This window comes from Girardinichthys multiradiatus, chromosome 12 (assembly GCF_021462225.1).
Source record: "Girardinichthys multiradiatus isolate DD_20200921_A chromosome 12, DD_fGirMul_XY1, whole genome shotgun sequence".
In the NCBI taxonomy this organism is placed as follows: Eukaryota; Metazoa; Chordata; class Actinopteri; order Cyprinodontiformes; family Goodeidae; genus Girardinichthys; species Girardinichthys multiradiatus.
The window spans coordinates 42,715,255-43,003,612 of record NC_061805.1 but is presented as its reverse complement, the minus strand read 5'-3'; the positions used below and the strand labels follow the sequence as shown (position 1 = coordinate 43,003,612).

At 38.5% G+C, this 288,358-nt stretch overlaps 5 protein-coding genes and 1 long non-coding RNA gene across 13 annotated transcripts; 3 read left to right on the top strand and 3 right to left on the bottom strand.

Annotated features, from left to right (window-relative positions):
• Nucleotides 1-82,467: 82,467 nt before the first annotated feature.
• On the bottom strand, nucleotides 82,468-92,125 carry hscb (HscB mitochondrial iron-sulfur cluster cochaperone). 2 transcript variants are annotated; one of them, XM_047380773.1, is made up of 6 exons: nucleotides 91,793-92,125; nucleotides 91,596-91,692; nucleotides 86,020-86,109; nucleotides 85,760-85,904; nucleotides 82,856-82,903; nucleotides 82,468-82,695 (listed from the first exon to the last, which is right to left on the bottom strand). In XM_047380773.1, the coding sequence occupies exons 1-6, from the start codon at nucleotides 92,107-92,109 to the stop codon at nucleotides 82,601-82,603; spliced, it is 792 nt and encodes a 263-aa protein (XP_047236729.1). In that variant the 5' UTR covers nucleotides 92,110-92,125; the 3' UTR covers nucleotides 82,468-82,600. The 2 variants fall into 2 exon arrangements, with proteins under 2 accessions (XP_047236729.1, XP_047236730.1); XM_047380774.1 differs by lacking the exons at nucleotides 82,468-82,695; nucleotides 82,856-82,903 and adding an exon at nucleotides 84,562-85,313.
• Nucleotides 92,126-92,221: 96 nt separating this feature from the next.
• On the top strand, nucleotides 92,222-108,072 carry LOC124877519 (volume-regulated anion channel subunit LRRC8A). 3 transcript variants are annotated; one of them, XM_047380768.1, is made up of 4 exons: nucleotides 92,222-92,354; nucleotides 93,845-94,053; nucleotides 99,829-101,947; nucleotides 103,836-108,072. In XM_047380768.1, exons 3-4 carry the CDS (start codon nucleotides 99,836-99,838, stop codon nucleotides 104,109-104,111), a joined length of 2,388 nt encoding a protein of 795 aa, XP_047236724.1. In that variant the 5' UTR covers nucleotides 92,222-92,354; nucleotides 93,845-94,053; nucleotides 99,829-99,835; the 3' UTR covers nucleotides 104,112-108,072. The 3 variants fall into 3 exon arrangements, with proteins under 3 accessions (XP_047236724.1, XP_047236723.1, XP_047236725.1); XM_047380767.1 differs by lacking the exon at nucleotides 93,845-94,053 and having other exon boundaries at nucleotides 92,244-92,354; XM_047380769.1 differs by lacking the exons at nucleotides 92,222-92,354; nucleotides 93,845-94,053 and adding an exon at nucleotides 94,455-94,622.
• A 595-nt stretch (nucleotides 108,073-108,667) lies between these two features.
• On the top strand, nucleotides 108,668-121,449 carry LOC124877520 (peptidyl-prolyl cis-trans isomerase-like 3). 3 transcript variants are annotated; one of them, XM_047380770.1, is made up of 9 exons: nucleotides 108,668-108,772; nucleotides 108,998-109,072; nucleotides 113,200-113,370; nucleotides 113,676-113,854; nucleotides 119,588-119,681; nucleotides 119,792-119,861; nucleotides 119,953-119,989; nucleotides 120,104-120,167; nucleotides 121,243-121,449. In XM_047380770.1, the coding sequence occupies exons 1-9, from the start codon at nucleotides 108,740-108,742 to the stop codon at nucleotides 121,399-121,401; spliced, it is 882 nt and encodes a 293-aa protein (XP_047236726.1). In that variant the 5' UTR covers nucleotides 108,668-108,739; the 3' UTR covers nucleotides 121,402-121,449. The 3 variants fall into 3 exon arrangements, with proteins under 3 accessions (XP_047236726.1, XP_047236728.1, XP_047236727.1); XM_047380771.1 differs by lacking the exon at nucleotides 108,668-108,772 and adding an exon at nucleotides 113,010-113,112 and having other exon boundaries at nucleotides 109,054-109,072; XM_047380772.1 differs by lacking the exons at nucleotides 113,200-113,370; nucleotides 113,676-113,854; nucleotides 119,588-119,681; ... (2 more) ...; nucleotides 120,104-120,167; nucleotides 121,243-121,449 and adding exons at nucleotides 110,006-110,099; nucleotides 110,194-110,261; nucleotides 110,359-110,477; nucleotides 110,623-111,163.
• A 1,377-nt stretch (nucleotides 121,450-122,826) lies between these two features.
• col27a1b (collagen, type XXVII, alpha 1b) lies at nucleotides 122,827-244,010 on the bottom strand. 3 transcript variants are annotated; one of them, XM_047381032.1, is made up of 62 exons: nucleotides 243,882-244,010; nucleotides 243,582-243,741; nucleotides 240,115-240,179; nucleotides 230,644-231,905; nucleotides 228,013-228,066; nucleotides 216,289-216,342; nucleotides 207,839-207,892; nucleotides 207,694-207,747; nucleotides 197,766-197,810; nucleotides 196,191-196,244; nucleotides 195,033-195,077; nucleotides 192,669-192,722; nucleotides 192,083-192,127; nucleotides 189,289-189,342; nucleotides 186,286-186,330; nucleotides 185,936-185,989; nucleotides 185,700-185,744; nucleotides 185,411-185,464; nucleotides 184,008-184,061; nucleotides 181,648-181,701; nucleotides 181,467-181,520; nucleotides 181,338-181,391; nucleotides 181,205-181,249; nucleotides 178,656-178,709; nucleotides 178,396-178,440; nucleotides 178,193-178,246; nucleotides 177,916-177,969; nucleotides 177,712-177,765; nucleotides 176,867-176,920; nucleotides 166,778-166,831; nucleotides 166,372-166,416; nucleotides 163,469-163,513; nucleotides 163,298-163,351; nucleotides 162,723-162,776; nucleotides 162,583-162,636; nucleotides 162,147-162,200; nucleotides 161,665-161,718; nucleotides 157,565-157,672; nucleotides 157,414-157,467; nucleotides 157,119-157,226; nucleotides 156,988-157,041; nucleotides 152,595-152,648; nucleotides 151,562-151,618; nucleotides 151,417-151,470; nucleotides 151,226-151,279; nucleotides 151,064-151,117; nucleotides 150,911-150,964; nucleotides 149,933-150,040; nucleotides 149,738-149,845; nucleotides 148,860-148,967; nucleotides 148,718-148,771; nucleotides 147,750-147,812; nucleotides 147,533-147,586; nucleotides 147,395-147,430; nucleotides 146,873-146,890; nucleotides 146,727-146,762; nucleotides 138,317-138,343; nucleotides 138,175-138,240; nucleotides 137,904-138,072; nucleotides 137,700-137,809; nucleotides 131,375-131,593; nucleotides 122,827-124,111 (listed from the first exon to the last, which is right to left on the bottom strand). In XM_047381032.1, the coding sequence occupies exons 2-62, from the start codon at nucleotides 243,632-243,634 to the stop codon at nucleotides 123,965-123,967; spliced, it is 5,055 nt and encodes a 1,684-aa protein (XP_047236988.1). In that variant the 5' UTR covers nucleotides 243,635-243,741; nucleotides 243,882-244,010; the 3' UTR covers nucleotides 122,827-123,964. The 3 variants fall into 3 exon arrangements, 2 of the variants coding, with proteins under 2 accessions (XP_047236988.1, XP_047236989.1); XM_047381033.1 differs by lacking the exon at nucleotides 243,882-244,010 and having other exon boundaries at nucleotides 243,582-243,773; XR_007040580.1 differs by lacking the exons at nucleotides 122,827-124,111; nucleotides 131,375-131,593 and having other exon boundaries at nucleotides 137,904-138,041.
• Nucleotides 244,011-253,994: 9,984 nt separating this feature from the next.
• On the top strand, nucleotides 253,995-254,700 carry LOC124877180. Its single transcript, XR_007040462.1, has 2 exons — nucleotides 253,995-254,338; nucleotides 254,443-254,700. It is a non-coding gene; the product is annotated as an uncharacterized LOC124877180 (long non-coding RNA).
• Nucleotides 254,701-267,402: 12,702 nt separating this feature from the next.
• Nucleotides 267,403-288,107, bottom strand: LOC124877912. Its single transcript, XM_047381546.1, has 10 exons — nucleotides 288,024-288,107; nucleotides 287,806-287,916; nucleotides 284,905-285,085; nucleotides 283,407-283,590; nucleotides 283,108-283,205; nucleotides 282,568-282,948; nucleotides 281,140-281,313; nucleotides 280,611-280,798; nucleotides 270,867-271,090; nucleotides 267,403-268,067 (listed from the first exon to the last, which is right to left on the bottom strand). Exons 1-10 carry the CDS (start codon nucleotides 288,105-288,107, stop codon nucleotides 267,464-267,466), a joined length of 2,229 nt encoding a protein of 742 aa, XP_047237502.1. The 3' UTR covers nucleotides 267,403-267,463.
• Between the last annotated feature and the right edge of the window lie 251 nt (nucleotides 288,108-288,358).

Below are 288,358 nucleotides of genomic sequence, written 5' to 3'. Positions count from 1 at the left end.
AAGTCATTAAAATGCCAATCAGAGTTTCTTAATTACTAGGCCTGGTTTACCGATATTCAGTTTAAAGTTTCTGTGAGACATTTCTTAAACTGTTTTTTTTTTTCTTTTTTTCAGTCCTTTATGAGGGCAGCGTGTTAAAGACTTGCTGTTACATTTTTATTCTGTCTAAAAAAGAAACAACAGACTTAATGAAAACTCCAAGGCATGTGAAAGCCCAGACCTTGTTATGTGAAAATGCAATCACCAATAGCACCTAACTTTAATTTAAGCGAGGGTGGCTTTAATTTCCTCTCAACAAAATTAGCATCCACAATAGTTTGTGCTCTTAACAAGATGCTAGACAAGCTTTAAATTAGCTTCCTGTGAATGTTAAAGCTTATATGAGTAAAATAAATTGTCAATGCATGCTGTGAGTATTGAAATTCTTGCAGAACAGGGGAAAATTAGTCTTGACCTAACTTGCAATTCAATGAGCTGGTTTGATTGAATATGACCTGAGGGATAGCTGGATAATTATCAGACATGTCTTAAATATGGAGATTGTGCAGTGTTGACTGTATCTGTTGTACTCCTTACAGCTGCTAATAAACACTACCCCCCTCATGGCCACAAAGAGGCATATATGTTCTCCCAGTGACAGCTTGTGCCAACACTCAAGGACATGTTCCTCTAGAAATTGTGTTCATGGCTCTGTATCACATTTTCACATTGCATCGACAGGCACAACAGGAAGTGTGCCCTTCCACACAGTATATCCTGATTAGTGGTGGCAGCTTCTGTGGGAGCCAGTGGAGACATCTTGGAGGCTTTATTTTGGAATAAATGTTGTTCTCCAGGACCAAAGGTTAAAAACCCATTCAGATAGTCACAAATACTCCAAGTGAGTGATTTTAACTGACAGAAGAGATTTAGAGAACTGCTATCTGGATATTCAAGGACGTGGGAGGGAAGCGTGACCTCAATGGTCTAAGAATTTAAATTTCAGGAGCAAATGTTGTGCAGTAATGCAATGTGACACAGAGAATTTGTGTGTAAATAGGAGGCTAATTACAACTATAAATTATACAAAAGGGAACACTGTTGCACTTTTTTCTTCTTCATGCTGTTAATGATCTGGGAGAATACTTAAATATTAATACTCATACATTTCAGAGACCTGTATTAATAATCTATAACATTAATCAAATGATAAACCTGGGCACCACCTGAGCATCAGGACTTATCCCATAAATATCTATATCAGACAGAAAAACAACGTTTGAGCTGTTTGCTAGCCTGGACAGCAGATCAGTTGAGCAAGACAACCACTCCAACTAGAAATGCACAAAAACCTTTGAATTAACTAGAATTTCATAGACATATTTTGTATAAATAATCTTGAATATTTAAGTGATGAGACTCTTATATTTACTGCGCTGGCAATAAGTAGCTGAACAACATACTGTAAAAAAGCTGTTCTCATCCTTTCAGAATCAGAAAAGCTTTATTGCCAAGTACATTTTGGACATACAAGGACTTTGTTGTGGCGTAGTCGGTGCAATACAGTACAAATTAAACAGTATAAACATATCTACAATATAATATAAATTTATGTGCACGGTTTTAAGTGAGTGAGAGTAAATAAAGAGCAGTATTGGGTGCGAGAGCAGTACAACAGTGCAGGTGATCATTGTGCAATTATGGCAGTGCAAGTAAAGCAGGAGTCCATGCTGAGCGTTAATGTAACGCATAGAGTTACAAGTTACAAGTGTCCTGTCAGCAAAAAAGGGGGGGTGTGGGGAAAAGGGAGAATTTCAAGGTGGTTTCCGGGCTTTGTTAACCAGGCTGGTTGCAGATGGGAAAAAACTGTTCTTGTGGCGTGAGGTTTTGGTCCGGATGGACCGCAGCCTCCTGCCAGAGGGGAGAGTTTCAAAGAGTCTGTGACCGGGGTGGGAGGGATCAGCCAGAATCTTCCCGCTTCAGGGTCCTGGAGGTGTACAGTTCCTGGAGCGACAGTAGACTGCAGCCAATCACCTTCTCAGCAGACCGAATGACACGCTGCAGCCTGCCCTTATCCTTGGCTGTAGCAGCGGCATACCAGATGGTGATGGAGGAGTTGAGGATGGACTCAATGATGGCTGTGTAGAAGTGCACCATCATAGTCTTTGGCAGGTTGAATTTCTTCAGCTGCCGCAGGAAGAACATCCTCTGCTGGGCTTTCTTGATAAGGGAGCTGATGTTTGGCTCCCACTTGAGATCCTGGGAGATGATGGTTCCCAGGAAGCGGAAAGATTCCACAGTGTCAATTGTGGAGTCACAGAGGGTGATGGGGGCAGGTGGGGATGGGTTCTGCCTGAAGTCCACAACCATCTCCACTGTCTTTAGAGCGTTGAGCTCAAGGTTGTTCTGGCTGCACCAGTCCAACAGATGGTCCACCTCCCATCTGTACGCGGACTCGTCACCATCAGAGATGAGTCCGATCAGGGTGGTGTCATCCGCACATCTGATGCAACCAATCAGTTTGATAACATCGTTTCATTGCATATTATTTAGAGTCATTTAGAGTGATTTGTTTTTAAGAGAAACAATTAAAAGCAAGTTTCGGTGTTAAGATGCAATGGCTTTACCATCAGAACATGGTGAGGAATCTAACTAGATGCCGTAGGAGGCAGGTGGTCAAAAATATTTGAATGACTGAAAGAGACCTCCAGCAATTCTAGGTGGCTGCAGCAATGAAGATTTTGGTTTCCACCAAAAGGCACATAGTGAACACTGAAGGCCTTTATACCTGCACTCCAAGATGTATACCACTACTGACCAAGGAACAAGAAAATCATGTTCACTTTTTTCACAACTATATAAACAAGTTGAAATGTTTTGGGATTCTGTAATGTGGAACAATGTACCAAAACTGGAATTTTACAGGTCTATGGATCAACGGCTGTATGTATACATACAGCATGTTCAGGAGAAGATGGATTCGATCAGCTAAGAAATTGTAGGATAACATTTTATGCTGTCTGTGCAGAAGTTGAAGTTTGGGTGTCACTGGACCTTCCAAAAGAACAACGATCCCAAGCATACAGTATCTCAAAGTCCACAAAGGCTTATTTTCAGAAGTCCCTGAAAATAGTAAAGTGTCAATCATAGTTGTCTGACTTAAACTTCATTTAAAATATTTTATGAAATTTGAAAATGGCAAATCCAAGAGTACTACTAAACTGGAGGCATTTATCAATATAAATTGGGTCTTTGCCCATGAGGAATGTCTTAAGATTGCTTAAGAACTATGCCAGAAGCTGATGTATGGCTATGCATCACATTGGCTCCAGGTCATATCAGGCTACAGGATGCCCAACCATGCACTAAAGACAGTTGTCATAAACGCATTGAATAATTTTGAGATTGCAGTAGTCATTGAAAGTGTTATTTTGTGTTCAATTTGGAATTGCTAAATTTTTTGCAGTAGGGGTTGAACTGTATTTTGTGTGTCTGTGTGTTATTACAAGTAGTTTAAAACTTGCATTGTGCTACTGCATATGGACAGAGTGAGTTACTTTTTGCTGTGGTGTTAATCCCTCTTATATTTCCCTTTTCTATACATTTTGAGCACCAGATCATCTTGGGTTGGATGTTCAACGTTTTACATATTTTATGAGTGCCTTTAAGTGGTCAAAGTATTATCCCAAGTATTTAGAAGATAATGCCAGATCTTCTGGTGTGTCAAACTGTCCAAAGATTTGCCATAAATGAATTTTTTTCTCAGTGTAGACAGAGCATCTGCATAAGGTAGCACAGACAAAATTAGGTTAAATGAGTCACTGCAATGTCATTTGCATGGCATTTATGCAAATGGTAAATGGCCTGCACTTGTAAAGCGCTTTATCAGGTCTCCAGAAACCCCAAAGTATTTTACACTACAATCAGTCATCCACCCATTCACACACTAATAGTGGTGAGCTACGTTATAGCCACAGCTGCCATGGGGCAGACTGAGAGAGGTGAGGCTGCCATACCATCAGCGCCACCAAGCCCTCTGACAATGATCAGTGAAATTTGTAGTAGTGGTACATATGTGCAGTATAGTAAAGATGTCTTGATCTGATTTTTTTTTTTTTGTCCCTGATAAAGATATGAGTTAATTAAGAATAAGCATTGGCCAATACAATGCCACAGTCCAATACTTAAAGTTAGTTGAATCATTGCCATGTATGTGCTTGAAAACTCAAAAGTTGTACAGCACAGTAAAATAGCTCAGGGCATTTTATAACTGCACATACTCAATCACCAATGAGGTTCACCAACCTGCAGACTCTATAATCCAGGTTTCTTGACAGTTAAGGATATTTAAGCAATAGTTAAATTGCAAAAATTATTCAATATTTTCAATAATTGCCTAAATTAATTGCTTAAATTATTTAATATTTAAATTGAAGCGGCATATACGCATACCGCTTCAATGTGTTTAAGAAAGATGTTCGGATCACCAAAACTGCTTATGTCTTTATGATTTGTTTGTAAAGATATATCTGACTCAACACATACAGCTACAATTTTCAAAAGATATCAATAGCATTTTAATTTTGTTTTTTTATTTAACTTATTCATAATTCAGCTCATAGCATATTTTAAAGCAGTTCAAGTAAATTGTGTGCACGCAGGCAGAACTTACAGAAATATTCATTTGCATCAGATACTTTTGCACTTTCTTTTTAGTCCAAAACCTTAATGTCTATTGTTTAAGCTATGCTAAGTGCTGCTTCTACTACTTGACAGTTGTCTCTGCATAGGCATATGCAACAGGCACAGAAGATTACGTTACACTGTCAGGCACGTAGGCCCTGCAGCTTTTTTATTATTCTGTCTGTGAACAACATTATAAAGACTGTAAAAGGGTTAGATTCCAAGCAGAAAAAAATTTGATTAATTTAACTAAATAATGTTTACAAACTATAGTACAGTTTTACAACTGTGCATAAGATGATAGGCTGTGATTGTTGAAAACTAGTTATGTAAAATGTGGCTAACCATCTTTGTGACAAAACTGCAGATAGTAGACTTAAAATGGTCATCATGAGCTGAGTTTTTTCAGGGATTCCTGATGCAAATTATTTAAAAACAATGTGTAAGACACCATTCCTACCACTGGCACACAGCTTGGGATATTCCTAAAATGTGAAACATATGGTGTGCCTGTGCTCAATTTTTTGGCATGTTTAAAATCCCCATGGCAGACTGGTTTTGTTGTGAATCCCATTATGTAGGCCACAATATCAGATAAGTAAAAAGGTGATGCTGGAATGGTATCTAATTAAAACCAAGTTTCGTAATTAGTTACTAAAACACAAGGCAAATAAGCAATACAGCAATTGGGGTATAGACAATCTAAGTAAAGTAAAAACAGCTGAAGAAAAGAGCAGCTAAGCCTAAGAGGCAGCAACATTTTCTTAGTTGAACATCAGTGCAAATTTCTATCATTCAAAATTCAAACGTTACAAAAAAAGAGAGTATAATTGTAAAAGCCCCAGACCATAAGATGTGTGTTACATCTTTGACATTTTTTGTGACCTAGGTACTTACTGAAATTTATTGCAATAATCCGATAATAATCTGATAATGTGAGGGCAATTGGGATCTAGTTGCATGGAGTAAAAGGAAGAAAAACCAAGCCACAACACAGTCCTGTAACCCAGGTTTCCTAATATAAACAAAAAGAGAACAAAAAAATATATATAAAATAGCAGAGTTAAAAGCCTAACTCAGATGTAATATGATCTTCCACAATATTTACCCTTTTTTGTATGTGGCAGTTAATGCTAATGTTCATATAATTTATTTTCTCAGTACCCTCAGGGTTGCGGGGTTCTCCAGAATCACTTTGACTGATCACATTGCAACTACCTGCTCTCTGTCCTATTGTTCCGGTTTTCCCCTCCTCTTGCAGACATCCAGCTATTTTTAATTAGATGGCTCAAGCAGCTCTCCTGTCAGGATTTTGGAAAGTCCTGGGAGACATAATGTGTGAGCCAGCTGCCATTTAATACTGTGGGCAGCCGATGTTTTACTGTAACATACAAAGGCCTTCCTCTACATGGTCTATGATAATACAGTATATCAGACATTTAACATAGTGTTCTTAAATACACATTCAGACATTGAGTGCACTGCTTTAGCATCCTGGGCACACTGAACAACCCATTGTTCTGGTAGGGTTTCAAACAGACAGTGTGAGGACACCTTTCTGACTCTTAGGGAGTGTGAAACTTAAATTTAAGACCACCTCTGCACAAAACATCTACAGTCCATCCTAGAGGGGGAATGAGATCTTGTGGCACAGGATCTTGCAATATTAAAATAATCCATAAAACTCTCATCAAGAGGATGTCTATTTGTTACATGCTATTCAACTGCAGCCACCATGATTTTGTTAAGTTAAAATAGCACCAACCTTTCAATCATTTCTGCTGCAGCATATTTTGGTACCATGTGGGAAAAAGAAACTGTGACAGACAAGAAAATAATGTTTTGCAAGCATTTTAAGGAAAATCCTGTTCCATTTCATACTTCCCGTTAGTTCAATCTAAAAGGCCGTCAAAACCTGAAATTAACTATTCTACAAGGCTTAACACTATTTAGACTATTTGGGGACAGGCAGAAACTATTCTTTAAATGTTCGTGTGCTTGTTTTGGCCTTTAGAGATGACAATGAAGTTACCAGTTCTGATTCAGCTCTAAACAAAATTACTATTTCATTGTTTTTTCTTAAATGATCTGCTAATTATTTTCAAATCAAAACCTAAAATACCTAAACTGAGCTGAACAAATACCAAACCATAACTAAATAATTGTACACTGAACTGAGATTTATTAAAGCACTATCAAGAATTTGTGAAACTATACATTTTAGAAAAGCATGTCCTTAGTTTCCCTAAAACTATGGTTCAAATCTTGTCTGAATTTTATGAACCTAATATTGTTTCCTCTCATGAGCTGAATAAATTGTTGTACCCTTTGGGCTTTTACCTCCTTGTTTTTGATTTGTCTTTTACGTTATATCCATTTTATATTTTGATTTTACAGCCTGTGTAAATGAAATAAAGTTTCTTCATTGAGTTTGGGGCACACTGTTTTCTAGAGGATTGGAAACATTTTAATAGCATGTTTTTCATGTAAAAAAAAAAAAAAACTATTAGGATACATTCAGCAAGGCCTTAGGGTGTTTAATTAAAAACTAATTTGCAATATTTTGCTTGCAAGCTGATAACTGGTGTTAAGATATTCTCCCTGCTTTACTTGCATCCAAAATAAGAAGTCCTACTGTCTGAACTGTAAACACAACTAACAGCATGTAATTTGGTAAATGGACTAAATTTATTTAGCACTTTTTAGTCATATCAATCATTCATAGTGCTTTACACTGGAGCCACATCACCCTGATCACACTCACATTTATACACCAATATTCAGATTGGTAGGCAACTTGGAGTAAAGTGCATTGACAGGGGATGGGGGGAACTGGAACTGAACTCACAACACAGAAATATTTGCAGCCCTTTTATTTAGTTATTAAAATCATTTATTAAAATCAGATAACGTTTCAAAAAATGAATGTGGATTATCTTTCAATTCCTTCATGTTCTATAAGAGTCAAAAGTACTACCTCTATCAAGCAAACTGCAGAAAACATTTTTCTCTCACTCAATGACCCTCGAGATAGGCACAAGTACCTACCACGACCCTGCAAGAACAAGAGGGTAGAGACAATAGATGGATGGATGTTTGGCTGTTTTAGGTGGAAGCTGTCATGTGTTGGTGGCAAAAATACCACTGCAAAAAAAAGAAAAGGTTGGAGCTTTCCCCCTCTATTTACTTATGTTTCGTATTTGATAAAATGGTAGAACATATGATTTGACTTACTTGTTTTCTTAAACTGAATCAAGTACTTTTTTCTTACAGTAAAACATAAATAGAATAGAAATCCCAAAGGTGCTCTATTAGATTGGGATCTGGCGACTGTGGAGGCCATTTGAGTACAGTGAACTCATTGTCATGTTCCAGAAACCAGTCTGAGATGATTTGTGCTTTATGACATGGCACGTTTGTTGGAATAATTGTATATAGATTTATCTTATATTTTTCCTTGTCTTTAACTTTACTATTTGATCTTTATAACCTGTCATGATGTATGTGTGAGTAAGGATGTGATGAGTTTGTCTGCAGGCAAGGATCAAAGGTGGAGCTGAGAAGGAAGCAGTCACAGATGAGGGTGTCATAAAGAGGGTGGTTGATTGTGCTGAACAGAAGACACACTGATCTTAAGATGAGGGAGACTGTGGAAGTGTGTTGTTACAAGATAATGGTGTTTATGACCTGTATACGTTGCAGCTGTTTTTCCCATCCTTTAGAGAGCAACGTTTATTGTAACTAGAGAACCCCCAAAGATAATAAAAAGAGAGGTACAGACAGATGGTTTTCAGAGCGGTAGGAGATTTGTAATTGAAAGCATATCTCTGTCCGTTCTCCTCGCAGCGAGTAAAATGACAAATTATTTGTCTTTCTCTTCTTTTTGTGATGATTATAAGTATTTTAGGTTGTTTGAACCTGACAGCGTTATCCTGCTGGAAGTAACCATCAGAAGAAGGGTATACTCTGGTCATAGAGGGATGAACATGGTCAGCAACAATACTCAGGTACACTGTGGCTTTGACACAATGCTCAATTGGTACTAAGGGGCCCAAAGTGTGCCAAGAAAATATCCCCCACACCATTACACCATCATCACCAGCCTGAATCGTTGATACGCAGGATGGATCCATGCTTTCACGTTGTTGACGCCAAATTTTGACCCTACCATCCAAATGTCGCAGCAGAAATCGAGGCTCATCAGACCAGGCAACATTTTTCCAATCTTCTATTGTCCAAATTCGGTGAGCCTGATGTGTTATGCATTCAGAGATGCTCTTCTGCATGCCGTGGTTGTAACGAGTGGTTATTTGAGTTACTGTTGCCTTTTTACCAGCTCAAACCAGTCTGGCCATTCTCCTCTGACCTCTGGCATCAACAAGGCATTTGCGCCCACAGAACTGCGGCTCACTGGATATTTTCTCTTTTTCGGACCATTCTCTGTAAACCTTAGTGTGTGAAAATCCCAGTAGATCAGAAGTTTCTGAAATACTCAGACCAGCCCATCTGTCACCAACAACCATGCCACATTCAAAGTCACTTAAATCCCCTTTCTTCCCCATTCTGATGCCCGGTTTGAACTGGAGCAGATCATCTTGGCCATGTCTACATGCCTAAAAGCACCGAATTGCTGCCATGTGATTAGCTGATTAGAAATTTGCGTTAACGAACAGTTGGATAGGTGTACCTAATAAAGTGGGCGGCGAGTGTACATGTTTGCTCAAATATATCCGCGTTTTTCCAAAAGATCCATGATAACTGATGTGGTTAAGGTTTTCAGGTGAGGTCCTGCAGCTGAATCTTGCAATTGTGAAATGTGCCTTCCACATTACAGTCATTAGGATTTCATAATGTATTACCTTTTATTATATGAAGCAATACATCTCAGTTTTGAAGTAAAGCATGGCCTAAATAGCCTCGGTTTAACAAATTTGTTTCAGCTTTGCTGGCTGCCCCTTGTTTGATTGGAGTTGCCTTTGTCTCTACTTGTTTACTTTATTTTCAGTTGCTTTGGATTAGAATACCAGCCAATCATGTCTGCTCCAGGCATTGACAGCTCCAGGCATGAGGTCATTTTCACAAAAAGCTCAGCATTGAACTCCTCCAGAGATGAATACATGAATGTCAATGCACCATGCTATATAAAAGCTGGTGCTCAGGTCTGTTATCTTGCAGTTTAGGCAAGGTCAAGGTGTTGTCTCATGAGAGGTATGGAAACCTAAAACCTTATAAACTCAACAAACAATAATGCTAATAAGACTGGAGTTCACACAAAAAGAATGGGCTCCTTTGGAAAAAAAAAAAAAAACCCTGATAAGCTGCTATCAAAAAGTTGCTGAATTATTTATCACTTCTGCTCAGCTGTCAATTTGTTCCTTCCTTTGGGTTCCTGTAAATGCAATCTGTTTGATCCACAGATGCATTCCATACGAATGGGCCACAATATAACAAGAGAGGGATTATGCCTTTTTGTTTGAGTTTTGTGTAAGATACCCAAAGCCCCTCAGCAAGTAAAATCCTTTCCCAAAAAGCAATTGGCAAACAACATGGTGTATCCAGAATTTAATTATGCCTAATTGTATCTGTTTCAGTGTGGTCCCATCAATCATTCTGAGCCATTTCAGTCTCTTATGCATAATTAAATTGATGGAATCGTGATTCTTTGATAATGATGAGAGGGTGGGAGGAGAAGGAAAGAAATTGTTGCTTACATAAGATACCACCACTTGTACACTCAAACGTATCAAGACAATCTCAGCTTTGAGTGAGGGGGTGATTGATGTTGTTGTGTTGGATCACTCGCTATCATCACCAAGAGTCAACCACCAAGAAAGAGCAATGTTTCAGCCATAGACCTGAAGACTGAAAAACCACAGACAACACATGTCACACAATCAACCCTCCAAACTGATCTTTGCAAACCTGTCTCACAGCCTCTGCTCTCAACACACCTTGGTGTCATCTCTGTCAGCCTGTGAATGATGTTCTCTCTGACTGAGCACTCCCCCCTACTCCTCTTCCACATAACCGCAAGATTAGTTCCACCTCCTCTCACCCCCTGGAGTGTTTCTCTGAAGAGCTTAAGCTGCTTTATCTCACCTCTGTTTTTATTTAGCAGGAGATATTTGTGAATGGTGGGTGTGCTGACCTGTCAGCCCGTGTTATTGAATACTGCAGGTGCTCAGTTCAAAAAGCTCCACCAGATTTTCTTTGTTGATGATGGATCAACAACAAATAGCTGCTAAAGTGGAACTGAAAAAGATGGAAGATCAGTGACAAATAATACTTTTAACTATCGTGGTTTTAAATTCTCTCAAAGGTGTGTGTGTGTGTGTGTGTGTGTGTGTGTGTTTGTGCACCTCTTCCATTGCAGGGTGTGACAGGCAAGTGACTCCACAAAGCAACAGCCCATCAGTCAGGAGAACCTTAAGAGAATGGGTTCCCCTGAGGCAGATGCCAGATTGTTCCTACTCCAAGTTGTAATCAGGCCTCTTGACTTTGCACGTGATCTTCCTATGACATTTCTTTCACCTCTTTGTGTCCTCCTTTGCAGATATCTTTGTCTCTAGTCTATGGTTCATTCCAGTAACTCAGTTCACTGCCTCCTAGTATTTAAAGTTCTTGGAAGAACTCATTCTGGAAATATATCCGTTATCTCCTCACCACTCCTCCTGCTGTTCCCCTGCGCTCACTGTCGAAACACTTTCTTACTCCACCAACAACACTCAAATGTCTGTCCACACTCCGACACTTCGCCGTCATTTCCATCTCCCTCTGGAAACAAATTCAGGATCGTTAACCAACATACACCGGTCACCACAATCTGCCAACCTCAGCCCCTGTGGACCTTCCTCCTAGAACTCCTCCATCGCTACAAACACATTGAGTTTCTCTTCATCATCAATTCATAAAATCTTAATATCTTTAATAAAATAAAGATTTTTAGTATTATTATTTGCGTCTCTGCCTCAGTGTCTTCCTGGTTCCCATTCCAGAACCCCGACAAAACAGTATACTATTCATGTCGTTTATATCCAACAATTGATCCATTGGCATCTTGTATGCAGGATATTGTTTTTTTTTATCATGATCCATATTTCATGACCATAGACTGGGGTTGGAATGTAGACCGACCTGTATGAGGTTTCCCTTTTCATTTAGGCCCAATCTGTCTATTCATCTCCTCCTCATTTATATTTTTGTCATTAAAAGAATGTGTTTTATGGCCAATAATTGTTGGGAGGTATTTGTTAATAAAAAAGCTAATTTAATATTTTTGTCTGTCAATAAACTCCTATCTTCCTTCATCCTTTTGAATTTCAGTTTATTACTACACGTGCAAACTTTCAAACATTTGGGCTTTTCATTTCGTGTCAATGTCATGTAACTATGCATCTGAAAATAAAGCAAGCTGTCAATTCTTTTTTACTCCTTTTTTTTCATTTTCCCTCTTAATAAAATGCAATTCGAGAGACCTTTTGCCACTTCAATTATTTTATCAAACCAACTTTATTCTATTACATGTCATTCTTTCTTGTAGAATAGTATGTGAAATGTACTATTGCAATTATAGCTGTTCTACTTGTCATTTAAATGACAAGCAGCTTCTATAAAGTAATGACATTGGCTACTTGTGCTGTTATATTTCAAGTTAGAGAAATAATTTTCTAAGATGACTTAGCAGCCATTACTTTCATGTTTCATGTGTAGCGAGGAAATGATCTGCTCCAGAAACTGATGGCCAATGTGATATTTCAAAAGGTTACGCTGCATCTTGCTCAGCGATTGTTTTCCATAGATTTATATTTGTTTAAAGGCGGGTTGTGGTTGTCAGCGATAACAAATGCACTGACAAACAGCCGGGCAGTGTGCCATTTGGAATTCATTTAGCAAGACAAGGTAGAGATAAAGGCACCACCCTGACTGTCTGCAAGCAACTCTTCGTAAATCAGAGAACAGCTTGGATGAATTATACAGTTGAGGAACTCTCTCTAGAGAAGGACAACAGCACTGTATCTATTTACAAGCTGCTGGCCCACAGCATAGGTCAGCATAGACAGGTTCTCTGTCTGTACTTTTAAAAAATTGATGCACCAGATTAAACGTGCAAGAAGTATCAAAGCGAAATCATCAGTTACATTTTGATATTTCACTGCTTTAAAACTTGAAAGGCAAGATTTAAAATTTATTTATTTCACTCAAAATACAGTGATCTTGTTCCAAATCGCTTACAATTACAATAGCAATAACACACAGAAGGTTACTTTAAAGACTATGTTCCTAAAGTTGAGGTTGGGACTTCATAGATAGTTATTAAAACATCAAGTAGGGGAGATTTAAAATCTAAAACATATATAATTATATTCTAAAATGATTGCTTAAGGTATCTAATTTTCCCCATGTACAGATGGCAACATGTTAGCTGAAGCTGTTTTTGTCATTCCTGTACAACAAAAACTCGGTGAGCTAACTGCCATAGACTAGCAAAAAAATAAACTAACACACAAAATGTGCATTTGCTGTTTTGTGATTAAAAGTTATATTCCATCTCTAGAATAATACAGCTGATGTTTACTGCTTTGACTCTGCTAGTTTGAAATGATCATGGTTGTTTCCACATTACATATTACACGTTTTCTTACAGAAATCGTTGACCTGCAATGCAGTGGTGCAGTCTTCAACATGCAGATTTAAATGTGGTTGCACACCGATAGGATTGTCTGATTCGGAATCTGGCCCTGCCTCCTTCCTGCAAGATCTCCCCTTGGACCTTGGGACGGTGGACCAATCACATCTTCCAATCGACCACCTGACACTTTAAGAAGATCAGAGGGAGACTCATTCAGTGTAACAGCCTTGAACTGTGTACTCTCCTTGCCCCCTTGTGCCTCCTATTTGCACGTGCTGTGTAAATTTTGTGGTTTGTGACTTGGCAGTGTATTGGTCTGTAGTATATGGACAGTAAGTTTTTGGAAGGTTTTGATCTTGTAAACCTGGGTTTCAGGTTAAACTCGATAGTGCTTGTCCCTGGTTTTTGTTTGGGGTGGATGGTTCAGTTTAGGGGCTTTACCTATTGTAGGTTTTGACTAGCCACCTGCATTATCTTGTCATTATCACACTGTAATCCCATATCATTCTTCACACCTCCCTCAGCATTTAAGCTCTCTAGTTTTATCATTCTCTACTGGAATTTTCAATTCAATTCGGTTTATTAATATAGCGCCAATTCACAACACATGTCGTCTCAAGGCACTTCACAAAGTCAGGTACATACATTCCAATTAATCCAATGAATGACTAAGCAGTTTCTTTTTTAAAGACTCCAGTCCAAAGACGACAACTTCTGTCTTGTCTGAATTTAGAAGCAGAAAATTTGAAGTCAACCAAGTTTTTATGTCTTCAAGACATACTTGTAGTCTATCTTACTGGTTGGACTCATCAGGATTTATGGATAAGTAAAGCTGAGTATCATCAGTGTAACAGTGAAAATGTATGCCTGATAATTGTGCCTATTGGAAGCATGTACATAGTAAAAAGAATTGGCCTAAGTACTGAACCCTGTGGTACTCCACAATTAACCCTGGAGTTTAAAGATGATTTATCATTTACATGAACAAACTGGAATCTGTCAGACAAATAAGATTTAAACCAGCCTAGCGCTGTTCCCCTGATCCCTACAGCATATTCCAGCCTTTCTAAGAGAATATTGTGATCGACTGTATCAAATGCAGCACTGAGATCTAACAGAACCAGTACAGACACAAGTCCATTATCTGAGGCCATAAGAATATCATTAGTAACTTTCAACAGAGCTGTTTCAGTGCTATGACGAGCTCTGAAACCTGACTGAAATTACTCAAACAAGTCATTGCTGTGTAAATGCTCACACATTTGATTAGCAACTATTTTCTGAAGAATTTTAGATAAGAATGGAAGATTGGATATAGGTCTGTAATTTTTCATGTCATCTCGATCAAGCGAAGGTTTCTTAAGTAAAGGTTTCATTACAGCTACCTTAACAGTTTGTGGTATATATCCATTTACTAATGATAAATTAATCATATCTAAAATGGGGCTGGTAATCAGAGGGAACACTTCCTTAAATAATTTGGTTGGGATTGGGTTTAACATACAAGTTGATGGTTTAGATGAAGCTAATATTTCTGATAACTCAGGAAGCTCCACAGGATCAAAACAGTCCAAACACAGATCAAGTTCCACAGCCACTTGCAACGTCGTCCCACCCGCCAAGGACGAAGCAATCATCCTCGGGAGCAAGTCAAAGATTTTATTTTTCATAGAATCAATTTTATACAACAGTAGGCTATTTTTCCAGATTAAGTAAGAATCCTCTAGGTGTGTAGGGCACCATTTCTCTCCAATTTTCTAACATTGTGCTTTAAAGTATGCAGCTCTGAATTTACACCAGGGATCTAGGCTCCTATGAATAATTACCTTCTTTTTCAAGGGGGCTGCATTGTCTAATGTACTACGCAATGATGAAGTAACACTATGAACAAGAGAATCAATTTTTGAAGGGGAAGAAACAAAATTATTGCCCTCCACTGTGTTTTTCTGTGATAATGAGAAAATTAAAAGTGGAACAGATTCTTTAAAGCTTGTTACAGCATTGTCTGATAATGATCTACTACAGGTCCTTCTCAAAATATTAGCATATTGTCATAAAGTTAATTATTTTCCAGAATGTCATGATGAAAATTTAACATTCATATATTTTAGATTCATTGCACACTAATTGAAATATTTCAAGTCTTTTATTGTCTTAATACGGATGATTTTGGCATACAACTCATGAAAACCCAACATTCCTATCTAACAAAATTAGCATATTTCATCCGACCAAAAAAAGAAAAGTGTTTTTAATACAAAAAACGTCAACCTTCAAATAATCATGTACAGTTATGCACTCAATACTTGGTCGGGAATCCTTTTGCAGAAATGACTGCTTCAATGCGGCATGGCATGGAGGCAATCAGCCTGTGGCACTGCTGAGGTCTTATGGAGGCCCAGGATGCTTCGATAGCGGCCTTTAGATCATCCAGAGTGTTGGGTCTTGAGTCTCTCAACGTTCTCTTCACAATATCCCAAAGATTCTCTATGGGGTTGAGGTCAGGAGAGTTGGCAGGCCCATTGAGCACATTGATACCATGGTCAGTAAACCATTTACCAGTGGTTTTGGCACTGTGAGCAGGTGCCAAGGCGTGCTGAAAAAGGAAATCTTCATCTCCATAAAGCTTTTCAGCAGATGGAAGCATGAAGTGCTCCAAAATCTCCTGATAGCTAGCTGCATTGACCCTGCCCTTGATAAAACACAATGGACCAACACCAGCAGCTGACACGGCACCCCAGACCATCACTGACTGTGGGTACTTGACACTGGACTTCTGGCCTTTTGGCATTTCCTTCTCCCCAGTCTTCCTCCAGACTCTGGCACCTTGATTTCCGAATGACATGCAGAATTTGCTTTCATCCGAAAAAAGTACTTTGGACCACTGAGCAACAGTCCATTGCTGCTTCTCTGTAGCCCAGGTCAGGCGCTTCCGCCGCTGTTTCTGGTTCAAAAGTGGCTTTACCTGGGGATTGCGGCACCTGTAGCCCATTTCCTGCACACGCCTGTACACGGTGGCTCTGGATGTTTCTACTCCAGACTCAGTCCACTGCTTCCGCAAGTCCCCCACGGTCTGGAATCGGCCCTTCTCCACAATCTTCCTCAGGGTCCGGTCACCTCTTCTCGTTGTGCAGCGTTTTCTGCCACACTTTTTCCTTCCCACAGACTTCCCACTGAGGTGCCTTGATACAGCACTCTGGGAACAGCCTATTCGTTCAGAAATTTATTTCTGTATCTTACCCTCTTGCTTGAGGGTGTCAATAGTGGCCTTCTGGACAGCAGTCAGGTCGGCAGTCTTACCCATGATTGGGGTTTTGAGTGATGAACCAGGCTGGGAGTTTTAAAGGCCTCAGTAATCTTTTGCAGGTGTTTAGAGTTAACTCGTTGATTCAAATGATTAGGTTCATAGCTCGTTTAGAGACCCTTTTAATGATATGCTAATTTTGTGAGATAGGAATTTTGGGTTTTCATGAGCTGTATGCCAAAATCATCCGTATTAAGACAATAAAAGACCTGAAATATTTCAGTTAGTGTGCAATGAATCTAAAATATATGAATGTTAAATTTTCATCATTACATTATGGAAAATAATGAACTTTATCACAATATGCTAATATTTTGAGAAGGACCTGTATAATGAAATGTTCTTTCAGGTGTGGAGTACTCGGTTAAATTAAACTCAAAGGTTATTAAAAAATGGTCAGACAGGACAGGATTATGAGAAAATATTTTTATGTCTTTACACTCAACGCCATATGTCAGCACAAGGTCCAGAGAATGAAGACAAAGGTGGGTAGGTTTGTTAATGTTTTCCATTTGTCTTCCATGTGCCTGACTGTCTCTTTCATGCTCCCATGTCATGCTGTTTGTTTGCCATGCTCCATTCCATGTTCTCCTTGTGCTTCTTTCTGTAAGTTTGCTTATTATTTTGAAATACATTTGTCAATTCACTGTTCTGCTCTCATACAATGACATAGACTGGATGTACCTGAATGTTCCCACACTTGGATCCTACTCCAAAACCCACACTTCATAGTTATGGCAGAATTGCACTGAACTGGCATATATGTGGAACACTCTTGATCACACATTTGTGTGTTCTTTTAACCTATTGTAGCCTATTTTTAAAACGTAGTCTATTCAGAGGTTGATTTTTTATAGTGAGTCTTTATTACTTAAGTCTTTAGTAATATTGTGCAACACACTCTATTTTACTGTGGTGAGAGATAAACTCCAATGTGATTCCTCAGAATGTACTGCACATATATGGTGAATGACAAAAAGAAGTCTTGGATCCCTAAATATTGCATCAAATGGCACATACATTGCCAAACTTTAGTTCCACCTGGACAAACTTGTGTTAAAACATCTGTAAAACTGCCTAGGTTCACTTTTTATCATACAAATTTTTGCAGTTACTGATCAGATATTTCTTTACTACTTCCTAGAATAATTGACCTGGTACGATGTAATTCAGAGGCCATTTTTACTCTTTTGTAGTTTGGATTTTTAGGCAGAGATAAAAGTTAAAGTTTCTAATGTTTACATTCTGACAAGTAATCGTATATGTTTTAGTTTTGTTTTGAAACTAAGATTATACATACAGCCCTTGTTGTGAAGTTCTACTATGTTTCTTGAAGGAGGCAGTCATTTTGGAAAGGAGGGTGAAAAAATAGTCCTCGTGGTCCTCGTGGTCACCACAGTAATAGTTTTCCCAGCAATGACTGATGCGCTGTAGGCACTCTAAGGATAGTGAGGCTATGAAGAGCTAAAGCAACATCACTCAGAAACTTATGTATAAGTAATATATTATGTACTGTGAGAATTACAGGTGAAGAAAGTTTTTGGCATCCCTAATTAAGGCTCCGATACCCCAAAGGAGGTACAACTAACCAGTTAGGGGTATGAATCATTATATATTATGTTATATTTCATTCATGCATTCATTCATTCATTCATCATGCGTTGTGCATGTGGCAGACATTATGTGAAAACAAGTATTTCTAGAAGATTTCAACACATCAGTTTATTAAAGCACATGCCTGCAATGCATAGGTCGGCTTTTCATTTTGGAAATATAATTGGAACTCCAGACAGTGACAATATTATTTGCACCCTGATGTTATGGTAATACTACAGAACAAAAACCCTAAGTTTTTTCTATAGCTGTCCAGAAACAATCATCTTTCTGTCATCTGCAAGAGATAAGTGATGAGTACCATAATATGAAATTGTTGTTGATGCTTTTTCTGTCATTAATCACTTGCCTAAGAAGCTGAAACTGTAGCTCTTTGAAGCAAAGATATCAGCAGAAAATCAAGTAGAAACTAATATGTACAAAATTTTTGTTGCTTTTGTAAAAAAATAAATAATTAACTTATTACAGGTTTTATTTCACACAGTGAATGAATATTTGTAACTTTCTCCATGTAAATTCTAAATTAATTTCAACAGAATTATTAATGGATGGGAGTATTATTCAGATTTGTTATTAGGAATGATAAATGTGTTTATGAGACAGTAGGCAGGAGTGTTGATATTCAATAAGGATACAGCAAGAAAAAGAGCAGTTTTTTTATATATACACTGCTCAAACAATAAAGGGAATACTCAAATAACACATCATAGATCTGATGAATGAAATATTCTCATTGAATACTTTGTTCTGTACAAAGTTGAATGTGCTGACAACAAAATCACACAAAAATCATCAATGGAAATCAAATGTATTAACCAATGGAGGCCTGGATTTGGAGTCACACACAAAATTAAAGTGGAAAAACACACTACAGGCTGATCCAACTTTGATGTAATGTCCTTAAAACAAGTCAACATGAGGCTCAGTATTGTGTGTGGCCTCCACGTGCCTGTATGACCTCCCTACAACGCCTGGGTATGCTCCTGATGAGACGGCGGATGGTCTCCTGAGGGATCTCCTCCCAGACCTGGACTAAAACATCCGCCAACTCCTGGACAGTCTGTGGTGCAACGAGACATGATGTCCCAGATGTGCTCAATCGGATTCAGGTCTGGGGAACGGGCGGGCCAGTCCATAGCTTCAATGTCTTCATCTTGCAGGAACTGCTGACACACTGCAGCAACAAGGTCTAGCATTAGGAGGAACCCAGGGCCAACCGCACCAGCATATTGTCTCACAAGGAGTCTGAGGATCTCATCTCGGTACCTAATGGCAGTCAGGCTACCTCTGGCAAAGAAATTACATCCCACACCATTACTAACCCACTGCAGAACCACTCCTTTATTGAGTGTGTCTTGCTGATCGCCAAAGATTTCCCCCTGTTGTCTATTCCATTTGCACAACAGTATGTGAGATTGATTGTCAATCAGTGTTGCTTCCTAGGTGGACAGTTTGATTTCACAGAGGTTTGATTTACTTGGAGTTATATTGTGTTGTTTAAGTGTTCCCTTTATTTATTTTTTTGAGCAGTGTATATATAAAACTACTTTGGGTCTGATCTTCAAAAGATTCCAAATAAAGAGCAACAAATTGCTTGTGCAAAAATAAAATTGCACATGCAATAAATGGGTGTATTGCGTGTGATCTACAATTATTGCATGCGCAATGGATAACATTTTTGGAGAGCAGCGTGGCCATATAAGAAAGATGAAGTTCGAAGCCATGGAGTCGGAGGTCATAATAAAAAATGATAATAATCATAAGAAGAAAAAGAAGAAGCAGAAAAAGAAGTATTATAATTTTTTTAAAACATTTGAAAAGATGAAAATAATGAAAGCTAAAGCTTAACAGATAAATATTAATAATAAAACTCCTACCCCCACCCCCTCCAAATAGAAGCGCTGCTCAGTGCATCCAGACATAAAGGTGTCGTCCTATAAAGTGACGGTGCGCTGGAATTATAATGCTGCAACTCCAAAACAGCATTAGTGCATACATGATATCTCTATTTTTTTTTTTTTTTTCTGACAGTGAAAATATGTTGACATGCTCTCTCCATTTTCTGTCACTGTACTAATGCCTCTTTCGAACCACAACAACCGCAGACATTATTGCATGCCAGTTTGCACTTGTCTTTCAAACGTGCTAAATATTGATGTAAAAACTCCATTTGCAATATGCTTCAGGTTGGATATGTCGCATTGCGGGTGATAAGAGATTAAAATTAGCTTTTTCTCCTCCCAATAATTTGTGCATTTGGGTCATTAGCATATGTTTTGCATATTCATGAAGGGAAACAAGCTAAATAGTTTGCACTCCCTGCTCAGCTCATTTTACATGTGCAATTCGATTTGCACCTGATTTGTAGATCAGCTTTGCACACGCAATCCAGTTCGCATGTGTTTTTATACACGCAAACCTTTTGAAGATCATGCCCTAAGTGTTTAAATACTTTATATAAATAACTTCTCTTGGGAATTGAGTTCAATATGAAACACACAAAGGACCGAATCAAAAGGTTGTCAAGGAGCACACTGCGCAGAGATACAATAAAGACTCAGTGATTACTGATTAACACTGAGCATGACTGAGGTAGCCCTGCAGATATCTGGCAAGCTCTCCTTTTGAGTGCCTGGGCCAACATGGTCCAAGGCAAATTTTCTCTATGAATTATGTGAACTGTAGCAGAGCATGAGAAAAATGATTTGAACTTTATCGCCTGAAACAGAGCAGGCATAATTTGATTTTAACTCAGAGAGCTTAGGGGAACATTGTCAATATGGTAAATAGAAATAAATTACTTTTAAATTATCATTATGGCTATCATTTTAACAATATTGATTCGTATAATGGGAATCCTGCATAGTTACCAGTATGGTTTTGAAATTTCATTAATAATGTTTCCTCTTTTAGGAAAACAAGGCAGTCCTAAATTGCAGCATCCACAGATCTGTTTAAAAGTTTCCATACAGGAATCATGTATCAATCATCATTAACTGGGGAGCACTGGGTTTTTTATCATGCCTTTAAATTTGTGGGGGTTTTTTTCCATGGTGGACTGATAAAACAACATACAACTCCAATGATTTTAAAAACAAGAACTTCCTGCACAAGTTTCAATTTGTTGCGACTTTTGGCAAATCCACAGAGGGTCAAAATTATACATGCAATATCAGATATATACCTAGACCCCCACACATTTTTGGATAAATATCCTTTTGTTAAGTTGCAACTCAAATACATGCCTTTTTTGTACATCAGCAAGTTTCTGGCATAATTCTGGTTAATAATTTTCACACTTTTCTTTACTAAATTGGTAAAATTGCTTGGTGTCCTGACCCAAACCAAGGTCTTACGCATGTAAATTGTCAATAGAACTGAGTTCTGGGCGTTGGGGACACTATTTCAGAATCTAATGTAAGGTATAATAAAATTATTTTTACATTGCCATGGACTCAGATAAGTGCATGCTCCTCCAAATTCAAATGGAATTTACAGCTACTTACATGAACAAGCCAAATGCTGTCTAAAAAAATATATGGTCAGAAGCAACAAAGATTAATCCATTTGTCATAATGACAAGAGTTGATACATGAGGCAGGGTAAGGAATACAAACCTAAGAACATACCAACGGTCAAGCACTTTGTTGCAATCATCATGTTGTGGAGTTGTTACAAACATAGCCATAACAAAGCGGGGGAAAAATAAACATAAAGAATAACCTCCAAATAATTGAAACTCTACCTTAAATTTACAGCTAGCTGAACAGGCAATACTCCCAAACACATATCTGGTTTTAAAATGGGTGAAGCAGGCTAACACTAAGCTTTTGAAATGGCCTCTCCAAAACTATAGTCTTATCCCAACTGAAAATCTGCGGACACTGCTTAAAAGCTGGGTCCATTTCAGGAAACCAGCCATTTTTAGCTCTACAAATTCTGCCAAGAACAGTTGTCAAAGTCAGAATGATGTCAGAAACTTGTTGATGAATACAAACATTGTGTGGCTGAATGTAAATTCGCTCGGGGGCAGTTAACCAAATTTTAGTAGGGTATACGTAGATGTTTAAGCCAATATGTGTAACTGTGGTTCTGTGTGGATTAGAGAAAATGTATTATATGTTTTAACTTGTGCAGCAAATTCTTGTTTTTAAACATCAAAAATGATTTAAGTTTGAAAATGGACAGTTCAAATTGTAAGGATCATGATTATTGATTAATTAATATTTATCAAAATTATAATTAAAATTATAATTCAGAAAAAAAACATTTCTCAACCAAAAATCCTTACCTACATATAGAAATCAGAGATGCACTGTGATGTTGTGTTTATGGGCTCAAAACACTTAATAATTACAATGAGTTCATGATCATTAATAATTGATAATAATTAACCGAAACCATGTCACTGTTTAATCAACTGTTCCACCGATTGTCAGGGAACACTAACCTTATTTTGACAGATAAATCACTCTTGCTCAATATAAACACAAACGCTTTATCTATGGGAACATTTATTAAATCAACAGCCCTGATGTGTATATACATATACATACATATGTGTGTGTGTATGTATATATATATATATATATATATATATATATAGTACTTTTTCTTACTGCAAGCGGTAAACAGGAGTTTTGTTTTGAAAATCAAATTTTGAGTGTGCACCACCAGTTTATTTCAAAGTATTTTTGATCTGATCATGGCGATTTCATTTTTTCTGTTGTGTGTAATGACTCTTGCTCTCGGTAAAAGACACACGCGTTTTCTCTCCCTCCCTCCCTCCCTGCTGATCCCTGCTTTCGCTTTTTGTCTGTATTTTTCTCAGAGCCTCGCTTTGCATATCCTCCAAACTTTTAAATTATGAATTTGGTCACATGGACTCTCAACGTAATTGATCAACTTTTTTTCGACGGGAAGACAGGGTAAAGGAGACCCTATTGTCCAGACGGGACATTCTTCTCTGGATACTCAATGGATTCTTGGCAGCAGTGGAAGATTATGTACCTGACTACGATGTTGGTCGCAGACATAGAAAATGTGTACATATTTGGACTTTTGATAACAGGATTTCTGCTTTTTGGAGTTGGTGGTTACCTGGCTTATCGAGTGATATTTGGATTCGCAATTGAGACATACCAGTAAAACTCTTAAGGTAGTTGGAAATTCACAACTGCCTGAACCACAACATTTATTGTTTTTCTAAATCTGGCGCCCCAATGTGGCCTTGGCAACTTCTGCTAACTGGCTATCGACAAAATGTCTCCTGGATGTTATATAAACACGAGGCTCTTCCCCAGCACTCCCCTACCAGCTGTGTGTTGATAGGACTATTCGGCCAATTGATAAAACTTCCACCTCTCTTCTCAGGAACAACGGTGCTTCTATCAGTGTTGACAGTCTAATTCTTGCAAACACACTCAGACTTATATATTCACACCCTCAAGATTCCACCGTACCCTTGCTAAATCTTCACTTATGTGTGTGTTGCTTACCCCCTGCTGAGGTTTTTTGTACTATTTCAGACTCTATTCTGCTAAGAATAGAGTCTTTTTATCCTCCGATTTTACTTTACCTAAATGTGTGATTTCATTACTTTTCATAGATTTTCAGATTTCCTAGAAGGATTACCAGCAAAAGCAAAATATTATTAGTATTTGAAAATTTTACTACAGCTGTTTTTACACCAATGACCAGAGATTTTTAGATTTCTTAGAAGGATTCATAGATTTCTAGATTTCTTAGAAGGATTGTATTACAACAATTTCATTCCAGTGAAAGCCAAACATTATTAGTATTTAAAAAGTTTGGACCTACCAGTGACCCGGCTTCTCTACTTACACTTCAGTTAGTGCCCATGACTGTTACTATTTGAATGATGGGACCACAGCTGCCTCATACCAGCAACCTCAAGGATTAATATTATCATTTTTCTTCTAGAATAGGATGAATTCCTTACCAAAGAGGACATAATTAGCTAATTACCTCTATTAGAAAGATTGGATTAGAACCAGCTCTTACCAGTAAACCCCCAAGGATTATTAATGTCATTTGATTTGTTTTTCTGTGTTTCATTTTCTGTATCATTTTAATGTTTTTCCTTGTGTACAGCGCTTTGAGTGCCTTGTTGCTGAAAAGCGCTATATAAATAAACTTGACTTGACTTGACTTGACTGTTCAGTGGAATTCTTTTATTTGGGTTGACTAGGGGTCTGATCTGAAAACATTGTTTGGTTTTGAGCACATTTTAATCAATTTTAAGGCAATAGTATGGTTTTGCAGGAAGAGTCAGAGGTTTTGTGAATGTAGAAAATTTGGTTTTGGTATACCATGAGAATCTCATCCTTGGACCATGTCTATGTTCAAGTAAAGCACAAAAACACAAACACTTTTCTGTGTGTTCCAATAATTCTGTGTGTAATGAAACTATATAACTAGCTATATAATCTGTCAGCCAGAGAGCTATGTGTCTATAATATACATGCAGAGCCCAATATTTAATAATTGTAGTGAAGGCTGAAATATGTCAAATCTCTTGTGCAGCTTGTAATATTGTAAAGATTAATTGTTTCAATAATTTGCCAGATCTTTTGGGGAAGGATCATGCACTTTTTATGCAAAGTTATATGTTTTGACCCTTGCAAATATATATATTTTTACTGTGTTACCACCACTTTGTCTCTAATGTTATTATTCAAAATAATATGACTGGTTAAAGAGGCTGGTTCAGTAAGACACAGAAGTGCATTTAGTTTGATATCTTGTCAATACCTCATTGATAAGCTCATGGGGAATAATTTAGCACTATTGATTTAGTTTTTTTCTCTGATTCTAATTTGTGTCTTTGATAATTACTGCCAAGTTTCCAGTCACAAAATGTTCAATTTGCTCAGCAGCAACCTTGTGATTGGTGTTTGATAGAACAACATCTGTGATTATTAAGAAACTATTTCAGTTTAGGTGGAACCTGGAAACTGGCACTGATTTTTAACTAAGAACAAATATTTTTGCTTTAAGTCCTAAACCTGTATAAAGTAGAATATATATTTTTTTTCTCTTTTAAACTGGTGTATCAAACATTAGCATTTTTTTAACTCAAAAATCTAAGCCGCTCATCTCAAAACAGCTTGAACCATTAAGGTGTAGAGAGAAGATTGCAACTCTTCAGAGGTTTTGGCATAGTTAATGGAATCTGACCCTAACTTCTTTGAACAGTAGAGTAAGTAAAAATAGATAACCTGAGTAATTACTGAAAGCTGTTTTCAAACTACGACAATTTCATTTATAGTATTAGGGCAAAACCAGCCTGGGTTTACATAAAATGATAATTGCTCCCAAAACCTAAGAACTGGTTTTGCCACCTTTAGTGGCAGCAACTGCCATCAAGGATTGGAATAACTGGCAACAAGTCCTTTACACTGCCATAGATTAATTTTGTCCCACTCTTCTATGCAGAATTGTTTGTTACATGGATGGTTGTGGAGCATGTTTTGAGCCATTCAGAAGCAAACAATGTCCTCTTGCATTATCTAAGTATGTTTGAAAGCTAATGGCTGGTTAATGTCCTATTGGATATTTTGCTACAGAGAAAAATTAATTTTTGCAAAAATTATGGAAAATCATTAAGGTTCAGAAGTAGCATAGCAGCCCCATACTATCACCATTATTGTATTCAATCTTTTTCTGAAATCTTGAGGTTGTTTTATGCCAAAAGTAACAGAATGCACAAATTCACAGAATATATTTTTTTCCCAAAGCTGAGATAAGCCTTTGTGTTCTTTTTGGTCAGCAAAGGTTGTCACCTTACGACTCTTCCATGTATGATATTTTTGCCCAGTCTCTTTCTTATTATTGAATCATAAATGCTGACCTTAACTGAGGCAAGTGAGGCCTGCAGTGCTTAAAATGCTGTTCTGGGTTCTTTTGTGTCCACTAGAAGAGTTGTTGATGTAATTTTTTCTTGATGTAATTTTGGTAGGCCAGGGACTTCTAGGAAGATTCACTACTGTTCCATGATTTCTCCATTTGTGGATAATGGCTCTCACTGTGGTTCCCTAAAGTCCCACAGCTTTTGAAATGTCTTGATAACCTTTTCCAGACTGATAGATTTATGAATTTCTTCATACCAAGGAATCATAGTTTTTTCTTTTTGAGCTCTTTTCAACTGTTTTATGTTTTTATATATATTTAGAAGGGTCATCTTGAGCTAATATTAAAATTTTTTTTGTTATTTAAAACATTTGCAAGCCAAAAAAGTAAAAGCAAATAAAATCTGTCAGGGGGTAGATAGTTTTTCATGGCACTGTGAACAAAGAGACACAGGCAAACAAAACTGATGCACACTGTTCAAGCCTTAAAGATCCACTTTATATCAAATGGCAGGAACAGGACTTTGTCAACTTTCAGATTGTGTGGTTGTATTGTGTATGAAGCTCTGTATAAGGTTTAATGCTAATATGGCAATTGGTGTAAGAAAAAAAAACATTAAAGATTAAATCTAACTTCTATTTGAGCCTGTGACCCCCAAAATGACAGTAACACAGACTGGTGACGCCCTATTGGTGACCTGATAACTCCCTAAAGATACATATAATTATTTCACTTATTTATTTAATAAATAAATATAGAGTTTCATAATTTAAAGTTATATTTAATTATTTAATAATGTATTAAATTAATAAATGATCAAATTAAATGATTTAATAGGACATTTAATGATACATTTATTTATTTCATGCTACATTTATTTATTTTATTATATCTTTATTAATTTAACTTTGTCCTTTTTGGCCATCCATACAGCTCATGGGTTGATTCTGAAAATCATCTCACGACCCCCACAGTTTGGGAACCCCTGCTCTAAAGCTAATCCCAGATTTTATTTCCCAGTTTATCGCACAATGATTCCTAAGTAACTGTTGGGTAGATAGACATTAAAAAAGTTTTTACACTGTACAGTTCACACCTAATTACAGCATACCAATATACTTCAGCAGCTTTAGGACAAACATATACATACATTTTATGACAAAAATAATATAATACTTGTGCTGATTAACTGATTTACTTTCTTTTGTATTTCAAGTAACCTGTCCAAAAAAACATGGAAGTTCTAAATAACCAACTTTATAACTTTACAAATTTATGAGGTTGAATTTGGAAAAAAACTAATGTTTTTATGTAGAGCTATAGTATGTTTTAATTAAAAGTCTTTAAAAACATTTTATGGTTGCCTAATGTACCTCTTTTTAGTCTAAATCAATTATTCTCAGATTGAAACAAACTTCAATGAAACATCAAAATGTAAATTGGCATTGATGCTTTGATAACTTATTCAATTAGTTTTTCAACAAACCCTTTACAGACTTTTTTAATTAACTTAATTTTTAATTTAGATTCCAAAGTTACAATCGAAGTCCAAACTATTGTTACATTTTCATGGTAGTCAAGAAAGAGTACTTACGTTTAGTCAGAGAAAATCACGTGAAATCAAACTGAGTTTTAGATAGCATGTCTTACTTATGAGAAGAAGCCCATATCTTTTTGGCTTCTATTTTTCCTGTTATACGCTTTGATGCTTCTGAAGATGTCGGTGGTGAACATCAGAAGGAAGGACCGAAACCTTCACCGTTCTTACAGCACTGCCATGATCCTGTCAGATCCTAAATCCTACAACGAATCAAAGGTAAATTTGGTTTGATGGGCCTTGGTTTGATCGTCATTTCTGCCAAAATGTCTAAGAAATGTTTTTATCAAATAAAAATTCAAAATAATCATGAGTAGTGCCAAGTCTTAAGAGAGATCATTTCAAATTAGCACAGCAAAAAACTACAGAACCCTACTGTTGATGCCCATATGACATGTTAAATTACCTTTTCAGTGTGATTTTATTCCGTTGACATAAACCTGTAAAGAAAATTAGGACAAATATGAAGAAAAACATATTTTCTTCTGATGTCACAAATGTGCTCATGAAAATACCAAACCCTTTGAGAATTAGGTCAGTGAAAAAGTCAGCTTTCATCAACAGGAGTTTCTCTGAAGGTTATCCTAACTATTTCATGTAGGCTAGGGAAAGTGGTCGGATTTATTTTCAAAGCTGAGTGGCAGATACAGTACAACGCTTCATCGCGCTCAGAGCACTTTACTGTGAGACCGGGCATGTGGCCTTGATTTAGGTGAATGAGCACATCCAATTTATATTCAAGCAATCAGCAATCGCTCACAGAGACACATGCAGGCATACAGTTGGACTGACTGTCTCTGCTGCCAGTAATGCTCATTCTGCTGCTCAGATGAGTGAGAAACAAAAAGACAGAGACACCCCCAGACACAGAGTGGATCTCCACCTACACCTGGCTGTTCACTCCACACCAGCAGTCAGAGATTCACTGATCCTAGAAGCAGCTGTGTGCTGCCCTGCTCTGCTCTGTCAGAGAGTCCTGGAGTGACAGGCCCCCAGACATCAGACCTCCTCCAGGCCCCCAAGCCCCAGTGCCCTGTCAGTGTCGACCAGGTGCAGAGTGTTCCAGTGAGGGACTCCAAAGGAGCAGGACAGAGGCAGTAACAAAAAAAAAAAAAAAACAGGCGGGTGCACATGGAGCGCAGACTGAAGAGGTAAAGACAGGAAAAATAATATCAGTCTGTGAAGTTGCATTTTCAGTGTTATTTGACAAACCACGGACATATTCAATATTGCACATTACAGTGATTATTTTAGCAGCTGTGAACAAAATTAGAGATGCACTGAGGATTGAAGTTTTCAGCTAGATCAGAAAGAGATAAATCCTTTTCTCTGCCAGCTAAATTTACATGTGTGAGACATGTGCTCAGCAGCACACACAGACACCCACACTTAGTAGTATGTTGTTGGGGATTCTCAACATTCTGACATTTTGGTTAATTTGTACGCCTGAACTGTGTGCACACAGGGAGAGGAAACACAACAGAGCAGCTGCACTCGCTTTGAAATATTTAGAGTAAAACCTTCCAAATCAATAACTCGCAGGCAAGATGTTCAAACGCAAACAATGCCTACTTTCCAACTGTTGTAACATTATATAACCTCATTTAAAACAGACGTCTTCTGAGCCAAACAAAGCACCTCAAACTGAATGTGCAGCTGGCTAACTTTATCTTATAACCAAAGGATCTTTAACAGTGCATTACATGATAGCAGCATGCGGTGCTGTACCAGTGCCAACACAAAATCTGTTGGACATAAAGATCAACTTGCACAGATGAGCAGTGGGGAAAAATATGTGAGACATTCAAAGGGATTCTAATTGGATTACTTGTTAAACTGCAAAATACATCTGGAGATGTAACATAGCTGAAAGTGGGATTGATTTGACCAGTGCAATTGTGACTCTTTGGTCATTAGTTGCAATTAATAATTATAATTAATAATTATCAATTATTAACAAGCTTACTAATAGAGTTAAAATATAGAATTTTAGTCAGACTTACAAATCATGGCACCACCTGACCAAGATTCAGTAGCCAAACAATGTCTGTCGAGTGATGTGCTCTAAAGACCATAGGGGTGATGGTGGCTCAGGTGGTTGTGATTTGTTTTGTAACAGGTGGGTTGCCGGTACGAACCCATCCATCTCAGTCACTGTGTCCTTGGGCAAGATACATCACCCCGCCTTGCCTGCTAATTGTAGAGTCCTCGGACTAGAAAAGTGCTATACAAGTGCAGGCCATTTACCATTTACCAGCTCAATATGGTGTGGTACTCTAGAACAATAGATGAAAGAGGTAATTTTGATCACTGGCATTCGATAACAGCTAGCTCTGCATGCATATGGAATAAACAAAGACAACGTTTCTCTAAAATGTAAGAATTTATTCACAAAACCAATTCAGCTCCAAGGTAACATATTTCAACATATTCAACAAACTCTTTAAATGGGCTAGAACCAATTCAACCAAACTACCAAGGAAAATGAGAGAAAGGAAAACTAATTAACTTTACACAAATAAGGAAAAAGGGAGCAATAAAAATGATGCAATGACATGACAGATTAGTGTGGATATTTTGGTTTATTTTGAGAAATTTGGAAATAAGGTCAAAATAGTTTTAAAATTAAGGACAATTGGTATGTTTTAAAACAACCAGTCACAATGCAAAGCAGAAGGGTAAGTAAAACATTGTTTTAATAAGAAAGGAAACCTCTCATCAACATCTTTTTGAAGAATCTGTAATGCTTTCAGATTCTTTCCTGCAGGAGCTCAGACAAAACAATTTCAGGAACGTTGTCTTATTTTTGACCATTATACAGTTGCTAGATACACAGACAGCTGACCGTATTTTATGTTGGATCCAAATATTTTTCAAAGAAGCAGAGTCTTACAAGCAAGTTTTAGACACTCTTGCGCGTTTCCTATATTTTTGCTGCCGGACAGCAAGACTGAGAAAAAGGTGCGTCTGGGAGCATTGTTTTGTTCATGGATCCTGTTGTGATTCCTCCTTTCTGGGTCTGGACTAGAAAAATTGGTTAACACTGTGCAGTATGGGATTCAGAGTTATTTTTTTTTTTTATTAGTCTGTAGTTCTCTGTGTAGAGTTGCATTCTAGTGTGACATGCACAAAACGTTTGTAAAGGGAGGCATCCAGGAGGCATCATGCATGGATGCAGCAGAGCATCTTTTTTTTTAAAAAGTTTCTGTTTTGCAATCCTACATCACCCTGTGTCATCAAAATCAGAAATTTTAACAGGGATGCAAGAACATTTTACTGTAACTATTTATAAGAAAATTTGAATTAGACAGAAATTCTGGCATGCCAACTCAGACTTTAATTCCAAGTTTCTGTTGTGATGTTACCATATTCTACATTTGGCTTGTATGTAATTGTAGTTAATGACCAATTTGTTATTGTATTATTTTGATCACATCTAGCATTCTGTATTTAAAAACAGTTGTTTTTTCTAATAATATAGGCTGACACTGTCCTCATTTACATCAGTTCAGGCACAATTTATGTTTTTTGAATTATTAAAGAATTATTATTAAAGATATGCAATGAAAATATGGATAGATGTCATAAATTTTGAGGCAGGCTTGAGTGTGCCTCAGGGTTTGTATGATCATCAAGCTGTTTGTTTACAGAGACGTGCAAGGAAGTGCTACAGGATCATACCTGGCCAGTGTGCTATAAATAATAAATCAAAGACGAAAAAACTAATGATTGAGGGGATAACATATTTTTCTCAATGTGACCGAAAGAGTGTGGATCCTCAGACTGCTTCTATTGTTCTAATAAAAGTTGAGACTTGTTTAAAGGCTGTATATATATCAAGATTGCAAGGCGATTGAGTTTTGTTTTGGGTCTTGCATCTGATCAGTTTGTTTTCCGGGTGGTGCTTTAGTTCATTCCTTAGGTTTATTTATTTACTTATTCTTGTATTCTGTTCATGGTGCATTTCAGTTTATGCTCTGTTCAGTCTTCCTGTCTCACCTCTGTCTGGCACGATATTTACTCTTCAGTTCTGTTTGTTCCTTGCCGGTTTATTCTATTGTCCATGCCAAGTCTGTCCATGACCACTTTTCATGCCATGTCTGCACTGTTCATTGCAAACCGATTCTTGTTCATGCCTGGATTTTTGCCTCTGTTCCATGTTTTCACCCATCTTATGCCTGGCTGTAAGTTTTCTTATTGCTTTTATTAAAACCTTTTATTTCACTGATCTGTTTCTACCTGTCTGCATTTGGGTCCACTCCAAGAACCACACTTTTGTGGCAGTATATTAATGAACGTATAGAAGTACACATATACAAATACTCAAGCTTTTTGTAAAGATTGTGTTTGTTATATATGAAGCCTTTTCCTTTATATACAGTGCCTTGCGAAAGTATTCGGCCCCCTTGAATTTTCAACCCCTTGCCACATTTCAGGCTTCAAACATAAAGATATGAAATTCAAATATCAAGTGACGGCAAGATTTTAAAGTTAGATTTGAAATAATGTTTCAAAAAGAAAACACAAAAAGCTATGTAACAGCCAGAGCTCCTACAGGAATTATGTTGTCATGTTATGTTCCTAGAAAACATAACTACATACCGTTGCACCAAAGAAGCCTCAGGTCACTGCTTCACTGTGACAGTTTTTAAGCAATGTGTTGCTTATTTAAGTGCCGTATTTAATGATAAAATAGTTTTAATTTGCTCTAATTACAGTGCCTTGCGTAAGTATTCGGCCCCCTTGAACCTTTCAACCTCTTGCCACATTTCAGGCTTCAAACATAAACATATAAAATTTTAATTTTTTTGTGAAGAATCAACAACAAGTGGGACACAATCGTGAAGTGGAATGAAATTTATTGGATGTGTCAAACTTGTTTAACAAATAAAAAACTGAAAAGTGGGGCGTGCAATATTATTCAGGCCCCTTGCGTTAATGCTTTCTAGTGCGATCCTTTGCTGTAATTACAGCTGCAAGTCACTTGGGGTTTGTCTCTATCAGTTTTACACATCAAGAGACTGAAATTCTTGCCCATTCTTCCTTGCAAAACAGCTCGAGCTCAGTGAGGTTGGATGGAGAGCATTTGTGAACAGCAGTCTCCAGCTCTTTCCACAGATTCTCGATTGGATTCAGGTCTGGACTTTGACTTGGCCATTCCAACACCTGGATACGTTTATTTGTGAACCATTCCATTGTAGATTTGGCTTTATGTTTTGGATCATTGTCTTGTTGGAAGATAAATCTCCGTCCCAGTCTCAGGTCTCTTGCAGGCTCCAACAGGTTTTCTTCCAGAATGGTCCTGTATTTGGTCCCATCCATCTTCCCATCAATTTTGACCATCTTCCCTGTCCCTTCTGATGAAAAGCAGGTCCAAACCATGATGCTGCCACCACCATGTTTGACAGTGGGGATGGTGTGTTCAGGGTGATGAGCTATGTTGCTTTTACTCCAAACATATCGTTTTGCACTGTGGCCAAACAGTTCGATTTTGGTTTCATCTGACCAGAGCACCTTTTTCCACATGTTTGGTGTGTCTCCAAGGTGGCTTGTGGCAAACTTTAAACGAGACTTTTTATGGATATCTTTGAGAAATGGCTTTCTTCTTGCCACTCTTCCATAATGGCCAGATTTGTGCAGTGTACGACTGATTGTTGTCCTATGGACAGACTCTCACACCTCAGCTGTAGATCTCTGCAGTTCATCCAGAGTGATCTTGGGCCTCTTGGCTGCATCTCTGATCAGTCTTCTCCTTGTTCGGGATGAAAGTTTAGAGGGACGGCCGAGTCTTGATAGATTTGCAGTGGTCTGATACTCCTTCCATTTCAATATGATTGCTGGCACAGCGCTCCTTCGGATGTTTAAAGCTTGGGAAATCTTTTTGTATCCAAATCCGGCTTTAAACTTCCCCACAACAGTATCTCGGACCTGCCTGGTGTGTTCCTTGGTCTTCATGATGCTCTCTGCACTTTGAACAGAACCCTGAGACTATCACAGAGCAGGTGCATTTATACGGAGACTTGATTACACACAGGTGGATTCTATTTATCATCATCAGTCATTTGGGACAACATTGGATCATTCAGAGATCTTCACTGAACTTCTGGAGTGAGTTTGCTGCACTGAAAGTAAAGGGGCCGAATAATATTGCACGTCCCACTTTTCAGTTTTGTATTTGTTAAACAAGTTTGACACATCCAATAAATTTCATTCTACTTCACGATTGTGTCCCACTTGTTGTTGATTCTTCACAAAAAATTTGAATTTTATATCTTTATGTTTGAAGCCTGAAATGTGGCAAGAGGTTGAAAAGTTTAAGGGGGCCGAATACTTTCGCAAGGCACTGTATGTATTTAAACAAAAAGACTTGAGTTTCTTAGTTTTTCCAGAAATCCTGTCACATTCACTAGAACCATCTGATGAGCTGGATATTGTGTTGCACTAATTAATGCATTTTATGACAAATTTAGCTTTAAATAGAGCAAAGACCAAAATTACACATACCCCTGGAAGAATTTTTTCAAAATATGTGGGTCTTTGTATTTTTGGTCACTTGGTTTTGTATTGGTTTTGTTTTTGGTTGGTCATTTTTGCTGATTTGTACTAGTTTATTCCTTGGAATAAACCACTGTCCATCAGTCCATCATTCTTAAAGATTCTTCTTTTGCAATAAACTCCAAGTCTTTGAGGTGGGAAGGCTCCCTTGCCATCACATCAATCTTTGGGTCACTCCACAGATCAGGCTGGGCAACTCCAAAACATCGATATTATTTCTAGTTAGGAAAAACATCTTTGTAAAATTTAAATCATTATTTAAATCATAAATCAGCCAGAGGGGTATACGTATTTTTGGCTTATCTGTATTAACAAGACCTACAAATATTTAGAAGTATTTACTGTTGCTTCATATAAAGTATTTATAGCCTTTTTATTAGCTGTTGGATTTGGGCTCATCATTCTTGTTGTTTTATGAAGATATTCATCTGTGTTCCTGGTTGTGTGTTGTTAGTTTTCTTAGTTCCGGATCTATTATCCAGGTTCCCTCAGCCTCTCATGTCCCTGATCCCTTCACAGCTGCCATGCATTCAGTAGAATCATCTGTGTATCATTCCAGTAATCAGCCTCCCCAGCATAAATGCTTCTCAGTTCACTCATTAATTTGTCAGATCTTCTGCTGTTCTCAGCCTGTAGTCTGTTTGCCTCTCTGCTCCTCTAGGAGAGAATAGGCTTGAGGTTGAATCAGACTCATTGTTCATTGTTCTACATTTTGTATTCTATTGCATCTGACTATAAAACTGGCAATGAAATAAAAGATAAGCCTTGTAATACAGTAAACAGTTTAAGATATATAAAGCCCCTGTCCATATTTGACAAAATAAATTGTGTTTCTCAGGCTTAAAAGAAAAACGTAGCTCCTTTATCTGAGAGTATAAAGGTGGCATCCTGTTTGAACAGCTAAAACAAAATTTTGCTTTTTAATCACAAACACTGAAAATGATTAAAGGCTCTTTTTTTTCAAAACAGAGCTACATTGGTCGATTTCAATAGAAGATCCAGAACACTGATTGTTTTCCTTTTTATTAGCCAACACTGCTCTTACCTGTGAGACAAAACAGTCCCATCGGTGAAATTGCATTGTATAAGCAAACTTAAATAGAATGAAGGCACACAAGAAATACATAAGGCTAATAAAGATGATCAGGACAAACCTTACTTTAATACAACTGCATGAGAAAATATTTGATTATGTTGCATAAATTGTTCTGTGAGAAGAAGAAAAGACAGATACCAAATCTATTGCTAATCAGCACATTTTGGACCTTTCTTTTTGTCCTGTTGGTGATGGCCAAACAACCATAGAGCATTGATGGGAGCACAGTACACTTTTTATTAACAATCTAGCACATTTCGTGTCAGCAAGAGATGTCAGCAACAATGGTGTAGTTTCACAGTACACTGATGATTGTCTGACGCATCATAAAATACTGTCAGGGGTTTGTTTTCTCACTGCCTTAACAACCATCAGTGCTGATGGTTTGCACATTCAGATAACAGAGCTATAAAGAGTCTTTTTTTTTTTACTCTCAGGCAGTGTTCTTTAAATGAAAATGTTTCTGAAAATGTGTTATTCATACTCGGCCCAGGAAAGTTCAGGTGAGGTGTTGGAAAAACCTACCTCCAAAGCACTGAAAGTCTAATCTGCATTGTCACAAAAACGTGGAGCCCAAAGCTGCTCTATTAACTCTGATAACAGGGAGGAACAAACCTTTTTTCCCTTGTTTTTCACTATGCCAGGCAGAAAATTTTACTAATGCAGGCTGAACTCTCCTAGGGCAACAGCATGACATCTTTCAAACCTCAGTACAGTTGTGCTTTCTGTTTCTACCTCCAAGAATTTACCACTTCTACTGTTAAGTTTTATTATTTGAAGAAAAAAGGCTGAGATTTGCTGAAAGTTTCTCTAATTATCACAATGCAAATTGTAATTCCTCTACCTAGAAAGTCTCACTGGAAGATTTTGTAGTTAAATGTCTTGTCTTAAATAAATTTCTTAATCCTGCTGGCTCCGAGGAGAGAATGATTCCGGAGTTGCACTGTTTTTGATCCTAATTTGTTGTTTCCGCTATGGCTTCAATAAATAGGAAACACTGACCTTTCAGGTCCTTGAATTTGATGTTGACTAAGGTGTGGGAACCCTGTAGATAGATGGATGGATAGATAGATGCTTCATCTTCAGTAATGCACATTTTGCATCATTTTGAACCAGTCCACCCATTCTCCTCTGACCTCAACAAAGTATTTTCATCCACATAGCCGACACTCAATAATTCTTTTTTTTTTTTTTTACATTTTCAGACCATTATCTGTGAACTTGAGATATGGTTGTGTAAAAATTGCAGCACACCAGCAGTTTCTGAAATCCACTGAACAGCCCGGCCATTTTATTAGGTACACCTCGCTACTACCGAGTTGGACCCCCTTTCGCCTTCAGAACTGCCTTAGTCCTTCGTGGCATAGATTCAACAAGGTACTGGAAACATTCCTCAGAGAGTTTGGTCCATATTGAAATGATAGCATCACACAGATGCTGCAGATTTGTCAGCTGCACATCCATGATGCGAATCTCCTGTTCCACCACATCCCAAAGGTGCTCTATTAGATTGAGATCAGGTGACTGTTCAGGCCATTTGAGTACAGTGACCTTATTGTAATATTCAAGAAAGCAGTCTAAGATGATTCTTGCTTTATGACATGGCGCGTTATCCTGCTGGAAGTAACCATCAGAAGATGGGTATACTGTGGTCATAAAGGGATGGACATGGTCAGCAACAATACTCAGGTAGGGGCCCAAAGTGTGCCAAGAAAATATCCCCTACACCATGACACCACCACCACCATCCTGAACCGCTGATACAAGGCTGAGCATACCATCAGAATGTCGCAGCAGAAATCGAGACGCATCAGACCAGGCAACGTTCTTCCAAACTTCTATTGTCCAATTTTGGTGAGCCTGTGCAAATTGTAGCCTCAGTTTCCTGTTCTTAGCTGACAGTAGTGGCACCCGGTGTGGTCTTCTGCTGCTGTAGCCCATCCGCCTCAAGGTTTGACATGTTATGCGTTCAGAGATGCTCTTCTGCATGCCTTGGTTGTAACGAGTGGTTATTTGAGTTACTGTTGCCTTTTTATCAGCTCGAACCAATCTGGCCATTCTCCTCTGACCTCTGGCATCAACAAGGCATTTGCGCCCACAGAACTGCTGCTCACTGGATATTTTCTTTGTTTCGGACCATTCTCTGTAAACCCTAGAGATGGTAATGTGTAAAAATCCCAGAAGATCAGCAGTTTCTGAAATACTCAGACCAGCCCGTCTGGTACCAACAACCATGCCACGTTCAAAGTCACTTAAATCACCTTTCTTCCCCATTCTGATGCTCGGTTTGAAATACAACAGATTGTCTTGACCATGTCTACATGCCTAAATGCATGAGTTGCTGCCATGTGATTGGCGGATTGGAAATTTGCGTTAAGGAGCAGTTGGACAGGTGTACCTAATAAAGTGGCCGGTGAGTGTATATCATGATCAAAGTCACTTAAATTCCAGTTCTTGGCCATTCTGATGTTTGGTTTGAACTTCATCAAGTAATTTTCATCACATCTGCCATGCGATCTGCTATTTGCTGTAACAGTCAATTGAACAGGTGTGCCTAATAATGTAAACAGTGCTTTTTTCCCTCTCTGTAGTTCTTTGTTCTTTGGTGGGTGGGGTGAGACCTTTTCTGTTTTGGGGGTGCAGGGTTGGAGTTCTTCCTAAAACTGAATAAAAATATTTCTCATAAAACGTCACCCTGACCGAAGAACTATTGTTGTGTTTATAGCAAATTACACCAGACATTTATGTGTCAGTATGCACTTTTATTCAGTGAACCTAAAGTTAATAGACTTTCCCTAAGCACATCTAAAAGACAGATGTGAATTATTCTAACGAATCACAACATGCTAAAATATTTGTGGGACTTGTCTTAGTGAAAGAACATTTGAAGGGGAAGCAACAGATCAGGTCTCTCAAAAATATTGTGTTCAAACATGGCTGAAACATTTTTTTGTGTCTGGCTTTTCCTCCGCTTTCTCTCTCTGTCTCTCTGTTGCCACTGCTCTACTCTTTCTTCTCTCTTACCTAAATCTATCCTTCCAAGCTTCTTTTCCTGTTTCCTTCTGCTCAATCTTGTTCTCTCTTCTGCTCTTCCTGCCTTTAGTCCTTCGCTTATGTTGCTCTGTCACTTCCCCTTTTCCCCCATAACTCTGCCTTTACAGTCTATCTCTCCAACAATCCTCCCCTCTTTTAGTCTTAAGCAGAAATCCTGGCTCCAATCTTATCTTCAGCCTCCATGTAACAGTGTCAACCATGACCAAAAAACACTAAGGGCCTAAATTTCCTTGGCTGGTTGCCATATTCTCTGCCTCTTGCCTTTCCCTGGGCTTCGTAGGGGTCATGTACCTGTCAGCCAAAGATTGGAGAGTTGCAGATAGGAGAATGAATAGAGTCTGCCTTGAGTTGGTAGATTAGAAAAAAAGATCTAATCTGTTCATTTAGCACTATGTGTACATGTCTGCATTTGGACAGTGAAGACTTATATCAAGTGACGGCAAGATTTTAAAGTTAGATTTGAAATAATGTTTCAAAAAGAAAACACAAAAAGCTATGTAACAGCCAGAGCTCCTACAGGAATTATGTTGTCATGTTATGTTCCTAGAAAACATAACTACATACCGTTGCACCAAAGAAGCCTCAGGTCACTGCTTCACTGTGACAGTTTTTAAGCAATGTGTTGCTTATTTAAGTGCCGTATTTAATGATAAAATAGTTTTAATTTGCTCTAATTACAGTGCCTTGCGTAAGTATTCGGCCCCCTTGAACTTTTCAACCTCTTGCCACATTTCAGGCTTCAAACATAAACATATAAAATTTTATTTTTTTGTGAAGAATCAACAACAAGTGGGACACAACCGTGAAGTGGAATGAAATTTATTGGATGTGTCAAACTTGTTTAACAAATAAAAAACTGAAAAGTGGGGTGTGCAATATTATTCGGCCACCTTGCGTTAATACTTTCTATCGCCATCCTTTGCTGCAATTACAGCTGCAAGTCGCTTGGGGGATGTCTCTATCAGTTTTGCACATCGAGAAACTGAAATTCTTGCCCATTCTTCCTTGCAAAACAGCTCGAGCTCAGTGAGGTTGGATGGAGAGCATTTGTGAACAGCAGTCTTCAGCTCTTTCCACAGGTTCTTGATTGGATTCAGGTCTGGACTTTGACTTGGCCATTCCAACACCTGGATACGTTTATTTGTGAACCATTCCATTGTAGATTTGGCTTTATGTTTTGGATCATTGTCTTGTTGGAAGATAAATCTCCATCCCAGTCTCAGGTCTCTTGCAGACTCCAACTGGTTTTCTTCCAGAATGGTCCTGTATTTGGCCCCATTCATCTTCCCATCAATTTTGACCATCTTCCCTGTCCCTTCTGATGAAAAGTAGGTCCTAACTATGATGCTGCCACCACCATGTTTGACAGTGGGGATGGTGTGTTCAGGGTGATGAGCTGTGTTGCTTTTACTCCAAACATATCGTTTTGCATTGTGGCCAAACAGTTCGATTTTGGTTTCATCTGACCAGAGCACCTTCTTCCACGTGTTTGGTGTGTCTCCAAGGTGGCTTGTGGCAAACTTTAAATGAGACTTTTATGGATATCTTTGAGAAATGGCTTTCTTCTTGCCACTCTTCCATAAAGGCCAGATTTGGGCAGTATACGACTGAATACTTTCATTTCCTAATTGCAATTGAGGCTTTATTTTCTTTTAACCTTAACCTGAGAGCCTTTGACAGTACCTACCGTTGAGGGACATAATGCAATTCAAGGTACAAAAGAAGGGCAAGAATAAAAACCTGTAGGAACTGAGCTTGGCTCTCTGAGGTTAAGGCTGCATACTTTTTATGTGCTTTCATCAGTTGGAAACCAGGATCTCCAAGGTAAAATATGCTCAAGAAAGATTTCCTGCAAGACTCAAACTAAGTTGTTTTTGTTATTTTTAAATAATAGAAATTAGTAACACAAATTCAGAATTTCTAAAGTTAGGGTCTATGACTGATCACTTAGTGTTTTTAATTTATATTTATCCAGATTACTTTGTCCTGGAGCCTGAACCTAACAGCTAGTCAGAATTTGGCTCATTTCAAAGTGGATTTCTAATGTTTTAAACTTTCTTTTTTTTTTTTTTTTTTACTGTTGTAACTTTTGCATTAGACCTAGGGGATGAAACTATATCACAGTAGGGGACACCACGTAAAACAGGATTTTTTGACATGACAGTTTTTGTTCAAATGCACTTAAAAATAGAGTTATTTTACTTAGAAAAATATTCTCCTTGGACAATGTTTTATTATCTTCTGGTAGATGCTTGTGTTATTTCCTATCAGAAACAAACTTATTTTTATTGCTGAAAATAACTTTAAAATTAATTCTGCCAGAAGTATGAATAATTTGGTATATGTCTATCAGAGATATTCATAAGTCTTATATTCTAAGTCCAAGTCATTGAGGGACAAGCCCAACTCAAGTCTCAACTGAAAAAAAAAAACGTTTTCTCATCAAATCCATGACATCTAGTGCCCTTCTAACCGTGCATTGGTGTAAGAATCCAAATCTGTACTGTAAATTGTCACATGAATATTTAATATTTATCTTTGAATCTATTAATTTTCATAAATATTTATGTCTTTTAACATTTAATTCAGCATGCAAAAAACTGTTAAAAGCCGCTGTACATTACTTAAAAATTGTATCAATATTTACCCATTTAGAATTATAAATACCATTTATGCTTGAGGAAAAATAATAGTAAGAGATTAAAACCTGTTAATGTTGAATTTCTGAATTAATCAGACAGTTTTTTTTTCATGTAAGGATCATTTTGGATAAATACTGAGTGAAAATGATAAGAGACTTTTCAACTCAGGGTAACCTTTTAACTGCTTATTTAGCATTTTTAGCACAACCTCATTAAAAGAATCCAGAAATATCTATTGAAGCCCATTTTAAATTGTCTTTAAGTGATAACACAAAAGAGTGCATCAGGTTCTCTAGCTGCAAGAAATAAGCATGAAGGAAACTTTTTGGACAATTATCGCACAGGTTTGAGGAAGTAAGTGCCTAAGTAAAATTGGATCCAAATAACTGGATGATATGTACTTATCCATTCAAACTGAATAAAACCCAAAAGGACTGAGAGTAGGACTTATCACAATCTAATTTAAAAACGTGTTAATGTTCTACATCCAGATCTACATCCAAATTTATTTTTTGATTTTCTGGAATAACATCTAACTGTGACAAAAAAGCAAAAGCAGGGCAAATCTGTAAGGAGGCCATTATTCTTTCAGCAAAATGGAAAAAACACATTTAAACTGATTTTTGGTAAGAAAAACTGAGATTTTCTGAGATTTTTAAAATCTCTTTAGTGCATCATATAGATGAGTCATCAACAGATAATTATAGATGACGACAAAGAATGCCCATTATAACTTTTCTGACAAGAAATCCCAATAACAGTGGAACTGTTTTTATGATTTTTCCACCATCTGTCTCACTTGGTCTTAAATATATATTTTCATTAGACTTCAGGTGGAAACTGAAGAAGTCAATGACTGAGAGAAAAGATTAAAAATGGTGCAAGAAACGCCCGGCATTACTTGTTTAAGAATAAGCCTTAGCCTGGGACTGCTATAGCCATGCTTATGATCTTCTTTTGAAATGTGTTGCTTGTTATGTCAACATTATTGTGAAGGTTTTACAGTGTTTTTGATATAGAGTCCTTTTGAATAAAGAGATTTTTAAAAACTGAAAAAGGAAAATCTGCATATAAAATGAAAGATCTGGAGGACTGTAGCTAGGGACTTAGATCAGCCTTGGGATGTCACTGAAAGAGTGCAGGAATCCAACAACACTATCATAAATGATTATGGTTTCAAAATAAATTTGGCTGCAGTTCCAGGTGGTTGAATATTCAAGTGGTTGTTCATGAAGAAGACCAGGAACATTGGGAATTGTTTTCAACTATATTTTTTTACACAATAAAAGTTAATTTTGTAGAAAATTCAGGGCTTTTCAGATGAGAAGCTGACCTTGTATTCTATTCAAGTGTCTTGGGTGTTATATTACCATCTGCCATTTATAACTAAATTAACCACATGAAAAGGTTTTTGAAAACCTTTCTACAAGTGGCTTTTGGCTGGGTATATTCCAGAAGCCAGCTTCAATTTCCCCAGGCGCTTCTTTCTTGAACATTTCTAATACCCTGTGATAGTATACTCAGAAACAGCCAGATGGAGGGTAGCAGTAGAGCACGTGACTCATTTACAGAGGCCTCAGTCCTTGATGCAGATGTTGGGATTATGAATCTGAGATTATTTAAAAGTAATATTTTAATATTTTATCAAATAATATTTCGGTCTGTTATGGGTTGTCCTGTGAATACCAGCCCAGTAAGGTGATGGTATTAGGACAAAATAGAAAGGTGTGAGGCGAGCTCTGACATTATTGAACAGCATAAACTCTGCACATAGATGGAATGAATTCACACAATTTCTTAAAATACAAGAATTTATTAACAAAACTAAGTCAACTCAAAGTCAAACATATTTCAATTAGCAAACTCTTTAATATGCTAAAACAATCCAACTAAACTACCAGGCAGAATTAAAGAATAGGGAAGACTAATGGGCTATGTACAATATAAACAAGTTGATTAAAGATGATTGAAAATCATGACCAAAAAGAGTGATGCAACATTACCATACAATGTTTATGTTTGAGAACCAAGGATTATCTTGAAGAATCTGGAAGTGAAGTTAAGTTAGTATTGGAACCAACTTAGGCAATAATCAGCAAACGTTTAGACAACCATTCACAATGCAAGATCAGATAAAATATTATTTTAATAAAATAATGTTTTAAATAATGATCTGCTGAATAAAACCAACCTTCTGGAAGACTATTTCTCAACGGTGTCTCATTAGTTGCCTTTATTTATTAAGATAACATTTAAAGAAATATTATTAAGGGAGTATTTTGGAAAAGAGCCGAATCTTTCTGGAGAAATGGGGCTTAATGATGTTTACTTAGTTATCAGATTTGGTAAAATAATGTTTAGGGACTATTATTCACTAGCTTGAAAACTAACAACTTTTCTGTTAAATATTCTTTAGCACCAGAATCAAACACATACCTTTAAAATACCAGGGTTAATAAAAGGGTTAGAATGCATAAGCGCGGATGGCGCGTTACGACCGATCTTCTGTGTTTAAAATCACCCTTTAAATAAAGTTTGTCTTAACTTTAAAAACACACAGACAAAGAACACAAAACTGAACATGTGTGCTGCAGATATTCTGGAAGCACCAAAATAGCTGAGTTCAACACAAACAAAACCAAACTTCATAAAATGAAAAATGTTTAGATCATTTCAATCTAAATCTTTCTATATTATTCTGCCCAAACACTTAACCTCAAGAACTGTGGTAAGGAACATTGTCCAAGGCGGAGAAGTTTGAAGAAACATCCAGAGTCTTTAAACGGTTAGCTACAGCTAACCTCCTTAGCTGTGGGGAGTGGCGGCTGTTCTGTCGGCCGGTCTGTGAACAAACGGTTAGCTTCTGGCTAACCTCCGTGGCTGTGGTTGAAAGACGGCCCACTATGTCCGCTAACCACACTGCACATTACCGTTACCATGGTGATGCGGTCTCTGCTGTCTTCCTTCCAGACTGGGAGACCGCTCCGCTCGGCTTCGTAGAGACCACGTCTCTGTAGGGAACTTCTCTGGGACAGTTTGCTTCTGCAGGCCTCAGAGAGAAAGTAAGCAATTCTTACACCTTAATTTCCCCGTTCATGAATGAAAATACCAGATACACAGACAGTATTTCATTCGTACTTAACTTTGCATATGATCGATGATCGTATGAGACCCTTGGATCCAGTTGAAGACTTTATGTCTGTTTGCCAGCAAAGAGACATCAGCGCGCTGCCTCTCCGATCCTGGTCCCGCAAAGAGGAACAGTGGAAGAGGTCGGCTTGTTGGAGAGGGGGTGCTCTTATTCAGACAGTCTGCTGCTACCCCCTTTTCTCAATTGCTGGAAGTCAGTTAAATGCAATTTATTTTGAAAGTTCCAGAAGAGTTCGTACCGGAGTTTAATGTTGAAATCCATGGCTGGGTCCCAACACAGCCATCCTTGGTTTGAGTCCCAACCCTGGAGACCTATGCTGCATGTCTTCCCCTTCTCTCCACCCCACTTCCTCCATACCTACTTTGGAAAAAAAATAAATAAAAGGCCACTAAATAGTGCTGCAAAAAAAACAAACTGCCAGATGGGACGCTGATCCTAAAAGGGAAGCAATTTAGTTATGTTTTAATTCATTAATACTTAATGTCTGGGAGCATCACTGTATTATATACCATTTTTTTTTTTAATTGCTGCTCATTCTGATGCTGATATGTTTTGCCCCCAATGATTAAATATGTTTCCCCAATGAATCAATCTAAACTTGTCAAAAACAGGAGAAATACACCCTGAATGCACCCACTGCTAGACATAGGTATTTTGCCTAGCAGTGGTCCCCTCAAAACATAACATGACTGTATAGTTTTCTTAGTCAGACAGGGGAACAGCAGGTGTTTCGGCCTTTCATCATTGCACGCCTAAGGCTATTTCAATTTTAGTGATGATGATGATAAACTAAGTGTCAGCTCTATAAGAAAAATCAGCATGAAGCAAACCTTTTGGCACATCATCAGGTAAAAACAAAATTGCATTTCCATGTTTGTAACTAACCCACTGGATTGGCATCATGAAAAATTTATTTTGAACATGGCATCAATCAGAATGTCTTGATGGGTCTGTCATCTTAGGGGACCACGGAGTAGAGCGGTTGCTTCTTGGCATCTAAAGAAGTTAGTTGAGGTGGTTGAGGTGATCAGGATGCTTCCAGGGCGCCCAACATTGGAGGTTTTCTGGACACTTCCCAGTGAGACGTTATGATTGGTGTTATTAGTTTTAAATGGTATCAATATGCATTTTTTATAAAAGATTAGGAAAATCGCAGGACACGTGCAGAAAAATTAAACAAAATATAGCAGAATAGCACCACTTATATAAAAAAAAAACTTATTGTAGCACTAAAATATCAAAATCAACTTAAGATTTTCAATATATATATACCAAAGTCAGATGCTTTCATGTAAAAGCAAGTTGTAAGCTTTTATTCATTCTCTTTCTGAGCTCTACCACAAGTGAAGATTTAAAGCTCCATATCTAAACCTTGACGTTGTTTTTCAAGAGACCATATGCAACCCTGCATTCTGCAAGGAAAGACATGTTGTAGGGATACTGAAGGTTTTTGCTCTGAGCGGTACCTCTTTGAACTCTGGCTGCAGAAGTTCAGATCACTTAAAAACCTTTCATGGAGCTGGATATTCAGCTAAACTGACACTGCAATAGTCTAGCATACATGTGAAAAATACATATATCTCTTTTTCAACAATACAACAGAACTTTCCTTTTTTGTTACATTTTGTGGACAAAAGATTACTGCTTAAAAACAAGATCAATATATTAGTTAAAAGTCTGATCCTTGTAAAAAATATATACTTTTACTGTTTTGTACAATTGCACTGGAAGCCAAGATAAGACCATCCAGTGAAATATATAGTTAGAAAGTGAATTTATGATCCTGCCCTGAAGGTCTTGAAGCAACAACAATTCGGCTTATTTCAAAAACAGTTCTCCCCCAGAAGCTTCGATTAGGATGCTGCTTTATTCTCAACGGTGTGTTTGTCTGGCTCTGTCTCACTTGTTGGGAAAACTAGATGTGATGTGCTTAAGTTATTGAAAAGTAGAATCCTAAACAGCAAAGATGACATTCGTACATTTGTTTTTTATATTTCAGCAAAACATGTTACCTAGGAGCCTGAAAAACCAAATTTTAACTTGAAGCCTCTTAACTCTGAGGATGAAAGACTGAAAGAGTTTTTGAAAAGTAAAAAGGATTCTTTCAGCTCTTTCGAGTTTTTATTTTAAGTAAATCTCTACCAAGCCAAGAGCAATGTGAGCAACATGGAGTTGAAGGTGAGTTTATTGTAATATAGGCCCTGCAGTCATCTTGACTTTAAATATGCTTTAGCTTTAGTTTTACATTGTTTATGGAAACCACAGGGCAACAAATTGGTATTAATTTTTACTCTGTTCTTGTCAGTGATGGTACACAGCTTGGTACAGCTATAAGTGAATGAGGCTTTTTTCTGGCCTTTGCACCACAGGGTTGAGTTGTTTTGACAACTTTCCAAATATTTAATAATTCTAAATATTTAATGAGGATGGATTTTCATTTGAGAGAGAGTCACTGTGGCAATTCATTACACACTAATTTATATTGCACTGGATTCATCTGCATGTTCTTGAATGACTGAAAGAGTCATGCTGGGATGCCTCAATCATTCAGCGACAAGATAGAAAAAAATCTAATAAGTATGGCTGCTTATTCTATCTCTGAGTCTTTGAACGAATCTTTTTTAAATCACGAGTTGCCCCAAACAATGTTGTAACCTCAAAACCTTTTACAAATAAAAATGTAAAATACATGTCTGCGGCCCCCAATATTACAATTTTTGCTGCAGATTGATTCCAACAGCTTTACACATCTAGGATCAGAATTTTGTTTTTACATTTTGACTACAAAACACTCCAACTCAGTCAGATAGGATGGAGAGTATCTGTGAACACTGATTTTCAAGTATTGTCACAGATTCTTATTTAGATATATGTGTAGGCCATTCTCGCACACAAATCTGTTTTGATCAAAACAAATACATAGTAGCCCTGGCAGTATATCTAGGATTGTTAACCTGCTGGATGGTGAACCTCCACCCTAGTCGTCTGTGGTTTGCAGCCTAGGACAGTTTTCTTTTTTTGCATAAAAGCCAGATTTGTGAAGTGCACTGTTAATAGTTGTCCCTTCAACACATTCTCACACCCGAGCTGTGGGTCTCTGCAGCCCCTCCAGAGTTAGGTCTGCAGCTATCCTATAAGGTTTCCATTTTAGGATTATAGTTTGAACATTGATCAGTGAGATTTTCAAAGCTTGGAATAGCATATATTAACTAAACCTCGTTTGAACTTTTTTCCTGGGCTTTCTGATGTGTTCCTTGATTTTCATGATGCCGTTTGTTCACCAGTGTTCTTCAATGAACCTCTGAGGCCTTCCCACAACAAATGAATTTATACTCAGATTAAATGTCACACAGATTAACTCAATTTATTAATTAGGTGACTTCTGGGCAATTGGTTTAACTGAATTTTTGTTGGGATATCAGCACCAGAGGGTCTGAATACACATGCTCACCAAACATTTCAGATTTTTATTTGTAAAAACACTGAAAATCAAAGGTATAGTACTTTTTCAGTTTACAATTAAGAACTACTTTGTGTTGGTCTAGCACATTAATCCAAATAAAACACTGTGCATTTAAAATTGTGGCTTGTTATGTGGCTAAATGTTTGAAAGATCAAGAGGTATTAATACTTTTGCAAGGCATTACTGATAGAAAGCCTCTTTTCAAATCAATGTGTCATAAAAATACAAATTTCTATGTGAAATTCATCACACAGAAAGAAAAAAACATGAATGTAGGAATCCAAATTAATTTTACTGTGAACTGTAGAATAATTTATTGGCTAAAATGCTTTCCAGGCTACAGCATGTCAGAATCATGTCTGTTAGTTATTGGTGGAATGAAGATGCTGGCTATCAGCACGGAAACACATGGCAAGAGAGCGCATCTCACTCGGCAGCGCTGGGTGCCACGACACATGGCCAATACATTTTACTGTTTGACTGTATAAGAAGATAATTATGGCACCCACGCAGTGACATTATTGTTACCCAGTTCTGTATGCAACACAAACATTGTGAGACCTGGCTTTATAAATAATAAACAAAACTGGCAGAAGAAAGAATAAAGAGAAAAGGCAAGCCATATTTGCTCTGCAAATGATGAATAATTGAATCTGGGAGGCATGCATGCAATTGTAGGCATAGATGTGGTTGCATGCACACACACTCACATAGAAAAATGCAAAACACACATACATGCATTTACACACATGGGGGAATAGTCCTCTGGGTCTCCAGTGCCATCTAGAGCTGGCTAGCAGAAATGACCATAAAATGGCAATGGTTATAATTATGATACGAGGGGATTTGTAGTTTTAAAGACAGAAAGAGAAGGTTTGGGTTCTGTATGATCATGTAATTTTCCTTACACTACTCTTAAAGATCCATTTGTCATCAAGCAGCAATTGCATGATTATGAATAATTGATTTGTCAATGATCAGCTGCTTCTGAGCCGCTGGCTCAGTGGAGCTGCAGCTGTCCATGACCCAGAAATAAAGGAGGCTCTGACACAAATGTAATGACTGAATATCTATTTTCAGCTGTACGTGATTAAAGCTTGTCAGGGGAAAATTAAGACATATTTTGCGTTCTGCAGTGTCACACTGAGTGCGCAAGCTTTTTATTAAACCTCTGCTGTAGCTGGGAAGCTGGAAGAGTGCTTGCAGAGGGCCGCCACGCACCAGTCCCCCATGTCTGGCAGCTGTGTGCCCTCACATATGTTCTTCACATTAATGAGTAGATATGCCATTCTTCCGGCTGGCTGCTCCTGACAAAGCGTTGAGCCATGCATGAAGTTTTATCAACTTGTCGACACCAGCAGAATGATTATCCCTGAATGCACTGGCATTTGACTTTTTTGCAGTTTTTGGAGACATAACTTCCTTTAGAATCAGTTGATACTGACTATGGGAATTTTCATGATTTTCTCTGAAAAAAGCAATAATATTCACAGTGAGTTAACTTTATTCAGTCTGGTAGTTATCCCTCATATTTTATTGATTTAAAAATAACATTTTAATTTTATTTGACTGGGCATCTAACTGCTTGCAGTTTACCATTTAAATATACAGTCAGTAGCCACTTTATTATATGTATCTTGCTCTTGCTTGAGATCTTTTGACTCCAGACATCATCCTGAGTGCAGTGAACACAAGGTGTTTTTAGGAAATCCGTTTGAGATGAAATTAGCTTTATGCCATGGTGCCTTTTCCTGCCAGAAGTAGCCAACTGAAGATGGGTACACTGTGATCATAAAGGTATGGACATGAAGGAGCAAAATGTGTGTTTACTAATAGCCTAAGTGCTACTCTGCTGTGAAACAAAATAAGCATATTTGCAATACCACAATCTGCCTGTCTTTTTTAATGTATTAAATGAATACAGAAATTAGATGTACATACACACACATGTACACATTGTTCCATTATCTTATTTTATTTCCTATAAAGTTTATATATTAATATCAAATGTCTGTATGCTGTAAGTTATTTAAATCAAAGTCATATTCCTAGTTTGTGCACACAACCTTGGCTAATAAAGCTGATTCTAATTCTGACATAGGCTGTGGTGTTTAGATGATGTTCATTGGCTACTAAGGTCTACAAAGAAAATATATCCCACACCATTATACCACAACAACCAGTCTAAAGCAGAATGGATCAATGCGTTCATTTCATTTACACCAATTTCTGACCCTACCATCTGAGTATTGCTGCTGAAATCGAGACTCATTGGACCAGACAACATTTTTTATATTTTTTTTCATCTAATTTTGCTGAGCCTGTGCAAAGAGTAGCCTCTGTCAACTGTTCTTATAGGACTCACAGAGGTAGAATGTGGCGTGGTTTCTTACTGCTGTAGCCAATCTTCTTCAAAGTTGGGGGGTAAAAAACAGGTAATAAAATTTATATTGTTGGAAGGATGTGGTTTATAAAGCAAGAGAGCAGCTTCTCCTGAGATTTGTACTTATACAAAAAAATGGAGCTGCACTCTAATTTGTTAGAATCTGAAGTATCAATGACTCATATCAAAACAGAGAGTAAAGATGCTAGCTTCAGCTTAGCACTTCAGCAAATTCGTCCACATGAAAAAATTGTCAGGAGGAGCAAAGCATGTGTTAACTTAAGACTGCATAAAAAAAGTAGCATGCAAAGAGTCTGATATAGCTTAAAACAAATGTTGTCAGAACATTAGAGTAACTTTCTTAGCTTTGTTATCCCTGTGTTAGAGCAACATATTGAGGCTGCCCAAATTATTGTCCCCCTTCAAGTAAATTGGATTGGTGAGGCTGCAGCATCCAGGATGTCATTAGGGAGGGTATTTAGTGGAACACAATAACAATACTAATGGCAGCCATGTAATACTGTTGAAATGGAGTGTATTATTTGTATGTATTTTAAATCTACTGAGTTTTAAGCACAAATGAGGTCTTATTAATTTTAATGTAGGATCAGATGAAGACTGTACAAACAAATGTATAATTTAAATTGACATGGATCAGTATCAGGGACAAAAAACCCTGAATATATGACGTATTCTCCATTTCACAGGTGTTTTTGTACTTTAAATATAACCATCTTTACATTTATTTTATATCTTCAATTAGGAAACTTTTAGTTATTAAGTTATCTTGCCTTATTAATTGCACAAAAATTATGTATGTTTACTAGTTTAAAGAGGACTTGTGTTAGAAGGGAACCGCTAAGTGCTAAATGTGACCTGGCAGGAATTAAAAGGAATGTCTCTCTGGCTGTTTTCAATCTGATTTTGAATGTTTGCACTGCTTGTTGCTTTATCTTACTCTTTACTTCTTCAACTGAAGTACAACCACAATCTGTATAGTGTTTGCTGCATCTTTCTAAAGACACTATGCTATCTTGTTTCTGGTGTATTCATGGATATACAAGTAACACATGCCATGCATAGTGGCTTTTACACTTTCAGTTACAACGACCTGTGTGATTTTTCTCATTTTTGTCTCGAAAGCAAGCTAAGGTGTGAACTTAACTGACCACCAATCGCCAGCGCTCAGATAGCTCTAAAGCATTTGCATGCAGACTTGATATAGTATGTGGTTTGTTCCTTCTCTAATAGAATTCCAAGTAACGTTTGTGGATACAAAAGGAGACTGCATTTAGTCTGAATGGTTTTCTAAAGTTGATCCAAGTTCATGTAGCTACACCATTCGGTGGTACAAGTTTGTCATGGATTACGGTCGTTCCCAGGGTTTGCATTTGTCCAGAAAATTTTAAAGGATTAGCTGAACACTTTCACAAAAGGATGCCCTACAAAAGTTTAAAGATCTTGGACTTTCTTTAGGATTTCCTTTAAATCAATTCTTTTGACAGAGCTTGGCTTAATATAGTAAACTTTGACATCCAGTTCTGGTCAGAAGTTAACATGCTTTCATTATGGTCATGAATGTCATATTAATTTAGGGATTTAAATGATACATTTAAACCCGTTTTTCCAGGGTGGATAAATTCAACAATACTTAACAGCAATGATAAAAAAAAAATAAGAAATGGTTATGCATGTTTGAATTTGTCATGAATTTTGTTGACGCTCACAGGGTCACAATTATTACATATAGGCTAAAATATACACACATAACCAATACTATGCAGTTAAGGAGGTTGTGCCTTGATCACATGCTTTCTTTTGTCATCAACAAACCTCAGGGATAATACAAGCTGGATATTAGACACACTATTTTGCTAAAGAATTTGTCTGTCTACCTTTACATTTCCATTAACTTTGATGACATCCTATTCTTAATCTATAAGGTCCAATTTGTTGATGGTCCCACTGTTGCCAGCAAAATCAACTTTAACTATTCTGTAAACATCTTCCATAAGATTTAGGAATGTGTTCATAGTTAGATGAGAAAATTGCAGCATCCACTTTAATTCATCCCAAAGGTTAAAGAAGGTTGAGGTCAGGACTTTGTGCAGGCAAGTCAACTTTCCCGACACCAAACTTTATATTCTGCAGCCATGGTAACACCTGAATTCACTGATTTGGCAGTGTGACCCAATACGTTTGTCAATATAGTGTAAATACTGGCATAAACAAGTTAAACTGCTTGGTTTTCTGGGGCTGTAAGGGGGAACAATAGTTTGGGCTTTTGCACTGCAGAAAAACAGTCATGGAGTCCAATTGTGGCCTGGGGTCTTTTTGCATGGAGTTTACATGTTCTTCACATTCATGCGAGGTTTTTCTCCAGGTATACCAGCTTCCTCCCACAGCCCAAAAACAGGATTGTTAGATTAATTGGTTACTCTAAAATGCCTTTACAGGGGCATGCATTGTTTGAATCTGTAGTGTGTGGTTTTGTACACTTGAGGTTAGGTTTTAAAATATTTAAAAATGAGTAAAGACCAGATCATTTATTCATCAAAGCCCTCGATACAGGATATTGTTTCCTTTACCATGACTGTATGTTTGTGTATATTGACTAGAATTTAGTAACTGTTCAATCTACTGTCAGTTAATGTACTCTTTAAGGGATTTTCCATCCTACCTGTGTATTTAAAGAGTTGCACAGTTGTTAGTACTCTTGACTGGTAGCGAGAATATCTTGGGTTCAAAACCTGTGTCAAGTCTGCATGTTTTCGCAGTGTATACATGGGTTCTCTCTGGGGACTCTGGCTTCCTCTCATGATCTCTCTAAATTGCCCTTAGGAGTGCGTGTGTGCATAGTTGTTTGTCATGTTTTTCTCTGTATGTGTCCTGTGAAGGCCTGACGACCTGTCCAGAATGTATCCTGCATCTTACCCAACGACCACTAGAGATAGTTATGGCCTCTATGACCTTGCACGGATAAGCCGTATGAACGGAAGGATGGGTGGATATCTACAGGGTTGTTTCTCTCTTTTAACCTATCCTATCATGTTTGGTTACATTGCAAAGCATTACACTCTCTTTAAAATAAATACAAATTATATTTTTTGATCATATTCAACACAAAAAACAAAGTTGGTAAGTAAAGATACTGAAAACCTTGTGATTTGAACATATGTCTGTTAAATAAAGGTTCAAGTTATTTAGTAAGTTACAGACTTACAGAAACTGATTTTAACCTTCCCAGAAAAGGAGGTTTGTAAAATGCACCAAGAGAAATTCCTAGAACTTGCAGAGGCAGTCATCTTATCTGACAGTCGCGATTCCCCTGGGCTCCTAGTACGGGGATGCAAAACATATGCAACTGTTGTTCATTCTCCCGCCGTAGCTCCTAATGTTGTGTTTCCCACTAGCAGCACTTCAGATGCCACTGACAGACCCTGAGCTATGGGCATGGTACCGCTTCACAGGGTTTACAGTCTTTACCACAAAATGCTTCTGCCTGCACTTTCAGGTCGAGGTCATTTCATCCTTCATCGAAGATCAAATAAAGTCATCAAGAAGTAAGAAGGGTAGAAAAAGCAGATTAAGTTAAAATGTAGTCACTTTTGCACTACAGTGAACACTATACTATGTTTTGATTTATTTTCTTGAGCAAGGGATATGAGGTAGAGGACAAAAACAGCTCTGATTCTGAGAGGTAAAGAGACGGAAGGGAAACTTTTAATTGTACCCCCCCCCCCCCCCTCTGTTCCCTTTGTCAGATATGCATAACACTGGAATAGAAAGGCAGGCACCTGCAACTAATGCTTGCTGCAAACACCAGTGGCAGGGTTTACAGAGGGGCGGTCACCTTCCAGAGTCAGTCATGCAATTTCCTTAGTAAGCAAAGTACCCGGTACAATACCAAAGCTGCTATTCAGAATCTGTGTAAATAACTGGGGATGTGTAGCTACTAAATATTTAAAGGAGGCTATATCTGACCCAAAACATCTGCGCAGGCAGTGTTCCAATGTAAAATTTACTTTGATATGTTTAATTAATTTTTCTTGACTCTAGAGAGGGAAAGAGGGGAGGTGATGCCAGAAATCAGAAAGTGATTCAAATACACAGCACAGCAGTGTTGCGTCATTTTACTAATCATCAATCAGACAGGATGGATTTGCCTCTCCACCCTGTATCCAAGTTTTAGTATATAATTTTACAGTGGAGCCACTACCCCCCTGCTGAAAAGCAGCTAAATCCCCCCCACCCCCATCCCACCCCCAAGGTCCTAACAATAGGCTCAAGAATACTGGAATTGTGCTTTATTTTTCTCTGCCTGGCTCAGTTCTCCTCGCTGTCATAAAAGAAATTAAATCCACTTGAAGAAGAAGGCCTTTTGGATCATTTGCATGCAAGCGTGGCCTAGTAATGGAATGAAATATGACACACCAATTTAATTACTGCCTCACAATTGTCTCGCCTCACAGTATAAATATTGATTCACGCTCCGCACTCCTTGGATCCTCTTCCACTGTCTCTTTTGCTCTTTTTCCTGCTACTTCCATCTTTTGCATAGAGTATTCCAATCTCCCCATCCCTGTGCTTGTGACTTTCGGAACAGCTGCCCCCTCTTTAAATTTCCCTCTTACTCTGTCCAACTCACATTTCTAGTTTCCAGCTGTCCACTCCTCAGCCTGTCAGTTCCTTATTCTGGTGGTGTCTGTTGCATGATTTGTTATGGGGGAAAGACTAGCAAAGGAGCAACGAATATGAGATTCAGCCCGGGGTGATCGTAGGCTCCACAGTGATGATAGCAGCGCTCTATATGCATGCCTGCACTCTCACCGTTAATGGGCCCTGAAATTACACACAATTTCCATAGCAATAGGCTTTATAAAAGGTAAATAGCTCCCTGAGGCGGACACAGCCACGCCTTTACAGTATCTGACAGTGCAAGGAGAGAGATGATGGGCGGCAGGTACAGAAGTACAAGAGGAGAAGATAAATGGCTAATTTTTCTTCATGGCAATCTTGTCTCAATAAACTCTTTTGCCTCGGTGCTGCTTTAGAGGGGTGTGATGGGTTATCTTTGTGCAAACCTCAGCTCTTAGTGAGGGAGGGATACCAGCCCCAAGATGTGGTCCTCACTCTGAATTCATGCTGGCTGTACGGCCAGCCAGCAGCAGCCATGGAGCAGAAGAAGAAAGAAGTAAGAAATGCTCTTCAAGCCTAACCAAAAGAGGGGATGTAATGAATTAAACACCAAGCTAAAGATGCCCTTTTAAGCATTCAAATGGAGACTATGTGAGTGTTGCTCTTAGCTTGCAGAACCTTTAACCCTAAAGCTTTTTATGAGTCAAAGGGAGAAAAAAAAACACACACACACACACACCCCACTTCCTTAAGAGCTCTGGCGTCTGGTACACAACAGATATTTCTTTGGAAGGACTTAGTGTTTCTCATGTTTTTTCAAAGATTTTAACAGGCTAAATGCCTAACAAGAGTGTCCAAAGAAAATTAACCTTGTCAGAAGGTTTACCCATTAAAGAAGCAGCATGAATGCCAACCATATTTGCTTTCTATGTTATTCATAATAAATGAATTCTGTTTTGTAAGATATAGATTTAATGGTACCTTTTTTACACTTACATTTTGTTATGTTACAGCCACAAATGTCAATGTACTATACTGGGATTTAATGTGACAGACTAATATAAACTAGACTATAATTGAGAGGTGGAAGCGAAAGGATATTTGGTTCTCTTGGCGAGAACGGTAGAAGGCCTGCAGTCCGCAGCAGCAGTTCCAGTTAGCCAGACATAAAGCATCACCCCAGGACAGCCATGTAACTAGCATAGAAGTAGGTCCCCAGCAAGGCACCAGATCTCCCAGGCCAAGAGGCACAGAGCTAGATGTAGGGCACCAAACCCCTCTGACCCAGCCACACTGCCACCCCCAGCTGTGCAGGCCAAGCCCAGGAACAGGGGCCCACCACTCTTAGGGGTTAGGGGACCATGCCATTCCCCACAAGTACAACCGCACCCTCAGTGGTGTTTGAGTGTTTATCTGTGGTAATGTGAAGTGTTGTGATGAATGCAGATGTGTATGTGTATGTGTATGTAAAGTGCATTAATATTTGGGTTTGGCTGGGGTGTATGAGACTCCACTGCTTGTTGACAGCAAAGTCTCCCCCACCTCAACCCCAAAGTTCCAAAGTGTCCTTAAAATTAAGGTGCAGGACAAGGCCAAATACATCAGTCAGGGCACTGCATGATTCTCCCGTCATGCCCACAAAGCCCATCATCCCACACCCCAAGACCCTATTGCTGTGTGGAATTGCGTATGTATTGGAGGAGAGGGATGGACACAAAACCACCAGCATGAATCCTCCCTTGAGGGCCAGCTCCCCAACTGGCCCCCTCTTGTCCCGCCAGCGCCCACACCAGTCTAGCGCCGACCAAGACCAGATACCCCCCAGAGATTCCCAAGACAAAGAACAAATCTGACATCTCAGGGTTGATGTTATAAGTAGGGTCATAAAACAACATCCTTTAAACTTTGCACAGGGCATCCATCTGAACTGAGAAGTTGGGCAACATGAGCATTTGTCAGAAAAGCTTTAAGGGGCTCATGGTAACTCTGGAGGAACTGCAGAAATCCAATGCTCAGGTGAGATAATCTGTTGACACAGCAACTACTAGTCAATCCATTTACAATTCTGGCTTACATGAAAGAGTGCCAAAAAGAAAACCGCTGTTGTTACAAAGCAATAAAACATTTGCAGTTTTTCCCAAGTCATGGACAGAACATATCAAACTGGAAGGAAGTCCTTTGGTTAGATTAGACAAAAATTTAGCATTTTATTTTTGCTTACATACAAAATGCTATGTGTGGCAAAAAACTAATACTGCACATTTCCCTAACAAGAGACCATGCCCACAGTGATGGTTACAGTATTATGCAGGGAAGATAATCTGAATTGAAGCAAAGATGGATGGAGCTATATGCAGGACAATTCTTAAGAAACAAATGTTTGCAAATGACCAGAGACTGAGGCAGAGCTTAACCTTCCAGCAGAACGACCCTAAACATACAACAAGAGCCGTAATGTTTCTAGATGTACAAAGCTGGTAGAGACATATCACAAAAGACCTGCATCTGTGATTGCGGTGGTTTCACGGAGAAAATGCACATACTTCAGATTTCTATTCATAAGAAATAAAAAATAGAAAAACAACCTTTACCTTCTACTTAGTCTATTCACAAAAACAATCCAATAAAGTACATTAACATTTGTTGCTGTATAATCACAAAATGTAAAAAGATGTAAAGGAATTAGCATACTTTTGTAAGGCATTGTAGATTAGTACTAAATAGTTTTATTTGGGCAATTAAAAAATTCAGCTTTCAACTTATGTTTGAAGCATTTCTGCCTCTCAGGTATAAAGACATTATATGGGCTATTAGAGTGCCTGTCTCTTTCTACCCACTCACTCCTCTTCTCACAGGGTCATAAAAACATCCATTTCCTAATGGCTCACTCATGTGAATCACTGCAATCTAGCCAAAAACAACCGGTGACAATGTTGACCAGGCAGATATATGGTTAACACTAGTCTAGCTTGAATAAAAGAAAAATGGAAGACAGAGAAGACCTGCTAGAAGATCCAACAAAATATAGAGTTCAGTGAACAGCTATAATCACCAATGGAATGTGCTCAAATATTAACTGAAAATATGCAGTGATACATGTTTGGTTTGATTAAACATTTTAATCTGCAGGGATTGTATAAGTAATGATTATTTAGGAGTAGCTGGTTCTCATCTCGGCCCTCAAGGTCTCAAACATAATTCTTGCTTTTCTGATCTTTCTGTTAGCTTTTGCCAATGTGTTTGTTGTTATTTGTACACAAAATTAAATGACAGATAATCTTAGGAAGAAACGAATTTTACAAGTCAAGTTTTATTAATCCTAGCAGTATTTGTATCTGCTGGGTTTCCTTAGATAGAAAAACGTTTTATCCAATTTGAATTAAAAGCTAACTCCGACTGCACTGTTCAATTGTTAGGATTAATTGGAATGTATGTACCTGACTGTTGTGAAGTGCCTTGATACATGTGTTGTGAATTGGCGCTATATAAATAAAACTGAATTGAATTGAATTGAATTTGTAGACCAATAAATTGGACACAAAATAGCAGCAGTCACATGTGAACACACACATTTCATACATGTGTCTCTTGCAATTATATTTCCCCAACATTTAGAGAAAAAGGGTGCCATTTTCAAATGTAAACCAAGCCCTGTTGCCTAGATCTTATGCTACTGCTTTAACTATTCCCCATACAACCTAATGTACATTACCAATATATTAACAGTTAAAACTGCAAAGGTTCTTTGCTTGGTGTCATATGTCCAGGAGATGCAGACGTAGGCTAAGCAGTAGACCCACTGCGCGGATGGAAACCTGCCAACCCGCAACCAATGTCTACCTGGATTCAAAGACATTGGTATTGAGGATGTCAAAAACAAAACAGCCTCATAGTTATAAATGTACATTTGGCATGTGTACTGGCAGCTGTAAATACTCTATACTCTTATCTAGGGGACGAGCATTAGCAGTAAAACGTTGTGATGTAGTTGCTTCATTTGGATCAGTTCTAAGCCCAACGTCTCAAAGCTCATAACATTCTGTGCATCCTCACTTGTCAGTGAGAGCCTTTTCAACAAGTGGCCATTTCAGCTCCTCCTTTATAACAAGACATGTATTGTGTTCCATACTCCATCAAATGTTATCAGTATTTGTATTGAAAACCAACAAAACCCTGTGTCGCAGAGTGTAGACCCAAATAAACAGCGTATGGAGCTTGAAGAAAGAAAGACTGTCATTCTCTCTCCTTAACGCATACAGGTACATCTCGGTAAATTGGAATTTGCGTTCTGATGAGGTATTTTATGAAATTCAGCATTTTTAAGCAGGTATTAAACATACTATTCATTAAGCCCACATTTTTTAATTAAAAATGTTTATTTCTGATGTAATTTTATAATGTTCTAGGAAAGTAAATGGGGTATTTTCATTAGCTGTCAGTGGAAAATAATCATATTTAACAGAAATAAAGGCTTGAAAGCATCAGACTGTTTGTAATTAATGTACATAATGTGTTTCTCTTAGTGAATTAAATTACTGAAATTACTGAACTTTTCAATAATATTCAAATTTAGTGAGATGAACCTGTATATCCCCATTTAAAGAAGACAAGAAAAAATTATCTCTCCACTGTCTTTGCTTTTTTTTTTTTAACCATGTCCTGTCTGGCAGAGTAGCACTCAGAATTGTTGTCTGAATTCCAAGAAAAAGGCCAACAGATTTACTTTCACAAGTGGAGCATTACAGCTAGCGCTTTAAAGCTCTGCTTGATATTTATAAAAGAAACTTTATTAGAAACTGCTGTCAGATTATTTGAATTGTAACGGACACGGAGACAGAAATGAAGAGGGGAAAAAAAAGAAGCACAAAAGAGAGAGAGGTGGGGCAAAAAGGAAAAGGGGAGAGACAAGAAAATAGAGAAGGAGAAAAGAATGGAGGAAAGAAAGAAGTATGAAGACAATACAAGATAACACCCTGCTTACTTCTACACCTGCAGAAACATTCATATTAACAGCTTTTTTACCAAAAAGTGAACGGTACTCATGAATGCAAGATGTATTTAGTGGTAAATGCGGCTCAATATAGAACATTTGTGTATCTGAAACCTGAATGTAAACACCTGTGGGTCTGAGTGTGAGCATGCTTGTGTCTACAAGGTTTCTCCATAAAAATATGTAAACCATGTAGGTGCCCCAGGATGCCGACCACCCACCCTCCCACATGGTACACCTCGCTGCACCAAGCTGGTCGGCCAGCCCCTCCACCAAAGCGAAGCCACATCTCAATCAACACTGCACACTGCCTGGCCAAGACCCCCTTGCTGGACCCCGGCACCCCCCCCAACCAACACACCGGGCACCGAAGCCAGGGACCGAGATCCAAGGAAATCCAACTGATCCCGAAAGAGCCAAAAAGTCAACCCTAGTACCAGACAACCCCCAAGACCCGAACCCCAACCCCAGCCCAGATCCCGACCAGAAAGGCCGCTCCCTCTCCTGGCCTCCGACCTCAGATGGCAAACAGCAAATGGGGATTTGAAAAGATCCCAAGCCTACCTCCGCCCACTCAAATGTGGTGTTGATGCCTATTGTTGTAATGTGCATTTATGAAGAAAATCAGGTGAGGAAGAGGGTCTGCTACGCCCTCCACAGTCTTTCCACTTACCGGAGATTGGGGTAAGAAGTCCAGGAGAGAAACCCAAACATCCCTCTCCCCGTCTCCTCTCACCAGAAGGGATAAATACTTTTCCCAGCAGATTCTAGATTTTCCCTGGGATCTCCTCCCAGAGGGACATCCCCCAGAGGGGGCATGCATCCAAAGGGTTGCATACAGGGTTGCGTCCAGGAAGACATGCTTATAAGGTCCCTGAACCACATCAACTGATTTCTTTCTGATTCGCTACAACAAGCTCCTCTGACAGGGCTTCTTATCCTATCTCTAGGACTGTATTCAGCTTTAGAAGGAAGCTCATTTCAGCTGCTTTTACACGGGATATCAGCTAAAAACATACATTTTGAATAATATTTGTTTATTCTGATTCATGGTGCATAGTGGTGCAGTTGACAGCACTATTGCCTTGCAGCATAAAGGTCCTGGGTTCAAATCCTGGCATTGGGTGTTTCAGCATGGAGCTTGGATGCGTGGGTTCTCTCTTGGTACTCCGGCTTCCTCCCAAAGTCCATAAACATGGCTGTTAGGTTAATTGGTCTCTCAAAAGTGTCTTTAGGTTGAGTGTGGTTGCATGGTTGTTTGTCCTCTGTGTTTCTGTGTAATGGACTGGCAATCTGTTTGGGTTGCAACCCGCCTCTCGCAGGTATTGCGGATATAGGAAAAGGATCAATGAATATTCTAAATACCTGGGAGAGTTTAGTTTTCTAAATCTTCACATCATTTTTAGATGGGATGAAACATAGAATGTTTAATGGTTCTTAATGAAAGAAGCTGAATTATTGGGAGGTTTGGTTTTACCACCCTATATTGTATATACAGTGCCCTGGTACTGTTATGTTTAAAAATAAATTTCTGCTTTTGAGACAAAGTTATAGAGATAGCAGTATCCTAAGGTTTATGTATCTCAACAGCTTGCACTGATCTTCCGAGATCTCTCAGGCAATTACTTGATTTGGAGTTTATGTGGTTAAAAACCTTTCTTTTTGACTTGTCACTTCCCTGTGGTTTGACATGTCAAACGCCACAGGGAATCTGTCACAGATGTTGTAATTCCCACTGCTCTTTTCAGTAAGATGTATCTTTAAATTCTTAAGATGAAGAGTCTGGTGACATTCGAGAATTGAGCACAGGAGGAAGCCAATCAAAGCTTCATCAGCATGCAACTGTATCAATAACACTTCTGCACATATACAAGCCCAGATGGAAATTGCTTGTTATAGATACCATCCTGTTCCACAGAGCTCATTAATTTTTGTTTGCGAAAGAACTGTTGAAATACAAGACTGCATTTGGATTTTGCATGAAACCTTTCGTGACTCCACTCTGCAAAAAAAGCTATGTGAAAAGGATTCTCATAAAGCCGCTGGTTAGCCATTAGTCAGGCCATGAGAAATGTTTGGCTCTCTTTACAACTGTTGCACTCTTTTAGTAATTACTCAATGCAAAACTATGAGCAATTACGCTGTCTAAATGGAAACATGTCGTTTAAGAAAGAAAATCGTAAATTCCAGTAAAAATAAAAGGTAGTCAATTGTCCTCTCACATAAGACAAAGGTCCACCTGGTTTGAATTATTAAAGATGCGGGAGTGTTTAAATTTTAATAGTGAGTGAGAAGGTGAGAACATGCATTAATTTGTTCCCAGTCCCAGAAGAGCTTTAGGAACAGGGACAAAACATTTGGACTTCATAAACTGGAACTAATTTAATTCTCTTGCATTCTTACTGTGGGACACAAAACCCTATAACCTTCATGATTATTTAATGATTCTGTTCAGATATATTGGTGAACTTGGTGCACTACAACTCGGTATTACAGTCACATTTTACTGAAAATAAAGTGATTTTTTTTTTTTGTGGACTACAGAGGGATAAATATTTAGTTTAATATCAAATATATTGCATAATGTTGTGCCTGATTACTAATCTTTGGTTATTATTAAACTGTTTTAATAAATCTTATTTATCTTATAGAACTATATATTCCCTGAAGCAGTGATCCTCATTATTTTTTTCAAAAGAGTCACATTGGCAGATCAAAGCCAATAGGAGAGCCACAATAAACCAAGCAACTCAAATGAAAAAAAGATAAATCTAAAAATGACCTTATGTTGATTCACATCACAGAATGTGCATTGAGTGTCTATGAAGATCAAACCAGCAGTTTTGTTTTATGGAAAAAATTAAAAATTTGGGTTAACTTGGAAAGAGAAGCCCTCCTGGTGTGCTGATGTCTTGATTGCAGCAATCAGCTGGTAAAACGGTGGGGGCGTGCCCTTAGCCACTAGCAGCTGATTGCCCCAAATCTCGAACAAAAACTCTAAGGCGGGAACTCGGTGGAAAAACTCCAGTAATAAAACTGAGACAGAAGAAGTGGTCAGGCGAAGCCCAGGCCGCAACTGCTTTGAATGTAAACATTTTAAAAGTCCAACTTCTTACTCCTGGCTGATTTGGGAACAGAAAACAAATGCACCTTGGTGATCGCATCCGCGCTGCGTGATTCAGCCCACTTGCACATCAAAATCAAAACAGCTCAGCATAAAACACTTCAATAAGTATTGCATGCAACAAGTTGATACCTTGGATTAACTACTGGTGATTCTAAATCACCTTACCTATGCCTCATCCTGCCCAGACCTCTAAATGCACCTATCCAATTTAATATAAAAAGAACAAAATTACTTTTGACGTTGATTTCTTCTATCCACCTGTTGAGGATGGGTCAAGTCTGAAGAAAAACGGGGAGGGGGGGTCACACATCCATGATCAACCCAGAAAAAAAACGGTAAACTTCTCATCCGTCCAAAAGGGGAAAATATGAAGAACCATTCAGTTGACTGAATCAACAAAGTGGAAACTCATCTCCTTGGAAATAAAACCTGTGGGTTTTCACCTGCACCGGAGTGTCGGTGGGGTCTTCGATTGGTATATGAATCTTCTGACCTTGTATCAGACAGATTTCCAGTTTTCAAGCTCTTCTGGTAATGGTCCTGTGGAGGAAAAGTTTGCCTGCAAGCTTTTGTCTCCCCAAATATGCAGCTCCATTGCGTCGTCCCGTGAGACACGCTGGAAATGGCAACAAAAGTTTATTTTATATCCCGGGTGACGTCAGAGCTGCGCATGTTGAATTGCAAAGCCTATTCGGTCTGTCCGACCAAAATGGATAACCCCAACACAATGGACAAGGGGAGCTAATCCAAGGGAAATTAAAACCAACTGGTGGGAGAGAATATGCAGGCAATTGAATGAGGGAGGCTAATTGACACAGATGAGCAGGGAATCCAGGGAAATAACAAAACATCTAAGTGAACAACGGAACTCTCTGAAGATCATTACACAGGAAGCCAGATGTACAAGGAAATACAAACTAAGAACATCTAACACAGGAATCCAAGAAAGTAATCTAAAGTTGTAGCTGATGTATGAATATTAGACCACAACTTTGTATTACCTGCCGAAATGTTTTTCATAAGCACCTGAACTTTTTCCCATTTCTTTAAGGCGCTGCTAAGTTGACACCTAGTTTATCTGAGTTCAGCCCATTCACATTCTGCAGCAGACTTTCTTCACACCTAGACAACCCAGTCCTCTATCTCCATTCTTTATAATATGCATGGGCAGTGGGCAGAAAATATACTTGGGCTTGCAAGTCCGAAAGCTTGTCTAGGACATAATGAAGCAGGGAACAGCCTTAAGCCTCCCTGTTACCAGTCCTGAGAATTTCTCTATCTGAGCCATATGTTGTCCACACAACCCAATGTCAACTCAGCTGTTACATCTGCCCAGGCCCTCCAAATCTCCTTAATGCTTTAAGCAGGCAGCTGGAATAAGCCAAGGGAACATGCCAAAGATGGAGCTTGTAGCAATTCAAAATGCTCCAGTGAGAATTTTTTTTTTTTTGCCTGCAATGAATAAGGAAAGCTTCACAAACAATAAAAAAGGTCACCATAATTAATCTTGATAAGTATTGCATATCTCTTAACATGCATTTGCTCTGCCAGGGGACTAAACCAGCATAAGAAAATGCACCAATGAGTAGAACATTTAAGAAATTTAGGGAGGAGTTGTGAAGATAAATGTGATAACTGTAATAGTAGAATAATCCAATTACAGCTTTTCCATTTTATTAAATTACAAAATTTCACTTTAATAAGGTATTATTAAGGGAGGGGTCATAGCGCAGCTGTGTTTCCATGGATACAGCCAGAAACTCTGAGCTGAATGAAAAACAGAGTGAAAAATAACGCCCACGCACACACAGTGACAAGACTTCAAAATATTTTCCCTGTCAACTGGCAAGTATTTGTCAGGCAGAGAAAACAGCAGTCATACTAGTAAACCTCATAATATGTGTTTATATAACTGGCAGATAGGTAGAGAGTGAAATTCATCTTAACTGTCATGCTGCCCATTAACTAAAAAAGGAAAGAAAAAAAAGGAAAGAAAAAGGAATACGGCCTAATTTCATTTAGAGTTTTACCATCTGTGACTTTAAAAACACCTAGTGAGAAGAAATGTTAGGTTTACACACATTATTTTCGACATATATCACAGATGAGACTAGGAGGCAGAGTTCCTATCTTACCTTCTTCATCATTTGTTTTTCAATGAGACCAGACTGCCATAACTACCCATGCCCAAGGCTGCCTGTCTGTACCTAAACCACTCACGTTAAATAATTTGAAAATCAACCCAAGAAAACCAAGTAATACAAACTTAAAAGTAAACATTGCAATTTCAGTAGCATTAATTTTAGTTGTTATGTGTCGTTGTCAAATTATTTCTAAATCTGCCTGCAGCTGGAGGATTGCGTTAGTATCAAGAAGTCAGCTCACTGACAGACTGTGTACTGCATATTTCTGGGGTTCTAGTGATGAAGCAGTTATTAAAAACAGCTCAGAATCTGAAGTGTAAGGTGATTGTATGAAGAAAATGAAAAGCAAAACAAGCTTTAAATGTTTTCGCACAGATAACTTGTATGAATGAAGTATTTCCACCTAGGATTGCACACATACAGTACATTATAGCACAGAAAAAAGGACTGATAAAAGCAACAAATTATCTCCACATGGCCTCAGACATGCTATGAACTTGTTTCTTTTCTTGTTTTGTGACCCGGAAATGGTGCATTTGATGCCATTAAATAAATGTTGCATGTGCTTAAAGATTTTATTTGGAAAAAAGAAACTAAACTAAGTTTAAGTCATTTGATTGATTCCAATTATTTAATGCAAATGATAAATCTTTCTCATGCCCCAAAATTGGCTTTTGAATTCCACAGGGATGTGTGCTAGACAAGTATGTTTCGTATATACAGTTTATTTAGGGAACTGTGAAATACATTTTTATTTTTACATAGATGATACTCAACTGCATAGTAGGTAACAAGGTCATTTGATCTGAATCTGCCTGGGATGTATTAAGATGAATCGCATTGATCCATCCATACAGAACCGTGTTTTTATATATTTGGGTATTGGAGATGTTTGTCTTGTAAAAGTTCTTTGATATGGCATTAGTTGTCAATTGTTGCTGAATAAATAAACTGAGTAGACTAAATATGTAATGATAATAGTTAAATAGAACCCAATGCATTTCAGGAAACATGAGTTTGAATTAGTTGATGGTTCTATATTTAGATGTAGAAAACAGAACACACCAGATGTGACCTTTTAAACAATTTTTTTTTTTGCTCTTTCTTTTTTAAATTCTTATGGCACTAGTGGCCTTTATTTTGTAATTTGACCAACAGGAAATGTGGTGGAGAGAGAAAGAGGAAGACATGCAGCAAAGGTCAATGGGCTGCGACTTAAACCCGTGACAGCTTTGTCGAGGACAGTGGCCTCTGTGCATGGGTCATGTGCTTTACCCCTGCACCACCACACATATTTATCTGATTTCAAATTGCCCTTGTTAGACTTTTAGAGTTAGCCACAACAATTCTGTATGCCTTGCAAGTGGTGTCTATGACTCCAGAACATATGAATTTTATTGTAACCTTATGCCTAAGGTCTTACTAAGACTCAGGTTCCAAGCCCAGAGTCCAAGACAACTCTCAAGTCTTTAGGACACAGCTGGGCGAGGACTGTAGTCTTTGTATATGGGTCGTGTTTTTTACCTCTACCCCACCACTGTGCCCCATCTTTTGCTTCTTTAAAGGTGTAATAAATATTTCTCACTCAATAGAAAAGACCTAATCCTTTCTGAATTTTGAAAGATTAGATGATTGATTATGATTATGGATTCTTATCTATATTAATATTAATGAATGTATCTTATCAACGAATACACAGACAAAGTGGTGTCTGTCTTGAGACCAGGAATATATAGGTACACAACGTTTGGCAACTCACTTACTATTTACTTTGGCCTCCGTTTTTAGATAACAGCACATTAGCAATGTTTTAATGACTAAAACATTCAATCCATTAAATGTATTAATTTGCACAAATTTTATCTTTGGCATACGAAAGTATCTCACAAGCGATGCTTAAAATATGATTCCAATTCTTCCTAAGTGTGGAAGATAACAGTCACCAACTTTCATATACCCCATAGAAAAGCATGCTATCTGTAAAAAACACAACAAAAGAAAAAAATAATAAAACATAAAATCTGGAACTGCATTCTGAGCTGTCAGACTAAGAATAAGCTAAGAGTTTTGCTTACCTCTCAGGCAAACCCCATGAGAGGCACTGAAGTAAGTTTCAAGATTGTGCAGGAAAGCTGGCATTATGGGGAAAAACATGAGCTGAATGAACTTTTTCTGTTACACATTTGACAAACTATTGTGTCTTCTCCTCTCTGCTGAACTTTTTCGGTTTATATTCATATGAACTTTGTTAGTTAAAGACGTGTCAATAGTTTCACTAAAGCAGCATGACTAAAGCCGATCTGGAGGACGCAGTGAGCTGGTACTGAAAAGCAATCTGCAGCAATGCTCCATGAAATCAGATGTAACTTCCTCACAGCGTCCATCCTTGTAGTTTTAACTCATCTCAGAATAGAGAGCTGTATGCAAACAATAATGTAGATACAGTATATTATTACAAGACTAGTTTCGGAGCATGACATTTATCATTATTGTCATTTGTACACTAGCCTAATCATTGGAAAGTTTGAGGGCCACAAAATTACAGGGTACAAGCAACGTCAATCTGTCACTGTCTCTAAACCCCTGCTCCTCTGGCAGAGACTCAGGCAGTGAATTAATCAAAGGAACCGTTATTGCCAAATTACTGACATGGGTTCAAAGATAAATGTCTCCAGGCTGACGCCAACTGACAGTCCCAAGAGTGATTAATTTTACTTGAGCTCCATGATTGGCAGACTAGAAGGGTAGAACATCATCATCATCGTGCCACACACAATCACATGTTGCTTCTTTTAAAAGCGGCACCTATTTGGGCAACATTTTACGAGATTATTTTAGCTGAGCCATGGGTCAGTGGCAAAGCAGTTTCTCAAAAGCCTCAATTTAAACTGGTGACAGGATGAAGTTAGATGTGGTCACTGTCCTGTCAAATGCAATAAGGGAGGAAAACAGTTTCCCTTTTTGCAACCAGAGCCTCATAAACCTTCAACAGGCAATAATACTGTTATATTTTCATAACATGGAAAGACCTTCTGCGGCTTTACCTTAGAGATTTACTTGGATATTAGTGCACTGTTGGATGCGTTTGTGACCAGCCCACAAAATTTCAGTGTTGTAACTCACTTTCGATACAATATTGCAGCTTAGACACTCTAGTTTTTACACAGGGCTCAGAGATATTCAAAACACCAAAATCTGTAAACAGTGAAACAACATTATTATCTTTTTATTTGTGGTTTTTATCTGATATCAGTCAGTAGAGGGCAGCTAGATCAATCTAAATCCATTATCTGGTTTTCATGTTTATCACATTTTAAAGTTGCTGCAGGGTCTTTCGTTGTCATAGAAACAGCTGCTGTGAAAAAAAGGTTAAATTGTCGGTGAACTTGGTAGGATGCACGGAGTAAAGAGAGTCATCATTATGAGAGATAGCGGCAGCACAAGCACAGAGAGGGCCGCTGCTTCTTTTGTTTGCTTAAAATGAATGGCCTTACAAATTAATTTGCAGTGGTGCTTACAAATTCTCTCCCGCTATATGGAAAAGCATGGCGAATATGGCAAAATTCATGGACAATATCAAGTCTTGGCAATATAATGTTCTCAGAGTGGGGATTTAGATGCAGTCCTGCATGGTAATAAAACTCTATGACAGAATTGGTTTGCACCTGCAGCACAATGCAATCATCTTGTCTTCCCTCAGAAATGAGTCCTGTCTGGCACAGAGGGAGTAAAGCATCACTGTGATGTCTTCTTACTTAAAGATTGCATATTAGCATTCTTCCCGACCTGGGAAAGCTTTTAGGGCACATCCAACTGTGGCTACAATCTGTAAAATGTTAGCCTGTTTTAACAAGTGTTTGCATTTCCGTTCCATATCGCAAAGAAATGACCGTCAGTTTTTCTCAAATGGAGGCAATTACATTGCCTTGTGGTTTATTCTAAGAAGTGTACAATGTGTTTTTCAAGAATATCTTAAACTCGTTTCTACGCAATGTGTGCATACACTGCTATTGACCTTTTTAACACCATGTCACATTAAAACAATAGACCAGTTTCCATTTTTTTAGAAAAAAGAAATCTGAAAAGTGTGGAGTGCATTTATATTTAGCCCAACTGGACCAATATTTTGTAGAACCACATTTCACAGAAAACTAGCACCAACTCAGTACATTAGTTTTGAAGTCTTGCCACTGATTCTCAGTTGAATTCAGATCCAGTCATTAATTGGGCCACTCCCATACATGAATATCTAAACCATTTCATCAAAGCTTTCGTCATATGTTTAGAGGGGTTTGCCTTATTAAAAAGTAAGCATCTGTCCCAGTCTTTTTCAGCCTCTAATAGGGTTTCTTCTAGTATCGCCTTGTGTTTAGATCCTGTCATTTTGCTATAAAGCCTGATCAGCTTTCCGGTCACTTTTGGTGAAAACCGTGTTGAGCCATGTGTAAAGTATTTTCAGGGGGAAGTGTAGTGCCACACATAATTTTGGGTGTAGGCCAAAAAGGGGCTCTTGAGGCCATCTTTCAACTATGGTTTTGTCCTTGCCACTTCATAATGCTGTTCTTCATTAATGTTCTCACCAAACCAAACTTCATGTCCTTCACAGAATGTCTGTATTCATACTGTAAATAAATAATACACATAAATAACACACAGATGTAACCCTTCTAAGACTATGTTTTAAGAATTCAAATTTTATAACAACTGCAGAAGAATATATGACAAAGAAGATAATTGCATCATATCTCTAAACACATATGCCCCTGCAAAGCTTTGGCATGAGTTGTAGGATTTTTTATGATTTATTTAAAAAGAGAGCTCTAGCTTAATGTTAATAGTTGGCTATTGTTATATTCATACCGTTATAATTCATATTAAGAACATAAGACTAAAAAATATATTTAAAGCACATGTTTGGAACACTTGTACTTTATCCAAACCAAGGTGGTTGTAATGTTCTCTTTTTCTGTTTCCCCAGGTCCTCATAAAACCTCTTTCGCCTGATGATGATGTTTCTCATCAGGGTCAAGAAAATGTGTTTCACGAAACAAACAGCAGGGAGTTCTTTAGACATACTCTATGTTCTAGTGCATCTGTAGAAGTGTGTCTGAAGTGACTGCTGAGTCACTTGGCAATTGTTAACTCTGAACAATGGATGTGCAGGACATTTCAATTTTATTCTGGTAGTGGGTAAAACAGAAACCAACAGAATACAACTCCACATATTTTTCATTTTTGATATCTTCAAATGCCTTGTACTGGAATATTTTGAATTCCCATAGAAGATGTAATAAGTACAGTGACTGTCAAGGCAAACCTTTATAAGACTATTTATAACAGTGGTATTAACATGTAATGCTTGTAATCACTATTATATAAAGTTTTGTAGCAAAAAAAAGATAAGGAGAAGACATATTAACTAAAAACAAATTGCAGTAGCATTTCACTCATATTTCTTTAGAGTGTGGCTCTATATTCCACTCTTAAGGAACTCACCTTGTACAGACTGACAGTTTCAGCAACATCTGTCTTTACCAGCCATTTTGGGGATAGAGATTAGACTGTGATTGCTGGCTGGTATGTAAGTGCAACGTGTTTTCAATTTCAACACAGCTCTGGGTCTATTAATTCCAACAGAAGTGAATGTGAACACAGATTCTGATCGATTCTCTCGCCCCACAGTCTCTGAAGGAAATATTGAGCACACTGAACGCAAGCCACACATCCGAGCATTCTGACACCAAATTATTATTTTGCAGAACAACACAGTGGCAAGATCAGGCATCAAAAATATTCATAGATGAGTTAAAGCTACAAACATTACCCAAATATAGGCAGATACAGACATGGGCTATCATGGAATTTTTAAGGAATACCCTGAATTGTGTATATATATATAGAGAGAGTGAGAGATAGAGAGATGTATATGAAATATCTCTCTCTCTATACATATATGTCAGTCAGTCAGTCATTTTCTACCACTTATTCCATAGTGGGTCATGGGGGAGCTGGTGCCTATCTCCAGCAGTCTATGGGTGAGAGGCAGGGTACACCCTGGACATGTCACCAGTCCATCACAGGGCAACACACAAACAACCATGCACACACTCATTCATACACCTAAGGGCAATTTAGAGTGACCAATTAACCTAACAGGCATGTCTTTGGACTGTGGGAGGAAGCCGGAGTACCCGGTGAGAACCCACGCATGCACGGGGAGAACATGCAAACTCCATGCAGAAAGACCCCCGGTCAGGAATTGAACCCAGGATCTTCTTGCTGCAAGGCAACAGTGCTACCAACTGCGCCACCATGCAGCCCCATAAATACATATATGTATTTATATATATATCTATATATATATAGTGATTGGCCGATTCACTCAAGTAACTGAACAGGTGGTGCCATTTGGGATCAACAGGATCACGTGCTTTCATTTCTCTGCTTTTGTAAGTTCAACCCACAGGAATCAAGCAGCAATTTAACTCAGTCTGACTCTACAAAATCATGATATTTCTCACTATCCAGCTAAACACACTAAATGACAAATGTGAACTGGGGTAAGTTGGATAGCACAGGGAATTCTTTCATTAGGTTGCAGGGCTTTAAAAAGATTTTTTTGAAACATAGCTTGATTATGCAGTGAAACACAATTCTATCTGAGGTACTGAGATGAGACATGAAACAAACGGACCTGATCTGAACTGAGGAAAATGCGATTGCTGTGAGATAGGCAGGGGTGGTTGGAGGGGGGTTGTTTTCAACACAGCTCAGGAGATAGGTGAGTGGTTTGCTCTCCACTCAGCCGAAAATGAATGGCTGATCTTTGTTTCCACACATAGACACCTTGTTTAAAGCCCCTTTAGTTGTTTACCTTCAAAGGTCTTTAAAACTCAAGGACCACTAAGGAGCTTTTTGAAGCAATATCTCTTGTTTCAACGGGATGCCTCAGTGTCACTCTTAAGTTGCATATTCCTCTGCATCCTGCCAGTACTCTGCTTTCAGCTTTTGAGATTGCACTCTTAGACACACAGGACACAATGTAAACATAAGACATATGTAATATTGTTTTGGCTATAATATGTTACTCTGAGGATGTATTCAGTCACAGTCTTTTCTCATTTTTCTATTGTCACAACCTTTAAATGTTGTGAAATTTTGATGAAAACCTACAAGACAAAATGCTAATCAAACCTAACATAGTTCAGAGAAATAAATGTAGCAGGAGATTCTAAGAAAGGCAATTGATAAAGGGATTATTTGGGCGCCGCCAATTGCTGGAACAATGGCATGGTACACATACACCCTTCCGTCCTCAAAACACACCAGCAAGTGCAAAACAAAGCAGCGTCTAAATGCACATCCATGCCTCACCTTGCAGAGGAAGCAAACGTTTCCTGTAAAAACCTCCCACCAGGACCTATATTGGAAGCTGGTGGGGCTGACACCTGTGGGAATTCTCCCCACAAATGTATAGCTGAGAACAAGAGCACTGATCATCAAAGTGGGGTTGAATTTGACTTAAAATTACATTCTGTGGCAAAAACATGACAACCTGAGTGGCTTGAGATGTAATTTTATGAACTGATAAAGTATTCACCAATCATTGGGAAAATGCATGAGCACTTATAAGCATGTTTAAAAACAAAAGAATAATCTACCAAGATGGTGAAATTGCTGTTAGCTTTTGTTTCTATATGCTCTTTAGATCATGAAATCTAGGGCATATTTTTGCAGTGAATGCTATGATAAAATCTTTACTGCACAGTCTGGGAAGCTTCAAACTGTAGACCAAAAAATAGGCTTTAAAGAAAATAAAGACTGGTAAATTAAAGAATTCTTAAGAAATCTTTCAATGATGGCTTTATTAATTACATTTAAATTCAGAATTTTTATTAAAATGCTATCCAAACCAATCTGGTTCTATGTTTAAACACAATTGCCCAACCATCTCCCAATATAAAGAAATATAAAAGATAAGTAATTGACATATGTCTGTCTGGAAAGGGTTACAAAGCCATTTCTAGGTAAGAGTTAGTCGTAATCCAGAAATGGAGAAAAAATGGAAGAGTGGTGAACCTTCATAGGCATGGCCAACCTACCAAACTTACTCCAACATTGCATTGACAACTCATCCAGGAGGTCACAAAAGAACTTACAACAACATCTAAAGCATTGCAGCCTTGCTTGCCTTAGGTAAGGTCAGTATTAATGATTCAACCCCAAGAAAGAGACTTCCATCCATGAACACAACACCCTGTCTCACATTTATCAAGAAATATCTTAATGATCCCCAATATTTTGAGAAAACATTCTGTGAGCTAATGAGACAAAATGGGAGTAACTGCCACCAAAGATAATGCATCCAGTTATTAGGTTGATGAGGAAATTAGTTTTTAAAATAGGAACAGGTTGGTTAGAAAAGCTTCTTTCCCTTAAACCATTTTAAATAATAAGTCGAATTTAGATTTACTCCGGTTATCTTTGTCTGAAATACTTGTATGCTGATCTGAAATATCAAAGTGTGACAATAAAGTAAATTCAGAAGAAAACTAAATGGGAAAATACTTTCAACAGCACTGTAATATATGATTGGGAAGCTTCACAAGAAGGCAAACACGTTCCATAGAGAAGAAATCAGGCAAACAAAATTAAAGCAAGGATTAAGGGTGGGGAAGAAAGCTTAATAGTGATAGATTATAATAGCATTACAGCCTAGTGAGACACAAGTACACACAGTGGGTTTGAGGTGGCTGTGGGATGCTGGGACTGAAAATCAGCAGCTGACTCATACAGAAGCTAAGCAGAGGGGCGAGGATCTAAAGACTGCTTCTTAGCTGTGAGGAGAATAGAATGTTCCACTGAGTCATCCTCCGAGGGGTTTTAACCTTTGTTGATCAGATCATTATCTAGCAACTGCTGGTAGCCATAGCTAAAAGACAACATTGAATCCATAGTGGTATTATGACCTCACTATAGGCCAAACTATCTATGGGTTTTAGATTTCTTTCATTAGTTCCTGCAAGGCAAATTGCAATTATTTCAATGTCCCAACAAGAACAGCCTTTATATTATTATGAGAAATTATTGCATTAAGACACCAAGGATAAAAAAAAAACACATTATTCTTGAGATATGAAGGTCATGTGGAGATGGATAATCCTGAAGCTTCTACATCCACCATTAGTCATGTTGGTGCAGACTCTAAACTAGAGAGCAGGCTATAATTCTCACCCAGTTACAAGATATGCCTGGGGTAATTAAATGTTTCACAGGCTGAAATCATTAAAATATGGAGGGGGGTCTACAGTCTCAGAGGAGTGCTCATGACAATGTGTGTTGAGAGTCATGCTTTGAATGTTTTAGTTTTTCTACCTAATCAAGATTTTTTTTTCTTCCTGATACCAATCCAACTCTGAGATTTTGATGATATAGCTATTTAAAACAATGCCATAAATCTCATTGACACTTCAGTGGCTCTATAGCGTGCTTAAAATGGCCAACTACCTTCCTCTTGGTAGCCACTGTTTCTATGGTGCTGTGGACCACCGAGGCAGCCTACGCTTGCTTTTTACATCGTTCTATCACTATTAGACAAAATACCAAGGACATGATCTTTCCCATTTGTTTAGAATCTTCTCAGTTGCTTGCTTATGTCATCACCTATATCAGATCAACAAACCTGCTGAGTATGCAGGAAAGCATGTATTTAATCAATCAGAAATCTCTCAAGTGAACCATGAACTCTAAATGGGTGCAATAACGCTGCCTTTTCTTAGTATTTGGAAGTCGAATTGTCAAAGTTTTCAGAACAAAAACACAACAAACGCCACCTGAAGTCACAATTCTGGCAAGTCTATAGAATGTAATAAAAGTACACTATAGGCTATTGATTAGCACTTTTGACAGTTGGTGTCTCTACAGTGTTGTAAACTGTATGAAGGCGGTCAGGTACCTTTTGTGTTTTAATGCTGAAAAAGGCTAGAAATAAATTATTGACTTGTACTGCTAATAGTTGTTAGCACCAAAATATATGTTAAATCCCGGTGTTTCCTGACTTGTAGCCAGAGCGCTCTCGTGTTGGGTGTGATGTCATCCTCAGCTCCGTGATCTGACTTCCAATACAAACATCATAAAGCCAATAGGAGTCATCTGAAATAGCATTATTGAAACATCACTAAAGTGAAATTTTTAACCAGTAACCCTGAATTATTTTGGATGTTGAAGCATTTTAAAACCTAGTTGTGTTTTGACCTTTGTTGATAATAGCTAAATAATAACATTTCAGATCAAAGCTGAATCATAATCTAGGCCAGTAAGTAAATACAAAATCCTTTTCAGTAAAATAATGTTCTGCATCTTTATTTAAATGAAGAATTGCAAATGCGCTTCTGGAAAAAAAAAAAAGAAAACTACAGCAGTATTTCAGGAGCTGGCATTGTTTATGTTGGTAATCCAAAAAACATGCCAGTGTTTGCTAGCAAGACACAATTGTGTTGGTAAATGTATAAAATGCATTTACATTTGCATTAATGTTCTTGTTGATGGCTGGATTTCTGTCCCACTGTGTCGAGCTTCTATATACACTGGTGAAAACAGCAAATCAGAAAACAACAAAGATGTGTAATTCTGCAGGAAGAATGCTGGTTATAATGGAATAGTAAAAGGGAATCCAAAAAACCAGTCATTCTCAGACATGTTCTATTTTTCTTTTGCTAAGTTAAAAACTTCACCAGAACCATATATTAAACTGTACTATAATGCACATTGGATCTAAAACATTGCATGCCTATTCAGAAGTTAAACCCAGATTTTGGATATATAGTTTTGGCTTCTTACATGGATGGCATGAAATCCTTTCTGGTGTAAGAACTGCTGCAGCTTTCTAAGTTAGGTGCTGCAGCTCCCGTCCTGAGGCTGCAGTGACTGGGAAACACTTTTGTGATGACACAGCTTTGCCCTTATTAGCTTCTCTTGTCTCCTATGGTTATTTCTCCCAAAGGGGAGGCTGTTATTTGATCTTCTAGAAGCTCTGTCTATTTGTATTTGAGCATTATTTGCTCCACTTCATTTTTGACAGGAAAGCTATAAATATTGTTCGGTTCATGAGATGGTTATTGTAATAATAGCACTTCCCACGAACTGAATATTTCCTTCCAATAGCTATTGTGTTTATGTTTTTATAGATCGGTCAGTGTCAGATAAAAGTGTGCAATAATGTTTAAACAAATCTATCTATCTATCTATCTATCTATCTATCTATCTATCTATCTATCTATCTATCTATCTATCTATCTATCTATCTATCTATCTATCTATCTATCTATCTATCTATCTATCTATCTATCTATCTATCTATCTATCTATCTATCTATCTATCTATCTATCTATCTATCTATCTATCTATCTATCTATCTATCTATCTATCTATCTATCTATCTATCTATCTATCTATCTATCTATCTATCTATCTATCTATCTATCTATCTTTAGTAAACAATTAGTGGAAGGTATAGCACAATGTATAATATTCTTTATATTGAAGAAGAATCTGATTCTTTTCAAAACTTTAATGTAAAAGCTTTGTGACTTGTTTCATGAATTGTGCACAGCAACCCTGCCTTGAGCAGTGAAGCCCAGTAATGTGTGAACTTCGGAATCTGGGTAAGTGGCATGCTTTTTCTCCAACAGCTGTAGTGTGTAAAAAAGTCTTGTTCAATTTACATCTGTCTATCAGACCAGCCTGCTGAGTTACCACGGAAGCAGGTCCTGCCCCGGGCAACGATGAAGGCTGTACAGCTAATGTGAGCTCAGTGACTCAGACTACAGTGCTAATGAGGCTTATTTTTCTGGTTATGAATGACTCTGTAAGGCAGTTTAGATGCTTTTATTTTATTTTTACTCTTGAACCCAACTACATAGACAGTGGAGCTGCATCGAAACATTAAGGCATGAGGAAATGTAACAATAAATTTACTTAAGAATCAAACTAGGGTGAAAGTGTTACCATCATTATCCCCTTAACAGCCCTGAAGAAAATATTGATCATCGCATCAAATCAATGCATTCAGCACAAGCATTTTTAATAGTATTGCTGGTTTATTTTATTGATACTGTCACCAATAAAAAAAAGGTGTTGTTATAAAAGCTGTGTTTAATCAATCAGAGATCATTTTCAATGTCATTGAAAAGTTAATTTTTTTCAGTAATCCAATCCAGTCCAACAACTGTGAAACCCATTAATTACACAGAGTGATATCTCTCAATTGTTTGATTGTGTTAATTTTGACGGTGGCTTACAGCTAATGAAAACCCAAAGTTTAGTTTGTCAGGAAAGATTAATTTTACATTAGACAAATGAAAAAAGATTTTTCATTTACAGAAATTTTATTTTATGGCCTACATATACCAGGGGGAGCCCCCTGACCTGACATTTGTCAAGCAGAAACTCTTTGGCACCAATGGCAAAGAGGGTAAGCCACAAAAGGTGAGTGCTAAAGAAGCTGGCTGTGCCTTAAGAAATGTGTCAAAGCATATTATTTGAAAATTAAGTGGAAGAAAAATGTTCAGCCGAAAGAGGGCCACAAGCAACAGGGATAACTGCAGCCTTTAGAGCCAGTGGTATGCCAGTTCATGCTCAACAAGAACAAACCTAAAATTCATTTGTCAGGTTAAAAATAAATGTATGTTCATAATTTCCCACCTAACGATTCTGAACAAGGTTCACAGCTCCAGAGTAAACTAGTTCTCATTCATTTCATTTATTGTTTCTTGTCTCAAATAAAGTTTAAAAATATGTACAGTATGTAGGTCAATGTCATTTACAAATTAGCAAAACGATTATATGATGGCCTGGCATTTGTAACCTAAAATTACATCCTTTCATTTCCTCCATTAGTCTCCAAAAAGAACAGCTCTTAATCACATATTTTGATACCTTCACTGTCAAAAAGTAAACTGAGTCCAAACTTATGACTGAAAACTAATCTTATGAGACTACATTTGTACTTGGGGCCACTCTTGGGCCTCTTATTATGGACCCTACAGCAGGTATGGGATTTTGGCAATAGTTTCTATTATTGCACTGTCAAAAAACATAGTAATACTTAATAAATGCCATATACCAAGTTGAAATTGTCTTAGAAAAAGAGGAAGTAGCACTAACTCACTGCACATTTTTAGTAATTCTCACCCATAAATTCAAAATAAATCAAGATTGCCTACATATAAATGTTGATAAAATCCTGATTCTGTTTAAGCAGTTTCACTGATAAATGGTAAATGGTCTGAACTTATATAGCGCTTTTCCAGCCACACAGACCACTCAAAGCACTTTACACTAGAGCCACATTCACCCAATCACACACACTAACGCTCAAACATTCATACACCGATACGCAGATCGGTAGGCAACTTGAGGTTAAGTGCCTTGCCCAGGGGCACATCGACATATGGCAGGAGGAAGCTGGAATCGAACCCACAACCTTCTGATTGCAAGACGACTTCCTACTGAGCCACAGTCGCCTAATCTTCAATTGAAAATGAAGGCAATCTTTTTTGTACTATTTACCCGTATAATGGTCTGAGAGAAAAGTCAGAAGTCTGATACAGCTGTAGCTTGCTCCACTTTGTGTCATTCATTATCAATGGAGTCCGCACAAGGACTGCAAAAACTAACTGTGTGCACGCAACAGCTGAACTGCATCTCTGCAAGCTGTGACACTTTTCAGCATGAAATATCTCATGAAATATAAATAACTTTCAATAGCGGAATATAAATCTTTGTCCACTGCTAAATAGTGCGCCTTGTTCAATAATGTCGATGACCTGCCCTCACCTCAAGTTCGTCATGTAAAAATCATCACTGTTCAGTTAAAGGTTCTAAAAAAAGTGAATGCTTTAATTTGTGCAACGCTGAAGAGAGGATTGTTAAACAAAGAAAATATAAGCGAAAGACTGACGTTTGCAATCTTCTAATCTATTGCTTAATTTTTTTTATGCACAAATTGATTAACGAGTCAATTGGCAGTCATATTTAAATCTGTTTTTATTCAATGAAGAAGTTTTTTACAAATAGAAAATTAAATGATAATAAAATGATAATAAAACTATAAAAGAGGAATACATTTTTTTAATAATTTAGCTGTTTATATTTACATTTTGTTTAAAATAATGGCCCACAGAAATTAATTATAATCCTTGATAATCACTGGGAAAATCTGTATTGGCATTACAGGATTCAGACCTCTCTTTAAATTGGTGAACAGATTTTTGCATGTTTATTTAAAACATTGGTTTGCAGTGATGAGTCTTTGAGGTTGGAAGGCCTCCATGCCATCACCCAAATCTTTATCAGGTCGGAAGCAGAGTGTTCAGGGCAATGGTCTTTCATCAAACTGTTTAACCCTCACCAACAGTGTGCCACAAGGATCGGTCATAGGACCTACTCTTTTTGCAACCTATTTAAACAATGTGGGTCAGAATATTACAACTGTTTGTGTACAGCTTTATGCTGATGATTAAAATACTATACTGCAGTGAAAAACTGTTGCTCAGGCCTTGCGAAAATCTTGAGTCTGTTTCTTAGCTTATTCTGCCTGATTTATTTTAGCTGAAATTGCTGTTTTAAAAGTAATGCCGTACCAACAGCTCCCGTATAAATTTCAACACCTAAAGCTATCCATTGAGTCTGTAATAATGTATTATTCTTGGTCTTTTACTTGATGTTAATCTCCTTAAAGTCCCATATAAACAATCTTTCTAAAAAGCTGAAGTTTAAGCTGAGGTTCCTCTTCAGGAATAAATGCTGTCACAATTTTAATGCAAGGAAAGTGCTGATAACTGCCACATTTTTGCCAGTGCATGTCTATGGTGATATTGGTTGTATGACTGCCACCACCAGCTCTCTATAGAACCAGGATGATGTTTACCACAGAGCCTTAAGGTCTACTACTGGTTGTAAGCATCTCACTTATCCTTGCACCCTTTACTCTATGGTCAACTGGTTGTCACAATCTACTCTTCAGACTTTGGCAGTGATACCATTTTTGGGGCTAGTGCCTTCATATATTACACCTTATTTGATACACAGACTGACTAGTTACAGCCTGCGCTCTGAGGTTTTTATCACCTACAATGCCCCTTCTGATGAACCGAGCTTGGCAAACAGGTGTTCTCGTATGCAGGTTCAATTACCTGGAACATCTCATAGCTGGATCTGAAGTTTTCTGGTTTGATTTCACTGGGTTAGTTTAAACCTTATTTAAGGGTTCTTGAAAAATCATGACAAAATGTGTACCTGGTATTTAGGATTTTAGAATACTCTGTTAGGAACATTGTTTTGGATTCTCCTGATAAAATCTTTTCTTGCTTTTAGTCTTCCCAGTTTGATAGACTGATATGAAGTCTTGTATTCTATAATATCTCAATGTTTGCTTGCAACAAATTGTATTTTGCACTGTATGATGGCTTAAGCAGGTCTCTACTGAAAAATGGGACCTTGTGTCTGAATGGGACTAAGCTGAATAAATAAAGGGTAGAAATGAATGCAGATTTTTAATATCTGCTGTACAGAGGATCTGTGAAGCTATTTCTTTTCTAAACCCCCTGACAACCTTATAAGAACAAATGGCATGATGAACTCTGAAATACCAGATCACTTACAAAAACTACATTTTGTGGGCTATGGCATAAAACTAAAGAATTTGGTTGTCATTTGGGCTTTTGATAATCTGCTAAACAAGCAAACCATTTGGCCAAATCAACATTGAACTGGTTCCCAAGACAACAAAATCTTCACCCATTGCCATCTCAGCCTCCAGGATTAAATCTTATAAAAAAACGTGTGAAGTGAGTTGAAGAGATAAGAGAATAAGAAACTTATAATGACATTTTATAATGTCATAGGAAACGCATAAGCGCTGTGCTGTTGGCAAAAGAGAGTATTTGAAAGTATTAAGAGTAGGTGTACCAATAAAAGTGATATTGTAAAAGAAAATAAATATAAAAAAATAAATTTTCTTGTGTACTGCAATAAAAAATGAATTCATTTTATGGTTTTTAAATCAGCTTTCCCAGAGGCCTAAATAACAGTGGAGGCCACTTGCATCTTATCTTTTAGTTCAATTACCATTTTAAAATTCTAATTACTAGCTGTTTAAAACCAAAATGTATTTTAAATTTGACATCCAGATTATCAAAACAGAGCAGGTGGAACAACCCAGTCCAGCGTGACAGAACATTCTCCAGAAGCAGTGGTAATTTGTTTAGTCTGTCTCATGTTGACCTAAGTAATTTCAGAAGCTGCAAGGTGGTCACATGTATTGAGTTCTATTGCCAAGATTTCCCATCCAACTCAATTTCACAGCTCAGCTGTAGTGAGTTTTTCCCCATTTTGTCTCTTTCAAACTCAATTCCAATTGTTTGTGAGAGACAGCAGTGGCCTCACTGTTGTTCGATCACATTTTCTCATTAATTTAAAGCCACCGAAGATGCCTCCTGATTACGACATGAATAATGAATAGATATTTTAGTTTCCTTGTGGTGGGAGAAGCCATGTTTAATTCACTATCTATCCAAGTATATTAAGGTTACTGCTACTCCGTAATAAAAAAAAAAGGAACACCAGAATCAGACATATGACATTGTTCCTCTGGACATAATAAACAGCCAGTCAGGTTGAGTTTACAGCTGGACAGAAAAAATGTTAAACACTTTCAGTGTGAAACCTTTAACCACAGAATAACAATTATGGTTGGATGTGCCTCAAAAATTTTCACATGATATGTAATCTAAAGGTTGACTCTACATTGTCAGAATAGGTAAGAAGAGTTTCTCAGATCAAAGGCCCTGATGTGATTTGAGCTTCAGTTTACAGGTAATTGGGTATGATGGGGTTTTTTCTCACTGGTATTGAAAAAATAAGAGGCAAATGAAATGACAGAGTGGGTGGATTTCTGTTTTCATGCATCTATTAATGTGCAGAGAGCATTAATGTACAGAATAAATGCACTTTGTTTCATGAGTTTTGAATTACAGAGACCACAGATGTTTGGGCTCATCGAGTAATCTTCATTCAGTGGGGTTCTCCTGATTATCATAGCAGTAATGCTACATATGAAGTCGGCATTAATAATTAAAGACCTTGTCTACCTCAATTAAGGACCTCCCTCTAGTCAGGTCTCATATTCTGTTAGTGCAACATCTGATGGTTTCCTGCAGGACGGCTGTCAAGGTGCTATGTCACCCCTAAAGGTAACTCGAGGAACTGAACAAGAGCCCTGTATCTGCATCTGTGTGTGTCCCACATCATACAATGCTGAACTGATAGGCAGGATAATCATATAAACATAGAGCAGCATTTAAATCAGCACCAATTATAGAACTCTGTCTCATTTGATGACACATTATGTGCAAGTGGATATGATTAGGCTTGTGAAATTGTTGAAATTCAAAGGAGATAATGTGTGCCTCTAATTACAGCCATGTGTTATAATGTTAACTTGAAAATGACTGGTTTAAGAACAAATAGACAATAATTCGGCTGATTATGATGTATTGCACTCAAATTTTATTCTACCACTTGAAACATAAAATAACATAACATTAATATGCAATATTTTGTGCAATTTCATACAAAGCTTTAAAAGTGGCTATTAAACAGTAAATAGAGAGAAAACATTACATAAAATCAGAAAGTTTTGCTTTAACCTTTTCTTCAATGTTTGCATAGTATTTCATTTGCGTGAGCAGTTCTTTTGCAGTGTCAAGCTCCCCTGTTGAAAGAAGAAAAGCAATAGAACAACAGAAAGCTCAATCAATGACTCACTCAGTATAGTAACTTAAAGAAGCGATTCTGCATAGATTACAAAACAAACAGTAGGTTCAGGTAGGAGGAATACACAATGTTTTCACAGAGACATCTGATTATAATACCTTCATGAAGGGCAGCATCTATCTGCTCCGTCAAGTCTGCGAGTTTCCCTGCAGAGAAGATGAAGAAGACAAGTTCCAATTCTGCATGTGCTAACAGGACGAGGCATATTCAGTCTGTTGCTTTTTATTTCTACACAACCAACAGCACAGAAGCCTCTCTGCTTTATTTAAAGTAACAAACCATGTTTGTAAGAATCAAAGACAGCCGCCTTGTTAACACAGTTTAAAATATGCACTGTCAAACCCATTGGTGGAGCAAATTACTAAGTATACATAGTTACAACTGAATACAAATGAAAGACAGAAGTAAATCTGACTAATTTTTTATTTTTCTCAAGAACTGTATGGAAATGTAACCAATTTCATGCAATTTATACAGTAGCATTAAAAAGTATTCATACACCTTGAACTCTTTCACATTTTGGTACTTTAAAACCATGAACTTCAATGTGACTAATTGGTATTTTATTTAGTAGACCAAACGAAGCAGTGCATACTTGAGAAGTTGAAGAGTAATAATAATACATGGGTGGTTTGCTTTTTTTTTCATTGCATGGTATGGTCCCATGTTGTAGTACCTTTTGTTTTCCTTTGTAGGCATCACCTAAAAACTGACATGGATACCTTTCTAAGACAGCTCAAGCAGAGAGTCAAACTGATACTGAACAGTCCCATGAAAAGAGTTGAAACAGAGTCATCGGCTGTGGCATGACAAGAATAATTTTTGCAGAAGAACAAAAATGCATCTACTTTCTTGTTTCCTTGCCAACAAGCTATGCAATCTTGCTCCATATTTCAAGCATTACAAGAAACATTTAGGAGTGTCTCTAAATTCAGATCTCTATTCAGACAAAATATATCAGCACAGTTATTAAAAATTGCTATCACCAACTAAGAATCCTAGCAAGACTTAAATCCTTTTTAACACCTCCTCTCCTAGAATAGTCATTTATGTCTTCGATATTTCACAGATATACTACTGCAACTCTTTCTTCTAGGGACTTGCTCAACATAAATTGTATTGCCTGCAGCTGGTCCAGGATGCTGCTGTTAGGATTGCCAACAAGGCACTCAATGTCCACCACTCCAATAGTAGGCCCTTACGTTGGCTCCCCATATATTTCAGAATACAATTGAACGTTCTGCTGATTGTATCTAAGGGCCTAAATTGCAAGCCCCTCGAATATTATTGATTTTGTAAATTCCATCTATTCCCAAGAGCACTCAGATCAACATACAAACTTCTTCTACGTGTTCTTATATTGCGTTTTAAGCCCAAGGGAAACAGAACTGTTTCAGCTGCTGCCCCGAGTCTATCGAGCCAGCTGCTTCATCCATTCCAGTCTTTCGGTCTAGGTTAAACCAGGTAATTTTCCCAATTGTCTTTTTGCTTTTCATGTACAGGGGTTGGACAATGAAACTGAAACACCTGTCATTTTAGTCTGGGAGGTTTCATGGCTAAATGGGACCAGCCTGGTAGCCAGTCTTCATTGATTGCTAATTGCACCAGTAAGAGCAGAGTGTGAAGGTTCAATTAGCAGGGTAAGAGCACAGTTTTGCTCAAAATATTGAAATGCACACAACATTATGGGTGACATACCAGAGTTCAAAAGAGGACAAATTGTTGGTGCACGTCTTGCTGGCGCATCTGTGACCAAGACAGCAAAGTCTTGGTCACTCTGGCTTGCAAATCATTACATCTTTATTCAGATCATCAGTAGGACCAGGATGTAACACAGTGAGATATCACCAACTGGTATGTGGGCTGCCTTTTGGAAGTTTCATTTTACCTATTTGGCAGTCACCACCTTGGTGTTTTTGAAGCCATAAGAGACTATATTTTGAAAAGCTCTTATTGGAGCTGAAGAGTGATACTTAACACATAATTGAAGAACCACCAGTGCACAGATCAGAAAAGGTTAGAAATGAAAATGGCACAATAATTTGTGAAGCTCAGTCTGAGGTTTTATCAGTGATGTTTGACTAAATGCACCCACGTGTAAATCACACAACTGACATAACTGAGCGAAAGAATGACTACAAGAGACTATAGGTTGACACATTTTTTGTTACTTATGCAGTCCAAACAGGCTATTATTACATTTGGGGTTCCTACACACTTTTCAAGTAGAAATTACATACTTTTCAACACATAATTTTCCAGAGTTCTTTGTGGCCACTTACAAAGCAGATGTTTCTATAATGGTCACCTGCAAAACCCAATGTATGGATGGATGGATGGATGAGAGATGGATGGATGGAACTTTTAGACAGTGGGATAAATAGAAATAAGTCTGGAAATACAAATATCTCTACCTTACTTTTCTGTCATACTTATTCATACTTGAAAATCAAATTGCAGACTTGTGGGAATGTCTGGAAATGCTGTACACCAGTGGTGTCCAAAGTCAATCCTTGGGGGTTAGTATCTGTTTCATCTTCCTCTGGTTCAACATACCTAAAATCAAATACTGGTTCATTATCAGGCACCTGGAGAAGTTGATGACATGCTGATGAGTCCTTTGAATAAGTTCAGGTGGAGCAGGTTTACATCTATTACCCGCAGGACCCTAGGCCTTGAGGACTGGACTTGGATACCCCTGCTGTACACGGTTATTGATGTTTACTGAAAAGTGTTTTACAATTACCCAGAGGACTGTGTTGTTAAAATTAAATCCTTAGTTCTCAAACCCACCCACTACACTGTGAGGAGGCCCTTTGGATCGAGCAAATTAGCTTTGTTTTGCAATTTGTGGAACTCTTTAGCTAGAAAATGTCCACAAAAATTAAAATGATTTAATATCTGATGGATAGAAGGGGTAGGGTTACACTTTGTTTAATTTTGTACTCCTCCCTGCTACTTTAGGAAAATCAGCTTAAGAATATTTCAAATTAGGTTTTTACCTTTTGTGTCTTGGGCGATCTTATTGACTTCTTCTGGCGTCTGTGCTTCATCGAGGGCTTCATTGACCTCCATCAACTCCAATAGGAATTGTGACTCGGCTACAGAGTCAGTACTCTCCTTCAGATGCATGCCCTCAAGCTTGAGCTGAAACACACAAAGGAAGTCCATCAAACTCAATGCTCTTCTGAATAAATGCTTGGTTCTGAATTTGTTTAAACAAGCAATCAGAGTTTACATTCATAAAATGAACTACACTCACCATATAAAGACCACGACTCAAAGGCTTCAGTAAAGTCTTGTATGCTTTGCTCACCAGGGCAGATTGACTTTCTGAATACTCCTGCTCTTTCTGCAAAAGATTAATTTCAGTTCAAGTTAGTACCATTCAGTCCATATTTAATCATTAAAATGTAACGATATCTGTTTTACATTGATGTACAACAATCATGCTTTTTGTTTGAAACAAGCAACATTCACGGAGCACAACGAAAAACATGAAACAGTGACACGACAGAATAACCTCAGAGCTACATTACACCTTGCCATCAGAATCTCCACCACTGTCAAACACCAAATCCTTGGTGTTACTGACAATTAGGTGCATGACACACAGCCTCATTTTGTAGTCTCACAGTTTGGGATGCTGCAAGGGATGCAAGTGTGAGTTTGACATGACATCTGTTGAAATGAGATGGCAAGGAAAATATCTAGGAAATGCCTGGCAGATCTTAGCACATTTTGCAGCTATCAGGTCTGTCAGCTCTAGTGAAAATCAATAGTCGCACGTTCTGGCCCATGGGCTTGTCGTGTGAAGCTATTTCTGTAATAACCAATGGAGTAGGTGGCTGCCTTGTAACCTTGTATACGTAATGAGCTTCTCTTTGTATATGTTTAAGACCCCAGAGGCAAGAGGGTTCATGGTTAATAAAAGTGAGAAGAGGGGGTGATAAATAAAACAAAATTAAGATATTATTGGACAGATTGTTTTAGACATTTTAGATTTGCCTCCACACATTCTGCTGGTTCCTAGCTTAGTTTTATGCCATAACAAGGCAACACTTGGTTGTCTTTAATGTCCAAAAAGAATATGATCTCCTCTCCATCTTGGGCTTAGGATTACTTTGTAAATCACTTAACTTTTCTATAAGGATGCCCATAGAAACTTATTGATCAGAGGGGGGTCCAAAGTCAGTACTCGAGGGCCAGTCTCTTGCATGTTTTAGATGTTTCCATGCTTCAGCACACCTGACTTTCATCTATGGCTGAATAATAGCAATTTGCTGAACCACGATCATCTGAATCAGGTGTGTTAAAGCAGGGAAACATATATAACATGCAAGACACCAGCCCTCGGATACCAACCCCATATTTTTCTACTAGGCATGACATGCTTTTTCACGCACATTGCCAGAAACTAACTTTAATATCAGACAAAGACAACCTGAGTAAATACAAAATGCAGTTTTCAAAAGATTCATTAAGGGAAAAAACTATGAAAACCATTTGGTTTAGACCATCTCGCCTTTGGCTCCTTGTTAAACGAGTTAACTGTGATTACCCACATTTTTTCTTCAGTTTCACTAGTCACACACAGGCATGGTTATTCCAAGATCTGTAGAATCAACAAATCCCTCAAACAGAACCTGTCTGAAAACATAAAGTAGGCTAAAAGCTCTCAAAAACAACACTTCATACCTCACTCTAAAGTAATTCAAGAACAGATAGAAACAAAATCACTGACATCCACCGGTCTGTAAAGGGTAACAAAGCTATTTCGATGTTTTCTGGACACGGGCGAATCACAGGCAGAGCCGTCATAAACAAATGAAGACAACGTAGAAAAATGGTGAACCTTCGCAGGAGAGGCTAGCCAATCAAACTTGTTCGAAGAGTCAATCTATGACTCATCAAGGAGGTCCCAAAAGAACCAAGAACAACATGTAAAGAACTGCAGGCTTCACTTGTCTCAGTTAAGGTCAATGTTCAAGATTCAAAACGAAGAACGAGACTAAGCTAAAAATCACATCTATGAAAGAATTCCAAGATGAAACCAACTGCTGACAAAAAATAAAACACAAAGGCCCATCTTATATTTCCCAGAAACTTATCTTGAATCAGTTGAACTTTCTGGAAAGGTCTGGTGCCACTCTCTATGATTGTAAGACAAACATGGCACCTTGTAATGATGAGAAATGGACCTCTGTGTCACATTCTGTTTAAACCTTTGGGAAACAGAAAACCATGGAAAGCTAAATCAATAGTTCCTGGACTAAAACAACTAAAGCACATATTCTAAAATGATAATCCATTTCAATTACATCATAGGAATTGTTAGATGCGCCTAGAAGAGTTGCACTATTTATTTCTTAAGGCGGGATTTATTTTTACTCAGTTAAAGGTTGATTTTTTAGATTATGTTTTTGCAAAAAGGTTAGTTTATTTTACACATCTTAGTCTTTTTACACATCTTTATCGGGGCTGCCAACAAGTTTTGAGGGTGCTGTAGCTACAGTTAAATTCACTACAGTTCTAGTGTAAGGGGTATGTAGTACAGTATGTAGACGACGTGAGCAAGGTATAAAACGTGCACTCTCATATAAATCCCCTTTATTCTTTATTTTAAAAGTGTGTGACAAAGCAATTATCTGTTGTGACTCTGTGGTTCCAATGTGCTGCAAAACAGATCCAATATACAGACCTTTCTTCTGTGACTTAATAAGCTCTAACAGGATAATCCTTGCCACAACAATGGTTAATAACTTTATTTGTCATCTCTGGTTTTCTGACTCTGCATATGAAAGCATTCATGTAAAAATGTAAGCATTTGCATGAAATTTAAGTTACAGAAATGGATATATGGTTACAAATATTTTACATAAGAGCAAAATGTAACACCAAACAACTGGGAGAATGTAAACACTATCAGCCTTATTCAGGCAAACATTTTCAATCATGCTCTGAAATGAAAGCTGTGAAAATCGCAGACTACTTCAGTCAACCAAACCAAACATAAAGATGCCATCTATTTTGAAGGCCACTCACATCCTCAACATATGGCAAAACACTCCAGTAAAGCAGCAGCCATCCTCAGCAGGATAACATCATAATGACTCATTAAGAAAATAATTGTCATGTAAATCAACAGTGACAATTGCTGATTACCTTTAATAGTCTTTTCTCATTGTTCGGGCAATCAAATCATTCTGGCTTGTAAAGACTATGTTATACTACACAAAATGCTAGATGTAAAACTAACTTTAAGTCCTAAAATGACAAATTGTTTTTTTTTTTTACTCTGGCAATCAAGGTTAATCAAGAAATAAACACCAATAGATATCAGTTTATTCTAGCAAAATAATCAATAGTCTTATCGCAGAGGAATCCTAAGAATATCAAAATGGCAGTGTGCTTTTCAGCCCCCTGAGTCAATACTATGTAGAACCACCTATTACTACAGTCACAGATGTAACTTTTTTGTGAGTATCTTTCTACCAGTTTTCCTCATCTAGAAATTATCTCTGATTAATGCTCCCCTTGCCTGGAAGTCAGTAACTCGATGCAATCGGCTGGGTTTCCTTAGATAGGAAACTTTTTTAACAACTTGAATGATAAACTGAACTTGACTGCATTGTTTGATAACCAGGATCAAATTGGAATGTAAGTAATTGACTTTGAATTTGTCTCTATGAATGGATTGAAATGAAATTATGTATTTCTATTTATGTATTGTTGGCTTTTTTTTGTAAAGTGCCTTGAGAGAACATTTGTTGTGAATTGGTGCTCTATAAATAAACTGACTAGAACTGGCTGTAACATGCAAAATGTAAAAAAGTTCATAAGATGTTGACATTTTAGGCACTATATATTTTTGCAACCTTATTATGTTTAAATCTAGACTTATGCAAACATTTAAACAATTTCACAGATGTGTGCTTTGATTTGTGGTTGTCTGCAATAGGGCAGCTTCAAATATTTCACCTATTCAAATGATGTGCACTTACAAGTTAAACCCCTCTCAGAAGAGAAACATCTTTTCTTAGAAGAGTCTTTTAAGCTGTGGATAGCCTCTAGTTCTAAAATAATATTGTTTTTGCCCACCCAAGCTCTTTTTCTCACTTGACCAAGCAGAACTTCCAGCGTTAAAAGCTCTTTTGAATAGTGTGAGCCAGTATTTTGCTCTTTAAATTATTCAAGTGAATCAGCTATAACCACAGATCTACTCTAACAGTAGGTCTAAAATAAGTAATAAAAATAAAGTACAATAGGAAAAAGTTGTAGAGCTCATTCTTCTCTCGTTTAAAGTCATTGCTTAGCTTTTGATGCAATGGGCCCTTCTTGGTTTAGTTTATTTAGGATCCTAAAATAGGAGAGGCTGTCTTTTAAAGTAATTTTTTTAGTAAAATGTATCACCTGTTAAAAGCATACATAATTATTTATTTATTTATTTGATTTAATGTTTAAAGTCTTGTGTTGCAGCATATAATTAAAAAAAAATTTTGTGACCATATCCATCAAAGTCAGCGGGCAGTGCTAACACAGCTATAGCCCATCCGATAGGCCTGCAGTTGAGCTGATGTGCAAGTAGGGATGGGTCCCGAATTCGGTACTTTTATAGGTACCGACCGAATTCCATTGGTACTACAAAGTAGCAATTCACGTAAAAACAGTATCATGTTTCAGTACCTGAAGGCATCATTGTGACACTGAGGGAGTGGAAGCGTGGGTGACACAATATAAAGTACTTAGACTGCCAGGTCCAAATCTGGATGCAAATTTCATTAGAGATTCTTGAAAACACAGTTTAAAACTACTGTAACCTTTGTTGTGTTTGTGCAAACACACACAAAAAAAATTGTTTTGTTTTTTGGCATTAGGGTCACTTTTTTTAAAAAACACACAAGCTACACTCTATAGAGTACTTGAACTTGGGATGTATTGAACACTTAAAAACAAATACATGTGGTTCAGGTGCAGAAGGTGGGGCTCACCCATGGTATCCTTTATGCTAGCGCCACAACTGGGTGCGCACCATTTTTCATCGCGGGTCAGTGTGGTTTGACCACCATTTCCGAACGGCACATGATGCAGGTCATATCCCAGATGACACAATCAGATCCACTGACTAGAGAGGTGAAGGCAAACTCCGACCATGTGAGTGATATAAAGAACTCTAAGTTCTTTCATTTCAAAGACATTGCCTTAAATAATGAATAAAGTCCGTGAATATGTGGAATATGTTAAATTCCAGGTTGTGTGTGTGATCTCCAGTGTTTTACATTTTATTCGTGCATATTTACATTGCCAGTGGTTGATGACATAATAAAATTGGATTGGATTGACAAGCTGTTCCTAACCTCACTCTACTAGCAAAAGCTTTGCTCTATATTTTAGTGGTAATTTTCTCCCACCCCGGCTTCATTTAATTAGGTCATAGAGAAAGTTTAAATGGTGAAATTGTATTTAATGATTTGGATTTTTTATTGTTTAACTTGTATTCAATAAATTACTGACACATTTATATCACTTTAGAAGCATGTCGTTTACTGCGAATGTATTTATTACAGTTTTATTTAAAATAGACATGTCTAAATAATTATTTTACATAATTTATTGTTAAACGTTTGGCCTTCGATATTACCTCGTGTTATTGCCTGAACAAAATCATAAACTGTGCAAGGAAAACAAAACAAGTTACACTCGAGTGGACCTCAAGTCACAAAGGACCAGGGCAGCTTTCCTGAGCCACAGCATGACTAACACATGGGAAAGCGTCCCTGACCCCTGAACCGTTTGATTCAGCTGATCTCCCTGCACATTGCAAGATCATCTGCCTACCACAGATTTCTGACCGAAGTTGTCTGGATGAAGAGTTCGCTGAAGCTGCAAGTATCTTGTATGGAGCTTTGGTGTGTCCAGTGTGAATGTGTAGTCGCTGCGAACAGGAAACACAAGGTGTACTTAACTATTTTGTTCACAGACGGATATGTTTATGGATACAAAGAGATGGATCCACTGAGTTGGATAACACTAACCAGTCCATGATCTTGAAGTAGGACGTCCCTTCCTCGGGGGGTTGGATTGATTTGCATGAGTCGCAAAAGAATGAAGGAGTTCTGTCAAGAAGTTTCTTACATTTCCAACAGTTAAGTTTAACTTGACTTGTGAAGCAACTCCTCGATAAAAAGACAGTATTGGTGCTGTAAATTAGTCCTCCAAAGTTCGTTTCCCTGTGCTCAGTGTCCTTCTTGTGGAAGCAAGTAACAGCTTTAGGAGCAGTATGTCGGTTCGGCATTAGGCAACGTGCAGCCCGAATCGAAGATGAAACCCGAAAACAATTCGTGTGAAGCATTGTTTTAGCTGCTATGATATCAACGAAAAGATAAAACGATCAGCATCAAAACAAACATATGTCTATCCGTAAAAATGCAGCAGGTTTCTTCTTCTGAGCTTGATGTACACCACAGCGCCACCGCTCGGTTTGGCGAAGAAAGTTGCAAAGATGCCTTGGACGATAGCTAGCATTCGCAAACAACATTCCAGCAATAAATAGCGTTAAAAATTAACGTTCGGCTTGAATGCTGCACGCCATTCGAAGTAAGTTGCAGATCCCAGCTGTTTGACGCTAGGATAAAAAGTCCACCCTTCTTATAAATTATATTGGTTGTATGAATGCAAACTTCCGATTGCAGAAAGAGAAGCAGCTGTTAGCATGTAGCTAAGTTAGCTTATGCGCTTGTGGCTGGATAGCTTTGCTTGCTAATGTGTTTTAATAGCAAAAAAAAAAAAAAAAAACTTCTCTTTGCTCGTTGTTAAAAGTAAATTACTTGCTTACGAGATAGTGTATTTTATCAGATACTGGTGATATTTTAATGACGCTTGATTTCATAAAATATTTCCACAAAGAAAGTCACTTGCCTCCAACTTTTTGTAAATAACTAGGTCAACTACTTAGAGGAATAGCAAAGTAATTTGTGATGCCGTTGTTGTTGATGAATCTGTTTTTCTCCATGGCAAGATGGCCCGTAAAAAGTTGAAGATAAAATCCACTGGCGTATTTCTTTTCACTACCAAATGCATACTGAAGATAACCACACAGCTCAGTAACTGGGTGTGGGTCTTCCAAGTTTTAAAAATTCTCACTAAAGACGAAAATTAAATATTTGGGTGGAAGACATCACAAGAGTTGAGCTGACCCAGCTGGTATTAGTAGCACAAAGGGCATATATTACTATAGATTCGAGTTGCATTCAAGTGACAACAGGTTCATGTAAGTTTGACTCCGATGACCTCTAACCCCAAGCCATGAAGGACACTGCTGTAGATGGAGAAGCTAAAGCAGACGTGACAATGCCAATCAGACTGAATTATTTTCCTGGTACACATCTGTTGAAATTACTGTTGTAAGATTTTCATCTGATTAGTTTGTGTACACTTGTAAAATTTGTAAATGTAAGCGATTTGCCAGCTTATCCAAACATATTCTCTGACTGCTGAGTCAGATCATATTTCTCTCATTTTTCTTTCCTCTCATGTTGTTTGGAAAGATGATAATATAATATTGCCATATATTTATATCTGTCATTCATGTCTGCTCTTGTCCACTTCACAAACAGTGCCCATGTGTTTTATTTTGACCATTTTCTTCTGAAATCCATGCAGTGTTCTCGCATACAATGCATGGATTAAACAATTTGCTCAAACCGTACAGAATACAATTAAATATCACTGAAGGAGGAATTTGATTAAAACATGTAAACCTATACAAACCTACATCCTATAAAGAACTCTGATTATTTGCCACAAGTGATGTCACCAGAGCGTAGGATGAGGGGGAAATTGTTTTGAACATATATGGATTTTAAGCAAAATAGCTAAGTAGAAAAACTTAACAGCTTGTGAGTTAGATTGAGTTTAAAGACAACTGGCTCGTAACTTTAAAATAATGACCTGTTAAGTTTCTCTTTTCAAAGTATCATTTATGCCTGCATAACTTTCTTTATTAGTTCTTTGGAGCCATGTTGTAATCATTTAAGCTGGAAAATAGTAGGAACCATATGCTCATTTCCTAAATGTCTTTTATTCAGATTTGCCATTAAACTGGCATGACAATGATAAAGGAAATGGTCCATGACGATTGTTGGCTACTGACAGAGTGGCTGGTCCGCTGGGGACATCATCAGGGGCTAGAGCAAAGATAACAACTCCAAACCTGCCAGAGTTGTATTATCTCGGTGGACCTGGCGCTGCTTTAACTATCCATCCAACCAGGTTGCTCCATTGGACATGCTGTTAGGTGAGTAGAAATTCACAGAACTCAGGGTGTGCTTGCTTTTTTGGCAAAATATCACACTAGGCGTCTCGGCTCCTCAACTTTACAGTTTCCTGACAAAGTACAAGCAGTGATGAATGCCAGCTCCCTATTCTTTTTATTTGACTGTGTGTTATGGGGGCGGTGGAAGGGCTAAGGGTGATTACGGAGTATTCCAGAAAGACACTGGTTGGAGACAGAAGCATCCGCAAGGTAAACAGGATCTCCTTCTGAAGGTCGTGGGAGGGGCTTCTCAAGGCCCCCACAGACAATACTCTGGGTATTATTAACGGAAATGGCTAAGAATAGAGAGGAGGGGAGCAAGGTAGCTCCTCTGGCGCTTGAGTTGTTTGGGTTAAACAGGCCAAAACGAAATATCTTTAGAAGTGGGCCTTCTTTAGCTTGTATGTTGGGTGTGGCGCAGTCACACAAGGCAAGAGGTTGATGTGAAAGGCTTGAATAGGCTTTCATGGTCAACAGAGGCAAAGGAGAGTAGCTGTGAAGCATTCTAGATGTTTTATAAATGGCTTTGTTGGGCTTTACAGGTTGGATTTGTAAGTAATTCTATTTTTCATGTCCATCTAGGACATTTTTACACTTAATCTATGTCTTGTCTGCATTTTGCTACTTTTGAGTTGGGCATATTTCATGTCTGAGCTTACCATGCGGATTAAATTTGCGTGCAGCAAGGATTTATTCCTGCTTAGCAGTGGATTAAAACCTTTATATTAGGTTGTGTTCATTTCACATGTGTAGCATCAGTTATGATGTAACGTTTACATGATTCTGTAAGATGATAGATGGTTGGATAATTTGGAAAAAATATTGTAAGGCTTGTTTAGGGTAATTCAGAAATATCTCTACAAAGTGAATTATTGCATTGATTAATGTTGGTTGTGTTGCAAGGTTTGCTCAATATATACTTTGACCTTTCCATTTTCATTTCATCACTTCTAGGTATGGTTAAGGCAGTTATTAGCAGAACATTTCAGCTGATTATTACCTGGTACCATGCAGCATTTGTTCATTTTGCTTGTCTTTTTTTGTACAGTGTTAGCATCGCAGTGCCTTAAATTAACTCTTAAACTTTAAATGGAATAAAAGCAATTTATTAACATCAGATACTTGAATTGTCATGCAAATTACCTTGTTTGTTTTGTTTTCTGTATCCAAGTAATTTGCAAAACAAGTTTATGGACTTTAGATTCTCTTATGGCATGCAATGTAAAATAGCAGCAGTACTTCTTGCACTGTTATGTTTGTATTACAATAATATATCAATAGAAAGCTGTTAACTTTAAATCAGTCAGAAGGTGTGTGCTTCAAGGTAAACTAGGGCTGCACGGTATATCCAAAATGTATTGCCATTTAAATGGCAGAGTGCACAATATTAATCATTGCAAAGGACTGACTGGAAAGCAATATTTGTTGGCTGTGTGTGCTTTATAAATAAATTGACATTGACTGTTATTTGCCAGTGTCATGAATTCTCACTTTGCATGCAGATTGAATTACATCTTATTGCATTGAATAGTCAAACCTGACGCAGTGCCTCAAATGCTAAAGATCACAAAGAAAGTTGGAAGCATCAATTGACAAATGAGAAAAAGAAGATTAAGAAAAGTATGGATTTGTCACAACTGATGCAATATCCAGCAATAAGTAAAAAGCAATTTATTTCACATTAATCAAACATATACAATGAATTGAAACTGTGGTTCCATTATCTATATGATTTTGCTAAAGAAGCCTTATCCATTAGATGTAGGAGATCAAATAAAGAGCAGCAACTGTCACGACTAAGCAACAGGTTGACTTGTCTTAGAAACCAGTGATCCTTCATCCACTTGATACAGTTGTTAGCGCATGTTGTTGTGTTTCAAAGAACATACTGCCTACTAGTGCAGAGGCAGGGGAATTGCACCATTTTCACGTTTCTACTGTTGCAGTGTGAATGGAGATTGCAATTAAAACGTCATGTACATGTGTTGACAGAAACGGAAACAAATGATAAAAATTACTAAATAAATCAATTATAAATAATAAATGGAAAAAGAAAAAAGCAAACAAGTTACAGCTGCTAAAATATCATGTTTTTACTTTAATTACTATTCAGGGGCCATCCGGTCTCTATACAAGCGGAGCAGGAGTTTGGTCCGCATTGCCGGCACTAAGTCCGACTTGTTCCCGGTTCATGTTGGACTCCGGCAGGGCTGCCCTTTGTCACCGGTCCTGTTCATAATTTTTATGGACAGGATTTCTAGGTGCAGCCAAGGGCCGGGGGAGGTCTGGTTTGGGGACCAGAGGATTTCGTCTCTTCTTTTTGCAGATGACGTGGTCCTGCTGGCCCCCTCTAGCCAAGACCTACAGCATGCACTGGGGAGGTTCGCAGCCGAGTGTGAAGCGGCTGGGATGAAGATCAGCTCCTCCAAGTCCGAGGCCATGGTACTCGACCGGAAAAGGGTGGCTTGTCCTCTTCAGGTTGGAGGGGAGTTCCTGCCTCAAGTGGAGGAGTTTAAGTATCTCGGGGTCTTGTTCACGAGAAAGGGAAGAATGGAGCGGGAGATCGACAGACAGATCGGTGCGGCTGCTGCAGTAATTGGGGCACTGTGCCAGTCCGTTGTGGTGAAGAGAGAGCTGAGCCGAAAAGCAAAGCTCTCGATTTACCGGTCGGTCTACGTTCCTACCCTCACCTATGGCCATGAACTTTGGGTCATGACCGAAAGAACGAGATCCCGGATACAAGCGGCTGAAATGAACTTCTTCCGTAGGGTGGCCGGGCACTCCCTTAGAGATAGGGTGAGGAGCTTGGCCATCCGGGAGGGGCTCGGAGTAGAGCTGCTGCTCCTCCACATCGAGAGGAGCCAGTTGAGGTGGCTCGGGCATCTCCTGGAGGCCTTCCACGGGAGGTGTTCCGGGCACGTCCCACCGGGAGGAGGCCCAGGACACGGCCCAGGACACGCTGGAGGGACTATGTCTCTCGGCTGGCCTGGGAACACCTTGGGCTCCCCCCGGAGGAGATGGAGGAGGTGTCTGTGGAGAGGGACGTCCGGGCGTCTTTACTGAGTCTGCTACCCCCGCGACCCGGTCCCGGATAAGCGGAAGACGCCGAGTACGAGTACTTTAATTACAACCAAATATGTTCAATAAACTCCAGACACTTTGGTAATGGATCTCTTCACATTTACGTTTCAGGTTGTTGCACAGATTTGTTATATTGCCGAGTGGTACAGACAACATCTTGCACATAATGTTCTTTGATTCACAACTTTTCAGACAATTCAGACTGTTCTCACAAATGAACGGACTTCATTTTTCTGTACGTCTTCTTAACCCTGCTGCTGTTGCCATGGGTGCTGGTTATTTCATGCCTTCACCGTTTTGTACCGTAGGAGCTTTGGTTGTTTCATGCACACTTTTTTTTAAGGCATGAAAAAGTCTTGTCAACCCACTGGGCGATGTGTTGCTGCTCTTCTCCTTTTTTATCATCCTAATGTGCTCTAAATAAGACCTCATAGCTGACAAAGGTTCAGCATTTTAAATGGGTAAAAGCACGCATCAGTCGGTAGACAACAGTAAAATGTCAAAATAATATATATTTTTCTGAAATTTTTGTTGACAATCATACTGATTTTTGTGATTTTTTTTTTTTTTTTTTGAGATAAATAAATAATGCTAAATTTGATTAATTGCACACCCCTAGCCCATGAGAGGCGGTACTTTCCACAATTTCCATTACAGCCTCTGATTTTACCTCAGATATACACCACAGCATCAAGATATAGATTTTTCAGCAGATGCACCACTTTCTCCTCTGTATCTAATGATGTTAGTTGCCAGTCTGCTAAAACATTCAGCTGCGTTCAGGGACCTTGCTATTGAGATGTTCAAATACAGAGGAGTCTCTTACTTCAGGGCATATTTGCAGCTGTAGACTGTCCATCCTGTTATCCAAAGAACAAACTTTTGTAGGAAAAAGCAATGATTAAGTTGTTTCTTGCCAGTCGGCTCTAAGCAATGCTCAGCTGAGGGTTCTGCTAATTCAGCTAGTTGCCCCATGAGCAGATGGTCCTCCATAACAAGCCATCTCTAATCTTCCTTACATCATCAAAGGTTATCTGTATCTTTATTGAGAGCCAAAAAAATAAGCCTGCTGTTACTAACGAAAGATGCAGCTGCAAGCATTCACAGTGCCGTTGTTCGACTGTGCTTTAACATCAGATGTGAAATAAAACTGCAACAGGTAAAGGAGTACCACCATGTCATAATGGGAGGTATGCTCTAACTTCTCTCATAATCATGATGAGAGAATTGACCAAACAGTCATAATGTGCAGATTGATGGATCTGCTGAATATCTGTGTTCAACATCAGTGTTAACACTTACATTAACATAGCAACGGGCAAGCTTTAATGTTCAGGTTTAATGTTAACATATTCATTACTCATTTGTTTAGCTGTAGAACAAGAAACCTGAAGATGGTTATCAATGTAGAAAAGGAACCAGATTCTCTGCAAAATTTTGCTGCCACTTGCAACCAAATCTGTAAGGTAAACAAAGGGTAAAAATTGATAGCATGTGTAAAGGGTTCCAGCTTTTATCATGTTTTGAGAACGACTGGTAACGTCAGGTCAGTTTGCTATTCTCAGTGCATAATAAAGCTTTCCTTGTATTTTTATGTTGCTTATGTTTTTCCTCTATTTTTTTCAGTGCAATGCTCTCGTTTATACTAACCATTAATAAAGATCTGCTGATATGCAACTTGTATCTTAGGTTTTGCTTAACTCTAGACTGACAATAATTGTCAGATCTGTTTATTTTTCTAATGAAAAATTTGTTTTTGTTGCAATCAGACCAGTAATACCGCTCAGAAACACTACTGGCCGCTATCACCAATTGTCAATAGAAATGTCAGCATAACAAGAAGCAGCACAAGAAGAAATAAAAAAAAAATGTCTTTTGATGAACACATGTAAAAAAAAAGATATTTACTTGTCTATGAATTAATTTCAAAGCCTTAATTTATATTGAAAACACAAATCTCCTTGCATGTAAACTGTCTCAATTCTTTACAATGTAATATACTCTTTATTTTTTTTTTTTTTTTGTCAAAATGGTTTGGAATCCAAAACAAATTAGCTTGCATATTTTATGAATGGTTTTACATTTTGGTTAACATTAATAAATTCTCTCAAGTCCCCTTCATTGCCATATAAACCCCACATTATTAATTAGTGTTTAAATCAATAAAAAAAAAACAGCAGAAACGCAATTAAACTTTTCTATTTTCACCCAAAAAATGTTTGGTAAAAAGGCCTTAGTGCTGGAAAATCATACTCATCAAAAGATGAGCATTGAACCACACATTTCAAACAGCGCACCTAAATTGCTTGTTTTTTCCTCTTTAAATGCCTCATTTCCAGATGTTTCAGGAAGCAGTATTAAAACAACTTCCTTCAAAGTAAAAGCCCACATATATGTAAAATGGTTAAATCTTTGACAGAAACCACAATTTTGTAAAGGGTAACAGCAGGTCATTTATAAGACCATTTATACAGTATGTTAAACTCTGAAGAGGGGATGCTTTCTTTTTATTATGACTGCATGATTCTTTTTGGCATTGTTATGGTATTGAATTGTCAGCTTGGTTTAGTCAGTACTGAAATGGAGGTATACATGTTTTCCTACAAACAAGTTTTGTTGTCTTTTCAAGTAAAGCATTTATGATTTTGTGATGAATTCTTTTGTCTTCCGCCACAGATAAGCCATGATCCCCATCACTGAGCTCCGGTACTTTGTGGACACACAGCCTGCATACCGCATCCTGAAACCATGGTGGGATGTGTTCACCGACTACATCTCCATCGTTATGCTCATGATTTCAGTGTTTGGTGGCACGCTTCAGATCACCCAGGACAAAATGATCTGCCTTCCATGCAAATGGATCGTCAATGAGACCTGCAAGAGGAACTTCAGCTCCACCCTGTCCACATCCTTCTTATTGGAGCCGAAAGGGATCCAGTACGATCTGGACCGTCATCAATATAATTATGTTGATGCTGTGTGCTATGAAAATAGGTTACACTGGTTCGCCAAGTACTTCCCCTACTTGGTATTACTTCACACGCTTATTTTTCTAGCTTGCAGCAACTTTTGGTTTAAATTTCCTCGGACTAGCTCCAAACTAGAGCACTTCGTATCCATCTTGCTTAAATGCTTTGACTCTCCATGGACAACCAGGGCACTGTCGGAGACTGTGGTTGAAGAAAGTGATCCCAAACCAATGAAGATGAATGGATCATTTGACCACAAGGCATCTGTGATAAGTGAAGATGTTGAATCAAGCATCCCAATGATTCAGAGAACAAAGACACGCTTTGAACAAGGCATTGTTGATAGAACAGAACCAGGGGTTTTGGACAAGAAAGAAGGAGAACAGGCAAAGGCCCTGTTTGAAAAAGTGAAGAAGTTCCGTATTCATGTGGAAGAAGGAGACATTGTATACAGATTGTACATCCGTCAGACTATCATCAAAGTAATCAAGTTTATCTTAATAATCTGCTATACAGGGTATTATGTGCATGATATTAAATTCAGTGTGGACTGTTCTGTGAATATAGAGAACCTGACTGGCTATAAAGTGTACAACTGTGCTCATCCACTTGCTACACTGTTTAAAATCTTGGCGTGTTTCTACATTTGCTTAGTTGTGGTGTATGGTCTGATCTGTATGTACACACTCTGTTGGATGCTACGCCGCTCTCTGAAGAAGTATTCCTTCGAATCTATCCGGGAGGAGAGCAGTTACAGCGATATACCGGACGTGAAGAATGACTTTGCATTTATGTTGCACATGATAGACCAGTATGATCCTCTGTACTCCAAACGCTTTGCTGTGTTCCTCTCAGAAGTTAGTGAAAATAAGCTAAGGCAGCTCAACCTCAACAACGAGTGGACACTTGACAAGCTTCAACAGAGGATAACCAAGAACTCCCAGGAGAAGTTGGAGTTGCACCTTTTTATGCTGAGTGGCATTCCAGATACAGTGTTTGATCTGATGGAGTTGGAAGTTCTCAAACTGGAGCTCATCCCAGATGTTACCATCCCACCAATCATTGCCCAGCTGGTCAACCTCCGAGAGATGTGGCTCTATCACACTCCAGCCAAAATCGAAGCTCCTGCCTTGGCTTTTCTGCGTGAGAACCTGAGGTCTCTGCACATAAAGTTCACCGATATTAAGGAAATTCCTTTATGGATTTACAGTTTAAAGAACCTTAGTGAGCTTCATCTCACCGGGAATCTGAGTGCTGAGAACAACCGTTACATTGTCATCGATGGGCTCCGCGAGCTCAAGAGGCTCAAAGTTCTCCGTCTGAAGAGCAATCTCACCAAGCTACCTCAAGTTGTGACTGATGTGGGCTTGCACCTCCAGAAACTCTCCATCAATAACGAAGGCACCAAGCTAATGGTGCTGAACAGCATGAAGAAGATGGTGAACCTCACAGAGCTTGAGCTCATTCGCTGTGATCTAGAGCGCATACCCCACTCAATCTTCAGTTTGCACAACCTGCAGGAGATTGATCTGAAGGACAACAACCTAAAGACCATTGAGGAGATAATTAGCTTCCAGCACCTTCATCGGCTGGTGTGCTTAAAGCTCTGGTACAACCAGATTGCCTACATTCCCATTCAGATTGGCACTCTGACCAACCTTGAAAAGCTGCATCTAAACAGAAACAAGATTGAGAAGATCCCCAACCAGCTGTTTTATTGCCGGAAGCTACGAGTCTTGGACCTGAGCCACAACAACTTGACATATATTCCAACAGACATTGGTTACCTTCAGAATCTACAGTACATGGCAGTGACAGCCAACAGGGTGAGTATTTGAAGAGTATTTCTTTTATTGCCAATGCCTCGCAAAAGTATACATACCCCTTGAACCTTTCCACATTTTATCATATAACCAAAAATGTGTTTGATTTGGGATTTTATGTGATAGACTAACACAAAGTAGTGCATAGCTGAGAAGTGAAAGGAAAGGTTTTTAGTGAAAATCTGAAAAATGTTTTGTGCATACACTACTGATCAAAGGTTTAAGACACACTTTCTCATTTACTGGTTTTCTTTATGTTTATGACTATTAACATTGTACATAGATCCTCTGAAGGCATCAAAACAGTGAATGAACACATGGAATTATGTAGCAAACGAAAAATTGTAAAAGAACTTTAAATATGTTTTATATTTTAGATTCCTTAATGTAGCCGCCCTTTGCTGTAATGACTGAAATATTAACCTTTGGCCGCCTCTCAATGAACCTCTGGGAAGTTCTTTCAAGACTCTTTGGAAAACCATTTTAGGTGACCACCTCATGAAGCTCATGCGGAGAATGCCAAGAAAGCAAACCCTAATCACAGTAAAGGTATTCAGTGCATTTTAATCTGAAACCCCTAAACAAAATCCTGGGAAACAAGTTTTCTTCAGAATTCACCTATTTCCTAAATACAATCCATCTTAGCATAAATACAGCTGTTATGTGAAGGCCTGAGAGATTTGTTCAGAGAACATTATGGAACATGCAGCTTAATGAAGAAAAACGAACACAAAGACAGGTGACGAATAAAGTAAGGAGAAGTGCAAAGCAAGTTAGATTATAAAACAAATTCCCATGTTTTGAACCAGTAGCAGGGCTCTGTTCAATCAATCACCTGAAAATGGGAAAGAGTATGGCACAACCACAAAGCTACGAAGACATGGCCATACATTTAAACTGAAAGCAGGGCAAGAAGAACAGTTATCAAAAAGCTTCCACTGTATCTCTTAGGAACAAAGCAGATCCACAGCCTGCAAAACTGGCCTTGTGGAAAAGTCAAAAGAAGAAGGAAAAAGCCACCAGAGATCCAGTTTGCAGTTTTCCACAAGCCAGGAATGAGATGCTCAGAATTTTCAGCCTACATGCAGAATGCATTGTGTGGTGGAAAACTAACTATGCACATCTTGAACACACTGCCCTCACTAACGCATAACAGTGGTGGTACCATGCTGTGAGGACTTGTCTTTAGCAGGAACAGGAAAACTGGCAAGACATGATGGGGATCTCAATGGAGCTAAATGCAGGACAATCCTGGAGGAAAACCTGTTGGAAGTTGCTGAAGACTTGAGACTGGGTTGGAGGTTCACCTTTCAGCCGCTTCACGATCCTAAACACACGCAGAGCTGCAGTTGAATGGTTTAGATCACAGAATATGTATGTTCTTCCGTGGTCCAGACCTGATTCCAATGAAGAATCTGTGGTAAAACCAACAAGTTGATGTTTACAGACTTACGTAACTCAGCCAGACTGAACTTGACCTATTTTGTTGAGATGAAGGACTAAAAATGTTTGGGTCTAGATGTGCAGTGCTGGTTCAGACGTTCACTAAAATTTGCAGCTGTAATTGCAGTACAAATATTTATTCAAGGGTGACTTAAACTCATATGCTCCTCACACTTCAGATTGTATTTTATTTACAAATATTATATTGAATTGTCCTTCAGTTATACCCTATTTTATGTTGGTCTATTACATGCGATCCTAGTAAACTACATTGAGCTTTATGGTTGGAATGTGACAAAAAGTGAAGAAGTTCAAGGAGTGGTAATACTTTTGCAAGGCTTTGTGTTTCATATTGTTTGTTACATCTGTTAGGCTTTAGTACTTGCGGTTAATTATTTTAATTTCTATTTTTCCCCCAATGCAACTCTCTAAACTGTTTCAAATAAAGATCGAAACTTTGCCAAATGAGCTGTTCCAGTGCAAAAAGCTTCGCACTTTGAACCTCGGAAACAACTGCCTCCAGTCTCTGCCATCACGTTTCGGAGAGCTGACTGCACTGACTCAGCTAGAGCTCAGAGGAAACCGTCTGGAGTGTTTGCCTGTGGAGCTAGGAGAGTGCAGACAGCTAAAGAGAAGCGGTCTTGTGGTAGAAGAGGACCTCTTCAACACACTGCCCACCGAGGCCAAGGAACAGTTGTGGAAAGCCGACAAAGAACAAGCATGAACGTGTTTGTGAGGAAACCAGACGATACCATACACTTTGGTCAGGATACAAAATGAAAGCCCATGGTGTCCCTGAGGCACTTAGAAACAGGGTGTGCTCCTGCTTCAGTGTACTGCCAGTAAAGTTAGGTATTAATATCAGTGCCAGTTTAGCAGGACAAATGCTGACTCTCGCAGCTGCTGCTTGTCTTTTATTTCTCTTTTGAAAAACGTCTGAGGCTGGTGCCATTATGATCGGGATCTTTTGTTTACAATATCATTTTGTGATATTTATGGTTTAGAGGAGACAATGTAAAACAAAAATACTGACCAACTGAACATACATACACTACGTTTCTCTCCAAAATAGTCCCAGATTTATACTTCATTAAAATTACATATTTACTGTTTGGGGTTTATATGAAGAACCAAAGTTAAATCACCAACATTTCAAAGTAATTACCTTTCTATAAGGAATAGCAGCTTATCTCTTGTCCAAAACTCATGTGAGCCTAATAATAACATTGATCAGTGTTTCTGCACTGTATTGTGGAGCATGTTTCTTAGAAACCTTCAGCTGTGCTGGGTTGATTGGTCAAATCTTGAAAATGTGAAATGAAACAACACATTAGAAGTAAACGGTGCTCCATTCAAGCGGCTGCAGAGAGTTGTCTCTGGGGGAGTTTCGGTTGCATTGCTGCAGCAAAATTACAGTGTGTGGTCAGACTTGGAGCCAGGTTGGCAGAGAAGATGGATTGGTGTTCTCATCCTTGAATTAAAGGAAAAGGTATTATTCCAATAAATGCCACTACTTAATGGATCAGCATTAGTAAAGGTGTTTATAAGGGTTGTTGTTTTGTTGTTTATGGCAAGTGCTGCAGTTGTGTTTTGATCTTTTTTAATCATTTGCAAAGAAAAAATATCTTATTTTGAAAATGTAAGTAGATGAGTCTGATCTGAATCATTGAAATGCATTGAAAGACTTCGGACTTATCTTTTGAAGATGGTTATAGTGGCGATAATACACACATTTGGTGCATTTAGACACTGGCCAGGGGTCCATTTTGCAAAATGGGTCCCAAGTAAGAAAGGGTGGGGAACAAAAATTCCTTTTAAATAACATTTCAAATAGTTTTTATAAATTACTATTAATTATTAATATTGGAGTTTTAAACTGACAGAAATCCGCTTTAACTGTTGACTAGCCATCAGCTTGACTTTACAGTCCAAACATTTAAAGTCTACACTATTTTACTTATTAATTTATCTAAAAAGATTTTAAAAGTGTTTATGTAATCACTGATGGATTTATTTTAGAGGAACAAAAGACAAGAAAACTGGATATTTACTGTTAAACATGTTTTCAGCTAAATGTGTTTAGAGTTCCTGATATATTAGGGGTTGACATATTGTTTTCCCCTTATTCGTGTATTCTCCTTGGTTAATTCCATTGAACCATATGATATTATTTAGTGCAGATTAAAGTTGCCATTTTGAAATTAAAAATGTAAAGAAATTATGCAGTCATTAGACTCACTAAAGCAGAGTAATAAGGTGAAGTTTACTTTTTTGCTAATGCGAAATCCTTAGCATTTGAAATTGTGTGTTAATATAGGTTAAACATTTCCTAACAAAACATGTTACATTACCTTTAATGAAAAGAGGAGGAGAAATAATTATTTTCCAAACTGTTTTATGAGGAAATGGCCTGTAAGATTAGTTGCCTTAACGATTAGAGTTTGTCATTGTTGTGTTGTTTGGTGGTATACAATATATTTTTTAAATGTTTATAGTAGGCATGGGCCAGTATGTAAACATACTATGGTTTAAATATTATCGTGGTATTAACACAAACATTTTAAGGAAAACTATACACACTATGCCAGCCTGAAGCTTGCCTCCTGCTTTGAAAGGGTAACATTAGTAAGAGTGATAGGTGGCACTTGACCTTGACTCTGTTTTTCGTGGCTGTTAATATTTCCAAACAGCTGAATTGTTGGATTTTTTTTCTGCAAGCATGAATAAATTATAGGAGCCCACTTTCAGCCAGCTGACTGGCCAACGGTTGGAGAAAGATGCGGTCATTTTTTATTTATTTTTTTTTGGCTTCATTAAAAAGACTGTGGGACTGGTATATAATTGTATATTTTAGTGGTTATGAAACCACAACTGTTGATAACTTTTCTATACCTTGAAACGGCTAACAGGCCCATACCTAATTTATACAGATAGAAACATTTAGGTTTCTGCTCTACCTTAAACCAAGTGGTGTTCTTTAGTCAGCAAAAGATGGCTCCCTTCATATGTTAATAGGAGATGTAATAGGAGTGTTGCTCTTATTTTTTGTTTATGTCCTGTAGACATTCAACAAGTAACCACATTTGGCTCCAGTGTTATTTTACGCAGCTAAGTTAGACATTTGATATTTTAAAGGCAGGTTCCGATATTTTTTGTCTTAATTTGTTACCCTTGCCTTGTTACACTAACTGTCATAACATTTTTTTTTTACATAAGCTAATGAGTAAAGGTTTGGAATACCTTTTCTTGCCCTGACTGGGTGGAAAATGACATGATGTCAGTTTTATTGTTTTATTTCTAAGAAGTGTTCAATTTGAAGTAAAACAGGTTTTAGTATATGTATGAGGGTCACTTTTCTGGACTTTCTAATATTAACTTTGGCAAGTTTTTTGTGCTATTTGAGAATTCATGAAGTGATACAGCGTATAGGGAATTTTTTTTTTTTCCCTGAAGCAAATTTACCATTTCTGTGAGAAAGTGTGTTGGAGAAAACATGATAATTAGCACTACACTATTGCAACTCTACTGAAAAGTATTAGAAATAATTTAACTATGTGCATCTAATTCAGTAGCACGTTTAATTATGATAAATTGTGCAATATTGCCTTTCTTTAAACTAAATGTGGGTTCGTTTTACAGTTTTTCATGTGCAGCAGCACATGATGCTTTGTTTCTTTTTCTACTAGAGGGGTTATAAGAATTTTAGGTGAAGTAGATCATTTCAAGTTTTTTTTTCAGGAGAATGCTTTCGCACTCTAGCACCTTTTCCCACAATGTTGCATTTTGCAAATGCAATAATGGCACAAAACCGAAGTATACGAGATGTATGTTTGTTTTTGTTTTGCATCTGGATGATTCCATAACATAAAATTAAAGTGTGTAAATTGGGACAATTTTTTTTGTTTACCTTTAATACCAACTAAAAAAAAACTCTTTAATGTCATAGAGAACCTGTTGCTTACTAAGACAATCAACATTTCTGACCAAGTGTAACATAAACAATGTAATGTGTAATGGTGAGTAAAGAGTATCCCACACTGCTTGGATGAATATCTACATAAATCAGGTTTGTCTCATTTATAAAAAATGTATCCTCATATTTTTTCTTGTTTCTATTTTGACAAGTATTATATTGAATTAGTTTCTCAGGAATCCATTTAATACTCATCTGTTTTCTATTGGTTGCCTATTTTTTTATAACACACCTGAGTTTTGTTTAGATTTAAACTGTTAGGAATGTTTTATGTGCTGTTTAATGTTTTTTTCTTTATCAAAGATGTATGGGTTTCTAAAAAAAAACCACTTGGTATAATAATTAACTCAGTTTTTACTATGAACCATGTATTGAGTGGTTTAATAATTGTGTTGTGAGTTACAAATGTCAAACCTGTGTGTGTTTGAATGATTGCAGTTTCTCCATGCTGTCTTTCATGTTTTTTTCTTCAAAATCTTCATATTTGGGGTTATAAATCATCATCAGTGATTCTTTTTTACAATCATAAGATGTGCTCATTTAGTTTTGTTGAGTGACTTTGTTGCCAAACGTTGAAGAAAATGAAGAATCCTGAATATTTTTTTGCAGCAATGTGGATATTCATGCTATTGTGTTTTGCTATTTTGTTAAAGCATGCTTCTCATCTTTTTGTGCACCACCCAGAATAAAAAAATAAAATAGACTGAATAAATTTGTCAGATTTTCTTTTGTTTGTTTGATTACAAATTTCCCTCCATTAATATAAATATCCCTGGTTAAAAAAAAAATGTGATTAAAAAGACAAAAACTTTTTGTTGAAGTTGAACGATATGTTATTTTGTCTTTCTCATTTTGAACAGGAGCAAAGAAAAATTGACCTCTTTGCCACATTATCTATAGACCCCAGGAAAACAGAACTAATTAGGTTTCTACACGCCACCTAACCTAAAAGTATAAATTAATAAAATAGTTATTGTTTTGGTAAAAAAAAAAATAAATCACAGAAAATGTTTCACAACAATGGGTGTTTTTTGGTCTGAATAAATGTGCCAGTGTTGGATTTTTTTTTCAAAACGTTTCGTGTGAGATTTTACTACTGCAATAAAAGATTACTTAAAATTGATAAATATTAAAGACTTATAAATACTAAAGACTACTACTTTCAAATGTAAAGGGTGCTGTAGGTAGCCCTATTAGATATAAAGAGATTTTAAGTTTTTGCACGGGTTTTCAGACCTCATTTATTAATTTGAGACATTTATGTGAAACAACACTGAGGCTATATTTTCTCTATTGCCCTATTCCAGAATTAGCCGGCAGAACCCTATTCGCGGAACCATTGAGCGGGGTACTCTCTTCCAGCCGGACGGGTTTGATGAATGCACCACATTACAGAGGCAACATTTAAAATGGTAATTTATCTGAAACATATTTTAAAGGTTTGGGCTGCATTTCAAATAGTTAAGCATGCTCCTAATCTAGTAGCGGCTGCTGTATTTTAAAGACATGGATGACGTAATAGCTACGTTAACACCACGGATGTAACTGCGTTATTTGACAATGAGCTAATAAGCGAACCGTGAGCCTCATTGATTCCGGTGTTTATGTTTTTGTTTGTTTTCGTGTTCATGTTTCAGGCAGTTACCCTCCACACAGACCTGGGAGACATTAAGATCGAGTTGTTCTGTGAGCGCGCTCCCAAATCCTGTGAGGTGAGTTTTCAAGATGATTTTAACCTCATCAGAATCTCATCAACAACCGTAAAAAGACTTTATTCAGTATGTGAAGTCTGAGCTCAGAAACGTGAAACGTGCTAGAACAATACGTGTTAGAATGTAACAACATTGAGCTCTGCGATCATTTGTTTTTATGCCATTATATCTTTGTTATGTTGTATATACTACTAGTGTACTGTCCCTTGTTCACTTTGCTGCTGGTACACCTGAATTTCCCCCATGAAGGGACACAAAATTATATTTCTCTACTAGGGACAAACCTGGGCAACTTCATTACCAACTGTAGTAAAGATTTGTTAAAAATCTTTAAAAAAAATTCAGCTATTCAAAGTTTTGTTAAGTTTGTGTTGTTTGGAAAATCATTCTTTGCTGCTTACATTTTTTTGAGGACAAAAATTAAATAATGGTTTTACAATGTATCAGATTTTACTTGGATTTGGATTTAAATGACATGCTTTATCTTTCACTTACCACACCACAAATTTAACATTTTATCCATCAGTATTTTAGTTTTTCACTTAATGATGATTGAACAGAGTTAAAAAAAAGCTATTTTTCAACCTTTTTGGACACTTGACAATATTGCATTTAAACTGGTCCTAGTTAAAATGCTTTAAAAAAGTACAAAGATGGCTTTTTACACACAAAGTTCAACATAAAACATTACTGCTTTTTTTTAATACTTGTTTTTTATTAAATTCAGAAATTTGGGATAAAAATTACTTCAAGATTTTGCTGATAAACGTGGTTGAAACATGAACAGCAAGGTTACAGCAAGAAAAGTTGTTTTTAAGGGAGAGCACAGCCAGTTTTGGATCGCAAATTCAAGAGCAAAACACGCAGCAGAACACTCAGTCCCAGTGAACTTGATGTCCTACTGAAATCCCTGAGATTTCATTCACTTTACAGAACTTCCTGGCTTTGTGTGCAAGCGGGTTCTACAATGGTTGCGTCTTTCATCGAAACATAAAAGGCTTTATGGTTCAAACTGGAGACCCGACAGGTATGGAGTTTATTACCATGCCCCCACCCCCCCTACTTTTTGTGTTTGATTAGATTTCTGGATTGATAGATTGATTAAATACAAAATCATGCAGGTTCAGGTAAAGGCGGAACGAGTATATGGGGTCGCAAATTTGAAGATGAGTTCAGTGAGCACTTAAAGGTGAGTAAAGTGTTGGTTGAGATCAGCCTAAACGTAGTTCGGTAAGTTTTCAGCAACAAGGGTTCAGCGGGATCACTTGATTTCTCTTTCTTTTCAGCACAACGTCAGAGGAGTGGTGTCGATGGCAAATAATGGCCCCAACACCAATGGTTCCCAGTTTTTCTTCACGTATGCTAAACAACCTCATCTGGACATGAAGTACACGGTGTTTGGAAAGTATGAAAATTATACTTAACAGTAAACAGCTGTAATGGTTCTGAGATTACCTATTGATTTATTCTAATTCACAGGAGCCACCTTTAATATATCCTCCTAAATTCATTTCCCTTTCTTTGTTTTTCTCTCTCTTGTTGACATGTAGGATTATTGATGGCTTGGAATCGCTGGACGAGCTGGAAAAGCTGCCAGTGAATGAGAAGACATTCCGCCCGCTCACTGAGACCCGGATAAAGGACGTGACTATTCATGCTAACCCATTTGCCGGATAGACAACTTTCTTCTCAGATATTCAGACCCTGTTTTTTTGTTGCTTCAGTGAGGCAGAAGATACAGTGCCTTGCCAACGTTAAAATGGACTGGTTGTCAAGGAGAGACGAGTAACTGTAGGAAATACGCTGAGGTTAATTTGTTTTTGTTAATCTCAAGACCTGGGGGTTGAAAAAGATTTAACAACTTAAAGAAAGAAATTACAGCTTGTGCTTCAGCTGCTTTCTTTAGCTCCAGGCTTCAAACCCAGCCAGATGTTGCAAGAACATTTATTAAAAACTTTTTTTTCCTACAATTAAACCAACCCTGGAAACGTAGTCTGGCTCTGCTACTGCTTCATTCCCAGTTATTGGTAATCTTAAACTTATTGTTAATCAAATTGCCAATATTTTGTGCTAAATAAAATTTTCAGTATATTTGTGTGTTATCTAATTGTGTGTTCTGTTGCTAAAAAAAAAAAAAAAACTTCCTAAAAGCTCTGGTGGGATGTTGGACAGAATTACAAGTGCATCTCAATGAATTTGGATACCATCGAACAGTTAATTTATATCTGTAATTCTAAAAGTCAAACTCATGGATTTGTTACATATTTCATGAATTTATTTCTGATAAGGTTTATTGTTATTGCTTACAAGCTAATGAAAACACAAAGTTGATATTCTGTGTTACACAAAAAACATTAAAAACTTTCAATCCCGAAGTGTTGACCTACAGAAAAGCAAATCCATGTGCTGCCCAGTATATGCTCAGTACTCCATTGGGGCTTTTTTTGCATGAATTATTGCAACAGCGCAAGTTAGCATGGAGGCTATCAGCCTTTAGCTCTGCAGAGGTCTGGAGGAAGCCCAGGTTGCTTTAGTAGGTATTTTTACATTTCAAAGAATATTTAAATTCAGTTGTTTCAGGAGTTTGAAATAATTTGAAACCAGACCCTTTTCTGCTAAGCCCAGGTCAGATGCTTTTGATGTCTCTGGTTGAGGAGAGGCTTAGCACAAGGAATGTGTCAGTTCTATATGTGGTGGTTCTTCTGCACTGGCTCCAGCCACAGTCCACTCCATGTGAACCTGTAACAAATTCTTAAATTAGATTTGTGGTTATCCCTGTGCTTCATCGCCTTTTCTACAGCCACTTTCACTCAATTTTCTATGGATACAGCACTCTGACTAGCCAGCTCCTTTATCAATTACCTTTTGTGGTTTATATCTAACTGGCAGTCTACCCCATCTTTGTTTAGTTCATATCAAACATTTCTGTATTAAAAATGTTTTGGCATTACATAAAACAGTTAATTCTCCAGAAATGAAACTTTTACTTCATGAAAAGTTCTCAGAATTTCCCAGTTACTTTCCAGAAGTTACCAGGCACTTTTGAGAACATAGATACTTTTATGGAACTATAATGGAACTTACTATTTTCTGATATTTTTGTTAATTTCCTGAAACATACTGGTTAATTTTCAAAAAAAGTAACCAGGAAGTTTCAGAAATGTAAATTCTGTATATGTATGTTTTATTTTTATATGGACCTACCTGTGTCTTTAAAGAAGTGAATAATTGAAGTGAACAATAAAATTGAAATGAATAATAAAATTTTTATAAATAATCTAAGATCCTGGAAAATTCTGGGAGACAACTCTAGAATAAGACACGTTATATAATACAGTAATTTCTTGAGAGTACCTGGTAAGTTCCAGGAAAGTAACTGTTAAGCCCTATGATAGTTTCATGTTTTCTTTTCCTTATCTGGTTTTTATATTTTGTCATAAAGGGAAATTTGGGTTTATGTTAGCTTTAAGAGGGCAGTAGCCAAAATTTTTACTACGTGGTTCTATTTTTAAAAATATAAAAATGAAAACAAAAAGCTAGTTAACAAAATAAAATTGCTTTGTGTTGTAGGCTACCTAAACGTTTTCATTTTAAAAAGCTCCAATTCAGTGAAAATTTGACCCTAATTTGTGTTTCTTTTTTATTTTATGTTTTTTTATTTCTTTTGAATAAATCCATACGCATTTACGGAGCCAAATTTGTATCATTTTTGAATTTTGATTGGGGGTCGCAAATGGCCCGCTGGTCAGACTTTGCACACCTCTGCTGTATGCCTTATTCTTCGAAATTAACAAAAATAAACACTGAAATTAGATCATTGTGTGTAATAACTCTATTTTTACTTTTTGAATCGAATTAGTGAAAAGAATGAACTTTTCGATGATATTCTAATTTATCAGGAGGCACCTGTGTTTGCGGCTTCCCTTTTGAACTACAGATTTGTGGCTGGCTCGTCAAGTTGCGTCATCAGTAGTGGACAACCATCCTGGATTTAGAAACAAGCAAACCTTGCATAAATGGCTTCAGAGGACGCGTTAAAAGTCAGTGCACATGTATGTTAGCTTACGTACTTATGTACAGAATATATGTGATAATTTCGGTTTCTATGTTTGCTGTGTTTTTTGCAGGTGTCATCCCTGAGGGGAAAAGTGGCCTTAATAACGGGAGCCAGCTCGGGGATCGGAGCAGGTACGAGCGTCCTGTTCGCTAAACTCGGAGCTCTGCTGGCTCTGAACGGCCGAGACGAGCAAAACCTCCAGAAAATAGCCAAGCAGTGCACCGAATGTGGGGCTGTTGAGGTACACTCTTTTGCTAAGGGGCAGTGATAAGATATGTGTACAAATCTGCACTAAACTTTAACCTCTGAAGGTGTATTTAAAGATTTTTCCCCAATAGTAAGTGATTAATTATTTAGCATAATTATTGCTTATCAGAATCTATTATTTTCCATAAATGAGAACTTATTCAACTTTTTGAAATTATCTCTCTGTTTAACCTGTTCACATTTACTACGCAGTGTTAAAAATATGCATTTTACTGCAAGTACAGTTATAAAAATGTAAAAGCTTCGAAGACACAACGAAGTTTCAGTTTTCTCCTGCAGCCTCTGCTTGTTCCTGGAGACCTGACAGATGAAGACACAGTGAGGAAGACTGTGGAGCAAACCATTGCCCACTTTGGCCGGCTGGATGTCCTGGTTAACAGCGCAGGCATCCTGGCAATGGGCAGCATCGAGACCACTGACATGGCTCAGTATGACAAGGTCATGAATGTTAACGTCAGGTAGGATTCATAACACAGGAGGGAGACCTTGTTCAAATGCATGTAGATGCAGAATTTGGTTTGGCATTATCTTGCAGAAATTAGCCCAATGTTGTTTAGAAAAAGTCTCTGTCTTGATTAAAAAATACTTAGGTCACTCATGCAATAAGATGCCCCACCCCATGTTAGATGTTGCATGGTTTTGGTGCATGTTCCTAATTTAACAGTAGGCTGATGAAAAACCTCTGTTGAAGACGTTACAACAAGAATTGAACTGTGGAAGCTAATCAGTGTGAAATTTACTATTTCTTTTTAACCAAATAGAGACTGGCAAATCCCAGTTTTATAGTCGTACGCTTTGCCAATTCCATCAGGAAAGAATATCATTGATTTAAAGTGATTTTCAGTCAACAACTAATTTTTTGGATTTATAGTATTTCTGAAACTCCATCCCAGACCATAATATTGCCACCAATGTTAAAAACTACTTTACCTCGAGCTCTTTTTACTCCTAAGCTTTCACTAGTCTGGAACAGGGCAGGTTCTGGAACTGAAGAAGATTTCAATTCTTCGTCAGAATTATTCATCGCTATCCTACCAAGTAGACTTTGGTGCAATCCACATTCCAATTTCGAATTCTGATTTGGAAAGTCAGCAGTTCCAGCTATACAACAAAACCCAATATAGCTGCTGCAAGTATAAAATGTTGTAACGGTTGCTGTAATCTATTTATTTGTACTTCTGAGAGTTTTTAATCTCATCCAATCAGTGGTGCAATGTAAAGTTTCTTATAGAATCAGAATCAGAAAAGCTTTATTGCCAAGTACGTTTTTGGACATACAAGGAATTTGTTTTGGCGTAGTCGGTGCAATACAGTACAAATTAAACAGTATAAACACATCTACAATATAATATAAATATATGTGCACAGTTTTAAGTGAGTGAGAGTAAATATAGAGCAGTATAAGATGTAAGAGCAATACAACAGTGCAGGTGATCATTGTGCAAGTATGGCAGTGCAAGTAAAGCAGGAGTCCATGCTGAGCGTTAATGTAACGCATAGAGTTACAGGTTACAGGTGTCCTGTCAGCAAAAAAAAAAGGGGGGGGGGGGTGTGGGGGAAAGGGAGAGTGTCAGGGTGGTTTTCAGGCTTTGTTAACCAGGCTGGTGGCAGATGGGAAAAAACTGTTCTTGTGGCGTGAGGTTTTGGTCCGGATGGACCGCAGCCTCCTGCCAGAGGGGAGAGTCTCAAAGAGTCTGTGACCGGGGTGGGAGGGATCAGCCAGAATCTTCCCTGCCCGCTTCAGGGTCCTGGAGGTGTACAGTTCCTGGAGCGACAGTAGACTGCAGCCAATCACCTTCTCAGCAGACCGCATGACACGCTGCAGCCTGCCCTTATCCTTGGCTGTAGCAGTGGCGTACCAGATGGTGATGAAGGAGTTGAGGATGGACTCAATGATGGCTGTGTAGAAGTGCACCATCATAGTCTTTGGCAGGTTGAATTTCTTCAGCTGCCGCAGGAAGAACATCCTCTGCTGGGCTTTCTTGATGAGGGAGCTGATGTTTGGCTCCCACTTGAGATCCTGGGAGCTGATGGTTCCCAGGAAGCGGAAAGATTCCACAGTGTCAATTGTGGAGTCGCAGAGGGTGATGGGGGCAGGTGGGGCTGGGTTCTGCCTGAAGTCCACAACCATCTCCACTGTCTTTAGAGCGTTGAGCTCAAGGTTGTTCTGGCTGCACCCGTCCAACAGATGGTCCACCTCCCATCTGTACGCGGACTCGTCACCATCAGAGATGAGTCCGATCAGGGTGGTGTCGTCCGCAAACTTCAGAAGCTTGACAGACTGGTGACTGGAGGTGCAGCTGTTGGTGTACAGGGAGAAGAGCAGAGGAGAGAGAACACAGCCTTGGGGGGAACCGGTGCTGATGGTCAGGGAGTCAGAGACGTGCTTCCCCAGCCTCACGCGCTGCTTCCTGTCAGACAGGAAGTCAGTGATCCACCTGCAGGTGGAGTCGGGCACACTCAGCTGGGAGAGCTTCTCCTGTAGCAGAACTGGGACGATGGTGTTGAAGGCAGAGCTGAAATCCACAAACAGGATCCTGGCGTAGGTTCCTGTGGAGTCCAGGTGTCGGAGGATGAAGTGAAGGGCTAAGTTGACTGCATCATCTACAGACCTGTTGGCTCTGTAGGCAAACTGCAGGGGGTCCAGGAGGGGGTCGGTGATGTCTTTTAGGTGTGACATGTTGCTGCCATGCTTGAAAGTACAGAACACCTAGAAAATGACTTGTTACAAGCTCAACATCAATCAATCCTCAGAAAGCTTTTCAGCAGAGGGAAAGCACGGAAATCCTTTTTTAATCTTTGCCATAAATCTCCAACTGAATTACTGGAATATATTAAGTTTTTGATCATATTTTAATTAACCTTGGTGCACCTGGAAATGCTTATGGAATCACAATAAGTTTGAATGAACCCCTAATGCTGTTTTTCATCATGTGCAGCCATTGAGTACAGTTATTAAAAATCCCTTTAGAAATTAATAGATTAAAGTGATTAAAATATTAAAGTTTCCCATCATTTGAAGAATTATGAACACAATTTAGGAAAAACAAGACTTTTTTTAATCATAACCCTGCATTTCTGTTTTCCATGTGATAAAAATTCATAACTTTCTCTTGAGTTGTTACTTCTGCAGCTGCAGCTCCAGGCAGAAGACTTTTATTGCCTTCTCAATTAATAGAAGAGCGACTCTCAGGAATAATCTCACATTGGTATCAGTTGTTTTTCCTTCCTGTGTTCTCCTTCATATCTTAGATGATGAGTCAAGGGGGAAATATGTTGTTTAGCATTTGCTTTTTTTATAGTGCATGTTTTACAGGCTTCCAAAGTACTGCTTAAAATTATTTTCAAGTAAGGATCTTTATTTTATGTCTTTGCATGTAACCTGATATGTTTGGTCTTATTTTTCCTCGGTATCCAAACTGTCATCATTCATTTCCACTTGCATTAACTTTACATATTTAATTGTTAAAATGAAGTGTTCTGTACTAGATGGGGGAACCTATAACTTATCCAGTTTCTGTTAGTGCCTCAGTTGTATCTTCAGAAATTGCAAGCAAGAAAGATGTTTGTGCTGAAGCTGTGCAAATTGAACCCACAAGTTCAATTGTTATTACAATTTAAATAAGATGAAAAGTAATTTTTTTTTAATAAAAACAAATTTCTTTCATCATTTATTAATAAGAGTGGGCATGGTCAAAGGTTATTCTAAAATGTATATGCCATCTTCTTCTCTCATTGGCCCCCGTGATAAAGATGTATGAAACACTCTAAAATAAATTAATCTTTCATTGCACTAGCATAATCTCTCACTGAGCAAAAAGCTTAATTTTAGTCTCATTATCTCAAAGTACACAGTTCCAACTAAAGTCCCTAAAGCTCTAAGCAAGCTTCCCACTTTTAGGTTTGTGAAAGAAGGACAAAAAACAGCTTTGTCGCTGCATCACTCCCAAAGAAGAGTGATGCAGCGACACTTGCTGCATCTGCATTTGGTATGAATATAGTTTTTAAGTTATGTAGACTTGATGAGACAATATGCTACTCTTTGATGAGTTCACTGACGCATAAGAGTTTTTTTTTTTTTCCTTCACATCTTCCTTGCTGTACATGGTGGTAAGATAAACATTTGCATTCATACAGCCAAGTGGATAGGGGCTACAAAAATAGGCTTTTATGTAATTTCCTAAATATAGCCCAGGTAAAAATAACGTCATGGGTTACAAATTAAAACGTTTTCAGACACGGATCAGCTGAAACATTTAAAGTATGAATAAAAAAAAATGGTCACATTTATTTTTTAGAAGCTGTTAAAGGTGATGACAAACTTTTATCTCTTAAAGGATATTTCCCCACCACTAAACAGCTTTTTTAATTGTATACATGTTTATGTATTCAAAGATGAAGAACTGCCATGTTTTTGGATTTGTGGTATTATAGCAATCAAAAACCCCTTACAGTTGCTGACCAGCTTTTTGGGTGTTTCCACTGGTATTTTCTCTGTTTATCTCTATTGGATTTAAGTCAGGACTCTGGCTGGCTCACTCCAAAACATTAATATTATCTCATTCTAGTGGCCATAAACATGTTCGTAAAATTAAAAGATTACTTTAAACCTAAATATGTTGGGCTATAACTGTATATTTACTGTTGGTATCAATGAAAGTGGAGGGCAATGTTGAAATTCCTTTTTTAAGACTAGATTTAAAATTGTACCTTTTGATAAAGCTCATAGTTGGAGTGGCTTAGGTTATAATGAGCTACCTCTGTAGTTACCTCTACTACATGCTTAGGCTGCTGAAGGACATACTGAAACATTTCCTCACAATACTGCTTTCTCCTACTACTCTCCAATTGTGCATTATCTGCAGGTTCGTATATCTGCTATTAACTATGTTCTCACATTTTTCCCGTTTCTGCCGAAACGTGCGGAACTATAACCTTATTTTGACTGACAAATCACAGTTGCACAAAATAAACACAAAACGCCTTCTCTTTATCTACGTGAAAATGTATTAAACCAATCAGCCTGATACAATCAGCTCTTCGATCCAATGATCTTCACCTACTCAAACATGCAAAGTTCTACACAAAAGGGTAAAATATCTAACTAAACGAAATAAAACAAAACAGCAGTGGGTGTGTATGAGATCAAATCAGCAGTTATGGCAGTTATGGCAAAATAAAAGGGGAATATGGTTGAAGTGAAATTTCTGGCCATCTTTTTCCAGAAACCTCTTTCATAAATTTTTCGTTGGTCAACGAAGGAGAATAAATGAAGAATCCACATGGGACCTCTTCTTCGCCAGAGAGAGATGCTTCAGATGTTGGTCCGGTATCCAACGTGAAAGCGCTTCTTTCAAACGTTCGCCTTCCTATATTGCCTCCTGTGACGTCAGACCTGGGACGGCCCCGTCCTGTCAGCCGCAGTGGCCGCTGGGTTTTGTAGGACAGACTATCCTGCGGTACAAAATGGCCGCTGACGTTGGAAAGGCATAGTGGTGTCCAGCAACGTGCAAATTGTCCGATATTCAGCAAACAAGTGGTCCAACACTAATTATATGTACTCAGTTTTCCATACCATAGATTTTACTACTAGGACTTATCTGTTTAGCTGTATGTCTCTCCTAGATGAAGCCACCAAAAGAGCTACTACTGCCATTACATTTTCCTTTAGCATAGAAAGTACTCTTTGACCATTGCTTCTTTTTTGTGTGTGTCTGTTTGACTACATATGTTGTAAATCTGTGCTATATAAATACACTAAATTGAACTTAGTTGAAGGAGTCCTTTGGAGTCGCGTTTGGAATTTTTTTCTGTCAATCTTATCACACTTTCCAGAACATCAGTGTGTGTTAAACTAAGGTGAACATTGAAACAAAACTTCAGTTCATAAAGACCTGGTTTTTTTTACCCACATACCATAACAATTCAACACAAACATCAAGTCTTGGCAGCAGCAAACATCCGCCTGACAAAAAAAAAAAAAATGTGTGAATGTTTGTGGGGAGGTGTGTTATTGCTGTTTTCACACTACTTAATCCATTCACAGATGTGGGATCATTTTCCCTTCAACAATTTTAATACCTATGCTGTTAAGGAGTCTGTAATTTCAGATCCTCTTATAGATGATAGTAACTTCATATTAGATTCTAAAGCAGATATTAAGGAAAGCTATGCTATGTTTCCCTGATCAGATCTGTCTACCACTTGACTCAACTCTGTGTACCCCACCTGATTAAGACCAAAGGCTCCATCGTCAATATTTCCAGTGTGAATGGACAGAGATCAGTGGGTATTATACTTCTGGATATTAACTGTTAACAGAAACACTATAAGCTATGTGTATCATATGTTTTTTTTTAAAGCTATGTAATAATTTGGATGTTTCCTACCTTTAGTTTCCTGGTGTTTTGGCTTACTGCATGTCCAAGTCCGCCATTGACCAGTTTACGCGTTGTATAGCTCTTGGTAAGATGATTAGTTTTTTAATGGAAAGCACTATGTAATATTCATAAGTGAGTACTGAACATCAAATATCTGCCTTTTTTTTAAACTGCAGAGCTGGCAGCGAAGCAAGTGAGAGTAAACTCTGTCTGGTATGTGGTTTTGAGCATATGCTATTTTTTTCTGAAATTATTACTTTCACTGAGATCTATTTCTTATATAAGATTTTAATTTAAACTTTAGTGTTTCTTGTCTTTCCTCTTTAGTCCTGGAGTGATCATCACAGAAGTCCACCGGAGAGCTGGGCTAGATGAGGAGCAGTATGCCCAGGCAATAAAACAACACTTGCTCATCTTTATATCATCAAAATTAAAGCCTATTTTATATATTGGGTACTCCAAACTGACACCAGCTTTTGATGTTCGTGTTGTGTCTGCGTTACCCGATATAGGCTTTTTAAAACAAAGTTCAAATGGCAATCAGAGTAGATTGTACTACATAACACACCACTGTTGGGTGCCACTGCATTGTTAAATAAATAAAAGCAGTGTCCAAACATTTAGTAACTAGCTGCAACACATTCTTTATTTATTACTCAACTCTTAAAGTCACAAGAACATGAAAAAGCAATGATTGACACTGGGCTGTTGTTTGATTAGAGGTTAATACTATTAACAGTACATTTATCTGTACCAGACAGATACTGACTCGCAGATACTCACAGCTATACAAAGAATACATCAGTCATAGACCTTTCTGCCATGGTCAAAAAACAAGTGAAAAAAATACATTCTCAAGCTTTTTACACCAAAGAAGTGCAAGGATTGCTCACTCTGATGCCTTGCAGAAGCTTGAAGATTTGAATGCTTGTTTTTAAAGAGCAGTGTGCAGAGTTTTGTTCTATGAATGGTTATTTTAGGTTTTAATGAGGTTAAAAGAAATTAAAGCATTTTGTATTTGTGTCATTTTGATGTTCCACCTAAAAGCTACCAATCTCTGTTTAGGTTGCTAGGTTTTTCAACTGCATCCCTTCATTTTTTTTCCTGCTAGGACTTAATGCCAATATAGGTTATGGGAAAATTGAAAACATGTTACCAGACCCAAAGGTTTTCTGTTAATGGTAATGTGGTGTGACGTTATAGAAAAGACATCCACAAATAAATTATTGATTTTTCTCATATTTTAAGCTATATTATACTAGTACAGTGAAACCCTGATGATACATAACAACTTGCTCCCTTGTTTATTTCTGCTCTTCATTTATTGTATAACAAATATTATTTGATTATTAAACCATTAATTGTTACAGTGCCATGTCTAAAATTGACCTCACAGTCACATGAAGCCACCTTATAGTCTTTATACATGCAAACCTCATCCTTGTTAATTTTTTTTTCATCTGCAGTTTCTTGCAAAGTGCAAACAGACCCACGCCCTCGGTCGGCCAGGTGAGGTGGAAGAGGTGGCGCACAGCATCGCCTTCCTGGCATCTGACGCTGCCAGCTTCATCACCGGGGTGAATCTACCAGTCGATGGGGGTCGTCATGCCATGTGCCCAAGATGAGACATGTTAACATGCAAAAGCCTGAGAATAAGAGTATTTTAAAACCAAGTATCTCTGTGTTTGGGTTAATTTTTTTTCTTTTGTTTTTTAATCACAGAGGGAAGACCCTCAAAGCAAGTATGGCTAAAATTTATTACGGTAAAGAAAACTAGCTGTAACAACCAATATTATAGTAACTTGCAGTAATGCAATCATTTTGACCATCTAAAATTTAAAAAAGTTAATGTAATATTGTCACATGTAATGGCTGCACGGTGGCGCAGTTGGTAGCACTGTTGCCTTGCAGCAAGAAGGTCCTGGGTTCGATTCCCGGCCGGGGTCTTTCTGCATGGAGTTTGCTGTGCATGTGTGGGTTCTCCAGCTTCCTCCCACAGTCCAAAGACATGCCTGTTAATTGGTAACTCTAAATTGCCCTTAGGTGTATGAATGAATTTGTGTGTTGCCCTGTGATGGACTGGCGACCTGTCCAGGGTATACCCTGCCTCTCGCCCATAGACTGCTGGAGATAGGCACCAGCTCCTCTGCGACCCACTATGGAATAAGCGGTAGAAAATGACTGACTGTTGCATGTAATAACATTTAGCCATTACTTTTTTACATTACGTGACTGACTTGAGTATTACGTTATGTGGTTGGCATTACAAAATTCCTTTGAGCAGCTCTCTCCAGTGTAAAAGTTTTCACTGCAGGAAGTGGAAACAACGTTAGATGTGTTCGTATTTTGAAAAATAGTTAAAGGAAACAGATTTAAGAAACTATTTAAAAGGAAACTTTTCTGCATCTCAAGACATGTCTGGTTTGTTCATGGTGTTGGAGAATGGGAGAGAGCAAGACTTCAGCAGATAACAGGAAGGCATATCGGAGTACAGGAAAGTGGCTCAGTTTTATTGTGGCATGGAACACTGTACGCTTACATGTGCAATCTCAGAGTTAAGGTATAGATATGCATTATCTGGGGAATGTAAGCAGAGGCTGCTTTTTTAGTAATATGCACTAATTGCTAATAAGGGATGGTAAAGACAGCCTGACCTGTGAAGTCTAAAATGATTTTAGCTGTGTTTTAAAACCTTACATAAAACATGTTTTACAGTAACTGCTCTCTGACACATGGCAGGATGTCACCTCACTTCTTAATATAAATAACTGATCAGAGCAGGAATACTAGAAATTTTCAATACTGGTGTTAACCTGTCAGAGTTCCTAAAGAGAAATCAGAATTGTCTAAAATTGGTCCAGACATTGGTCACAAAGTTCTGATCAGTGCTTCTCTACACACAGATTAGCAAATACTGTCACAGTTGTATTATGCTTTTTAGGGTAGAAATTGAAAGTTGCATAAGTTAGATAAATGCACTATAAGTACAGAGAAGCATTTTATCTTGTAATAAAATATATTTTAAATATAAAAGCTGCTTACAAACAGAGTTTCAGACGGTGTCATAAAGGCTTTATTCAGCATGAAAAAGATTGTCCACACACCAAACACTGAGATTTACATTGTATTCTGTCATGTTAAAAGTCCTCTGAGTTTACAGATTGGTGATACCAATCATATTTGTTGTATTTTAAATAACCTTTAAAGCGCTGGTGCCTGCTTCTGAGGTGGAGAGCTTATGAATATTTAAATATGTTTTAAATAGAAATCACTAATACTAAATAGTTACAGATGTGTTTACAGTTTGACAAGAACAACTTATAGAGTTCGAATCAACAGGTTAAAGGTTACAAATAACCTCTAACCTGTCAAGATGATATGTCAAGAAATTAGGCGTTTGTGTATGTTTTACATTCTTCCCTTTTAAAGCACAGAGATAGCTTGGATGAGAGTTGACAAGAGTGTATCTCCTGCCTGTCAACTGCCACAGCATCAGGTGTCACCTCTGTGTCGTCCCAAATTAGATCAGGTCACGGCTTCAGTTTGCTTTGTGATGAGAGGTGCAGAGCGAGGTAGCATTGTTGACATCTTTGCTTCATGTTTGCACTGAAAGTGCCAAACAACACTTGTTTGTGTGAAGATATCTGCACGAACACTCATCACTGAGCAGTTAATCGAGGCTCAAACAGAAATACCTGGAGTAACACTGCATACCTGAATGGGTGAGATGACTATATAGATCCATAAAAGCCGCAAAATATAACAATAGTACTTCAAAGTACAATATACAGTACATTTACACCTTTAAATAATACTTCATTTCAAAATGTATTATTTCCATATTTCTGTACACATTTTTGCAGAACTGTATCAGACCATGAATAAAAATATACAACAAGCTTGAAGAGATGACAAGTTTAGGATCTTCATTTAACCTTCCCAAAAGAGACAGCCAGCTCAAGTTTCACACAACCAATTCTTTTCAGTTGCTTGAGAAAAGCCAGAAGTCTTATTTCAATAAGTTGTCTTTCTGTGGCGCCTCTGCTGTTGTTTTTGGTTTTTTTTGCAGTCCAAGCATTTTGTTAAAAAGAGAGTGGAGGGGTTTGTTGTTTTGGAAACAACAAAATCATTGATGTTCCTCTTCCATCTTTAATGCAGTCGGTACTTTGAGAGTATTCTGAGTCGGCTCTACAAGAAGCACACAGGTCCGACCTCGAGGTGAAATCGTGCACTGGGCTCTGTGGTTTGCAAATTGTGCATATCTACGATGGGAAGCAAAGTTGGGTCCTGGCTCTGGAAGATGAAGTGGGTCTGATGCCAGCGTCCATCTTTGATCTGAAGGACATATTAAGGACATATGAAGTATATTATAACACATGAGGCAGAAGAAAAAATTATAGCAAAAATACACTTCTACCTTTTCTAGTGGAATACTGAATGTGCAGGCAGATTTCTGACAACTATTGCAGACATTAAGACAAGTGGAATGGATATAAATAAATAAAAAAAACATTAATCACCACCAATTGGTTTACCAATTGATCTCAAAAGAAACTATTTCCAGTGGAACTGGTTCCCAGTTTTGTATACAGACAAGTTCAAATAAGCATATCATGAGTGGCATATCCTTTCTGGTGAGCTTCAACTGAGCACAGCTCTCCCTCGCTTCATTAACAGGTATTTGAAGTGATGCTTTGTAGACAGACGTTTTTAGGACTCACTAGCTTTTTTTATCCACAAAAGAATTGTGACTACCTACTGAGGGATAGAGTTTTTTGACTGCTGGGTACATGCTTACAACACATGCACACAGTGCGGTTTAGGTCATTATCCACATACACTCGTTGGCCACTTCATTAGGTACTCATTCAATTGCCCTACACAAATAAGAAAATCAACCAACCACAGAGCAGCAATTTAATTAATTTAAGCATCAACACCTTGTAAAGATATCTTACTTGAGTTCAAACCAAGGTTCAGAATGGGGAAAATGAAAGACTCAGTTGCTGGGGCCAGAAAGGCTGTTCTGAGTATTTCAGAAACTGCTAATCTACTGATTTTAAAAAGAGAATCCATTGAGCAGCAATTGTTTGGACAAATATTACTCATTGAGCTCAAAGGAGATTGGGCAAACTGGTTCAATTTGACAGAAAGTCTACAAGCAGCTAAAATACCTCTTGTTACAACCAATGTATACAGAGGGCCACCTTTGAACATAACATGTCAAATCTTTAAGCAGATAGGCTACAGCAGCAGAAGACCCCACCAGGATCCCCTCCAGTCAACTAAAAACAAAAACAGTTAGACCGTAACGTATTAGAAAAATGTATTCAGATTTGATGAGTGTCTGTTTCAGTAGGTAGGATCAGAAAATACTGTTTCAGACTTCTAGAGTAAATTACATGTAAGCATGGATCCATCCAGGGTATGGCCAGTGGTTCAGACTAGTGGTTTCAGTGGTGGTGGCGTGATGCTGTGGGGGATATTTTCTCAGCACACTTTGTGCTTGTTAGTACTAACTGAGCATCATATAAATGCTACACCCTACTTGATTATTGTTCCATCCTTTTATGTCCTCAGTGTACCCATCTTCTGATGGTTACTTACAGCAGAATAATGAGGCCTTTCAAAAAAGCTCAAAGCATATCAAACTGGTTTCTAAAACATGACAATGAGTTTGATTTACACCAGTGGTCAAAACAATCACCAGAACTCAATCCAAAAGATAACCTTTGGGATATGGTGGAACAGGAGCTTCCCAAATCTACAGCCACTGCATGATGCTATCATGTCAATACGTATCACAATCTCTGAAGAATGTTTTCAACACCTCAGAATCTATGCCATGAAGAATTAAGACAGTTGTGAAAGCAAATGGGCATCCAACCTAGTACTCGCAAGGTGCCTAATAAAGTGGCCAGTTAGTGAATTTTTTTCTCAGTGTAGACCTGTTTTTAGTAACAGACGCCTCTCCCATCTCTAACTTAGGCAATATAAACCAAAGACCCAATTATAAAAAACCTATAGGTCTTTATTGTGCAGGGGCCTGATGCAGGCAGGGAGACGGGGTTCCAACTTTGGGTTTGCAGCTACAACAGAGATGAGCATTACAACCAAGCCGCAGCTTCATGCATTCTGTCACTTCTTATTCTGATCTCTGATCTTCCTACAGGTAACTCTAGCCGAAAGAAAGCACAGATGACTTAAGTCTGGATTTTTTTAAAGTGGTCACATGTAAAAATGAAGTATTCATATTTACATTTTGTATCAAAATTTCCTTCCTTTTGCTTCTCGTCATCTAAAGCAGGAAAACATTTGAATGGAAGAAGTTGCATTGGGTATTCATCCACATTAAAATACAGGCTATGTGAGCATACCTAACAGAAGAAAAACCAAACATATGTAAATAGGCTGGGAAAGGATTGGTTATAATACATGATGACTTAATCAATATGCTAAATGTACCATGATGTAATTATGTGTATTAGTAGAGACATTATTTCAGAAAGAAATATGTCATAAGCACAAACTAATTAATATTAGGATGTTTATTTAGCCAATTTAGTTCTGTATATTTGGGTGCTGAACTTTTGAATCAGTTCAGTTTTCACCCATGTGAACAGACCTTAAAAGCTAGGTGTTATTAAACATGTATTACACGGCTGTTCTCCTAAATAAACAATTAGTGGTGTTTGTAGATTATATAGATTAACAAGACCGGAAAATGCTAAATGTTGAAAGACTTTTGACAAAAGTAGATTCACCTACCGGCAAAATATGTCCGGAGCAGAAATGTTTTGAAGATCTTTTAGACTTTCATACCTAGTGGTAACTGAAGAATTACAGTATGATTTTAAAATCCTAATTTTATTTACAGAAAAAGAATAAATTGATTTTAGATTTGCCAAATATAGAACTTAAAAGTAGAAATGCACAAATAAACTGGCCCATTTAACTTGATTGGCTCTGATTAATGATGGGCAAGTCTAATATACAGGTCCTTCTCAAAATATTAGCATATTGTGATAAAGTTCATTATTTTCCATAATGTCATGATGAAAATTTTACATTCATATATTTTAGATTCATTGCACACTAACTGAAATATTTCAGGTCTTTTATTGTCTTAATATGGATGATTTTGGCATACAGCTCATGAAAACCCAAAATTCCTATCTCACAAAATTAGCATATCATTAAAAGGGTCTCTAAACGAGCTATGAACCTAATCATCTGAATCAACAAGTTAACTCTAAACACCTGCAAAAGATTCCTGAGGCCTTTAAAACTCCCAGCCTGGTTCATCACTCAAAACCCCAATCATGGGCAAGACTGCCGACCTGACTGCTGTCCAGAAGGCCACTATTGACACCCTCAAGCAAGAGGGTAAGACACAGAAAGAAATATCTGAACGAATAGGCTGTTCCCAGAGTGCTGTATCAAGGCACCTCAGTGGGAAGTCTGTGGGAAGGAAAAAGTGTGGCAGAAAACGCTGCACAACGAGAAGAGGTGACCGGACCCTGAGGAAGATTGTGGAGAAGGGCCGATTCCAGACCTTGGGGGACCTGCGGAAGCAGTGGACTGAGTCTGGAGTAGAAACATCCAGAGCCACCGTGCACAGGCGTGTGCAGGAAATGGGCTACAGGTGCCGCATTCCCCAGGTCAAGCCACTTTTGAACCAGAAACAGCGGCAGAAGCGCCTGACCTGGGCTACAGAGAAGCAGCACTGGACTGTTGTTCAGTGGTCCAAAGTACTTTTTTTGGATGAAAGCAAATTCTGCATGTCATTCGGAAATCAAGGTGCCAGAGTCTGGAGGAAGACTGGGGAGAAGGAAATGCCAAAATGCCAGAAGTCCAGTGTCAAGTACCCACAGTCAGTGATGGTCTGCTGCTGGTGTTGGTCCACTGTGTTTTATCAAGGGCAGGGTCAATGCAGCTAGCTATCAGGAGATTTTGGAGAACCTCATGCTTCCATCTGCTGAAAAGCTTTATGGAGATGAAGATTTCATTTTTCAGCACGACCTGGCACCTGCTCACAGTGTCAAAACCACTGGTAAATGGTTTACTGACCATGGTATCACTGTGCTCAATTGGCCTGCCAACTCTCCTGACCTGAACCCCATAGAGAATCTGTTGGATATTGTGAAGAGAACGTTGAGAGACTCAAGACCCAACACTCTGGATGAGCTAAAGGCCGCTATCGAAGCATCCTGGGCCTCCATAAGACCTCAGCAGTGCCACAGGCTGATTGCCTCCATGCCACGCCGCATTGAAGCGGTCATTTCTGCCAAAGGATTCCCGACCAAGTATTGAGTGCATAACTGTACATGATTATTTGAAGGTTGACGTCTTTTGTATTAAAAACACTTCTTTTATTGGTCGGATGAAATATGCTAATTTTGTGAGATAGGAATTTTGGGTTTTCATGAGCTGTATGCCAAAATCACCCGTATTAAGACAATAAAAGACCTGAAATATTTCAGTTAGTGTGCAATGAATCTAAAATATATGAATGTTAAATTTTCATCATGACATTATGGAAAATAATGAACTTTATCACAATATGCTAATGTTTTGAGAAGGACCTGTACAGTACAGACCAAAGGTTTGGACACTCCTTCTCATTCAAAGAGTTGTCTTTATTTTCATGACTATGAATATTGTAACTTCACACTGAAGGCATCAAAACTATGAATTAACACATGTGGAATTATATACTGAACAAAAAAGTGTGAAACAACTGAAAATATGTCTTATATTCTAGGTTCTTCAAAGTAGCCACCTTTTGCTTTGATTACTGCTCCACACACTCTTGGCATTCTGTTGATGAGCTTCAAGAGGTAGTCACCTGAAATGGTTTTCCAACAGTCTTGAAGGAGTTCCCAGAGATGCTTAGCACTTGTTGGCCCTTTTGCCTTCACTCTGCGGTCCAGCTCACTCCAAACCATCTCGATTGGGTTCAGGTCCGGTGACTGTGGAGGCCAGGTCATCTGGCGCAGCACCCCATCACTCTCCTTCTTGGTCAAATATCCCTTACACAGCCTGGAGGTGTGTTTGGGGTCATTGTCCTGTTAAAAAATAGATGATGGTCCAACTAAACGCTAACCGGATGGAATAGCATGCCGCTGCAAGATGCTGTAGTAGCCATGCTGGTTCAGTATGCCTTCAATTTTGAATAAATCCCCAACAGTGTCACCAGCAAAGCAGCCCCACACCATCACACCTCCTCCTCCATGCTTAACGGTGGGAACCAGGCATGTAGAGTCCATCCGTTCACCTCTTCTGCGCCGCACAAAGACACGGAACCAAAGATCTCACACTTGGACTCATCAGACCAAAGCACAGATTTCCACTGGTCTATTGTCCATTCCTTCTGTTCTTTAGCCCAAACAAGTCTCTTCTGCTTGTTGCCTGTCCTCAGCAGTGGTTTCCTAGCAGCTATTTTACCATGAAGGCCTGATTCACACAGTCTCCTCTTAACAGTTGTTCTAGAGATGTGTCTGCTGCTAGAACTCTGTGTGGCATTGACCTGTTCTCTAATCTGAGCTGCTGTTAACCTGCGATTTCTGAGGCTGGTGACTCGGATGAACTTATCGTCCGCAGCAGAGGTGACTCTTGGTCTTCCTTTCCTGGGGCGCTCCTCATGTGAGCCAGTTTCTTTGATGGTTTTCGCGACTGCACTTAGGGACACTTTCAAAGTTTTCCCACTTGTTCGGACTGACTGACCTTCATTTCTTAAAGTAATGATGGCCACTCGTTTTTCTTTACTCAGCTGCTTTTTTTCTTGCCATAATACAAATTCTAACAGTCTATTCAGTAGGACTATCAGCTGTGTACTGTATCCACCTCCTACACAACACAACTGATGGTCCCATCCCCATTTATAAGGCTTAAAATCCCACTTATTAAACCTGACAGGACAAACCTATGAAGTGAAAACCATTTCAGGTAACTACCTCTTGAAGCTCATCAACAGAATGCCAAGAGTGTGCGGAGCAGTAATCAAAGCAAAAGGTGGCTACTTTGAAGAACCTAGAATATAAGACATATTTTCAGTTGTTTCACACTTTTTTGTTCAGTATATAATTCCACATGTGTTAATTCATAGTTTTGATGACTTCAGTGTGAAGCTACAATATTCATAGTCATGAAAATAAAGACAACTCTTTGAATGAGAAGCATCAAAACAGCTCCAACTATTTTGGTATATAAATGCATTAGCCAAAACTATCTACCTTAATGTACTTCTTTGATTTTAATAGAAAAAAAATCTGATAAAGGATGGGGTGGACGTTTTAATGAATAAATGGCGATTATCTTGATATTTTCATTTTTCTGTTGAGCTACTTCCTCTATTAAAGAACGTGCAGCAAGTTAATGGATATCAACATAAACCAGGAAAAGCATGACCGGTGCATTTCTATTGAAAAAGCTTGTGGTTTAGCTACCAGCATCCACCAGCATCCCTTTAAATATTTTATACATGCAAACAATTGTAAAAATGTTACATGCTATGTTTTCCAGTTTAGAAACAAAACATTTTACATTTTAATTAGTTTAATGATGAAAGGAGCAGGAAATTGATGTATTTCTGATTTTAGAGGTTTGATTGAAGAACTGGGCACAGTTGAGCCAATTCCACACACAAAGTATTTTTTTTTTACTTAAACACATCCTCCTCACAGAGGATTGTTTCTCATAAAGTCTGTCCACGTAAAAATGCAAAAACAAAATAAAAAACTAAACCGAGGCTCTGTCAGCAGCTGCCAAGGTAACAGACCCCTTCCATCTTTTACTTCGTTGTGTTTTATGGTTGATTGCAAAAAAAAAACAATTATACTGCCAGCTTCTGCACCAGAGGAATCACCTCCTGTAAACAAAGGCAATTGCACTACAAACTTGCCAAAAGTCTCTTGTTTTCCTGTCTAGACGTCAACAATGCAAACAAGAATTAATGAAAATCTTTACCCTGAAGGGAGCTTTCAAAGGGTTTGTTTTTAGTGAAGATGAAAAGCAAAAGCACAAACAAAATTAGCTTCAAATGTGTGCTGGAAAAGCCCACAAAAAGGCCTCATATATATGAGTTGGTGTTCGTATAACTTCTTCAAAACTAAATGATTTACCCTAATTAGCCATAACATAACGAGTGTGAACTAAAATCAGTTGATCTAAGGTTTTTTTAATCTCATCACACAATCTAGGCAGTAATTTATTATTATGTACTCACCACTCACTACTATATATCCACTATTACTATAGGCCACAGTCATTGCAGCCTATAGTGTGGTCAAAAGCAAAAAACCTGACTCAAGGGAAGGTTTATAAGTGCCTCGGGCTAATTTACACACATAAACATGAAAGTATAGGGCTAATCAGTAATGGTGGTTGTCATAGCGCAGAATCAAAACACAAAGTTCATCAGAGTTTGGTCTGAATTGCACTGTGCAGCCCTTGACCTGCCAAAAGAGCCAACAATGGACAGGTGTATCCCAACTTACGGCCTTAAAGCCGTATTTATTACTGATTATTTAATGTTAGGAAGGCCATTTTATTGTTACTGGTAATCATTGTATAGCATATTTATAAAAAGGGCCATACCCAGCAATCATCCCTGGGTATCAGAGGCTCCAGAAGGTCTCCTGGCTGGATCCTCTCCCCAGACCAGGCCTTGAAGCTTACAGAGTTGGACGAAGGTTGCTGGGTGGGTCCCTCGGCCCACACAGAGACATTGAGGCAGTGAATAATGATGTGCTGTACAGCCTCGGTGCTCAGTAGGTGGATGAAGTTCATTTGGATGCGACCCACTCCGACTTCCAACTAAAGACAAAACATATGACCACATACTGCTGTAAAGTATTGAAAAATCAGGTGGCATGAAAACCTGATAAAGATGTTCTGAACACCTAATATGAAAATAATTAATGCAGTTTAATGTGCCAAAGGATATATTTGCCAAACTTGTTATGGATGTGTCTTGCTATAAACACATAAAAATCTGACAAAAAAATATATATAATTGTTGAATTATGTCACGTTTAGTGTTTTGTTCTTCATTGTCATGTTTTGCTTGGAAAAACCGAATGTGACTTAAAGACCAACAACACAAACCAGTGATCACTAAATTTCTCAATGATTACTGTGTCTTTTAAAACTATTCATACCCCAAGAATTCAGAAAGTGTGGAGTTTGGTTTTGGGAGTCCACCTGTGTGTAATTTGAACTCAGTTTCAATACAACTGTAGGCCTCAGAGGTTTCTTAAGATCATTGGAAAACACAAAGCATCATGAAGACCAAAAAACACAGCAGAAAGGTCAGGGAGAAAGTTGTGGAGAAATTTAAAGCACAGTTTGGTTATAAAACAATGTTCCAAACTTCATATTTTGCAACCTCTAACATGTTTTCTTCAACTTCAAGCCATAATGTAAAAATCAAAAGAGTATGGCCCAACTGCAGACCTACCAAGAAATGGCCACCCACATAAACTGAATGGCAAGGCAAGGAGGGCATTCAAGCAACCAAAAGGCCACGTCAACTATGGAGGAGCTGCAGTGACCCACAGCTCAGGTGGAAAAAGCTGTTGGCAGGACAGCTATTAACTGATTCACTCCACAAAACCGGCTTTAATGGAAGAGTAGTTGAACCAAGTCATAAGAAGTCCAACTTAAAGCTTACCATAAGACGTAGAAGGGACACATCAACCATATGAATAAAGGTTCACCTTCCAGCAGGGCAACAACTTTAAACATACAGCTGGATATCTAATGGGGTAGTTTAAGTCAAAGAGCAGTCACGTGATAAAAATGGCCCAGTTACATTGTTGATCTACGTAAATCCAACTGAGAATCTGTGGCATGACCTGAAGACTGATGTTTACAGTTTGACTGAGCTATAGCTATTTTACAAAGAATAGGCAAAATCTTTACTCTTTACAAATGCAAAGATAGTGGAGACATACCCAAAGAGACCTGCGATTAAAAGTGGTTCTATAAAACATTGACTCAAGGGGGCCTGGTAGAAATGTTCTCCACACGTTTTGCATTTTTATTTGTTAAAAAATGTGTTGGAAATAACAGTTTTCTTGAACTCCTTTGCATTGGTGTAATCATATATATTCTCAATTGAATACACTGATGTTTGTGGCTGTAATTCAGGAACTGCCAGGTGGCGCAGTTGACCTGTGACGGACTGGCAACCAGTCCAGGGTGTACCCAGCCTCTCGCCCAGTGATCGCTGGAGATAGGCACAACCCCCCCCTCTGTGACCCTGCACGAACAAGAGGGTAAAGACAATGGATGGATGAATGGAGGTTTGGATTCATTAAGCCACATTAATCTTTATAGAATGTCCTTTGATAAACAACACATTTCAAAGGAGTCCACCACATTCAGATAAACTGTAAATGTTGGTGGCTTCTTTTGATTCAAAGTGTTTTATTTTAAACAAAACATTCCACGTAAATGACTTAAAAATTGATTCTGTTGCTTTTTTTTGTTTTAAGTAATTCTTGCTGATTTAAACATAAAAATAAACTGGTTATTCTTTGAATGGGTTACATCTGCATCACGGATTCTGCCTTAAGAATTACTTTTGGGTTTCATAATTTTCTTTGATGTTTCTACTGGAAATAACTTTGCCTACATCTTTGCCATTGTGTGGAATCCAGACGTTTTTCCCTCAGTATCTTGAAGTTAAAAGAACAGATGAAGGATAGATAAGAAATTTACTTGCCAGATATGCCAGATAAATGCTTTTAATTTAATCCAAATCTGCAGGCCTAATGCAATATGTTGAGATTTACTGTTATAACAGGCCATTCAAATTGCACTAAAAGCATGACTAAAATCAAAAAACTGGACGGCTGTGCTCCTGTTTGTCACAATTTAAACTCTTATCCTCAACTAGGTTTAAGGAAATCCTTTTCGAGATTAAACTGGAGGATTTTTCTTAAGGGTGATTACAGTTATGTATTTGTTCACCTACTTGTGTCCTCACTAGAATCTAGGCAATAAATGTTTGTTACAGCTTCATCTACAGAGCCTTGCAAAAGTATACACCTCTGGAACATTTTTTACATTTTGTCTCATCATAAACCTCAGTCTACTTTATTTGGATTACAGGTCCTTCTCAAAATATTAGCATATTGTGATAAAGTTCATTATTTTCCATAATGTCATGATGAAAATTTAACATTCATATAGTTTAGATTCATTGCACACTAACTGAAATATTTCAGGTCTTTTATTGTCTTAATATGGATGATTTTGGCATACAGCTCATGAAAACCCAAAATTCCTATCTCACAAAATTAGCATATTTCATCCGACCAATAAAAGAAAAGTGTTTTTAATACAAAAAACGTCAACCTTCAAATAATCATGTACAGTTATGCACTCCATACTTGGTCGGGAATCCTTTGGCAGAAATGACTGCTTCAATGCGGCGTGGCATGGAGGCAATCAGCCTGTGGCACTGCTGAGGTCTTATGGAGGCCCAGGATGCTTCGATAGCGGCCTTTAGCTCATCCAGAGTGTTGGGTCTTGAGTCTCTCAACGTTCTCTTCACAATATCCAACAGATTCTCTATGGGGTTCAGGTCAGGAGAGTTGGCAGGCCAATTGAGCACAGTGATACCATGGTCAGTAAACCATTTACCAGTGGTTTTGGCACTGTGAGCAGGTGCCAGGTCGTGCTGAAAAATGAAATCTTCATCTCCATAAAGCTTTTCAGCAGATGGAAGCATGAAGTTCTCCAAAATCTCCTGATAGCTAGCTGCATTGACCCTGCCCTTGATAAAACACAGTGGACCAACACCAGCAGCAGACCATCACTGACTGTGGGTACTTGACACTGGACTTCTGGCATTTTGGCATTTCCTTCTCCCCAGTCTTCCTCAAGACTCTGGCACCTTGATTTCCGAATGACATGCAGAATTTGCTTTCATCTGAAAAAAGTACTTTGGACCACTGAGCAACAGTCCAGTGCTGCTTCTCTGTAGCCCAGGTCAGGCGCTTCTGCCGCTGTTTCTGGTTCAAAAGTGGCTTGACCTGGGGAATGCGGCACCTGTAGCCCATTTCCTGCACACGCCTGTGCACGGTGGCTCTGGATGTTTCTACTCCAGACTCAGTCCACTGCTTCCGCAGGTCCCCCAAGGTCTGGAATCGGCCCTTCTCCACAATCTTCCTCAGGGTCCGGTCACCTCTTCTCGTTGTGCAGCGTTTTCTGCCACACTTTTTCCTTCCCACAGACTTCCCACTGAGGTACCTTGATACAGCACTCTGGGAACAGCCTATTCGTTCAGAAATTTCTTTCTGTGTCTTACCCTCTTGCTTGAGGGTGTCAATAGTGGCCTTCTGGATAGCAGTCAGGTCGGCAGTCTTACCCATGATTGGGGTTTTGAGTGATGAACCAGGCTGGGAGTTTTGAAGGCCTCAGGAATCTTTTGCAGGTGTTTAGAGTTAACTTGTTGATTCAGATGATTAGGTTTATAGCTCGTTTAGAGACCCTTTTAATGATATGCTAATTTTGTGAGATAGGAATTTTGGGTTTTCATGAGCTGTATGCCAAAATCATCTGTATTAAGACAATAAAAGACCTGAAATATTTCAGTTAGTGTGCAATGAATCTAAAATATATGAATGTTAAATTTTCATCATGACATTATGGAAAATAATGGACTTTATCACAATATGCTAATATTTTGAGAAGGACCTGTATATGTGATAGACAAACACAAAACAGTGGCATAGTTGTGAAATGGAACGACAGTGATGAATAGTTTTGAACATTTTATACAAATAAAAACTAAAACCTGTATCATGCATTTATATTCAGACTCCCCTGCTTTGTTGATCCACCTTTTGCTGCAATCAGAAAGTCTTTTGGGGTATATCTCTACCAGCTTTACACATCTAGTGAAATTGTTACTCATTCTTCTTTGTAAAATAGCTCAACTTAGTCAGATTGGATGGAAAGCATAATTGACCATCAATTTTTAATTCATGCTATATATTCTAAATGTAACTTTTATCTGGACTTTGACTGGGCCATTCTAGCACATGAATATACTGTACTTCAATTTAAAATACTCCAGTGTAACTTTGGTTGCATGTTTATGATAGTGAACCTCTGCCCCAGTTTCAAGTCTTTTGCAGCCTCTAACATGTTTTCTTCAATTAATGGCCTATATGTACCTTCATCCATCTTTTCATAAACTCTGACCAGTGTTCCTGCCTCCCTTAAAGGAAAACATCACCACAGCATGATTGTCCCACCACCATGTTTCACCTTCTGGATAGTGTGTTGAAAGAGATGTAGAATATGTTTTTTCCACAATATATAGAGTTTTGTTGGATAAATAGTTGAATTTTTATCTCACCTGCCCTCTACATGACTTGAGGAAAACATGATTTGTTCTAGCCTTTTTACAACAATGGCTTTCTTATTGCAATTGCACTACAGAAGTCAAATTTGTAGAGTGCACAAGAATCTCCAACGCTCTTAACACATTATTCCTCCTGAGCCATGGATCTCTGAACCAACCCCAGAGTTACCATAGGGCTGCTTCTCTGATTAACGCTCTCCTTGCGGTATCTAACAAACCTCTGAGGCCTTCACAGAACAGCTGTATTTATACTGAGATTAAACTACACAAAGGAGGACTCTGTTTAATAATTAGGTGATCACTGAAGGTAATTGGTTGCACTGGATTTTATTTAGAGACATCAGACTAAAGGGGGTGGATAGAAATGTATGTCTACCTTTTCATATCTTTATTTCTAAAAAAAAAGAAAACTATTGTGTTGCTCTACGAAGTTCTGATAAAATACACTGTTGTTGATCTTTATAGTGTCACAACATGAGGCAGACACCCTGTCTACTTTTAAGGCTAGGCTTAAAAGTAGTTATTGATAAAGCTTATAATTAGAGTGGCTTAGGTTATCCTGAGCTATCGCTGTAGTTATGCTGCTATAGGCTTAGGCTGCTGGAGGACATAATGACCACTTTCACTCTCTTTGCTACATTCTCACACTACTCTCCAATTTTGCATTATTTGCTGTTATTTCAGCTTTTAACTTTATGTTCTCTCTCTTTTCTCTTCCTAGAAGCTACACCTGATCTGACTCTGTATCTACCTGTGACACCTTTCTGGAGAGGGGCATCGTCCAAGATTCTGCTGGCAACAACTTAATGCTCACCTTCTACCAACGATCCACAGTGTTTAATCCTTTCTCTCTCCTAGATATAGCGATTGACTGAGCTTTTACTGTGACTAACTCTATGTGCTTTCTTTCAGACTCTAATCTTGAAAACTAGCTCAGAGTTTATCTGTTCTTTCTTTCTAGTTGAAACGACTAAAGGAGCTACATCCATTAAGATTTACTTTTCCTTCCCATAGAAAGTACTCCTGGATCAGTGCTTCTTTGTTCTCTTTGTGTCTCTGCTCTGTTCTCTCAAACCCCCAGTTGGTTGTGGCAGATGGCCGCTCACACTGAGCCTGGTTCTGCTGGAGGTTTCTTCCTCTTAAAAGGGAGTTTTTCCTCTCCACTGTCGCTACATGCATGCTCAGTATGAGGGATTGCTGCAAAGTCAACGCCAGTGACTGTCTACTGTCTCTACATGCTCATCCAGGAGGAGTGAATGCTGCAAGTCACTGACTCGATGCAATCTGCTGGGTTTCCTTAGATAGAAAAACTTTTTACCCAATTTGAATAAATAACTGAATCTGACTGCACTGTTCAATTATTAGGATTAATAGGAATGTATGTACCTGACTGTTGTGAAGTGCCTTGAGACAACATGTGTTGTGAATTGGTGCTATATAAATAAACTGAATTGAATTGAACATATAAAAAGGTTTGAGGTCTATGAAAGCTTCAGCAAAGCCCTTTAGCTGTGTTTAAGGGGTCTACATAGAAATCAAAACCTTTGAAACTGTGATAGGTTTCAGGCAGGTTTGTCCTCCACCACTGAAGTTACACATCACTTCAATGCTGTCTGCACTGCAGCCAAGGTTTGGATCAATCCAGTAAGCTCCTGCGGGAAAAAAAAAGCCATAAAAGAAACTTTTCAGACTGACTGGCACAGAACAAGTGCATATAAATCTTGCACCCAGTTAAAGGCTCCTCACCATTGTACATCCGCTGCTCACAGTTGTAAAGGTCTAGGCAGGTTCGAGCTGGATTGTGTCGGGTTCCCAGTGGGTTCCTCAGGCTGTAGATCAAGGTGCTGAGGTGGTGAAGTGTCTTCAAGATCTCTGTGCCTTGGTCTAACATGGGTAAGTCCATGCTTTGATAATTCTGGTGTTTATGTGAGTATTTGCACAGTTTAATGTCAAAATGTTTTGCAGTTCATAAGAAAATTATGTTAAGTTGTGGCTTGCAATTTTCCTCAAAACTGACCTCTTTCTGTAGAACAGTGTGTGAATCCATTATGACTTCCAAAGCAGCACCGAGAGCTTCATTTCTCTGCAGCCAGAATACACTTTAGTTTGTACTGTCAGGATAATACCACAAATAATCATGTGAGAAGAAATAAACTTACTAGTAAAAGCTCAGAACTTGGAAGGCCCTTCAAACCAACAAAGAAAAGAGGGATTAATACAGCAATCTCAATCCTATCTGCTTTACTTTCCTAGGCTTCTCTCACTGTGAGTGTTCAAGCGTTATGTTTTAAATATAAATCTATAATCTTGTGGTTGTGGTGTTCTATTCTCACTGAATATGCAGATAAGCAGAGACAAATTAATGATGCACAGGAAATGATGCATAAATTGAAAATAAATTATCCATAACTGCAGAGGAAAAGAGGGGCTGGCTGTAACATACTGTAGCTGATCAGATCACAAAGGAACAAAAGCATGCCTGAAAAGAAAGATTATCTGCTCCAAATAACACATTTACAGTTTACAGCTTGTGCATTCTCCACAGTTTTCCACCATTTTTTTTTATTTTCCCACATCTTAATAAAAATTAAATCTTTTACCATTAGGGGTACTTTTCCTACCCCTTAAGCTTTTTCATGTTTTGTCATGTTAAAGCCACAAACTTAATCCCAATTACCTTATTGGGATTTAATGTGAAAGACGACCCGTACATAGCTCTTAGTTATGAAGCGGAACAAATTATACAAAGTTTAGTCTGTTTTCTACAAATAAAAATGTGGATCTATATTCACCCTTCTTTACTCTGATACCCCTACATAAATCCTGTGCATACAACTGCCTTCAGAAATCAAAGTATTAGTAAATATAGTCCATCAGTGTATGTAATCTCAACATAAATACAGCTCAGGGTCTCGAATGTTTGTTAGAGAACATTAGGGAACAACTGCATCATGAAGACCAAAGAACACAGCAGGGCCAGGGACAGAGTTGTGGAAAAGTTTAACGAAGGGTTAGATTAAAAAACTAAATCAGTAATCTTCAGCCGAAGATCAAACAAATGGAAATAACCTTATGGCACCACAAAAAACCTACCCAACATTGGCCATCCACATCAACTCACAGACTGGATTTGGGGGGCATTAATCAAAATAAAACAGACAAGAGGAACACAGTAACTGTAGAGGAGCTGCAATGCACAGCTCAGGTGGGAGAATCTGTCAATATAACAACTATTATCCATTTACACCACAAATGTGACATTTATGAAAGAGTGGCAAGAGGAAAGCCACTGTTGAAAGAGAGCAATAAAATGTTTGATTTGCAGTTTGCAAAAAGCCATGAAGGAGACACTGCAAACATGGAAGATGAGACAAAAAGACTACCGCACCACACCGCACCAACTTTATTTATAAAATGCTTTAAAACAACAACCACTGAAACAAAGTGCTGTACATAACTGCAAACTCTAAACATACATTAAAATAAAAGACATATATAAATATGGCATAAGAATGATAAAAGATTAAACATAATAAAACCAATTAAAGCAAACAAGGTCAAAACGAACTCTCGCTAATGTTGAAAGCCAAAGAGTATACATAGATTGCCAAAAGTGCTACAATTCAATGAATAAATAAAAACGAATCAGTAAATGATTAGTAAATGTGTTATAAATTGATTGAAAACTGAAAGCAAATACACCACTGGTGAAAAATTTTACATACACTTTTTCACTTTATGGATTGCTTTGTTTTCATGACCTATGAATATGTAGTTAATATTTCAGTCATCACAGCAAAGGGCGGCCACTTTAAGGAAACTAAAATAACAACATATTTAAAGTTCTTTTACAATTTTTCGTTTGCTTCATAATTCCATATGTGTTCATTTACAGTTTTGATGCCTTCAGTTAGAATCTATGTACATCGCAAATAGTCATAAACATAAAGAAAACCATTAAACAAGAAAGGGGTTCCAAAACCTTTGACCGGTTGTGTACATAAATGTTTAAATATATAATTTATTCTGTCAATAATACAAACATTTATTTTATTAAGATAAAGCACAAACATTTTTCACACTTATTTACGTATTTCTTCATCATGTACTGCAGCATTTGAATACAGGTCCTTCTCAAAATATTAGCATATTGTGATAAAATTCATTATTTTCCATAATGTCATGATGAAAATTTAACATTCATATATTTTAGATTCATTGCACACTAACTGAAATATTTCAGGTCTTTTATTGTCTTAATACGGATGATTTTGGCATACAGCTCATGAAAACCCAAAATTCCTATCTCACAAAATTAGCATATTTCATCCGACCAATAAAAGAAGTGTTTTTAATACAAAAAACATCAACCTTCAAATAATCATGTACAGTTATGCACTCAATACTTGGTCGGGAATCCTTTTGCAGAAATGACTGCTTCAATGCGGCGTGGCATGGAGGCAATCAGCCTGTGGCACTGCTTAGGTCTTATGGAGGCCCAGGATGCTTCGATAGCGGCCTTTAGCTCATCCAGAGTGTTGGGTCTTGAGTCTCTCAACGTTCTCTTCACAATATCCCACAGATTCTCTATGGGGTTCAGGTCAGGAGAGTTGGCAGACCAATTGAGCACAGTGATACCATGGTCAGTAAACCATTTACCAGTGGTTTTGGCACTGTGAGCAGGTGCCAGGTCGTGCTGAAAAATGAAATCTTCATCTCCATAAATCTTTTCAGCAGATGGAAGCATGAAGTGCTCCAAAATCTCCTGATAGCTAGCTGCATTGACCCTGCCCTTGATAAAACACAGTGGACCAACACCAGCAGCTGACACGGCACCCCAGACCATCACTGTCTGTGGGTACTTGACACTGGACTTCTGGCATTTTGGCATTTCCTTCTCCCCAGTCTTCCTCCAGACTCTGGCACCTTGATTTCCGAATGACATGCAGAATTTGCTTTCATCTGAAAAAAGTACTTTTGACCACTGAGCAACAGTCCAGTGCTGCTTCTCTGTAGCCCAGGTCAGGCGCTTCTGCCACTGTTTCTGGTTCAAAAGTGGCTTGACCTGGGGAATGCGGCACCTGTAGCCCATTTCCTGTGCACGGTGGCTCTGGATGTTTCTACTCTAGACTCAGTCCACTGCTTCCGCAGGTCCCCCAAGGTCTGGAATCGCCCCTTCTCCACAATCTTCCTCAGGGTCCGGTCACCTCTTCTCGTTGTGCAGCGTTTTCTGCCACACTTTTTCCTTCCCACAGACTTCCCACTGAAGTGCCTTGATACAGCACTCTGGGAACAGCCTATTCGTTCAGAAATTTCTTTCTGTGTCTTACCCTCTTGCTTGAGGGTGTCAATAGTGGCCTTCTGGACAGCAGTCAGGTCGGCAGTCTTACCCATGATTGGGGTTTTGAGTGATGAACCAGGCTGGGAGTTTTAAAGGCCTCAGGAATCTTTTGCAGGTGTTTAGAGTTAACTCGTTGATTCAGATGATTAGGTTCATAGCTTGTTTAGAGACCCTTTTAATGATATGCTAATTTTGTGAGATAGGAATTTTGGGTTTTCATGAGCTGTATGCCAAAATCATCCGTATTAAGACAATAAAAGACCTGAAATATTTCAGTTAGTGTGCAATGAATCTAAAATATATGAATATTAAATTTTCATCATGACATTATGGAAAATAATGAACTTAATCACAATATGTTAATATTTTGAGAAGGATCTGTATATTTTTTTCTGACAACTCCATTAATTAAAGTCAATGATGGAGTTAGAGCTGCACAATATATTGAACCACAGTTATCATCACAATATCTATGAGTCGAATATCACAAAAGACAGATGCATGTAATTGTTGGTGGGCTCTAAAATCGCCTATATATTTTCTGTCACTTTCCTATATAACCACATCTGATATAGATCTTAATGACCAAGAAGTTCAGGGAAAATGGTCAGGTCATCATGCCGATGGAAAAGAAAGAGTAGTAAGAAAAATGTGGGTTAATTGTAATAGATATTGTCATTGCAGTAGTTACCAGTATTATTACCATGTCTTGTGTTCCTAAATTCTTACACCCCTAAGCTGAGCTAAACTCCATTGGTCATTTTATTTGTTTGAAGCAAACTTACTCGGCAGGTTAACCAAACAGATGCTTAAGTCCAATTTCAAGAGCTACTTTAACAATTTGAATTATTTCAGGGTGCAATGTGGCACAGGAATGATGAAATAATGACAAAAAGATGCCCAAAATACATATACAAGACTTTAATATTTACTGACATTTAATTAAATAAATTTTACATTTACATAGTTAACTATGCATGTATTATATTAAAATATAAAAACATATTTTGGGATATGTATGTTTACTTATTCACATACATTACAATATTAAATAATATATTTGATATATTATTGATATGAAAATAATTAGGGACAAATTTATATACCGTACTATTTAAATGGACTGTACCCAATTTATCGTGAACGTTGATATATACAAATAATAATTAAAGGATTGACTTATTTTTAAATTGCGGCACTTTTGGCATGTGTGAAATGGTAAAATATATCTGTCAATAAATCTATCATTATGATGAAACATGGTGGTGGCATCATTATGATGTGTGTTTTTCCTCAACAGGGCAATCCTGTCATTATCCAGGCTACATAACACTTAAGACTGGGGTCGAGTTTCGCCTTCCAGCAGGACAACAACCCTAAACATACAGCCAGAGCTACAATAGAATGGTATACATCAAAGAATATTCATGTGTGAATGGCCAAGTCAAAGTCCAGTCCTTAATCCAATTGGCAATACTTTGGTAAGACTTGAACAATGGTGTTCACAGATTTTTTCCATTCAAACTAACTGAGCTTCAGCTAGCTTGCAAAGGAGAGTGGACAAAAATGTTACTTTCTAGAGACAGACCTCAAAAGACTTGCAGCTTCACCTGAGCTGAAACATGGTGGGGCCTGGCTACAAATGCATACCACAGTTTTTAAATTCAGTCAGTCAGTCATTTTCTACTGCTTATTCCATAGTGGGTTGCGGAGGAGCTGGTGCCTATCTCCAGCAGTCTATGGGTGAAAGGCAGGGTACACGCCGGATAGGTCGCCAGTCCATCGCAGGGCAGCACACAAACAACCATGCACACACTCATTCATACACCTAAGGGCAATTTAGAGAGACCAATTAACCTAACAGGCATGTCTTTGGACTGTGGGAGGAAGGAGGAGTACCTGGTGAGAACCCACGCATGCAAGGGGAGAAGATGCAAACTCAATGCAGAAAGACCCCCGACCAGGTACCGAACCCAGGACCTTCTTGCTGCAAGGCAACAGTGCTACCTACTGCGCCACCTTGCAGCCCCAGTTTTTAAATCTTTATTTGTAAAACATTTGAAAACCAAGTGGCCCTTTCTATACCCTTCACAACAATGTGCTACTTTATGTTGGTCTATCACATAAAATCCCTATAAGATACATTTAAATTTGTGGTTGCAACGCAACAAAATCTGACAAAGGTTAAGATATTTGAAAACCGTTGAAAGGCAATTTGAACTGCATGTTATGTGAATTTATGCATCTTTTCTCTGAACACTGAGAATGTTGCTGTTCTGTCTCTCCTGGGACGGCCACATCTCTTTCTTTTAATACATAAAATAAATCAAGTGATAGAGTCAATAACAGTCCTATGAAATAAACCCACTGTCATGAAATTATCTTCTTTCAAAAAAACAACCTTGGCACTTATATTTTATTTTATTTACCCATTCATTCATTCATTCATTCATTCGGGGAAAGAATTCCCATGCTGTATTGTGGCTTTGTCTGAGCTTCTGCTGTCACGCAAACAACAGGAATAAATGCAGTGGTGAAACATTATAGCCACATGTGCAATGGTGAAATTGCACAATTGTGAATAATTACAACTGCCCCAGCTCAACTGAGAGTAATGTGGATGTTTATTGCATGTCCTTATTGATCAATGGCAAATTGATGAAACCTTTTAATTTGACCATGCCAAAAGAAAAGACACGCTAAAGAAATTACTTTTTCTACAAATTGTAAAACAAATTGCACCATTAAAATCATCAGAATCATCTGTTATTCTGGCACTTTTAAGTTGTCTTTAAATCTATGGCAAATTTGAATACAATCCAAAACTTGCTGTTATTTGAAAACCAAATGATTCAAGTTGACATTAGCTATATGACAAAACATATTCTAAGATTAGTGATTTAATTAATGTTGGCTGAAAGAGTTCTCAGCTTTTATTTAAGTGAATAAGCATTTAAATTGTTAACGTTTAGAAAAATAATTATTTGATGTTCAAGCAAACAGATAATTTACATAAAGATTGTTGTTGAGCCGCTCTTCGTCAGTAAGGCATCGAAAGTTTGTTTGGTGCTTGGATTTGGTAAAATGCTACATAAACCCACAACACAGGGTTCAAAAAGCTTGTGAAAAAGGTCATGTTTATGGTCAAATCTCTTTAAAAAATCCATCAGAGAAATTGCTGCAACATCATATTTGACCACAAATTGATAAGATGATTTGTGACATATTGTCAAAACTCAGCCAGCAGGATAAGATTTTATAAAAGGAAGCACTGAGGCTTCACTATAAGGTACAAACTGTCCAGAGGTCTCAGACATAGAAATCCCAGATTTGACACACTAAAGAACAAAGTAGAAAGCCAGCAGTTCTGAAACTTCAATGTGAACCAGAAAGAGCGGAACAAATCCGCAGTGAGACGACTTGGAATGACACCAGGTCACAACTCATTGTTGGTGATATTACAAGTAACAGAAGTGTCTGCATAAATTCTAAAGAATATACAGTCTCTTCAGTTTAAGCCACTAAGCAGAGCTTAGTGTATGAAGGTTCTCAGGACAGATGGAAAAAACACAACCCACAACACCTCTGGGAAAAAAAAACAGTCAGAAGAAAAGTGGTCTAAACATCTGAACTCTGAAAAGTCTGGTGTACATTTGTATTCAGCTACCAATAGTAAATATTTTCTAAAACTGCTTTTCCGTGAAGTGTTATGTAAACTGTGTTGTCTTTTGGGGTATATCCCTACCAGCTTTGCACATCTAAAGACTAAAATTTTGCAAAATAGCTCAAGCTCAGTCAGACTGGATGCAGAACGTCTTTGAACAGCAGTTTTCAAGTTCTGCCACAGATTTGCAATTCGATTTAAGTCTGGACACTGACTGGGCCATTCTAACCCATGAACAAGCTTTGTTGTTCTGCTGATAGGTAAACCTTTCCATCCGTCGCAGGTCTTTCCACCTATAGGTGTTCTTCCATGACTACCCTGTGCTTAGCTCCATCCATGTGCCCATCAACTTTGAGCAGCTTTCCTGTGCCTGCTAAAGAAAAGTATCCATACAGTGGAATACTGCCACAAAAATAAACAAACCACCCCCTTCTAACTAGAAATAAAAGAAAACTTACTCAAAAAGAAAAAAAAAAAAAACTATGAAGGCTGTGCTTCCTTGCTGACCACAAAACAAGAGAAAAACAATTCAACAAAGAAGGCAGAGAACCCCTTACCGGCTTCATCTGTGTGGTTTGAAATACACTGCACTGCTGCTTAAAAATACATCAAAAGCACCAAAAAAACCATACAGTGTGTCACAGAGAGTGACAGAACAAGATCGCCACACATGAAGGCCCAGGGAGAAGGAGTGCAGCAGCACTTTGTTGTTGACAAATTGCAAAACATATTCGCCGTCTCTTATAAAGAGAGCCCCTAGACGTCAGTGACCGGAACAGTGCAGTGTTAGTTTTGCACCACGCAGTAGCTGTCTGTTGACATGTAGCCCAAAATGTTCAATTCTAGTCTTTTCTGACAAGAGCACCGTCTGCAACATGTTTGATGTGGGGAACTTTAAATTGGACCTTTTTGTAAGTAAGGGATTTCTTCTTTCCATTCTGGAAAACTAATAGTTGTCCTGTCAACAGATCCTGGCTGAGCTGAGGGTCTCTGTCGCTCCTCCAGAGTTACCATGGGCCTCTTTGCTGCTTTTCTGAATATTGATCTCCCTGCCTGGTCTGTTGGTTTGGGTAGATATCTATGTTGCGATAGATTTGTAGCTGTGCCACCCTTTTCATTCTCAGATAATGGATTGAACAGTGTGCTGTGAAATGTTCAGAGCTTGGGATATTGTTGTATAACCTAACCCTGCTTTAAACATTCCCTACAAAACCTTTGAGGCCTTCCCAGAACAGCTGTATTCATACTAAGATCAAATTACACAAGTGAACTCTAATAATTTGATCAGTTCTGAACACAACCGGTGTGCACTGGATTTTATTTAGAGGTATCAGATAAAAGGGGGCTGAATTCAAACACGTGCCAAACATTTCAGATTTTCAGTTGTAAAGTGCCAAATGTAAAAAAGTTCTTGTGTAATGAATAATTTTGCAAGGCAGTACATAACAGCAGACTAAAAATGATTCATAGAATGTGAGAAAATGACAGTTTCCAAAGTTTTAATGAATGAAAAAGTAAATTAAGGTATATTTCAAGTGGTAAATATACAACAAAAAAAACTCACTGGTGGTCCAGGTGGTCCTCGAGGACCAGGAGATCCCTAACAAAATATAATAAAGAAATTAAAATACTAACAGAATATGATATATACATTTTATATAACAATATATAGCAATTGTGCTCTTAGAAGGAATGTTAAACATTACTTACATTTGGCCCTTGTAACCCCTTAAGGAGAAAAAAGAGATATTAATCGATTATGAAAATAACAATAAAGGCACAAAAGCTTTATTACTTATAGTTAATAAGATGTATACTTTGCAGCAAATTTGTGTATTTCACTGGTGTATTTTGATGTTGAAATTCCCCTTTTATCCATTGCAAATTCTTAAAAATCTTATTCTACATAGCAAATCCAATTTTCACACTGCAGACCCGAATATGAATGTAGGCGTTCTCAGAGAGCTGCTGTAAATTATGCTGTACGAGCGCTCAACAAACCTCTTAAAAAGCTCTGAGACGTGCAAGCGGCCAACATTTATCACACTGACAAGATTTCCACAGCAGCTAAGTGTCACTGCGAGTGTAACAACAAAGAGCGGAACACAATAGGAAATGAAAGTGCTGAGGGGCAGGAGGAGGCTGAGTGGTGCACTGTGTCTCCTTGCTAAGTATCCTATTCTGTGCTCACAGTATAGACAGACAGGGATTCATCAAAACAGCGCCACGCACCGTCTCCCCACGACTTCCTTTGTCACCCTGGGGTCCCTGATGAAGAGAAAGAAGACAGACGATCACTCCATCACTGCCAAAAAAGCAGAGAGTAGTCACATAAAGCTTGGCACACAAGATGAGAGATGAGGTACATACTGGATGACCGCTGGGCCCAATGATGCCAAGGGGGCCCAAGGCTCCCACCGCACCCTGAAAAGCAGACATGTAAGTGACTAAGGACACATGTGATGAAGCTTCAGATGAGGCCGCACTTATTTTTCATGCCAAATGTGCAGTTTGGGAGAATTCTGTACCCCAGAGTTTGCTGAAGTACTGCACTGAGTTGGGAAACTACTATTTATTATCATCTTACCATCAGTCCTCGTGGTCCTTTTGGTCCCTGTATTCCTCCCAGGCCAATGTCCCCCGGGGGTCCCTGGAAACACATCAACACATCTTAGTGTAAAGAGATGTAAGTTAAGGAATAATCCTGTGATTAGCTTCAAGTCATCTGCTAGCATAGCTTTGCCAGACATTTAAACACATGCACAAGAGTTTATTCTTATTTCCCTAAATGTGCTTAGACACAACCATCATTGTATCTCATCTTAATCTATGTCTCAATAGAATCAGAACAAACAGAAGGCAGCCGGATCAAGTTAATTAAGTAAAATAATTCAGCCCAGCCGGAGAAAAGCAACCTTTGTGACCGTTTATAGTCCCAACAGGCCTGAAGGGCCCCAAAAGATTAAAAAATTCTTAAAGAATATGTTGACAAATATGCCACTCATACACGTCTCCAGGTGCATTCTAAAATCATGCCTCTCTAATATAAATTTAAGTCACCTTAGCCTTTGCGAGATCATTTTAAAGCCTCTGTACTTTAATCCTATTTTACTCTTTTTATACTTATTAACAGCTTCACCATTAGATCAACTACTGAGCATCAACAGCAATTATTTCACAAAGAGCTCAACTACAAGGAAAATGTTTGGTGTCACTCTAAAGGTTTCAAATGAAAGAATTGATAAACTCTATGCAGTTTTATCAGCTGATACTGATCTACAGTGGAACACTGATGAAAATAAAGCCCACTCACAGCTGAGCAGACGCCACCCAGGGGGGAATTACGCAGTAATACTATGCAGCTTTGATGCCTAATCCTCTTAAACACAACATGATACCTCCAGATAAATTTAGTTATTTAATCTTAACAAAAGTACTTAAGCTAAACCTGGACGCCATTTTAGGGTATTCTACTGCTAAATGTTAAGTCTAGCCTCCAGATTGATGTTTTGAAATGTAAAACGTTAGTGCTGAATCAATTTCTTGGGAACTCACCTTTGGTCCAAACATGCCCAGTACTCCCGGGAAACCCTGTTCACCAATGTCGCCCTGACCAAAAGGAAATAGCAGTCACAAGACAACCAACGAATAGTGTTATGTAAAGTAATTTGGCTTTTTAAAAGAAATCTCTGCTAACTAGTTGGCCTTTAGTTCCCAAATCTCCTTGTTTTCCTGGGAATCCCATCACACCGACAGAACCTCTCTTCCCTGCTGGACCCATCTGGCCTGGCAGACCCCTTTCCCCCTGAAACACACACAAACATTTTTCTTTGCAACTACACCACATCCTTTGCACATTTCTGTTTACAGACCAGTGGAGGTTAGTATTGTAACAAGCCTATGGTTCATGACCCTTTGTAGATGTCCTCTTAAATTGACAAATTATTGCATTTAATGTGGCCCCTGACCAATGCAAAAACATTACTGCTAAAAATGCAACCTCTCAAGCTACTTTCCACCTCATTCAGGTGCCTTTTAAAAAAAATCTTGACAGGGGAATAAAACAACAATCAAAGCTTCAACTCCTATTAATCCAATGCATTTCCAAAATACGACCTAAACAGAATTTAACATCCTATCTTAGGAGTCAGCAAGGAGGTGAAAACTGTTTATTACTGCAGAACTAATAAATACATCCCCTCTGAGTTTGTCAAGTACCATGAATTTTGCATTTTATATAATACTGGCAAGGCTATGCAAATAAATACAGCCAACTATTTTTAACACTGATTACTGTATTAAATGGGGGTATTGTAAGAGAGGCCAAAAAGACTTCCCGCAGAGTCAGAGATAATAAAAAATAACATAAACAGTTGCAAATGTTATATAAATGCAGAGGCACAAAGGGAGGCTGTTCCAACAGATTAAAGCTTGTTGGCAGTTATTACTGTCAATGGCAATACATTTGCCTGCATTCTTAGTTATAAACATTTATTGTGCTATAAATTAACCTTATTAGCAAAAGCAACTAAAATGAAGAAAAAGCTTTGCAAATGGTTCACCCAGCCTTCACACCTTTGAACCAAAGGAGCCCTGGCTTCCTGGAAGTCCTGTCACCCCCTTTCCACCCTGCATCCCAGGTTTTCCAGGTAAACCAGTTTCTCCATCCTCTCCCTGATCCCCCTGAACTCAGAGCACAAACAGTTAGCAATCAAAAACGAAATGCTTTTTTCTCTCTCACTTAATATATTTTACTGATAGTGGGTTCACCTTGATTCCTTTACTTCCATCTTTACCAGGTAAGCCATCTATTCCAGGTGGGCCCTCCAGTCCCTCTCTGCCCAGGACCCCACGTGGGCCAGATGACCCCTGTGGACCCTTAGGACGATACAAAAGTTCAAAGTCTAATGCCAAAGCAAATATCTGATATGCAAAAGTACTCTTTGACAAATAATATGGTAGATCTGAAAAGTATACACACCCCTGTTAAAAAGCCAGGTTTTGTGATTTAAAAAACAAAATGAGACCATGACAAAAAATTTCAAAACCTTTTTCCTGTACAATGGTTGCATAATTGTTCACATAGTTAAACTAATATTTGGTCAGAGCACCTTTTGATTATTTACTCTTCTCAGCTTTCTTGAGAATAAATCTGCCAACAATTATGTTCAATCTGATTAACAGCAAATAATTAAACTGAGTTAGTGTTCCACACATTAACTCAGCTGCATCAGCATGATGTTGCAGGGTTACTGTACTCCCAGTTTAATCTGAAGCACAGTTTTATTTGGGTGGAATTATGGACAGTTTCAAAAACCAGTCAGCTTTGACATACAGCCTTAAGATGTCTGCTAGAAAGCTAAAGATGAAGAGCTATTTAATTTTCTAGCATCACTGTATTATCAATGTTGGAAAGGCCTAGTCAAAGTCTCGAACTACACCTGATAGAAACTCTGTGGGATGATCTGAATACAGCCGTGGACAACAGATGGTATCAAAATCTAGCAGATTTGGAGAACTTCTGCAAGGTAGGCTAGACAAGCCTTGGAAAGTTGAGTTGTGGTATGCCCATAAATGCAGTAATGAAATCAAAGTCAGCAAAGTATTAGTTAAAGAATGTGCACTCTTATGCAACCACTAATGCATCTTCTTTATTTTCCAGAACACATTGATCAGAGGAATTGTACTGCATTTACAGTGGTCCATAAGGGGTGAATACACTTTTGACCAACTGTCCATCCAACTCACTGGTGAGCCTCTGTTCCCAGATGCACCTGTTACCCCTGGTTTTCCTTTTGGACCCTAAAGCAAAAAAAATAAAAAATAAAAAATTACATCGTATAAAGAATCTCATTTTCTCATCCTCAATCCTACAAACATATATTTATTTTATGTCCTTACCTGATCACCTTTGGATCCTTTCAGCCCTGGTTGTCCTTTTACACCAGGATGTCCCTGAAAGTATCATTAAAATGAAGATTGTTGGACTTTGTACGTATAATTGGTATAGAATTGGTAAAGTGATTGGTTAAATGTGTTAGAAGCCAGAAAGTGAATACCTACAGGAAGGCCTGGGGCACCAGATTCACCTCTAGGCCCATTTAAGCCAGCTTGACCCTGACAAAAAAATACATTGTCTACTTGTTTTTATCAAATTATTTTTACCCACATTTAACTCAATAATGTAAAAAACACAACTTGCTGTATAGATTTGGAGATATTCTTGTTGTCTTATTGTTGTCTTGACTACTTACTATGTGTCCCAGGTCACCTGGCTCTCCCCGCTCTCCTCTGTCTCCAAGAGGACCCTGAATTCAGATGGAAACAAAGAATAGTTTAACACTCCAGAGTGCTGCTAACATACAGCACACAAAAATGTGGTGCAGCATAGAAACTCACTCTGTCACCTTGGGGACCTGAAAGGCCCTCTATCTTGCTGTCATCTCCCTGTTCACCCTACGCAAGAAACAAACGACCACACTCAAAGGTGTATAACTCTTAAATCCAATAATCTGAACAGAAGCAATGCCTGTTTTACATGCTCCTTTGAAACACAAGAAGAGCTCTCTTCAAAAGAATGGAAAATCATTTTCACAAGCTATTACCCACAATGATCCTATTTCACATAAATGAAGCTAGCTTGCTCAGGGGGTTTTCATGACATTCATTTAACAATAGCAATGGATGTGTGTAAACAGTTACATGCTGCACATGTGGGTAGCAAAAATAATAAACACAGAACCCAACACTGAATCTATGTGGAGGATAAATAGTTAAGGCCAGGGGGCAACGACAACCAACAACTGCATAGATGAAAAGCAATAAGCTGTACCTTCAACTGTAATTTAGACTTGTATTGACATTGTAATTTCAGTGTCAGAATAACCTGGCACTAAATTGGCAATCATAAATTCTACAATGGCCTGGGTGATAGCGTGATACTGCATTAATTAGAGTGCAGGCACAGCAATTATATCGAGGATACCGGCATTGAGAAAACAACAAATAACTGCATCCAGATGGCTTCTGCCCAGGGACTAAAAAAATGCAAATGAGTGTATCACTAAACTCTGGTGCACAGTGTATACACATTTTATACATTGCTCCTGTCAAATAAACACAAATTATGTGGCTAATATCTACAAAATTATGAGCAGAAGTCCAGGTGCTTGGCTAATTATACACATTTGACTGTGCTGAGTTAATTAGATTTGTCCAGGTTCATTTTACAGATTAACTTAGGGGTAACTTTGGTGATAGGCAAAGACACCAATGCAGACCAAGAAAGCACTAATTAGGATCAAGAGCCCTGGCCCAGCGCATCAAGCAAGTGGTCGTGCACAAAGACAGTGTGATGTATGACAGGTCCCAACAGAGCTCATAAAACAATCTGCAGGTTGCTGATGGGACAAGAAATAACTGGATGATATACCTTTTCTCCTTTTGGTCCAGGGTTTCCAAGTGGTCCCGGTGGTCCCAAGTAACCCTACAAAAACAAAAAGACTGCTTTTACACAAACAGAGCTTCCCGCCTTTGCCTCACTGCCCAGTGGCAGAGTGTTTGATACAGCATATATCATATGCAATATGGATCAACTTTTTAAATTCATTAGTTAAGCTGTGGATATAAGTGCATATCAATTAATTATTATTGATATAATTGAAAGGGTCATTTATTTCAGGTATTTATTTGAAAAAGTGAGTCCTGCATAACATGTAGATTCATTACACACAAGTGTCATATTTCAGGTGTTTATTTCTCTTCACTTTAATGATAATGTAAAAATATTATATAATCCTTCTCAATTACATTAGGCCTTATTGGCCTAATGTAATTTTTAGGGCTGAAATGTCAGCCTAGTGAAAAAAATATATAAAAAAAATATATATAGTACTTAGTCGAGGCTTGTTTTGCACGAATTACTGCATCAATGCAGCATGACATGGAAGCAATCAGGCTGTGACACTGCTGAGGTGTTAAGGAAGCCCAGGTTGCTTTAATAGCAACCTTTAACTTGTTGGCATTGTTGGCTCTGGTGTTTCATTGATCATCTATGCATTAGTCAGGCCAGCTTGTTTTATACATAAGCACAGGAATACCATGGTCAATAAATCAGGTACTTGTGGCACTGTGAGCAGGTGCCAGGTCCTGCTGGAAAATGAAATCAGCTCCTTCATAAAGCTCATCAGCAGAAGGAAGCATGCCTAGTAGAGGGTGTAGAGACGACATATGTTGTGAATTGCCGCCCTATTAATAAAACTGAATTGAATTGAACAAATGACCCTTGACTTAATAAAACATAGTAGACCAACATCAGCAGATGGCATGGCTCCCCAAATCATTACTGATTGTGGTTTACTTTCACCTTAAAAAAGAAATTTGGGTCAATAAGAAACAGTCCAGCTTGGGTAAGACCCTTCTGCTGTTATTAGTTCAGGGGTGGCTTAATGCAGATAATAGTAACCCTTGACGGACTCACTCCAGCTGCAGTCCAGGCCATCCAAATCTCCCCAAAACTCTTGAAGGGTCTTCTCAGGCCTCTCAAGAATGCAGGTATCACTGTTGCTGATGCACCCTTTTCTTAGTCACCTTTTTCCATCCACTTAACTTTCCATCAATATGCTTGCACTCTGAACAGCCAGCTCCTTTGGCAATGACCTTTAGTGGCTTATCATCCTTGTTAAGGGTGTCATTATTTCTCAGCTTAACAAATGTCCAGTTTTCCTCATGGTTGTGTAGCCATAATATGGCCATGACATACAATTCCTGTCTTAATACCCATAATTTTAAGTGATCATATGCAATGAATTTGGTCAACTTTAAGCCAAAATTAACAAACATTAATGGTTGAAATTTATTTCATTGTAATGGATTTTTTGAATATGTTTCACCATTTAATTAGTGAAATACAGGTCCTTCTCAAAATATTAGCATATTGTGATAAAGTCCATTATTTTCCATAATGTCATTATGAAAATTTAACATTCATATATTTTAGATTCATTGCACACTAACTGAAATATTTCAGGTCTTTCATTGTCTTAATACGGATGATTTTGGCATACAGCTCATGAAAACCCAAAATTCCTATCTCACAAAATTAGCATATCATTAAAAGGGTCTCTAAACGAGCTATGAACCTAATCATCTGAATCAACAAGTTAACTCTAAACACCTGCAAAAGATTCCTGAGGCCTTTAAAACTCCCAGCCTGGTTCATCACTCAAAACCCCAATCATGGGTAAGACTGCCGACCTGACTGCTGTCCAGAAGGCCACTATTGACACCCTCAAGCAAGAGGGTAAGACACAGAAATACATTTCTGAACGAATAGGCTGTTCCCAGAGTGCTGTATCAAGGCACCTCAGTGGGAAGTCTGTGGGAAGGAAAAAGTGTGGCAGAAAATGCTGCACAACGAGAAGAGGTGAACGGACCCTGAGGAAGATTGTGGAGAAGGGCCGATTCCAGACCTTGGGGGACCTGCGGAAGCAGTGGACTGAGTCTGGAGTAGAAACATCCAGAGCCACCGTGCACAGGCGTGTGCAGGAAATGGGCTACAGGTGCCGCATTCCCCAGGTCAAGCCACTTTTGAACCAGAAACAGCGGCAGAAGCGCCTGACCTGGGCTACAGAGAAGCAGCACTGGACTGTTGCTCAGTGGTCCAAAGTACTTTTTTCGGATGAAAGCAAATTCTGCATGTCATTCGGAAATCAAGGTGCCAGAGTCTGGAGGAAGACTGGGGAGAAGGAAATGCCAAAATGCCAGAAGTCCAGTGTCAAGTACCCACAGTCAGTGATGGTCTGGGGTGCCGTGTCAGCTGCTGGTGTTGGTCCACTGTGTTTTATCAAGGGCAGGGTCAATGCAGCTAGCTATCAGGAGATTTTGGAGCACTTCATGCTTCCATCTGCTGAAAAGCTTAATGGAGATGAAGATTTCATTTTTCAGCACGACCTGGCACCTGCTCACAGTGCCAAAACCACTGGTAAATGGTTTACTGACCATGGTATCACTGTGCTCAATTGGCCTGCCAACTCTCCTGACCTGAACTCCATAGAGAATCTGTGGGATATTGTGAAGAGAACGTTGAGAGACTCAAGACCCAACACTCTGGATGAGCTAAAGGCCGCTATTGAAGCATCCTGGGCCTCCATAAGACCTCAGCAGTGCCACAGGCTGATTGCCTCCATGCCACGCCGCATTGAAGCAGTCATTTCTGCCAAAGGATTCCCGACCAAGTATTGAGTGCATAACTGTACATGATTATTTGAAGGTTGACGTTTTTTGTATTAAAAACACTTCTTTTATTGGTCGGATGAAACATGCTAATTTTGTGAGATAGGAATTTTGGGTTTTCATGAGCTGTATGCCAAAATCATCCGTATTAAGACAATAAAAGACCTGAAATATTTCAGTTAGTGTGCAATGAATCTAAAATATATGAATGTTAAATTTTCATCATGACATTATGGAAAATAATGAACTTAATCACAATATGCTAATATTTTGAGAAGGATCTGTATGTTAACTTCTTCAGCTGCAGATCATTTATATTTCAGATTTAATCTCTTCTTTTGTGTCTTTTTTGGTTAAGTTGAAAGACCTTACTTTGCATTACATTTCTTCGTCACAGTGTTTAACTTTAGGACATTTATTTAAAACAAAGAAAAGTTTTTCTTTTTAAAAATAAGCCATTAACCAGAGAAAAAAGCTACACAAACCCTGGTTTAAGAGTTTAAAACAAATGAAAGTCATTCATTTGATTACTGAGAACAAATCTGACCACTAGCATGAATTTTGAAGACTGGGATCTGATCCAAAAGCAGTTCTAAGAAATGTATTGTTTTAGATGAAATAATGGAAACTGAATGAGTTAGGCTGTTGATCACAGCTAATTAAACTGGCTTGGGGTATCTTCGCTCGTATGCTCAGCTAGAACAACAGAGCGCACATTTGAATCTAGTAAATTCAGAATTTTATAAATATCAATGTTTTATTTGAAAAAGGGCAGTTTTTCAGCTGTTCCAATGTCCTTAGAAATGTCCTTAGAAATAAGAATCCTGTTGCTTTTAAGCCAAGTGTTATTTGCTAAAGATGTTTGAGCTCTATTATTCCATTGATAAACAATCATAAAATCATTTCTGTTAAAGGCACTTGGTGTGCTATGATCTATTATCTGATGTAGATTTAGGTATTTCTAAAGCTATAAACTCATGCAAAATGAATGCCCTTCAAAACGACTGAGATCAACTGCATAAATGACAAAAGGAAAGTGTGGCAGACAACTTCTTCAGGCTTAGCAGGAAAGGAACAGTCAGGAAATGTAAAGAAATCCTGCCACCTAGCAGGATATATTCACAGAGTAAGTTATCATGACAAGTTTTGCAGAAAAAAGAACATTTGGTAGATTCCTTTAAAAAGAGCTGATGATTTGTAAGCAAACAAGACTAAATAACACTGTACTTCGCTGTTTTAGGTTGTTTTGTCATTTGTTGTTTTGTTATTTGATATTTAAGATTTTTTTATTTATTTAATTTTTTCTGTTGAAGTCTTAAAATGGAATATAAATAAAAAAGAAAAGTCAAACTGACAAATGCTTAACTTAAGGAAGTTGTTTTATTACCAAGGCCTTTTTTGTTTTTTTTAATTTATATTTTCAAAATGATTTTCTGTCCCAAAAACATTTTTTTCTGTTAGTCACACAAAGTCCTGTCCTTTATGGCAGTCTAAGACAAATTCCCTCAGGTCTAAAATAAATTTTATATTTTTTTGCTTTAAAATCGAAGACTTAAAGGTTTGCCATAGAATCTTCTGATGAAAGTGCGTACCACATATCCTGCTATGCCTGGATCGCCTTCTTGGCCCATTCTTCCAGGAGCACCCTGAGAAAAAGATACAATAGATACAATATGTTTAATTGATATTGACAAGCAAAGTCCTTCCCTCCCTGAGAACATACCGCAGGGCCAATGGTTCCTCTTGCTCCCTTCTGTCCAGTAAATCCATGCTCTCCCTGCTCCCCAATTGGTCCACCCTCACCTAAATGGCCTTGCTGACCTTTGCTCCCCTGGAGAAAGAACACCAATGATCAGGTATGTACAAACATACCTCCACTGCTGGTTTCCTGGAGGTTAGTGACCTCTTAGTTTGTTTACAACTACAGCAAAGGAATATTTAACTCCAAAGAACTGAGTAAATTGACTGCCAGCTAAAATGAAACGTGTGCTTTGCTGCAAGCAAGTGAGCTGACGGACCTTTTCTCCTGGCTTTCCTCTTTCCCCAATTTTGCCAGGTTTGCCTTCCTGACCCTGTTAAACGAGTCAGAGCAGAGGGCTTTCAGTGGACAAAAAGAGCTGTCTTTGTTAGAAGTGAAAGGGAATCAAAGATTACTCCTGGGGTACTCACCCTGACCCCCACAAGTCCAGAAGGACCAGTTCGCCCTTCCTTTCCTTTCAGGCCAATTTCACCTCTGTCCCCAATGGCGCCATCTGGACCAGCATCTCCTTTCTCACCCTAAAAAATTTAAAGATTACACCTTTAACTTAAACAGCACTGCTTTTGGTATAAATGAGAAATAATAGCAGTGATTTTTATCTGTTAAGATTTTATAATGTAACATATTTAGTTCTCTGTTCAGGTGAAAGTAAATTTTGCATTTCATTTGGAAATCAAGGTCACCAGTACATAGTCAGTGCAGGGGAAATACTCTCTTCTGCTGAAAAGCTTTATGAGATAGTGACCACATATTACATTTTCCAGCATCCGTCTACAATGCCGAGGTGTTAAGACAAGCTTCCTTAACACCTCAGCAGAGCCACTGGCTGACTGCCTTGATGTCATCCTGCACTAATGGAGTAACTCATGCAAAGAGTTACATTAACTGTACAATACATTGACATTTTCATGTGGCCAGCATTTCTGAATTTAAAATTACTGTTTTTGTATTCTGGTGTTTCATTAGCTGTAAGTCTTAACTATTTAAATTAAAGATATCATAATGTCACAAGCATTCACATATGTTTGATAATAAATGGTTTCATCCAACCAGGAGTGAAAGAAAATATCATCTTTTATTGTCATTCATATTCTACGAAAAATGGCGAAAAGTGCTTGCAGGGTATGTTAACTTATAAGCAAAACTGTATAACACTGTGGATAATAAAGTTAATTCCTGAAATAAATAAACTTTTGGATGATATACTGATTTTTATAGGTAAGCATGTAGAGAAAGACAAAGTGCCATCGTATTGGCACAAGGATATTATACAAAGTATTAATAGAAGAGGTGATAGTAAGAGTGGTATACGTGATTTAATGTATAAATATGTATTTTTTAGTGTTAGATTGATTCCCCCTTTAAATAAATGCACTCATAATAAAGGATGGATTTTTCCAACAGTTTCAATGTGGGATACTAGCTACTTCAATAAGGAAGTCATTTATCTTCAGGATTTTCACACATCTTTACCCCCGGGTGCAAAAAAGTGGTAATGGCGCAGCACAACTTCAGCTGGTGCTTTTAGCCTGCTACTCTCTACTTTCAATTTTCTACATCATCAAATGAACAAATAACAGCACAGGAGTTACTGCAGACCCTGAGAATCACTGCCAGAAAAGCTAGGCCTCTTACATTCCTATTTATTCTCAATAGTACTGCTATTAAGCCCTTACTTAATGAGCATATAGATTTTCATGCAGTAAATGGAGTTAATATCAACCAGTGCTCAAGATTACAAATACAATTTAAAATTTTTTCAATTATTCACAGCCATCTGAAAAGGCCCACATTGAGAAGTTGTGTCACACTACTTAAAAGTTTTGATGCAGTGCTGAGAGCTACAGCATGAAGTTTCTGCTCTGACAGCTGAGACATGTAAACAAAGACACACAGTAGTGAAACCAGAATGACACAAAAGCATGACTTATTTATTAGTTAGACACAGCAGGCATTGAATGGGAGATATTTCAAAGATGAAATACAGAAATGTGACTTGACATGTTTTTTTTCCAGGGTGTTTATAGTCCCTCAACATTTTGTCATAGCAAAGTAGGCCAAAACACAAGAACATTGGTTCTGATGCACTTTTTCTGAAAGAAGCAGTTGGTCCTTTTGAGTCTTTAAATTATAAAAGCCTCCTTCTGTAAAAACTCTATTTATACAACCTTAGAACAAATGTAAGAATAGGTCTGTGTAAGATCAGAAGAAATATAATATATGATATAATATAACCCACAGGAACAACAAACTCATCGTAGAAGGTGCAAAACATTAATATGTAATTTTAGACAAAAGATAGAAGACAAAAAAGTAGAAATATTTGATTTCTCCAAAGAGAAACCTTTTCTTTTCACTTGGCTGTTTCTTTTGATTATTTCACACTTTTTCAAACACATTTCTCCCACCACTATTTCATGTCTCAAAAATCCACAGAAGAAACATTTGTTTCAACCCCACACATGTGTTAGCAAGAAAAACATGTTGTGGAAAACTTACTAAGTAAATAAATATATACCATCCAAAGTGTATAGTATTTCTGCAACATATCGAAATACCAATTAAAAATTCAATTTACACTGGAAAAGGAAGACATTTATTTCAGGTTAATGTTTGAGATCATAAAAAACAAAAATTATAATAATTTCAGTCATATGCAGTTTTTAAATGCTGATGTGATTTATTAAGGGAAAAAAGCTATCCAAACCAACTTGACCCTATGAGACAGGTAATCGACCATTAAACCTAATAACTGGTTCTTTCACTCCTGGCAGTAACAACTGTTGGCCTCTTTAAAGTGATGCCAAAGCATCTAAGTCAGATTTAACTTTGAATTTTGACTAGGCCACTCCAAAACCTTCTTTATGTTTTTTAAGCAAATCAGAGGTGGACTTGATGGAGTGCTTCAGATCATTGTCTTACTGCATAACCTAAGTGCGTCAGAGCTGAAGGTCACACACCAATGGCCACATATTCTTCTTCAGGATTTTCTAACAGGAAGCAGAATTCGTGATTGTATCACGTTGTCCAATTTATGAAGCAGCAAAGCAGCCTCAGACCTTCACAATACAGTTTCTGAAATGCCGTTTTAGTTTTACACCAGATGTAAGGGGGTGTACATCTTCCAAAATGTTTCTCTTATGTCTCATCAGTCCACAGGACATTGTATCAAAGTCATCAGGACATTTTTTAGCAAAAGTGACATGGGAGGCCATTTTTTGCCAAATGTATTTGTTATTGTTGAATCATGAACAGTTACCTTAACTGGGGCAAGTGAGGCCTGCAAAGCTTTAGATTGTGTTTCAGGTTATTTTCTGACTTTCTGCATGAGTCACTGATGTACCACTGGAGAACCTTTGATAGGCTGGCCACTCCTGGGAAGGATTCCCACTGTTCCATGTTTCTTCTTTTGTGGATAATAACTCCCACTGTGGTTTACTGGAGTCTCGATGCCTTAGAAGTGGCTTTGTTACCCTCTTCAGACTTCAGTGACTTTATTTCTTATCTGTTCTTGAATTTATTTAGATTGTGGTGTGATATGTTGGTTTTTGAGATAGTTTATCCTACTTAATATTGTCACACAGTTCTTGTGACAACATCCTGTAAACAGAGAAATTATGCCTTTTAAAATGACCAAAAATTAAATCAAACCGAGAAACTATGGAATGCATCAGTGTAGATATTCTATTTGCTGCTGTGATTGTAATGTAAGTTTAATGTAGAAAAAAACCCATGATTAACACTGAGACTGTAGTTAGTATATGCAAACATATCAATCTGGGCATTACAGAGGTTTTTTGGGCACTTCAAATATGTTATTTGAAAAAATATTTACACTTGTGAGTAGTTTTACAAGCACAGCTTCTACCCATTTGTTTCTAAATCTAATGCTTTTAGGGGCTAGTAAGCATTTCCCCAGCACACCTATTCTGACATCTTTGAAACACAAGGTAGCTTGGAATGAGAGTTAAGGGGTGAAATGTCCAAGTATAAGAAAGACTAATATGTCCAAGTGTTTGAGTGTTATGCTATCAACATGCTGGAATTCCACTGACATCTCCTTTTTTTCGTTAAATCTCATATTGATGTTGCACAGAGTAGTTTAGCAATTTGTTTTCCCTAAAAACAGCAAAAGCTGCAAATTAAATCAGGTAAATTTCCATCAAGAAGTTTCACTAAAGCCAAGATCCTCTTGCGCCGGTTTCCAGTCCTGAATGACTAAAAACTGCCTTGTACAGCCTAATGTTTAACCGACTCTTGGACTGTTTCTGCTAATACAATACTTACACAAGTTAAGCTATGCTAGGAATAAACATTTTTGCTCATGTTGCAATGTATGCCAAACAGCAGTCTGCTTTGATAACTCTTAATGTTGTTTCATTAAACATCAACACTGTGCAGCCCACACCAGGAAAAATACCCAATTTAATGGCAACAACGTACTGTAATAAACAGGATCTTTAATCAAGTGTGAAAATAAAAATCCTAATAATTTGCTTTTTAGACTTGCCTTAGTTCCATGAGGTCCACTTGGCCCAGCCTCCCCATCAATCCCTGTCTCACCCTAAAAGACAAATCATAACAATATAAATATTTTTTGTGTTTGTTTAAGTTTGACAAGAAAATCATTGAAAAAGTAAATGTTTTTACTTGTTGACATGTTGACATAATTCATTCAAGGTATCTCTAAAAAACATATGCTTGAAGAGATAATTTAGAAATATGTTTTCATAAGTGCAACCTGGGTTCAATGAAACATATGATTTGCAGAGAACTAAAGTGGTGCAATATTCGGAAAATCATTAAACATGATGCACACTTAAACTGCTTTACATGGTGCTTGAGCCTGTTTTTCCTATTCACGTTTGTGCAAATCAAATAAAACTGTAGAATGACTGAAATCAATAATAATAATAATAATAATAATAATGTTGAGAGTTTATCAGAATGAAATCTAGAGGAAACTACACGAAGAAAACATTTGATACTCACTCTCTGGCCAATCAAGCCCTGCTCCCCAGTGCTGCCAGGTGCACCAACAGAACCCTATTAACCAAAGAACCGAGACTATGAAGTATTTGTTTTTGAATGCCTCAAAATAAAGCCACCACCTTTGTTTTCAAAGTGCTTCTCACTTTGGAAAGACGTATGCATATCAAACTTCTATTTATTAAATTTTTTTTTTAACTTAAAAACCAAGTATAATTTTCCTTCCACATAATAATTATGCACCATTTTGTTTTGATCTATCACATAAAATCCCAGTTAAGGAAATTGAAGTGTGTGGTTGTAACAGGAGGACAAAATGTGATACAGTTTTTGTGAATACTATTGCAAGGCAGTGTTAGTAAAATGCCATATGCTTATCTGAAGTACAGTGCAGCTATAGTTCCAAGATGTTTAATTTTTCATATCTTGCTCTCTTCACCTTCTCTCCAGGTTCACCCGATGGCCCGTTTTCTCCAGCATTTCCATCAGGTCCCTATCAGAAACAGTTACAGCCTTAAATATTTGGAGTTAATGTAAAAACCAGCTTGAGTTTTGACACCAACTGAGTGATCAACTAACCATCGGTCCAATCGACCCAAGTGGTCCAATCCTTCCTGTTGGCCCTAATGCTCCCTATAGCAACAACAGCAGAGGCATCAATAAAAATGGTTAAGAGCATTTTCTGGCATTAGATTAACACCTTTGACAGGGACAGCAAATGGGAAAAATGTGAAAAGGGATAAGAACTCAATAGAAAGTGAGTATTTGTGGGGATAATTTAATCTGGAAGGCTAAAAATCTTTCAAACAATGACCCAAAGCTTCTGAATGTGAGTAAAACTGACCCACTGATATAGAGGCACACTGAAACTACAATAAAGCTGCCTCTATAAAGAGGAAATGGAGTAAATCAAAATGTTCCTGCTTTGCCATACTTTGCTGCTTGGATAGAAGCAGGGGAAAAAGAGGATTAGGATGTTTTTGAGCTTTTCCAACAGGATGTTTCTAGGAAAAGCTCAGGAAAAACATTTCAACAGAGGAATTTATACAAGAGCCAAAAGAACATCACTAACATTGTAGTTCTCCCTTTGAATGAAAATTAAATGGGTTACACTATTAAAATAGTTCGAAGGTTGATTTAAAAAACAAACTCACTGGTTCCCCTGCAATTCCTTTGGCTCCGGGAGGTCCTGAGGGCCCCGAAACACCCTGAAATTATAGTGCCCATTGGTAACAAGCACTCAGTGCTGGTATTCATCCACATGCCTCAATGCTAAAAGTGATCTGACCCGACCTAAAAGAACTCTGTTAACCTCAATCACTTACTGGAAACCCCTTTGATCCAACTTTGCCCGGCTCACCAAACTTTCCCTGCAGCAAAACAACATACAGGTCCTTCTCAAAATATTAGCATATTGTGATAAAGTTCATTATTTTCCATAATGTCATGATGAAAATTTAACATTCATATATTTTAGATTCATTGCACACTAACTAAAATATTTCAGGTCTTTTATTGTTTTAATACGGATGATTTTGGCATACAGCTCATGAAAACCCAAAATTCCTATCTCACAAAATTAGCATATCATTAAAAGGGTCTCTAAACGAGCTATGAACCTAATCATCTGAATCAACGAGTTAACTCTAAACACCTGCAAAAGATTCCTGAGGCCTTTAAAAGTCCCAGCCTGGTTCATCACTCAAAACCCCAATCATGGGTAAGACTGCCGACCTGACTGCTGTCCAGAAGGCCACTATTGACACCCTCATCCAAGAGGGTAAGACACAGAAATAAATTTCTTAACGAATAGGCTGTTCCCAGAGTGCTGTATCAAGGCACCTCAGTGGGAAGTCTGTGGGAAGGAAAAAGTGTGGCAGAAAACGCTGCACAACGAGAAGAGGTGACCAGACTCTGAGGAAGATTGTGGAGAAGGGCCAATTCCAGACCTTGGGGGACCTGCGGAAGCAGTGGACTGAGTCTGGAGTAGAAACATCCAGAGCCACCGTGCAAAGGCGTGTGCAGGAAATGGGCTACAGGTGCCACATTCCCCAAGTCAAGCCACTTTTGAACCAGAAACAGCGGCAGAAGCGCCTGACCTGGGCTACAGAGAAGCAGCACTGGACTGTTGCTCAGTGGCCCAAAGTACTTTTTTCGGATGAAAGCAGATTCTGCATGTCATTCGGAAATCAAGGTGCCAGAGTCTGGAGGAAGACTGGGGAGAAGGAAATGCCAAAATGCCAGAAGTCCAGTGTCAAGTACCCACAGTCAGTGATGGTCTGGGGTGCCGTGTCAGCTGCTGGTGTTGGTCCACTGTGTTTTATCAAGGGCAGGGTCAATGCAGCTAGCTATCAGGAGATTTTGGAGCACTTCATGCTTCCATCTGCTGAAAAGCTTTATGGAGATGAAAATTTCATTTTTCAGCACGACCTGGCACCTGCTCACAGTGCCAAAACCACTGGTAAATGGTTTACTGACCATGGTATCACTGTGCTCAATTGGCCTGCCAACTTTCCTGACCTGAACCCCATAGAGAATCTGTGGGATATTGTGAAGAGAACATTGAGAGACTCAAGACCCAACACTCTGGATGAGCTAAAGGCTGCTATCGAAGCATCCTGGGCCTCCATAAGACCTCAGCAGTGCCACAGGCTGATTGCCTCCATGCCACGCCGCATTGAAGCAGTCATTTCTGCCAAAGGATTCCCGACCAAGTATTGAGTGCATAACTGTACATGATTATTTTAAGGTTGACGTTTTTTGTATTAAAAACACTTTTCTTTTATTGGTTGGATGAAATATGCTAATTTTGTGAGATAGGAATTTTGGGTTTTCATGAGCTGTATGCCAAAATCATCCGTATTAAGACAATGAAAAACCTGAAATATTTCAGTTAGTGTGCAATGAATCTAAAATATATGAATGTTAAATTTTCATCATGATATTATGGAAAATAATGAACTTTATCACAATATGCTAATATTTTGAGAAGGACCTGTAAATGTAAAACAAAATGATCACAGGACAGATTAAATATTCTAATTAACTAGCCACAGCATCTTATTTAATAACATGTTCTAAATAAATCCTAACTTTTACTTTACAAAATGTAGAGTAATTAAAATACTGGTTACTACTCAGTCCTTATGTGCCAATGATAAAATATAAACTGTTTAACATATTTTACAAATTAAGCATTTTTGCCTACTTCTAACTAGGTTTCTAGTGACAATATCTAAAAAACAGGTTTGAATCACTGTATTATTCCAAAGGTGGGCACTCTGGTTCTCATTTGGTGGTATCCTGCATGGATTTTTACTTGCTTGAGGAAACATGATTTAAATAAATGTCATTAACAGCCTCCTGCCGAACTTGAGAGACTGAGGAAATAATCTGATCATTTTAATCAGGTGTGTTAGAGCAAAAACCCATCTAAAGTTTTAGTGCACAGACCCTCATGGACAGGGGTGTATACTTTATTATACAGTCATAAAGCTTTTCTTTGTTTTATGTATGTCAGATCCTAAATGAGCAATCTGTGGTGTGTGGTTTTGTACATTTTATTAGGTTTTTAAAAAGTCCAGAACACGTATTTGTAAAAAGAAATAGAACATTCTTTGACAGTCTGTGTCTTTCTAGTATAGATGTTTAATAATCAATTTGAACAATATTGAAAAAGGAAGAAAACCCTGGTATATGATACTGACCCAAAATATACAAGTAAATCCATCAAAAACTGGCTGAAAATTAGAAAATGTCAAGCCCTGGGCTCAATGAGATCCTGATCTCATTGAGATTCTGTGAGGTGACTTGAAACACTCTTTGTATACTAGAAACCCTTCAAACATCTCACAGCTGAAAGTGAAGAGTGGGGCAAACATCTCTTAGATCAATGTCAGAGACAGGTACATGGCTACAAAAAGAGTGAAAAACAATAATTTTTGGTTTAACAACTATTAAATCCCTTTTTAGAGAGAATTATTGGACATTAATATGCCCACATTTACTGATTGAGAGCTAAATATTTGATGGGGTGTCCCAATTTTTTCACATGACTGCATAAGTGATCAAATATACATAGTATCAGTATTATAACATCTCAGGCCAAAACACTACTCCTTTAATCTTGAGTTTTTAAAAATGCCACTTGAACAAATGTACAACTAGGACTGAAGATTGTGCTAAAATACTTGCTGTTAGAAGAGAAAAATATAGATTTTTTTCTTACCATCTCCCCAGGGAGGCCCAATTTTCCTGGTGGACCATCAGGCCCCTGCAAAGAAACAGCATGGGCTAAATGAGCCTCCTGAAATCCCCATCAAGTTCAAAAGTGCTACTTCTTTAAAGCTCCTATGTATACAACTTTAGTTGCATACATTAAGTTTTTATTTCTAAAAGTGTCCTGTCTATGCCTGTCCTTCTGCTGGTAAAAAGAGTTATAGAGAAATAACAGCATGTATGAACTGCTAAGATGTCTTGATATTCTACACAAGTTGGTTAAATTTGCTTTTCTTTGACACACTTTTAATATGTGGAATTGGGAAACCTAATTGGCAGTACATAAACAACATCAACTGGCACATTGTGAATATCTTGAGCAGCTATCACTTTCCAGACTATGATCACATGCTCACCCTGACCCCTGTTGACCCCTTCGGTCCTTGTAGACCATCAGGACCTCTTAGGCCCTGTTAAAGAAATAAAAGTCGTTACTAATGAAAAGCTTTAGAAATATGTCCTGTAATAGCTCTGGAGCACCTGTTATTTAACAAATGACAATTTTGCCTTTTAATCTACATTTTCATTAGGGGGGGTTCAGCTGTATTGAGCCCTGTAGATTTTCCCACACTGGACAGAGACAGACTGTAACTACTTAGCAAATACTTGGCATCTGCAATTTAGCTCCACGGTGTGCCCAGTCCCCACTGAGCAGAACTTTATCCCCACTTTTACACAATCATAACAATGGTACTGCCTGCAGAGTGATGTTAAAAAGTCCTGAAGCTTAATCATTCTGACCTCTATAATTAGGCCAAACCACTCAGTCATCAAACATAGTACATTTTTCTAAATGTTACTAAAACATACTAAATAAGAAATATAAAATGAACCCAAGCAGAACAAAGCTACTTCTTACATAATTCCTAAAAGATATTCTCTCAAGTGATAAAATAGAGATTACAGATAGAATTTAAAATCAGTGTTTTGAACATGTAGTAGCAGGGTAAATTTAAATCTTTTTGCAGACTGACAGATCAAATATTCTCAGTAACAACATAGATAAATGACTGTGTCAACTTGTCACTGACAACTTTTACATTTCATTGGAGACAAAGTAAGATCTATAGATAAGAGAGCTGTTTATTTTAATAAGGGGTATGATTGTATGATAGTGGACAATTGTCTTGTTTTGAGTGGCTTATATAATGTACTGACATGAGCCAGTCAGATACCTGACTCTGCCCATTTCTATGACCAAGATGAATGCAGAATGTCTTCATTATAACCTCCAACAGATCTAAAATAATCTTTTGTACTGCAGATGATTCCAAAGACTCTCAAAACCATGCAATGTTTAAGACCCTGATTTAAAAATTACCCAACATAGGCACAATTTGGCATGAAACCAACCAAGAGGTGAATGCAAATTATGGTTGCGTGGTTTACACTGAATATGCATTGACCGGCAATAGAGGTATGTATATTTTTGGCTGTGTGGAAATTACACCTGCTGAGGGCCAAATTCAATTATCCAAAAAAGGTTACACATTAATCTGATTTTGGAACTGAGGAAGGACTCCGTCAGTTTTATCATGGTTCCTGGATCAAGGATGCTCACCTTTAGTTAATTCCTAATTTTTTTTAATTCCTTTTTTCTCTTTTAGATTTTTCGTAGATCTGAGACAGGTAATTAGAACTTCAAATTATGCATGAAAACCCTGCATTTAAATTTCAGAGAGAAAATAAAACTTTTAATATAATCATTTGATTACAAGTGAAATGTCAATTGTGATTATCAAAAGAAATACAGGTCCTTCTCAAAATATTAGCATATTGTGATAAAGTTCATTATTTTCCATAATGTCATGATGAAAATTTAACATTCATATATTTTAGATTCATTGCACACTAACTGAAATATTTCAAGTCTTTTATTGTCTTAATACAGATGATTTTGGCATACAGCTCATGAAAACCCAAAATTCCTATCTCACAAAATTAGCATATCATTAAAAGGGTCTCTAAACGAGCTATGAACCTAATCATCTGAATCAACGAGTTAACTCTAAACACCTGCAAAAGATTCCTGAGGCCTTTAAAACTCCCAGCCTGGTTCATCACTCAAAACCCCAATCATGGGTAAGACTGCCGACCCGACTGCTGTCCAGAAGGCCACTATTGACACCCTCAAGCAAGAGGGTAAGACACAGAAAGACATTTCTGAATGAATAGGCTGTTCCCAGAGTGCTGTATCAAGGCACCTCAGTGGGAAGTCTGTGGGAAGGAAAAAGTGTGGCAGAAAACGCTGCACAACGAGAAGAGGTGACCGGACCCTGAGGAAGATTGTGGAGAAGGGCCGATTCCAGACCTTGGGGGACCTGCGGAAGCAGTGGACTGAGTCTGGAGTAGAAACACCCAGAGCCACCGTGCACAGGCGTGTGCAGGAAATGGGCTACAGGTGCCGCATTCCCCAGGTCAAGCCACTTTTGAACCAGAAACAGCGGCAGAAGCGCCTGACCTGGGCTACAGAGAAGCAGCACTGGACTGTTGCTCAGTGGTCCAAAGTACTTTTTTCGGATGAAAGCAAATTCTGCATGTCATTCGGAAATCAAGGTGCCAGAGTCTGGAGGAAGACTGGGGAGAAGGAAATGCCAAAATGCCAGAAGTCCAGTGTCAAGTACCCACAGTCAGTGATGGTCTGGGGTGCCGTGTCAGCTGCTGGTGTTGGTCCACTGTGTTTTATCAAGGGCAGGGTCAATGCAGCTAGCTATCAGGAGATTTTGGAGCACTTCATGCTTCCATCTGCTGAAAAGCTTAATGGAGATGAAGATTTCATTTTTCAGCACGACCTGGCACCTGCTCACAGTGCCAAAACCACTGGTAAATGGTTTACTGACCATGGTATCACTGTGCTCAATTGGCCTGCCAACTCTCTTGACCTGAACCCCATAGAGAATCTGTGGGATATTGTGAAGAGAACGTTGAGAGACTCAAGACCCAACACTCTGGATGAGCTAAAGGCCGCTATCGAAGCATCCTGGGCCTCCATAAGACCTCAGCAGTGCCACAGGCTGATTGCCTCCATGCCACGCCGCATTGAAGCAGTCATTTCTGCAAAAGGATTCCCGACCAAGTATTGAGTGCATAACTGTACATGATTATTTGAAGGTTGACGTTTTTTGTATTAAAAACACTTTTCTTTTATTGGTCGGATGAAATATGCTAATTTTGTGAGATAGGAATTTTGGGTTTTCATGAGCTGTATGCCAAAATCATCCGTATTCAGACAAAAGACCTGAAATATTTCAGTTAGTGTGCAATGAATCTAAAATATATGAATGTTAAATTTTCATCATGACATTATGGAAAATAATGAACTTTATCACAATATGCTAATATTTTGAGAAGGACCTGTACATATTTTAAGAAACACATCTACTATATTCCTTTCTGTCAAATATCCAACTTGAGGTCCCAGATAAATTCCCACAAATTACTAGATATGCGAATTGATGCACAAATGTAAGTTAACATGGTTTTCGATTGCTACAATAATCATTGTTTTTCTAGTTCCATTCTCTTATAACTGGAAAGAGACAAGACCTATAACAAGTGAATGTACTGTTCAATAAAACCTTTTTCAAAGCAAACAGGGAATGAGATAAACTGATTTTTGTTTTTTACTTTTTGGAGACACAGGGGTGGGTGAAGAGTTTTTATTTTGGTGCATGCATTTTCTTTACTTCTTTTCAACAATGTCATCCTTTTTTTCAAATCAGTTGAATAAGCACTCAGTGGACTTTGAGCTCACCCACTTATATTTTGGAAAGCCATTCTAAAAGGAACCACATGAAATGAAATGACAGAAATGACTGGCTTGCAAAGAACCACAATTACAGCAGAAATGCATCATGTTAAGCTCAGAGAACAGAGGGAATTTGGAAGTCATTTCCCTGCCAGCATAATAAGGACAAGGCTGCTGTAAGGCTAAAATTCAGTATTAAGCCAAAAAGAAACGAAACTGGTATCACAGCCTGAGACAGAGAACCCAAATTCAGCCAAACACAAAGTTAAAAGGTTTATTCAGTAACTCAGGATCAGAAAGCAGGAGAGCAGCAGTCAGCTTCCACAAATCACTGAGGACAGAGAGAAGAGTTAGTGGCTGAATAAAACTCAGGACTTGCAAAGAGTTAGATAAAGTCACTAACCTTCTCAGTCTGGGAATGAGGTGCAGAATCCAGAAGAGGATGTGATCCAGACAGTTAACGAGATGGGACACCACATAGGGCTTGATCCAGGACACATGGAAGGTAGGGTGAACTCTCATGGCGTGAGGCAGATGTAAACGAACAGCCACAGGATTGATGATCTTGGAAATGGGAAAAGGTCCCACAAAATGAGGTGCCAGCTTACAGGAGTCAACCAGAAGCGGGAGGTCCTTTGTGGACAGCCAAACCTTCTGTCCCACCTGGTAGCTTGGAGCAGGGACTCTCCGACGATTTGCTGTGCGTGCCTGCATCATGGACCTTCTTGCCTTTCTCCAGATGCGCTGGCATCTAAGGGCCACGGCCTGAGCAGAAGGAACCTCAGCTTCTTTCTCCTGGACTGTGAACAAGGGTGGCTGAAAACCAAACAACTTGGAAAGGGGATAACCCCGTGGCACTAGCCGGGAGGGTGTTGACAGCATATTCAACCCAGGGTAAATTTTGAGACCATTTTGTTGTCTCTGACTCAGTGCGTGAAGTTTGGTCTCCACTTCCTGGTTGGCCCTCTCAGTTTGTTCGTCTGACTGTGGGTGAAATCCTGAGGACAAACGGACTGTAATCCCCAGCAAGGAACAAAACTCTCTCCAGAAACGTGACATGAACTGGGGCCCTCTGTCCGAGACAATGTCTGGGTATACCGTGAAGGCGAAAAACCTCACCTGCCAAAATGTCCCCCATTTCCTTTGCTGAAGGCAACCTCTTAAGAGGGACAAGGTGAACCATCTTTGAAAACCTGTCGATGACAGAGCTATGAAGCCATTAGAAACTGGCAAACCTGTCACGAAGTCCATGGCTATGTGTGACCAGGACGAGGAGGAATAGGTAGTGGATGTAAGAGTCCACCAGGAGGGCGACGAGAAGCCTTGGCTTGGGAACATTGAGTACAGGCTGTGATGTAATCTGTAACATCTTTGACAAGATATGGCCACCAAAACTGAGTCTGGACCATCTACAACATCCTGCTGATACCAGGATGACAGAACAGATGTGAATTATGGCATGAATTAAGTACCTTGGGTACGAAGCGCTCCGGGACAAAACACCGGTCAGGTGTGCTTGAAGTTGGGATAGGGAGGTCTTTGGTGGCATCTCTAACCTCTCCTACCAACTCCAACATGGTGACATTGTCTCACTGTTTCCGGGAGAATAAACTCATCCTCCCCAGAGGCCTGTGACTTGGAGGGTTCCTGTATTCTGGACAGGGCGTCCGGTTTGCCATTTTTGATTCCACGTCTGAAAGACAGAGAAGTTGAATTTTCTAAAAAATAAAGCCCACCTTGCCTGCCTGGGATTAAGGCGCTTTGCTGATCTCAGATACTCCAGGTTCTTATGATCTATCCAAACAAGGAATGGTTCCTTAGCCCCCTCTAGCCAATGCCTCCACTCCTAGAGAGCCAACTTGACTACCAGCAGTTCTCGGTCCCCCACATCATAATTGCGTTCTGCTTGGGACAAAGTCCTAGAAAAGAAGGCACATGGGTGAATACGATCAGAACTTCTTTGGCTTAGGACTGCTCCAACCCCAGTGTTAGAGGCATCAACCTGCACTATGAACTGTTTTTCGGGGTTAGGGGACCGTACAACAGGAGCAGATGTAAATAAACCTTTGAGCTTGACAAATGCTCTTTCTGCCATCTCGTTCCATGCAAACCTGACCTTAGAAGATGTGAGGGCGTTAAGAGGGGCCGCTACTAAGCTATAATTTCTGATAAAACATCTGTAAAAGTTAGCAAACCCCAGAAACCTTTGTAGTTGCTTGCGATCGGTAGGAGAAGGCCATTCCAAGACCGCCTTGACTTTGGAAGGATCCACAATGACTTGGTCAGGAGAAATAATGAATCCCAAGAATGAAGAGGTGGTGGTGTGAAACACACTTTTCAGCTTTGACAAACAGATGATTTTGAAGAAGACTGAGGAGAACGGCCCGAACATGATTTCTGTGAGTTTCCAGATCCTGGGAATAAATCAGAATGTCGCCAAGGTAAAACAAAAACAAACTGTCCAACCATGTCCCTCAGGACATCATTAACCAATGCCTGAAACACTGCAGGGGTGTTAGTTAAACCAAAAGGCATTACGCAGTACTCAGTGACCAGTGGGAGTGTTAAATGCAGTCTTCCATTTGTCCCCCTCCTTGATGCGGACATGGTGGTGTTTCTCAAGTCTAGCTTGGAGAAAATCTTGGCGCCTTGAACTTGGTCAAAAGCAGTGTTCATGAATGGTAGAGGGTATCGGTTCTTGATAGTGATGTCGTTTAGTCCCCTGTAGTCGATGCATGTTCTCAGGGAACCATCCGTCTTCCCCACAAGGAAGAAGCTTGTCCCTGCTGGAGAAAAGAGGGTCTGACTATACCAGCCTTTAATGATTCATCGACACTTCCTCATGGATTGGTTCTCTGGTCCAGACAATGAATACAATCGACCTCTAGGGGGAGATGTGCCGGGTAGGAGCTCAATGGCACAGTCATAGGGTGTGTGAGGTGGAAGTGCCGTGGCTCTGGATTTGTTGAAAACCTCCTTAAAAGCATGATATTCAGGAGGCACCTTAGACAAATCGGGGTATGTCTCCACAATGTCATTTTCAGGAATGTTATCTGTGGTGGCAGAAGACAGACACATGGCCGAGCAGGACTTGGCCCAGGCCAAAATCTTTTTGGCTTGGCAGTCAATGGGGGGGTTGTGCTTTTGTAACCAGGAGGCCCCTAAAACAATGGGTAGTTTAGGAGAGTTGTTGATCCTGAAAGTCACTTCATCCAAATGGTTGCCCCCCAGTGTGAGTTTGATTACCTCCGTTTTGTAGTGTGAACGGTTGATGCTATGACCATCCAAAGCCAGGACATTACAGGTGCCAGACGTGGGAAGGAGCTTGATGTCATGGACCCTGGTGAACGACTCATCCATAAATTCTGTGTCCGCCCCTGAGTCAAACACTGACACCTGATGAGACGTAGAAGACACTTGAATGGTTACAGGAAATGAGAATGAGGAGACAGGCAGTTGGCTATGGCTCAGTAGAGTTATCCTCACCTCTACTGAACCTGGGCTTTTAACGGACACTTTAAGGCAACATGACCCTGTCCACCACAATAAAAGCACAAGTTTTTTTTTTCCTTTGTCGATCGCGCTCCCCCACAGAAATCTTTGATCGACCCAACTGCATGGGCTCATGGTCATATCGGTGTTCAGAAGGGGGTGGAAGACCCTTGGGTTCTAGGTGGGGAACAGGACTGTGAGCTGATGAAGGTTTAACCTCCTCATGACACCTCTCCCTCCTCCTTTCTGTGAGCTGTAAATAAATTCAGGTTGCCAGGTCCTCAAGTTGGTGAAGGGAGGCAGGGTAGTCCCGGGTTGCCAGTTAGTCCTTGATGTTCTCATTAAGACCTTGCATGAAAGCATCTATTTGTGCATGCTCATTCCAATAACTGTCAGCTGCCAACAAATTAAAGTCAATGATATATGAACTGACACTTCTCTCTCCCTGTTTTATGGAGAGTAAACCTCTGGCAGCCTCACGACTAGGAAGAACTGGGTCAAAAACCCTGATGAGCTCCTTGGAAAATGCAGCATAAGAAGCACACATGACCGAACCATTCTGCCACTCCGCAGTGGCCCATTGCTTAGCCTTTCCAGATAGCAGGGAAATAAGAAACGCCACCTTAGAGCGCTCAGAAGGGAACGAAGAAGGCTGAAGCACAAAATGAATATCACACTGAGTAAGAAAACCATGGCACTGGTCAGGATCTCCTTTAAACAGCTCAGGAGGTGTGAGTCTAGGCTCTCTTACTACAGTGGAAAGATCAGGAACTCTGGGGGAAACAGGCTGTGAGGGCGCTGATGTGGAGGCAGGAGTCATGGAGCACAGCATAGAAATTATTACCTCCATGCCGGAATCTAGACGGGCAATAGAGTGAACAACATTAGCGCGCCACTGCTGTGCTGGCGATGGGTCCATCTTTTGGCCAGATTTTACTATCACGCCCTGAGACACAGAACCCAAATTCAGCCAAACACAAAGTTAAAAGGTTTATTCAGTAACTCAGGATCAGAAAGCAGGAGAGCAGCAGTCAGCTTCCACAAATCACTGAGGACAGAGAGAAGAGTTAGTGGCTGAATAAAACTCAGGACTTGCAAAGAGTTAGATAAAGTCACTACCCTTCTCAGTCTGGGAATGAGGCACAGAATCCAGAAGAGGATGTGATCCACACAGTTAATGAGGAAGAATCCAACAGACTGAAGTCAGATTGCCGACTTATCCAAATCCTCAGGGTAATCAGCTGAAGCTGTGACTGGAAGACAGAACTGTGATTGTCCTCTTGACAATAATTCCAGGCGGACTTGAGAGCCAAGCGGGCACAGGCTGAATAAACCAGTGGCTTGGTTGGGGTGTAAATCCAGGGACAGAAACAGAGTCGAGTTCCAGGGCTAGAGGCGTCAGACAAGGGGCAGGCAGAGCCATAAAACTAGAGGCAGAAAACAGAGTCGAAATCCAGAAATCCAATCCGTCAGACAAGGGGCAGGCAGGAAGACAAAATCCATGAGGCAAGGCAAGGTCAGAGAACGAGATCAGTCAGGAAGGAACGCTGGATAATTACTCACAAATGTTTTCGAAAATCTGGCACTGTCAGAGGGTTGTATATAACTGCAGCTCCACAGGTGTGTGGCATGATGGTGATTGCGCAGCAGCGCAGCAGTAGACAGGTGAAGCAGATGAGTTGATTGCATGAGTTAGAGCAGAGCAGGCAGACGGGCCAGAATCATAACAACTTGACCAAGAATCCTACTGGAACTGAGATGACACTCCTCAAATAGAGATGTGCCTGATCAAATATTGGTATTGAACCCAAAACTGGTGTCATTCTTGGATCACATATCGTGCGGAAGCCACAATCGAAACACAGTGGTCCTCTGTTGTTGGAGGTCAACAGAAGAGCAACTAGAAGCAGAAACAGGAAGCTTAAATGTAGTACAGAATGTTGCTTTACTTTAGATTTTTAAACTTTCAACCTCTGTCTGCCATGGAGCATAAGGGATTTGGACATGATGGCAGCCTGTTTGAAGACTATGACACAAGGTACAAAAAGTTTAATTCAAGACAGTACATAGAGGAACTGCTGCTTCAGTTAGTGATGCTAACAGCACTAATCTCTAATAAATTGAACAAATCTTTAAAAGAAAATGTCACTATCATATGTGTTGACTTCAACTTTATTTGTTTTCGCTTCTTTCAACTTAACACAGTTTAACCTTGTCTCGGCTCATAAATAATTAAGTACACAGTAGAAAAGCTTGTTATATGGGACTGTTACTAGTTGATGTTAACGTTAGTGCAGACCATTTTAGCCCCCCCCCCATTTAAAAAAGAAGCTTTTTTAAAATATGTTCTCTTGTACCTGCTCAGAGGTCTTTATTCAGATTTAGCAGCTCTGCAGCTGGTGATGCTATGAATATAGAAATTAAGGGATCATTCTTAGGCTTATTATGTAACTATCAATCTCATTAATACAAGTAAAGGCCTGGGCATACATTCCACCAGTATAACTGTCAGTGCCTGTGGTTAATTCTTGCTATTTTCAATAAACAAGCACTAAATGTTTAACTAGAAGCACTTTGAAACAGAAAATGTAAATTCTTATTTGCAGATACCGTGATCAGTTCAGAACCCAAAAATCCTGGATTGTGTCATCTCTGTGCACATGTAACTTTGACCGAACAGCATGAATTTACATTTACAAGCAAGATGATTTAATATCCTGAAAAGTAAAATTTTGGAGATGCAAGTTTTTCATTTGATGGCAAAAATATGCAAAAACCCAAGGTTTCTGACTGGTGTTTATGATGAGAAGTGGAATTTGACTAGATTTTATTTGATGTGAAACTTTAGCAGTCTCTTCAGTCAAGCTGTCAATCAAGCTAAATGCATAACAGTGCGGCCACCACTGGAAACAAAGGTTGATTGCAGGTCTTAAAGCCAAGCAAAAGAAAAAAAAAAGTCAAAGACTTGAAACCGTCAATAGACCTTTAAGCAGCTCTTTTTGGATATACTGCAGTTAAATGTAACTCAATACATATTTATTAGGTGGTGTTTAGTTTGGATAACTAGTAATCGCAGAAAAGAAATCTATAAATTGTTTTATCTGCACAAACAGTTTAAGTACTAGCAAAATGGTCATAACATTATATATAGTTTAAATATTTACTAAATTTTGAACTACAGATAACATTTAGTCCAGTAACTTACCCTCCTGCCTTTAGGTCCTCTGATGCCTGCAGATCCTTGGGAACCAAGTGGCCCCTGTGTGTGGTTGTGCAAAACATGTTTTTAGTTTACCAATGCAATACTATTTAAACTGAGTTGCAAAAAATAGCTATGTTTTAATCCTAATGAGCTGTAGGGAGTTAGTTACAAACACAAAAAAGAATTAAATCACTGTATTAATTTTCTAATGATTAAGTTTAACAATACAAACTGTTTCGTCTGTTTTGAAATAAGCCAACAACTAGAAGTTAACCTTCAAGATTCTTTAGAGCTTTAGCAACACAGCATGAGAAAAGGTGAAATATGATCCAAAATTTTAACTTTTGACATGTATAACAATGATTATCAGGTAAATATTAAAGACCAGATAAGGTTTCTTGTGAAGCATCCTCAACTCTTAGTAGCACCCCTATTAAAGGTGTGTAAAAGCCCTGCGTCTTTTATGGCAGCAGAATAATCTCTCACTGAAAAAAAAATTTAAAATCTGTACTCCAAACAATTTCTATTAAATAAATATAGCAAAAATATTTTTGTAATTAATGATTTCAGTTGATCAAATCTGGTAAATTAGTATTCAAAGTTTTCAGGGCTATAAATAAGCTTCAGAAAATCCTTTTTCTGTCCTGCCATTTAGTGGCATTTCTTTAAATGAGCGATAAGGCTCAATGCCCAGGGTGTCATGGCCTGGGGGAAAAGCACATGTGCTGGGAAAAGAAAAAAAAAATCTTAGTTGCATGCCAGTTTTCTTTATTTTTACACTCACCCAGCTGGTAAGTGTAAATTTGGGCTTACCTTAAATCAAAAAGCTGTGATAAAAGTAAACTCACTGGAATCCCCTCCACTCCCGGTGGTCCTGCCTCTCCAGGTATTCCAGAGTGACCCTAATAGATGTAATATTATGCAAATATATAATCATTTTTGCTTACTTAATCATTAATTAAATTTCTGAAAAAAGGTTTATTAGTATCTGCGATATCTAACACTTTTAAAATCCCATGGTACAAGAGATGGGGTCAAGACTTACTCCTTACCATTGGCCCAGGTTCACCTGGAGGTCCGGGGATACCCATTTTCCCTCGATCCCCCTGAGAAACCAAAGATCATCCACAAATGTCTATCAGCAGATGACTAATGCCATGAAGTAGCTCAGAAACGCTATTCTAAAACATGTTATTAGCAACTATGTCACACTTGAAATATTGAATTTTAAATGACATTTTCTGTCCATTGACTGATTTATTGTAACTCATTCAGTAGGTGGATATGGCAGAATAAGAGCGAAGTATGATGAAATAGAACAAGAGTAACCTTTTCTCCAGCCATTCCAGTCTCTCCAACAGGCCCAACAAAGCCCAGCAGTCCCTAAAGGATAGAAAAACACCAATCTGTGAACTTTCTTATACGGTACCCATTAATGACTACTCATCTTAGGGACTCCAACAAAACAAACAGCTGAGACACGCAGTGGGTGTCAAATACAAAGTACCAGAAAAAGAGAGAAAAGCCTTTACCCTCTCGCCAAGCTTGCCGACCTCGCCGGTTATCCCCATCATGCCCTACAGCAAAGTAGTTAACATTTCACAAACTTATTCATGCATTTAATTTTTTGGTTCAGTTGAAATGGGCTTAGAAGCTATTTCCCCTGTTGTAACTGAGAATTAACATCTAATTTACACATACTAAGATGGTGCATTATCATAAAAGACAATCAGGGAGGGAATGTTCATTAAAAGAGTAGTTCAGCAGTGTATGTGCCACTATTAAGTCTGACCTTGGGTCCATCTGAACCTGTCAGTCCAGGAAATCCCTGCCTCCCAGGCCTGCCCTGAACAGAAAACAAAAATCAGAGAAGTGTACAGCACCACACAAATTGAACTATATCTCTGGAGGGAAACATGTCATGTGTCAGTCTAACTCTCCTTTTAGAGGATAAGGCACACCTGTTGCCAAAACCAAAAAGATCCCTTAAGGAACCTTAATGAATCAGAAAACAAAGAACTGTTTACAGCATCAAAGGCCCATTTTTACTTACAAAACTCTTTTGCTCATTTGTGTTTGTTTTCTTTTATCAGTTGTGGTTTTGGGAGATGACAGACTGAAATAAACCTCAGCAAGACAAAACCTGACAAAGTGTTCTTTGTACTGTTGTTTAACTTGGGAAGAATGCTTTCAAACATACAGGTCCTTCTCAAAATATTAGCATATTGTGATAAAGTTCATTATTTTCCATAATGTCATGATGAAAATTTAACATTCATATATTTTAGATTCATTGCACACTAACTGAAATATTTCAGGTCTTTTATTGTCTTAATACGGATGATTTTGGCATACAGCTCATGAAAACCCAAAATTCCTATCTCACAAAATTAGCATATCATTAAAAGGGTCTCTAAACGAGCTATGAACCTAATCATCTGAATCAACGAGTTAACTCTAAACACCTGCAAAAGATTCCTGGGGCCTTTAAAACTCCCAGCCTGGTTCATCACTCAAAACCCCAATCATGGGTAAGACTGCCGACCTGACTGCTGTCCAGAAGGCCACTATTGACACCCTCAAGCAAGAGGGTAAGACACAGAAAGAAATTTCTGAACGAATAGGCTGTTCCCAGAGTGCTGTATCAAGGCACCTCAGTGGGAAGTCTGTGGGAAGGAAAACGTGTGGCAGAAAACGCTGCACAACGAGAAGAGGTGACCGGACCCTGAGGAAGATTGTGGAGAAGGGCCGATTCCAGACCTTGGGGGACCTGCGGAAGCAGTGGACTGAGTCTGGAGTAGAAACATCCAGAGCCACCGTGCACAGGCGTGTGCAGGAAATGGGCTACAGGTGCCGCATTCCCCAGACATGGGCTACAGAGAAGCAGCACTGGACTGTTGCTCAGTGGTCCAAAGTACTTTTTTCGGATGAAAACAAATTCTGCATGTCATTCGGAAATCAAGGTGCCAGAGTCTGGAGGAAGACTGGGGAGAAGGAAATGCCAAAATGCCAGAAGTCCAGTGTCAAGTACCCACAGTCAATGATGGTCCGGGGTGCCGTGTCAGCTGCTGGTGTTGGTCCACTGTGTTTTATCAAGGGCAGGGTCAATGCAGCTAGCTATCAGGAGATTTTGGAGCACTTCATGCTTCCATCTGCTGAAAAGCTTTTTGGAGATGAAGATTTCATTTTTCAGCACGACCTGGCACCTGCTCACAGTGCCAAAACCACTGGTAAATGGTTTACTGACCATGGTATCACTGTGCTCAATTGGCCTGCCAACTCTCCTGACCTGAACCCCATAGAGAATCTGTGGGATATTGTGAAGAGAACGTTGAGAGACTCAAGACCCAACACTCTGGATGAGCTAAAGGCCGCTATCGAAGCATCCTGGCCCTCCATAAGACCTCAGTGCCACAGGCTGATTGCCTCCATGCCACGCCGCATTGAAGCAGTCATTTCTGCAAAAGGATTCCCGACCAAGTATTGAGTGCATAACTGTACATGATTATTTGAAGGTTGACGTTTTTTGTATTAAAAACACCTTTCTTTTATTGGTCGGATGAAATATGCTAATTTTGTGAGATAGGAATTTTGGGTTTTCATGAGCTGTATGCCAAAATCATCATAAGACAATAAAAGACCTGAAATATTTCAGTTAGTGTGCAATGAATCTAAAATATATGAATGTTAAATTTTCATCATGACATTATGGAAAATAATGAACTTTATCACAAAATGCTAATATTTTGAGAAGGACCTGTATATTAAACATTTCATATAATGAGAAAGTGTAAAAAAACAGGTATGAAAATTAGCTATATTCAAACTGTAAGTGTCTTACATACCAGTGATACTGATCTTGGTCATTAAAATAAAATAAAAAGTGTTTGATTTTAGAATCACTCTTCTTTTCTTGCACTTTTGTCAACTGTGTGGTGACTGTGGCTCAGTAGGAAGAGTAGTTGTCTTGCAATCAGAAGGTTGTTGGTTCGATTCCAGCTTCCTCCTGCCATATGTTGATGTGCCCGTGGGCAAGGCACTTAACCTCAAGTTGCCTACCGATCTGCGTATCAGTGTATGAATGTGTGAGCGTTAGTGAGTGCAATTGGGTGAATGTGGCTCTAGTGTAAAGTGCTTTGAGTGGTCTGTATGACTGGAAAAGGAACAGTCAGCCAAAAATCTAACAGACCCAAACTGCTCATTCATCCAAAGCAAAATTTAGGCAGAGCCACTTGTGTGCCTCTACTTAGCACACTTTATGGTGGTGTGTGAGGGTTCCCACAGTGTCATTTTATTTCCTGACTGGTGTTGAGTCGCATGGCTTATCCAATCAGCACTCACCTCAGCTCCAGCAGGTCCAGCTGGCCCAACTGGTCCCCCATCACCCTGATGAAAATAAAGTTGCCGAAGCTGAAAGGAAAATACATTTCACACATATTTAGCTTATTTCCAGAATAAGCAAAAGTAACCCCACCTGAAGTCCAGCTGTTCCTGCCTGACCGGGCAAACCTCTTGTCCCTTGCTTTCCCTGTGGAGAAAACATTGAGGGTATAAATTCACTTCATTTCATCTGCTGAAAATTAGTTCATGTTACTCTACAGACCTTTGGTCCCTCAGGGCCGTTTTGTCCTGGTGGGCCAATGTCACCTGGGAAGCCCTTTGAAAATCACAGAAAATGAACCACTGCTTTATAACCATGCAGCTGTGTGGTGACAAACATTGCATAACAAAAATTTATTTTATTTACCTATACCTTTCAGAAATACGACATAAGTCAAATTTACCTCTTGGCCATGAGGACCGGGCCTGCCATCAGGGCCTTTTTCTCCAGGTTTGCCCTGTGCAATTTGACGCAATGCATGACAGAGAACACAGTCACTAAAACTTTGCAGATAATTTAGTAATAAGTTTTCAAATAAATTGGAAAAAATTTCAAAAATTTATAGTATTGTACCTTGTGAAATATAAAAAATGCACATTCTTTAAACAAATGCTAGTCATCCAAGTTAAAACTACATTTTAATAACATTAAGCCCTGCATGTAATGGGATTATAAGGGTCAGAATTTTTTATGTTTTACATTGTGCAACATCAAGAGACTGGGTTTTATGTTCTAGATTCTTTTTTTAGGTGGGCAAGAGTCACTGATAATTTGGATACATGGTCACAAATGCAAGATCATAAAGAACAAAATGCAAGTTTAGTTTTTCTTCGATCTGCCTAATATTACTTACATAAAATATATAATATAACCAACAGCACTAATGTGTTTGCTTGCAACCATCAAAAAACGTATTGGACCCTTTTAGCCAAATGTCACAACAAAGCTTGCATGTACAGGTCCTTCTCAAAAAATTAGCATATTGTGATAAAGTTCATTATTTTCCATAATGTCATGATGAAAATTTAACATTCATATATTTTAGATTCATTGCACACTAACTGAAATATTTCAGGTCTTTTATTGTCTTAATACGGATGATTTTGGCATACAGCTCATGAAAACCCAAAATTCCTATCTCACAAAATTAGCATATCACTAAAAGGGTCTCTAAACGAGCTATGAACCTAATCATCTGAATCAACGAGTTAACTCTAAACACCTGCAAAAGATTCCTGAGGCCTTTAAAACTCCCAGCCTGGTTCATCACTCAAAACCCCAATCATGGGTAAGACTGCCGACCTGACTGCTGTCCAGAAGGCCACTATTGACACCCTCAAGCAAGAGGGTAAGACACAGAAAGAAATTTCTGAACAAACAGGCTGTTCCCAGAGTGCTGTATCAAGGCACCTCAGTGGGAAGTCTGTGGGAAGGAAAAAGTGTGGCAGAAAACGCTGCACAACGATAAGAGGTGACCGGACCCTGAGGAAGATTGTGGAGAAGGGCCGATTCCAGACCTTGGGGGACCTGCGGAAGCAGTGGACTGTGTCTGGAGTAGAAACATCCAGAGCCACCGTGCACAGGCGTGTGCAGGAAATGGGCTACAGGTGCCGCATTCCCCAGGTCAAGCCACTTTTGAACCAGAAACAGCGGCAGAAGCGCCTGACCTGGGCTACAGAGAAGCAGCACTGGACTGTTGCTCAGTGGTCCAAAGTACTTTTTTCGGATGAAAGCAAATTCTGCATGTCATTCGGAAATCAAGGTGCCAGAGTCTGGAGGAAGACTGGGGAGAAGGAAATGCCAAAATGCCAGAAGTCCAGTGTCAAGTACCCACAGTCAGTGATGGTCTGGGGTGCCGTGTCAGCTGCTGGTGTTGGTCCACTGTGTTTTATCAAGGGCAGGGTCAATGCAGCTAGCTATCAGGAGATTTTGGAGCACTTCATGCTTCCATCTGCTGAAAAGCTTTATGGAGATGAAGATTTCATTTTTCAGCACGACCTGGCACCTGCTCACAGTGCCAAAACCACTGGTAAATGGTTTACTGACCATGGTATCACTGTGCTCAATTGGCCTGCCAACTCTCCTGACCTGAACCCCATAGAGAATCTGTGGGATATTGTGAAGAGAACGTTGAGAGACTCAAGACCCAACACTCTGGATGAGCTAAAGGCCGCTATCGAAGCATCCTGGGCCTCCATAAGACCTCAGCAGTGCCACAGGCTGATTGCCTCCATGCCACGCCGCATTGAAGCAGTCATTTCTGCAAAAGTATTCCCAACCAAGTATTGAGTGCATAACTGTACATGATTATTTGAAGGTTGACGTTTTTTGTATTAAAAACACTTTTCTTTTATTGGTCGGATGAAATATGCTAATTTTGTGAGATAGGAATTTTGGGTTTTCATGAGCTGTATGCCAAAATCATCCGTATTAAGACAATAAAAGACTTGAAATATTTCAGTTAGTGTGCAATGAATCTAAAATATATGAATGTTAAATTTTCATCATGACATTATGGAAAATAATGAACTTTATCACAATATGCTAATATTTTGAGAAGGACCTGTAGTCAATCAACATGAAACTATCTTGGGATACAGAAATAAGTTCTATTTAGAGGTATAATGTGCAATGTGGGAGTTTTTACTGTCATGTTGTATAAACAATTAACTCCCAAGACTTCTATGCCTCTAAGTGGGCTTTTTTTTAATGGGTTTTTTTTTCTTCCTTGCTGATCGTGTTTTACGGAGGTACAGAAAATACCTGTGGCCCAGGTTTTCCACGAGGACCAGGTAACCCAGGAGAGCCTCGACTGCCCTGCAACATAAAGTCCATATTCACTGCAAATACTATCAGAAACCAAACAAGAACAGCAGCAAAGAATTAAAAATAAAGGAAAATGCAACACTTTCATTGAGGCAAAAAAGGTATTTTTAGATTTGTTCACTGCTTAAACTTAAGCATAGATTTAACAATTCAAAAAAGCTACAGTTACTTTTATTTTAAATAAAATGTTAAATTGTGGCACCTGTAATTGGGAAAGAAATAATTTTTTTCATATTCAATGAATGTATTAAAAACACATTGAGATTACAATATGGGATTATGCTACTACATCATAATATAAATTTATTTTAGGCTTTTTAAACATCTTTATTGGGAGTGACAATAAATGTGAAGGCCACTTTAGCTCCCTAAATACATAGTTTGAATAGGTGATTATATAATAGTGCTTTATCCCTTAAAACGTTTAATCCTATTTTAGAGGCTTTCACTCTCTGAGGAGCCACACATCACCTCAGAGGAATCTTACACCTCACGGTTATTCACACCACTGGGTAAGCTTCAAAGCACTATCATTCCACAGCTGTTAAAAAGAATTATTCAATTCAGTTTTATTTATATAGCGCCAATTCACAACACATGTTGTCTCAAGGCACTTCACAAAAGTCAGATACATACATTCCAATTAGTCCTAACCATTGAACAGTGCAGTCAGAGAATAAACAGTGACAGTTGGTGGTTTTGGTTAATAATTTGTAATTATTAAAGAGCTTTGAGCCCATAATCACAACACCAGAGGACATCTCTGATTTCTATTCGTAAGTAATGATTTTTGGTTAAGAAATTAATTTTTTTCAAATTATGATTTTGAATTATAATTCTTGATGAATATTAATTAATCAATAATCATAATCCTTACAATCTGCTCTAAGCAAAAATTAGAACTTGAGGTTTCCAAACCGCATACCTTTCTATCTATCACTATGCCTAGAGATCCCATTCATGAACACCACAAACAGGGCAATGGGAAGCCCTGACAGAGTCCATCCCAGACTGAACAAGTCTACCTTTTTGGTGAGAATGTGTACACTACTCTTTCCATGGGTATACAAGTACTGGATAGCCCTTAAAAGCAGCCCAAGTACCCCACACTCCCACAGTACCTCTAACAAAAATATATAAATGGACACTGTCATAAGCCTTCTCCAGATCCACAAAACTTGCAGCCCTGACAATAAACTCTCATGACCCCTTCAGACCCCTTGATCCACTCCATAAAGAAAACCACACTTTTGTCCCTGACAAAAAGAGCATGTAAAGTCACTGAAACAACAATCTGCTTCCTTAAGGATGATCAACTTTGTTGCCAAATCAGCCCTTACCTTGTCCCCTTGGAATCCACACTCTCCCTGTTCTCCGGTTAGGCCAAGATCACCCTTTAATAAATCAGATGAATAAATATTTTAAACAGTGATTATTCACAAAAAAGCCCCCAAAACAGCCAATTTACAACCTTTACACAATCAGTGCTAGAAACAAACAAGGTGAGGATTACTGGACTTTGTCACAGTTCAGTTTAATCAGAATCCAAATATTTACATTTATATTTAATAGCTCTAGCATTCTTGTAAATAGGTGAATAATATCATGAGAAAGACATATTCAGGTCACCTTATCACCTTTCAGTCCTGCTTCCCCTGGATTTCCAGCTACGCCCTTAAAACCAAAATCAAATATAAAATCAAAATAAAGGATTAATTTATTAATAAACCTCATATTTTGATTATAAATGTTTGAATACTCAGTATTCTCTGTATCTGGGATTACCACCTGGGTGGGCAACAAAATTGGCCATAATATACCAAATGTATATTGGATACAGCCAAAAAGCAAAACAAATGGAATACCTTGAGTCCTGGAAATCCCGGTAACCCCATCATGCCACCAGGCCCCATGTCTCCCTGCAACCAACATCACATTCGAAACAAAAAGTCACATCCCTAACTACTGAAAAAAATATGAATTTAAACAAAATTTTAATAGATTGTTAACAGATATATCAGACACAAAATTTGCTTAAAGTGACTGGCAATGGGTTTGATTTGTAATAGTAATAATGTAGTTGTTGCATTAGCACATTTCAACTGTTACTCTCAGCTTTCCTTTTTCAAACTAAATGCAGAAGAAAATTTACCTGAGAAAATATTTTTAAGAGATCAGTAACACAAAAATACAAATAAGAAACATCATTACTTACAATAAGGCCATTGACTCCACATGGGCCAGGAGCTCCCAGCTCTCCCTGAAACAATATGATGAAGGAGATAAGATACAACAAAGATAAGTGTATTTGGTCATGGGAAAAAGGAAAAACACCCTCTTTCATTTTTAAGGTAGTACTTATCAGACCTAATAAAAAGATAGTGTCTTTACCAGATTTTGAAATGATTTAAATCCAACCTCAAGTGTGAAGCAACACAAAACAGATCCCTTTATGCCATTAACGATTAAACAAAGATGTGGCGAACATTAAAATTTAATTATTTAAATTCAAACATTTGTAACAACCCTCTTAAGCAGCAATTGCATGAAGAAGACATTATTCACATGACTTAATCATTCGTTCAAATCATAAAGGTGGAATTTTGTCCCACTCTTTTTCACAACATTGCTTTCTTTTATTGATATTGGTGAACATTATTTCCTGCACACTTCTCTTCAGGTTCCAACAAAGCATGTCAATAAGTTCGAGGTGTAAGATAATTTTCCTGTTCACGATCCAGTTTTATCCAAGCTTTGGAAGCTGGATAGATGACTTCAAGTTTGACTACAGAATACTCTGGCTCTTCATGACTTCAAAGTGCCCAGATCATATGGCTACAAACAAGTCCAAATCATTACCCTCCCTGTATCATACCAGAAAGCTGGTGGGATGTGTTTTATACAAGGAAACACATCATACTACATCAAATATGGGATCGGAATTCATTGGGGGTTGGGACTATTTTATTCTGTGGCGGCTCTGGTTGGCGGGCTTGTTTGGACCATGTAGACCCCTCTTTTGTATATGGCCCCCTCTCCAGATGAAGATGGGGGTGGTTGGGGAGTGAGGTCAGGGGGTCGGGGTCCGGACGGAGTTGCTCAGGTTCAGGCACAAGCCCGGGCTACCCTGGACCAGGTTCAGGTGCTGGGGCGTTCTGCCTGTCTCCACCCCCGGAGGGAAGGGGACCACCTCCAGGGTCCGGGGGCTGGTTGTCCCTATGGAGTATCGGCACCTGGACCTGGGAGTGTATGGGGAGTATATATGGGGAGTGTGAATGAGTGTACAATGTCCATTGTTGCTTGTCTTTACGTTGGGTGGGTGTGAGTGTTTTTATGTGTACACATGAGGGTGGGAATGTGTGATTGTGACTGTGTGTGCCTGTTTTTTGTGTCAGGTTGGGTCTTGGGCTGCTCCCTAAACTGGATCAGTTTAAGCCACCCATCAAATGTGGGGCCTATTCCCTCCCCACCACACTACCTGCCGGTAGTTGGTGTCTCTACCCGCTGGTGTACTTGTGATTCTTGGTATCCGGGGATGGGTGCTTTGGTGTGTGCCGGCTCAGTCCCAGTGGCTGCTTGCCCGGGCCCCTGGGCTCTGTCGGACCTCTGCTTGGGGAGTGATATGTCCCAGGGTCTCGGGTCTCTGGGTCCATTGCTGGATCTGCACGGGTGTAGACGGCTGCCGGCGGGGCCTGTGGGCTTGTCGCTGCAGCTCCCTGGGGCTTCTGCAATGTGGCTGCTGGGTGGTTCCCCTGGGACTCTCCCCTGCTTATCTCGGGGGGGTTGCGGTAGTCCCGGCGGTAGTTCTCCTGGGGTTCCTGTGCTCTGGGGGGCCTTTGGATGTCTGTGGCTCGGATCTCCTCCGTGTTAACAGGTGTTAACTGATACACAAATGTTCTATAATGAGCCGCATTTACCACTAAATACATCTTGCATTGATAAGTACCGTGCACTGTTCAGTAAAAAAACTGGTAATACGAACATTTCTGCAGGTGTAGAAGCAAGCAGGGTGTTATCTTGTATTCTCTTTATCCTTCTTTCTTACCTCCATTCTATTCTCCTTCTCTCCCCTTTCCCTTTTTGCACCCCCATTTCTCTCTTTAGTGCTTCTTTTGTTTTCCTTTTCATTTCTGTCTCCGTGTCCGTAACAACTGAAATAATCCCAAAGCAGTTTCTAACTAAGTTTATTTTATAAATATCAAGCAGAGCCTTAAAGCGCTAGCTGTAATGCTCCACTTGTGAAAGTAAATCTGTTGGGCTTTTTTTTGGCACTCAGACAATTCTGAGCGCTACTCTGCAGGACAGGACACGGTAAGAAAAAGAAAATGCCACAAATATGAGTTGTATTATGGCCTGGCTTTGAAAGACGTGGTTACACTTTTCAAAGAGGACGTATTTCCCTTTTATCCCAACTGTGGGTTTATATTTTTACTTCATTTTAAAGAATACAGTCTGTTTTATATTTCTTTTGTTAAATGCTGTTTTTATCATCTCGCTTATAACCTGAATAAAGTTCTACCATGACTATGCTTAGCTTTGCAGTGGAGCGATTTGGCCCCTGATACAGAGTGGCTTGTTGTCCAAATGATCTAAACAATCATGCCCTGCCTCCATCCAATCTGAGCATCTCATATAGGGGAGAAATGGAGGACACAGCATAGCACAGAGTGGCCCACCTGTTGCTTCCTTGGATCTTTCTTTGACTGAAACAACATGAATTAGGCCAAATGGAAAATCCCCTCTTCCCACTGCGAGGAATGGAAATGTAGTCTGCACCAGTCTGTTGGAGGTCAGCCAATCGTTAATCTAACACTGACCCTGTCAGTCACAAGCAGTTAGGGTCAAACTATGGAAAGAGGAGCAGTGAGTCAAACTGCTGCTGCTGCCCTCACATTAGCAAGGATCATGATGGTTGCATAGAACAACGGCAGGGTACTGCTTTATGGTCATGCCTGTATCAGACTGAAATGGTCCTGTTGTGATGAAATATGCAAGAAATCCCAGACTCCATTACTCTGCATCTCACAGAAATGATGCAACAGTTAACTTACAGCTACAGTGAACGTGATAAAAAACGTATGTGGATTTTTACATGAAATTAGTTAAATAAAGTATTCCGTGTAATCAGCAGCTGTTGAACTCAAATTTAATCTGTTTTGGGACTAATTTGTTTTTTTTGCCTAAAAGGGATATTTCACTTCAATAAAGTTCTACTTACTGGGTTACCATCAGGTCCAGGAGGTCCCCGTTCTCCAAAGTCACCAGGAAACCCCTAAGAACACATGCAAGCAAAATGGTTAACTAACCAAAGGGGAACTCTGTAACACTACAATGTTTACACACTAAGATTGTTCATTTGAATATTGAATGTATTCAGATATTACATGATTTGCCAGGTAAGTGATTACACCAAACACTTGGGATCAACAAAGTGGCTCCGAGTTTGCAAACTCAAGCCAAGCAAATCCCATTAAATATTCTCTCTGTGCTTTCATTCCTGGGAGATCGTGAGTAAATTCTGCATCCGAGTGTTTTCAATTGACAAGTGTATATGTGTGCGCAGAGCCCCTAAAGCAAAACCCCTAGGACTTGCCTAAATGGCTGAATAAAGCCGCTTTGGACCAGAAACTGCTGACTGTGCCTTTTTTCTGCTTGGTCCTTTGACTTCCGCTATAGAAACAGAACAAGAGGTGTATAATGCAGCCACGAGGCGACACGCTCATATTGTGCTTGTCAGTATGCCCAGGTCAACATGCAACCTGCCACAAACCATGAATCAACACTTGAAAGTAAGTGCTGTGGGGACACAAATGACAGATGGCAGAAAAGAATAGTTCTCCCTCATTCTCTGTCTGCAGACTGTAGGGAGAAAATTTTATGTAATAAGAAGCCAGATGGGAATGCCTTAGTTGCTTTGTTACAACAATTTGACAAATTAATAAAGAGTTACAGTGTGATCATTATTATTTCAACTGATGTCGGGGAAGACAAAAAGAAGTGCAGGTTTTGGCACTATTTTAACACTATGCCATCTAGCAACCAAGGATTTTATGTGATGGATATTAAATGTCCTCACAAATCACCCCAAAAAAAAAGCATTAATCAGAGAATCAGCTAAGAGAACCATTGTAACTCTGGAGGAGCTGCACAGATTCACAGATAAGGTGTGATAATCTCTGCAGGATAACTATTAGGCATGCATTCTATAAATCTGACCTTAAGGGAATGTGGCAAAAGGAAGCTATAAGAAGTCATATTTGCTTTTTCCTACAAGCCATGTAGGGGACATGGCAAATTATTGGAAGCATTTGTTCTGGTCAGATGAGACCAAAGCCACGCTCATTATCCTACATGCAAAACTATGTTATGTGTATCAGAGAAAACTAACTTTGCATCATCCTGAAAACCCAATTGAAGACAAGGATGAAAAGGAATGTCTCAGACATTCAGATGCAAAAAATAGAACGTTCCTACTGCTTTTCAGTTTTACACAACTTTGTGTTTTTATGCATCACATAAAATTCCTTGAAACACACTAATGTTTAATGTTGTAATGTGACAAGGTGTGAAACGTTTTGATAAATGTGAATACTTCTGCAAAGCACTTTAAAAGAATCTAGTTAAGTAATAAATCCTCAACTGACTGCAGATTTTATATGCAACAATAAAATTTCCTTTTTCACATTTTCTAAAAGCATATTTTTCTGAATAAAACAACGTTCCATTTTTATCTCTTTTCTCTTCCACTTTCCTACTGAGTCAGGAAAGAAAAGGAAAATAGCATACTTCACTTTTCACTGCAGAGGAAAAGAAAGCGGCACGCTAAAGGCATTACTATTGTAGGCATACTTTTCAACCTCAATGTCACAGACCACAATTGCGTAACAATATTTGGTAATCATGTACGGCGAAACAGAGCACGGAAAGTATCCCATTTCTACACGTGTCCAAGAGCACATAATTGTTTTTTCCGTGTTAGCCTGGAATAATGGGAAGTTTGCTTCCAGGCAATGATGACACCAGACTTCCTTTTTCTGTGGGTAAAGCCTCAAAAGGACCAAACATATGTGTTACACATCCTATTACCATATCTGTTTAAAGCATTACAAAGCCAGTAATAAGAACACTTTCAAAAATACAAAGTTTCCTAATTAGGGCCAACCACTGAAAATTAGTCATAGAGATCCACTTAAAAATGGGGCAAATCATTCCAGAAACTCAGCAAGAACCGTGATGAACTGCAGATACATGAACCTTCATGATACAATAACTTTCAGGAAGCTATTCAGAGTACAGTTCCTTGCAAATGAATGAACCCATGGAATCTTCATAGAAGAGCTGCACTACACTCAGGTGGACCTTGTTCACAAGCTAAGTGACACCTCAAGGTTGCAATGCATTTCATTTAATGATCTTGAAGTAAAGGGGACTGAATAGAAGTAGGGAACTTCCGAAGGTTGCAATTAATTTTATATAGGGGTAACAGAGTAAAAGGGTCTGCATATGGTCAGATGACCTTTGAAGATTTAATTCAGGGCATCAGTATAATGGAGGCTGAATACAATTATGTGACTTCTGAAGCTTGTACTGAATTTTAGAAAATGGCTGATAATATAATTTTTACACTACTCCAGAATTGTTGATAACTTTGTGTTGGTCTATCACATAAAATCCCATTAAAATATATTATAATATTAAGCTTGTGGTTGTAATTTGAGAAAATGTGAAAAAGTTGAAAAGCTGTCCATACTTTTGTCAGGAACTGTATATATGACTCCTTAAAATAGTTACATTCCCCACAACAAGCCACTGCATTAATATGCAGCTCAGGAAGATTTTCTCCATATTTACTTGAAAAGTCAAAAAGGGATTTAAGAACAAGGAGTCTAAGGAATGGTCTTTGGAAGACTTTCCTGTATCATTACATTACAGTTATATCCCATAGATCACAAACAAAGTCACTGCCACAAGGCTGCCTTAACAATGAGAAGTGTGTTGAGAGAAAACTTTACCGGCCTACCCATCTTGCCCTTCTTCCCATGCACACCAGGAATTCCCTGTAAATGAGACACAAAACAGAGCATAAAGACTCCAAAGGGAAACGAGAATGATATATCTGCATGCTATATAAACTCTTACTCTTGTTTTGTATTTTTTTAAAAGAAATTTGCAACATAGTAGAAGTGATAAAAAATAAGAGGTATCTGCAGATGTAAAAACAATCTGAAAAGATACATTTTACTGCTGCTTTCAGTAATTCTGTCATTATCCCCATCTGGTGAAGTCAAAAAAGTGATAAAGTTCAGCAAAGTCCTGTGTTTCATTTCAGTGGCTTGAAGATCGGTGGGGATTTGATTTAAAGCTGGTTTTCTGTAAATTTAGAACCATCTTCTTCACTCAAGCATTTTCTGTGACTGTATGTGGGCTGTGGTGTAAGACCTGATCCAAACATTATTTAAAGAATACTGGTTTGGTAAAATCTGCCTCAAGTGTCTCATTACTGCAACAATGAAATGTGTTTGTATTTCGTTTTTTGGCCTGTAGACTGTCACAATGCAACCCTGCAGGCAAGCCACTCTCATTGCCACTTATACTTACTCTTTCCCCATCAGGTCCAGGAAAGCCAAAAAGCCCTGGGATGCCAATGTGACCCTGGAGAGATGAATAAAAGATGGAGCAGAAAAATGGCGAAAGAACATATAAATGGAAAAAGAAAAAAAGGTTGATAAAAAGGACACAGTGAAATTGAGGAAAGATAGACATTGTTCAGGACGGTGAGATGTCAGAACAACTAATGCAGATTTCCCTGCCATCTGTTACAGTACTGCCAGGTTTTTGTTACAGGCTGAAGTCTTGTGGAGCCAGGCCTTGAGGTAAGTGTATATGCCCATGGACTGCATGGTGCTGGCTTCCACGATGTAGTCCAAGGGCACATACCCTCGCATCAGGGATCTCTGAAGACCTTTGTGCTAAACCTGACCAGTAGAAAAGGAGAAATGGTAACAGTATTTGGTGTAAAGCCTCGAAGAATAAGGGGGAAGCATAAAAAAGAGTTTGTTATATTTGGTTAACCCTACTTATACTAAGAAAAATAGAAATAATTTCCTTAAAACCAATCTATTATTATCACAGAGACTTTTTGGATGTCAAATTCACACCCTTGACCTTAACATATTTGTATCATTGCAATCATAAACTTTAGTGTATTTTATAACACACACACACACACACCCACACACACACACACACACACACACACACACACACACACACACCAGAGTCAACACTAGATGAAGAAGTCCAAAAATCTTTTGGCCTATGTCTCTATCAGCTTTTACATCTAGAGTCTGAAACCTTTACCCATTCCTCTTTGCAAAATAACTCTAGGTCAGGCAGGTTGGATGGAGAATGTCAGTGAAAAGCAGTTTTCAACTCTTTAGGTTTGGACTCTGACTGGGTCATTGTAACACAAGAACACACTGTCATCTAAACCATTCCTTTGCATCTTCATCTTCACATTGAGTGTTAAAGCCATTGTTGGGGCCATCCATTTTGGTCGCACATTTTGACACACGCAGCTCAACAGACGTCGCAGCTCTGACGTCACCAAGAGTGTAAAACCCAGAGGAGATTAAGTTTCGGTGCCATTTCCAGCCTGTCTCACAGGACAGCGTAACGGAGGCGCATATCTGGAAAGACAAAAGCTCACAGGCAAACTTTTGCTCCACAAGGCCATTCCCGGAAGAGCTTGAAAGCTGAAAATCTGTCTGATACGAGAAGATCAGAGGATTTATTTGCCGATCGAAAACTACGCCACACTCGACGCAGGTGAAACCCACAGAGGTTCTATGTCCAAGGAGATGAGTTTCCCTCCTTGTTAATTCAGTCGACTAAACAGTTCGTCATCTTTTCCCCCCCTGGACGGATGAGAAGTTACCGTTTTTTTTGTTTTCCTTAATTTCGATCACGGACGCGTGATCCCCCCTCCCCTCCCATCCTTTTCTTCAGACCTGATCCATCCTCAACTGGTGGAGAGAAGAAATCAACTTCAAAGTAATTTCGTTCTTTTCATATTAAACCGGATAGGTGCATTTAGAAGTCTGGGCAGGATGAGGCAGTTAAGTTGATGTAGGATCACCAGTAGTTGATCTAATGTATTACCTTGTTGCATGCAATACTGATTGAAGTGTTTTATGCTGAGCTGTGTTTTGATTTGCTGCGCAAGCGCTGCTGGATCGTGCGTGGGTGATTTGATCCCAAATCAGCCAGGAGTTAGAAGTTGGACTTTGAAAAGTTTTTCATTCAAAGCAACTGCGGTCTGGGCCTCGCCCAACCACTCTTTGTTCCAGTTTTATTGCTGGAGATTTTCCACTGAGTTCCCGCCTCAGAGTTTATGACTCTTTGTCAAGATTTGGTGCAATCAGCTGGTTGTGGCTAAAGGGACGTGGCCCCTCGTTTTATCAGCTGATCGCTACAATCAAGACATCAGCACCAGGAGGGTTTATCTTTCCATTTAACCCAAATTACACATTTTGTCCATAAAACTACTGGTTTGATCTTCATAGACACTAAATGCATATATATATTTTTCTTTTATTATCATTGTTAGGTAGTCATTTTTATTCCCTTTGTGTAGAACGGTATTAGTTAGGTGAAGGTTTTTGGACCAGAATAATGATATATCAGGATTATTTGGCTTCAATAAAGCTTCATTCATATATATCTAATCTCAGTGAGGCTTTACCTGGTTGTTTATCAATCTGTGGGTATAATGTAGGAACGCCGGGTAAACAGGCATACAGTAGACATTTTACAGTTTATTCAAATGAGGCATGGCAATTGCATAAAGTACAAACAACCAACCAAGGTTTGTAGTGGTATTTCAGGTTCAGATCAAGCACAGAGTCTGTTTTTTTAAGGGAAAACATCGAAACACTGGAAATCTTTTCAGTATCTACTTACACTGACACCTATTGGTCCAGTTCTTCCTACTGGCCCAGGAAAACCCTAAGGTAAAGTATAAAACATTTTTGTTATTGCAAACAGCGAAAGAGTGAAATTTCACCTGTTGTAATGAAAACAAACCATGATACAAGTAATTAAGCCTGGGAATAAGTGAGAATAAGAATTTAAGCCATTGAAAAATCTTATAAAGGCCCATGACTCCAGTTTCAAGGATTAAACTTCTACAACTATATTACCGAGAAATACAGCAACTTAATCCAACAATCTCTCCGTGCAACTAAAAATATCAACACTAAGCTCAGTACTACATTCCTCAGCAGAGAGCGTCATCATGACGACCAGAAAGCTGTAGTGATTCATAATCTACAAATGGTAGGGGGTGCTAAAACTTAATCCATCACCCATCACTGAGCGTCTACATGGATCTGAATTCTGACATAGAAAGCATGCTAAAGCAGAAAGCGACTTGTGCCCGAACCCTTTCATATCCTCAACAAATTGGGATTGAAAATAAGTGAGAAGTCATCAAGCTGATTTTTATGGTTTAGTTTTTGCTTAAAGCAAATGTATAGGAGCTGTTTAGCTGTACCGCTTGACTTCTTATGTTAAAGACTTCACCAAGAAGTGAGAGAGTGTATAATGCTCACAATTGGGAAGGACAGAAGACGCTTATTTGCACCCAGAGAGCTGTTGCATTAGTCACACTTTTATTACTTTCTTTCCTTCAGGTTAGCACTTACTTTAAAACCTCCTGAACTTGTGAATAATAATGTCAAAGGTTTTAAGAGTGAGATTTCATGCCCAACATTTTGCCCCATACTTTTTTCCTTTCACTGAAACACTGGAAAAAAATTATTTAGAGTTGCTGTGTTATTGTTTATTTTATGTGAGAGGCTGAGTTCAAAATTTTGTTCTTTGTTACCCATATTTTTATTGGTTTGACATGTTTTATGTCATGTTTTACTTCCTTGTCAAAAAAACATTCATTTGAAAAACAAAAAGAAGCAGGAAAATCTCAAAAATAAACACAAATAGATAAAACAATATTTTTTATTCACTGTATCTTTTTACCGTGTGTGTGTGTGTGTGTGTGTGTGTGTGTGTGTGTGCGTTTGGTCATGCTCAATCAGCACCGCAACACCAGATTTACTGCACCTGCCTCCCAGGATAGCCTTTGGCCCCAGGGCTTCCATTATTTCCCTGCTCACCCTGTGAAAACAAAGACAGCATAGAAATCAGAGGTAGAAGAGGACAAGGATCAAGGTGGGCAACTAAAAGAAGAACTATCTGACTGGAAGAAGGACCCAGCATTTTTCTGGAAAAAATATTTTTTATGTGCAGATAGCCTCTTTTGTAGCCTGACTGCAGTAATAGAGGACAAGTAAAGACAGAAATCAAATCTGATTATAAGAGGCACTGTATTTATGTAGCAATAACTGTCAGTTGCACATATAAAAGCATTCATTTTCATGAAGACCTTTTTCTTTACTCAAGTCGATGATGACTAAGAGAGACCACAACAAACATCACCACTCAAACTATTTAATCTTGACAGCAAGTGAGATTATATTGTGGTCAAGTCACATGCTGGCACGACAACTGTGGGAACAGTTTGGCTTTCATACATCTAACGTCATCAATGCACAGTTGAATACATGAATCATTCCTTCCTTGAGGCGAGACCGAAGTAACTATATCCCTCTGAGAGAAATGTTTAATATTACAGACTGTACTGTTTATAAGAAAATCTAAACAAAGTTATTAGAGTCGGTATGCAACAAATTATGTGTTGTTCTTACAGTATAGTCATGGCCAAGCACATTTGTGACATACATTGGCAACATTTATTTCTTTGTAGTTTTAGTGGTATTTAAAACGGAATAATTCATGCATTCAGACACACAAAGATTTTGTTGTATTAAATGGAAGAAATACCATCACGAAAAAAAAAGACAAGCGATAATTTAATAGGGGGTTATTCATGCAGTCTGCAATTCCCAGAAAAGTAACCTCTAAGTTCCAGAAAAATTAATTTAAAAGTAATTTCCTTATAAAGATTCTGTCCCTTAAAGTAGCCTGTATGTTCTGGAAAATAATCTGTAAATCTGTAAAAAGTACTGTGTTCTGTATTGGTATTAAAGATTAAATTTACTTTTTTTTTTTTTGCCAGTGAACATTTGCTACACTTTCAGAATCTGACCTGACACAAGTGACCCTGGCACATCTGGCCAATCCTTATTCACTTGAGTTGGCACCCAATCCAGTTTCATATTAATTAAATTCCTTAATTCCTGCATCCTCTTGCTTCTCTGTCTAGCTCCAAACCCTGTCATAGATCCACAGGTTCTGGAACGCATGTAATGTATTCCACAGTGATTTAGAAATAGGCTAGTAAAAACTTTATTAACATATTTTAAAAAAAACATAAAACATAATTAAACAGGCAGGGTCAAAACTGGCTACAGAAGCACAAAATTTCATTTTTATATCACAACTGTGTCTCTTACAGGCACAGGAAGTATGTTCCAGCAATGGTTTTTTTCTTATTACAGAGAACTTTAATGTACTGAAAAATAAATCTGAAATATCGATAAAAAAATCAAACTGCCGCAATAACCTATTTACATAAGTGTGCACACCCCTTTAACTAATACATTGCTGGAGCACCTTTTGATTCAATTTCAGCATTAATTTAACTGAATTTTGATTTAGGTGAAGGAAAGTACTCACAGGGTCGCCTGGAAGACCAGAAGGACCAGAATAGCCTTTTTGTCCCTGTTGATTGAGAAAACAAGTAGTTCAGTTGTTTGCGAGTCTGACACAGCTTCATTTTTTTTACTAAACTTATGTGAAGTTCAACACTCTATTTTGTAAGTAGACCCATTTCTAATCAATCGTTTTACCATGCTAATGTTAGCCAGAGAAGGCCATATGCTAGTGTAGATTCTCAGTCATCCAGGACATCACAATCCTAAGTGCTTCTCTTATTTCATGCCTTCTACTTCAGTACTTGGCAGAGCAGACCATCAAACCAGAGATCTGGGGTTTCACTAATTACCAAACTTTGACTTAGTTTTGCAGAGGTGTGTCTAAAATCAATGTAGGAGCTTAATCCATATTGTTTTTTTTTCCCAACAATACATTTAAGGGATTAAAAAAAATGAATTATACAACACTAATAGCTTTTTTCATAGGATCTTGCAGTACAGGTCCTTCTCAAAAAAGTAGCATATTGTGATAAAGTTAATTATTTTCCATAATGTCATGATGAAAATTTAACATTCATATATTTTAGATTCATTGCACACTAACTGAAATATTTCAGGTCTTTTATTGTCTTAATACGGATGATTTTGGCATACAGCTCATGAAAACCCAAAATTCCTATCTCACAAAATTAGCATATCATTAAAAGGGTCTCTAAACGAGCTATGAACCTAATCATCTGAATCAACGAGTTAACTCTAAACACCTGCAAAAGATTCCTGAGGCCTTTAAAACTCCCAGCCTGGTTCATCACTCAAAACCCCAATCATGGGTAAGACTGCCGACCTGACTGCTGTCCAGAAGGCCACTATTGACACCCTCAAGCAAGAGGGTAAGACACAGAAAGAAATTTCTGAACAAATAGGCTGTTCCCAGAGTGCTGTATCAAGGCACCTCAGTGGGAAGTCTGTGGGAAGGAAAAAGTGTGGCAGAAAACGCTGCACAACGAGAAGAGGTGACCGGACCCTGAGGAAGATTGTGGAGAAGGGCCGATTCCAGACCTTGGGGGACCTGCGGAAGCAGTGGACTGAGTCTGGAGTAGAAACATCCAGAGCCACCGTGCACAGGCGTGTGCAGGAAATGGGCTACAGGTGCCGCATTCCCCAGACCTGGGCTACAGAGAAGCAGCACTGGACTGTTGCTCAGTGGTCCAAAGTACTTTTTTCAGATGAAAGCAAATTCTGCATGTCATTCGGAAATCAAGGTACCAGAGTCTGGAGGAAGACTGGGGAGAAGGAAATGCCAAAATGCCAGAAGTCCAGTGTCAAGTACCCACAGTCAGTGATGGTCTGGGGTGCCGTGTCAGCTGCTGGTGTTGGTCCACTGTGTTTTATCAAGGGCAGGGTCAATGCAGCTAGCTATCAGGAGATTTTGGAGCACTTCATGCTTCCATCTGCTGAAAAGCTTTATGGAGATGAAGATTTCATTTTTTAGCACGACCTGGCACCTGCTCACAGTGCCAAAACCACTGGTAAATGGTTTACTGACCATGGTATCACTGTGCTCAATTGGCCTGCCAACTCTCCTGACCTGAACCCCATAGAGAATCTGTGGGATATTGTGAAGAGAACGTTGAGAGACTCAAGACCCAACACTCTGGATGAGCTAAAGGCCGTTATCGAAGCATCCTGGGCCTCCATAAGACCTCAGCAGTGCCACAGGCTGATTGCCTCCATGCCACGCCGCATTGAAGCAGTCATTTCTGCCAAAGGATTCCCGACCAAGTATTGAGTGCATAACTGTACATGATTATTTGAAGGTTGACGTTTTTTGTATTAAAAACACTTTTCTTTTATTGGTCGGATGAAATATGCTAATTTTGTGAGATAGGAATTTTGGGTTTTCATGAGCTGTATGCCAAAATCATCCGTATTAAGACAATAAAAGACCTGAAATATTTCAGTTAGTGTGCAATGAATCTAAAATATATGAATGTTAAATTTTCATCATGACATTATGGAAAATAATGAACTTTATCACAATATGCTAATTTTTTGAGAAGGACCTGTATATTACCATGCTTCTTTTGTATTGTATCATTTATGTGGGTTTGCTACAATAAGCAGCCGTGATGCAAAAAGTCAGATTTTTCTGAAAATAAGATTTGTGTTCTGCCAAAATTTGTGTGCCACAGTAAACTTTGCTATGTTTGTAAACAAGTTGTTTAATAATATAAGGAGACTTATATTTATAGGACTGCTCAGGTAAGACAAGCTTAACTGCTGCTAAAGTAATAGACCACTTAACAGTAGTGCTGGCAGTGCAGCCCTAAACAAAGCAGTTATTTACTATTTACACACAAGGCTTAGACTGACTATTTATTTGTAAGCTCAGCTATTGGTGTTGTGTCTGTTTAATAACTGCCACCTCTGACTTCTGTTTAAAATTAATAGAGCCAGTAAACCAATTAAGCAGTAACACCTGACACCCAGAAGGATAGTTAATGGTCATCTTCACACCCTGTGATCACCAGTGAAACTACCAGCTGGTTATAAAACTATTTAATATTCTCCCAATCAAGTCTCACACTAGCAAAGATAGAGATGTGAAATTATCTCTGAGGAATGAAGAAGGCTCCCCTCTCATGTATGAAGTCATTAGCTGCCAGCTGTGTCAGCCTGTCACAGCAGATCGAGTAAACAGCAGGCGGCAAAAGGCTGGAAAAGTGGTATCAGTGTAAACAATTATTTCATACAAAGCACACACTTCTGTCAGCAGGGCATACTAATAAGGATAACAATAAACTGTTCTTCAATGAAAGTACTGTGAGATATGTGGAAGTACTGATTGTAAAGCAGAGTTCAGCTTTAAAAAATGCTTGACTCACTTAGGGGTAGCAGATCTAAACATTAGGAAAATGTAAATAAGTTTAAGAATGTGTAGGAGGGTTGGACTGATGAGTCTATAACTGGTGCTAATTTGTTGTGCAATTTAATTTAAACATGTAAAAGAAGAAGCTCCCTAAGTGCTCCTGTTCTTACCTGGGATTCAGTGTGATACACTATGAAATACGTATCTGTCAGGATCTGTGTGTGCGACTCTTGTTTTTGCTCTTTGTGAGTTCTCTTATCTACAGAGGATCTCTGCTGGGGGCGTAGCTGATCTGTGGCAGGACACCTGGTGGCAATCTTGCTCATCTGCTGCTGTGAATAGAAGGAGCTGCAGGACGATCATTCAGTGCCTGATTATTCCATGCTGTTGGTAGAATTAAACCCAGAATTCATTTTGTAAACCTTCTAGTGATTAGTTAGCTCTCAGTTAGGTCTCACCACTCAGATCCATGCCCTCCAACATCTACCTCCAAACAGGAAGCCAAACTACTTACTTTCAGCCAATCTCCATCAACAATCAGTTGTCCACCTGTCTTCCCTGACTGCCTCTCTCTTCCAGTTGACACTGTACCATCCCCGACCCCCACTTCCTCCCAGTCTAGTCCAGTCAATTGTATATATTGTAAATAAATCCTTTACCTCTTTTCAAGAGTCCTGCTGTTGATTCTCCATTTGAGTGAAGAAATTATCCGCCATGACAGTATCTTGCCTTTTTCATTCAATACATACATTTTTCTTTAATCAAGTGCAGCTCCTATACATGCTATACATTCCTAATATTGTATGTTTTATGGGGAATTTAAACTTGCCAGGTTCCTGTAGAGAGAGAGGTGCATTTTCTTTCAATTAGGCCATCTATGCATGTGCATGAAGGAAAACAGGGAAAGTAGCAAGGTAGTCATGAACAGACACTTATTTTCAAAAGCGTATGCACAGTAGGGCTGCACAAAATAGTCATCCCAATATAATCTGCATTTTGCACAAACAACCTTTTACACACACGCTTACTAATAATGGCAAACAGAGACCAATTAACCTAACACGTTAAACAACTGTGGGAGGAAGGTAGAATACCGACAAACAACATGCAAACTCAATGCGGAAAGACCTCAGGCCAGGATTAGAACCCAGGACCTCTTTGTGACAAAGACAGAAGTCTTTGTTTTCGTTATTACTCATTATTATAACACTGTTTTAACACCTAAAACCAACGGTTTATTATTTCTTTATTTATTGTATATAGTTTTATTCTTTGCAACATTCACCGTCAGTATCCCATATCACACGTTAATATTGTGCAGCTGTAGTGCACAGTTGAATATATACCCATATGTCAGTTAAATCTGGGCAGGCCGATGATATTTGCAGAGTTCTTGTGGACTCTAGTGCCGAGGTACAAATGACCCAATATGTTACACAGGCTTTCAGCTGAGCAGACTGGGAAGTATGAATCTGCCTTAAAATATCATTTTGGATTTATGGGGTTAAACACATTCAGCATTTTTGGAAACATTTGAACTGATTGAGGAGTTATTTCAGACAAACCATAAAGCCAGGTTCAGGCCATATGTCAGTCCACCAGCTTATCTAAATGATTAACTATATCAGTATTTACTCAGCTGATCCCATTCATCACATTCAACAGACACACCACATGCAGGGCAGTTTATATAAGCTGCAAACTGGTCTAATCGTCTGCCTTTGCTCCCAAGTGTCTCGCAGAAGAGGAAGCATATGTCGGGCATACATAGTAACTTCTGGAAGGCCAGGAAGCCCTAAAACACTTGCACCACCAGCTTTTATTCACTCCATATGGTTGTTACAGTCTTTTACAATAAAATTGTGCTGATTAAGAGGTAAGTTTGGTTTGGAAATACTTTGACTTCACAGTGAAAGTTAATATTGATGGACACAGAGGCAGATGTAAAGTCTGAAGCAGAGTGAGAATGACAGGCCAGGAACTGCAAAGAAAAATCACCCTGACAGGTCAATGTCTCATAACGATAGGATCAAAGGTCATTTTAATTTTAGTTACTCACTAAACAATTTTGTACAATACAATGCAATCAGAGCAATTTACAATACACAAATACTCAAAGCATTTGATAAAAGTATAAAAATGTCCAACCCCACTGGGCTTTACTTTTCCTTTTGACACGTATAAGGTCCCCCTCTTGAAAGGAGTCCTTGAGTTGGGAGGTTGTGGGCCCATTTAAACAGCTGCATGACCATTTCTCCTTGATCCCCAAACGAAAAGAGGCACAGTAATCCATCGAAATTGAGGTGCAAGGCCAAAACAAGGAATAGGGCTTGAATTTTTTAAAAGAGCTTATTTTGGAGCAAACGTGTGGCAGAAAATAAAGAAAAAAGTGCTGAAGCCTTTTAGTACAGTGATAATAAATGGACAAGGCTAGCTTTTATTTGTGTTTATAGAGCCTTGCAAAATGATTCATACTAGTTTAACCTATACATAATTTTTTAACTATGAACTTCAGTTTGTTTGTTTGATAGAACACAAAGTAGTGTTGTCATTGCAAAGTAGAGGCAAAATCTAACATTGTTTTCATTTTCATTAAAAATCTGAAAAGGGTGTTTTGCATTTGTATTCACCACATTTTCTCTGATACCCCTAAATCCAATTCAGTGCATACAACTGCCTTTAGAAGTAATATAATTAGTGAACAGAGTCTACCTGTCTGTAATTAAATCTCAGATTAAATCCAGCTGTTCTGTGACAACCTCAGAGGTTTGAGAGAGGCCATTAGTAAACAAACAGCATCGTAGAGACCAATGAACACAGCAGACTGGTAAGGAATAGGGTTGTGGTGAAGTTCAAAGAAGGGTTAGATTATCATGTGCCACCTTGTTCATGGTAACTCTGGAGGAGCTCTAGAGATCCATAGCTGTTGAAGAATCTGTCAACATGACAATTATTAGCAAGTCTGGCCTTTATGAAAAGTGGCAAGAAGAAAGCCAAAGTTGAAAGAAAGTCATGGGATGAAGAAGTTTACCACAAGTGATGAGACACAGCAAATATGTGGAATAAGATGTTCTGGTCAGATGAGACCAAAACTAAACTTTATGACCAACATGCAAAGCATTATACGAGAAGGATTACTAACACTGCACTTCATTATGAACACATCCCCATGTTGAAATATAATGGTGGCAGCATCATGCTGTAAGGATGCTTGCCTTCAGGAGTGACAGGAAACTTGGTCAGACTTGATGGGAAGATGAATGGAGGTAAATACAGGATAATGTTGGAAGAAAACAGGTAAGAGGCTGAAAAAGACTTAACACTTGGCTGGGGGTTCACCTTCCAATAGGAACTCTAAGCATACAGTCAGAGGTACAATTATGAGCTTAATATCAAAGCATATTCATGTGCCCAGGTGGAACAGTCAAAGTCTTGACTTAATTGAGTTTAAAATCTGAGTGAACACTTGAAAACTGATGTTTAGACAATCAAATCTGACTAAGCTTGATCAAGTTTTGCAAACAACAATAGCCAACAACTTCTATTTCTATATATGCAGAGATGGTGGATATATGCATACTGGCTGATCAAATAAAGTCCCTCTAAAACACATCACAATTTGAACTTGAAAAGTTCAAGGACCTGTATGTCGATATGAATCACGATAGAGCAACCCTGCTGTCACCATCTCCCCTGTCTCTGGCAGAAGAAACACTGTCAGACAAATAATGCATTATTCTCTACACAGATTTTTTTTTCATTGTGACACAAAACCCCAGTACCAAGAGGCAGCTCTCTCCCTGTTCTCTTTCATAAATCAATCAGCAAACACAGCTTTGACTCTGCAAAACTAAGGAGGAAAAAATCTGCACACCTCATGAAAAACAAAAAAGAGTTTTATTTTAGTCTGCCAAAATTTGAAGCCGGCTGTGTAAAGGACTCTGTGGTCCAGAATTGGTAATACTCTCCACAGTGTTTGGATTTTACACACACACACACACACACACACACACACACACACACACACACTCATAGACAATCCCCTTCCTATTTTACAGCTCAGACCACTGAATGACTCCCAGGCAACCTTCCCATTGCATCTTTACACGTTTCCCAGAGTGAGAAAAGGCTTTTTCTGGCAGCAGGCCAGTTTCTGAGCAGAAAACTCAGCATAAGAGGTCTATCATACAGCAGTGGGTCAAAGTTTCACTGGCTGTTTTGACAGTTAGAAAGCAAATGTTTGAGTTTCATCTGCCTCTGCTGGATATTCAGCAAAATTCAAATTTATGGTGGACCTTCTGTGCCTAAGAATGATTAAACAAAGAAAATACTGAGAGTAAAAACAGCTGCAAGCAAGGAGGTGTCTGGCGGCCTTACGCAGAGCCAAGTGGATCTGTCTTGTTTTAATTAGCTGGATAAGACACTGAGTCGTAATAGTCCGAATGGTTGTCAGCCTATCCTTGTGCAAAGATGAATTCTTACAGGCTAGCCTGGATTTGCAACAGAAACCCACCCGACAGGATCGTAACAGCAAGAACAAGGTGGTCCGTGTCCTGCAAAGGTCCACACTGACCTTGAATCAGGCAGGAGAAAATCAGCCTTTTCCCATTGATTTATGTTCCATGAGTCATCCCAAGTCAACCCAAGACGTGTTCCTTTTTTTCAAATATATTTGAGCGCTTCCCATTACGTTGCTAAATAGAGGAACCTTTTTACCGTCAGTTCTGTCTGATTACATAACAAACCAATGGAGTTTTCCCTAAGGCATCATTATGCTGAGGATAATTTCAAGTGGTAAGAAAAAGTTTCTCTGTGAAAAAAGTAAGTTAATGACAAAGGTTTTCTCATTTTGTCAGACTTTTTGTTTTAATTAGCACATCGTGGCATCTGAATCCTCACCCCACAATAACCTTTCTATTAATTTCCTTTAATCTTTTTCAGGGTAGACTGACAGCAGCTTTCAAAAGACACAAAGCCTCGAGCGCAATTATAAAGAAGTTTAGTTTCTCCAATAATCATTGATGCTGTTTTGCAAAACATTAGCGTTTCTCTATATTAAACATTTCCCTTCTTCTGTCTCATTTTATTCACTATACCACTGCGTATAAAGACTCTTTCATTTCAATCTTGAGTCTACTGGCCAAAACCCCTAAACGCTTAAAAAGTTCTAACTCTTCACAAGTTTAAGAAGAGTGTATTTTACCAGCTGGGGAAAAGCTGGTAAAGAAGTTTATTCCGATAGGGAGAAAGTGAGTGAGGACGTTTAAAGACTGGATAGAATCAGATGGAAAGTTTTTGAGACTTTTCCGGTTTGACAAGTGTTAAAAAATGAAGTAAGCACTCTACTGTGTAGAAATTTGAATACTGTGTAAAAAATCAAGCTGGCACAACCTCTCACATTTGAATAAAAGCCAGAGATAATGTGAGAGTAAATCCTGTGTTTCCTTGTAAAGAAATCTATTAAAATGAATCATGACAAAATTTTTACTGAAATATTAACTAAACACCATGCATCTAATAAAAAATACATAAAACAAACTCTGACAAATCAAGTATTTATTGCTGCAGAATACATTTTTTATTGATTGCTATGCTAATATTATCCAGATTTATTTCTCTTTTCAAGAATGGATGTTTTGGTCTGTATTTAACTGCCCAAGAGTGCTTAATCCAACATTTCTCAAACTAAATTAAAACAAGTGTAAGATTATTGTATTTGGAAACTGTGCCCTTTTGGATGAATTACTTAATATCCTTTCCCCTCTGCCTGCCCATTGTTCTCCTAAAGTTACAAATGTTAGTGTAAGAGATCTATCAGGTGGAAGTGATTTGTCTTGTTTTGATTATTTAGAGAGAAAACTGGATTTTAATGCCCTATGTCATGTTGATGATATCCAAATTTATTTCTCTTGTAAATCAGATGCTTGTTTCCCCATTTTGGAGGTTCTGTTTAACTGTCTATAAGATGGTTGATTAACACAGAATGTTTTGATATTAGTAAAAACAGGACATATCAAAATATTGTGCTTGAAAAACTGCTTCTTGTTTCCGTACTGTCAAACAATCATGGAATATTTATTGATAAAATGTATTATCAGAATGTTCCAAATAAGAATAGCAAAGGAGTATAGTAACACAGAGACTTTTGCTTTGGTAATTTGTCAATTGTCATTTGTCATTTGCCCTGTTGCTTGACCTGTATAAGAGCACCAAGATCATCCAGCCAGATGCCACTTAGGGTAACTGAAATCTAAATGTAAGCACAGAGGGGATCAGGCTTTTCCTGTGGAGGCCCCACAGACTCTGGAACAACCTGCCAATTGATATTCCCACAAATCAGTCTTTTAAATCCTGTCAGAGAACTCATCTTTGTTTACATCAGCTTTCAATGCGACTTAGGATTGACTCCTAACTGGCATTTTATGTTTTGGTGTCCTTGTTTTCGCTTATTTTAGACAATTTTTCATTTCCTACTATGCATGGTTGAAATACCCAACAGGCATATTCCCTATTGACATTTGTAATTACTGTGATAGACTTGGGGAAAGGCCAGCGATAAAATGAACAAGGCCGTGGAGAACATGCTGCTGCAAACCATCAGTGATAACTCAGCTGAGCCGTAGGGAGAGAAAGTCAAATATTTTACATCATGAGCAGGATCACATCTCCAAATTGAGACGCACTCCATACTTGTCCTGTTTTTCAAAGAACTCTCTAGAGAAGGAGTGACAGCATTTGGAGACAGCATGTAAAATTTTCTCCCAGAATTCCAGATTTCTTTTTTTTGTGAGATGTTTCATCAATTCAGATGCCTGTGATGCTGATGATGTAACATCCAAGACAGCAAATCCTGTTTGAACTCCTCACAGACGTGATTGTTCATATGTTATGATTGCTCAGCTGCCACACAAGCTCGTATGTTTGGCTGGACCCTCTGAACACCACAGTTTGGCTGTGTATGTTCATTTACACTCAACATGCAGAACACCATTAATTTTTATCTATAGACATCAATAGACAGTGATAAATCTTTCATAATCATAAGATCAGTTAACTTTGATTTTTTATTTATTTTTTTTACCTTTCGTCCATCTTGGCCTGGTGGTCCCGGTGAGCCAATCACACCAGGTTCTCCCTGAAAATATCAATCAGGTCACATTTAATCAAATTAAATGCTGAACTAAAATCCATTTAACACGTTTTTTAAAGTTGTTACTAATACATACTTTTTGTCCTTTTGGGGCTTGGCCAGGTGACATTCCAGCATCTCCTTTTTGTCCCTACAACATCAAAAACTAAGAATAAATGATGTTTTCAAAAGTTTGAAAAACTCCTCAACAGGAGCCAGTGATGATTGAATATTCTCTGCATTGCAATAACATTTCTTCAGACAAGGAACAAGAAATTTTGCTCTTTACATTCTATTAACACTATCATAGAGTAATGAGTTAATTCTATTCATTGGGGGAGTCCAGTGGTTGTATTCAAACAAAGGAGCAGTCAGTTTACTCCTTCCTGCAGCTCTGTTTACAACAAGCCAGCAAGAAATGATGGGGAGTAATCGTGCACATTCTTCTCCTTTTTCGGGCAGTGGGAATCCTGTCAGAGCAGTCTGGGTCAGCTTTCGAGGTCCAGTGTTTCTCGTAAAGACACTTTGTAATCTGGGCAATTACAACATCACAGCTCCGAGGAGGACTAGATCATTTCCTGTGTGAGGGCTTATCGCAAATAGAAACATGGATAAAAGTGCTACAGGACTAAGTGAGCTCGACAGAAATCACACAAATGGCCGCAGATGTTCTGGTACAGTTTATGTGATAAACTGAGGGGTGGTGTGGTGCTGTGAGAAATTTCATCAAATCCTGCTGCTAAGGCTCTTCTTCATCAGTGGGTTATTTTTGGCTGAAAAAACTAAAACAGAAATCTCAGTTTATACCAGATAATCCTATCTAAATGTAAATGTTTAATTTGTTCTCTAAAAACACATTACCATTCATGGTCAATGCAGTTGAACTTGTCAAAAGTCTATCAGAATTACATGAATTTAGAGTGAAACCTGGAAGACAAAGTTCTTGTAACTCACCATGTGGTTTTGTTTTTGTGGGTCAGTTTAATAAACCCAGAGCCCTGTGTCCGAGCAGACAGTTTGCAGTTTGAGCCTTGTGTGCAAATAGGTCAAGCAAAGTCAAGCCCAGGTTTTTCAGCTTGGCACTAAGCAAATACACATGTACAAAAAAGGAGCTAATTTTGTTTATATAAGCCCAAAGCAGCTGCTACTTATGTTTTAAAGCTTTTAGAAATCTTTTGAAAAGGAGAAATTGAATGCATTCATATTGATCAATTACAGAATTAAACTATGAACAATTATGCCAAAAGCAGAGTTCTCTTTGTTATAGCAGGCTAAAATATTATAGAGCTAAAAATACTTTTCTGTTGACAGAAGTACAGCTGAAACAAGTTGAGTTCATGCAAATTAGTGAGACAGAAAAACCTAAAACTCCAGTTTCTTGCAGAAAGGAAACAAAGGACCTTTTGAGAGCAGAAAAAGCCAAAGACCACAGAAATACAAAATAAGCAAACACAAACAAACAGTGGAAGACACAAAAAAGACGGAAACTGCTGTATTCTTTCATTTATTTACAATATTTAGTTTATTCTGTTCAGGGATGCTAGACCTGAAAATACCCTTTGTTATCAAAATTATACTGTAAGCAGTAAATTCTATAATAATTCCTTTGAAAAATATAGTTGAAGCATTTTTATAGTCCATACTTTTTTTAATTAGTAACCCACTTATGAATAAATATGCCATGACACGAGAAACATTTCACCCAGTCACTATACAAGAAAAGACAAAACAGACCATTCAAGTTAGGCAGATGTGTGCCAAGAAAAAGCTATAAAAATAACTACTAACCAAAACCTATTCAAAAGTAACGTTTAAAACTGTAACAAACAAGACTAGAAGGATGCACATTTATTTTGCCACCACACATAGTAGGGACGATTATAAGGGAGGATGAGAAAATCCTTTATCTTTACTGTTAGAGAACTGTAAAAAACAAATCATTGGGAAACTATACTTCTGCTGTAAATGATGTATTTGTTTTAAGAGGGATGTTCCAATCCGATCCCAAGTATCAATTTGGGCTCCAGTCAAGGCATTTTTAAATGATAGATATCAACATCTCTAACAAGACTCAAGTCTAAAAACCTGTTTTCCTTTCTGTCTGCATCATGTGACCTTCTATGGTCCCATGGCAGCTCTCTGTGTAGAAGAATGGGCTGCACAGAGCTCAGCTGAAACACTTGTCATTAAGGTTAAGGAAATTCAAAGCAAATAACTAAGTTTTAAAACAAGAGGAAAACTATTTCTGTAAGCTTTATCCATACACAATTAACTGAAAACTTTTTAAAATACTGTATGTAGTCAAATTCTCAATGAGTCTTATCAAAACAGAGAGAAAACATGTTAATATTAGCCCAGTGCTTCTGAAAACTGCTCCACAAGGATATATCTTTTATAAACATTAATGAAGCAATACATGGTGTGTCAGAACCTTTTCGTAGCTTTCTTGACCATCTTGAAGCATGATACTAAAAGTGATCTGCAGAAACTCTGATAAGGTCAATAAATCTGTTACTGTCCAGATAAACTATTAAGAGACTGCAGTGCCCACAGCATTCTTGGTGAGTGAAATAAGTGAAATGCTGATAAAAATGTGTGTTAATAGTGTGTTAATTTATTCCAGCATGAAATTACTGGGTTTTCTAGTATATACAAAACATACATATTATTAACTTTAATGAAGCACTGAATTGCAGGTATAAGAAAATGTTTGAACTTAAATGACTCACATTGGTATTAGTGACAAAATATCCTGTTTGGATAACTCCAAATATAAAACTGTTTGCACATCTTTACCAACGATGTCAGTAATTTTGGAAGGTGCTCTAAAGTTATAATGGGCTATAACTATGCCTTTATTACAGTACCGGGACTTTTGTAAATTAAGAACAGGCAATTTGTATTATAGAAGCTATCATTTGGACTGAAATTTAAACCACAGTGCCTTAACTCCTCAGCATGCTTCGTGTGTCCCCCCCCACCCCCCCCCACCCCCTATCCCCCCCCCCGCCAAATTGCAAAGCTTCATAACATACAAGGACAGCGTAGAACACAATTTTCCTGAAAGAGGAAAATATGGCAGGCAGCCAAGAAGAGAACAAGAATCCAAAAGGGAACAGAGAAAACCTAGAGGTATATAAAAGAGTTTGAGTTGCTGTCGTCAGGTAACAGGTTGTGTCAAGATGAATTAGGAACAAGATAAGGTAGTGATGACTTCTACGGAGAATAGCAGCTAAAAGAGAAGCGAAATTCAGGTACAGATACAAGAAACGAAACAAAATGCTTGAAATCCAACAGAAATTTTCTTAGAACGATGAAAAGATAATAGTTACAATTGCAATTTGCTCTCAGGTTGCCTATATGCAATTTTTGCTAGACCTTTGTGCATTTGATTATTTTAGATGTTTCAAAAGGCGTGATCACAACTCAAAACACACACACACACACACACACACACAACCAAAATAAAGCCACAAATGGACAAAGGACATATTGAATTGGCCTTGTTTATGGCCAACACTAGTAGAACTAATTTAGACCTTAAGTATCTTGATTTTTGCTTTGGTACAGGAAGAAGCTAAACATACACTGACTGTCAGAAGTTTACATAACTCTGTTAAAGTTCAGTGTTTTTGAAATGTAAAGAAATGTGATCATGATAAATCCTTTCTAAACCTTTTCTACCATTAATGGGACATTTATCCCATACAGCTAAACTAATAAAAATAAACAATTATGTTACTTGGAAAACTATAAAACATACAAAAAACCGCTACATTAACCTGGTTGCATAAGTATGCATACTCATAAACTAATATTTTTGATTTACTTTCAGCTTTTAGTCTTCATTGTTTGGAGATGGTTTAGGTTGGAGGTGACAATATTTGGCAAAAGTTGCAAAAGTTCTCCAAATCACTTAGATTGTGAGAACATACAGGGGTTGGACAATGAAACTGAAACACCTGGTTTTAGACTACAATAATTTATTAGTATGGTGTAGGGCCTCCTTTTGCGGCCAATACAGCGTCAATTCATCTTGGGAATGACATAAACAAGTCCTGCACAGTGGTCAGAGGGATTTTGAGCCATTCTTCTTGCAGGATAGTGGCCAGGTCACTACGTGATACTGGTGGAGGAAAACGTTTCCTGACTCACTCCTCCAAAACACCCCAAAGTGGCTCAATAATATTTAGATCTGGAGACTGTGCAGGCCATTGGAGATGTTCAACTTCACTTTCATGTTCATCAAACCAATCTTTCACCTGTCTTGCTGTGTGTATTGGTGCATTGTCATCCTGATACACGGCACCGCCTTCAGGATACAATGTTTGAACCATTGGATGCACATGGTCCTCAAGAATGGTTCGGTAGTCCTTGACAGTGACACGCCCATCTAGCACAAGTATTGGGCCGAGGGAATGCCATGATATTGCAGCCCAAACCATCACTGATCCACCCCCATGCTTCACTCTGGGCATGCAACAGTCTGGGTGGTACGCTTCTTTGGGGCTTCTCCACACTGTAACTCTCCTGGATGTGGGGAAAACAGTAAAGGTGAACTCATCAGAGAACAATACATGTTTCACATTGTCCACAGCCCAAGATTTGCACTCCTTGCACCATTGAAACCGACGTTTGGCATTGGCATGATTGACCAAAGGTTTGGCTATAGCCCTGTGGAGCTCACGACGGACAGTTCTGGTGGAAACAGGAGTTGAGGTGCACATATAATTCTGCCGTGATTTGGGCGGCCGTGGTTTTATGTTTTTTGGATACAATCCAGGTTAGCACTCGAACATCCCTTTCAGACAGCTTCCTCTTGCATCCACAGTTAATCCTGTTGGATGTGGTTCGTCCTTCTTGGTGGTATGCTGACATTACCCTGGATACCGTGGCTCTTGATACATCACAAAGACTTGCTGTCTTGGTCACAGATGTGCCAGCAAGATGTGCACCAACAATTTTTCCTCTTTTGAACTCTTGTATGTCACCCATAATGTTGTGTGCATTTCAATATTTTGAGCAAAACTGTGCTCTTACCCTGCTAATTGAACCTTCACACTCTGCTCTTACTGGTGCGATGTGCAATCAATGATGACTGGCTACCAGGCTGGTCCAATTTAGCCATGAAACCTCCCACACTAAAATGACAGGTGTTTCAGTTTCATTGTCCAACCCCTGTATTTTGCCCATAGACCTATTCTGATAAGGGCTGCACGGTGGTGCAGTTGGTAGCACTGTTGCCTTGCAGCAAGAAGGTCCTGGGTTCAATTCCCAGCCTGGGGTCTTTCTGCAAGGAGTTTGCATGTTCTCCCTGTGCATGTGTGGGTTCTCACTGGGTACTCTGGCTTCCTCCCACAGTCCAAAGACATGACTGTTAGGTAAATTGGTCACTCTAAATTGCCCTTAGGTGTATGAATGAGTGTGTGTATGGTTGTTTGTGTGTTGCCCTGCGATGGACTGGCGACCTGTCCAGGGTGTACCCCGCCTCTCGCCCATAGACTGCTGGAGATAGGCACCAGCTCCCCTGTGACCCACTATGGAATAAGCGGTAGAAAATGACTGACTGACCTATTCCGATTACCCCAGATGTTTTCTGTCAGTTTTGGACTCTCTCTCTAAATTACCTTTACTCTAGTGAAGTTCAAGTCACCATGATGCAGAAACAAATTCAGCTTTTAAGCAAACACCTGAAAGTTCTGAGTATTTCGAACTCTTCAGAATTTAATCCACCTTAACAAAAGTTGTAGTTCTAGGTGAAGAAATGTAAGGAAGAGCAAAAAACTCCAGCATCACCCAGCCATTTATAACCAAAATTGCATACAGAACACAGGATTGTTTTCATTAGTAGCCATATTTTCAAAGGAATTCATTCATTTCATTTTTTTATTTGTATGGCCCTTTCAAACCTGCCGACTAGGCAACCACAACGCTTTTTAAAGCATAAATAAAAAGGAAAAACATTTCATAAAAGGAAAGACAATAAACAACCAACAACAGAAACAGCAACAAAACAATACAAACTCTCGAGTAATAATGTGCTACCAAACTACTGGATATTAAAAGCCTTTCTAAATGACAAGGTTTTAAGTTTCGATTTAAAACGGCCCAGGTCAGAGATAGAGCGTAGGTCCGGAGGGAGCTGGTTTCACAGTCTAGGAGCCGCTACTGAAAACGCCCTATCACCCCAATGCACATACCTATTCCTTGGTACATTTAATAAAAACTGGGATGAAGACCTCAGGGATCTACCACACACACAAAGACACAACAAATCAGATAAATAAGATGGGGCCAAACCATTTAAAGCTTTAAAAACAAACAGTAGAAGCTTAAAATCTATTCTAAAACTGACAGGAAGCCAGTGGAAAGAAAATAAAACAGGAGTGATTTGCTCTCGTTTGGTAGTACCCGTAAGAAGCCGGGCAGCTGCGTTCTGCACTAGATGCAGATGACTGAGTGATGACTGAGTGAGACCAACATAAAGAGTATTACAGTAGAAATACATTCGAGAAGGCAGTGTTGTGGGTTACTGTCACTCGGTTTTAAGGACAAATAGATCTGGATGTCATCTGCATGACAATGGAAAGACAGGTGGTGCAGTGTAATGATCGCTCCTAGTGACAGCATGTAGAGGGGGCAGCCGTGGTTTTATGTTTTTTGGATACAATCCGGGTTAGCACTCGAACATCCCTTTCAGACAGCTTCCTCTTGTGTCCACAGTTAATCTTGTTGGATGTGGTTCGTCCTTCTTGGTGGTATGCTGACATTACCCTGGATACCATGGCTCTTGATACATCACAAAGACTTGCTGTCTTGGTCACAGATGCGCCAGCAAGACCTGCACCAGCAATTTGTCCTCTTTTGAACTCTGGTATGTCACCCATAATGTTGTGTGCATTTCAATATTTTGAGCAAAACTGTGCTCTTACCCTGCTAATTGAACCTTCACACTCTGCTCTTACTGGTGCAATGTGCAATCAATGAAGACTGGCTACCAGGCTGGTCCAATTTATCCTTGAAACCTCCCACACTAAAATGACAGGTGTTTCAGTTTCATTGTCCAACCCCTGTAGATGGTTGTAGGACAAAGTTAATTATGTTAAATAACACTCTAGGACATGCTGCTATTAGAGATAATGGAAGACAGAAATTGGGTTTAGAAGACAATGTGGTATATAGACCTATTGATTTAACAAACTGTGAATTCATAAAAGCAACTGTAAACTGTCCTGCTGCAGCAGAGGTGAAGATGCGACGGTGACAGGCCACTGCCAATGGTCTACGGGCTGGAGAGGGAGCTGCAAAGTCAAAGATGATGGGTAAATTATCTGAGATAGCTACCTCAGAGATTTCACAGCAAATGATAGAAAGTCCATGTGAGAAAACCAGGGTGTGCCCAAGATGATGAATTGGTTGGTTTACTAACTGTCAGATTAAAAGATGCCAGAAGCCTCGAGAACTCAGCAGTCTGTGGGTTGTTCAGGCAGCAGATATGGATAAATCAGCAAGAAATTCAGTGAATTCTTGAATAAAATCCTTATTGTATCTTGGCCGACGATAATCTACAGTACATAAAACAGGATGGATGAAATCAACCACAAACACCTGTAGTTCAAAAGAGGAGTAAGTGTCTGAAGGCAGACGTCTTCATTTAAATATGTTTTGGTAAATGGTAGCAGTGCCACCACCATGACCAGCCAAACATGGCAAGCTAAAGAAGGAGCAGGCAGGTGGCAGGACCTCCGAAAAGGCACTGTTATCACCTGGTTTATGCCATGTTTCCGTTAACAACAGAAAGTCTAAGGAATGAGAACAAAAGTAATCCTTAAGAATAAACATTTTGTTCGTAAGTGATCTGGTGTTGAACAGAGCCATGCAAATGGAGCCCTGTCTGGCCAGTCGGAGGACACGGCCCAAGGAGTGGAGATTTTCCAGCATGTGGCCTCGTCCTCGGATCCTTGAGTGGCTACGGTCAGGAGGTGTGCAGCCAGTGCCCGCATCAGTGGAGCGCAGCCAGCGATAGCAGTATTCCATGGGGTGATGCACGATGAAATCGCTGTATACGTGGAATCTTGTATGATGACTGTTGAGACAGCAGATCAATGTTCGCCAGAAGTTTTACATTGTGTCCACCTCTTTTGCCTCGCTTATGGTGTTGCCGACCGTCACACTTGTGAGGCCAAGTGTGGTGGAGGAGGTGTCTTATAATGTCCATTAAGATCGTGAGCTGGTAGTTTTTCTACTACAGCACAAATATTCAAAAGGAACTGGTGATTATATGCCAGTAGAGATGACACATTCCAGACAAGACAAGAAAAAAGCAACATAACAGACGTCTAGGCAGAGGTAGACAGCAGGCCATGCACAATGGTGTGTACTATAAAATTACAGGTTTATGTATGGTTTAAAATTGGATTGAGAAACTTAAAACCAGCTGAACTCTGCTACATCTTCAGATTGAAAAAAAACTCCATTAATCTGGATTACATTAATATGGTGCATATTGCAAATATTGTGTAATCTGAGACGATGTTATGTCCTCACCTTCAGTCCGGGTGGTCCGGGACGACCAGGATTTCCATAAGGACCAGGAGGACCCTGCAAACAAAGACAAGCATGACTGAGGAGGACACATAGCGAAAATGATCATGTGGGTGATTTGGAAGAACCCCAGTAAAAGGGGGAGTCATTGCAACATGTTAGACACATGTTATTTCTATTCCACCATATGCAATTTAAAGGACGAGTCAGCAGTGCTTGGCGGTCCCACTGGGTTTGAGTATAGATGTCCAGTGTGTCTGCCTTGCAGATGAAGTTTTGTCATGTGAATGTGATTATCTTCATCCTAACATTTCTCCACCTGTTTCCAGTGTCCAACAAATGATGGTCACTTATTTATCACATCATGTTCCTCAAAATGCTTTGTACCAAGAATCTGAAATGTTACCATCAAGCAAGGGTGTCTGATGCACAGGAGCAAAGAATATATATATATATATATATATTTTTTTTTTTTTTTTTGCTGGAGGTTTGAAAGGATTGCAAATGCAAGCGGTGAAAAACTAGGAATTTTTGGAAAATCAAAGCTACAACTTCAGTTCAAGGGTTTTCCTTCCAACCATGCTGAGCATGGAAAAATCATCTCCAGCAAAACTAAATAACCTGAAACATGTTCAAATGGCTTGGAACTGCAAGCTACTGTATCTTTAGTCAGTTTTTCTTCCCGGTCAGACTTTCCATGGGTTGCAAGGAGAGGCATTTTCTCCCCACTAAGCTGGAGGTGGGAGTCATAGGATAGGATTACTATGAGCCTAGCAGTCTGGGGAATAGAGGTGTAAGTTTACAGCTGGGGGGATTCAGACTCCATCTGTCTGTTATCACACTGTGGAAAGGAATCAAACAGCCGAGGCAGTTTCTCTTCCCTTAAACTGGCCTAGCCTCTTTCCTCCCAGGCGCTTGCTGCCGGACATATGGAGACACTTAACAGAAGCTCATCTATAGATTTTCTCCACCCGCTTCTCTATTCAGACCATTCCCCCTTTCACTAGCTCAATATTAAAACGTATGGAAGTCATTATCTTCAGATAGAGAGCGAAAGGAGAAGGAGAAGTAGAGAAATAAGGAGGCTGGGACAGAGTGTTACAAATTGCATTCTTGCAATACATAAGATAAGGAGGCACAGTGCTGATGAGTAGCTGGGCGGGTGGTATCCCAATGGAGCAGGAATATTGGTGAGAATGAGTCACTCGGTCCATCCATCTTCAGGTGGGTGAGAGGAGGAATGAAGATCCTTTGTGCTTAGAACAATTACTGAAAAGAGATCTTGACAAGCAACCATTAGGGGGAAACCAGCAAGTAAACACAAAACACGTTAGCACTAAGAAAACAGAAACACATACACACCATTACACCTGAGGCCTGCAGAAGGAGGGGCACCTGTGCGCGTGGTTTACAATTAGGGCTGAGCAGTTTTACAGGAGTGCTACAGTTTTTATTGGCCATTAACCCAGAACAGAACTGATTAAATCTTTTCAGGACACCACGAATGGAAACACTGCATCATTTGCACAACAGTTATGCAATTGGGGATGTCATAAAAGATAAAAGCTTGTATTTATTTTATTTCAAAATAAGTATTTGATGCCAAATACAGTGCCTTGCAAAAGTATTCATACCCCTTGAACTACATTTTCTCACTTTGCCAAAACCAAAATTCAATGTATTTATCAGGATTTTAGGTGAAACATCAACACAAAGTAGCACATAATTTACCCACTGAGGGACAGTAAAGGTAATTTCCATAATCTATTTCTCGGAACATGAGCTGGTTTTCACACATAGACGCTGTTCAGAAAATGGTCCAGCAGATACTGTACTTCAGATGGCAACTCATGAAGCCTTTTACAGGAACTGCTGGTCATCTCCTACATTGCCTTTATTCAGACTGTTTTGTGAACATCCATTACTATGTGGTTTAGCTCATACACAAAACAGATCAGGTCCAGACTGCAACAAACAATTAGGTCAGCAGAGAGGATCACCTTCCCTCCATCCAGGATTTGTACATGTTTAGGGTCAGGAAAAGGCAGCTAACATCTCTGCAGACCCCACACCTCCTGGACACAATCTGTTTAGACATTTGCCTTTAAGTCCATGCAACGGAGCATCATTTGCAAAAAAAACGCCATCACAGAGACGGTTTCTTCCACCAGGCTGTCTCCTTGATTATCTTCTTCAGCAAGGACAGGGAAGTTGGTCAGAGCTGACTGGAACATGGACAGAACTAAATAACATTAACCCTTATAAGAAAACCTGTTAAAGGCTGCAAAAGACTCAGGACTGAAGTGGACCTTCATCTTGCAGAAGCATAACTACCCTAGACATACAGTCAGACCTACAATGGAATTGTTTAAGTCAGAACAAATCAGTCAGCAAGAATTGACCATAGTGAGGAGCTTAATTCATTTGAGAATCCCTGGCAAGATTTGAAAATGTCTTTTTAAATCCAATCTGATCTTGAGATACAATATAAAATAATAAAAATAATCTCTTGATGTGCAACTCTGGTAGAGACATATCCCAACAGACTTAAAGCTGTAAGTGCAGGAAAAGGTGGTTACACAAAATGTTAACCATACTCCCACACTCGTCAGAGTTGTATTTGTTTTATTTATTTATTTCAGTTTATTTATATAGCGCCAATTCACAACACATGTCATCTCAAGGCACTTCACAAAGTCAAGTACATACATTCCAATTAATCCTAACCATTGAACAGTGCAGTCAGATTCAGTTATTTATTCAAATTGGATAAAATGTTTTTCTATCTAAGGAAACCCAGTAGATTGCATCGAGTCAGAGACTTTTAGCAGTCACTCCTGCTGGATGAGCATGTAGCGACTGTGGACAGTCACTGGTGTTGACTTTGCAGCAATCCCTCATACCGAGCATGCATGTAGCGACAGTGGGGAGGAAAAACTCCCTTTTAACATAAAGAAACCTCCAGCAGAACCAGGCTCAGTGTGAGCGGCCATCTGGCACGACCGACTGGGGGTTTGAGAGAACAGAGCAGAGACACAAAAAGAACACAGAAGCTGTGATCCAGGAGTACTTTCTATGGGAAGGAAAAGTAAATGTTAATGGATGTAGCTCCTCTAGTCGTTTCACCTAGAAAGAAAGAACAGATAAACTCTGTTTTCAAGGTTACAGTCTGAAAGAGAGCACATAGAGTTAGTCAAAGTCGAAGCTCAGTCAATTGCCATGTCTAGGAGAGAGAAAGGGTTAAACACTGAAAGACAGGGCTAAGCGGATCATTGGTAGAAGGTGAGCATTAAGTTGTTGCCAGCAGAAGCTTGGACGATGCCCCCTCCAGAAAGGTGTCACAGGTAGACACAGAGTCAGGCCAGTTGTAGCTTCTAGGAAAAGAAAAGAGAGAGAACAAAGTTAAAAGCTGAAATAACAGCAAATAACGCAAAATTGGAGAGTAGTGTGAGAATGTACCGAAGAGAGTGAAAGTGCTCATTATGTCCTCCAGCAGCCTAAGCCTATAGCAGCATAACTACAGAGGTAAAGCTCAGGATAGCCTAAGCCACTTTAACTATAAGCTTTATGAAAAAGGAAAGTTTAAGCCTAGCCTTAAAAGTAGACAGGGTGTCTGCCTCACGGACTAAAACTGGGAGCTGGTTCTACAGGAGAGGAGCATGATAACTAAAGGATCTGCCTCCCATTCTACTTCTAGAGACTCTAGGAACCACCAGAAAACCTGCTGTCTGAGAACGAAGTGCCCTGTTAGGAATATATGGAACCATCAGATCTCTGATGTATGATGGAGCTAGATCATTAAGGGCTTTATATGTGAGAAGAATAATTTTAAATTCAATTCTGGATTTAACAGGGAGCCAATGAAGGGAAGCTAAAGTAGGAGAAATATGATCTATCTTTTTAACTTTCATCAGAACTTTTGCTGCAGCATTTTGAATCAGCTGAAGGCTTTTAACAGCATTGTGTGGACATCCTGATAGTAAAGAATTACAATAGTCCAGCATTGAAGTAACAAATGGATGGACTAGTTTTTCAGCATCACTCCTGGATAGGATATTTCTAATTTTGGCAATGTTCTGGAGGTGAAAGAAGGAAATCCTAGAAACCTGTTTAATATGGGATTTAAATGACCTGGTCAAAAATAACACCAAGGTTTTTTACTTTATTACCAGAGGTCAATTTAATGCCATCCAGGTTAAGTGATTGACTAAGCAGTTTCTTTTTTAAAGACTCTGGTCCAAAGACAACACCTTCTGTCTTGTCTGAATTTAAAAGCAGAAAATTTAAAGTCATCCAAGTTTTTATGTCTTCAAGACATGCTTATAGTCTATCTAGTTGGTTGGGCTCATCAGGATTTATCGATAAGTAAAGCTGAGTATCATCAGTGTAACAGTGAAAATTTATCCTATGCTGCCTGATAATTTGACCTATTGGAAGCATATATATATAGTAAAGAGAATTGGGCCAAGTACTGAACCCTGTGGTACTCCACAATTAACCCTGGAGTTTAAAGATGATTTATCATTTACATGCACAAACTGGAATTTGTCAGACAAATAAGATTTAAACCAGTCCAGCGCCGTTCCTCTGATCCCTACAGCATATTCCAGCCTTTCTAAGAGAATATTGTGATCGACTGCAAATGCAGCACTGAGATCTAACAGGACAAGTACAAGTCCATTATCTGAGGCCATAAGAATATCATTAGTGACTTTCAGCAGAGCTGTTTCAGCGCTATGATGTGCTTTGAAACCTGACTGAAACTCTTCAAACAGGTCATTGCTGTGTAAATGCTCACACATTTGATTAGCAACTATTTTCTCAAGAATTTTAGATAAGAGCGGAAGATTGGATATAGGTCTGTAATTTTTCAAGTCATCTTTATCAAGCTAAGGTTTCTTAAATAAAGGTTTAATTACAGCTACCTTAAAAGCTTGTGGTACATATCCATTTACTAAGGATAGATTAATCATATCTAAAATGGGGCTGGTAATCAGAACACTTCCTTAAATAATTTGGTTGGGATTGGTTCTAACATACAAGTTGAGGGTTTAGAGGAAGATAATATTTCTGATAACTCAGGAAGCTCCACAGGGTCAAAACACTCCAAACACAGATCAGGTTTTACAGTTACTTTCAATGTTGTCTCACTTGCTGAGGATGAAGTAATCATCTTCAGGAGTAAGTCAAAGATTTTATTTTTAATAGAATCAATTTTATTTAAGAAGAATCCCATAAAGTCATGACTGCTGAGAGCTAAGGGAATTAATGACTCAACAGAGCTATGACTCTGTGTACGTTTAGCAACTGTACTAAATAGAAACCTAGGATTATTCTTGTCCTCTTCTATTAATGATGAGAAATAAGCTGTTCTAGCTTGGTGAAGTGTCTTTTTATACAACAATAGGCTATTTTTCCAGATTAAGTAGGAATTCTCTTGGTGTGTAGAGCAACATTTTCTCTCCAATTTTCTAACACTGTGCTTTAAAGTACGCAGCTCTGAATTAAATCAGGGAGCCAGCCTCCTATGAATAATTTCCTTTTTTCAAGGGAGCTGCATTGTCTAATGCACCACACAGTGATGAAATAACACTATGAACAAGATAATCAATTTGTGAAGGGGAAGAAACTAAATTATTGCCCTCCACTGTGCTTTTCAGTGATAATGAGGAAATTAAAAGTGGAACAGATTCTTTAAAGGTTGTTACAGCATTGTCTGATAATGATCTACTATAATGAAATTTTCATTCAGGTGTGGAGTACTCGGTGAAATTAAACCCAAAGGTTATTAAAAAATGGTGAGACAGGACAGGGTTATGAGAATATATTGTTATTTCTTTACACTCAATGCCATATGTCAGCACAAGGTCCAGAGAATGAAGACAAAGGTGGGTAGGTTTGTTAATGTTTTGAGCAAAGCCAATTGAGTCTAAGATAGCATTAAAGGCTATATTTAGGCTATCACTTTCAGTGTTAACATGAATGTTAAAATCCACCACTATAATAACCTTATCTGTATTTAACACTAAATCAGATAAAAGGTCTGAAAACTGATCTAAGAATTGAGAGTAAGGGCCTGGTGGACAGTACAAAACAACAAACAGAAGTGATTTTAGTGCTTTGCAATTTGGATGAGGAAACCTAAGGATTAAATATTCAAAAGAGTTGTAGCTATTAATTAGTCTGGAACTAATCAATAAATCAGACTGAAAGGTGGTTGCTACTCCTCCTCACCCAGTATTTCAAGGAATGAGGAAATTTAAATAGTAGGAGTTGACTCATTTATAATAACATAATCCTCTTGCTGCAGCCAGGTTTCTGTGAGGCAAAATAAATCAATCTGATTGTCACAAATCAGGTCACTAACTAGCAAAGTCTTTGAAGAGAGATATCTTATGTTCAGTAAGGCACATTTAATTGTTTTATTTTTATTTTTAGTCTGAGTTGTGTTTATTTTATGAGATTTTCCTGATTTCCTCCTTTTAGATTATTTTTTAATCTATTCAATTTTGGCCATGGGCGAGACACTGTCTTAATAGGGTAATGGGTGGGTAGCAGTACAGAAGTTGCAGAGAGGAGTGTTAAACTATGACCCTGCTTCCTGGTCTGAACCTGTGTTGTCAGACTTTTGGAGAACTAATAAATTCGGCCAGATTCCTACAAAGAATAGCTGCTCCATCCAAAGTGGGATGGATGCCGTCTCTCCGGATCTGACCAGGTTTTCCCCAAAATGTTTGCCAATTATCAATGTAGCCCACATTGTTTTCGGGACACCACTTAGACAGCCAGCGGTTGAATGACAGCATGAAGCTAAACATGTCGATCGGACGGGGAGGGGACCAGAGAAAATTACGGAGTCCGACATTATTTTCGCAAACGTACACACAGAAGCAACACTAACTTTGGTGACCTCTGATTGACGTAACTGGGTGTCATTACCGCCAGCGTGAATAACAATCTTACTGTATTTACGCTTATCCTTAGCCAGCAGTTTCAGGTAGGATTTGATATTGCCCGTTCTGGCCCCTGGCAGACATTTGACTATGGTCGCTGGTATCTCTAGTGCCACGTTTCTGACTATGGAGCTGCCAATTACCAGAGTTGGTTTCTCAGCGGGTGTGTTGCTGAGCGGGGAAAATTTGTTAGAAACGCAGACTGGTGTTTGTTAAATCAATCTATATTTTTTTCTCCCACTACTCACAACTATGCACTGTTTTACAGTGGTCTAGCAAATGCATCCCAATAAAATGTAATGAATTTTGTGGTTAACTAATAGAAGTTCTGTCCTTTCATTTAACAGATGATGATCTGACTTGCTTACAAACATTTTCCTTATTACAAAGATTTGTCATAATAAATAACAATAATACTTTCATATCATACATTTTTTTTAAACAAACAGCTTCTACAGCTAGAAATGTGAAATAAATCTTTCTCTGTGAACCAACAGTAATGCCTGCTGGCCAGATGCACCATATGTTGATACCAGTAGACATCTCTTATGTGCGTGTGCATGCTTAATTAATAGCATGAATTGTTTATAGTAATGCTGGAATCTTTTGTAAGCTTCTAAAATTAAATTTCAGCTCTAAATGTGCTCCCCATTAGCTTAAGCTCGAGCATCTGTGGAAAAAGTCACAGTCAATAATGATGACAGCCAGAGATCTCTTAGGGACCGCTAAAGCATGCCAACACATGAGATAAATTTATCAGTTCAGTTTTTTTTCACCAACCAAACAGTTGCAGAATAGTGCTGCCAAGGCTCAAGTCTCCATAGACAGTATTTTATATCATGTAGTGTCAATCATTCTCAAGACATTAATGCAAATGTTCCTGGCTTTGCAGAAACTCTGCATCACGTACTGACTGCAGGTCACTTTCCCTGCACAAAGCCTCCTTTGATCCACTCCCAAGCCTTCCCTACAGGGCTGGCTGAACTTTGGCTCTCTGCAGGCTTATAGCTGCGCTGAGGAACGTGGATGTTTTCATGAGTTAGAGTTGTTGCAAGGTGGAAACAGCGGTGAGACCATCTGACCAGTCAGACATGACACCCTGCTGTCAGAAAGGTAACACTCCTAACAGCGATATGTGACTCCAGCTATTTCAGCTATTAAGATGAGTAAAAATGCCTGCTGCTATCAGGACATGCTGAACATTTGTATTTATAGTTCGTCAATAGTTTTGGGCTGTTTGTCCAGTTTGTACCTCCCTGCAAACTGTTCAACATCCAGGCTAGAAAGAGGGGCTGAAATCAGGTCTTGGTCTGCTGTAGATTGGAGGTTCTCTTCTGAACATCTGACAGTGCTGAGTAGGATAAAATCCATCACAAACATTCCCACCTTCTTGCATCTAAACTTATCAAATTCTATAATTATCATAGGTGGGTTCATGTGTTATTCATTTTAAATGTATAGATCTATCACGTTTAACCCCAGTTTTGACACAAAATGTTTGCAAAGCTGCGCCTTCATGAACCACACAACTCTTGCAGCAATATTCTCTAAACAGATTAGAACAAAATAGAGAAATTTGCCCATAATGCACAGCACAATGTTAGGAGAAAATGAACACAGCATGTCACCACAAAGACCTCATACCAACTATCAAGTGTAGTGGTAGAGGGGTGATAACTTGAAATTTTATTTTGTCAATTCAGTCTAGTCAATTAGCTTACCATGAACTCTGTATGCCAAAGTATTATTAAATAAAAGTTGAAAGTAGATTAGACAAGAGTTAGAATTGGTTTACAAGAATTTAATCATTGGGCTGCAATGGCTCAGTCAAAGTCCAGAAGTTAGCATGAATAAAATGCTTTGGGGCTTTAAAAGAGCTTTACAGAAACTGAAGCAATGCTGTTAGCCATAATGTCTCCATTACAATGTGTGAAAGTGATGAGATAATGTAGAAACTGACTACTTCAAGGTACTTTTGATGGTGGCTCCACGAGCTGCTGAATCATGGTGAGTGCTGATTTTTTTCCCACTAGTATATTGACACACGGGAAATAATTTGTTTTTCTCATGATTGTACACACTGTCCTGTGTTTGTGTGTATTCAATCTTATTCAATAAACAGGTGGCCCTATTTTGAATTATTTTATTTTTTTCTTATTTTGGTCTGTGTAATGTCTGTTTATTTATTCTTCTTGAACAAATTGGTACAAATTAGAGAAAATAAAGGAGCCTTCTTATCTATTTAATGAGCAAAACCCATACAAATAGAATCAGCAAAATGCAACTGTTATTACAAAGTCCACTTGTAAGTTTCTAGAGATTATGTTTGTAGCTGTGAAGCATTGGCCCCTAATCATGTAAATTATTCAGGGTATTTCAAACATTTGAAAGTAAACTGTTAAAAAATTTTAACTAAACTACACCTGTCAATTCTGAGCCAGCATTACTTATTGGGTTTCAGAAACTTGATGATTCATGAACTTTATAGATTTGGTGTATACTGCACAGAGCAACTGAGCTCCAGACTGGGTTTTAAATGACTTAAATAAGATGGGGACAAAGCTTTCTTTCTTACTTGTTTAAAGAGATTGAGTTCCCACAACCCACCCCTGAGGCCCTAGTGCAGGGCTGCGGCAGGTAGCACACAGACATGAATCCCAGTAATGCTAGTGCTCTGCAGGCAATCTCCATCAGAAGCTATACAAAAGAGTAAATTGACATTACCATTTAAATGCAAGGCTTAACTTTTGCTAAATGTCTTTCCATGGATGAGGGCACTATCAAGATAAAAAAAAAGATTGGTTACAGTGTTTTTTTGGGATTCATCAGGCCACATTTTATTCTCTTCTCAGCTAAATGTAAAACCTGGACTAAGAGTTCAGATGTTTGGTTCTTTTAATATGGTTTAGTTCCAGCAACTAAAATTTGTAAATCAAGAATCTGTGAAACATTTGACTAATAGTCTGGAAACAGGTACAACACATGAGAAGTATTCCTTCATTATAACATTTTGCCTGTATTTTAATGTGGTTCTGCCAATGTTTATTTTTGGGAACTAAATTACTAATTCTGGTAATGTATGTACACTGTGGTAATTGTATTTTTTCCACCCCCACTACCCTCTATGTACCTAAGTTGCATGTTCAATTATTTTTGTACACCAGCAATCCACGGATCTGTAGTTTGTGGTTGTTTGCACTTCAAATGTACAAATTGACCTTGGCAGCAGGGAAGCGCAGCTTGAACAAACCCAGAGCCAAAGCAAACAAATGCCCGGCTAAGTAATTCTCTACATTTCAAAGAGTATTTCTGCATGCTCGGTGTGATTAAAAGCAAAGTACTAAAAGGTTTTCTGTCAGGACTCAACTAATGGGTGTCATTTTACTTTGATGAAAGCATCATGGGAATTAAAGAATGCAGAAATTTTTAAATGAGAACTAAAAAGGGGAACGAAAAATGAGAGGAATTGTCTGAAGATATAATGCCTTGCTAGAGATTAACTATGAACTTTTTCAGTTTGTCATGTTACAACTGCAAATTGCATTGTATTTTTATAGGATTTTGTCAGACAAACCCACAAAAGCAGCACAAAATTGTGAAGTTGGAAGCATTTATATTCAACCCACTTTACTATACCTCTAAGTAAAATGCATTGCAAAGATTGTATTAAGAAGCCACCTTCTTATTAAATAAAGTCCATCTGTGTGTATTTTATTCTCATTTTAAACACAGCTGTTATGTGAAGGCCTCAGAGGTTTTTTAGAGAGCATTAGTGAACAAATAGCATCAGGAAGACTGAGAGACACAGCAGGTCAGGGAGAAAGCTGTGAGGAAATTTAATGCCAGGTTAGGTTTAAAAACATCCTTCCAAGGAAACCTAACCAGACATCCCTGTCCATGTAAACTAGGAGGCTGACCAAGGAAAGGAATAATCAGAGAAACAGCCGAGAGACCCTGCGTAACTTTGGAGGAGCTGCAAAGATCCACAGCTCAGGTGTTACGAGGCTCCTTATAGGCATGCATGACAGATCACATGACATCTGTTTTACGTTCTTTCCAATGGTTGCCCACGAAAGTATAAATTAACTTTACGACCCTCCTGTTTGTCTGTTAAGCAATTCATGATCATGATCCTTCCCAAAAAACCAAACTTCTTTCACTTAGTTTTCTTCCAGGTTCCTACGGTCAGCTGATCAGATGCTCCTGACTTTGCTCCAGCTGAGTTGAGTTGAGTAGAGTTAAATTGAAGTGGTGGTATGTACAAGCAGGTCAACTTTTAGTTGTGACTTCCACAAATATGTCCATTGTCGAAGAGTGGCACAAATAAAGCCATTGTTGAAATAAAGTTCTGATAATTACCTTTTAAAGTTTGCCATAGCTCATGTAGGAGACCACAAACATGTGGAAGAAGGTGAACCTCACATGGCAGAAGAATAACACTGCCATCACGCTGTAATTACAGCGCAGCTGTACAAAAGATCTACAGCATCTACAAAAGATTCACTCTGATGGCATAAATACAGAAGTATGTCACACTTTTTAGTTTTTTTATTGTGAAAAATAAAAATAAAGAAAGAAAAAGCTGAATTTAAAGTTTTAAAATTGTATATAATTATGAAATATTCTGTGTTGGCCCATCACATACAATCACAAAGAAATACATTGAATTATGTGCATGTACCATGACATAATGCAAAAAAGTTCAAGGGGTATGAAATATTTGGTAGCCACTCAACATGACAAAACCTGACACCTATGCATGTGATACACTTACCCTGGGGCCCCTTTTTCCTGGACTTCCTGGCAAGCCTGGAAATCCTTGGGGACCCTAAAAGAAAAACATTAAAAAGTGTCACAGGTAGAAATGAATCAGATCTATAAATACAAAAGACAAAATTAAAGTTGCTGCCGTCGTCATGTCAGGAGAGAAAAACAAAATGAAAATCACACATTTGGTGAAATTAGCTAAGTGTTGCTTTGCAGTCACTGCTTAGCTGCCAGGTGTGAGGGTTTCGAGTGAAAAGTTGATACAGGCCCTCCTTCAGCCAGCATTATTTCAGCTGAAAACCACAACCGTTCATAGACTGTAAGTCTGAGTCATTGTACTGGCAGGGAGGTTGCTGCTGGTTCCAGCCACAACCAATCACATTAATTACAAGCATCAGCTAGCTTTAAAACAATTTCACCCATGGATTAGCAAAGCTCTGAAAGGTCACATTTAATGAGAGGTCAAGTCTGTGGAACCTGATTTTGTTTGATATCTTAGGGTTGTAACTAACTTCCTCACAGCTGAAGAAGTTAAATGAAAGTAAGGGAAAAACTCCAAAAAATACTTGATGCAGCCTTCTGGGCTTATGTAATAATTCCAAATACATTGAGTAATTTGCCTGGCTTAGAAAGAACCCCATGTTGGATTATAATTAACCAGCAAATAGTCTAACATGCCAAAAAGCTTTTAGCAATCTTTAGATCCTGTAGATTGCAACCATCAGGCGATCCACACGTGATAAGCAGTCTAAGCTGCAGTCTCTAATCAGGTCAGTGCCAAGTCACTGCTTCAGGCAATTTCTTTAGAAGAACTTTTACACAAACTCTTACATTTTCTATGTTTACAGTGCCCTTAAAAGCACCTTCCAAAAAATATTAACTCCACTGGATCACTGGGGTTTGAATATCAATTTTGAGTTTGAGTTTTTATTAGATATAACATATAAAGGTGCTAGGCAGGGTTTCTGTATATTACAAATGATTTTGCAGAATATTTACAAGAAAGTACAGGCATGTTGAGACTTTGTAAGATAAATTAACACCTCAAACCTCACTGCAATCAGTTAATACCTTTCCCATTGAATAATATTAATCTGCAACAATATTTAGGTAGGTGGCATGTGTAAGGTTTACATTCACGTGAATGGCAGGATTCAGGTTAATCCAGCAGAACATTGCCCAAAGTTTTTAGTGCCCCCTTCAACTTGCCTTACTTCGACCGTTTATACAAACATTTTCACTTAATTAAATAAGCAAGACATACAGGTTGAATACACACAATTTAAAAGAAAACAGGAATTATAAGTTAATCACTCTGTCTTCCATTGCTCATTGGCTCAGTTCTGATGCTCATACGCCTACTGGAAGCAGTTTTGCAGTTTCAAGCATTCATTGAGATCTTGTCAACAGTATAGTGGTGTTTCTCGCTTGGTCACTTTTGAAAGGTTCCTCCAGGCTGCAACAAGATCTCATGATACTGAAGTGCCACAATGTTGCTCGATAAAGTGAAGTCTTTTTTTGCATTCATTTTTCATTCTTCAGATTGCCTATGGTAGATGGAAAGACTTTTTTTATCATTGCTCTGACAAGGATTGACATATTTAGGTGAGGAGCTTTCTTTTACATATTTCCTGACTAATGACAATCAACAAATGTGATTTCCTTGAATGACGTTTTCCCTTGTCTTTCCCATCTTAAAGAGTGGCTAAAAGAAATGTGCCTCTGTGTCACTTCTTATTTATCCCCCAAGGAAACTTGAAAAGGTGAAGCATTATTAAAACTTTTAGGACACTGATTAAACTTAAGCATAGATTTAACAATTCAAAAAAACTACATTACTTTTGTTTTAAATAAAATGTTAAATTGTGGCACCTGTAATTGGGAAAGAAATGTTTTTTTTCATATTCAATGAATGTATTAAAAATACATTGAGATTACAATATGGGATTATCCTACTACATCATAATATAAATTTATTTTAGGCTTTTTAAACATCTTTATTGGGAGTGACAATAAATGTGAAGGCCACATTAGCTTCCTAAATACATAGTTTGAATAGGTGATTACGTAATAGTGCTTTATCCCTTAAAACATTTTATTCTATTTTAGAGGCTTATGCTCTCTGAGGAGCCACACATCACCTAAGAGGAATCTTACACCTCACGGTCATTCACACCACTGGGTAAGCTTCAAAGCACTATCATTCCACAGCTGTTAAAAAGAATTATCACACATTAATGAGCATCAAAGTGGTGTGGTCTGAAACTATCTAACACCACACGTATGCATGACTGGCAATATGGGAAATAAAGGATTGAGGCAAGTCGGAAACTCTACCTTTAACAGGCAGCACTCCCAAAATCACTAAACCACACAGTTGAGTGATTACATTATCCAAGTCAGCAGCTGTTTCAGACACAGACACTGAATGACCAAAAATTTAAAAAACTAACCAGAGCTTAAACAACAAGCTGTTCATCTAAACAATGGCTGTGACACTGAAAAGTTCAGTACAAAACACTGGATCCGCTACAGTTCAAACACGTTGTTTCATTAGTTAAAACTGCACCTCACCACACCAAACATCCATGCAGAGATTTCTATTACAGGTTTGTTTTGGGTTTGTTTTACCACTCACCGGTGGTCCTGGTTCTCCCCTTAGCCCAGGTGGTCCAGCAAGCAGTGAGAACTTGGTCGGCTCCAGGTCAAATTGAAAGCCATCAGTTGCAGCCGGAGTCACTGCAGAGAGTGTGCTTGGTTTGAAATCACTGGTCACTTCTGGCTCAGGTTTCTTTGGAGCTACTGTGGTCAGCTCCTTGTTATAGGAAACATAGGTGTTAGAAGGAGACCCCTGTGTGGGAACAGCCTTGTGCTTGAGGTTTGGCTTTGACGCCGATGGTCTGATGGAAACAGGTGCAAATACATTTTTCCCATAAGCTTCTGAAGACTCAATATCCCTCTGCATTGTGTTTTTTCTGACTTGTGTTGGATCTGGTGGATTCATGATACGAAGAGATGTAGTAACAGCCGGAGATGAAAATTTGGGCGGGTTTTCCAATCCTGCATTAACGGGTAGAGAAACAGACAAAGCAGCATATACTGCAGCTAAAGATGTTTTGTTCAGCATCATCAATTGGTCAGTTGGATGAAAAATAGTAGGCCTTGAAACTAAAGATAGATTTTTTGCCTTTTTGGATCTCGCTGTCAGTGACAATGAAGTTCTATGAGTGAAAGTAATATCTGGGTCTGGAAATAGAGGTAGCATAGGTGGAAACACTGGCCGATATGTGTCAGCTTCTCTGCAGTGCTTCTTAATGTAATCACAATAGTTATGAGCTGCCTTGGACGAGGGATAAATGTCAAATTGACAGATTGCACCTTCAAATGCCACCGAGTTGTGGTTCATTTTGCCCAGCAGGAAGAAACCATCTGGATCCAGGGCCTCCTCTTTTTTGGAGGACAAATGTGCATGTAAGCTTTTATTACCACAGGATGTGTGCAAAAATACCCAACGACCTCGAACATCCACAGCAACATTATGCCACTGGCCATCGTAGACATTGTAGTCAAAACTCACAGAGCTCTTGTGCCCCACGTGTACCACAACATTTCCTGGTGTGAATTGCACTCCGAGCTGCAGCTTCTTTCTCTTAGACAGAACAGAGAAAAGGAAGGCGCCGTTGAAACGATGAACAGAGAAGCTGAGGATCAGGGAGAGGCTGGTGGTGTTGTAGGTGGCAGGGATAACAGTACGGAGAGGCACCTGGAGGCGTGCCCTCGGAGTGAGGATGACGCTAGACTTGAATGGGATGACGCCGGTGGGGATGGAGTGAGCGCCTGTTGTTGATGGCACGCCCGTCCTTCGCCCAAAATGCCCAAGCTGCCGCAGTATATCCACATCTGCAATAAAAACAGGACTGAGAAGTCATTCATTTTATATAGGATTTGAAATAAGTACTGCTGGTTATTCCTAGTTGAATCTCTTCGATGGAGAAACATTCTAGATAACAAAGTACAAAATTACTACACATACTACATTGCACTTAGTGTGAGACATTCAAAGGAAATTTAGGACAGATTTGAGTAAAACTCTTCAATCAGTCTTCCACTCTAGCTGAAAATAATTAAAAAACAGGAAGTAAAGTGGTATTTAATGTGTCCTATAGTAACACTGGGAATTTACAGTGTTAAAGCCAGACTAATGGAAAACCTAAAGCAAAGAGGCTGCATTTAAGTTTCCATATATAGGGTGAAACACCATCATTTGCTTTAGGGGATTGCTGGATATATCTTTACATCAAGTCTTAATTAGGACAATCTTAGAAAACACAAGTTGAACAGGTCCCCAGAGGGAACGGTTGTGGAGATGTCAGGTACACAGGCAGAAATGTTATCTTGCTTTGTCTGGTAATGTCTGTTGATTAAAGATGATTCCTCTGACAGGAGGTGGAGCTCATAGAAACATACTGCAGTGCTTGCCGCTGGTTTTAATTGCTACTCGCATCTCACGGGAGGAAAATGTGAGTAATGCTCACAACCTTGCTGCTCTTTGTGCAACCTATTTTGCTCTAAATTGGATTCACACCTTTGAGGAAGGGTTTAATAAAACCCACATTTCAGTCTAAAAGGTAACAGATTTTGTTTCTGCTATATTCCTAATAATACATGTCTGCTCCTAAAGCAACTACCTATTGTAGCATGCACATGAAAACTAAAATATGATAAGCATATAGAGTTCTAGTCAGATGTTTAGATACACCTATCTTTGAATAGTATGAAGCATAGATGTCATCAGTTTTCATCCTTTAATTATTTATTTTATTATTATTTCATAGGATGGAATGATAACACTACAAACAACTTTATCCATCCATCCATCCATCTATCCATCCATCCGCCCATCTATCCATCCATCCGCCCATCTGTCCATCCATCTATCTATCTATCTATCTATCTATCTATCTATCTATCTATCTATCTATCTATCTATCTATCTATCTATCTATCTATCTATCTATCTATCTATCTATCTATCTATCTATCTATCTATCTATCTATCTATCTATCTATCTATCTATCTATCTATCTATCTATCTATCTATCTATCTATCTATCCATCCATCCATCCGCCCATCCGTCCGCCCATCCGTCCATCCATCCATACACTTAACATAGTTAATCCCATGAGGGATTCTCCAGCTCAATCTATGGAATCCCAAGGTTTTCCCACAAGAAATACAACAGTTTGCAACAAGATATACACAGTTCCTTATGGGCTTGCCCTAAGGTCTCTAGCAACAAATAGAATTCTCAGCATGATGCTGCCACCACCTTGCTTGACAGATGGAACAATGAATTTAGTTTTGAAAGCCTCAACCTAAAACTAAAAACGTACTTTTTATAATTGTGAACAAATAGCTCAAATATTGGTCTCATCTTAGCGAGAACTCCACATGGACAGCTGTAAATCTCGGTTGAGTTTAATGGCCTGCACCCTCTCTGCCCATGATGGTATTAAAGTCACTTCACTGTGGACAGGCTTGAACACTGATGGTACCTGAACATCCTAAGCAATTTTCTTTCATCTCACAAGGACAGGTTTGGTCAGATAGATTAATTCAGTTTTCCAACAAGACAATGACCCCAAAAACAAAGGCTGGTTTTAAAATGAGTTCTACAATTGTTTTGCCAGAAGCTTGTTGAGGGCTACAAAAACACGTATTCCTTTTTTCTGAATAACTAAAAGACATATGTGAGCTAGATTAAACTGAACTGCTAAAAAATAAATTCCAGTTCAGCAATAGAAAAATCAGTATAGACACAGATCCTGTTAAGAGGAGGGAAACCCTGCTCAGATTGCAGAGGCAGCGGGATATTAGCCAGACTTGAAAACTCAGGCAAAGAGAGAAAACAATGAAAAAACGAAATCCTGCAACAAGACCATCTACAGGCAATTTTCTAATGCAACACTGATTTGAATTGTTAATAAGGTATGAGAAAGCAAAATTGTTCTTTGATTGTGTGGTGTGTTTTCTCAGGGCTTTCTCCACATCATGTTTCAATCTGAATGGGTAGGCAGGCTGCCTGAGGCTTTCCGTGACCTCCCGATGAGCAGAGCAAAAATAACAAAGTGTTGGGTGTAGAAACTTTTTATGCAAAGACAAGTTTTGCAAGAAAGTAACTATATCACTGAGGAAAACTTTGCCTAAGCTCGGGCACAGTCACCGAGTAAGTCTTTTCCCCTGTACTTAGTGCAGCCTCCACATTTTTTTCTCCCTGCATGTACCAGAGGAAAATGACAATAGAAATTGGTATTTTAGAGCATGCAGCACTATAACACCTGCAGAGCTGGGAGGGAGCCCCAATTTTTAAAAAAGGGGAACAGAGAGTTGGCTCCAACTATTGAGTGATGACACTTTTAATCCTCCTTATAAGAAGTATGGTCTAGGGTGTTGGGAGGAAAGCTCTGGTCAATTGTTGAACCTTAGATTGCGAATTTGCAGTGACATTTTTGCTCTGAGGAACTGTAGAGCAGATCAGGTCTTTCTATGCAGAAACCAACAGCTGTGTCTGCATTCTCGGCGTAAAGTTGAGCCTGTAAACAATTCTGATTTTGACCTTGTCATTGCCGTGTCTTGTCATAGATCTTACTTGTGGTGTTTATGTACAGGATCACAAAGCATAGTTTTGGAGATATTGATAATGACAGAAAGAATAAGATCCTAAATAGAAGGGGCTGAAATTAGCTCCAGGAATGCCATGAGTCTTTATGGGGTGGTCAGAATCAGGTTTGGAGATAGTGTGAGGACCTACATTATCTAGGGGAGCTCAAAATAGAGGTGCTGCTCCTCTGCATCGAAAGGAGTCAGCAGAGGTGGTTTGAACTTCTCATTAGGTTGCCTCCTGTGTGCCCCCCCCCACCCCCCACCCCCCTTTGGCAGACTCAGAAATGTTGGAGGGACTATATATTACTTATGGCCTTGGGATCCTTGGGTTACAAGCCTGAACCTGTTACATGGTAACCCAATCTTGGATAAGTGGAAGAAAAGGGATGGATGGATGGATGGATGGATGGATGGATGGATGGATGGATGGATGGATGGTATTTTAAACAAAAAGTATTGAGTAATAAAGTAAGCGAAATGTTCTACTGATTTTTACTTCTTAAGGTAAACCTATAGATTGTTACCCTATGTTCTCTTTAGCAAACTCATAATGTTCTGCTTCACTGTCTATACATTTTATTTACTTGTTATAATTTAAATTGTTGTTTTAACTGAGTCACAAAGTAACAACATAAGCATGTTCTAGTCTTTTAAAACCAGTTTATCAAAGCTTCATTAAGGGCACCAAAACATGTATAGTATAATAAAAACAATAATCCACTTACACTATTACTTCCAAAAATCTTCATAATGAGATTCCTCCTTTAGCAAAACTAGGCATTTGACAGTTATAGGTCTCAAGATAAATCAAGGTTTAAAACACGAAACCACAAAGAAATTTCTATCATACCGCTTTTAGTTTTAAATTCTTCTAATGACATGATAGACAAAATACAAGAGTGACCAGAAGTTTTCCTGGATGTATGCATAAAGTAGCACAGCCCCTCCCCACCTGTTGCTGCACACTGCTGGGGGAGCTGGTTAAAAGAAGGTTCCCAGACATTTCCCTCCCCCTACAAGACAAACAAATCTGACCACTTGGAAATATTTCCATCGAGGGGAATGGCAAAAATGTTTTATATGCTTTACAATAAACAGAGTAATGCATAAGACTGACGAAAAAAACTGAAGAAAACTGTAATAATCAATGTTATATTATTTTTGCCTGCAATATAAATATTTGTTGCTTTTCTCTTTTAACTAAAAGGGATTAGATCATGTTATATGTATAACTTTAATTGTCTGTGTAAATAATGATATAGTGTGAAACCCCAGGATTTTTACTTAAGGTTATAATCCTTTTAGAAGCTCATACTCGCCCATGTCTTAGCAAGACGTCTGTTACATATTAAATACTTATCTTTCTCTGTATAATTCCAGCCTAAATTGCATTCACACATGCTATAATTTGAAATTTTAGTCATACAAATTAAGTTTAAGTTGCCTATATTGCATCAATCTTTTATAACCCTGTTAATCATTTCCACACTAAAAGTTGGAATAATAAGACCCTCATTTATCCCAATGGTACTTTTTATCTTACAAAGGGTCCAAGAGTGTTCTGCACCTGCCTTTTATTAGCAGCTGACTTTCTTGTTTAGTCAACAAAGCATAGGTAGAAACATATATTCTTTTAAGGGTCAATCCGCAGTTAACACCTCATCTGATCCTCATCTGATCCGGAGAGACTGCATCCATCCCACTTTGGACGGAGCAGCTCTTCTTTCTAAGAATCTGGCCGAATTTGTGTGTTAGTTCTCCAAAACGCTGACATACCAGAATCCAAACCAGGAAGCAAAGTCATATTTTAACACACCTCCATACAGCTTCTGTACTGTTACCCACCCATTACCCCATTGAGTTTCTTGTCCACAGCCAAAATCAAATAGATTAAAAACTAACCTAAAAGGAGCAAATCATGAAAATCTCATAAAAATAAATACTACTCCGACTGAACAGAAAAATAAAACAACTAAATGTGTTTTTTTACATAGGATCTCTCTCATCAAATGCTTAGATAATGATTTGATTTGTTATTATCAGATTGCTGTTTTGTGTCTCGCAGAAACCTGACAACAGCAAGAGGATTATGTTAGTATAAATGAGTAAATAAACTCATTATTTTAATTTTCAGATTCCTCAAAATACTGGGTGAGGAGGAGGACTAGCAAGCATCTTTCAATGAGATGTATTAATTTATCTCAGGTCAATTAATAACAGCAGTTATTTTAAATATCTAAACCTTAATTTTTCCCATCCAAATTGCAAAATACGAAACCACCAGTTTGTTCTTTTGTACTGTCCACCAGGCCCTTGCTCTCAATTTTTAGATCAGTTTTCCGACTTCTTATCTGATTTAGTGTTAAATACCGATAAGGTCATTATAGTGGGGGATTTTAACATTCATGTTGACACTAAATGTCATAGCCTAAGTGTAGAGTTTAATGCTATCTTAGATTCAGTTGGCTTTGCTGAAAACATCCGCAGATCTACACACTTTTGTCTTTATATGCTGGACCTTGAGTTGATATATGGCATTGTGCGTCAACAAATCACATATTTCCTCATAACCCTGTCCAATCTGACCATTTTTTTATAACTTTTTAGTTCATTCTAACTGAGTATTCTACCCACAAGAGAAAATTTCTTTATAGTAGATCATAAGCAGGCACAGTGGTTTTAAAGAATCTTTTTAATTTTTAATTTTCTTAGGATCAAAGAAAAACACAGCAGAGTGCAGCAATGAAATTTTACCCTTTCACAAGTTGATGTTTATAGTGTTATTTCCTCATTGCGATGTAGCCCTGAAAAAGAAGATACCTATTGGTAGGAGACTGGCTCCCTAGTTTATTTCAGAACTGCATACTCTAAAGCACATCTGTACAAAATTGGAGAGAAAATGGCACTCTACACATCTAATAAAGGCTTACTTAATCTGGAAAAACTGTCTACAAATAGTCAAATAAAATCCTTGCCAAACTAGAACAGCTTATTATTTATCATTTATAGAGGAGAATAAGAATAAGTATAAGTTTCTTTTAAGTACAGGTTCACAACTTATACAGAGTCAAATGTCTGTTGAGTTGTCCATTCCCTCAGCTCTCAGCAGTAATGACCTTATGAGATTCTTTATAAATAAATGGCCTGCACATGTAGAGCGCTTTACCAAGTCAGAGGACTCCAAAACTCTTAACACTACAATCAGTCCACCCATTCCTACACATTAACACACAAATCTTCTTCACACTGTTATGCTGATGATACTCAGCTTTATTTATCCATAAATCCTGATTAATCTAATCAGCTAGGTAGACTACAGGCGTGTTTTGAGGAAAATGTGGATGAATTTAAATTTTCTTTGCGTTTAAATTTAAACAAGACCAAAGTGGTCTTTGGTCTTACTAAAACAAAGGAGATGATTGTAGATTTTAAGAGAAACAGGAATAAGTCAAAAACCATTTCCATCATGGGAGAAGAGGTGGAGGTGGTGCAGGAGTATAAATACCTCGGTGTTCACCTGGACTACAGACTGGAGTGGAGATGCAACTGTGAAGCCGTCTACAGCAAGGGACAGAGCAGACTGTACTTCTTGAGGAAGCTTAGGTCCTCTGGTGTTTGCAGCAAGATGCTGCATATCTTCTATACGTCTGTTGTGGAGAGTGTGATCTCTTTTGCCATCATCTGCTGGGGTAGCAGCATCAGAGCCAGGGACTTAAAAAAGCTCAACAAGCTGATAAAAAAGGCTGGTTCTGTTCTGTGGACTCCTCTGGAACCTCTGGAGATCATTGTGCAAAGACGGATTCTTCATAAAATGAAGAACATTATGAAGAACCCTGAGCATCCTCTTCATGAGACTGTCCTACAACAACAGAGTGTCTTCAGTCAGAGGCTTCTTCAGATGTGCTGTAAGACGGAGCACTACAGGAGATCCTTCCTGCCCACAGCAATCAGCATCTACAACGTCTCTTTGAAGAAACCTTCATAATGAGCTACAACAACATTTAATTTCCTTTTGGGATTAATAAAGTATTTTTGAATTTTAATTGAATTGAATTGAATTGAATTGAATTGAATTGAATTGAATTGAATTGAATTGAATTGAATTGAATTGCTAGGGTCTCTGACAAAGTTACTGCTCTGTCAGTCACTTAACCTGAATGATATTAAATTGGCTTCCGGTCATAAAGTAAAGACCCTTGGTGGTATTTTTAACCAGAACATATCATTTAAAGAGGACATATGATGGTTTAAATCCTTCCTTTTCACACTTAAATCATTCAGTTGTGGTGTATATAAAGTGGAACTGCAATGCTTTGGTCTGAATTCCTTGTTATTGTGGCTCTACAGGTCCCTCTTTTACCCCTGTTCTGAGGTGTGTCTGAGAGCAACTCGTTTTGATGCGGTCTTTTTAAATGCTGTTGGGTCGCTTTACACCCCGCCCCCTTTCAGGTCAAGGTGCGTTAAATGCTATTGAGGCGCTCACACCCCGCCCCCCTTCAGGTCAAGGTGCGCTCTACTTTAACCCATTTGGCCATTTTTGTAGTTAGATAACAATTATGTAGCACTGCAGAAACAAGACAAAAATGGCAAAAACAATGCAAAACTGTTTATGTAATAATACTATTCAAAAGACACAGTACAGTTATGTCATCAAGGTACTAAAACCAGAACACAGCACTAAGATAAGCAGAAGGCATGATACTGTTATCAAAACAATGGCCAGGATGTCATATCAACACACACTAAATTAATGTCTAAAATACAGTTTGTTGCCATTTTAGCATCATTTGCAGCTTACTGCTGTGTCCATTGTTTCCATAGACAGAAGGAACTGACCACTTAATCAGATGAAAACTTCAGCAAATCTTTCTTGATACTGGCAGAGGTTGCTGAAGGCACTCGTCCTTGATGTGTGGAAATAGGTATTTCTCCACTTTAGGCCAGAGACTAAATTCAATGTTTCTGCATTCCTACAGACTCTAAGTATACAACAAAATGTATTTTAATGCTAAAAAATTGGATTTAGCATAATATGTCCCCTTTAAATCCCTTATTAATCAGATTCCTATGATTTCCTTCTTTAACCTCAGAAATAATGCCAAAATTAGAAACATCCTGTCCAGGAGTGACGCTGAAAAACTAGTCCATGCATTTGTCACTTCAAGGCAGTGTAGTTGCATGAGAACACATACTCAATGGCCCCGGTGACGGTGGCAACAGTGGTAAAGGGCTCAGTGGCACCTCACATCTGTCAGTCTGCACCCAGGGCAGCTGTGGCTACAATGTAGCCTACCACTGTCAGTGTGTGAATGTGTGTTTGAATGGTCGGATGACTGATTGTAGTGTAAAGTGCTTTGGGGTCTCTGGGGACTTGATAAAGTGCTATACAAATGCAGTCCATTTACGATTTACATACCTAGCCATTTTTAGCCCAGTTTTCTTACCTTGTGCTTGTGTTAGCCTCAGAGAACAGATGCAACACAGCATAGTCCAAAGAAAGAGAGCTCTCCTAAAAACAAAGAAACACACAAACGTTTGGAAAAGTCAAAATACATTCTTTGTATTTCTAATAAGCTTTTATCCATTCTCTAAAATGTTATCATAAATTTTTGTACAAAGGCCTTTAGAGGTCTAAATTTCAGCGCTTCAGAAGTTTTTAATTTTTAAGAGAATAATATTTTAGTTATTACAGTTATTCTATATTTTATGGTCATTTTCTTATTATTTTTACAAGGGTATACATTTAAATATCATGCACATTGTATGCAATAAACTGTATCGTAAATTATATTAATTGATATCATTTTGGTAAATACTAACATCTACCCATGTTTCTGCCTTACCCAGCTGAACTACTGTACTGTTCTTTACAATACAGTGCCTTGCAGGATAAACTTTTTTGGCAATGTACTGTATTAGGGTAATATGCGAAAGACCAACATAAACTATTGCATTATTATTATTTTTGAATTTTTACAAACATGAGGCAGCAAGATGGCCCATTTTAATTCTGGAGAAATCACAGAGATCTACAATTCAGGTGGGAGAATATGAGAATTATTATGAGAATTCACTGAGAATTATTATTTGTCATGCACTCCACAATTCTGGCTTTTACTGATGAGGTGAAAAAGGAAAACCATTGTTGAAAGAAAGCCATGTGTTTACAGTTTGTCTGAAGTCATGAAGGAGACAGAGCACATATATTGCAAAATACTATGCATTTCAAAAAACTACACCAGCATATCATTCTGAACAGACCCAACCCATGGTGAAACATGGCGGAGGCACTTTCATGCTGTGATGACGCTTTTCGTCAGCATGCTGGTCAGAGTTAACAGGAAGATGGATGGAGTTAATAACATGCCAATCCTGGAAGAAAACCAGTTAGTGGCTGAGACTGGGGTAGAGGTTCACCTTCCAGCAGGAGAATCATCCTTAACCCACAACCAGAGCCGGTGGTGGTTTCTAATATGGGCCATATGGACAGTTATCCAGGGAAGCAATAGAAAGGGTGGTGCACAGGCCAAAATATACAGAGAATGTATCTTATCTTTCAATTGTGCCCTGAAGAAGTTTTCCAATACTTGAATAAGCATTCAGTAGGGAATTGCCACTCCTGTGTGCTGAGTAGGTTCCCCTGCTTGGTGCTGATAATAACCTTGGATTTACACATCAGCAGACAGCGTCCATCTCTGTCCGGAGAAGGACGCTGTCTGCCGCCATTTCTTTCAGTCATGATTTACACAGGATGTGCTCCCCTGCGAAACCAAGAGGTGCTCCAAGAATCCTACGCGGATCGCAAAATAACAGCCAGTGATAAAATGTGGAAGTCAGACTAAACAGTTTTATGTGTGTTTTATTGCATCGAGATGTTTTGTTCTACAATGTGAGTACACTGAATAGACAGTTGCTATTTGTTGCTCTTTTTTGGTGCATTTAATGTATAATCATGAGGTTTTGATTACCTAAGTTTGTGTGTATAGCCTTGTAATTATTATAATGTATGCAATTGCTAATATGCACATATATATAATACACGGCATCTAGCAAAAATAGAATCGGATGGCTGTGTGCAGTTTGCGGCCCTGCGGAAGCAGTCTATACGCTCTCATTGACTATAGATGGACACTATGTAAATTAGGGATAAGGAGATGAACTTGTGCCCACGTGGGGAAAGGCTCAAGTTATCTTGTGACACCTTGGCATGTTTTAGAGACTGAGACCATTTCTGTTGTTGTTTGTATCATTTACATTTACATTTGACAGAATCGCTCAGTAAAGGTCCAGACCTAGATACAAATAAGGAACCTCTGGCAAAACCTGAAACCTTGTTCACATATGTGCTCCATCCAATCAGAGTTGGAGCTATTTTGCTGAATGAATGAGCAAGAATTTTAGTCTTATGATATGTAAAGCTGGTGGATGCATACCCCAAAATACCTGAAGTTGTAGTTGCAGGAAAATGTGTCTCCTCAAATACAATAACAACAAATGTGCGTTAACAAGTGTAGCAGGTATTGAGGCTCTGCGTCCGCAACTTTTAGATGTGTCCTTGGTCCAGTTCACCTGAAATTAAATGCTGACTTGTCTCTACGGCATGCAGTGAAGATGTACAAGTAAAGTTCTGTTAATGACCTAATTCATTAATTTGGGTGTGTGAAGGCACAGACACATCTACACTGGCCCAAGAGGACTGGAGTCTGACACTCGTGAAGTACAGGATTGACACAGTGGGGAAAGTTTACAAATTCACACCACACACCACACTACAGCTCTTTCTGGGATTTTTTTTAATATATATTTGGAATACCATGTACTTCACAATTAGGCACCACTTAGTGTTGGTCTCTTACATAAAATCCTATTTTCAGACATTGTCCCACACGTTTTTGGTTGTAATGTGAAACAATATAACAAAGTTTGAGGTATAGGAATACTTTCTGTGGCACTGTGGAAAAAACAAAACAAAGCAAATTGCAATAAAGGTAAAGGTTCTGCCTTTAATCTCTGAATTATACATCTTTGATGAGCATTGTTTGACTTTGGGATTCAGCAATTTCCTGGCCTACAGATGACCTAGATTAGGCCTGTTTTCATGATAGCGTTGTCATTAAGTAAACTACATAGTCTTGATATCACGTTGGATTTTTTGAAGACATTAGTTTATGATTCATGGCTTAATTAACTGCAGCAGTTGAGATTGTTTGCTAGACTTAAAGTGGAAGCTGTGGATGAGATTATTTTACATTTGTACCCTTGCAGAGAGCCAGAGAAAAATGTTGGTTGGAAATCAATTAAGACGTTTTCATTTACTTTAATTTTCTTGTTAAACTAATCCTCAATTGGATGCATAAACAGTGTGTGACTAACTCTCATTTGTTCAACAAGTCCAGAATGATGCAACATTTTGGCCTTATTAAAAGAAATCTCTCCCTCTGGGACAGCTGGTCGGCCAGCTGAGAGAGACGCACAGCGGGGAGGAGAGGAGAAGAGGAAGGAGGAGATGATGACTGTCTCCGCCTCTCACACATCTCCCACAAATCAAACCCAGATCGTTTGGCAGGTCATTCTGAAACAAGTTGAGGAGTAGTTCAGCCGAACAGCTCAGACTTTCATTGAACTGTGCGGAGAACAGGCAGAATTGTATCCACACGTCCTTTATCTGCAACTTATTAAAGTATCTCATCCGCTCCACTTCACATCTGCATACAAATCTAAACTTCTCCTCAGCTCATTAAGTACTTTAAGAAGACTTACAACGTACATGCATATTACAAACATTCGTCCCCTTTGAACGTCACTTAGTTCAGACTTGGGCATGTTTAAGAGCACATTTAGGATTTCATCATGGACCTTTTAAAACATGAAATGTACAAAATGATAGCGCTGATTTAGTCTGTCGACTCACCCCCCGACTCCAGCGACTTTGCGTTTGGAGTTCGGGGCATTGTCCGGCTCCATAGCGGCTACTTCATTCTTTCCCGGGAGTTTTTATTATCCAGAGTCCAGAGGAGGCAACGTTTTTCCATCCCAGGTGTTCCTTTGGGAAGTGTGCGCGGAGCGAACGCCTACAAATATAAAAAGTAAGACTAGAAAAATAAACAAAGCGGGAATCAACATACACTGACAATGCCGTTTGGTGTCATTGTCGTGTCCTTTTCTCAGCAGTCTACAAGAAGACAACCACTGGATAAAAAAGACGCTCCACCTGTGCGCTCTTCTGTTTAGTTTTCCGTGATCTCCCTGCGTTTTGTAAATTAATAACGGGAGAAACGTGTTGTGCAGCTTTCCAGGCGATTCCGGATGACGCGCGAAGATGTGTGTGTATGTGTGTGACCACTTTCCAAAATGAAAGTTTATTGTGGACTCAGGAAAATCTTGAGAACCTGGGCGGGGGGGAGGGGGTCACCTCCCTCTGCCGCCCTCAGCTGACATCCAGGGAAACACATTTGGAGCTGCAGCTGAAGGTGTGTCTTTGCAGAAAGCTGGACCTTCTCAAACTGCTCGTGTTTATCTTTGTTCAGCTCAGCTGTGTCAAAATGTTTCTATGTGGATGTTACGTTTAACATCTGCACAGGGGCGCAGCAAAGATTTCAGAGGCACTGCTCAAAGCCCCCACAGGCCTACCCATCACAAAAAAAAAAAAAATTCTTATATTATTTTAGGGTTATTAATAGTTAAAGCATTTATGCCATTTTAATACCTACATGGTATACAGTTACACTACAATTATTCATAGCCCAGACAGGTTTAGAGAAAATCATTTGAGAAAATTATTTCTCAACCAAGCAGTTTGTTCCGATAGAAATTGAGACGGGATATGTTTTGGCCCAATCTGATTTTATTCAGAACTCTGGTTGTGCCAATCCATAATGTTAATATTACTTTCAGTCAGAAGGAACATGTCGGTAAAATTAAAAGATTACTTCAAAACTAAATCTGTCAGGGGAAGGAATTGTTTTGGGCTTAACTGTATATGTAAATTTGAAAAGACAGAAATGTTTGGCTAAGATTTTAAGTAAAACAATGTTGGCATGCAGTCTAATAATATATTTCCTTATGTTACACTCAAAAAGCTGTACATTAATGTTTTTTTTTTTTTATTATATGTAATTTTTTTATCAAACTGATTAGGAAGTTATTGTTATTTCAAATTAAAATTTTAGGCAATATTATTCTAAACATAAAGAAACATAAACAAGAAACATAGAGAAGAAAATTAATCCTTCCTTTTTACTGTTAAAGAGTTGAAGCCTGTTTTTATGGTTATCTGGACCCTTTAATATTCAATGCTTTAGAGCCATATCCTTTCACAATAAATGACCACAGCATGCCTTTGCACAAATGAGTTTGATCGCCAAATGAAAAGTCCCTTTTTATCACAATTAATTTGCAGTTAAGGTATCTTTCTGTGGATAATTTTAAGAGTAGAGCTTTAAACCTGACCAAGTTCACACTTGGAATCTGCCACAGTTGAACTTTAAGTCCACACAAATGTCTCGTGGCCTATTCAGACATGGGTAATCTGCCTTTGGATGATGCTGAATATGGCTGTAAATGCACTTAATGCAAATTGAATACAATTTCAGTCAGGCCTACATGAAGCACTTTTATGAACATTAGTTAGAGTCTAAATTCACTCATTCTGGAACACACTTAAGGACCACTTAAAGAAATACTGTATACAAAATCATCATTAAAAACTGTGTTTTGTATTAACTCAGGTTATCTATGTCTAGAAAAAAATTGTTTAATGATCTCAAACATAATACCTGTAACCAAAACACAAAAGAAATCTGTAAGAGGGCAAATACCTTTTCACAGCACTAAAAACCCACTATGTGGTCTTAAAAATATGACATAACCTTCCTCTTTTAGTTTTGGGTAAGATGCTAGGAAAGATTTTTGACAGATGAAAGTTTGAAGTGCAAACACTTTACAACTGCTCTGTCTATGTTAAGTCCAATTAAACAATAGAAAATGTTATACTTATGTGGCGACAGGATTTAAAAATTATTTAATGTCATTAAAATTTGGTCAGAATACCTACTTTTTGACAGCCTCCCTCCACCTCGCATTTCAGCTGTATTCCCATCTGTTCTCACAATAGAGGGCTATATGTTGCAAGGCTGCAATGATTTCAGTGTGTGTATGTGAGTGTGTGTGTGTGCGTGAGATGTGAAATTCCTCTGCCAAAGAAAGTCCTCATTGACCCACCTTCAACAAACACGCTGTGACAGTGTCCAGGAGAGAACCAACAGAGCACTGATTCAGCTGCCTGCAACTGGATCCCTCCTCCTCACACAGGGCCCCCTTCACAGTTCATCGTCTCATGATCAGGAAGTAAGGGAGCTCACCATCTTGAAAGATCACTTCCCATCTACCTGTCTGAGTAAAATCAGATGTCAGCTTTTGTTACCACAAATTTAAGTTCACAGACAGGAAAGTCAATGTCCTCAGAGCTCACGGAGGAGCCTGGATGAAGACCTCCAATCTGAAGAGTAAGGTTTCATGAGGTTGATGTATCAAACTGTGACCGGAGACAGGCACAATTTCACAGGAGAAATTTTCTTGATTTTGCAAAAATTCCACAAAAAGAAGCAACCGGTGTGTAACTAGTGTCATGGGATGTATAGCAAACATATAACTTGAGTTAATATCCTGCAATCAACATTACCTTCCAAGGGAAAGGTATGTAAGTTATAAGATTAATTTGTAATGTATTACTGTATTCTGTAGTCTGTCCTGAACAATAACTAATTTTAAGTATCACTTTCTGACAGTTTTGGCCCATTCATAATTTTATGTCTTGTCGTTTTAGGGCTTCTACGGGAAAATAAAGACGTTAAAACTTTTTTCCATCAAGCGATTTGCCCATATTCGTGCAGCATTGAAATGTACTGTTTAACCCGGATTTATACGTTCCAAATAGTACTTATCCAAGTAAGATCTAAGAAATACTAGAAGCTAGCAAAAGTTATTTTTGGACTCGGGTCTGAAAGCTGATTAGGTTCTGTTACACTGAACTTAAGGAATGATGGTAGCAAAAGTTAGAAGCTGTAAAAGGGGTTTTTATTGAGCGGCACTTCTCAATAGAGTAAATGATGATGGTTTTTGATTCTGTTCCATGTTTTTTTCTTTTTATCTTGTGATAGATTCATTCTCATGAATATCACTCTAGTTTAGAAAATAAAATATATAAATTGAAATATATTTGTAAAATATATTTATTTGTAAGGTATAGTGCACATTCATTTCAGTAAATGAAATGTATCAGTTAATGAATAAATGCAAAATGAATGAAAAACATCTAATTTTAAGATTAGAGTACAACAAATTTCAGGAATAAATAAAAATTAAAACACTAAAACTGACAAATTAGACAAATTTCAAAAATTTAATTGATTATCAAAATAAAAACCATAATATTCTAAACATATACAAAACACCCTTTAAAATTACAACTTTATTTAAAAAAGGATAAAACCCAAACATGTTTGGAAAAAAAAAAAAAGTCACCTCAGATATGAGAAAATTACATTAACAAGACTGCATGACGTGTCTTTAAATAACATTTAAGTAGACCAGGTCACTAGAACTGAGTTCCAAATCCATGCATCCGTACTTGTTGGCGTACTTAACACTTTCGACTTGTGTGTAATGAAAAAGTTAGGCCTCATTTTAAAATATCACATCCTGCCATATTTATTATGATGCAGCCCTGTTAGAATTGCATATCTATTTGAATAAAGGAATTAAGATTTGCAGTCTGCTACTTTTTAACAACTGACCAAGTCACTTTTGGTGTGGTTCACCATCTCATTTTTTTAAAATTCTTAATAAACTCTCTTGGGTTGAAAGTTTAATGGTCCTTATACAGTGCCCCCAAGTATTAAAATACGTATTATAGCTGAGACAACCTGAAAACAGGGTCAGCTCACCTGCCATGTCAGCCCCTATAGGCAGTTAGCTTGTCAAGGAGAGTGAATTTTCTATCAATGCAGCCACAGCGGTGGCATAACATAGCATGAGATGGAGTAAATATTATTAGGTCATTGACACAGCATGTATTCTTTTGCAAATGTGTGCTACATATAATGTCTCATTTGCAGCTCTCATGTTACATTTTCAAAATGTCCAAAAAAGTCAGTTGCAGCTTGGCACAGCTGGAGATCCCATTACATATGCAACAGTATCAGGTGTGTAAAAAGGTGGTACATTATTTAATAAACACCATACATCTTTATATTTTATAGAAAGGCAATTTTGATTGCAGAAAGGTATCCTTCCCCCGAGTGAGAAACAACATGTATTTAAAAAAAAATCCCTTTGAACAGATTTTAGAATGTTTAGACAAATGATTGCCATTGACAATGTAATATAGTTGGTATGTTTAACTAAACTGACCGGGACAACATTAAGGGCAGACCAGAGAAATTCAAGTGTGTGAATTACTATAGAGATGAACAACTGATAACTGTGTTATCAGCATAAGAATGCAAATTTGCCTTATTATACTTTTTGCTGATATTATCCATATTAGAAAGTGAAAAGCAGGTGTCCTAACAAGAACCTTGAAAAATCATAAAAACTCATTTAATTCTATTAAAGTGACTGTGGAGGAGAGGTCAGGTAATGAAAGACTTTATACATAGTAAAAACACCTACATAGCAAGTCATATTTTCCCAACACAAAAATTATAAAGACATTATGGGTCCAAATAAGACCAGAAATGAGAGAACTGGACAACAAATCTGAAATTTCTGCATGGTTTTCACATACCTTTGGGTGAAGAGATGGTTCCATTGCCAACTTCTGAATAAGACATGACTGGCAAAGTTTCAGTGTATTTTTTAAATATTTTAATGGTTCTGATATAAAATGACTCATAAAACTGTGGCAAGAATGTGGAAGTAAACTGCTTAGATCACTTTACTGTCAGGGGCCAAAGCTACAACCTTCACCCTGAATGTAAAGAGGCCCTCTAACATTTTAGCTGGGGCTTTTTGACCTGTTGACCTGGTGTTCTGTTTACTCCTAGGTCGCTGTGATGGAAATCCAAGAAGACAGGGACTGGGAACCTTTAAAGGGTTCCTGCAGCTTAAGCTTTACTGTCAGCAACCAAAATCATCAGTGCAGTTGTCACTCTTTTAGAATTCCCAGGCACCCAACCCCAAGACCTCTTATTGCTACTTAATGTAAAGGTTCTCTAAATTTTACTGAGACTTACTGATTGCTGAAGAGATGCTATGGTTTAATAACAGCAATTTCCAACAATAAACACTAAACCTTATACTTAGGATGAGTAAACACTTGAGTCATATCAGTCTGAGCAATTAGTTTGAGCAAATGTATAACTGCTAAAAAGTTAGGCAATTGATAACAAAAATTTTACATGTATTCTTTTTTTAGGGACACATATGTTTTATGGACTGAGCCTGCTGGTACCCTATGATGTAAAACAGTTTTAGAGCTAATGTGTGTTGGAGATTATATTTGAAATTGCAGATTTTGTTAGATTTTTATTTCAAACGTTTTTCTTCAGTAAAATCTGTTTATCAAATGTTTCCTGCCAGTCCAAGGACATATGTTGTTAATTTCTTTTTTGTGCGAAAAATCTTGTTTAATGTAAGATATAAAACATTTTTTTGTGAAAATATCTTGTCTAAATCTATTGTAAGGTATGACAATTCATTGTCCAAAGTTTTGGTGATATAGGTTTAATGTCTAAATGAATATTTTAAAATTTCCCATCTGAAAAATTGTTTTAGTGTCTTTATAATCTGTGTAATAAATCCATTTAATTATATTTTAAGGAACGAATCATTAACATTTTATAAATAAAGTAATGGTGATTTGTTCCATGGTAAAAGCAACAGACTTGATGAGGTTAAAAGCACTTTGAGCTCCTCGGCCCTGTTTCTAAAAGAAAAAATGAATTTCACACACCGCACACTCATCCTTCCATGTCATTTTGCAGTGATGGAAAGAAACTCTGGCCAGATAAACACAGAGCCTTTTTGTTGTAGTCTCGCGTCTTGGGAATTTAGGCCGGTTGAGTGCCGGCAACCTCTGAGCAGGCACAGCTGGATCCAATAAGATCAGACTCTGGTGCTCCATTTACCCATTCCATACATAAGGATAGTAAATTTACTGGGAGAAGTCAAACTTAAAGAAAAAAATAATATCCATTCTTATTAAACGATGAAGCTAATATGCTCGTTTGAAACTTATGTATTAATTATTTTGGAGTGGTAGACATAAATTAAAAAGCTGAATTGTTACCTTTGCAGAAAATTGCTAAAGCCTAAATTACTAATTATGTTTTGAAACAATAAAAAAAATTAAGCTACAAAAACATCTGAAAAAATGAGCTTTAAGTTACGTTGTTGCCCTGATCATCACCATTGAAAATGAGGTTGAAAGTATAATAGAGTTGAAGTTTGGACTCTGAAACTTGTTTTTCCCCTGGGAGAAAACTGGACAAAGGAATTGGCATCTGCTCCAGTGTCAGGAGGTCAACGATTTTAGGCGGTATATGGAGGTGAAGAAGGTCAGGGAGGACCTGAGGGGCAGGAGCAGGAAGGGACTTGTAAAGATGACTGTAGGAGTTTCCCTGAAGCCAAACATAAAGCTGAAGGTGAGGTAAGTATGTTTACATCAGAGTTCCTGATTCACCCCAAACTCTACGTCGAAATATTTAGAAAGGTCCAGTGATAATGAAAGTAATGACCAAGAGCCCCTCTAAAACAAGAGAGTAGTTGGTTTTTGAGCTGAGGCTTTATTTGTCTTCCTTCAGACAAAAGAGATGTTGGCACAACTAGGAATAATATACTGTTCTCATCTGATCTGGGCATCTGATTTGGGCTTTTTGCCACATAACATTAGGTAGATTAGTGCTCTGGTCAATTTGTTTAGGGGACCAGCTGTAACAGATACTTTGTCACCATATGTATAGTTCTTCTATTACGGTTACACCATACAAGTATTTGTTCTTTACTGTCAAAGTACTATGGACACCAAAGATACATACAGTTAGACTGCGAGAACATCAGTGAAACACGAGAACTGTTTTGAACCATAAGAGGCCATGTACGTGTTTTTATTATGAGAACATCAAGATCAGGCTCCTATCTTTAAACGTTTAGCTTCCAACCTTAAAAACAGGACTCTTGAATTTGAAGAGAGTCATGACCACAACGATCGGTTGAGGTATGATTGCAAACCTATACAGTATTAGCTAATGTACTCACTGCAAGCAAATCTGACTTTTTTGCCAAAGTCCAACAAATATCTGACATTTTCATGGCAGTCAGATGGCCCAGTTTCAATCTTTTCACCTCCAAAAAAGTCTGAAATGTGCCACTTTTATATGTGGTACTAAGTTTGGTATCTGATTTAGTACTACAAGCGTCTGTAGTCAGAACCTTCATGTCACATTTCATCTGATTTTCATGTCATTGTCTTGGCTCCGACTACATATCCACATAGACTTCTCTACAGCTGTAGCAGTCACTACTCCATGGAAGGCCATTGTTAATAGTTGTGCTCTATTTTTTCTTACCTTTCTTCGTCTTGTTATGATGTGGTCATAATATTGTTGGCTCCTGTGGCTCAAAAACTTAATAACACAGAGACGCCGACATCAGTTATTACTTCTGTAAACAGTGTGCTGTTGTGTGATGTCTACATTCTCTTTCTGCGGATGCAGGTTGCTTGGGGTCGTGAACGGTTCAGACTGAAGTCTGATGGCGGTTGCATTTAATTAGTAGTAGTAATTTCGATTGTACAGACTGAGTGACAGAATTAGGCAAGCCCATTATCATATAGTAGATGTGGTAATGGCAAGATTTTTGTGTCTTTATTCCTCATCCTGGATGTCAGGCCTCACATCTTCAGGAACCATTAGATTATTATTTAAGGCCACTTGGTTCTTAACAAGCGGCACCAATTGTTCAGTGCCACATTAAGTAAGCAACAGTTGAATATATTATAGCCAATTTATTTTGTTTATCTGCAGTTGGAGCAGTGTTATGGTTCTGTATTACTATTTGTTTTTGCTCAAATTTAAGGTCTAGTTAAATGAAAACACTTTTATTTTGTTGTACAAGGTGGCTTACAGCCCCCTCACTGAAATGTGACATGTATTTTTTCTGTCATCTACAATTTATACATTTTCTTGTTTTATGATCTCTAAATTTCATTCAGAATACTATATGTTGCTGTACAAGCATTTTACTTTTGAAAGTGAAAAACAATGTGCCTGAACAAAAATGTCTCAATCCGTTTGAAGACCAACAACCCTACAGAACTGCAGAAAGACAAGCACTGCTGCCAAGTTGGACGTATTGTTATGGTGACATTTGAGCAGAGGACCAAACTGCTTATGAATAATCCATCTTGAAAAGCAGCTCTCTCTGCCAAATGTCAAATGGCAGCAGGAGCCATTGTTTGAGAAGCAGACACTGAAAGTTTCCATTCAACATCATCAAAATGTTTTGTTCGACAATGCAGAGAATGTGGCAGTTTACATAACAGAAAAAAGTTAAATCTGAGTTTTAAAAAAATTAACTAAGGCCTTTGTGTATGGTGGTGTATTACCTAAATTTTAATGAAAAACGTTTTTACTTAAGGCTAATTAAATTAATCTTGTGTTTTGAATGGAAAACGAGAATTCCACACTCAGCCATGTTTTTCCACCTTCAACTGCACTGCATGCCTCAAGTATAAGCCAACATAAACTCCCTGCTTGCCTCTCTGTGTTTACCACAGCAACTCAGACGTTTTCTTCTCTACTTTGTTCATCGTTGTCTTAATCTGATCTGAGTCTGCCAAATTAGCATGCAATAAAGCCAAACTCTTTGGATAGAGTGGATAAAACAGAGTGCACAACCAACTTGTATAAAACATAGGTTTGGTGTCCTTACAGATACCCCTCCATTCTTTTAGGCATCTGTAAATAAATGTACACCACATGTAAAGTTGGATGCTCTGTTTAGCATTCACAAACACACAACCCATACCCATCCTTCTGACTTAAATGATTATGGAACAGGGCTTATATTCTTTCTAACTTTAGTGTTTAGTTTGGGAGGGGGATAAATCAAAAGCTTCTGTCAAGAATAATTTCCTCTTTGAAAAATTGTTAAAATGTAAACCTGTCCAAACCGAAAAGCAATGATTTTCCGGACAGAGCAGTCACAAATTTTATTCCAGAACGACAACAGGGATAACCAGGGTAAATTTAGAGTTGCAGCACAATAAGTGAACAAGTCTTAAATGTTATCCCCGATTGTATGACATAAGATATGGTCATAAACATGGCTGTGGAATCCAGTAGCTGTTCACCCCATTTTGAAGTTAGTTGTATTATTATGCAGATTAAACTCAGTTATCAGTTACTGCTTCCCTTTAGCACCATCCTTTTATTCTACAATCAATGAGATAATATGGATGGGATTACATGAGATGTAAAGTGCCCTCCCTACCTTGGTCCTTCCGAGAACTTGCTGAAGATGGTGGGGTGGCTGTCTCAGGGGGGTCGGTGCCCTACGTCTCACTCTGTGGTTCTTTGCCCCGGGGGCTGTTGCTCCTGTGCTTCACTGACAACCTACCTTTGTGCAGGGTGTATGGCTGCCCTGAGGTGATGCCTTGTGTCTGTCTGCCTGGGGCTGCTGCAGGCTTCTGGAGCCAAGTCCACCTGTCATTTGCAGCTCTTGGGTGCTGTGTGTTGCAGGTCGTCTATCGCTCTCGCCTCTTTAACAACTTTACACCTCCAGGTGACAAACGTGCTCACATACACCCACTTAAAACAAATAGTTATTTTCTACACACACACACATACATGCCCACGGAGAATGCCATTTAAACACAGGTTTAGCCTGCCTATGGGTAGAAACTTGTGCCATCAGAAACTGAATTTGAATTGCTCAGACTGAATCTGTATTTGTGTAATTTGAAACTGAATTTAATGGTTTGAAACTGAATTCATTTGCTTTTAAAATGCATTTCGTTGTATTAATAATTCAGTTTGACTACTTTCACTTTCAGGTCTGTAATTCAATTTCAGTTCCAAAATTCAGTTTATAGTGTCATACATCTGGGTCCTTCAGGATAGCCACAGATTAATCAAACACAGATTCATCGATTTACGTTGTACGTTTACGTTAAACTTCCTTTACGGCATTTGGAGCTGGAGCAGTCCAGCATACATGAGCTTGGTGGATGTCAATCAACAAGTCAAATGAGCATCTATAAGAAACGTCATGTAAACAAATGATGGTCAAACAGTAACACTTCTGCTACCTGTAGCTATTAACTAAACATGCCAGATTAGCATAGTGTGCCAACAGTGTTACGTCGGTCTACGGTTTCCCTGCGCTTACCTCAGCGTAACTTCCGTTGCCTAGCAACCGTGTTAGCATGAAGCACAGAGCTGTGAAGCCGAACGAATGGAGCCTGAAGGTTAATACCGCTGTCTCTACTTTAAATAACTACACGGTTTTTATTTACCCTTTATTTGCCCTTCAGCTGTTCTCTCGGGGTCTCCCGGTCAGCTGACAGCTGGCAAGGCGAGCTGGCTGCGAGGGCAGCGGACATCTCTGAACACGTCAGCGTACTTGTGCAATTTGACAATATCTTGATGAACCAATCAGATATTTCAGGTTTACACAACTACATTCTTGTCTAAAAACTTTGTAAAGTTCACTTTGTTTCACATGATGTACAATATATCTAATTTTATTCACAGCTTTTCTCTCTCCTCCAGCCTTTGCTACTTCCGTTTGAATGATCTACTTCGCAATGAATCATGGGATATGGTGGGCCATGGAGGATACACCGGACCCATCGTTCAAATCTGGAGAAAAGAAGGACACGTTAGTTGGCCTCATTTGAAGGAGCGTTCAAAGTTGGATAGCCTTTGTCTGCTCACCATGACGTAATTGGCCTACAAATGTGACCTTCAAAGGATGCAACCCCTGAATTTGGACACAGCAATAGTGAATAATATCCATGAATCAGTTAATCTGTGTTTGATTAATCTGTGGTTTCAAGGACCTGGATGTGTGACACAAAAACAGAATTTTGGAACTGAAATTGAATTATAGAACTGAAAGTGAAAGTAATTGAACTGAATTTTCAATAAAAAGCAAAGGAGCTTTCAAAGCAAACAAATTCAGTTTCAAACCAAACAAATTTAGTTTCAAACCATTAAATTCAGTTTCAAATGAGTGAAATTCATTTTCAAACAAATGCATTTAATTTCAGTCAGTCAGTCAGTCATTTTCTACTGCTTATTCCATAGTGGGTTGCGGGGGAGCTGGTGCCTATCTCCAGCAGTCTATGGGCGGGAGGTGGGGTACACCCTGGACAAGGCATTTAATTTCAAATTACGCAAATACAAATTCAGTCTAAACAATTCAAATTCAGTTTCTGAATTCCCATACCTGCCTACTTTGATGCTGGATCCAGTCCTAATTTAATGAAGTCAGTCAATTAGGATTCCATCTTAAGATACTCTTTTTGTAGAGCAAATCTGCCCTGGTACATGTAGGCAACCAGCTTGGTATGCCTGACAGGACACATGGGAAAAATAAATCTGATAATATGCTAATGCAAGTAATATCAGCAAACTAAATGCAATGCTTTACTATGCCCAGCATACTATTCTACAGGTTTGCATAATATCCTTTCAGCTGCAACAGTTAATGTCAGTTCCACTGGTCTTGCAGAGGGTCAAAAACACTTAATCACTTATTGTAAAATTTTAGGGTTACGAATCAGCTCTGACTAAAGATAATGATTTTGCTTAATAATGTATAATAATATTTTTTTATCTGGAGTTAGATCTAGAATGCGTCACAATTGTTGACACCCCTGGAAAAGATGTAGGTATAAACCTTTGATGGAACCTAAGTAATTAAGAATTGGGTTCTTGTTCAGCCTTGTTGGCAGTGGGTTTCTGCCCAGGGTTGAATTGCAAGTAGGAGACTCGAGCATCAGATAAAAATGTATAGCTTATTTATCAGTTGCTCTGAAAATGTGTGTAATTTGCATGTGCAGTTCAATGGGGAGTGTGTTGTATTTTTTTAATGTTGGGTGTCATAAATTTGGACTACTAGTCATCAATCAGTCATTTTCTACCACTTATTCCATAGTGGGTCACAGGGAAGCTGGTGCCTATATCCAGCAGTCTATAGACAGGGTATACCCTGGACAGGTCACCAGTCCATCACAGGGTAACACACAAACAACCATGCACACACGTAAGGGCAATTTAGAGTAACCAATTAACCCAACAGGCATGTCTTTGGACTGTGGGAGGAAGCCGGAGTACCTGGTGAGAACCCATGCATGCACAGGGAGAACATGCAAGTTCCATGCAGAAAGAACCCTGTCCAGGAATTGAACCCAGGACCTTCTTGCTGCAAGGCAACAGTCCAACCAACTGCACCACCATGCAGCCCGCATCTAAGTTCAATATCATCTACTTTCAATATAGTAACTTGTGTTAGTTACAAATCCAATGAAACTTCAGAATGCTGAATTATATAGTATTAAAGTTAATAATATAATATCTTAGGGGCAGCATGCAGGAAATACTAGTCTTCATCCTACAGACCTGACAGTATTTCAGGAGAAACATGTTGCGGTAAGAAGAAATGCAACTATGATGACATTTTTTAAATTTGATTGCAGCATAAAAAAAGCAATAAAAGCAATAAAAGCACTAAAAAAGCACAGCTGAAAAAAACTTTTTTTTTCTGCATAGAGATGGGGGTACAACTGCAACTAGGCTGAAGGTTGACATGCAGCCAATATGGGGCTTGGCTGGTAAGGTGTGTGTTGTTGTGGGGTGGGGGGTGCAGAGGAGGGGCTTGCCTAGAGTAACTATTTGTGCAAGGAACCTCTCTTCTAGTTTATCACAGTTCCAGTTGTTTTCTCCATCAGGCCGACACTGATTGACATTTTATGTAATTAAGGAAATTGAAGCACTTACAGAACATGAGGAACCAGGGAGAGGGCAACAGTAGAATCCAGCAGTGAGAGAAAAAAGCCAAGGAGTTAAATATTGTGGAGATGGAATAGTGGCATGGGAACCAGGTGAGTACTATCAACAGACAGCAGAGCAGCTGGAGGAGAATCTAAGAAGGGAATTAAGAGAAGGTAGAAAAACGGGCACAGAAGAAACTGAATGGAAACACAGAATCCTATTTACCAAAAGCTAAGGAGTAAAATCAACATAAGGGTCTTAACCAACATGTACAGAAGAGGAAAACTACTAAGAAACTCAACACAAAGGAATGCAATAATGTGGAGAAACACAAATGACAACACTAAAATCATCTGAATACCACAAGTAAGAACCAAAAAACAAACAGTTTTGTGGATCATGACATTTTCGGGTCTTTCCCATTTTGAAGAGTGGCTTAAATGGACCTCTGTGTCACATCATCTTTATACCTCTATACCTATATAAAATATACTAAAAACATAATAGTGTCCATTTATAAATATGTAATATTAGACTCTCCGATCAACCTAAAATGCAATGTTAATTACATAACGTCTTTAGTTACATGCTTTACAAAGGTTTTGTTTAGGACTTCAAATAAACATTGTGTGATTTTAATTACTTTTTTATGTTAGACGTTCGTTCCCACTGAATAAATTTAAACATATTAAAGGTTGGATTTTTCTAATATTTTCACTAAAATATCATGCTACTGCAATAAAAGCAAATTTTAGAGCCTGTTATTTATTACTCACCTTTATGTCAATAATTGTTAAAGGCAGTGAAAGTTGTTTCATAGCATTTAATCAGCTGAATATATACAGGTACATCTCAGTAAATTGGACTGTGTTCCAATGAGGTCTATTAAACATACTTTTCATTAAGCCCAAATGTTTCATTAAAATTATTTAATTATTGGTCTGATTCAATAGTAAAGAAATTCTAAGAAATTAAACGTGGCGTTTTTAGCTGCATGTGGAAAATCATCATAATTAACTAAATCAGAGGCTTGAAAACCTGTATATGAAAAATGAAGAAGGTTTCTCTGTTGTTAATGAAAACAGACACTAAATAAACTATTAACACTGGAACAATAATTTGCCCCTATCCATTTAAAGTTACAAATTTAAGTTATTAATGTCAAAAATGATCTTACTCACAGCAATGCCCAAAGATTTCTAAGAACAATTTTGACAATAAACTTGACTTGACGAGTACCATTTTTTTATTCAGAGACTGTTGGATGGGTGCAAAAACTTGTTATCACTCATGTAAAAACTTTGTGTTGCAAGGCACCTGCACTATGCCTTCCTCCCTGTGTGTGTGAGATCATTGTTATCTCTGTGTGAACCAGCCTCCTTTCCGTCTCACACACATACACCCTGTCTGAACTGTCTGTTGAACTGTGTATATAAATAAAGAGATAGGGTGTCAAAACTTTGTAGTTTCACTGCAAAGTGGGCTACCCTTGTCACAAGTAACTATGACTGTATCGTTCTTACCTCTGAGTTGACTAAATAATACCTAACATTTATTGGTCCTTCGAAGCCGGATTAATTCAATAACCTTATTTCTCTTTGCTTTAACAGTGACTCTGGGATCCGTGGGGGAAGCCTGACGTCGAGCGAAGCACCGCTGCACAGCCTCCTTTAGCCGGAGTGGCTGAAAGTCCCGGTGTGTGTGAATTCACACCTGGCCAGTGGGTTATTGCCTTCCTCTGCGCGGGGTGACTCTCACAGGGTCCAAAGAGTCACCAAGAAGTCAACTCCGAGGTGAGACAGTTTTAAAATACAGTTCATAGGAAAAGTACTTAACAGTCGTTGGTAGTGCGTCGCCGGTAAGGACGCTGCATTAGGATGGTTTTATTCCACCGTGAAAGGGATAGTGACAAATTTGGTACAATCCCGCCGTGAAGGGGATTAAAGAAAACGACTGAGGATTATTCTCCTGCGAGGGAATAGAGTAAGCGCTATATAAATAAAAGAAGAAAAGTACTTAAAAGTCGTTGGTAGTGCGTCGCCGGTAAGGACGCTGCATTGGGATGGTTTTATTCCACCGTGAAAGGAATAGTGACAAATTAAGGTAGGGCCCCGCCAAGAAGGGGGCCAAATAAAACGACTAAGGGTTATTCCCCTGCGAGGGAATAGAATAAGCGCTATAAAAGTAAAAAGAACGGAGTAAATTGAGCTCATAAAATAACACCAAGTTAACTTAGAAAAAATTACAAGGTACCTGAAACTAACTGTGTGACTGTGTTGTGTGTGTATGGAGGACTAAGCATTTTAATAGAATCAGCAGGATTCTGCTAGTCCTGTGTTTTCTTTTGCCCAGATTAAAACTACGTACTGGTGACTTTGGAGATTCAGGTCGGATTTCATTCCAGAAAATTAACACCGCTGCGTATTAGTCGCAGTAGAAGGGCGTGTTAATGTCCTCTCCATAAGTCTCATGCCAGTGACCTTTTATCTGGGACATTTATACTATAATTAAACTAACATAAAACATAATGGGGAAGAAACAAAGTAAACTAATTGACTTAGAATGGGAGGTAAAGTTTATGGAGAACTATGTAAAAGGAGCAGGTATGATCTGTCATAGATGGAATAAAAAATAAAAAACATGGGTTTTTGGGCAAATTAGATACAAAGGATGTCTTAAAATTACAAGGGGATCTAAAATTAGCAATAATGAAAACTAAAAAGAGAAAAATAACAAAGAACAATGGGGGAAGAACAGAGAAAAAGCTCTGATTTAACAGAAATATGTGCACGATGGCATAAAAATACGGATTTTCAGGTAACTTAATTATCACTGAAATCCTAAAACTACACGGGGATCTTAAACTGGAGATTATGCATTCAAAAGATTCAAGAGACAATAAAAAACCTTGCCAGGTTATAATTTCAAAGGGGACTTTTCAGTCCCTGAGTGCTCACAGTTGATAAACAGATTAAAACAAAAAGATGAATTTAAAAAAACAACAATAAGGGCAGCTTTTAACTGACATAGCCATAATACTGAGGCCTTAAGAAAAGCACAGAAAAAAAACTTTCAGCTTAACTGAAAACAAATAAAGGGGGGGGCAGACTGCCACCCATCCCAGTTTAGAATACCAAGGTAGCCCCAAATTATAAAGACTAAGAGGTGGTTTTAGAGGACGTGGTAAAAGAAGTTAAAAGAGGAGGTGACAATGTGGACAACATGGAAACTGTCCAACTGGACAACCCAGTGAACAATGACTAGAGTTGTTAAAGAAGTAATCTGAGAGTAAAAGATTTTGTAGGCAAGCATTAGTGAGAAACAGGTGCTTTAAAAATCATTCTATGGTGTTATACTACTAACAATATCATGATAAAATGCAAAAGATTCATTTTACAGGGAAATAATTCCATATTTGGCTCAGATTGTGTGCATTCTTGATTTTTCCTCTTTGAGAGAAGTTAAATTTCAGCTCTGTGAAACGACCTTGATAAAGAGATGCAGCTGCCTGAAAACAAAGATAAAACTTCTGCAAACAGCAGAAGCCTGTCTCTGCTGAAAGGTCTGAAAAAAAATTGTAACTCTACCCTGCATGTGTCAAACTCAAGGTCCGCGGGCCAAAACCGGACCTCAGGAGTTTAGTGATTCTCTAGAAGTAGAGCCTTTTAATATGGTGATTGTGTGCTTGAATGTTATTTTGTCAATCAATAAGCAGTTTTGTCTACATTCTGCCACAATCTGCCTTTTGAAAATGTTTTGAATCTTGCTCTTTATGTATAAAAAAAAAAGAAAGAAAAGAAAAATTGGCTAAAGTCTGCAGACACAAAATGAACTTGGATTGAAGCTCTAACTATGTTTATTTAATCTGAGATTTTCTCCAAATGCAACAGTATATGTCAGTCTACATGAGATACTAACAACTTCACCTACTAGTATAATATAAAGATCTGATTGAATATGTGAAACAAACAATGATGAAAGTTTTTCAACAGGTGATGCTCATCCAGGAGGGAGACAGTGTTCCTAGGAAATGCAGCTCATTCATTAACAATCAATTTTTCTCCTATAGGTGGAAGTTTTGCTGACTAATCATAGGCTGGATCTATGAAACATTATGTGCACAGACCAAATGACCAAGGTTCTGACTGACTTATGAACCTCACTGACCTGACAATGATAACATGACACCCAACAGACAACACCTTTAAGGTGGACCCCACTAAGACCACCTTATTGATTCTTGGTGAATAAAAAAAAGAATTGAAGCGTTCAAAACAGACCTTGTGGAAACAAAAGGGGTTATGAGGAAACAATGTGCATTTTAAGAATAATAGAAGTCAAATTATGTTCAAATCTTTGCAAATAAAATGACTCTGACAGAGAAATAAGTAAGTAGTGTGTGAATGTGTGTGAATGGGAATGACTGATTTCATTGTAATGCATCTTTGAGGGACATTAAAAGCGCTAATAAAGGTCTGATGTTCTGATGATCTTTGCCAAATTTATATCTTAATAAGGTTTCCAGAATCTTTTTCAAAAAATCATTTAAAGATGGCAAAGGTTCTACCTCTACTGAAAATACTGATAACCATAAGAAAGTTCATAGACCCGTCTTGAATTTTTCCTAATTCTTTTACAAACAGGTTATTTAAACTTTCATGTGGCCAAATGTCTGTGTTTGACTTTCTGTTTTTGTGAAATAAATGTCTGTTTCATGTTATGTAAAAATTAGAGTCCTCAACATTACCATAATAATATTAGGTCAGTTCTCTATGGTAAAACAAAAAGATTTTAACAGATGTTTCGACTTTTTCCAGTCAGGTTCAAAATGATTGAATTAGACTCAAACTTAACATAAGATGAAATGAACCTTAACAGAATTACTGGACTGGACTGAAATAGATAAAACTTTAGTTAATTGAAACAAACTTTAGTTACTTGAATTAAATACAAAGCTGACTGAAACTGTATGTTGTATCTATAAAACTGGGTAAGATAAACTAAGATTATAAGATATAATATGCCCTTCATTTTTTGTGTTCATCAGTGAGTGAGTTTTAATTTTTTATTTTTAATAAGAACTAAACCAAGCATTATTTATAATAATAGCAACTACCAAAAATAGTGATCTCATTTTTAAATGTAATAAGGACTTACTTTATAAAATATGGTAAAAAAGAATAATAAGAATTTGGAAAAACAGAGGCTTTAAACCTCTGCAGGAATAGCACTGACACTGTCAAAGGTAGATCCTAATACAGGAATCTGGAAGCTCATTCTGGCGTGGACAGTCAAAGTCCATCCAAGGACACATTTAGATGAGGCAGAGGGACAAATACAGGGTTTAGCTGAGAGCAACATGCATCCTGCCCTATCTGCTGTCCCACCTGAACTATGGTCCCAATCATCAACTGATGTAGGGCTTATAAAGGGGTTCCCACCATACAAGGTTAAACTAATATCTGAAAAAAGGCCATTAGTCCGTCAATACCCCTTCAAGCCAGAAGCTGAAGAAGATACTAAGCCAGTAATACAAGATATGTTGAAGTCAGGAATATTAAGAGAAGCACCTGACGCTACATGCAAGGCATATCACACTGACATCGCTATTATTATCACAGCCAAACATAACTCTAAAAAGATGTGCCCTTTAAATCCAAGTACTCTAATACCTACTGCAGAAGATGGAAAACCACATTCTTATAAAGCAAAAGTTGAAGAAGACACCAAACCCAGACAAGACATTTCTCAAATCCTTATACCAGATTCATGTGTTGTGTTTGTAGATGGCTCAGCATCTAAAGATGAATATGGAAAGAATAGAGTTGGTTATGCAGTAACAACCATCGATAGGATAATAGAAGCTAAATCTCTTCCCAATACATGCTCAGCCCAAACAGCAGAATTATATGCTGTAGTAAGAGCATGTGAATTACATGAGGGACAAATACTTACTATATACACAGACAGCCAATACGTTTTCGGATCAGTACATCACCATGCTAAGATTTGGCAAAATAGAGGTTTTAAAACATCATCAGGGACAGAACTAACTCATTTCAACCTATTAAAGAGAAAATGTCAGATCTGCTATTTATAGACACAGACGTGCTGAAAGACGCCCAACAGTCAGCAACCAAGACAGAAATAAAGGCCTGGCTAAAGAGAGGAGCACAGAAAAAAGATGACATCTATCAGATAGAAGATAAACCAATCCTCCCAAAATATTTATACAACACAGCGGCTACAGTGACACATTGGGAAGACCCACGTGTCAAGGGGGGAATATGTCACATCTGGTAAAGCATTAATGCTACACTATAAATATTTCTGACTATGCAAATCATTTTTGCAGATCATGCATAAGTTGTTGCAAACACGGGGGAAGAAATATTGCCTAGTTGTAATAGATGAACCTAGCGACACATTTCTTCCCCACATATGGTATCCCACAGATTATAAGGTCAGATAATGGAACTCATTTTGTAAATAAATTAATATAACTAAGTTCTAGAGCATTAGGGTTTCAGTTAAAGATTAAGGAAAACAATGGAAGAAACAGGGAGGCCATGGCCCGGATGCCTATCCCTGGTTAAATTATGGATGAGAATAACTCCAAATCAAACTGGTCTTACTCCATTTGCCACCTGCTGTACATCATTGTATAACTCCACCCACTGTGTTCTGAGCCTGAGATCACGTGGCACCAAGTTGCTGATGTGAATTTGTATTCTCAAAGAAATAGTACATGGCAGACCGTTTTCTCTGCCCTCTGACATGAATGAAATAGAGAAAGCACAACAGGAACCTTCATTAGCTGAGTGGATGAATAAAATGTTGCAGACAAAAGAAGAACAAATGTCCAGTGGTCTGCCGATAATCTCTGCTCCTATCCCACAGAATGAGGCCTGGAGACCTGGTCCTGATTAAGACACTCCACCGGAAGGATTGGAGCACTCCTTGGTGGAAAGGGCCATTTCAAGTACTCCTGACAACGCCCACAGCTCTGAAAATAGCAGAGAGGCCTTCCTGGATCCATAAAAGCCACTGTAAGCCAGTTTTGCCGTTACAGGAGCCAAACCAACCGACGGGGTAGCAGAGGAAGTCCGGGTTCAAAGATGGCCCAGCGTCTCAAACCGGTGAAGAAAACAGCTGATCTGCGCCCAATTATAAAATGGCTCTCTGTAACATGTGGACAGGACTGATAAGCCTGAGCTTAATTCTGGTAGCAGGACTCTTTCTCTATCTAAAGCAGGATCCACAGGAGGTGATACCGAACCAGAAGAGATGGACATCAGACTGGACCCATCTCAGAACACTGACGGAAGAACATGACGCACATCCATTCCTACAGAATTTCTGGTATTGTTCATGGTGGCATATGCAACACTGAACCAGGTAGAAATGCACGAAAATGAAGGGGACGATTATGATGACATGTTGTAAATAAATCACATCAAAAGCCTGAGTGAACTCATACATTGTATTTCATAAAATAACCTTACAGCAGAAAATCGGAAGAAGTTGTTGCTTAAGTGAAATGAGAAAAAGTACAATGATGACATAAACAGGGCAGATTTTTTAATTCTTTTATTTTTATGATTTCAAGTATTATTCTTTTATTTTTATGATTTCAAGTATTATTCTTTTATTTTTATGATTTCAAGTATCATTCTTTTATTTTTATGATTTCAAGTATCATTCTTTTATTTTTATGATTTCAAGTATCATTATTTTATTTTTATGATTTCAAGTATTAATCAACATTTAACTTTTAATGGTCGCCGAGGGCGGCGGGGCCGTATGAGTATTTCCCACAAAATATAATCTGTTTACCGTCCGTGGGTTTTCGCTCATACAAAGTATTTTTCTTACTCGTTTTTATATTAAATGTTTTTACTTGTGATAAAAGGAGGGACTGTTGGATGGGTGCAAAAACTTGTTATCACTCATGTAAAAACTTTGTGTTGCAAGGCACCTGCACTATGCCTTCCTCCCTGTGTGTGTGAGATCATTGTTATCTCTGTGTGAACCAGCCTCCTTTCCGTCTCACACACATACACCCTGTCTGAACTGTCTGTTGAACTGTGTATATAAATAAAGAGATAGGGTGTCAAAACTTTGTAGTTTCACTGCAAAGTGGGCTACCCTTGTCACAAGTAACTATGACTGTATCGTTCTTACCTCTGAGTTGACTAAATAATACCTAACAGAGACTGAGTTTGTGAATACATAAAAAAATCATACTGGTTCAGCAAACAGTTGAGTGAGAATAAATTGTTTCTCCCAGCCACAAATTGCTAAAGAAAGTCTGAAAATTGAAACAATTGTTCACTTTATTTGTTTTATTTTCGCCTTCAGTCAGAGTCAAGAAACTCAATTCCCCAGACTTTTTATTTTGCAGCTTGCTTCCAGCAAAGTGTCGGTTACCCGAAAATGAACTCCTGTTTACCCATGTTTCAGCTTCAGCCTATTGATGTATAACAGAATATTTCAAACATTTTTTTAAAGATTTTAGACATTTATTCTTTAGTAACACTCTTATCTGCAGAAAACCAAAGAATTGTGCATTTAACTTGATAATTTCAGGACAAATGGAGAATCTGAACAACCTCACAGGGCTTAACAGCACCAAGAATAAATTCCTTCCTGTTTGAGCCTCTGTGGTCAAAGGAGTTGTTCTTTGAAAAGTAGCTGAAAGAAGCTTGTAATGCTAAAGGTTTTCTTTCAAATACATTAGGAGAAAGACAATGGGATCAGTGATGTGAGTTTCAGTTGTAACAGAGACGCTCAACGTCCTAACCTAAGGAGTCTTTGAATTACAGTGCAGCTCCTGTTTGTCAGCCTATGCTCAGTCAGGCTTGATGGTGTACCTCTAACTTCAGATGTAATTTGAACACAAATTGGACAACAGAGATCTTTTAAAATTGCAAAAATCAGAGAAAAATCATGTTTTCTTTTAATTTCCAATGCTATAAAAAGTATTTTTTATAAAAAGTAGTTGCCCTCTAAACCTAACTACTGGTTGTGCCACTTAAGGCAGTTAAACGGGCATCAATTTTTTGTGATAACTTGACATTCTTTTATATCCTTGTAGAGAATTTTTGGGCCCCTAATTTTTTGAAAATATTTTTTTATTTAACCAGGCAGGACTGGGTTTTTTTGGGCATGATTGGCCTCCAAAACATTCCAAAAAGTTCAACTTTAGTCTTGTCAATCCACAGAATCTTTTCTGGAGGATCTTCAGGAGGTTTTTGGCAAATGTGAAATGGGCCTTTGTGTTCTATTTCGTTAGCAATGTTTTTGGCATTGGAACTCTCCTATGAATGTTATTTTTGCATAGTTTCTCTCTTTTTGTTGATCATGAACACTCACCTTATCTGAGGCAAGTGAAGTCGCATCAACAACATCTAAAGCACGGCTTTAGATGTTGTTATGGGTTCTTTAGTTATCTCCTAGATGTGGTGCTTTTTGAGAACCTTTAGTAAACTTTATGTGTTTAGAAAGATTCTATTTAAGCATTCTTTTGATTCTACAGGTCTGGCAGTAATAAAGTTTGGTTGTGGCTCTTGAAATTGGACCAAAAATGTGGTTATTCAAAGTTAATTCATTTAATGTAACATCAAAGCAATTACAGGTAGGTCTGTAATTGCTTCAATGTTACATCATTTGAACAGTATTTAGTTTTTTTCTTGTCTGACAGTAAAATCTATTTGATGATCTGAAATATTAAAGTGAGAGCAAAAGAGCTGAAAGGGAATTTGCATGGCATCGTATAACATCATAAAACAGAAGCTCATTCTAAAACAGAAAAGCATGGATACATTCTGAAGATGCAATCTTTTATCTCATTTAGTCTCATTTATCTATCATACTTGTGGAGGTTCTAGAAGCATCTTTGTCAGGGCTCCACAGAAAGGAATTTGCAAAGACTGCAGATGAAATATGGATGGGTTGGTTTCGGCAGAATCACCAACGGCAGCCCTGAGAGGAGATAATTACGACCCTGACAAGCTTTGATCACAGGTACAGTTATTCTCAGAATGTCTGTGATGATAGAACAATGAGATGATGGCCTTGAGATTCACATAACTTCTCCCCAGTGTTGCCTTTTCCTCTCCCTCGTGCTCTGAATAGAAGCTCTGTCTAGCACGTGAAGAGACAAGAAGAACTAAATGAGGGTTGCTGATGTGTCACGGCTTTGCTGTCTGTAACAATCCTTTGATTTAGAGAAGTGAAAATAAGCATGTGTTGACGGCTGCTGTAAAGTTCTGAGGTGGAAATGCTCTGGGTAAGCCATCCACTCATAAATACTGTGGGTGGAATGATTTATTGAAGTTTCTTTTTGGTGAAGACCAACCAAATTGTTCAATAAAATGATAGAGGGATCAGCCGATGAAGTCGGTTTTAGAAGTAGGTGTTGATTCGCGAGGGAGCATGCTGGTGGGAAGGTGAAGGTGCAGATTTAACCTCGTTGCTTAGAAGAAAGGTTCAGTTCATTGAAATGACTTTAAACCTGCCTCCACACCGCAATGCGGCTGAAAAGCAAACAGACCTCCTACACTACCTGCCTGAGCTAAACCGAGAGGCAACATTTCTCAGCAGGGCCACCCACTTATAGGAATGAAGAGACATGTGTGTGAGTGTGCGTGTTTGATGGTCAAACATATCAAATGAGTCAGTTTATTCCCCTGTCATCCAACAATGAACACATGGGATCTTGGGTGTATAAAGGCAGTTTAATTTGCACAACTTGTTGCGGTTTTCCAAGTTTACTCTGTTGCTCAAACAGCTTTTACTTGCATTTTATCTGCTCCTGTATCCTGCTCATTAATCCTTCACTAATGTGGTTCTCATCAAGGCTAAGATGTGTCAGTAATACCTGTGTCCTGCAAAGCAGTGCCCCCATGATGTCGTTTCCTCCCACATCGCTGATGCCGTTCCTGTCAAGGTCCACCTGCTGCAGACTCCTATTCTCTTTTAACATGTCTGCCAGCAGCCTGACTCCAGGGTCCCCCAGATTGTTCTCATCTAAAATGATTTGAGTCAGAGAGCTGTTGCCTTTCAAGCTGTCGAAAAGTTCCTTCCACGCAGCCAGATCCGCACCATTCGTTTGTGCAAGCCCCAGGTACTGAAGATGTGAGTGGGATCTCATGTATGATGCTAAAACCTTGACCCCATCACTGCCGAGGCCGTTTCCACCAATATCTAGTTCCAAAAGTGCAAAGACCCTAAAAGAGCTCCACCCGGTGGGGAATGACAGCATCGTATTTTGCTCTGATGGGAAAAGCAGTGCCTGCTGGATGATTGCAGCAGCTGCTGCTGTTTGATCCTGCAGCTCAGCTACTCCTCTCAAGAGGGTGAGCACTCCATGGTCACGCAGTTTGTTTCCAAACAAGCTGCAGAGTAGAAAATAAACCATGATTTTATTTAAATTTCCCTGTAGGTTTTCTTAATCAAGTAAAGGCAGACAAGTGGACAGTCCTTTATTTACCTATCTTCAAATTTTATTACAAATATGATTAAAGTTAAAGCGTAAAAGTCTTGAGTCTTTAATCGGATTTTTGATTATTATTTTGGAGTTTTATTCTGTTAATATTTATGGTGGTTTTGATCATTATTTTTGGGGGCAGGATAAGATATTTTAAAATTGTACTTGGAAAGTTGACCTTTTTTTATTCAGTTTTAGACCTAATAGTTTTCAGACTTAAGCCTCTCCTCTCTGGCCAGTGAATCATGCAGACATTAAAAGGTTCTAAAACTAGAAGGGACTTGTATTGTGTCGACATAAAACACCCAAATTAGCTCAGATCCAATTTTGAACAGAATCTTTTGTCATTCACAAACCAGCACTGTCACAAAGACACCAAAAAATGTTGGCTGAGAACTTGAAGATGCTTGTCTCAGGTCCTGTATCAGGTTTTCCTGGATTTTCCCTCTCTTTCTTAAGATTCTGTCGACAGTTTTTATATCTTCTGTACTCTGCTTGTCCATAGTTTTTAGGAATACACCACTAAGTCCAAAGCACCCAAAGAAAAAGCCTGAAGAACTAGAGCTCATAAGCATTAACAATTATATAGGACTACCTGGGCCTTGGGAAGCAAAGTATGCACAATTAAAGAATGGATTAAAACATTTCCACAGTGGTATAAATGAGAAAAACAACAGCTTTCTTTGTTAAGCCAGCATGCATTCAAATACAGCTGTAGCAAAGAGAGTTTGAAACCAAATAGCAATGAGTCTCATTTGTTTAATCATTATATAGACAGTATTTTAGGGGGGTGTCTTGAAAGACAGCTTTTTAGAGTTTCTGGCTCAAATGAAATATCAAAGATCTAAATTTCTTTCTTTGAGTGTACTATTCTTGGTCTTAAGAGTTATTTTTCTCTACCATTCTTTCAGCGTCTTTAATCCTGCGTCACAGAGGCAAGCTTTCACACACTGACTATTTTGTGAGGAAAAAAGGATATAACTCCAGAGAGTTATATCCAGAGAGTGAACCACTGGAGAATCTTTTTGTTCACATTTAAAAGTTACATTTGCAATTTAGCAGTAGAAAGCTTTGTCCATAAATAACTGTCTTGTTTTGGCAGGTTAAACAATTTTAAATGGTCCTATGACTGTATGACATTTGTATGGAGCTAATTGGGTCCATAAAGTTTGCCTGAAAACTTTTTTTTGAAACAGAAAAAAAAGATTTGAAACTGAAATATAATTTCGAAACTGAAAAGAAGATTTAAAACTGAAAACTACTGTTCAGATTCAAGTTTTTTTTTTCAGTTTAAATTTTTTTCAGTTTCAGTTTTATTTTCAGTTTCAAACAGCTGCCCACTCGGTGTGGGGGCGGGACATAGATGACATAGGGTGTGAAATGATGACTGACAGCTTATGGCAGGCCATTTTAACATTTATTTAAAGCGCAGTGCTCACTGTTGTTCCATTTGTAGATCACAAATATAAGATTCTTCCTAGTCAAAATTGCATTCCTACTGCCCACTAAAAAAATGCTGGGTTATTTTCTCTACCCAAATGCTGGGTTATGAAATGTTTAACTCATTATGAATCATTTTTATGGGAGTTGGGTTATTTTTGTGCAACCCAAGTGCTGGGTCAAAATCTTTTTCAAAATCTATCAATCCAGCATGCATCGGTTGACCCAGCACCTGGGTTGCTTGTGCTTCGAATGTCATGACGGGACAGACATGCTCCACCAGAAATACTCCGCACCCATTACTTGACCAGACTCCATGCTCCATCCACCTTGAACTCACACTGACATATCATCAAAGCGAGGCAAATCATCAATGAAAGGTTTGTGCACAGTACATATCTAATTCACAGTGTCTGTGTTGCTTCACATATTAAAGTAGTATCTTTTTATTGTCGAGGCGAGTTGGTTGGTTTGGCCAACAACACATCTAGCCATTTAGCCGTTATCATGGAAGCACACATGGATACAGATTTTCTGTTTTGTCATTTGGCAATTTACCGATTGATTTATTTTTGATGTTAGAAATAATATTGTAGATATCTGGAAGGATTTCTTCACTTTTGATATCTGAAATAGTCCTTATGACTAGTATTAACTGGATTATGGAGATCTGAAATTAGAGTTAATCCTAGTAAGAATTCATTTTTAGACATCCAGAATGTTTATTTTAGATAGGAGGATGTAAAGCCCAATAGACACGAATGGGAAAAGCAATTCTTACTAGTAAAATTTTATTTTTTGATATCCTGAAATTAAATTTCTGCTGGCAAAAATGTAATTGAGGAAACCTATAATTACAGTTCTGACTAGTAGGAATGTAATTTTGACAAGGAAGAATCCTATTTTAGTTCCCTACAAATGGAACAACAGAGAAGAGTGCGCTTTGAATAAATGTTAATTTGGCCTGCCATAAGTTGTTAGACATCATTTCACACCCCAAGTCATCTATGTCCCGCCCCCACACCGAGGAGGCAGCAGTTTGAATCTGAAAAAAAAAATCTGAAACTGAAAAAAAAATATTTCTGAACAGTTTTAAACATTTCTTTTCAGTTTCAAAATCATTTTTCAGTTTCAAATCTTCTTTTTTTCAGTTTCAAAAACAATGTTTTCAGACATATTTTATGGCCCCAACTTAGCTTCATAATTTTGTGCCTTTTACATAATGTATTTCATCCCAGATTTTAATCTGATATAACAATATACTTACTGCAAGCCTTGGACCTGCGGCTTCGCTCTTAGGATGTCCAGAAGGATGTGAGCGCCGTAAGGGCCAATAAGGTTGAGATTGAGATTGAACAGCGTGACTTCAGATTGGCTGGTCTTCAGGACCCCCGCGAGACTGTACAAAAGGTCATCTGTCAGTTCCGTGTTCCTCAGAACAAGCTGCTCAACCTCATCAGATGTGCTCAACACCGTCATCATGGCATTTAGCTGTGTTCACAACCCAAGGAAAAGGTATTAATACATAAAGACAAGACGTTGTTTTTTAATGTAGTTTGGTGTTTTTGTAAGACAAGAGTAGGAAACATATCCAGGTTCAAAAGTTCAAAAATATCAGTAAAAGTATCACTATTATTGAGATTCCTATCCTTAAACTTTAGAAATATTTCATAAAGCCCAGGAGAGTTGTGTAATCAGGGCATTAATAGTTCCTGTATATTTAGACCACACATTATACAGTATTTATCCATTTACTTATTTATGTAATTTGCTCCCAGCAGGAAACATTGTAGAATAAAACAGAATAAGACTGTAAAAACATGTTTCAAAGGAAAATATCTCAAAATTCATTGCAGAGCAGATTATCTTCTCTTTCGCAGGGAAATTCATTTGTGTATTGACCATGCAAACAAAAAAAAGATGTTAACTCTATGTACAAGAGAATAGCACAGCAACAAAGCATCTTGATGCTTGAGGAAGAGAGATATGAGGACGGCAGGCGCAGGAGGCTTTCTAAATACGGAGATGAAAAGAGGGTTCAGGGGGGACACATATGGTCTGGCTGTCGGCCACGTCTACCACATCACTTTGCAAGAGCTTGAGGAATTTTTTAGGCACTGCTGAAGATTTTTTATCCTGATCTGTGTGACAAGGCCAAAGGACCGTTTGTTGACAATTGCTCTTGCATTTAATTGCTGCATGAAAGTTTCTTTTAGAATAACAGGGATTTACAGCAAATTTGAGTTTGTGACACTTTTGTGGAAATGGTGAGCTTCGTATTTTTCAGTTTAATATATCTAGTATAGGGTGAAAACGATTAGACCTACCACTGGGGATAGCAAATGACTAAGCTATGAACTCCTGGTGATCCAGATTGGTTTTTATGTCATTTGTAGCAATTTTGCTTATTATATGAGATTAATTTTGATTTCTGTGGGTGTTTAGCAGACAATTCATTTTCTGTGGTATCTTTTTGTTTAGAGACTTCATTATTATTTTAATTGGTCATTTTTTGCCATTGAATGTTTATGTAAATATATAATATATATAATTGAATCACTCAGAGCATTGGTGATATTTACAGCACGCTCCTAAATTCTTTTGTGACTACAAATCTTACAAGAATTTGAGAATGATTAATGTCCTGTGTGGGTTATTATATTAAGACTGAATGAAGCAATTGAAAACAAATTTACTGGATGACATAGCTGTCAGCTTGCCAGTTAAGAGCACATCATTGCCTTTTTTTCCAGTGCAGTTCTGTGTCACTTGGCTCATTAGTCCCTTGCTACTTAATGTTCATTTGTAGAATAACAGTCAGATGGCTTGCTTCTGCAAGTATGCTCTCAGCATGTTTGTCTACTTAATATGGATTCGTTGCACATCTCTGAGCTAAAACCGGAATTGACACTGGAAGCGAAGGAGTGCTGCTTAGGCATCAGGAGACGTGATGGATAGATATCGGTTCCTGTACATTCACACTATTCTTTAATGTTCCCACAAACCTCAGCAGCACAATGCTTTGTCGTATTTCCAAAGAAACAAACAAATAAGCTGACAAAAAAAAAAAAAAAGTGTGTTTTTTGTAGATGCTAATGAAAAAATTCACCATCCCGTACATAGGAAAATAGGTTTGGTCCGCCCACAACATCATAATCATACATGTTAGGGATGAGTGTTTAAACCATCCGGCTCAAAGTGCTATATAGTTCCGATTTTGACACTCATATTTATTCACACTCAGAACTTCAGATATATGTTAGTATTATTTGTTCTTGTTTATTGATATTTGTTTTGTGGTGAAAAAATATCTGTCTGTTAGCCACTGCAAGAGGTAGGAGTTTCTGCGCACGCAGTTTCCCACCACTTGTAATAGGCAAGCACGTTCTTAAATGCTTGTATGTTTTGATTAAAAAATTACATATAAGCGTTATTCATCTATGCATCTATTTATATAACAGGTCTTTCTTGTAAATGAGACTCTCTTGGGTCTCAAGAGACTTTCCTGTATGAATAAATAAATACCCTTGGAATCTTAAGTTAAGATGGTGCAGAGACCTTCCTCCAGTAAAAAGCGCGTCATCCCTGCACAGGTCACCAGTCAAACAATAAGCATTCTGTCTTATAGGTATGCTGCTTAACCACCCCTGATTTTAATTTTTTTTTCTTATTTTGTTGCCTCCTTTCACCAAGCAACTCATGCATCAAAACAGTTACGACAGCGCAAACCTTATGTTCAGCAATAAACAAACAGAACCACACCAACCAAAAGTAATTTATCGCTGCCTATAAGACACATGTTTACAAAGCTGCACATTGCTGAAGCCCACACAGTATTGCTCTGAAGATTTATTTTTATTTTTCTGAGATTTCCATCTCACAAAAAGCCATAATAATTTTAATTATAATTTTTCTGCCTCCACTCCATTTGCTTTTCAATTTTATAACCACCACTTTTCAAAATTGTGCCCTTAAACTTCTAAAAAAAAGTTTAAAATTTGTCTGAGTTTTCTTTTGTCACTTCAACTAGATGCTGTTATTATGATAGTTTAATGTTGAATAACATACAGACATCTTCATGTAAGAAACATGAGGATACTAACTGACACATAGCATATGATAAGGTATTTATTTTGGTACTATTACACATTAAAAGAACCAATATTTTAAAGAGGAGATGGAAGCATTGCTCTAGGTGATTAATTCAAAGGTGCAATTAGAATAAAAGAGAGAGCTTGATCAATGGGATGAGCTTCAAAGGTGAGTGGCTGCCCTGATTTACCTGAAGAACAGCAATCGATCACATCATCATGGCTCAACTGATGGATATTGGAAGAGGTTTTAGGAAAAGTTGTTAATGTTCATCAACCAAAGAAAACTGTCTTAATAAAGAATCAACTGAGGAAATTCAACACTGCTGTCTATCAAGAAGCATCACTACACACCAGTCTAAGCTGGTAGAAAACTTTCATTCTACAATCTTGGACATCATTGATTCAGTTGATCCAATTAAAGTGAAAGTCGTTTCTGGGAAGAAAATGTCTCCGTGGAGAAGTGCTCCACCAGTGAGAAATGAATAAAAGGAGTGTCGAAAAGCTGAACGCAGGTGGCGAAAGACTGGACTCCAGGTTCACTATATTATCTATAAAGAGAGACTATACAGATATAACCTACAACTGAAAAATGCAAGGGAATCTTTCTTTTCTGAGATCATCAGCAAAAACATAAACAATGCTCGTGCATTATTTGCCACGGTCGACAGGCTAACAAACCCTCCTGTAACTGCAGCATCTGAACTCCACTCTACCAGGGCCTGCAATGAATTTGCTAACTTCTTTACTGAAAAAACCCAAAAGATCAGAGGGGCAGTCAGCACATCCACATCAACTCCAGTACCAATGTTGTCTCCAACTAGAACCGATTTTGACAAAAGGTCCGAATTTCACCAAATAAACTACAAGAAATCATACAGCAACTAAGCTCTTCTTCCTGCTGTCTCGATCTTTTACCCACAGCTGTCCTTAACAAAGCTTTGCCTGTAATAACATCTGATTTAACACAAATAATAAACACCTTTTGTCAGGTGTTTTCCCCCAAGCCCTAAAAACAGCAATTATCAAACCTCTATTGAAAAAGAGCAACTTGGACAAGCTGCTACTATAGAACTACAGGCCTATATCAAACCTCCCCTTCATCAGTAAGATTTTTGAAAAAGCTGTTTCAGCAGTTAAACAACTTCCTAACAATGACCAACCGCTTCGATGTTTTCCAGTCAGGCTGCCGTGCTCACCACAGTACAGAGACTGCTCTTGTCAAGGTGTTCAATGAGATCCGTAGAAATGCAGACTGTGGAATAACTACATTGCTGGTATTGGACCTTAGTGCAGCATTCGACACTGTTGATCACTCCATTTTATTAGAGTGCCTGGAAAACTGGGTCGGCCTTTCTGGTACAGCACTCAATTGGTTTAAATCCTACTTGAAGGACAAGGACTTTTTTGTGTCAGTAGGTAACTTTACATCAGAGAGCACAAAAATCACATGTGGGGTTCCCCAAGGGTCCATCTTAAGGCCCCTCCTATTCAATATCTACATGCTCCCCCTAACTCAGATTTTAAAAAACAATGTAAGTTGTCATAACTATGCAGACGACACACAGCTATATGTTACGATGTCACCAGGTGACTATGAACCCATTCAAGCGCTGGGTAAATGCTTAGAAGAAATCAATGCATGGGTGGGCCAAAATTTTCTTCAGCTGAATCAAAACAAAACTGAAGTAATAATCTTTGGACCAAAGGAAGAGCGTTTAAAAGTTAGCACACAGCTTCAGTTAATACAGCTAGAAACCACCAATCAGGCTCGAAAACTTGGGTGTAGTGATGGACTCAGATCTGAACCTTCAGAGGCACATAAAGATAGTAACTAGGTTGGCCTTCTATCAGTAGAATTGATTACTGCAACGATGTCTTCACAGGTCTGCCTAAAAAGTCGATCAGACGGCTGTAGTTGATCCAAAACGCTGCTGCTGGCATCCTCACTAGAACTAAGAAAGTGGAGCACATCACCCCGGTTCTAAAGTCCTTACACTGGCTCCCTGTAGCTCAGAGAATAGATTTTAAAATACTTCTGTTAGTCTATAAATCACTGAATGGCTTAGCACCAAAATACATTACAGACTTGTTGTCAGTGTATCAACCACCCAGACCTCTCAGGCCTTCTGGCTCAAATCTACTCTGCACACCCAGAACCAGAACCAAACATGGAGAAGCAGTTTTTAGTTCTTATGCTCCACTAATCTGGAATAAACTCCCAGAAAACTTTGTTTAGAGTGGCCTTTGACTGTGCTATCTAAACATTATTAGTTACGTTTTCAGTCCAATTTTCGTTTCATTTTCTTATCCATCATTCTATTCTCTTTATTTTATTTTTATTTTTTTTAAATTACCTCTGTTGTTTGATTTTCTGTATCACTGTAATGTTTTTCCTTTTGTACAGTGCCTTGAGTGCCTTGTTGCTGAAAAGCGCTATATAAATAAACTTAACTTGACTTGACTAGACTTATGGACAGGATTTGTAGGTTGGAGGAGAGTTCCTGCCTCAAATGGAGGAGTTCAAGTATTTTGGGGACTTGTTCACAAGTGAGGGGAGAATTGAGTGGGAGATCCACAGACGGATCGGTGCGGCTGCCGCAGTAATGGGGACGCTGTGCCAGTCCATTGTGGTGAAGAGATGAGTGAGCCGGAAAGCGAAGGTCTTGATTTACTGGTCGGCCTACGTTCCTACCCTAACCTATATCCATGAACTTTGGGTCATGACCAAAAGAATGAGACCTCGGATACAAGCAGCTGAAATGAGCTTCCTCCGTAGGCTGGCCAGGCACTCCCTTAGAGATAGGGTGAGGAGCTCGGCCATCCAAGAGGAGCTCGCAGTAGAGCCACTGCTCCTCCAGATCAAGAGGAGCCAGGTGAGGTGGCTCGGGCATCTATACCAGATGCCTCCTGGACGCCTCCCTTGGAGCTGTTTGAGGTACGTACCACCGGGAGGAGCCCCAGGGGAATCCTGCTGAGGAACAACAACTAAAAGGTCTAATTCAGCCTCTGTCTGTATAGCCAAATGAGTAGCATTGTCCACTGAAAGCCCATGCCGTGGCTGGGGAGCTGGCTGTACAGCCAAACGCACAGGATCCTCCACCAAAGGCCCACGCTGGATCCAGGGAGCTAGTGCCGGCAAGCAGCGTGGATCAGGTGCTGTAGCAGTCAAGGGATGTGAGTCGGGCTCACGGCGCATTGGCGCGGGGCTTGGCGGCAGCACGGCACGTTGTTTACCCCAGCGTCCTCTCCAATGGAACGTTGCTCTGCACTGGGGTGGGGGAGTAGAGTTGTCATTTCGAGTTCCTGGAAGAGGGGTCACCAGCTTTGAGCCCCAGAACGGCAACGCTGCTGCTCCTCTTTGACCCGACGCAAGCTCCTCTTCGCCTGCCAACGGAGGTATTCAAAAAGGGTGATGATATCCTCGCCTCCTGCCTGGTCCTTCTGTTGGTCGGGTTGTAAAGTACTTTTAAATTGTTGCCGGTACTTAGGGGCGGAGCTAGAGCGGGGCTGGGGAGGCACTGGGGGCATATATATATATATATATATATATAGATATATATAGATATATATACAGGGGTTGGACAATGAAACTGAAACACCTGGTTTTAGACCACAATGATGTATTAGTTTGGTGTAGGACCTCCTTTTGCAGTCAATGCAGCTTCAATCCGTCTTGGGAATGACATATACAAGTCCTGCACAGTGGTCAGAGTGATTTTAAGCCATTCTTCTTGCAGGATAGTGGCCAGGTCACTACATGATACTGGTGGAGGAAAACGTTTCCTGACTCGCTCCTCCAAAACACCCCAAAGTGGCTCAATAATATTTAGATCTGGTGACTGTGCAGGCCATGGGAGATGTTCAACTTCACTTTCATGTTCATCAAACCAATCTTTCACCAGTCTTGCTGTGTGTATTGGTGCATTGTCATCCTGATACACGGCACCGCCTTCAAGATACAATGTTTGAACCATTGGATGCACATGGTCCTCAAGAATGGTTCGGTAGTCCTTGGCAGTGACGCGCCCATCTAGCACAAGTATTGGGCCAAGGGAATGCCATGATATGGCAGCCCAAACCATCACTGGTCCACCCCCATGCTTCACTCTGGGCATGCAACAGTCTGGGTGGTACGCTTCTTTGGGGCTTCTCCACACCGTAACTCTCCCGGATGTGGGGAAAACAGTAAAGGTGGATTCATCAGAGAACAATACATGTTTCACATTGTCCACAGCCCAAGATTTGCGCTCCTTGCACCATTGAAACCGACGTTTGGCATTGGCATGAGTGACCAAAGGTTTGGCTATAGCAGCCCGGCCGTGTATATTGACCCTGTGGAGCTTCCGACGGACAGTTCTGGTGGAAACAGGAGAGTTGAGGTGCACATTTAATTCTGCCGTGATTTGGGCAGCCGTGGTTTTATGTTTTTTTGATACAATCCGGGTTAGCACCCGAACATCCCTTTCAGACAGCTTCCTCTTGCATCCACAGTTAATCCTGTTGGATGTGGTTCGTCCTTCTTGGTGGTATGCTGACATTATCCTGGATACCGTGGCTCTTGATACATCACAAAGACTTGCTGTCTTGGTCACAGATGCGCCAGCAAGACGTGCACCAACAATTTGTCCTCTTTTGTACTCTGGCATGTCACCCATAATGTTGTGTGCATTTCAATATTTTGAACAAAACTGTGCTCTTACCCTGCTAATTGAACCTTCACACTCTGCTCTTACTGGTGCAATGTGCAATCAATGAAGACTGGCTACCAGGCTGGTTCAATTTATCCATGAAACCTCCCACACTAAAATGACAGGTGTTTCAGTTTCATTGTCCAACCCCTGTATATATATATATAGGCTGTCTGTATGAGACAGAAATCAGAATCACTTCACAAATAAGTCATTGTTCTCTGCATTGTGGTCAAGTTTTGATTTAATTTAAATTAAACATTTGACAGTTCGGTTGTTTTCGCGGTTTTTATTTAAAAGTCTGTAGATGGTAAGTGATTTATTGTTCGTTCTGTCCTAATGCAAGCGGCGGCCTTTTATGTCTGGGCACCACCTGTGTAAAATCTCCCAGTCCATTAAATCGAACGCATCAATCTCCTTGGTAACCGCTCTGTTTTGGAGGTAAGCGCGCATGCGCTCTCGTGTAGTGTTTGTGAAATCTCTGGTCATAAGCGGTGTTTTCAAGCTATACTGTGTTGTAATTCAGCAAAATAACGTAAAACACAACTAGTTTCTCTCCCTTTCCTTTTAACTGGGGTATTTAGCAGCGAGCAGACAGACATTAAATGTAGCGGTGCTCGTTTTAAAGGCTGGCCATTCATAAAAGCCTCGAACTCCGAGGGGAGAGAAGCAAAGCAAGAGCATTGAGACTCCAGCATAGCAGAACAGTTCAGAAACTATTTGGAATGAGGAGGAAAAAGCTATATTTATAAACTGATTAAATCGTGTTTTAGACTGTCTATTGGTAGCAGATCTGATCTTTGTGCGCTTGTGAATTTTTGTAGCCGTAACTGGTTCTGGATGACGGCTTCATAGCAGACAGCCGTTCTTTCCCCTTCTCGGTACTGTGTACTGGCACAGAATCTTTTAGTGGTACGCAGTACCGGACCGTACCGGCTCACTTTCACCCCTGATTCCACTATAGTGTAACATTTGTTTGGAAAATATTACAAATTAAACAAACAAATAAAACACGTATTGCTCCAAAAATAGTAATGCATCAAAATCAATATTAATATTAATTTTTGACCAAAGTCAAGGCTGTAACAACCACATCCAAAATATTCCACTTTAATGTTTGTTTTGGGAAAATATTAGTGTTTTTCCCTTTCAAAAAACAGTTTTGTTTTTTTTTTGTTTTTTTTTTTTACAATATGAGCACAAAAACATATAAAAGATTTATAAAATGTGAAAATCTATAGTTGTCGAAATGCTTTGAGGTACCGTTTTGGGACCTAAGGGTAAAAAGTGTATGTTCAGTATAAAGGTGCCTTAAGGGTAAACATAAAGCATGGTGGTGGTACTATAGCAGTGTTCTGATTAGCATCGACAAGGATGGCTTTCCCTTCATAATAAGACAAAGAATTTGAATTAATTTGGAATGCTAAGAAGAAGGTATGGCCTGATTCAAAACAATAAATGATAAAAACAAAAGAATTGTTGCTAAATAATAAAGGTTTTTATTCAATAGAAATGTTCTTGTAGGGCATAAAGTGAGCAGTTAAAGGAAGGAAACCCACAGGTAATATTCTAGTTACAAGGACACATTTAGATGCAGATAATTAGGATCACATTAGAGATAGCGCCACAGGTTTAGTTCATTGCTTTGTCTGAGGCTATTTAAAATAAAAAATCCTGTCCAATATTTAAACTCATTTGTTAAGATTATGTTATTGAATTTAAGGACTTGTGTGAAAATGTTACGGTTGTTTGGGTTATATTTAGGCAGTCTTGTTCTGAAGAGTTCTCAAATTGTCAAGCAGTGGGAACATTTTAAAATAATAAACGTCAATAGATTATAGAAAAAACACACCCTGTTTGGTATCATAGTAGCAAGGGTTTGAACATTTGTCAGAGTTACCCAGATTAGTTGAATATTAATATTAAACTAATTAATTTTAATATTATGTTTAAACACAGCCAGAAATAAAGGTGTCACATGGTTATATACAGTATTTCATGGTTAAATTAAACCTTATTCTAAACACTGCGATTATGATTTGTATGACGAATAATCCACATTAATCCACTCTTCTTCTAAAAGTTTCCCAGTCTAACACAAAGCAATGCACACCTCTACATAATACCAAAATCTGGGTGTCTTGCACAGCCTCTGCTAGTAATTTTAGGCCAGCAGTGCTTCTGGCAGAAACTCAGATTCTCCACGCTGAATTTGTGTTAGACACACACCTGTGCTTGCAGGTCTTGTTCTTGAACAGGCTCTTCTTTGGCAGCATCCTGGCCTGCTGTGTCCTCCTCCTCGAGCTCTCCATCAGGCTGCGGTACTGTGTCACTTTCTGCACTCAGCTCCACATCGGAGTTCTGAGCTTTGGGGCATGATGATGACAGCCTCTTTTGGAGCCGGCACCTCTCTAGGACTTAAAGATAAAATTGAGCAACTAATGGGTGCTGAAACTGTTTAAAAGGAACACAGTTTAAATATGAGAGTCAAACTAATAATTTTCAGTTGGTGCATTCATTAAGCAATACAGAAAGTAAAACTGTTTAGATATCTGGATATGGAAATATGTATCTTTGTATGTAACATCTGTATAATCTCTCCCACACATCATCAATCTTCCTTCAAGTTGACGCTACTAGGCCCACTTTTTTTTGCAAATTCAGTTATTTTTTCCTCCTAAAGTGTGTTATGTAAATGAGTTGCAGCCCTCCAGTGGGATTCATTTTAATTCTACTGTTATGCATAGTCTGTACTCACTGTTTGCCTTGAACCAGTGTTTGTTTGGGCTCCGGTTCAACTCGGCACTCATTTCCACACATTCTTTATAGAAGTCCTTCAGTGTTCCCCCATCTCTGGTTTTCCCATCTGATTCGAGGCCTCTCTGCTTCTCTTTGTTGTGCTGAGTCAGCCCCTTTTCATGCTGCAATGAATCTTTTAAAAAGAACTGCGCTTCTTTTATTGCAAAACAATTAAAAAGAAATAACACATACACATACTTTGTGCAGTTAAGCTACACTTGGGGCCAAACGTTTTGGCAGTGACACAAGTGCTGTGTTTTGCAAACCTTGCAGCTTCAAACTTGGTGGTTGCTATTCACATTATATTATTGGACAAAGTGATCAGATGCATAATTATTCATTAAAGAGACCTGTATTGTGTTTAAAAAGTTTCAAATCTTCATCTATCTTCATCTCACTGTAGTCACGTCATAAATACAGGTTAAACTGTGCAGGGATGCAGCTGAAATCCCTTAATCCAAGTAGCTGATTGAGTGATGTAAAGGTGGAACATCTGGGCTTGAAATAATTAACTCATTGTGTTAGCCATGGTCACCTCAACAGAATTAGCTGCTTCAGGGCAGCTAGTTAAGAATATTCTATCTCAAGAACTTCAAGTTGAGATGTTTGGTTGCAGTGAAGAGGTCTCAGGATGTAGAATGTCTAGCAAGCAGTAGAACTGTCCCATTCCGAGGCGTGTACAACAGAATCGCAATGCCACCAGTGCAGAGCTTGCTTAACTGTGGCAGAAAGTCAGTATGAGTGACTCTGCACACACAGTTGGGCTACGACATTTGGACAATAGTCTTGTGAATAAAAAGGTATAGCAAAGAGATATCATTTGTCCAAGAAAAATATAAGGGAGATATGAAATTGTGCAAGAAATAAAAGGATAGCAGCATCTGTAAAATCATTTGTCCAGACAAGAGGAGATGAGCATTAACATCAGTCCTGTGTGATACTAAAAGTGAATCATAATACAGTCCACAGGTGGGGTTGCTTCTTTCCAAAAATGTGGTCTTAACAGGTCACAAGTAAGCCACAAGTAATACCCACCAGGTCTCCAATTAAGTCCCAAGTTAAGTCCCAAGTCAAGTACAAGGTCACGATGTGCAGTGACAGTCAGTCTAGTGTAAAATCCTCAACTTTGAATTTTTACTCTTAAACCTGTAGTTTGAACAGGAAACAGATATATATTTGTCATGAATAAATGTCACACATTTAAAATTAACCCAATGCAACCAAACAATTTTTTGGTTTCTGTCCTGTTTACTGTACCTGATGGTAAATTAACGTCAAGGTCAAAACTGTAAACCCTAGTAATACTGCCAAAATGTTTAGCTATGACTTCACCTTTTCTCCTCCGATCTCACAGTAATGAAACCAAAAGAAATGATTCAGCACTCACCAACAGTTCTACTTGTCCGGATTGACGGCAGCTGTTCTTTCTGCAGCTTAGTGGCATTTCCCATTGTTTTTGAGTGGTTCGGTTTGTGTCCTGTCTGCTCTTCAGATTTTCCAGCCCCTGGTGATCTCTCTAAGCTCTTGCCACCTTGCCCATCTTCCTCTCTGTTGCTACTACCTGTCTTTCCTTTACTCTCTTTCTGATCGGTTTGACCATTACGTTTTTTCCTCCTGAATCTTTCTTTTATTCCTGCAAAAACAGCATCGTCACTGTCAGTGGATCCTCCATTGTGTTCCTTAACGTGCTTTCTAGTTCTTCTTATTGATTTCTTCTCGGGTTTGGCTGGGATAAAAAGGTCGGATGATGGACATGACTCGATGGTGCCTTTATAGGAGACAAAATGAAAGAAAATAAGTCTTTGTGGTACATTTTTAATTTCGGCTAGTCCTCTGAAACCCAGGGTGGGCGCAATGTCAAAAAATATTGATGAATAAGCTTTGAGAAGTAATGGAAAATGGAGACACTTATTTCTAAGCTTTGTACCATTGCCAGTGTTCTGCTCGAGAGGGAGAATTAAGTTTTCCTTTGTTCCGTTGTTCAGCTGTTGGCAGGAGCTGTATTTATTTCGGAGACTAGTGCATCTGAAAAAGATGAAAAATCTGCTTTCATCATAAATCACATTTTCTCCCCTATGCCACCACCGACACTACCATTCTGTTTTTTTTAAAGCTGTCTGCCGGTTTTGTTCCCAAATCCCCCAAGCTAAATTTGTTTTCATTGTTACTAATTACTAATTTTATGGCAATGTGTGGTTCTCCCTTCCCTGTAGGATGAGATCTGACCTGTAACAGGGTGTCCCACCAGCCAACCAGCTAAGTCTGAAGCAGCTTTTCCTGCCCTGCTGAAATCCTGGAGCGTAGCGGTACTCACAGCAGGAGCTGATCCGAGCCACCGCGATGCCGTTGACATACAAGGTAGCACTGAAGGGGAAACCTCTATGCCTCTGAGACACAAACTGAAACTGTTCTGAGAAATAAAAGTGGACAGAAATAAAGACTTACAGTAATATAACATTATAACCTTTGGTTAAGGCTGAAGGTTTACCATTTACTCTTGATCTATCACAATAGGAGCAACTGTATTCTTTATTCTACAGATTCAAACTGATTTTTTATGTAGTCAGTAAAACGTTTATTAGGACATGTCACCTCAGATTAAGACAGTGCTGTGGTATCTAGGATTTTCAGAAACATTCAAACCTTGCTGTATTGCAGCAAATTTGGAAAATGTAGTTTCACTGTCATGACCTGCCTGCTCTTTAATTGCTCAGCACCAATACTTTCGCCTGCTGCTTTCCATGGTATCCTATCACAAAGCTACCATTACCAGTATTATCTAATGCATTTGCATTAGGATGTTTGCCTAATAGTCATGGGAATTTCAGCACTTATAAGACAGACAGAATTTATGGTTCTGTTAACTGAAAAGACCCGACTCTTTCAGAAGGGAACCCAAAGACATCTGGCACCTTCATGTCTTGTTTAGTAAAGCAGACTGATCCAACACCCGATACAAGAAATACGAGGAAGTAAATGAGACTAAGTAATGTTAGTGCGAAAATAACTAAATGGCTGCAAGCTCAATAGGTCCCAGAACAGATAAGTGATGGGTAATTTAAAAGTGTAGGCAGTTAAAAGTGAAAATATGAGAAATATGAGAAAATAAAAACTAAAGCAGGATTGCACATTTGATACACAGAACTAAAGATCTTTCTAAGCAAACTCATGTAAGTCTTTTCTAAGAAAGAAACAAAAATGCTTTAAAAGCATATAGTTGAGACAAAGTAAAAAAAAAAAAAATTTTGCAAATAAAAGTGTGGCATTAAAATGTTTCTAATGGTACAAAACCATATGATCCATTATAACAAGTAAAAAATTAAACCTGACAAATGGCATTCGTGAGCAAAACAAAGGAATTTCCTATAAAACACATTAATAGGCTTTTTTCTGCTGCTATTGCAAGCTTGACTCACACAGTGATTACAGTGAAGTTCTAAAATAGGAAGTAGGACACACCTAAATTAATAATCTTTCACGGATTTCTTACATTCTGGACTAAGACTTACACTTTAAACATAAACTCTAAAAAAGCTCTTTGACAAATGTCTTTTATGTGTGTGCCCTGTCTTTGGAGTGATAAATGTACAGCATGTATCAAAGTTTAGCAGTTACTTAGGTAAAGTGCAATATATTGCAAAGCATTAGCTTTTTAATCTCTTTCATCTTAAATCCTTTAAAAAAGCTTCACTTTATCCAAAATAACTTGAGGTTTGTACATTACCTCCTGCAATAACAAGGCCCTTAAAGACACACAGATTTTCTCCTCCGTTGACTTGCTGAAGCACCTTAAGCTCGTCCCGAGTGGGCCTTGAGTGTGACTGTCGCTGACCTTGTCCCAGGTAGGTCATTGTCACTGTCACATTGGATTTCTTAGCCTCTTTTAGTGCCTTTAGGTTACTCTGCTATAGTGAAAGAACAATTCATACATACAAATTATACAAGTTATGTTACAAGGGAAAATGTTGTTCACAAAGTTGATGTCAGAAGAAGTAAAAAATGGGCAAATTAGGGATTTGAGTGACTTTGACACTGAGCTAATTACAGTGGCTGGTGGGCTGGGTTAGAGCATTTCTGGAACTGCTGCTCTTATTGGATGTTTCCAGTCTGCAGTGTTTAGTATCTATTAAAGGTAGTGCAAGAAAGTAACAGTAGTGAACTGGTCAATAATACACTTGGGAAGGCTCACCTATGTGGTCCAATTCAACAGACAATCTACTTTAGATCAGTTTGCTAAAGAGGTCATTCCTTGTTCTGGTAGAGAGTTTACAGAATACAGTGGCCATATCAATTTCAAAACTGGATAACAGAAGAAGGTGGCCAGGTTTGATTAATCACGTTTTCTTTAACACTACAATAGTTTACGAACCCCAACAATGCATTTGAGGCATTGCCTTTGTGTCCAAATCTCGATAGCTCAGTCCAGTCAGACAATTGTGAGCTATGCTGGGCGAAAAAGACAGATTCATGGAGGCCCCGCCTTGCAATTTCCACAGCTTAAATTGTTTTCTGATATTTTGATTGCCACATACCACAGCACACCTTAAGATCCAGTGGATTCCATGCTTTGATGGGTCAGCGCTGTTTCCGCAGCAAAAAAGGACCAATTAATCATTAGGCATTAAGTCATAATTAAGTACAGTGAGATCATTTTGACGTTGAAGTTTGGAATGATTTACAGTAAACATTTTGACAAGGTCCATTACCCTGCAAGAACTAGCTACTAAAAGACAGGTACACTATGGTCATGAACGGATGGACATGGTTGACAACAATACTGAGTGGTGCTCAGTTGGTACTTAAAAGACAAAAGTGTGTCAAGAAAATAACCTCCACACCATGATACCACCAGCAGTAGCCAAAACTGTTCATATGGGGTAGGATCAACCCATGCTTCCACGTTGTCTTCATCAAACTCTGACTCTACATTCAGAATGTTACAGCTGAACTAAATGGGGAATCGGACCAGGCAACAATTTACCAGTCTGTTTTTGTCCGATGTTGGATGGTGTGGGCAAATTTTTAGCTGACAGGAGTAACACTTGTTAGGGTCTTCTGTTGCTGTGATCTGCCATCACCAAGACATCACCCACTGAATCTTTCTCTTTTTTTTAGACTTTTCTGTATCCCAAGAGATGGTTGTGTGTGAATATCACAACAAATGAGCACTTTCTTACTACTTCCCAATTCCAAGGACGAGTGCCTCAGCATCCTCTGCCATTATCAAGAAGGATTTGCTGAAAGACTTAATCTGATTAAGGGGTCAGTTCCTTCTTTCTTATGTAAACAACGGACGCAGGAAAACAGTAAGCTGCACATAAAGCTAAAGTGACAACAAACTTTATTTTAGACATACATTTGTTGTGTGTTGATATGAAATGCTGGCCATTGTTTTGATAGCAGTAGCATCGGGCCTTCTGCTCATGTTAGTGGTGTGCTTTAAGCTTCTTGAGGACATAACAGTACTGTATATTAGTATAAGTATTATTACATAAATAGTTTTGCATTGTTTTTGCCGCTTTGGTCTTGTTTCTGCGGTGCTATAGAATTGTTATCAAACTACAAAAATGGTTGAACAGCTTGAAGTGGAGTGCTCTTTGACCTCGAGTGGGGTGGGATGTGAAGGGCCTCAATAGCATTTAAAGAGACGGCACCAAGAAGAATTGCTCACAGATGCACTTCAGACCAGGGGTAAAAGAGGGGCCAGTGGAGCTCCAATAACAAGGTATTCAGACCAAAGCATTGCAGTTCCACTTTATATAGACCACAACTGAATGATTTAAGGGTGAAAAGGAAGGATTTAAAAGCATTATTTGTCCCATTTAAATCCTCAGATTTACAATTAAGGTTAACAAGCAATGGAAGAGGTGTACCTAATAAAGTGGCAGTGAGTATGTAAACGTGTATGCAAATCTTTTTCAGCATGACTCTGATAAACAGTCACTTCACCTGTTTTTCTGTATGAACTCTTGTTCTCTGTGAAGTAACTGATGAGAAGGATCCTCTTCGCTTGTCATATAGATAAGGGCAGGACTGACTCAGGGCCCCAGTGAGTGAGTTCAGGCTTGAAGCTTTTTTTGAGATGGCTGGAAGATAAAGGTCACCTCTCGCAGATTCTCTGGGATCATTCAGCTAGATCCGGTTGACACAAACAAATGACAGAAAGTGTTTTTTAAAAGTCTGCTGACTATCAGCCTGATTGTGCACAGAGCCAGTAAAGTCTCTGAAAAAGAAACCTTCCTCCATTGTCAAACCTCTCTTCATATCTTTATCTCTTTTTCTCATGAATCTGATTCTTAAGTAATGTTTTGGATTAATATTTCAGTCTTCTTTTAGCTATTGGCCATTCACAGCTATTTGTTCTTTTAATTCAGTCATACTGACATCTTGTAATCTGGCGCCCACCACAGCCATTGAAAGTTACTGCAGATTTCAGGGCCAAATGGAAAAAAAAATATTTTATTTTATTTTTAAATAGAGCTTAAAAAGCCAAGAAGTGTACATATTGTCCTCTAAATGTCTTCTTTATAGCTCAGTTCTAAACTTTTAGGGAGCATATAATAACAATCAGTGTAAAATGTCAATAAATTACCAAACACTGTTACACTGTAAAGAAATGTCTTACCTTGTAGATTTCTACGGTATCAGGGTTCTCGAGGAGGACTAGTTTGCTCTTTGCCCTGATCAGACTTGCAATGGAACTAATCATTTTAGCATCTCTTGGCTGTGCTGGGATCTGCATTTACAATATTATATCAATCAGACGTACAATGGAGGGCACTTTAAAATCTTTTCCCAACTATGACGATGAAATGGTTCAGGAACATGTTAATGAAGACTCACAGGAGTGTCTCTGTCTCCTCCAGGAACTCTCCTGTAATACAGATCCTGAAGAGGAGTATGGCTGTTTCTCCGTGTTCTTCTCATTGGCACATTCTGATTTGAATCCATGAAAAACTGAGTCTCAGAGAGACACATATTAACATGTTTTTTTATGAAACACTCAATACAATTTCTACTTCACTTTAGAAGTTCTCTTCCCAAGTCAGTACTAACATACCTGAGTAACAATGTGTCTACATGACAAAATTCTGGTGCACAGAGTACAGTTGAAGGGTTTTCTTCTAATATTGGGAGCAGAGTTATAAAATACATATGAAAAACACACAAAGTAGTTG

Coding starts and splice junctions, on each gene's coding strand:
- LOC124877520 (XM_047380770.1), top strand. CDS start 108,740: ATGCACCACATTACAGAGGCAACATTTAAAATG. Junction 108,773..108,997: donor CAGAGGCAACATTTAAAATG/GTAATTTATCTG, acceptor TTCATGTTTCAG/GCAGTTACCCTCCACACAGA. Junction 119,862..119,952: donor TACGCGTTGTATAGCTCTTG/GTAAGATGATTA, acceptor TTTAAACTGCAG/AGCTGGCAGCGAAGCAAGTG.
- hscb (XM_047380773.1), bottom strand. CDS start 92,109: ATGCTTCACACGAATTGTTTTCGGGTTTCATCTTCGATTCGGGCTGCA. Junction 91,693..91,792: donor TACTTCAAGATCATGGACTG/GTTAGTGTTATC, acceptor TCCTGTTCGCAG/CGACTACACATTCACACTGG. Junction 82,904..85,759: donor GATCGCCCAAGACACAAAAG/GTAAAAACCTAA, acceptor TCTTCTCTGCAG/GGAAACTCGCAGACTTGACG.
- col27a1b (XM_047381032.1), bottom strand. CDS start 243,634: ATGGAGCCGGACAATGCCCCGAACTCCAAACGCAAAGTCGCTGGAGTC. Junction 178,710..181,204: donor CTGGACCTGCTGGAGCTGAG/GTGAGTGCTGAT, acceptor TTTTCTGTTCAG/GGCAGGCCTGGGAGGCAGGG. Junction 162,201..162,582: donor CGGGTGAACCTGGAGAGAAG/GTGAAGAGAGCA, acceptor TTTGGTTAATAG/GGTTCTGTTGGTGCACCTGG.
- LOC124877519 (XM_047380768.1), top strand. CDS start 99,836: ATGATCCCCATCACTGAGCTCCGGTACTTTGTGGACACACAGCCTGCA. Junction 101,948..103,835: donor TGGCAGTGACAGCCAACAGG/GTGAGTATTTGA, acceptor TTTCAAATAAAG/ATCGAAACTTTGCCAAATGA.
- LOC124877912 (XM_047381546.1), bottom strand. CDS start 288,107: ATGAGAAGAACACGGAGAAACAGCCATACTCCTCTTCAGGATCTGTAT. Junction 285,086..287,805: donor ATACCGTAGAAATCTACAAG/GTAAGACATTTC, acceptor CTTTCACTATAG/CAGAGTAACCTAAAGGCACT. Junction 268,068..270,866: donor CCGCAGGTCCAAGGCTTGCA/GTAAGTATATTG, acceptor TCTACTCTGCAG/CTTGTTTGGAAACAAACTGC.